Consider the following 262,178-nt stretch of genomic DNA (forward strand, 5'->3'; position numbering starts at 1 on the left):
TTTATAGAAAAGTTGTGATTTCGAATTATTGGGGAATGGTGTCAAATTGTCTATTACATACCACCCGTTCGTTACACGGCATATCTACCTTAGCACACAGCTACTAGCTCGCTAGCTAGTATTGACGGGAATCGAATGGCCTACAGAACTCGTAGACACGCTACGAGTTTCGTAACTGTCACGAGTTCGTAAAGATGCTACGATTTTCATGACTGCTACAAGTTCATAGATACGCTACGAGCATACGAGTTTCGTAGAGGCTACGAGTTCGTGGACACGCTACGAGTTTGTAGATATGCTACGAGCATACGAGTTTCATAGAGGCTACGAGTTTCATGACTGCTATGAGTTTGTAGATACGCTACGAGTTTCGTAACTGCTACGATTTCATGACTACTACGAAATCGTTGACACGCTACGAGTTTCGTAACCGCTACAAGTTCATAGGCAGCTACGCGGTATGTAGTTGCTGCAAGTTCGTAGACACGCTACGAGTTTCATGACTGCTACGAGTTCATAGATACGCTACGGGTTTCGTAGCTGCCACGAGTTCTTGGACACGCTACGAGTTTGTAGATACGCTACGAGTATCGTAAGTGCTACGAGTTCATATCCAGCTACGAGGTTTGTAGCTGCGTCAAGTTCGTAGGCACGCTACGAGTTCTTAGATACGCTACGAGCTTAGTAACTGCTACGAGTTCATAGACACGCTTCAAGGTTTGTAAGGCTACGAGTTCATAGACACTACGAGATTAATTACTGCTACGATTTTCCTAACCAAGAGACAAGACGTGTTACAAACCGTAGCACACAATATATTGTACTTGACAGAAATCTAACGGCCTATAGAACTCATAGACATGCTAGGAGTTATTATCTGCTACGAGTTTCGTAACCGACTATGAGACAAGTGTTCGAATTGTAGCAACAAGTAATGTACTTGAAAGTAATCCAACGGCCTGTAGATCTCGTAGACACGCTACAATTTTGTAACTGCTACGAGACAAGTTTTACGCTGATCGTTTATAGGGCAGTAGACTTCAGGCTACTATTGGCCTTCATTATTGGGTATTTAATAGCAGTCAGATTGGCTATACTCGAATTTAGGCATACTTATTTGCATTCGAACGTGAAATGGTGATAGTCACTTAACTATATCCGATATTATACCACAATAGGAAGGTTTGAAGAAACGTAGCGATGAATGATACTAAACTACAATTCTGCTCGAAATACACTTGTCATGTTATCCTTGTAGAAGTAACTTTTAAACTAATTCTTAAACATTGTTACGAACGAGGCAAGCTGACTATGTAACTATTCCATCAACTGCAAACTTGTTCCGAAGCAAGTGTAGGAGGAAGACCTAGACGTTAGTATAATATTGTTATCAACATCGTTCAAAACTTTGGAATGCATAGGTATACTGTGGTAAATTTTATAAATCTTAAAGATTCCGTCAGTATACACAGGTATAATGTAAATAATACCTATGGTGAAATGGTTAAATGTAAGGCAGCCTGTAATTAAGATAGCACCTAGTCCTAAGAAAAATATGTATGTAAACCCCTCTGCTTGTACTTGTGTCTGTCTTGTTGGCTGTCCTAAATAAATAAATAAATAAATAATGGTTCTGATGATGAATTCGAAGTAGGAAGTACTTCAATAATAATTGGGATCACTCTGAATTTTATAGTCGAAGCGCGCCTTTACAAATCCGTAGTCGTGCTAAAATGTGGCTAAGAAATACGATTTGCTATTTCAATATTGTTACAGTTATTATAATAAATGTCTCCACTATGTGACGACAGACTCCCGCGTTGTGTTACGGGGTTCTTAATTACACTAACTGACTATTAAGTAATAATCTAATTGACTACGAGAAATTACACGTTATTTTCTCTATACCCGAAAAATTACCTCTAAAAAAATACTGTAAACACGTCTAGGAGCTACGAGGTTATTATTATTTTTAATTACGGGTCAAATAAATGTCTATACCTGAAATAGGTCTTGCTGAGCGCTGGTCCACTTAGCGCAGAACCAGTGGTTGTCGTGTTCATCCGTGGAGCTGGCGTTGAGGAGCTCGTAGTCGGTGTCGAAGGTGACGTTGAGCCGCGTGGCGTTGAACGCGAGCGTGGCGTTGAGCCAGGGCGCGGACGTTTTGAACGATGTTGATAACAATATTATACTAACATGACAAGTTGTGTATTTCGAGCAGAACTGTTTAAATCATTCATCGCTACAAACCATCCTATTGTGGTATAATATTGTAGCGTGTCTAGAGCCTGTAGGCCGTTGTTTTTCTGTCGAGTACATTTCTTTATGCTACGGTTTGTATTGTCTCGTAGCCGGTTACGAAACTAGTAGCAGTTATAAAAGTCATAGCATGTTTATTAGTTCTGTATCGGACTATAAAGTAATAATCTAAATTACTACGAAAAATTACACGTTATTTTCTCTATACCCGAAAAATTACCTCTAAAAAAATACTGTAAACACGACTACGAGCTACGAGGTTATAATTTTTTTAATTACGGGTGAAATGTGTGTACCTGAAATAGGTCTTGCTGAGCGCTTGTCCACTTAGCGCAGAACCAGTGGTTGTCGTGTTCATCCGTGGAGCTGGCGTTGAGCAGCTCGTAGTCGGTGTCGAAGGTGACGTTGAGCCGCGTGGCGTTGAACGCGAGCGTGGCGTTGAGTTAGGGCGCGGAAGTTTTGAACGATGTTGATAACAATATTATACTAACATGACAAGTGTATTTTGAGCAGAACTGTTATCATTGATCGCTACAAACCATCCTATTGTGGTATAATATTGTAGCGTGTCTAGAGTCCTGTAGGCCGTTGTTTTTCTGTCGACTACATTTATTTATGCTACGGTGAAATAAATGTCTATAAAGCCTGGTCCGCGAGCACGTAGAATTTTGTCCGCGACTGTGCGACACGCGTCCGCAGTGACTGTGCGAGCGCGATAGCAATATAATTACGCGCGAGCGATAAGGATGGATAGCTTGGGGTCATTGGACAAAATTCTACGTGCTCACGGACCAGGCTTTACCTGAAATAGGTCTTGCTGAGCGCTGGTCCACTTAGCGCAGAACCAGTGGTTGTCGTGTTCATCCGTGGAGCTGGCATTGAGTAGTTCGTAGTCGGTGTCGAAGGTGACATTGAGCCGCGTGGCGTTGAACGCGAGCGTGGCGTTGAGCCAGGGCGCGGACGACGCCGGCGCGGGCGCGGCGGGCGCCATGGTGCGCTCGCGCCCCGCCCGCGCGCCCCCGCCCCCGCCGCCCCCCGCGCTCGCCTCGCGCTCTGCGCTGGCCGCGCGCCGACCACCACCCGACGACGACACGAGACGATTCAGTTGGGCCCGAGCTTTCAGTATTACCAACTCCATCACCACGCGCTGCGGCCCACTTCGCGGACGAGCTGAGCGCTCTTTCTATCTGGAAAGAAAGAATATCGTCACGTAACAAGGCACTATATGACGTCATTGTAGCGATACTCAAATAATAATCAACTCAAAAATGGTTTATGGTACCTATAACTTTTTAGTTAACTCTTATTCTAAGGCTGAGTTGCACCACCTAATTTGACCGTAAGTTTGACGATTTAATAACCAGTGCTTTTTGTATGGATTTCAACAGATTTTTGACGTTTATGAAAGTCAAAGTAAGATGGTGCAACCCAGCCTTAGAAAATTAAAGGTACAACATTTTGCATTTATATTTTCTAAAAGTGGGAACCTTTCGTTCGTGCTGTAGCAGGTAAATAATAATAGCTAGGCTAAGAAACGCGAAACCAATTAATTACTTGGATCTCCCGAGACACCTCCATACTGCAAGCATGGCGTTTATCCAGGGAATATGGCTGAATATGCACAGTTCCCGAGGGATGCGCAACAGTCTTACTGTAGCAAATTGAAATCCACTCCAGTATCTAGTACAGTCATTAACATCAACATTTATTTTATGAACCAGCTAAAATAATTTTCGTAATTTAAAAGCAGCAACAGCAGTTGTAACGAGAGATTAAAAATCTCGTTTATACAACTACCTCCCCGTTTATTGGTATAGAAAAGAACACTTCTCAATCATAATGATTCGGTAACTGCCTATTGTAGTTACAATAACGTGTTCTCCGAGCGGAGGCGAAGAATTTCTTTTATATACTCTGAAAACCTTGAACTTTAACGGTAGGGTGGTTGTTGCCCTCTTTGCTATTATAAATGTTCTGGCCATTCTTCACTCCAGAACAACTGGCGTATACTTAGGCTTTATGATAACTTAGCTAATGTGAACGAGTCATGACAACATAACCTTAACACAAGAAGTATTTTAATATCCTCTTCTGTACTACTAGTCTGTCCTTTGAAATTTTGTTAACATAAAACGCAGAAAATGTGCATGTGGGTCAGGAAAATGCCGAGATATTATTTATAGTGCATGTATTGACATCACGTTTCAAGCGACCGTAGCTCGTAGCGGACCGTAGCTCGTAGCCGGACGTAGCTCTCGTAGTCCCGTAGCTATTTTCCAGGCGGTGCACGCTCTTCCCGATATTACTTTTTCTTCGTCCCCAAACTTTTCCAAGATAATTTTCGATGAAGCTCCAATTTCATCATAATGAAATTATACATTTACATACAATATTAGCTAAAGTACCACAACTTCCTTAATATGAATAGAAATTGGAAATGGATTTTACAGCAAAACACAGGAAGTCTTAGAGGTTTATGAAAAGATATTTTTCAATGTCTCTTAGAAAATATGTTGCAAAAGGCATATGAATATTTATAGAATAAATCTGTACTGCGAAACTAGTCTTGAATAACACCGATAACGAGATGAAAATCTTTGTAGCCCTACTCCATCGCTACTCGTTTAGTTTGCCTTTCTTCCTTTGTACAGACATCGTCACGTCAAGCTTATACTGTAAACATCTTAAGCATTTGTAACAGGTGCTATTTTGCAACAAAACTGTATAGTGTGATGTGCCGTCGACTGTACAATAGGCGAGCGAGGCAGTATGCGGCGATATGCGGCGGGCCGGCGAGCGTGAAATCGCGGAGTTTCCGAACATTAAGTGCTTGTTCACGTAGGCACGCGCGGGCGCGGGCGCGGGCGCGGGCGCGGGTAACGTCGCGAGCTCGTGTTCATATTGACGACCAGGCGTTCGCGCGATTGTGACGTATTGTCAGAGGTCGAATTATGGACGACGATCTTTTATTTTTAACCGAAAATTCATACCTAAAGTGGGAGATGCTAAAAATTAGAATTGGTGTGCACGAGATTAATAAAGAAAGAGAACGGTCGGTATGGTGAATTTCATACTTTATATCGTAATTTGAGAGAACATCCTTCAAGGTTTTTTGGATATACCAGGATGAGTGTCAACTGTTTTGATTACATACTGGATTCAATAAGGAGTGATATTTCAAAAGTAGACACAAATTTTCATAAAAGTATAAAGCCCGAAGAAAGACTATTTGTAACTATAAGGTGAGTTAAAAAAAAAGATTTTCTTAGTAAGTAATTTATAATTTTCAATCAAAATCAAATTCAAACAAGGTTCCTCTTTATTATTTAATTTAATTAATATTATCGTTATCAACTAAACAACATTTCTGTTCATATGATGACTGTGTTTACTTTGCCAAATAGGAGTTCTAGCCTGAATAGCACTAATAAACTCTTCTGTATTGAACGACATGATAAAAACGTGCTATCGTTTCTAGCGACAAGATCAAACTGGTTGAACTTACCTGACGTCGTGAGTGAAACGCGCGCGCCGCCGCTAGTTTGACATGAACACACACAAACATCTTCACGCGTTGAAATTACCGCGAGCGCTTCGCGCGCGCCAGTCGCTAGCTTGCCCGCTAGTTAGACCGCACGTGCGTTTCGTACGTGAACACTTGGAATCACTACATATGTTTGATATTTCGTCACCGCGCCCGCGCCCGCGCCCGCGAGTCAACGTGTGCAAGCACTAAGTGCGTTTCACTCACGACGTCAGGTAAGTTCAACCAGTTTGATCTTGTCGCTAGAAACGATAGCACGTTTTTATCATGTCGTTCAATACAGAAGAGTTTATTAGTGCTATTCAGGCTAGAACTCCTATTTGGCAAAGTAAGTCATCATATGAACAGAAATGTTGTTTAGTTGATAACGATAATATTAATTAAATTAAATAATAAAGAGGAACCTTGTTTGAATTTGATTTTGATTGAAAATTATAAATTACTTACTAAGAAAATCTTTTTTTAAACTCACCTTATAGTTACAAAACACCAATTCTAATTTTTAGCATCTCCCACTTTAGGTATGAATTTTCGGTTAAAAATAAAAGATCGTCGTCCATAATTCGACCTCTGACAATACGTCACAATCGCGCGAACGCCTGGTCGTCAATATGAACACGAGCTCGCGACGTTACCCGCGCCCGCGCCCGCGCCCGCGCCCGCGCCCGCGCGTGCCTACGTGAACAAGCACTAACTCATAGCGGCCGCCTGTCGCGGCAGCCGTTTAGGGATGCAATGCGGCGGAGATTTATATCTCCACATCAACAAGTTAATGGTTATGAACAACTTGTCTGAGAGTCAGCTGGAAATAATGCTTTGGATGATTTTGTTTTAGTATAAGGTGATATAATAATGATTTTGATGATGAAAGTTCACATGTAGAATAATTTATTTGCTTTTTCCTGCAAATGTGTCTAATGCCTGGAGGCATTCTATCTCAGTCAACAAGTACGCATAGCAGAAATTTTGAACTGGCGGTAACAGTTAGTTGAAATGTAAAATATTACACAAAATGTTTTGATATAAATTTGCATTTGCAAGTTCGTTATCGCACCAGACAATGTTCGTTCTCCATACATTGTTCGCCTAAGAACCAACAATTTTGACATATTACTACCCGAAAGCGAAATAATACGATTCTGTGTGTAAGAACAATGATTCCTGATGGACACTTGCCATAAAATTAATGATTAAGAATATTAAATCACAGCGATTTTATAATATGTCGTTTATAACAACATGGCGTCTAATGTATTGTGTGAATGTATGAACACCGATTCGCGAAAAATGTTTTGTATTGTCGTCACGCCGAGTCGCAGCCAAATAGTATAAAATAATAGAACAAGTTTTAGAAATACAACTCGGCATTCCACTTTTATAATATGCCCACATATTGCACGTAAATAAACAACATGAATCGTAGGTTGTTTCCACCCTTGTCATCTGACACATGAAATAAACTCCTATTGTATTATAGATATCGAAGCCGAATCGTATATAATAATAGAATGGGTTTTGGAGATCACTCGGGGTTCCACTTTTATAAAATACCTACATATTGCATAAAAATAACACGAATCATGAGTTTTCTTTTCACCATTTACATCTGACACGAGATAACAAACTCATATCTCCATGACTACCGTCGTAGTCTATGCCAAAGACTACAATATTTTAAGCAAGAAGTTTCAAACCTTAGCGGCTACGGTAACCCCTGGGCCACATACATCATGATAACATTCGGTCGACACTGGAACGAAGTCTTGCGATTATGCAAAAAAGCATCGTATTCTAGTGCGGCTATATCACGTTCAACCGGGGTTTTAATTCGACTAAAGTCCTGACTAAAGACTGGAAGAAAATACGCCGCATTGTATGAGCACTTCGTGTTCGTTAAAGCGGCTTCAGATCTAGAGCCCACATAGTTTTCTTTCCAATAATATCCGCAAGTAGCGCTGCATGATCTTTACAACAAAAACGGCAATAGTTATTAAGGTGCCAAAATTATATGATTACTTTGGCACGGTATTATACACGTTCGAAGATTTGTCATTTTCATTCATTTCATCATCATCATCATCATTTCAGCCACAGGACGTCCACTACTGAACATAGGCCTCCCCCAATGACTTCCACATCGCACGGTTGGTAGCGGCCTGCATCCAGCGCCTTCCCGCTACCTTTATCAGGTCGTCGGTCCACCTTGTGGTGGGTTGACATTGCAGAATATGACTTTTGATAGGTTCATCATAGAATTCGGCGGGGATATCCTCACGGAGGAAGTTCGTGAAAGGGCGGAACAAGATCTTATAATAATGCAAGGCCGAAGCTGTAACGCGCGTGCTCCTACGTGTAATCCGGTGAGTATGCAATAAATAGTAATGTCTGGTAAATAGTGGTAATACGTATCATTCGTTCGTTCGTTTCAGCCGAAAAGACGTCCACTGCTGGACAAAGGCCTCCCCCAAGGATTTCCACGAAGACCGATCCTGCACCGCTCGCATACAGGCACCTCCCGCGACCTTCACCAGATCGTCGGTCCTAGTGGGAGGCCTGCCCACGCTACGTCTTTCGGCTCGTGGTCGCCACTCAAGAACTTTCCTGCCCCAGCGGCCATCAGCTCTACGAGCTATGTGCCCCGCCCCGTCTATGTCTATATATGCGCTACGATTACAGGGTATCATTTTGCATAGTCGCAAGACTTCACTCCGCTGCTGTCAAATCAATGTCGCATAATGTTATCGCAATGTGTGTGGCCCTTGGCCAAATCACAGAAGCCTATGCGAAGAAAGAGCACTTGAATGACAATGAAAATCAGGGTTACCATTTTATAAGATCTCCTCACTATTGAGGGTAACAAAGTAACATTAATAATCTAGCCATTAATTACATTTATTACCTATACGAGAAAGTAAAGTAACATGCGGTTTTATTTTAATTTGTAAAATATTTGTAACAGTTTGTTCCAAATTTAGTTTTACAACAGTATTGCTGTTTCAGCTGTCACTGTGAAGCTTTGGGAAAATAAATAAATAGAAAAAATATTAACATAAATATTTATTTAAGTTTTTATGTTCATTATCATAATAATTATGCCAATTTAAGTTACATTGTGTGACAGTCTTTGACACTAAACAAACTCTTCAGCTTAATAATACCTACCTACAGGGCGTTTTTATAGTTACTCTTGCTGATGAAACAAGAAGGGTTGATTCTACTACTGAAATACAACTACTTTTCTTACAGGACCAATATAAAATTCTCAAAAATATTCAGATCCTCGTGATGGTGATAATTTCTATGGAGAGGTTTTTTTTATTTTCGGTCTCTTGGGATAAGTTATTCCATTTGAGCAGTAGAATTAATCCTTTTTATTTGATCACATATAAAAATAACACAAGTGTTTAGGAAAACTTCTTCTTTGGTATGGTATCACTACGGAGTTATAATGTCGGCAACTCTGTATCACTGACTTGTAACTTTCAAACAGTATGAATAATAAGGGCACCACATTGGTTTTCTTTCTGAAAAAAGGCTTTCACTTTTAGTACTAACCCTTTAGCACTATTTCATTGAAATAAAAATACAATAAACGCACAGAAGACTGAAATTGAGTCAACTGACGTGACATTTATAATTTGTTGACATTATGACAGTTTGACAAGACTAGGGATTGAAAAAGTTTTAATTGAAAAAGTAAAATGACAATTTATTAAAACGATTCACAAGGATATAATCGATTAAAAATATTTATAAAATGTTCTGATACTTGCCTGTAGCGATTATCCAATCCTGGTTTCTACTGAAAATCTACCTCGTGGCAAGATTTTAATAAAATAATAAAATCTTTATCTTCTCTTTCACAATCTATAAAAGTTCATTTGGTCTATTATTATACATGTGCTATGAATGAGGGTTTTCGCGATTGAAAAATCCGCGAGATGGCAATACGTAGACGCGAGGTCCAAATGCTGCATGATTGGTGGATATCTGTCAATGTCATGTCAAAAATAACCAATCATGCAGCATTTGGACTTCACGTCTACGTATTGCCATCTGGCGGATTTTTCAATCGCGAAAACCCTCATTGGCATAGATTATATGAGAGACTGGCAACTATACTAGGTTGATATATGTTTCTCACACTTCAACTGGCATTGGATTCAACATCGGATTCTGACACTTTTACAGTTATGATACCATGAATATCAGTTTATGGTCCTAATTATTTTTATTTTATTTACGACCTTCGACCAGTTGGACACTTTAGATAGCTTCTTGTAATAGTGTCAATATCTTTTTAGCTTTTAACGCAAATCTAGTCTTCAAAGCAGTTTAATCGATTTATTTTATTTTCAAAATCGATATTTTATTGTCTATGATGGCCGCAGGAACATCACTATACATGGACTCCCAGCAATAAAGTACGGTAATGCCTCGTACAGATTTTATCGGCAAAAATTATGGAACTTGATAGGTTTTAGACCATGCCACGCACCAAAACGTCCGGAAGTTGTAATAGTATTATAGAATAAACGTTAAAAGACTTATTTATTTAATTTTTCAATGCTTAAGTGTCCATTAGAATGAAAGGGTGCTTAATGTATTAAAAAAAATAGAAAATAATTATGATGGGTTAATGTTTTTGGGCGGTTTTTAGGCGGTTTCTGACAATGTCCTTTAGTGCGTGTACACGCCCGGACACCAAAAACTAGGCCACTGTCCGGGTAACCAAAGAGTGATGGCATGGCCAGCCAAACGCGAGGAAGCCGCGCTGCACTCGCGGGGCTTGTTATCGCTGCATTTGCATTAAATTGCATTAACGCGCCACAGCACAGCCCAGTTGATGAGGCCCGTTATTACAGGCCACACCTACAACCCCGCCTGTGTGCTATCAAACGTGTACTAATCAAATTCCCAACCATCCCACCATTCATTTTCGCAATGATTACTCACGCCGATCGATAAGACCACGATGTTATGTAAAGTTTCCGACTTGTAAACTAACCTGCCGCCAAATAACTTCGCCGATATACTCGATGGCTAGCAAACTGAACTTCAAACTAGTTTGACTTGGCAGTAGATTATTTACTTTTTAGCAAGCAGCTAAAAATACCTAGGAATTGCACGCTAGCTCTTCATAGACGTGTACCCTTTGCATCAGTGTACCGCGCGCACTAATGTGAAATATAGGTACCTACCTACATATTTCAGTAATACTTACCTAATAACGATGTAGATAATAATCTTTATAGGGTACTATTTCATGTTTATGACATTTGGGGTAAGGCAAAATTAGAAAAACGAATGAATCATCCCTACCAATATAAAATAGAAAAGCTATCAGAATAGGTGGTAGTATTTGAAAAGACCTGAAAATAAAAAAATAAAGTGCTCTCTAATCAAAAATTGAGCTGAATATAAAAGTAAGCTCTTGCAAAAGGCATCGTCAGCACAGTTTTGCATACTTCAAAATGGTGGCTGGTAAAGTTGTCATGTACAAAGTGTTTTATGGGTGCTCCAGCGGTCTTAAAACGGCAGCACGGCTTAAATATTTTATCCAGAGTTGCTGCACCTCCGAGCTGTGGCCTCTCGAAGACCTTTTCAATTTCAGATAGTAGTTGTAAGCAATAAAACGTTCGTTGCTGTTGCGCAATTTAAACAGACCGATGAAGACTCTACTACGTTATTGCTTGAATGCTACTCTAAAGAGAGAGGTAACTCGCTCGCAATACCTAGAGTTAATAAATGCAACTGGATGTTGAGTGAATTGAGTTTATTATTTTATATCACAAGGGTGGGAAAATATGTAGACAGGTTGTGACCATTAATTTAAAGTTTTTTGTACATGTATTATAAAATTGTTTATTGCATAATAAAAAATAAAATGTCAAATGAAAAAAAAATAAAGACCCTAAAATACAAAAGCTTGCGTTAATTCAAAAATCATCACTTCAAACACCATGTCAATCAAGGAATCTTTTTTACTGGTCATCACCCTGCGTTACTACATGAGAGTAGGTAAGTAGGTACTTGTAGAAATAGTAGCAATATTTAAAAGAGCTTGCATAATTTCAATAAAACCTAAAGACGTAAAAATGCACACGATCCACGAAGTTATTTTCCCAATAAGTATGTGCATAGTTTAAGCCACCCCGGAATAGCAGTATTTTGTCTGTTATTTTAGCGCGTACTCCCGCCGGCGTGGGCGGTTATATTTTGGCATTCATTCAGGTTCTGCGGCTTCGCTTTTTCTAAATCTAGCTAGTTTTTCCAATTCCTACAGAAAATCAGTTGAGTTTTGTCGTCTAGCTTACAGTACTAGATTCTTGGTTGTGTTTAAGATTTTAAGGTCGTTATCAAATTTAATGATGCACTATTATACGTCTGTTTACCTACTCTGTGTTTATTATCATAAAAATTATACAGGTACGTATGTTTATAATTATGATAAATCAATTTACATAATTTTGACAGACCCTTATTTTTTTTTTTTTTTTTTTTTTTATGTGATAGGAGGCAAACGAGCAAACGGATCACCTGATGGTAAGTGATTACCGTCGCCCATAGACACCCGCAGACCCAGGGGCGTTACAGGTGCGTTGCCGGCCTTTAAGGTAAAGATACGCTCTCCTCTTGAAAGCTTGCAGGTCGTATCCGTCCGGAAACACCGCAGACGACAGTCCATTCCACAGTTTGGTTGTACGGGGCAGAAAGTTTCTAGAGAAACGTACTGTTGTGGACTGCCAACCATCTAAGTGATGGGGGTGGAAGTGCTGTCGGGTAGATCGGTGGCGAAAAGTGGCGGCAGGAATAAGTCCGGATAATTCTTCGGAGCACTCCCCGTGATACATGCGATAGAATATGCACAGTGAGGATACATCTCTACGCAGCGCCAAGGGGTCAAGCCGATCCGAAATGTCCTGGCAGTCAACGATTCGAGCTGCTCTCCGTTCAATGCGGTCCAGAGGGAGAAGCTGGTACTGGGGCGCACCTGCCCAAAGATGAGAACAGTATTCCATATGAGGCCGAACCTGCGCCTTGTAAAGTTGCAGACGATGGGCTGGAGTGAAATACCGTCTCGATCTATTGAGCACACCAAGCTTCTTCGAGGCTAATTTAGCCTTACCCTCTAAATGACCACGGAACTGGACTTCGCTCGATATGTCGACACCAAGGATTCCGATATTGGCTGAGGCAGTTAGGGGAGTGCTCTCGAAACAGCGGGATACGACAAACGGCAACTTTTTGGCGGTGAACGCGCAAACTTGTGTCTTTGTAGGGTTAAATTGGACCAAATTGCGTCGACCCCAGTCTGAGACCTCCTTCAAGGAGGTTTCAATGTCGGACACAAGTTTGTTACGGCTCTCAATGACGTTCTCCCGAGAGATATTTGCGCGGCCGGTATAAGCGGCATCAACCGTGCTGTCGTCCGCATAGCAATGAATGCCGCTAATTTGCAGCATATCATTGATATGCAGAAGGAAGAGCGTAGGCGATAGCACACAGCCTTGGGGGACACCAGCATTCACAGACATAGAGTCTGAGCATTTACTGTCGACAACGACCTTAATGCTTCTTTAAGAACGGCTGGACCGATATGGCTGATTTCTGTTTCGTTGTATTTGAAATGGACTGGAAACGGTTCGTAAGAAAATCAGCAGTAAGCACCACTACTTAAACCGATGAATACTAGTAAAACGAAGAATAATCCATAGATTTTTAAACAAGATATTATGTGGGGACCAAAATGTTACTTATTATAGACACATAAATCTCGTGATATGAGATGAAACCGTTGGAAAGCCCTAGGATTATGTTGGAAATGTGCCTTGACCTAGTTGTCCAAGAAAGCTACCCAGTGGCTGAGACCAGAAAGCGTTTGCTTGTCGTATGTTCTATATAGAGAACTAGTTGTTGCCCGCGGCTTCGCCCGCGTGAAATTTTGTCATTAAAATTTTAGGCGTGAAAGCGTCAGACAGACAGAGTTACTTCGCATTTATACATTTATATTCGTAATATATTATGTATATTTATTGGCCTTTTAGGCATCAATAAAAAATGTTATAACAGTGGCATTATTCATGATTCGGCAATATACAGAAGTAACACAATTATTTTTAATTTCATTGTCTGGCATTGCTCAATATAAAGATATTATATTTGTTGAATAGAATACATTAACTTTTCATAGCCAGCCATATTTTTAGTATCACCTCTCAGGAATAGAAATAAAGACGAGTAGACAAGGCAACGCATATATTATGGAAAGTTTAAACTCTGTGGCTGAATTGCGCCATCTTACTTTGACTTTAACAAACGTCATAAAACACCGCGTTAAGTATGTTACTTTCAAAGTTAGGTCGTGCAACTCAGCCTAGGTATGTCTATTAAACATATAACAAAAGTATCTATCTGTAATAGCGTCCGCTATATTGTGATAAAACGAAGTTCCATTAATTCCAGCCACCTTTGAAAGGAGACTCGCTCCCCTGCCACTTCAAACCAGAAAGCGTTTGCTAGTCCGAAGTGCCACACTGAATGAATTTATGGCTGGCTATAATACAATTGTGCAGAGAAGATCAATGGACCGGAGTTAAGAAACGTATTTATTGAACCTTAATAAGTTCATTCGAGGCTCGTCTGACATCAATGGAAGCTTTTAAGTTCGACAGAATTAAGTACTAGTGGACATTTCCACATAATAAAACTCACGATACAAGGAAATTAGTTAAATTTACATTTATAACATAATTTTATTCTGAAGTCCTGACCTAAAGATATGATATGAATAAATATCTGTACAAGCGTAATGTAAGTAGAGTATGTATTAAATAATGATGAGTGCTATTGGGTAAATAAAGAATTGGGGAAAAACATAAACTTTACAAAAAATATTATTTGACAACATTAAACGAGTATTAACAACATATTTTTTTATACTAAAATGTACTCAATTAATGTGAAAAAGTCTAACTGCTTATAATAGTAACATGCATGCGACCTAGTAGCAGAGAAAGCATAATACAAATTAAAGTATTTAAAATATGCGGAAAGAATTCAAAAAACAAGTTTTCAGACATTCATCCAGTCGTGTGCAAATATGTGGCTCAATAACTTGTGATAATGTTACCAAAAGGGTTGGTAATACAAAATGATTGTATTTAATCCGAGTGACACATAGGTTGGTTTAATGTTTGAAGTAAGATTTGGTAGTTTTTTATTTAAAAAGTATATTAAAATTACCTTACTAGATTATATTAATTCAAATTATCATCCTAATTAATAACTGTATTTCAAAACAAATAAACGAACGCCTGTAAGAAAAAAGTCAGAGAAGGAAATGAAATCGAGGAGAATCAATATCTTTGATGAAACTACTAATCACACATCGGGAAAATGAAAATGAAAAACGGCAATTGAAAACTTAAATTAACAATTAGTGGTCCATACAAATTTCCGGAATTGTTCATACAAACGTAACTATTCGGGACTATTATTGAGTGGAGCGCCGGGTTTTAATTAACTGTTTCTGTACATAGTTCGGTATAAGTTTGTGTTTTAATGTTGCTTAAATGTAGAGACCTCCCAGATTGTTGTCCAAGTAAACAGTTTTATTCCAAAAAGCTAAATGCTTCTTTCAACACCATTAGCATTTAGAAACAGTCGGAATTCACATCGAAAATCAGGATCTTAATCATTATGGTCTGAAAAGTCTATCTCATGATACCTACGACTACGAATTTGAATTATTTGACGCTAGTTTCTGCAGCAGAAATTAAAAAATATTTTTACTAGCCTAAAAATAAAATTCGAAAACATACTAGTTACCATGTTTTCAATAGATAGTTCATTTTTTACCACATACGGACATAAACAGAGCGGAATAATAATTTAAAATAACATTGGAACCATGAAAAACTGTTTTACAAAAAATTGTATTCGACATAAATAATAAATACGGTCTGGAGCATCTTATTTGTCACTGTTAATATTTTACAGTAGAATTGGTTAAAGTGATGAGTTTTTACATCAATTTATGTGCACTCGCTAAATCAACAACCCATTACATAAATGTTTGTAGTAAAAACCAAACTCTAGTTCAAAGTTTGCTGAATGTAATTGGTAACTGACGACTCTAGCTGAAATCGTGCTAATTGTCGAATTGCATTAAGGCCAATGCAGATTCACGGGGCTCGTAGATTAAGTAAGGTAAACGGCTACTAGTTCGTGATAGTACGTAAGTTCGTAAGTTTTTTTTCTAGCTCAAATAATAAGCAAATGGAATATTATTTATAAAAATTCTTCATTACTACAAAAACTCTATTATTTAAGCTATCTAAAAAACCAAGTACCAAGATTGTGGCGCCAAAAATGAGAGCAATACGAAGCTTCAAACTCTCAGAGAGCCAAAAACAGCCGTGCGGCTTGCAAAGGTTGCTCTCACCGTAAGGTTAGCGCTCCAACTTCTTAAGCTTATAAAAAGGCGAAGGAACGTCCATTTAAATAAAACTTGTAATAGTGGTTTCATGTGTTCCTTGACAATTGATTTGGCTTAGAAAAAAGTTATATGAAAACGTAGAATTCCTTTAAAACTGCGATTAATTGACTCACGAAATAGCGTACATATTATTTTTCGGGTGTCCCCTATTTCGTGACACTACCGATTCAAGGATATTATGGATAACATTTTGATGCTTGGTTTTTAAATAATTATTTATGATAATTTAAATGTAAGTTATGAAACAAATAATGCATTTATTTAAGTTTCTCATGACCTAAATTCGGTATATGTTTCGTTCACTACAATTTATATGACACGAGTCTGAAGTTCACATAAATGACCAATTTTAAGATAAATTAGCATAAGTAGTACCAGCATAATTTTGGTTTTATTTCGATTTGTTTTATTTATCTTTGTTTATTTGTATTGTATATGTGATAGATAATAGTTAATTGACACATTTTGACAATAATCCATGAATTTTACTTGGGGAATTTGGAATAATCAGTATCACGAAACAGGGAACCGTATTATTGTTACTTTTTTCCAAGTTCGTGATATATAAATGTATGGTGTTAGGTACTTTTATGACACATACCATTAAAGAAATCGACATATTTTTTAGTTTTTAATACTTACCTACCTAAGAAATTAATTAATTACTTACTTTTTATTATGAGTCATTGGCGTATCTGGGGTTATTTTCAGGGGGGGGGGCTACCCTCACTTGAAACAGCTCCAGGGGTGGGATTATGGGGAGAAGGGGGAGGGGGGGGGATTATTCCCCCCCTAATGGTTAAATAAATATTTTCACATATCGCTAGAAATAACAAATCAAAATTGTATGGGTACCAAGGGGGGGGGGGGTTAAGTTTCCCCCCCCCCCCCTACATTACTAATGGTTATATAAATATTTTCACATATTGTTAGAATTAACAAATCAAAATATTATACGTAGGTACACCTACCTAGCTAGACTCACATTATTTCTTATGAATATTTCAGGAAAGTAATATCGTCAATTTCACATAATTATTTTATTCTAAATTTATATTGTCGTTTTTAAATTTATTAAACCCTTAATCATTATTAAAATATCCTGACTGGATGCATAAAACCTTATCCCGAAATAGGGGACATGAGTTCACGAACTTGGAAACAGAGCAAAATTTTGTCACGAAACAGGATCCAAACAAGAGGTCCGCAGAACAATTCATATAAAAAAAAGTTCTAACTATATAACGATAAATTATGTATTAACTTACTGTCAAAAGACCAAAGTTTAGCATAAAAAAGCTTTCATACTGATATCATGCTTGGTTATTTTTAAATAAAATGTTAAAGTCGTAAGAGCCTTAATATACCGAAGTAGGGGGCACTTACCTTATAGCCTACAGTGAGGACGTTGTGTACCCTACTTGGGTCGGTTGGCACTGGTTCCGAGCGTGGCGACGCTTTGTCGCGACTGGCTTGCCCGAGGCCGCCAATATCCTCTTACTCATCAAATACAACTCCACTTGGCTGAAACAAATCAAAATAGCGATGCAGTTCCTTATAACTTATGTTTGTGTATGTTGCGGAACTAGCTACGTCTCGAACTTGGGCCCGTATTACGAAACGATGATAAAACTCGATTTGTTATTTGTCTCGAAGTTAGATTTGTCCTATGATTAACTCGTGGCTAAGTATTGAAACTGAAATCATCAGAGGCTTCAATAGATTTAATTCATTCATAGATGAATGGAAATTTAAATGGTAAATAGTTATAAATGGTATTCGTAGATACCTACTTGTGGCCATTCTTTTCTTTTAATTATGAAATCCTAGGTACTAAGGTTTGGTAGTTAAGTACCTACTCGTGTTTTTAACACGCTTTTATTAGGCCGGTCGTCGTGTACATGTAACTAACTATGTAATGGAATCTTAAGAATCTGAACGATTAAACGGATAACGAATATCCGTTTAATCGTTCTTTGTTCGTCTGATGATGGGACTGGAAGGTGGCCATAGGAACTCCTAAACGAAACGGCGGAATCGCATCGAGTTTGGGTTTATTGGATTTATCTTTTCGAGCACTTTAGTGCTAGATGATGTCCAGGGTACTGATAATGGAGTCTGGCCTTTTAATGTAGTAATTAAAAGCGTGTTTTTAGTTTTCTAACTATTAATTTATTTTTAATTCTCTGATCCTTTCACCGTGAGTTCGCTTTGCGTAAATTTTGTTATGATCGTGACGCAAATTGGGGTTCACTTCAAGTGTCTAACGTTTTGAATGAGTAATTCTCAACTCACATCACATTTACTAATGGCTTTTGACGCCAACAGAGCCGTGAATGCTTTATAATTAATTTACACATAGTAGGTAAATACTAATTAGGCACGCCTAAATTTTGCAGGAAAACTACTTCCTGATAACATTAATAAATTATTGAATTGAAGCAGTATATGATAGACATGTATTGATTTAAATATTAACAATAATTCGCAAATGAATTTAACAACTTTAAATGTTAAGTACTTATCTGAAAGAAATATTTTTAATTCATATGGACTTCCTGAAGGCATCGAGTATACTAGTGAAGTAATTGATCAATTAGATCAATACATTTGCTGTAAACTATACAATTATGTTCAATAGCAATTATATGCTTCTATGCACATTGCACATAGGTATTATAATAACTTAATTAGGTTTATCTATACTTATAATAAATCTGTAGAGAGGTCAATTCTGTACATGAAATATATTTTCAAAATAACTATCAGGGGGTGATTAGTGATCGATACTGATGCCAAAAATGCAATCAGTAAAATGTTTGTCTGTCTGTCTGTCTTTCTGTCTGTCTGTCTGTCTGTCCGTCTGTATGTTCCTTATAGAAACAAAAACTACTCGACGGATTTTAACGAAACTTGGTACAATTATTCTTCATACTCCTGGGCAGGTTATAGTATACTTAGGAATTCCCATGGGAACAGGAATTAGCGGGAAAATCCTTTTGTATGAAAAATCTAAACCGCTTAAGTTAGACGCTTGAAATTTATCATGCAGGTACCTTAGTAAACTTAAAGCTTAGTTACAACAGGATATTGCAAAATTCCCACGGGAACGGGAGTTAGCGGGAAAAAACATTTGTATGAAAAAATCTAAACCGCGTAAGATCGATGAAGGGGGTAAAACGGGATCCACGCGTACGAAGTCGCGGGCGGCCGCTAGTGTAGTAATAAAAGGAAGCTTGATTTCGAAGTACCTAACCTGTAGAAAGTACTTAATCATGGAACATGATACCTACAAGATGGAACTAATGGAAAGCCATGGAAATAATAAATAAATATAAAAAATAAACAAATCTTTAGACAATTTCACACATCGCCAGCTAGCCCCAAAGTAAATAAATGAAAATAAGTGAAACAATTTTATTTCTGTTACCCAAAAGTTCCAGTCCAAATGTTTCATGCCAAACCAGATGAAAAAGCAAATAGTTACCAACAAAATGCCTTGTAAGCATCTTATAATCCTTCGCAAACCCTTTGTACAAATAACGCGTCTAATGCAACAGTCTATCCGAGCTGTCGTTCTCAGAAGGCCGAGATTGATGACGGTGCTCGCGAGCTTGCCGACTCAGATAAGCTGGCTGTATCCAATATTGCGTGACGACTTACCCAGTCACGATTCATAGCCTTCAACAAATATGCTTCGGAATTTTATTGACCTGCACGCGCCGAATTTATTCAGTTCGATGATAGAACGAAACAATGATCAAACACACGCGTCTCCGTACGTTCCCAGCAATTACCAACCATTCGATCTGTATTACGATACTAACGATGTCCATTAGACAGCTGTACATTAAGTACGTTTGATTGTGAAAGCACAACAGACAACAACCCCTTGTTTACTTAATACCTACTGATAGCTACATAGGTACTTTGAGTTGACATAAAAGTTTTTACATGCTTTCACTTAAGTATACCCATAAAACGTCTTCAGTCTGCGTCGTTAGCCTGTACCTTTCGTATTTTATACGTCTACATACGGTCGTTTTGTACTCCTCAATATTTGTAGGCTAGTTAAATACTTAATAACTAAGTAATTATATTATAGGTACTCCCCATCTAGGTGGGCACTTACCTAGTTACTTTTGATCTAATCATCAAAGATCAAGAAGGTTTATTTATCTTAACTATACACGTATTGTATGTCACATAACATTTGTATTCATTGTAACCAAGGAAGTGCGTTCTGAGCTTATAAATGTAGAGTTTTTGCAAGTTATGCCTGATTGTTACCTATTATGTTCAGCATCACGCATACCTCCCTCAGTCGACCGATTTTATCACCAAAATCAAAATTGTTCAGCTGTGGCATTACTGCTTTAGTTGACGTGTTTCTACGTAACGAGTCGGGGAGTTCAGGCTGAGAGGCCCGATGTTTTGGTTTTATTTGATAACGTTCCTTATCGACCCCGAGATCGGAGCGTCTTTAACCAGTCTGCAACGGTGCGAGATGCGAAGGGCCGCTCACCTGAGCAGCCGAGGACGCGTCACGTCTCTCCGCCCACTTGTGGCGGTGGCGGTTGCGAGGTCGGCAGCGCGGAGATCACGGAACGTCCGCATATCTTGCACTCTCATGCCGTACCATCATAAAGCACCACAACACGAGTGCGCGCGGCACGCGAGTGGCATAGTCGCCGGTGCGCGTGGAGCCGGCGACGGAGGCGGCCGCGCGGCAGCACTGACTGCTCCTCTCGGGGCGCGGCACCGCACGCACGCGCGCTCCCGCCCGCCCCCGCAGCCCTCACCGCCCTTACTCCCATCTCGCTACTACCTACTTAGATATTATCAATAAAATTATTGTACGACATGAACTCGTCCGATAGCCTCGGCCTGTCAAATGTTTCGCCTATCGACCGTGAAATCGAGTGATTTGAATAGTAACAGTGGATGTTAAAGGATAACGGTTAATTTATTCCATTGATACAATCCGATAAGATCGGGATAGTATCGCACTACTTAGTTAATGAAATATTATAATACTTTCTATAAATACATAACATATTTTTACGTAAAGCTTACAGCTTATATTTATTTGAATGAACAAAACAGTATTGTCGACACGCACAGGTTTCAACCATCCGGAAGTGGTCCTGAAATTTTCAGCTGAAATAGCCCGCGCACACGTAATTATTCACTAAACTGCACATTGTTATTTTAACGGCATCCATAAATTCACCGCAATCCACTGTTATTCATACAGAACTATATTCGATTGCAACAAATTGTAGAATATTCTGCTGAAACTTTATTAATTTAGGCATTTTGGATGCATGAATTTCCCAATTGAAATGGTTCTGATTCCTGCGATTGAATGTATAACTGCGTGACGATTAACGGCTGGCACGGCTCCAGCATTCGGCAGCGGGACCTTGCAGCGACGCAGCCACCCCGACTCCGCAAACTGACGTCTCTTCCCAGAGGTTACGGCCCTCGAGAGGGTCGCAGCGACACACTAAAACATGTGCCATCAAATATGGAGCGGGTCACGGAAAGAATACGAATAACACCTGTGAGCGTCACGAACACGAACGAGCTGCAGCTGGCTTTTCCGCCACAAAGGCAAAAAATGTGGAAATTAAAAAGTTGGGAACTAGCATTAGGTACGTCTACGGACGAAGACACATTCTATTGTGCCATCTTAGTTATCTTGAGATAGTAATATGTGGTTTTTAAAAGGTAATCAAATCAAATCATTAACACTAATTCATAAACATAGGTAAAAAGGTGATATTATTCAGGTACATCATGAATTACTTTGTAATAATTTACTAGATTGCTTGCGGCTTTACCCGCATGGATTGCATTGCGGTCAGTTGCAGTCTTTATCGATAAAATCACCAAACACTTTTTCTTTACCACTACTGAAAGATGATGGTTCACGCACAGTCCAGACTCTCGTCCTAGTTCATTCTCTTTAAGATTTATAACGGGCAAAGAGAATTTAACATTCGTAGCTTCCTTTTTCGGAAGGACTCTACTGGTGTTTACCAGGTGACAGAAACACCAAATAAATATTTTTTCTTTCTTTCTTTCTTTCAAAGAAGCGGCGAACAAGTGGTATACTTACGCCGCGGTAACATTAACGCGATCCTTACCGTTATTTCACATGTCCGTGAAATAGCTAGAAAAATAACACCGGTCAACGCATGGATTTTACTTATTATATTCTGATTATATAAGCAATTTATATAAAAAAGTGCGATTACAAATCGAAAATATTTGCTTTTTAAGAAGTTATAGCGATTTGAATTTTTCATCTTCATAGTAGAATGTCTCTAAAGTTGCACGTCACATTCTCATTGGGATATATTTATAGATAATTATGGGGGCTTATTCGCAAGAACAAGGGGCACGCTTTCATCAAAATATAGTGGGATTTGAGAGACGACGTTACTAAGGCCAGTATACTGAAAGCATGATAGGGTTAGATTTTTATACGAAAAATCTTCTATGGAACAAGACAGGAAATTGGAACTTTTCATTTTTAATAAATATTTGGACTCTATTTTAAATTTTCTCTTGTGAGAATGAATCTTAAATGGATGTTTGGTATGTTTTAATAATTAGAAAGAATGAAAGAAAGAAAGAAAAAAATATATTTGGCAACAAATTAAATCATCTCTATGTTCATGTTTCATACATTCATTGATATGAATTTTTCTATTTTTTACACATAAAAGCAAATTCAGAACAATTTTTTGTTGTTATTCTTATTTCTAGGTTATAAAGCAATAAAAATAAGCTATGCATTACCCGTGCGCAAAAATGCTGTAGACAGTTGTAGGGCAAGTGACCCGGTTGTGGCCACCGACCCCTTTGTGGCCATTTAGAACTTCAAATCGTTATAACTAAGGCAAAGACTAATATATTACTCTATGGTTTACGGGAATAAAAATATCTAATATTAGCAACACTGATAGCGTTAACAGCTTTGATGTGTCAAGCTTCACTTCAATCCAACAAGTCATTATTTTTTGAGAAGCGTTAATTGTTTTAAGTCTTAGCAAAAAGGCTAAGGCGAGCGGGTGAGTAAACAATCATTATTTTCTAAACCCTTCTTATTTTTTTAAATGTTTATGTTAATCCTTAATAAAGAATACACTGTCTAAGTGGTACTAATGATATTTTATCGCTATTTGTTTATTAAGTGGGTTTATGAGAGGTGGCCACTAATGGAGCCAGAATTAATGAATTTTCCCATCTTTGGCCACATGACTGGCCAAAAGTGGTGCACGAAGAACCCCACTTTTGGCCATTTAGTTTTTATCGTGATTTTTCAATTTAATTACTTAGCTATTTTGATATAAGTAATCGATTCATTTTCAGAGTTACGATTATAATGCCTCCATCGAAACCAAATACTAAAAAAATCGGTGTTGTGAAAAGAAAATTGTTCCAGTACTAACCGCATAAACTTATACTATAGTTTAATGTTGATCTCCTTAATTGTAATTTCAATTCAAGCTGAGATATTATATTTCATACTAGCGGCCGCCCACGACTTCGTACGCGTGGATCCCGTTTTACCCCCTTTTTACCCCCTTTCTATCTTACGCGGTTTAGATTTTTTCATACAAATGTTTTTTCCCGCTAACTCCCGTTCCCGTGGGAATTTTGCAATATCCTGTTGTAACTAAGCTTTAAGTTTACTAAGGTACCTGCATGCAAAATTTCAAGCGTCTAACTTAAGCGGTTTAGATTTTTCATACAAAAGGATTTTCCCGCGAATTCCCGTTCCCGTGGGAATTTTGCAATATCCTGTTGTAACTAAGCTTTAAGTTTACTAAGGTACCTGCATGCAAAATTTCAAGCGTCTAACTTAAGCGGTTTAGATTTTTCATACAAAAGGATTTTCCCGCGAATTCCCGTTCCCGTGGGAATTTCGGGAATTCCTTGTTGTAACTAAGCTTTAAGTTTACTAAGGTACCTACAGACCAAATTTCAAGCGTCTAAACTTAAGCAGTTTAGATTTTTCATACAAAAGTATTTTCCCGCTAATTCCCGTTCCCGTGGGAATTTCGGGAATTACTTGTTGTAACTAAGCTTTAAGTTTACTAGGGTACCTACATGCCAAATTTCAAGCGTCTAACTTAAGCGGTTTAGATTTTTCATACAAAAGGATTTTCCTGCTAATTCCTGTTCCCGTGGGAATTCCTAAGTATACTATAACCTGCCCAGGAGTATGAAAAATAATTGTACCAAGTTTCGTTAAAATCCGTCGAGTAGTTTTTGTTTTTTTTTTGATGAATTTTGATGGCCAGAACTGGCTCATGACTGTGGCCAGAAATGGGGTAAAGCTGGCCAAAAGTGGCACAAATTCCCATTTCTTTTTCTTTTCTACAGGATTATTTTTCCATTGAATCATTATGAAAAAAAATGTATTCTTAGGCTAGATCTAAATATATTTAATCACTTTTTACAAGAAATAAGTCCGTGATAACAAAAACTGTAAAATGATATAGCCTCAAAGTCTAAAAAATTCTTAAAATGGCCAAAACCGGGTCACCTGCCCTAATTTTATTTAATTTTTTAATATTTATTTTGTCATTTCTCTCCAAAAAACCTATTTCAATTCTATTTCAAATTACAATGGTGTTCAATAAATGCTCGTGTCTATTTCTCTACCACTTTTCATCTTTCTTTCCGGTAAACGTGTGTGTGCTCGATCTTACTTAGGTAACGCAATATATTAAAACACCTTTTCCCGACCTACTAGTAAGTGGCCTTTCCCCAAGGCACTGCTCACGTGGATTTAGTTGCGTCAAAAAATACTATCGTGCGTCCCTCGGGAATTTGCCCCCGCAATCCATTTGAGAATACTGTGGCTTTCAATTGATTAACCATTTACAGGGCAATTGGGGTTTGGTTCAACAGTACAAAGTAATTAAGCCTACCATAAAGTCTAATGTCACATTCTAAAGAACGGTACATAATAACATGAAGTAGATTAAAAACTATACTCGGTGCTAACTTACTTAATTAAAGATAAATTAAGCGATTCTACCACTGTGTGATGTGGAAGTCATTTGGGGAGGCCTTTGTTCAGCAGTGGACGTCCTGTGGCTGAAATGATGATGATGATTATTATGAAAACGATTCAATTGGTTCTTTAAAAACACATCCATAGCTACGCATCTTCGCAAATGTTTGGTGGAAACGCTTATTTATTATTTTTCTATCTTTTTCTTCTTTCTTTTCAGCCAAATGACGTCCACTGTTTCTATCTACATAAGGGTAAATAAAAGTAAAAAGTAAACATTGCCCATATCTTAGTAAAAGCCTGTATGTAAAGCAACTATAAGTGAATCTCCCAAAATTCTCTTAAATGGCATTCTCTGCCGGGGTTATAATATCAAAATAAGCTAGAGCCATATTAGTTCGACGTTACGAGAATGAGCCGGGGCATCCTATTATTGGATATCGGACAGGTTTGTCACGTGGAATTTCTAATCACAATATAGGATTAATTTATTAAAACAAAAGACTGTCTATCTTTTTTTTGTAATGAGTTTCATTGCATTAGCTAGTTTATCGTCCAAGGGGTAAGAACCGTTGCAATAATGGACGGGCAAGCATATCGATCTTTTTAGATTCAGTGCTTTGTTAGCGAAGGCGCAGGCCATCAGATAAGGCTTGAAACGGTAAATCGCACGTAATGCTCAAGAATAGAGCGGTGTAGTGGTCATGGTACGGATAAGGAAGCATCGCCCTAGGCGGTGGGCGGCGAGGGCGCCAGGGCGCGCTAGCCTTGACCAGTAGGCCCCACAGTGGACTGCAGGTGATCCGATACAATCTCACTATCGCATTGTGGAACTACCTTTGTGCTGTAAGGTCGCCTACTCATTTACTTAGATAAAGAGTAGTCGTGCAATTAAAATGGGGTGACCTCAGGCAAGTGGATTTCCTAATCTTACGGGCAGATTTTGAGATTTTAGGTAGTGTCGCTTAATTCTTTAAATTCCGAGTCCCTTTGATGCGTAAGGTTTCTGACTAATGGATTATTAGGTACGTAAATTCTTTCCTAACAGTACCTAAGTGACTAGGTAGGTACAATCGAGTACATAATCAGTAGAGCGGTATGATATTATAAGCCATCTAAGTAATCTACGAAATTGACAATGATTTTTCATAAAATAACTATGTAAGTACCTATTTGTAGTTAGATAGCCACTTGACATTTCATCCATATTGGGCAAGTATGTGCTCGATGCTACATGCCAAGGTTCTTACATTTAACTATAACCTTAACTACTTTAATAACTTTCGTTTAATGAAACGTTGTTCAACAAATGTTCGATTTCCATTTCAAACCAACATGTCTGAAGCCTAATCCGCTAACTTATCGTTATCATGATTGGCAAACTTTTGATCTAGGCCGTGTACGTAGTAAATGTAAAATCGATCGCTTTGTACGGCAAACCAACGTTTGCACACCTTTAACTGTTTACCTTACCCACCTTTAGCTCAGTGTTTATGAGGAACATCTAACAAAAGTAATGAAAACGTAATTTAATAATTAGATAAGTATTGCTGCTATAATCGTCACTATGGTTGGTTTTCTCATCGAGTTGATTTACAGCTTGTTACATTATTGCAAATGCAAACGAAGTTGTTTATAAGGGGTACCTACAACAAGGGAAGCATCAACTTATGTTTGCAGTGTGTTTTTTTTATAGTAAAAACTATACCCAACAATAACACTTAGCGATTGGCACGAAAATTTGAAGAACGGTCCAGTTGCCGAACAAAAACTTTTGCTAAATCTTCACTAAACTCTAAGGCTTGGCGAAGACCATCGATTTTTCGTCCGCCGATAGTTTAGTCGGGCAGTTGATCAGTATGGGCATGTATGGAAGTGCACACATTACACCGATTTGATTCTTCATACAATTTAAAATCGGGCACAACTATCGACCTAATCTAACTATCGAAATCGATGGTCTGCGCCTAGTCTAAAAGGGCAATTTTAATTAAAGAACTTATTTGCACTAAGTGCAGTGTTTAAAGTAAACATATAGCGACTCTTTTCTTCGTGTGGCTATTTATGATAGTTCCTGCATTTCTTATTTTTAGACTGCAACTGAAATCTAGTCGACTAAAGTAAGTAGTTATACTTAGACTTACTTACCTACCTTTATGCAAATTAATCACCCTAGTTTACACAGGAAACGATGCACGCACGATCCAGAAAATCTGTTGCCAAATGTTTGCATTGTTTATTTGTACAACGTAACTGGTAAGTCAATAATAATTAAGTAGAGTGCTTTTTCAGAATAACGAAATATTCAATTCATTTGCGATTACTAAAATAATAACAACTTGCCTAAAAGATTACCTATCAATTTTCTATAAAGCACACTACGCAAAATAATCATAAGAATAATTCCATTAAATATGTAGTTTTATTGCTTGGAAGCGATGTACTTTTCGATAGCCTGTAATCTAATACATTAAAGATAGATAGAATTGTTGTCATTCTACAGATCCTCAAACGACTCGCTGTTACAGTAGTCAGACATTTTATGATGATGAGCTAGGTACTCAGACGTAGGTAAGCCATTCCATATGCAATAAAGCTAATTTGCGAGTGCACCGCCGCCCACGTAGGAGACACCGCCAAAAAGCAGCGCGCCAACACACTTCTCGTTAGATGGGCTTCATTTGGCTGGTAGGCTGCATCTGTGGGCTTGGCACCCGGGGGCAGATATCTGCTGCCTTTCCTGGCACCCACGGCTGCGTCCGCGCGCCAAACGACACAGTATATGTGTTTAATTCGACAGATGGTAAGGGATTAGACGGTTGGCTCGGGCAGACCTAACCTTTTTTTGAGAAGCTCACTGGACACTCACGTCGTTTTAAACAAAAAATTGGCAAACGCGGCCCAAGGTGATTTATGCACGCCAAACTTGCACCCGACTACGAATTTAACGTTTTGCTCTTTGTTCACCATGATTAAACTGTTTGTTTTAGCAAAACACTTGCCCACTGCAGTAGCCAAGTCAAATAGCGACTATTTATCACTAGGTAAGCTCATAAGTATTTTAGGTTTTTGTAATATTTAGTTACCTGTTATGTACTTTAAAGATAGATGCAATTATGTACATTTCTTTAAATTTCAGTGTTCTGTAGCATTTACAAAACGCTATTCTAGGAACAGTAGATTTTACTCGTATCAAAATTACCTGCAAAAGGTGCAGGCTATGCACAAAAGAAAGCTGCAATTTGCGCCTGCTTTTTTCAAACATCTCTCTAATTGCAAAATAGGTATAATTTGTATTTTACTATGTAAAGAAATACCTAGACAGGTAACAAAATAATGAAAACCAACATTTTGTCAGATGCATTTATTTTTTAGTAGATTTGCCTACTTTTTTTTTTTTTTTTTTTTTTTTTATGCATAACAAGGCTGGTATTTGACCACAATCGCACCTGATGTTAAGTGGGATGCGGTCTAGGATGGTACATATCTATGATGGTACTTAACAGTTAATTAGAACAAACAAAATAACTATGATTGATACTTCGATATCAGTCAACAACATATACGACTCTACATTCCAAAGTTTCAGGGGCAACGAAAACCACTTGCAATCATACAAACTTTCACAAAAATATTCTATTATAAATAAATTATTGATGGCAAGCCGTGAAGCTTGATACCAAGGAATAATAACTTACATTGAGAGATGTAACGCAAGTCATGCCTCGTCATACGCCCTGTCGATGCTTGAGATTGTAGTTATATTTGTCCCAAAAACAAATGAACGACATAAAGTAGATCACTTACAATAATATTAATAATTATAATATGAAGATTATCTACAATTTCTTATTTTAATTAAAAACAACAACTTAAAGTAAGTACCTATACAGTACTTAATTTATTCTGTGGTAATACTTGTATGTAAGGAGGAAGCAATTAAGTAAGACATAATATTTTTTTAAATAACGTGTCGGCATAGGTATAGTTCCAAAATACTGGACTGTCCTGTCGATGACATTGACAGTGGGGCGCCACCGTCAATACCGGATCGCTGGTTCAGATTTTTGCCATGTTGGAAACCATATAGTTGAACGATGGTAGCGCCCCCCTGTCATTGAGTTTGGCGGGACAGTTCAGCGTGGGTCATCTATAATAATGCTTTAGGACTTATTTTATTGAGTAGCATTTTTTCAAATATAAAAAAATGGATTGAAATACCTACAATAATTACAAATGAGTTTTCCAGGAGGCTTTATGTTCAAGAGTAGCAGTCAGTTTGGTGCTTCCCACTATCTTCTCCAGATCGTCAGTTCAACAAGTCTGAAGGACTATGCCTTCCACACGTTTTCGGTCCTTTATTAATTAATCTGAGAACTTTTCGCGTTTTCTTCAATTGGTAGTTATTTTGGGTAGGCGTAGTACACATGTTTTACTAAACAGCTTATTTTAGTAATTGTTGTCAATTGAAAGTTCCTTGAGGAGTCTGGGTGAGGTTCGCAACCGCCTTCGGCCTGATCATCACTTTCCATCAGGTTGCAGACCTAGACCTTCTTTATTGTGGGTATTAAAAATTAAAAAGAAATCATAGAGTTATAAAGCACATAATGGAAGAAATATTTAATGCCTCAATTCATCGTCAGTTTCCACGGCTTCACAGCTGTGGTACTTCGACGAGGTATCGGGGCAGCTGTCAGCCACTGACAGGTCGTCTGACGAGGCGGCGGGCGCCTCGTTGGCTGCTAGCGGCATCAACTCCTCGTCACCCCCCGCGTATGAGGAAGCAGTCACTCCGTTCCTCTTGACCGCACTCATCAGGCTGTCAGCTTCTCGCGTCCAGCAATCTAGATAGAAAGATGCTCTTTATTGCACTCGACAAAAACAGACACAAGAAATACAACTTCAAAATGATACCTATCGCTAAAAACCAAGGATTTATCCTTTAGGGGAAGGCGATAATAGATCTATAACGGTATAAAGGTAAAATTTTTATTATTGGATTGATAATTATGTATGTACGATACGATGTATATAGTTGCCTATCATAAGACAAAATAGTTTTACTTTAATTTACAAGACCTAACATAGAGTATACTCGTAATAAATAGGTAGAATATAGATAACCGCTCTTAAAACTAAATCCTTGCGTGTTTAGTCATGGGAATTCTTTAAAAGAAAATTTGTAGTTAGGAGTTTAGAAAAAGAATTTAATATAAATGAATTGGTGAAAATCACTAAGTAAAAATGTTTCATTAGACCAATACCTAACGGTCAACGACATTCAGTTCAAAATATTACACTGTAAAAGTGTTTTTCAATAGTCGTAAAGCCTTGTAATAACGGTATTATTTCTAGCCGAGCCACGAAATGGTTTGTAATAAATATCCTAATGACCCTTAAATAAGCCATTGATATCAGACGATATCAGAATGGAAATATTAAGTGCGCATTAGACTCATGATTCTTTACTTCGCACCGATATGGTACGATGACTGGCTGAAAGAGAGAATCCTACTTCTGTTCATGAAAACGAAAACTTTACTATTTTAATTTCGCAATATCTTGATTTCAAGACATATTTTCTCACCTCCCATTTAAAAAACTACCATGACAGGTGGTGATTGTCAGATAACTGCAATATTTATGTGGCTGGTAACATTTAATAACATTTTCGTTTAATTAAGATAAGTTAAAAAAGTCAGAGCTCAAACCAATCCCAATTATTTTTACTTTTATACTAAAGGTTTTGATGAGGAAAATCTGCGACTTAAAAATATTGCAGGAAAGTATATCACCACTCTGTATCCGCCAAAACATTTAATTTTCCACTTACTGGGTCGTTTCTCGGGTGGGACCGGTTGCACCGTGGTCGGAGGGGGCGGCTTGCAGGCGGACCTCAGTCTCCTAGGGCTGCGGGCCAACGCATGGGAGATACTAGGCAACCGTATATCCAAGTGGGACCCTCTCTCGGTGACTATTTTGTTGTTCATCGCGTATAACTTCGTGGTTATGTCGCGAGCTATCAGTGTGGTCACCACACATGCTAGGTACGGTTCTTTCACGAAGAGATATTCGAGGGAACTACGCTGCCAGTACACGTAGCGGCATGATGAGGCGGCTACGATTGATACCTGTATAAAAAATAATATCATATGACCTAGTACGCGAAGTAGCCACTCTTCAGGGGACTGGCAAGGAACTGTGAAATACAAATAGAACTGCGACTTTCAGGAGGATATAGAGCTTTACAGGGATATGGGCTTTAATTTGTGTCTCAAATAGTCAATAGACTTTTTAATAGCTTAATATCTTATTTATTCCAATTCCAATCGAAGCTGATTACAATAGTGCCCTCTTATGTAAGCTTGTTTCATTCTTAAAAATAGGCCTCTGTGAAATATGTGTGCACTGAAGCAATTTAATCAAGCCGCCCGTTTTCGTAAGAGTGTTTAGACTTCATCGATATTTAACCCAGTTTCTTGCATTTATAGCCACTTTGGCTGTTATCAGACAACAATTAGGTCACCCGAATGGGGGGTAGGTAGGTAATGCCAAAGCGCGCGGTGACGTATACTGACACATGAAATTCGTGTTCAAGTTTCAATAAGTGCTTGATGGATCGCCTAATTTCAGTAAAAGCTGTTGGATTCTTACAAACAATGCGATATGGGTAAAATTGCTTTGCTTCGAAATTGACTGACATCTAATTAGATGACGCTCGCTTTTCCAACACGGTTTCCCAATTTTTTTGTTCTTAAGAGATTTAATAATATTCTTTTTAAAATAATAATTTAGTATGCTATAAAAATATGCTAAGAAAATGTATGTAGATAAATTAATTTCTTTATTGGCATTTTTTACTATGTCCCTGATTGTGAAGTAAGTAATTAAGCAATTTGTTAAATACAGTTGCATCTTGAATACTTATTTATTTGTGAGTTTCAAGTTACTGTCACTGCTCTAAAACTACAAATCAGGCAAAGCATACCTCGACGACACCTCTGTAATGAAGACTCCAAAAACTCCACTTGACAAATTAACCATAAATAACGTCAAGTTCCCTAACTTCTGAACAGCTTCGTAAAACTGCGGAAACAATCCCAAGGAAGTAGATTTTGCAACTTTACTTAATTTGCATTCGTAAACACATGAATCAGGGGAAAGGTGAAGTTAAGCACGATCCAATTTTAGTTTACGAGTGTGTAGTGAGTCTCACCTTTTTGCGTTTATGTGCATTTTATTGAGTTTAGATAAACGTTGTTTAGTCTGAGTGGGGTTTATTAAGGTATTTTGTTCTCTGAGCTAAGGAAATGGGGCATCTCGTATTTCCTAAAGACCCATCGGTCATTCCATGTTTTTCTCTTTATTTTTTCGAGCTTTTCTCTGTAAAGCCAACTTAGTTCATATTGGAAGTAACGCAAGCGGGATAAAAATAGGTGTCGATTCCGCTAAATTATTTTTTTAGATCCGAATAACAGACAATATACTATATACCTACTTTATAAATCGTTAAATGTAAGTAAAATTCGTTTGTAGGTAATAAATATTTATCGAGGTCAAGCAATACGATTTGGAATCTATGGTATTCATTATTGTATTCATCACACAATGCCTTCACACAGCTTTGTTTAGATAGGGACTTAAGACCTGGCATGCCTTGAACGCCGCACAGCGTTCCTGAATAATGGGCCCATCAGTTTGCCACCCGACCGCGCTTGTTAGCCCACTGCCTCATTTCACAACGCTTGCTACTCAACAAGGCATTTCAGTGGAAAATAAGACGCTTGCTGGGATTATTTGTGCAGTAAGAAGGATGAGTGACAAGAATTTTCAGTCTATGTCTCAAATGTTCAGAAGAGCAAGTGAATTTAGGGATGAGACACTATTTTATGATGATTAAAGAAATTTAATTGATGATTAAAACAATAAACAAACAACAAACAAACCTTGAATTTCTCATCAATAGTGGCTCTGCTTGATTCAAATTCGGGAGAGTCCAAAAATTCGCATGGCAAAATGGGGTGTAGAAACTGATGTCCACTCATTACGTTTACCTGTTGATTAAAATCGTTAAAAAGGTTAATTACAAAATTCCAACTACAATTGCTCTACAATGTAAAACACGGAACAATAAATACTACACGTAATCAAATTAGCTACGACCTGAATTGGCGAGTGGCATGTCATTTGTCTCTACCGACGGGGAATAAATATTTTTATAGGATAAATTCAACTGTATTTTCCTCGGAAGTTGTTTTAAAATACTTTTTTGGTTAAATGTATTGTTTATTTGACGAATAAAAAAATGTAATAATGTGAAATAAATTATTAACACAACAAAAACGCGTAGGTATGCTTTGTTTGGCTTTATTATTTATGTTCATTCCCGCATAAATGCCTGCTCAAAAACCAATATTTGTCTTTTATAAAATATATTCGATATGAACTCGTATAAGCACGTTTCCACCGTTAGGCAGGCGGCAGCCTCGCCATAGAAATTCATTGCAAACATTGGCACGTGCACTGACAAAATTGTTTTTAACTCTGGCTCCGTCACTATAGAATACAACATTTTCATTTGCATAGAGGATAACATCAGTTTTAACGCGACAAATGGGTTTCCCGGTAGAGTAAATTGTAGTTTATTAAAAAGCCAACGAGCGGTAAGCCTTTATAAAAGGAAATGTTATTATTGTCCTCAGAAGAATAAGTACATAGGCTAAATTGTGTTGAGGTTTTACCTCTTACGTTATGTATGCAGATTACAACCTGTCTTGAATACAAATCCATTGGTTATCGTATTATTAGGTAAGGATAGATAGCTAAATACGTCATTCGAAATTGTAGAATAGTTTTATAAGAGTCTGTGCAAATTCTATTAGAATAAGAAAATTGGATACAGGAAAAAATATTATTGACGGGATTGTTAACATGTACGGACGACAGCACATCCACCTAAACACAGTGGCGTCTTATCTCATTATAATACAGGCTATTTTGCAACAAAAATGTAAAGGTTGATGTGCTGTCGACTGTACCTTAATTTCGAGTCACCGATATTTCGGCACTGTTGCAAGCGCCATGATTACGGAGTAACTGAGGAAGTGGCGGGTGAGATGTTATGGGCAGACATATCGGTCTATCGTCTCTCTCTAAGAAATTAAGGTAGGTACTTACCTACCTTGGTAGCAATAATTATTCTGTTAGTGACCATGAAAGTTTAAAACAATATAATGGATACAGGAAAGTAACATCGAACTAAATCTTCTCACCTTCCCAGAAAGCAGTAATCCCAGACGATCGGTCTTGGTGAGGTTTTGCATCGCGTACGCCTCGCCGGCGTGGAGAGACATCACGTGCGCGAAATCCGGCGAGACCATCCTCTTGAACTGTAGTCTAGACACCTAACGAGTTCTATGTATTCATGAGATGAACATAAACATTTTCATGGTATAAGCAATAGGGGGGTTTGGCCGAATATAGCGCTAGCTAGCGCTAGTAATAAAAATGGCGTCCTTTTAGCGGTAAGTGCTATCACTGCTAATAAAACGTATGAGAAAACGTCACTTTTTTAAAGTTAGCAAACGTGTCCTCGCCGAAAACATGCTAAAGTTTTCGCCATGGCGATCGCCATTTTGCTAATAATTTCTAACAAGCGCTATTTTCGGCCAAAATTTTATGTATTTTGTAAAATATAGAGTCGTTAGAAACACGTAAGTTAAGTAATTTACGACCGTCTAGCCTGGTGATTAGCGCACTAGAAGCTGGCCGTTGCAAGTTTGAATTAAGTGTAGGTAGCTACTTAAAAAGCGGTGTTAATGTGCCTATACCTACCCTACTTTCATTTACGGCTATATAATTATTATTAAAGTAATTGATGGGAAAACATTATCATATTATTGCAAAAACACATTTTGAGGATGAGTATTGTCACGAAACACACAAACATTTATCAGAACTAGACTATTCCCACCTCCAGTTCCCATCGCTGCAACTCCTGTGTAGCCAGGATCTTACAGCTTAACCGCCAATAAAAACCCAACCAGTGAAGGTCAAGTTAGTCCCGGGGGAAAGTTAAACTGTCATGGGACTTGACTTAAGGTCATGGGCCATTCTTATTCTTACGCATTTTTGTGTGAGATGTAAGAATAGCATATGTTTTTAAAGAAAATCAGTGCACTGTATATTAATTTACTTAGTAAAATACCTCTATTAACTAGGCCCAATATCATTTTTATCATAAAACTATTAGAAGAATATAAAAAAAAAGTTACAAGTCCAAAATGTCACGGACCGTGTAGTGTGAGATTCCCGGATTTGGACATACAATATTTTTTTCTGAAGAGATGTTATGTTATTTTGATAAATATTACAGTAATTATGAAAGATTAATACATGTTATATAAGACTGTTAAAAATTTATATCAATAAAAATTACCATTTTTGATTTTGAACACCAAACATTGTGTGAGCAGTTTTTGTGTCACAACCACGTGGGCCACTTTAAATATGCGTAACTCGGTAAAAAACTTTCTTTGATATTGACATCCCTTGCTAAGTTTTTTTAGAACAGTAACATTGTCATCTTATTAGATTTGCAAATGGCTGAACGTAGTGAGTGAGCCGCAAAAAAATATTTCCTATTTATTTGAAAAAAGGGACAACCATAACACGTCCATCCCGTGTACGGTTTTTAAAGGTAGGTATCAATGTCACGCTATTGTATAAAACATAATTATGTACCTCATGCAGTATAGTTTCAGATAATTGCACAAGATCTGCTAATTCACAGATAGTTTTTTGGATATATCGGACACGTTCCAAATTGTCACGGCCATGGTATTAAAAATGTGTCACTACCGCAAACTATTTAAGTACATGGTCGTGACATTACAACGCGTGGTTGTGACATTCTATTTTTATTATTTTAATAGTTTTTGTTGTTCTGCTAAATTATTTTGTGTATTGTGCAATTTTTAGGAGTAGCCTTTTAGTAAGAGTACTTATTTTTCGCTAGTATGATTTTCTAGATGCCACGAAGGAAAAATTATTGCAATTTCTCATTTCTGCAGTAATATCAAATTTTACTGAGATAGCTCCCGGTAAAGGCCCTGCAGAGGTGGTCGGAGTTGTTTTAACAGAAATTGCTATTAACCATATTTTTAGTGGTACGGTGACTATGAAACATGTTTAAGTTGTCAAAACCAACTGTTATGTGAATCCTACAGAAATCTCATATGATACTCAATTAGGTACCTACTGTGTTTAAGATTTACTAATTTGTTAAGCATATTATCATATCGAAACCATGTAGGTAGCATATCGGAAGCATGATCAGATAGTGCCAATAATAAAAAGTCTATTTTTTTATTATCTAGTAGATATATTAACTACCTGACGGTATTTTTGATCTCAATTTTAATTAAATTTTTGGATGTTCAGAAAAAAGTACATATTACCAAATAACACCTTTGTTGATGAAACGAATTTAGTGTATTTTATTGTTAATCAATTTAAACTATTATGATATAAATTTAACAACATAAATATTATTATTTACAGTAAAAATGTAAAACTGTCACATCCGTGTCATGCAGTGTCACAGCCGTGTTTACGTAGGCTATTTTGTTTCCTTTCCGAGGGCTTTAAGGTTGTCCATATACATCAAAAGTATGCTTTTGGTTTATACTTTCGATACACATCGCAAAAAGTTTAAAAAAAAAATCTTTAATTTAAAAAAAAAAATTGGCACAAATTTAACAATGGCCCTCCTATGTCCCCTAGATGGGGCAGAGGGCGTCCACAACAGTCCTCCAAACCCAAAACTGTCATGAAACCCAACTCGCAACGAAATTAATCAGTAGAACATATTATAGGAGTTCGAAGTTAAGGTTCGACTACCCTCCATTGCAAAGCGGATGACAGGTGAAAAACAAAGGTTTATGAGATAGTAATAATTTACCTTGAAAGGCTCGAACAAAGTATGGTACACTTCTTCCAGCTCCGGGTCGAACTTGACGGGGCGCATCTCGTACACCAGGTACACCACTTGCGCCAGGTTCAGGAACACAAAACCGAAGTTCCACGAAAAGGCGTCAGGGGAACAAATCACGTGCCACGCCCATATCGAGTACAGCATGAAACCTATTCGATAAAACTTATAACAGTTACATAACAATAAGGCTGGGTTGCACCATCTTATTTTAAGTTTGACTAACGTTAAAAATCTGTCAAACTCCATACAAAAAGCACCGGATAACGTCATAGTTACGGTCAAAGTTAGGTGGTGCAACTCTGCCTAAGGTCACTTTGGTCACCAGGATTTGATCACCTAGGGGATCAAAGTGGACTCCAGGCGACAATTTGGTGTCCTTTAAGGTAGCCTTTCGAACTAAGCGTTACAGACGCAGCGTCTTTAGTTTTGGTCTGGTGCCACCAACGCCGCGTCACTAACTCGCTTCGAAAGGCTACCTTTAAGGTGGCCTTTCGAACTAAACGTCACAGACGCAGCGTCTTTAGCTTTGGTCTTAAAGCTAACCTTTCCAAGCGAGTTAGTGACGCGGCGTTGGTGGCACAAGACCAAAGCTAAAGACGCTGCGTCTGTGACGCTTAGTTCGAAAGGCTACCTTTAAGACCAAAGCTAAAGACGCTGCGTCTGTGACGCTTAGTTTGAAAGACTACCTTTAATGGACGCTATAGACGCTCACTTCGAAAGGCTACCTTTAATCACCCATGGCATGGATAAGAAGTTCAATTTGATCACCTAGGTGATTTTATTCTTAGGTGATCAAAGGACACCAAAGTGTCGCCTGGAGTTCACTTTGATCACCTGGGTGATCAAATCAAGGTGATCAAAGTGGAAAATACCCAGCATAGAGTCCCCGCAGACTACAGACTTTGTTGGCCAAGAGTTCGGTCGGCTCTAATTTGTATGAAAAATAAGTCAATACCAAATCGGTGTAATGTGCGCACTTTCATACACGTTCATACCAATACAGCCGGACTGAACTATTGGCCGACAAAATGTTTGTAGGTAGTCAGCGGGGTGTCTAACGACGCGTTGCAAAAAAAAGAGATTTTTAAGACTGTTAGTTTTGAGAAAAATTTTAAGAACATAATATCATTTCGGTATCAGGCTCCTTATAAGATTGGATCTATATGACCCAAGAAAATTCATGCGAAGTATAACGATTTTTATAACAGAAGCAACAAAGAGGCCTTTCACGAGCCACTCACTTATTACGAGTATGTTATTGTTGTGAGTCAGTTCAGAGCCAAATTCTTTTGTTGTTACTCGTAACTTAGCAAAATGCCACAACTTAATAGTATAGTCTACATATTATAACTAAGCAGATAAGTATAATATAAATAATTCCTACCGAAAAAAATGTAGACAAGTAATACTTTTTTACAATCGAATGTTGTGGTAAAAGTCAGGATACATTTTCCCAGTTGAGACTTTAAAATAAAATTATTTGACTAAGTGCAAAATTATTTTCATTCTCAAATAATGAATCTAATGCTTTACATACCAAATATCAATATTGTGTGCATCCAAAGCTGGCCTTTTTTCGTACTCGGCGCACAGTAAGAGGCCACAAATAAAATATTTGAGAGCTAAAACAAAATGAAATGAAGGTGTAGGTTTAATGTAAGGACATGTTGTGTAACTGTATAATTATGATAAACATAGCTAATTAATTATACCGATGCAATGGATAAATTAAAAGTAGTAAGTACCTATTATACTTCGTTTACGGCGCACTTACTTGAAAGAGTGGATGTTGCGAAATTTTCCATAGTGGACACCAAGGCCAATACCACGGACCTGTTAACATTTTTTGTAAGTTATTAAACATTCTATTTACAAAGTGATCTAACTAAATAAATCTATTTAATACCTACATTTTAAAATAATTTCAAAATATGCCGGTTAGTAGGTTTTGCAGTTTTAAAATATATTTAGTGCTTGTGTAGTCGCTGGAAAAAGGCTAGTATTAAAATTGTAACACATTTTAATCATTTATTTACCTGAGGGCATAGTGTAGTTTACAGACCCAAAATCTTGAAATGTTCCATTTTCTCCTGGCCAAGAAAAATTGTATTCACCAACTTCTAAGTATTCTGATTTTAAGCTTGATAAACCTGCCTGAGACATAATTAATTTTATATTTCAAGAGTTATTTATTTATTTGTAGGTTTTTCTGCCACCCTTCGCGCCAAATCAATAACATCCGCTTTTCCTGACGTAGGTAAGTCGTGAAGATTTTCCAGCCATAGCCACAGACTACAACACAACACGCCATCTGGCGTGAAAAAGTAAAACCTCGTGCCATTTTTGTCTATGATATAAAGCTAAGAATACATAAATTACTTTATGAGCTTGAAATGGCTTGAAATGTAAGTTGAAATGGCTTGAAACGACAACAAATGATTTTGATCATTGATTGCTACCATCAGATAAAATGATTTGTTATAATCTAAAATAAGATGGTGGTATTTATTTAAGTTGCAAATAATGTGCTTCAAATTTAAAGCTAAACCCCAGGACACATGATAGTTATACAATTTAACCTACCCTTTTCATCGCCATATACAATTTTAAAAAAACTACGATCGTGTCTTTGGTACGTACCTACCTTTTAAATTAAAAGTTCAATCTGTCATTCTGTTTCATTCGTGTGATGTGAGCAGTGCGGTTTCATTTTGTGAAATCTTAATAAAATAATCAATGCGATGAGGTAGCACCGGTTAATACATAATTTAATCAACATCTAAGTAATATGCCTTAAGGCTTTTGTGTTATTCGAGGTCAATAAGTTTTTACGGCAGTATCGAACATGAACAATGCCATCGTCGCCTGTGGTAAGTTACATGCACTTGATTAAATACCTTGTGACTCACATTCTGTGAAATTAACAATCTTTGCGAAATAAATAACAACAAATTAACTATTTAAAACTATCATTAATAGTTGTGAACAAACAATAAACTTAATTTATAATCTTCATTTAATGTTCCAATATCATGGTTATAACATTGTCTTTAAATCGTGTAAAATTGTATTGAATACCATTTTTTAATGATATCAGTGGCCTGAAAATTATTGTTTTTTTCCCTAATTTTTTTAAATGGTTTAAGTATCAAAGCTTTTTTATTTAAATATCATGTCAATAATTGTAATTTTTTAACATTATTTTGTGTTCAAAATAGTATTTTTATTCATAGATTAATTTTATTATGTTATTGTAAAATATTTCCCATTATTTTATTTTTATTTTTTATTTTATTTATTAGGACAACCAACAAGACAAACACACATACATGGAATTACTATAACTTCTTATTATATTCCTATTGCACTATTTTTTGCACTACTTATACATTTTGAAAATAATTACTGTGCACATAAAACTATCTATGTTGGTGTTCACTTAATGGTAATATTCCACAATTTAAAGTTGACCAAACGTTATGCAATGCAATCATACTAAATTGGAATCAATTGACCAGTGACCGCCCAATTTCATTAAAGACCCTTCTGCTTGCTTGATTCACAGACAAATGATTTGTGACATGGATTGTAATACTTAACTGTTACCATATCATCTGCTACATTTATTTGCACTGTGCATAATTTAATACCCAATCATTTATGTTTCACCTATTTTTGTTTTGAATAATTTAAAAAATACGCTTTGCCGGGGGTCCTGTTGGGGTAAAAACAAACACACAAATTATACTATACATTTTATATTACCTTTTTCATGTAATTATTGTAATTTTTTTAATAGTATTTCATTGTGTGCTTATTTTTACTAATATGGAAATGGCATATGTGTTTGCTAATACTTATTGCACCACCTTGTTTTGATAAATTTTCTTTTCACATAATAATATGGGATGTTGTGATGTTGAATATGCTTTAAATCATTTTTTGTTATCAGTTTTGCAGTTATTTACAATAGTTTTGTCCTTTGTCTGTTTGTTTATCTGATGTCATTTATAATTACTAATTCATATGTTTAAGATCAGTAGAAATTTTTTGTATTTGTACACAGCATTTCCTGTGGCTCTGCTGATGATGAGTGTATTTTGGTTTTATAAAAGTCCCGTTAGAATTATACTTAAAATAAAAAAAAATCAATACATTTTCCTTCAAGAACGTCTTACAAATACAAACACATTTTTAACTGATTGGTTAAGAGGTGATATTGCACTGATGGATTGCCTGAGTCTGAACTAAAAGATTAAATTAGTTATTTCTAGTGTAAAAATATGTTAATATTGTTAACTGTCTAGGTAAGCCATAATATAATGCTTGTATTATTCCTATGCCTGTGCTGGCATGATATAGGGTTGCCAGGTGTCCGGCTTTAGCCGCTTTAGCCGGACATTTTTGGTTTTTTAGGGGCTTGTCCTTTTCATTAAAAGATAATAGCTATGACGCTAATATTGAAAAAAGTATGTTCCGGCTTTTAGGGTAAAATGACCGGCCAAATGAAGCACAGAGTCCGGCTTTTGTGTTTTTGGACCTGGCAACCCTAGGCATGAAGGGCTGTATACTGAACTGAACCTGCAATCACCATAATAGTTCAGTGATTGAAGATTGAAGAATCTTAGATTAAAATCAGACAGGAAAAAAGCCAGGTTTTCCTTAAGATTTACCACATAAAAGTTTTAAGGAAAAAGTTAAGCAAATATAATAGAAATTCTGTATTGATAGACTAACTATTAATTTGTTATACTTATGCAAACACAATGCAATCACCATATTCCAACAGTGACCTCCGGTTTTGTGTGTAGACCTTTTCTGTATTTTCAGACGAATATGAAGTCATTGGTGAAGGGCAATGGCAGACTTTAGAGAACAGTGGTGATGAGCAAGTTATCAAAATATATGGCTTCAAATATTCCAAAGTTAGAGCCATCATATTCCACAGCACATGCATTTTACTATGTGGACTGCCATATTTTGCTCTCTCCTACTATCAATCCTACAACAGACTCAAATACATAAAATGCAGTTTGAAAACGGCTGAATACATTTGTGGTAAGTGTAAAATTAGATGATATATTTACCTTGAAGTTTTGGCACAGATTCTGTGAATGTTGCTTTAACGACGATTGCCCGTTTCTAAGCGAATTTCCTATTATTCACTATTTCTTTTTTAGTTACCGACGCCGATGGCTTGTTCAAAATAGAAGAAGTAAAAGAAATTGACCTGAACCTTTCGAACCAAAAAGACAATAAGTTGCGATTTTTTATTTATCAACACACCCGCTTCATTTGGATGCACGAACAAGGAACTTTCATCAATGTTTTGGCGCTTAACGAGAAGCTTACTCTCAGTTTGTTGATGGAAGGTGCAAATGGTATAAACAAACGTCAGCAAAATGAATTGTGAGTAATTATATCTTTATTGGGAAATTACTAAAATCATAATTTAAAAAAAATGAGAACTTAACATTTCGTAATGATGTTTTATATGTATTTTTTTTAAAAGATTATTAGAAATTTGTATTGCACAAATTACTAATAGTCCCGTTAACCCCTCGTGATAAGCTAAATAAGCTTGTGTTACGAGTGGGCTCAATCAAGTGGTATAGTCAAACTGTAGTTAAAGTACAGCTTTTAACTGTGTGTTATCTACTTTATTCATATTCATTGAACTCCATGGATATAATGGTTATATTGTGTGGCCACTGCTGCCAGCCGTAATAAATAAAATTGGTCAGAATATTGATAAGGACATTGATTTAAAATTTTAATAATGTAATCAGATGCAAACTAGTATTTGTGGCGGGGTATGGATAGTTATTTAATTTATATTTTCAGGATCAAGTTATATGGAACCAATTCAGTGGAAGTTGAAGTTAAAAGCTACTGGACACTGTTTGTGGATGAAGTCTTCAACCCGTTTTATTTGTTCCAAGTATTTTCCATAATCCTCTGGTCACTGGATGAATACTATCAATATGCATCATGCGTTTTCTTATTGTCTACTATATCTTGCATGATGGCATTATACCAGACAAAACAGGTTAGTGGAATACCAATGAATTGATGAAGTCACAAAATGGTAATAAATAAGACTATCCTAGACATTCCTTAAGCCTAGGTGCAGACTATTGTTTTTTCGTCGGCCGATAGCTTAGTCGGGTAGTTAATCAGTATGGACATGTATGGAAGTGCGCTCATTACGCCGATTTCGTATCGGCCGACTCTACAAATTAGAATCGGGCCCAACTATCGGCCAACTAATAGTCGGTGGTCTGCGCCTAGGCTCATACCAAAAAATAAGTTGAAAATTCTAAACTATGCTTTTTAAAAGACCAAACAAACGTTTTCTGGCAAACGCGGTTCTACACGTTTTACTGACAAAGCTAGCTTTGTGATTGGATCACATGGTTAAAATTATGGTTATCATTGTTAATTTTGAGTCTTATAACCTATTTTCTTTTCAGATGAGCATCAACTTGCACAAAATGGCGGGCTCTACGAGCGCGTTCACCGTGACAGTTCTGCGTCCGTCACGCGGCACGCGCGAGGAGTGCGTCGTCAACGCCAGTCGGCTGGTGCCTGGTGATGTGCTGGTGTTGCCACCTGACGGCTGCGTCATGCCCTGCGACGCCATGATGCTGACGGGAAACGTCATTGTCAACGAAAGCATGCTCACTGGTAGGCTAGGACACGTTTAGGCAAACACATTGATAAGCAAAATAAACTAACCGTGCTGCGGAAACCGCGCGAGTGGCGGTAGGAAGCTTGAATAGTGACGTAACTCACTTCTGCTGGAACATATTTTAGGCTACGGGAGGCCAAAGTAAGACATAATAAATCGCCTCCAAAATAGTTTTTTTTTTGCCCTGTTTATACATAGAGAAATGTTGCGTGCCCCAGAAAAAATAGTTAAAGCCACCTTCCTGTGTCTTATCTTAGACGCCCTTTCTTATTTTTAATTTTTTTACAGGTGAAAGTGTACCTGTAATGAAGGGTCCCCCTTGCGCGACGGCGGAGGTATACTCAACCGAGTTACACAAAAGATATACACTATTTGCTGGCACGCACGTCATCCAAACGCGATTCTATGGCAATAATCAGGTTAATGCCACTTCTATGAATTCTATAATACTATTTTAAAGGTCTACTGCATAACTCAGACACAGTTATGCGTTGATCTTTACTGTTGTATCTAATCAAATTTTTTTTTTAGGTTCTAGCAAAAGTTGTCCGAACAGGCTTTTACACGGCGAAGGGAGAACTCATCAAGAGCATTCTGTTCCCCAAACAATTGGGCTTCCAGTTCTATAATGACGCAGTGAAATTCGTCATGTTCATGTTCTGTATTGCCGCTGTTGGGATGGCCTATTCTATTTGGCTGTATGTTTTAAGAGGGGTTAGTATTTCACAATTAAATACGTACTTTATCTACACTAATTTTATAAAGAGGAAAGATTTGGTTTATAAGGCTCGGAAAGTATTGAACTGATTTAAAAAATCCTTACACCATTAGAATGATTATATTTAAGTAAATACCTTTTTCTTGAAAAGTAACCTAACGTTTGAATATTCTTGACTAGCTTTCCGCCCGCGGCTTCGCCCGCGTGGAATTTTTTCTGTCACAGAAAAACTTTATCGCGCGCGTCCCTGTTTCAAAAACCGGGATAAAAACTATCCTATGTCCTTTCCCGGGACTCAAACTGTCTGTATGCCAAATTTCATCAAAATCGTTTCAGTGGTTTAGGCGTGAAAGCAAGACAGACAGAGTTACTTTCGCATTTATAATATTAGTATAGATGTCATTCATCATAATTGGGTCCTTTGCTTACTGATTAACTGTTTTTTCTCTCATAGAGTCCAGTCGGCACAATAATCCTTCGAACACTCGACATCATAACAATCGTGGTCCCGCCAGCCTTGCCGGCCGCCATGACAGCTGGCATAGTGTACAGCCAACAGCGCCTGCGCAAAAACAAGATATTCTGTGTGTCCCCGCCCCGGATTATCATGTGTGGGAAATTGCAAGTCATGTGCTTTGACAAGGTAAAACATCCTATTTATTTATTTAGGTACAGCAACAGAATACAAATTAGTTTTTACAAATAATTTAGATAACAAAAAGTACATCAAATAAATTTGCACTCCAGTTATATACTATTATTTAAAATCCCCTCCAAAAACATCATATTGTCCCTTTGAATGAAAAAAGAAAACTTTTCCTTCAATTATTTTCATAAATACGTAATTCAAATATAACGGAAAACAAATAAATGCCTACACTTAAAGTAATACACTTTTTTTCTTAATTAATTTAAATATTTTTTTAGACTGGAACCCTAACCGAAGATGGCTTGGATTTTTACTCAGTAATACCAGTGCAAGCCGAAGAGAAGTTTGGCCAGTGTGTGGTGGACGTCAACAACTTGCCAGCTAAAAGCCCTCTGGTCCAAGCCCTTGCCTCTTGCCACTCGCTCACCAGCATTCAAGGACAACTAAAGGGAGATCCGCTTGACCTGAAAATGTTCGAATTCACGCAATGGGTAAGATTTACATGGATGATCAACTAACTATTCTTATAAATCGAAAATAACATATACATACATACATAATATGACAGGACAAACTGTCATCCGCTTTGCACTGGAGGGAAGTCGAACCTTTCTTCCTATGTTCTTCTATTTCATTTCGTTGCGGGTCCAATGACATGTCACAGAACGAAATCCATGCGGGCGAAGCCGCCTCCAAAAGCTAGTTTTACAAAAACTATTCAAGTTTGACGAGACAGATTACTCATTTATTGTGGTCATTCGTTTTACCTCAAACAAAATCATTCGGGTAATTCCATTCTTAGAATAGATTATGCTATTTGCTTAGAAAAAACGAAGTGAGTCATGCGTTTATTTGTATTGCGGTGACGGTGATCGTCTCCAAACAAGGGTGTTGCACATTCTTGCCTGCTGCTCACATTGATTTATCACCGTAAAACATTTCCTTATCTGATTGCTTCAAAATTGCGCGATAACAGATAAACTACGTAACTGTAATAATCAAAGCGTAATGGTTGCGCTATCTCGACAGGTACTCGAGGAGCCGGGGCCCGAGAACACTCGGTTCGACAACCTGACGCCCGCTATAGTGAAGCCGGCCACCTCCCAGGATGCTGACTTACAGAATGTGGACTATGACCCGTTTACTATGGAGGTTCCTTATGAGGTAACAATAATACAAGTTACAAAATTTTACTACAACATTTCTAAGGCGATCGCTGATTTCTTTTTGTGTACCTTTGAGTCAAATATTGATAATTTCTGGGATACGTATATGGTGTGTCCCTTTCAGAACAGACTCCGTCTGTGAGTCCCTCTACATTAAATTTTATTACATAAAATTGGTAGTTTCATATCGAAAATTGGTTTCTTATAAAAAAATTGGTAGTTTCAAGCTGCATAAGATTCAATTAATTCTTTTGTCATTAGGCTTGATTTCCTTTTAAGCGGACGTCGGCGACGCGTATGAATATAATCATCTGCCGCTCACGACGGCGTTGCAGTGCGGTGCTTCATAGACCTAGGGCGTAGTGTGAGTTTACGTCAAACGCATTCGATATCGACTGCGTTAAAAAATATATGCAGATTAGTTCTTGAAAGTTTCCACTAGGGGCGCTGTATAATCTGGCATACATTTAATGACACTTTTTTATGCAGTAGATATCGAATGCGTTTGAAGTAAACTCACACTACGTCCCCTAGTGTATTTGTACGCGGCGCCGACATCGAGAAAATCAAGCCTTAAAATTACCCAATTCTTTTTGTTATTTCTAGGAATATTTGTCTGAAAACTCCGAAAGGAAAATGTGAACATGTGTAACCATGATTTCCCGTAATGTGTAGATCGGTCTGCTGCGGCGTTTCCACTTCTCGTCGTCCCAACAGTCGATGGGCGTCATCGCTCGAGTCCTCGGGCAGCCGCAAATGGTGTACTTCGTCAAGGGTGCACCGGAAAAGGTAATCATTAAAAGAACAAAATTCCACGTATAATCCGTGCCAAAATAGACTCCAGTTTCGTAATATGAAATGGGATAAAAATCGGCTGAAACAGAGAACTGCCCGTGTCCACAATGAATCCCTAATTTTTAAGTGACTCCTATGGCAACACAACATGAATTTTATTTTCAAAGGAGTCGCTTAAAAATTAGGGATTTATGGTGTAAACGGGCATTAATGTCTCAGTGATCATAACCCTATTTCACATTACAGCCAAAGAAGTACTAATAAAAAAAAATGTTACTCAAATTACTTATATTATATTTGAATTACCTTTTTAGGTTGCCAGTATGTGTAAGCCCGAATCCCTGCCCGAGAACTTTAGTTCTGTGTTAAACGAATACACGTCAAACGGGTTTCGTGTAATCGGCCTCGCCCACAAAAAGCTGGACCGCAAAATGAAGTGGGTGGACGCTCAAAGGATCAAAAGGGAGGCGCTTGAGTGCGAAATGAGTTTCCTAGGCTTTCTAGTCATGCAAAATAGCCTGAAACCAGAGACCACTCAAGTTATTAGAGAACTGCACGATGCAGGAATCAAGCAGATAATGGTGACTGGTGAGTTATTTACTAAACAATAATGTTTCATGACACATCCCATGAAGTCTTGTAGAAGACAAGCTTGCTGGAATTCTCTATTGAACTTGTCAATGCGCCATTTTAGCGATTCACATTGATTAGTTTTGACATATACAATTTTTGTGCAAATCAATAAAAAAATATAAGGCTACAATTAGAATTAGGTTTTGTAGTTTATATTGCTGCATGAGATATTTTCTGGGATTAATATTTCAGTAATCTTGTGACTAAGTCCTAATTTTTCTTTCTTTAATTTTAGGGGACAACATAATGACGGCAATGTCGGTAGCGCGGGGTTGTTATATGGTTCAGCCGCACCAAAAGCTGGTTTTGATCACAGTCGGACATCAGCAAACTGACCATTCTAGACCACCTCTCAACATGGAGGTATATTTATTTAATGTTTTTGAATAATCGCTAACAGATGTCTTATTAGTTGTATCAATTTAATTTAATAAAGTTTTGTTTTTGCAATGTTTCTTTATGTAATGATTTTCTGTCAGGTGGTTGGTGAAGGCTGCCCCCCAAAAATGTCTATGGATGCGTATGTTCTCGCGATGGAAGGCAAAACCTGGACTGTTATTAGGGCCCATTATCCTGAACTCTTACCGGCTGTGTTGAGCAAAGGTGAGTTGCATCTAATCAAATACCTAAATAAATATGAATCATCATCAAGCCATTTATTTAGTTTCAACTGCAGGAGTTCGGCAGTCTAACTTTCCTCTACTAGCCTCTTATTTTTTTCTAGAAATAGTAATTTTGCCTACACTCACGCAACAGTTTGGGGTGGCCTGATATTCGCATAACTATGATATTTTAAATATATTCAAAGCCGGCAACGCAACTGTAACTCCCCCGAAGCTACAGGTATCTATGAGCGGCGGTAATCACTTATCATCAGGCCATCCGTTTGCTCGTTTGATTTGAAATTGTTTTGCGGAAATTACTAATAGTCCCGTTAGCCCCTCGTACTAAGCTAAATATGGATCTTGAGTTATCGAATTTCGAGCGTAGTAAATGTTCAAAGTAAACAGTTTGAAGTTTTCATAATCTTTGTTTAGGTCTGGTATTCGGGCGCTTCGGGCCGGATCAAAAGACCCAACTCATCACGGCGCTGCAGGGCGAGGGTCTCATCGTGGGCATGTGCGGCGACGGCGCCAACGACTGCGGCGCGCTCAAGGCCGCGCACGTCGGCATCTCGCTCTCCGAGGCCGACGCGTCAGGTGAGCGAGCAAGATGGCATGAGCCTTGCGATAAGACGGCGATTCTTAGGTCCGGACTCCGGACTCCAAAGCTAATACGAGATAGCGGAGCGGAGTGGAATAGAATTTTGTTATTTAAACCTCGACTTCACTCCAGCTGTGCCTTGACGTGTAGTGACACTGCACAGCTTCGGTTAATACACCTTAGCTGAAAAAACTACGGAACCCTAAAAAATAAACATACCAATCGAATTGAATTCTCTCCTTTTGTTAAAGTCGATTAAAAACATTTACGTCTACGTTTTGGAAATCTCCGCACATCTCCGCTTTGGTGAAGTCTGGGCTAGTCGAATGATAGTTTAACTTTCCCTGGTACAAACTGTGCCTTCATTGGTTGAGTTTTTATTACTTTTTATTGCCGGTTGTTGTAGATCCTATCTGCGCAAGAGTTGCAGTGGTGGGAACTCGATGTGGAAGTTTGTTTGTTTTGTTTGTAAGAAAATTAGTTACCACCACTACTATATCTTTCTAAAGTGTACAGCTATTTCCAAGGAACGTTGAACGGTCTTCAGCCAATAAATCCGAAAGAAGTTCAAAAACATCGTCTCTAAATGACAACTTTTTGTTTGCAGTGGCTGCGCCGTTCACGTCTCAAGTGCAGAACATCAGCTGCGTCAAGCTTTTGGCGCTGGAAGGCCGGTGTGCTCTCAGCACGTCCTTCGCCATATTCAAGTATATGGCTCTCTATTCGCTTATACAGTTCTTCTCTATTCTCATTTTGTATAATGTAAGTATGAAATTATTATTATTTTTTGAGTTTAAGGCTAAGAAATCACGAAGCGATTTTCACCCGCGCCCGCCGCGGTGTATAGGAACAACGGGCAACGTACCGCGTATGTCACGGGCGTAAAACGCGTCTTGTAATGTGCTTTTACTTATTTCTTATCTGCATTCTACAGTTAAGTTGCACAAGTGCGGGTAAAAACTGCTTCATGAGTTCTGAACCTTATAGTAAGGTCCGGTTTCCACCAAGGTGGAACGGAGTGGAATAGGGCTGAGAAATGTTTTGAATAACCAATCAGATTTCATTCTTTCAATTCCATTAAATCTGAAAGACATCTGATTTGTTGTTCCAAACATTTCTCCGCTACGCTCCGCCTTGGTAGAAATCGGGCGTAACTTTGCTCAATTCGTGGCTAAGTAAATACAGAGTAAATACAAATGAATAGGTCATCTTCATAGAAACGCACCGAGCGCGGTTTGATGTGAACGCGAGAATATACGTATGCGGCGCGCACGCACACACTGACAAAATTCGGCGTACCTCACCGCTAAACTTTGTCAGTGTGTGCGTGCGCGCCGCATACGTGTTGGCGCGCTCACATACAAACCGCGCCCGTGCGTTCCTATGAAGATGACCTACTCATTTGTATTTACTCTGGTACATAAGTGTAACGGTTAAAGAGAGCGATCAGCTAATGTTTATTTTCTTGGTCAGTTCTACTCCATCCTGGGCAACAACCAGTTCCTGTACATCGACCTGGTGCTGACGACGCTGCTGGCTCTCTCGCTCGGGCGCGCGCGGCCCGGGCCCGTGCTCACGCGCCGCTCCCCGCCCGTGTCGCTCGTCGCGCTGCCCAGCATCCTGCCGCTCATCCTGCAGGTTAGATCCTGGACATCTGAGGCCCGGTTCCCACTACGCCGGAACGGCAAAACTCCCGGAAGGGCTAGTGGATGTTTTGTCATCATTTGAATCATTCTGGGAGTGGGTAGTCAATGCGAAAAAACGCTCAACGGTTGGAATGTGCAGGTGTCAAAATGTCCATACGGACCGGCTGTTAGTGTGACAAAAAGTATGAACGTCGAAATGAGCAATGGTTAAAATGATCTGAAGTTAAAATGTCTTCGGGTTTATTCAAACAAGCGTCTGACCCCCTTACTAATAAAAAGTTACACAGTTGTTGAACACTGTTTTAAAATGACATTTCCATGCTAAACGTCACTTTAAAACACTGTTTAACGAGCGTGTAAGTTTTATTAGTAAGGGGGTTATTGTATAATAGCTAACGTGAACACGTGTTTAAATGCATCAAGGTAAAAATGTCCAAAAAATCTTTATTGGCTGGACTACAAGAACATTGAACATTTTGACATTTAATTTTATTAATTAAATCATGAGCACAATATATCAGTTGATCATTTTATCTATCACACCTGTAAGATGTGGTGTCAAAGTAAGACTGATGTCAAGATGTCAGACAACTACGCCGTATCAACCGCTGATGGGATTTATTGAAAGACGTGTTTTAGCTGCCGAATGCTTTATTGCACGTCTTTCAATAAATCCCATCAGCGGTTGATACGGCGTAGTTGTCTGACATCTTGACATCAGTCTTACTTTGACACCACATCTTACATTGGTCCTTCGAGAGTTTGATCTATCGCGCGAGGAGTTCAAATTCGGGACATTTCGGCGATAGAATACTTTGCTGAACTTTGCGTTACGGGAGTGACTCGTGTACGTGGCTTAGTAAAGTATACCAGTGACACGTGTACTATACAGTGCATTTGACAATTTGACATTTTGAGTGTGCAATCCTTCGGGAGAGGGGTTGAATACATCGTGACAAGCAGGGTAGCTTCGCCATCAGTTGCGAGGCGCATGACATTGACATCAGAGCGGCATACCACGTCTGCAGTCGTCGAGCACGTCGACACCACGGGACGGAGCGTGCAACCAGCTACGGTAATCAGCATCGCCAAGGTATCAGCAGCCGCAGTGACAGCAGCATACACAAGTAAGACTGTTCCATATTATTATTTTTAACTGATCATTGACTACAATGGAGGCTATTATCGCCAAACAACAGGAACTTATTACGTCAATTGAAAAAGTTAATTCAAACTTCAAAAAAGATTCAGGTGACAGAAAGACAGCAGAATATATCGCTAAGAGGTTAGAGGCATTAGATGTACATTGGAAAGATTTCCAAAATAATCACGAGTATCTTATGACAGCAGTAGATCAATCCCACGATTATTACACAAAAGGGGTGTTTAATCGAGTACGGGAATATTATCATAGCACTAGAAACTTAATTGCTAACTTTGAGCCAAAAGTTGGTACTTCTGACACAAAATGTTTCACTTCTGAGCAAACTGAATCTACATCTTTGTTGAAAAAACTTATGAGTCAACAAAGAACAAATTTTAAGGCATTTATAAGGCAAATCAACTATTGTGTACTAGATGAATTAGAGGAAAAGTGGGAGATAGAGGACGAATTGAGAAGCATTCAAGCCCGTTGGGAAACTATTGATAAATTACATTGGCTTTAGATTGACAACTTGTTAGAGGAGGCGGATCATGGTTATGAGGAGGAGTATAATGAAAATGACATTAGGTACAGAACTAAAGCGACAATTGAATCAAAAGTTGTCTTCTAATGCTCATCTTAAGGAATCCACACCAAAGATGGAGATTCCTACATTTACTGGCAATTATACTCAATGGCCTACTTTTTATGACCTTTTTAAGGAAGCCATTCACTTCAATAACACCTTAAGCAAGTCACAGAAAATGCAGCACCTGAAGAGCAAGGTGAAAGGTGAAGCTGAGCGTCTTATTCAGCATCTGCATATTTCGGCTGACAATTATGACACAGCTTGGGACATTCTTTGCCTACGCTATAACAATAAACAATTGCTATTCACTAAACAGATCGAGGTATTCCTAAATCAGCCATCGATTCAAAAGCAAACTTCATATGAGATCAGGAAGTTGCATGACATCAGCAAAGAATGCTTTCATGCCATTGACAACCTGGGGATTGACACGTACACTTGGGGTCCACTTCTTGCTCACCTGCTATGCAAGAAGCTAGATAGTGATACCTATCGAGATTACCAAGAGTCGAGGAAAAAACCGAGAGAATTAGCAGACTTAGGCGAACTAATGACGTTTTTAGAAACTAAATTTACAGCTTTAGAACCTATAGCTAAACCACAACAACAGAATATGACTAACAAAAATGACAAAACTGACTATAATAAACTAAATAAGTCCTTTTCTAACTCTAAAAAACCTACATTTACAAGGGCATATCATACAAATTTCAAATCATTTAAATATCCTTTATGTAATTTTGACCATGCGCTATACAATTGCAAAAAATTTATTAGTATGACACCGGATGCAAAACTTGACATTGTTGCGAAATATAACGTATGCAATAACTGCTTATTTAAACACGAATTAGGTATTTGTAAATCAGTAAATCGGTGCAGAAATTGCAACGCTGCACATAACACACTACTGCACGATGCTATTTGTAACACTAATAAGCCATCGACCTCAACAAATAATATTTCATCATCTCGCCCTACAGGGCAACCACAAAAGAATGCAAATCATGTTGACAGTGAGAGTGATGAAATGTTATTAACAACAGTACAGATAGGGGTGAAGGCTTATGACGGTTCGTATATGACATTAAATGCTCTGTTAGACCAAGGGTCACAAATCACCTTGATCACGGAGAATGCAGTACAACGTTTAGGCTTACGCCGTCAACAAGTCAACGCATCCATTTGTGGAGTGGGTATTGCGGCTAAAAAAGGCAGAGGGAAAGTGACATTGGATTGTAAATCTATTTATGACAATTATGAGTTCGTTACAGAGGCCCTCATTATGTCTAAGGTCGTCAATAATTTGCCAAATACATCATTATCGAACATAGAATATTCTTATTTACAAAATATTCAATTAGCCGATCCAAAGTATCACATTTCAAAGCCAATAGACATTTTACTTGACGTCAAAGTTTACTCGGAAATAATCATGAGTGGATTGTTACGAGGTAAACCAAATGAACCTATCGCCCAGCAAACCAAGTTGGGATGGATATTGTCTGGAAACGTATCTTCCACGTTCAATTGTCATGTTGTAACTAATAACGTTGAAGATATGTCCAGATTTTGGGAGATAGAGGAAGTGACAGATAACGTAAGTGGGTTGACAGAACGAGAACAGTGGTGTGAGGACTTTTATGTATCCACCACAAGGAGATTACAGAACGGGCAGTACGAAGTACGGCTGCCTATGACAGATAAGTTTGACGAACGTCTTGGTGCTTCCAAACCAAAAGCCATGGCACAGTTCAGGCAATTGGAGTCCAGACTGTTAAAAAATGAACATTTGAATGACAATTATAAACTGTTTATGCACGAATATGTGTCTTTGGGGCACATGAAACAATGCATAAATAAAACAGAGCCAAGTTGCTTTTTACCACATCATGACATTCATAAACAAGAATCCACAACGACAAAGTTACGTGTGGTATTCAATGCGTCAGCTAAAACTCAATCAGGATACAGTTTAAATGACCTGATGGAGTGCGGACCTAAATTACATAGTGACATTCAGAGCCTGCTTTTAAACTGGAGAACATTCAGATTCGTTTATTCAGCAGACTGTGAAAAGATGTACCGCATGATACTGGTCCATGAAAGTGATCAACATCTTCAAAAGATCGTATGGAGAGATCACCCACAGGATCCCATTAAAGAGTATCAGCTATGTACTTTGACATATGGGACTAAGTCAGCCCCATTCTTAGCATTACGAACTATGAAACAGCTTGCAAATGACGAAGCCGAGAGGTACCCGTTAGCATCACAAGTTTTATTGAACAACGTGTATGTAGACGATCTTTTGGCAGGTCATAACCAACTTGACATAGCAAAGCAAACACAGTTGCAATTAATTGACATGTTACAAGGTGCTGGAATCAACTTACGAAAGTGGTCCAGCAACTCATCAGAGCTACTAGAGCACCTATCTGATGAACAACTAAACCCAAGTGTGGTAAACTTTAAACATGCAGAGTCTACAACAACATTAGGGCTTAGATGGGAACCGACTACGGACTCGTTTAAGTTCCGAAGTAAACTTGATCATGACATTGACATGAATGTGACAAAGTACACAAAACGCATGATGCTATCCGATATCTCCAAACTATTTGACCCTTTGGGATGGTTGTCGCCAATCACTATCAAGGCGAAATTACTGTTTCAAGGTGCATGGTCGTCGGGGATTGGTTGGGATGACGTCATAGCGGATGACATACAAATCGAGTGGGGAAAGCTGAGAGATGACTTAAAAAACATTGACAAGTTCGAAATACCTAGATGGATTGGAAATACGGAAAGGCCTATTCAATTACATGGGTTTTCGGACGCATCAGAAAAGGCTTTAGCATGTTCAGTATATGTTAAGTCTATAGATGACAATGGTCAAGTGATCATTAGGTTACTTGCCGCCAAAACAAAACTTGCACCAATCAAAAAGCCAGTCAGCTTACCACGTCTAGAACTCTGTGCATCCGTATTGTTGACAAAATTAGTACAGAAAATTATGACATCAATACCTACAAATATTCAATTACAAATATACGGATACACAGACAGCATGGTGGTTATTGGGTGGTTGCAAGGTGACATTACGCGTTGGAAGACGTTTGTTGCCAATCGCGTAAAGCAAATAACTGACGTCATGCCAGCATCTTGCTGGAGACACACAAAGTCCGAGGATAATGCGGCGGACTGTGCCACGAGAGGAATAGCACCTTCCCAGCTTACCAACAACTCATTGTGGTGGGAAGGCCCTGCATGGCTTAAAAATGACATCGTGCCGGAGATGAAAATATGTGAAACTCCGAAAATTGACATGAAACGTAAACAAGCGCTGTCAGTTCAATTAATGGCATCGCCCACTGTGCTTGACATCGTAAATAAGCATAGTTCATTGACACACTCCGTCCGAGTCATATGTTGGGTGTCACGTTTCATTGCGCGCACTCGACGCTCTGACGTAGTGAGAAGCGAACACCTTACCTCAGATGAAATGCGAGCGGCGCTTCAGCTGATAGTGAAGGCCGTACAAGCGCAGCATTTCAGCGAGGACATCTTACGACTCAAGGCCAAACAAAACCTTAAGCCAAAGAGTTCTATATTGACATTAAACCCATTTCTGGATGACAATGACATTTTGAGAGTTGGGGGAAGACTACAACAGTCAAAGTTATCATATGACAATAAGCATCCTATACTTATGCCCCATGACTCACACTTGACGCGTCTCATCATCGGCGAAGCCCACAAGGCCACGCTGCATGGTGGTGCATCGCTAACATTAGCCCACTGTCGTAACATGTACTGGATCGTAAGTGGCACCAGAGCGGTAAAAAAGCAAATAAGACAATGCACGAAGTGTCAGCGGTTTAACACACAAGGGCAGCATCAGCTGATGGCCGATCTACCCAAGCCGAGAGTGACACCGTCTAAGCCTTTTACCCACACAGGCGTCGATTTTACAGGCTTTGTCGATGTAAAAGCAAATAAAGGGAGGGGTGTAAAAACACTCAAGGGCTACATAGCCGTCTTTGTTTGCTTTTCCACGAAAGCTGTACATTTAGAGCTCGTCGCTGACTTAAGTTCTGCATCATTCCTTGCAGCATTCAAGCGAATGTGTGCCCGTCGCGAAGTACCTAAACATATGTATTCTGACAACGGTACAAATTTTGTCGGCGCAGCTAAAGTCCTGACAAACGAGTTTAAAGAAGCATTGAAAGTAATCAATACTGAGTGCTTAAGTGACATAAACGACATGGGCGTGACATGGCACTTCAATGCCCCAGCCTGGCCTAGTGCTGGAGGTCTATGGGAGGCTGCTGTAAAAAGCGTCAAATTTCACCTCAAGCGGGTAATAGGAGAACAAAAATTGACATTTGACGAATTTTACACACTATTGACACAGATAGAGGCGTGCTTGAATTCAAGGCCGTTGTTTGCTCTGTCTGAAAATATCGAAGATGACATTATGACACCAGGTCACTTCTTGATCGGTGGACCGTTGCTAGCAGCACCACTATCTGATCCTGAAGAGCCCATGACTACGCATACTCGTTGGCAGTTGATCGAAAAAATGCGTAAGTCATTTTGGCATAAATGGTCAGCTGAGTACTTGCATCATCTGCAAAAACGCACTAAGTGGCATCTGGGCAGACCTAACTTACAAATTAATGACATTGTGTTGGTTAACGAGGACAACATGCCACCATCCAAGTGGGCATTGGCAAAAATTGTTGATGTTCATCCTGGTAGTGATGGGAATGTTCGCGTAGTGACATTAAAAACGAAAAATGGGATGATAAAACGCCCCATTGTTAAATTGGCACCACTCCCTGTGCGACAAGAATGTGACAGTGACAATCATGACTCGATTAAGACTGACAGAAACGATGACAGCAAAACTACGTCACAAACTCAAAGTCGTAGTAGGAGAGCCAGGAAAAGGCCTAACCTTTTAGTAGCAGCACTCTTGTTGCTTATGACATTCATAACGCCGACTGTTCAACAAATGAGTAACGTTACGACGATAGGGACTGACACTACTTTATACTTTGACAAAGTAGCTGACATGAGAGTAGTACAGGAGCAGTGGAAGATGATCGTCTTCTACAACATGACAAATTATTGGCAAAGCATGGCTGACATCAACAAATACGTAGAACACTTAAAAATAATTTGCCAAGATGACATAACTTTTAAACCTATACTCTCACAATTTGACCACGAATTAAACGAAATGACACATTATAATGACTTACTACAGACAAAAGCGACTAATCGTGTTAAAAGAGGTTTAGTTAATGCGATTGGGAATATAGCTAATTCATTGTTTGGAGTACTTGATGACAAATTTGCTGAGCAGTACGAGAAAGATATTGAAGCCGTAAGAAACACGGAAAAACATCTGTTCAAAATGTTGAAAAACCAAACTTCGATACTGGAAGCTGAAAACAATATTTTGAAACGAAATGAAGTCGTCATGAATCAACATTTTTCATACATCAATCAGCTGTTAAAGAATCTGTCCCAAGAAGTGAATGACGTCAAATTAGCTAATGCACATCATCTCAAAATGTTCTACACTATAACTACAGCTTTATCTACTGATGTCATCATTTCCAACCTGAGACGTATTCAAGAAACACTTATTGACACCATAACAAACATCTACCATGGGCAACTTGACATACATCTGATATCACCGAGTCAACTGCAGAATCAGCTAAACATAATATCAGGCCAATTACAAGGGGAATTGGTTATACCTACTGACAACATAAGAGATTTGTATCAACTCCTACAAGTCCACGTAAAAGTGACACAAAGGTATTTAATTATAGAGATCAAAATACCACTTCTGAGTCATGATTTGTTCGAGCTTAATAAAATAATCCCTATTCCATGGATAAAGTCTGACAGAACTGTTTACAACATCCCATCTACCACTTACATTGCCTTTAACATGAAAAAGGATTTAATAATGCCTATAAATGACAATGACATGGATTCATGCATAAAATTCAAAAACTCAAAATTATTATGCTATGAAACTCATCCCATATACAATGTGCACTTTGATCAATCATTATGTGAATTGAGATTGTTCACAAGTAACAATAAACAAACTTACTGCCGTTCAGAGATAAGACAATGTACCGACAGGTGGATGAAATTACAATCGTCTGGCGCGTGGCTATACTCGTGTTGCCGAGAATGCTCAGTTCGCATTTTGTGCCCAGCTGGACTCGAGACTAAGTACCTACAAGGGAACGGGGTCATTGATATCGGCCAAGGCTGCGTTCTAAAAGGTGACATATTTACAATACATGCTCAACATGACTACTACAATGAAATGTACATACATAAGGACATTGACATACCGGTCCTGCCTAAATATACCTCATCTCTTAACGATATGATAAACACCTCCATGAACGAAAAGGTGCTAGATAACCTGGAGAATCATGATCAGTTATTTGATGAAATAAACAAAAGAATAGAAGTGCTGAAATCGCAAGATTTACAACTGCTACAGAACAGCAGTGTCACACACTATTCTACTATTTACGCTATACTGGCGATGCTGATAGTCGTCGTCGTCATTTACATCGGCTGCAAACTGAAGGGCCGGTGCGTGTTGGCGAGCTGGCGGGACAGAGGCGCGCAGGAAGAGCGCCCTGTCATCCTCGAGTTGCGAAACAGCCAGGGTGTCAGTGCCAGTGCTAATAGTGTCAGTGCAGTGCATGATAGTGAACAAAGGTCGAACACAATAGTGTCGATGGGACGTGACATGAGTGGATCCGTGTTAAGTGTGGATAGGGCCACTTCTCCAACTATGACAAGAACAATTAAATTTGATAATTTACCTAAACCATAAATACCTTATTAATTATGCAATTAATTTTATGTGTTGGTTTTTAAACTCTCTTTTTTAACTTTCTTCTTTTATTTTTATTTTATGTGTTTTTGACATTTTTTGTAGTTGGCAATATGTACGAGTCAACTCGCACATTTTTTATTACTAAGTAATTTATTGTTAACTTGCATTTTATTCATGCACTTCGGCCAGCTACGCCTGACCTACATTTGGGACTTTGTTAGTTCTAACATTTTTATAATCAGTGCAATAAAGCATTCGGCAGCTAAAACACGTCTTTCAATAAATCCCATCAGCGGTTGATACGGCGTAGTTGTCTGACATCTTGACATCAGTCTTACTTTGACACCACATCTTACATTGTTTATTTGCTTTTACTTGTATTGTTGTACTTGTATTTTGTGATGTGTACCATTTGTCACTAAACCATTGTAACCATGGTAATAATGTACATTTTGACACTGGGACTTTTTGACGTTCATACTTTTTGCCACACTGACAGCCGGTCCGTATGGACATTTTGACACCTGCACATTCCAACCGTTGAGCGGTTTTTCGCATTGACTACCCACTCCCAGAATGATTTGAATCACCGGACCGGAGCAGTGTGAACGAGTTCGTCCGGCATCTGTCCTTCGCCCGCCTCGCCCGTGCTCCTCTCGGCTCGCATATTTTGATGAAAGTAAACTGACTAGACTTTCTTGTGGGATCCGGCATCCGGCGTAATGTGATCCGTGCACAGAGCGGGTGCGATATGCAGTGTTGCCACCTCGGATTTTATTAAAGCGCTAGATTTATTACAAACTGAAATGCGAACGACTTTTATTCGCGGAAAATATACAAGCGAATGTTTTATAAGCATAAGCTACAAATTCCGGAACGATGGCGGGTTTTCCTTTCAAAAACGTGTTCAATTCCATATTGAAATACTGAAAATCCACTAAAAACCACCAAAAAAATTTAACGCTAGGTAATGAAAATATACCACCAAGAGCCTTGACAAAGCGCCAATTCTGGTGGTGTAAACCACCAAGGTGACAACACTGGCCAAGAGTTTCCTCGTTCCTGTTTCTTCGCGTGCACTGCTCATATGCTGCCCGCGCGAGTTTTAGTGGTGACCCTGCGCGAGTTTTAGTGGAGTATAATAATAATAATAATAATAATATCCTTGGACATTTTACACTGCGCTTCTAGTCCCAAACTAAGCAAAGCTTGTTCTATGGGTACTAGACAACGGATATAAACATACTTAAATACTTTTTTTTTTTGTAAATACATACTTATTATACATAGAAAACACCTCGAGTATGTCCAAATATTTTAGTAATCTTTGTCCAATTGACCAATGTCCAGTGACCAGATGACAGTTCTGGAGAAAGTATCAGGTTGACGTGCGCAGCATTACAGGCTTATGTTATTGTAACGTAAACTAACGTTATTTTACGTTAAAAAAAATAACGTTATAAATGCAAGTTGAGTAATAGTGTTTAATCTTTTCCTCCAGGTATCGTTGGTGCTAGTCATGCAGCTGGCACCGATCTACCTGCTCTACGCGCAGCCTTGGTGAGTGCCGAAATATCCTAATGACGTTAGACGTCGTAGTCGTATTTATTTTCGTTTGTTTGTCGTATACCTCGAAATCAAAAAATCCTTGTAGCTTTTCACCTATTCGCATTTCGCCGCGATATCAAAATTTCTGAATAGATTTTTATTCTTGTAGTATAATTTTTGATCGCTAATTACAATTGTCTAAAAATTCATAGTAGATTTACTTTCCTGCCTGTCTTCACTGTAGTCGCTTTTCACCTTGATAGATATTTGTTTGTAATGCGTTATTCTGTTCGTTAGTCTGATTAAAACTCGAGAACGGCTGGGCCGATTGAGACAATTTTGGTGTTAAAATGTTTGTCGTAGTCCAGGGTAGGTCTGAACGGTGAGCAAATAAGGAAAGATTTGCTTATTTATTACATATTGCTACTGTTATAAAATCTATTCAAAATATATGCGGCTTAATAAATAGGCTATTGATAATACATGCTACATCAAAATTTGCTACTGTTGTAAAAATCTGTTAAAAATATGTGCTAGTAACATAATATACTACCGATATTACACGCTACAACAAAAAACGCTATCACGGTGAAATGCGAATAGGTGAAAAGCTACAAGGATTTTTTGATTTCGGGGTATACGACTAACAAACGTTTATTTTAAGCTTTATTGCACATAATATTAGCCTATTAGGTTCTTACTATACGTAACTTTTCTATTACATATTATCCCCTTTACTAATAAAAAGTTACACAGTTATTGAACACTGCTTTAAAGTGACATTTCCATACAAAACGTCACTTTAAAACACTGTTCAACGAGCGTGTAAGTTTTATAAGTACCCCCCGTACGTCATCAAGACTCGATCTGCACGTTGATTTTATATTAGGTCACTGACATTATTTTTCTTTTTTTCTAGGTTTGTGCCAGTCGTTGGGGGTCCAGAAGTGGAAGAAGTTAGATGCTGGGAGAACACAGTGATATTTATAATTTCATCGTTCCAGTATTTGATAATGGCGTGCGTGTACGCTAAAGGATGGCCGTTCCGTCAGCCTTTCTTTAATAATTGTAAGTTTTCTTATCTTTTAACAGCTTGTTTAATTTGACAGAAAAACCACTAGGATATCATTAATTTTTAACTGATTACTAATCAAACTGATTACTAATAAAAAAACTGATTACTGATCGTGAAACTGCTTCCCGAGCGCTCTTTCAAACGGTACCAATAATAGGTTACAGAATAAACTGGATCTATCCGAAAATTCAATGTTTCCAGCTTCCATACATTTGGTACAGTCGCGTAGGTAAACTAAAAAAATATCGTAAAACTGGAAACATTGAATAATCGAGTAAGATCACTTATCGTTTCCACCCTGTTTATTCAACAGTGGACGTCCCGTCTTAAATGATGATGATGAGGACTAATGAGGGCTATCGTTTTTATACTTAACAGTTGGCACCCCTGGCGATTGACAGGACCTTACTCTACAGTGGCGCCATCTTGATGAGTGCAAATGCGATAGTCCTCCTACCACTTTAGCGCTCACCAGTTGGTGCCACTGTCTTCGCTACTAGCAAGTGGCAGGACCTTACTCTACAGTGGCGCTAACTGGTGAGCGCTAAAACGATAGCCCTCATTGAATTGTTTCGTTCACAGACGCAATGGTGATAACATTGCTGAGCCAGGCCGTGTTCGTGGTGATGCTTCTTCTGTGCCCGTGGCAGTGGGCGGCGCGCCAGATGGAGGTGGTGGAGGCGGCGCCCGGCAACGCGCCGCAGACCATGTTCCGCGTCTACCTGCTCATCATACCCGTCATACACCTTATCTTGGCTATAGGGATAGAGGTGAGATACAAAACAAGTGAAGTTCGACATTATAGTTTACATTTCTTTTTTGAACCATTGAAAATTTTAATAATAGAAATAGAAGTCAGGCTATTAGACGATTATCACACTGCACCGCGCTCCGCCGCGGTCCGTGTGATTACATATAAAAAATCCCGCGCGCAGACGCGTTGTCAGTGTGTTGTGCCGCGCGTGTTTTCTATACAAACTGAGGTACTTTCATACAAAGATTAAATCTGTCGTCTCGCGTACCGCCCGCGGCGGAGCGTGGTGCAGTGTGATAATCGCCTTACTTATTTTGTTTGGAATAAGATATCGGCACCGGATTTGATAGGAAAAATTAAAGAACCCATTGCTTTCTTGTTTTCTTTTTCATTTAACCATTCAATTGAAGCGACAATACTCGAACGGTGAAAGTGTTGGACTGTCCGACTTGTGATCCGAGGAACGCGGGTTGAGCGATTATGGGAAACCCACTCGTAACACAAGCACATTTAGTTTACCAGTACCGAGAGGGGTGAACGGGATTATTAGTAACTAACTTTCTGCCCGCGGCTTCGCCCGCGTGGAATTTTGTCTGTCACAGAAAAACTGTATCGCGCGCGTCCCTGTTTCAAAAATCGGGATAAAAACTATCCTATGTCCTTTCCCAGGACTCAAACTATATGCGAAATTTCATTAAAATCTGTTCAGTGTTTTAGGCGTGAAAGCAAGACAGACAGAGTTACTTTCGCATTTATAATATCTACTATATAAAAATAAGTCGGGTTTTCCTCCCTGACGCTATAACTCCAGAACGCACGAACCGATTTCCACGGTTTTGTATTCGTTGGAAAGGTCTCGGGCTCCGTGAGGTTTATAGCAAAGAAAATTCGGGAAAAGGGGGTAAAACAGGATCCACGCGTACGAAGTCGCGGGCGGCCGCTAGTTAGTAGTATAAATGTGTATTTACAAATTGCTAAAATTAAAAAAATTGTCATGACGCGCCGAGCGTCCTACACAAATTGTTTTAAATAACTCTGTATTCAACTCACTCGAGCTGCATATCGAAGCTACATCTCATTTCTATCCGCAGGCAACACTATCGGACACCGAGAAGTTCCGAACTCTGTTCAAAATGGTGCGACGGCGCTGCGCCGACGTCGAGGAGCCGCCGCTCGAGGCCGCCTGCCCGCTGTGGGCGCCGCGCGAGCCCGCGCACGTCTGCTGACTGGTACGAGGCACTTTACGAGACGAACGGCTCTTACGGCTCTGGGCCCGATTCTGAGACGTCAGTACTTGTAATAAAGTCCACTATAGCTTACTTCTTGATGTAATGGGACGGTGACTACCATTGAGGTCGCAATCGGGGATTGGATACCAACTCAACAGGCAAATGAAATTATTTTCTGTGAAATTACCAGGGTTCGAAAGGATAATTATCGTGATAGTAACCGATGGATAATTAAATTATCGGTTGATAAAAACAAAAAAAATGCGCACGTGAAAATGACCAGTATTCGAAGTTTTCGAACGTGTATTTCCGCACTTGCGTCTAGTGGTGGGCGTTAATCTACATAGATAGTTGTATATAAAACCTATCTATTTAGCTCCAAAATGTAATATTTCTTATAAATCCGATATTTATCATGAAGCGTAATTATCTTGATAATTTCGCACCCTGGAAATTACGCATGTTTGAAGTCCTGAAGCTCCTGTTTTCTAATGGCAACTGACCAAAAAATTAATAACAAACCAGCTTTTGATAAATAATTTAATTTCGACGTTATGATTTTTGGAGTCCAATCCCCAATTTATATGTCGTGACCTAATCCGTCACAGCAAACTTGAGGCTGACGTGACTCAATTGGATCGGATTTTGGCCAATTGAATCTTGGAACTGTTATAACTATATTAAGAAATGGCGCCAACCAAATCATAGAAGTCTCAAAGATAGGTATACGTATTAATTGGTGCTGTCCTATTTTATAGAAGGAAAGATATAGACTGACTTTAGACATGGAAAATATCTTGGAATCGGGCCCTATAAGTTGACGACAAATTAATATGCTTGGCAATGTGTTATAGAGTAATCTAAGCTATTCTATTGTACCAGTTTTAACTTAAAACTTTCCTAATCTTCCCAAAGAATGATCATTTTCTAAGAAAAAATATACTTAGCACGTTTTTAAAAATTTAGTTTAGAATAAAAACTGTTACAACAGAATTCACATTTATTATCATTTGAGCAATACTGTTGGCATGTAAGTAACACATTGTCAAATATATTCATTATTTATACACACCGTAACGACATTCAATGGAAAATGTAGGAAGAATGTCTCTAAGAATATGGGATAACCCTTATTCGCTACCTAATACGAGGCAGTATCATCTAGTGATATGTGTGATTAGTGAGATAGTTTTAGACGATTGATCGCCGCCAAGCAACTTAATGTGACCAAAAATATGTGTTAGTGAATATGTCATGTCATCTATAGGAAAATAAATCTCGCAACCTACCAGTGTACACATGCTTCTAAACAATGTAACATTCGTTGTCGATTTCGTTTCTATTACATTTTTTACTGTAACGTAAAGTGTTCATGAAATTAAATATGTCAATAATGTTACTTGTCTAGAAATATTGTTTAGCTCATGCCGTAACTAGCAATCAATTTTATTGTAACATTGATCATTCAATCAATTGTAACATTGATAATTATTTACCAACGTGTTGTTAACTGGTAAATATTGCAGGTATTATGTTTGCACTGCTATAGTCTTTTTCACGTAAGATGATCCGTATGACACTTCAAGGTTATCCATATTACGCATACTACATATGCAGAATATTTTTGAAAAAATATTTGTATTTTATTAGCAATATAATAAAAAAAAAATTACTAGTCTTGAAATAATATAGTAAAATCTGAGTCTATTGATTATATTTTAATCAAATACGATGTAAAAATATTTTTTATTTAATGTTCGCAATGTGTGAAACGGAATAGATTTAGTGCTGGGGTATTTGTTCTATAACAAAATCGATTATTTTCGCGGTTCATTAATCGATTGCAGTGAATACTTAGTTATTTAAAACATCACAAAAATCAACAATATTTTTCGATTGTTGACTTTAATAAACGCATTGAAAATAAATTAATAGTATTTAATTTAAAGAAACAGAACCAGTACTTTTTAGGAATCGTTTTTTGAACACGAAGTCCATGAAATTTGAATATTATCAATAAAAAATTGTTAAAATAATATTTGTAATTACAAAAAAACATGTTTTTTGTTAAATAACACCTGTACAAAATATTTCTCTAAAAGTAGGTTTTACTAACTCTTAAAAAAATCGATAGATAAATCGCTATGGTTTAGTTATGTGACATCTCTATAACTTTCAAACTCGAAACGTCATACGAATCATCTTAGGTGAAAAGGACTATAGACAACTGTCACATAGCACTTATAATTTTAATTTAACAATGCAATTTGTACAATTAAATAGTAAACTTAAGACTTAAACAAGATACTTACTAAACAATTCTACTTAGTTTTTTACCAGTGTTGATGAAATAGAAAATGGTTCAAACATTGGCATGCTACTTACGAGGCGAGGTCTACCATGCGACGTAAAACACGATATCAATAATTAAATAATCGCTTGTGTTATTTTTATGCATTTCATTATTTTGAGAGTTTATTTAAAATGTTTATTTAAAACAGGTTAGTGATAGAGATATTCACTCGAATAAGTAACCAGGTTATTGTAACACTGGGTTTATTGGAAAGTTGAAACCAAAAAGATATCCCAGTGAGACATGCAATAATAATAATTATTACACTTTAATTAAAAACGTTTCAGACGATCATTTTACGCCTATTACCTATTGTAACATGCGTGATGATGAATAAATTGTGAATTTTGAAGGTGTTATACACGCATCCATAATTTAAACCGTACTATACTGTGCGAACACTGTTGCGTATGATACAACGCAACTGGTTATTGCAATAGGGTTTGATAAATTAAAGTATTTATTACATTGCATATTTATACACTTGACGTAGCTGTGTATCACACCTTTTCGAATTGACAATTCAGTGATTGATAACGAATTCTCCATAGTTAATACCTCTAGCCAATTTTACTTAATCCCCCTAAATTATAATCATAAATTAGATAGATAGGTATTTATAAGTGATGTCCTATTTTATTGTAGATAAATGATCATACTAGTTTTTATAATTGAGATTCTTTGAAAATATTACTTAGTATGATTTAAAATCGGGAATTTCTTAACAGTATGTACTTATTGTTTTACACTCATTATTAGTGATTTTAGATTTATCTTTATTTTTGTATAGTTGTATGCGGTATAATGTGAATGAAAATTTGAGTTGTTGTTAGTTTTTATTTTATTGAGTGTTTGTTTAGCTGATTCATTTCAATTGTTTCACATTTCTTTAATATTTTTTAAAAGACAATGTGCACAAATCGTTTTGTATAATTCCCTATACTATTGTGTATTATTTAATCAAACCATGAAATCTTAACTAAAGAGTAAGGCGGTTATCACACTGCGCCGCGCTCCGACGCGGAGCGCGTGATTTCATATAAAAAAACCCGCGCGCGGACGCGTTGTCAGTGTGAAGTGCCGCGCGTGTTTTCTATACAAACTGAGGTACTTGCATACAATGATTAAATCTGTCGTCCCGCGCTCCGCGGCGGAGCGCGGCGCAGTGTGATAACCGCCTATATACGACATTGCCATATTGATATCTTTGAACATGCATATTTCGTGAATTGTCAGTTACCAAAGTTTTTATCATTGTATTTTACTATTGCTAGCACTTAGGCCCCTTGCTCGGCGGGGTTTGTTATCGTACAGTATAACGTGTGAAGATTTATTACAAAAGGTGTCAAAATTAAATCTTGCAATATGCAAATAAAACTACTTTTAGAACCAGTACAGTGAAATGTTTAACAGTGATAGTTTTCTTCTTTATACTAATATTTTTTTACTTTTTCAAATTAAGTTGCATTTCGCTTAGATTGACTATTGTCAATTTGTTTTTGCAATACTAGCATTATAGTCTATCCAATATAGCTTGATTAGAATGACAGCTGTCAAACGAATGTGACTAGTGCTGGGATACGGTTCACATAGATGTATCGATAAGTTTTCGAAAAATGATATAAAAAAATGCACCCAATTTTTCCTCATATTTTTATTCATAAAAATGACGATTATGATTTAAATTTAAAGACAGTAAAATTTAAAATTCATGTTAAGGGTGTACAACCTAAGTCGTAGTCATTATCATCAGTGTTCTTCAGTGGTTTTTTTCTCTCGCTAGAGGGGCGGTGGGCATCTCTTCTAGAGCAACGGTGCTATGAATACCCAAAAAAATACCGGTGATTGATTTCCGATGTTTGATTATTTAAGAATGAAATGTTTTTTGGTTTTTAATAGTGAACATTTAGAAAAACGTATAACTTGACTTAAATATGTAAAAAAATTAGTTAGAAAAATTTTTTGTTAAATATGTTAAAAAAATAGTTTTAATTTAATATGACATTTGTCGATATGTCCCAACACTAACATTTTTGTAACTCGAGATAACCTTGTAAAGACGTCGTTAATACTCTAGCTTGATTTTTATAATTTCGAATTACTACTTATTGGTGTAATTTAACGCTGCATTTACACGAAATTAACATTTTTATTGGAAGCACTGTCGTCGAAAATATTGTTTGTAGGTCAGACGTGAATTATTTCTTGTCCGCTAATATTTAGCTCTCATTGATCGCTACTACAAAGTTATGTCGTTACTTTTGATGGCAGCTGTCATTCTAATCAAGCTATATTGGATAGACTATAAGTTAGTATCAACTAATATAGTGCTTTTTGTGAGAATCACAAGTTTGTAGTGGCGATTGACTAATGAATATTATTTTTAAGTAAAACATACCTACATGTTTACGAAATACCTAAGTAGGTTTTCAAAACCAGTGTCACAAAATGTCTCAATACATCAAAATAATTAATAGTCCAGTAGAATTAGCTTTTAAATCGGAAATAATTCCTACAAAAGATTTTATTGTTTTAATGGCTTCATTGGTTGCCCATTAAGACTCTCCTAAGTTTTCGACTTCGACGGAGTTGTGCTTAAGTGGTGGGGGCCCCCGAAAGAGGCATTTTTTCGGTTTTCCGGTTATACCGCGTAAAGGACTTACCCTATCAAAAAGTGGTCTTCATGACGGTTGAAGGGCACTTAATCCTGCATTGAATAAGACCAAATTCATATGTTTTGGACAAACCGTTCTCGAGCTAATGTTCGGCAAAGTAGAAAATATACGTATAATTAATGACCCTCTCCACGTCCAATGGTTTGTTACCCACAGGCTTCCAAGTCTTGAAAAGGGCCACCTCAACCAGTGTAACCCTATCAAGGCTTACGAGCTTGATGCGCCTATCCTTGTTCGTCCCAGCCGTTCCTTAACTGCGGTTGCTGCACCTCTTCCTGGCACTCACCTGAACGACTCTGTGTTACCTACTGTGGCTGCCCCTCTTCCTTGTATCCTCCTGCATGACTACGTTGCCTAGCCGTATGCCTGGTCTAAGGTTCGACGCCAAAAATCAACAACAACAAGTTCATATTAAAACGCTGAAGAGTTTTTTGTTTGTTTGTTTGAACGCGCTAATCTTAAGAATTACTAGTTTGATTGAAATAATTATTTTTGTGTTGAATAGCTCGTACATTGAGGAAGGCTATAGGATATATACAATCACTCTACGACTAATAGAGGCGAAGCAGTAAAGAAAAATGTTGCAAGCACGGAAAATAGTATTTAAACTATTTTCACGCGTACAAAGTTGATTTTGTGGCGTCGAACCTTGGACCAGGCATATAGCTAAGCAATGCAATCGTACAGGAGGGTACAAGGAAGAGAGGCAGCCACATTAGGTAACACAGAGTCGTTCAGGAGAGTGTCAGGAAGAGGTGCAGCAACCGCAGTTAAGGAACGGCTGGGACGAACAAGGATAAGCGAATCAAACTCGTGAGCCTTGTTAGGGTTACACTGATTAAGGCGACCCTTTACAAGGCTTGGAAGCATGTGGGTAACAAGCCATTGGACGTGGAGAGGGTCATTAATTATACGTATATTTTCTACTTTGCCGAACTTTAGCGCGAGAACGGTTTGTCCAAAACATATGAATTTGGTCTTATTCAATGCAGGATTAAGTGCCCTTTAACCGTCAGGAAGACCACTTTTCGATAGGGTAAGTCCTTTACGCGGTATAACCGGAAAACCGAAAAAACGCCGCTTTCGGGGGCCCCCACCACTTAAGCACAACTCCGTCGAAGTCGAAAACTTAGGAGAGTCTTAATGGGCAACCAATGAAGCCATTAAAGCAAAAAAATCTTTTGTAGGAATTATTTCCGATTTAATCAATTTTTGTGTTTAATTCTACTGGCCTATAACTGGTTTCCTCTTTTTGTTACAATTTTATCTACGATATCTTAGTTTTACTATTAATGTCTTCTGTATTATGAAAATACATTAGATTGCTTTTGTGTATTTCGTTTCTTTTTTGCTGTAAAGAAGGTCAGTCCTGTTCAAAAACCCAAGTTCTGATGTGCAGGCTGGTCTGGCATAGTCAGTCGCCTCTTACATAACGCCAACCAATTGTAGAATTAACTTAAATCCATTCCTAATAATTTAGTCCGTTGTAAGATTATTTTGGTGCTTTGTTTGATTTAGATTTTTCAAATCTTATCTAGAGTAAAATATCAAGAGATACATTTTTGAAGAACTCTCTTTTTAAACTTGTTATTTATTGAACTGCATTATTGTGGTTGTTTTTAGACTCTTGTAAATTGTCTATGTTTATATTATATTTCTCCAGTATTTGGAACTTGTTGACTGTTTTGTGTCCAATTTATGTCACGATAATGTAGTTCGATTAAAATTTTACTAATACTGCGACGTTTTAGATGGATGTGACCATAAAATAAATGGTTCAGTATAATAGACATATTTTTATTTAGAAAAAATCCTTTCCCAATCTTTTCAAAGATAAGAAAAATAAAAAGAGTAAAGTTGCGTGTACGAAAGTTTAATAATAGTGATGTAAAATTTCTAAACGAATAGGACATAGCATTCCTGTTTCATGGCTACACAGGATTCAAAGTTCCTTACAAACACCGCATCAAACATGAAAGAAAAGAGTTAGCTTACAAAAGTTCACTACGAAGAGAAAACAATTCCATTTAAGGCAAATAAGTGGGGTATCCTGGTGGTGGCGAGTATTGTGGCGGCTGGGTGTCCTTCGGGCGGACCAGCAGGGGCCGCGCGCTGCGGGCAGCCGGTGGCTGTTTCCACCTGAAACAAATTTCATATCGTTTACGATACATCGTTGCACTACAGATGTTGAAAAAAGGTCTCTAAGGAATCATATTGAATGGAAACTTATATTTAAAGTAAAGAAAAAGGCAGGTTTTTGGAAAGTTATATTCTTGAATAGTTTACGAAGTTTGATTTTAAAAGCCTGACTTCGACTAGGTTTCCCACACCGCTATACACTATCACAGAAACCTACTTAAGGTTCAGTCAAATCAACGCGATCAGCCGGCGTGCAGCGATGGCGATCAGACTTAAGGTTCGGCCAAACCAACGCGATCAGCCGGCGTGCAGCGATGGCGATCAATGCATTTAAGTCTGGTCGCCATCGCTGCACGCCGGCTGGTCGCGTGTGATCGCGTTGGTTTGGACTTTGGCAGAACCTTTAAAAGAATTGATCGCCATCGCTGCACGCCGGCTGATCGCGCTGGTTTGGCTGAACCTTTAGGCGTTATTAAGCATCAAACGCACCAAGGAACGAGGCTCAGGTCGTACGGCGGCTTGGGCTGCGCCAGCCGCTCGGCCCGCTCCCGCCGCAGCGTGCCGGCGTCGCGCACCACGCGCGCAGCGTGAAGTAATCTCTTCCCGCACCGCTACACTATGGCAGAAACCTACTTTGGCGTTATTTATGCATCAAACGCACCACGGGACGAGGCTCAGGTCGTACGGCGGCTTCGGCTGCGCCAGCCGCTCCGCGCGCTCCCGCCGCAGCGTGAAGTAATCTCTTCCCGCACCGCTACACTATGGCAGAAACCTACTTAGGCGTTATTTATGCATCAAACGCACCAAGGAACGAGGCTTAGGTCGTACGGCGGCTTCGGCTGCGCCAGCCGCTCCGCCCGCTCGCGCCGCAGCGTGCCGGCGTCGCGCACCACGCGCGCAGCGTGAAGCGTGAAGTAATCTCTTCCCGCACCGCTACACTATGGCTCTATGGCAGAAACTGCTTCGGCTGCGCCAGCCGTTCCGCACGCTTCCGCGTGAAGTAACCATTCCCGCACCGCTACACTATCTCAGAAACCTACTTAGGCGTTATTTAAGTATGCATCAAACGCACCAAGGAACGAGGCTTAAATCGTACGGCGGCTTCGGCTGCGCCAGCCGCTCCGCGCGCTCCCGCCGCAGCGTGCCGGCGTCGCGCACCGCCGCGCACCACGCGCGCAGCGTGAAGTAGTACACCAGCTCCACGCCCGACAGCAGCGAGAACCCGAGGAACAGGCCTGCTATGCCGCCGAATGATACTACAACACAACATAGTGACTGAGTTGCTTGCGCTGCTTCTTCTCAGCACTGACCCCTCAGATCATAGAAGGGATATGATCTGAGACTGACCCGTTTATTGTCCCGAAGCAGTGGTAGGGTTAATACTGGGACGTGTAAGAGTAGGCGCACACCGTTGATTTTTAGTTGGCCGATAGTTGTGCCCGATTTCAAATTGTATGAAGAATCGGTCAAATCGAATCGGCGTAGTGTGCGCGCTCCCATACATGCCCATACTGATCAACAGCCCGACTAAACTATCGGCCGACGAAAAATCAACGGTGTGCGCCTACTCTAAAAGAGCTTTTTAAAAGCCTAATTTGCAAATATAAATGAGTTTTACGAGTTTTTGAACTTGCTCAGATTAAAATTTATCCAAACAATTTTTCGCAACGATGCACGCCACGGTACAATGTGTAAAAAAAATGCGAAGTTGCATAGCACAAAGTTTATTAAAAGTTGTATTTAGATTTTTTGGTAAAATAGGTTTTTGGAATCTTTTCAAAAAGTTACTTTTTATTTTCGAAGAAAACTGATAGTGTGAATATAAAATGGACTACACGGCGGTAAATCACAACACCGATAAGCATATTTAAATAAATACAGATATTATCGTGGCGTGCATTCTAACCGGGTAATCAAAATCACTGGTTTTTTTTTTAACTATTTTTAAGTTTGGAGCTAAGTTTAACTTCTTAAATGCTAAAATAAAAAGTCCTTGGCATTATTATTATACGCAGACCGTTTTGACGAAACATTTACTTAGTTAAGAGTCGGGAAGGGACATTCGTATATTACGGAGACGGGTCAAACATTGCATAATGAAAAATACAACAAGAAAAACAGTACGAAAAAAGTCAATGAACGACGTAATGCTTACCTAACAAGTCAACCCAACCAAAGAGCACCTCGCGTTTGTACCGCACCATTGGCCACGACACGAACTCTGTTTCCAGTGAACTTGTCGAGCCTGATGCTTTCATGGAGCTACAAATTTGAAATAGTTTGTTGTTGACTAAAACTGATTCACTTAAGTTCTGATACAGAAAGTGCTGTTAAAACGTCGATAACACTATACATACACCATACACAGTTTATTTATAGCACCACGTTGGGCGCCAATTTTGTCAGACCTCGATTAGACATTATTTAAATGCACCATGTTGGGTGCCAATTTAATAACCACAAGAAAGACAAGAATTAATTACTTACTCAATTTCAGTAAGCTTCTCCACTTCATAAACTGTGTGTTTGCAGCCCAGCTCACACGAGCAACGCGTCACGTCCGTGATCGCGTCTACGTTATCCGCTATGCACTTTAGTTCGGGAACTGTACAAAATCTGTAGCCCTCTATAAATAAAGGAATAAACTTGTTTAAATATCTTACTACAGCGCATTTTTTACAGAAAGTTATGTTCTCTTACTTGTGGTCGGATAAAAGTGCGGCACACATTTGCAAAAAGCTCGACTCCTCTGCATACGGCACTGCCTCATACAAGTGGAATACGTATAAATGTTGGAGGTTTCTAGTTTCTGCTCATCTGCGAAGATACAGCGGCGCTGGCGTATAGACAACTGCCGGGCGTCTTCTGTAGTGTACGTGTGTTTCACGGAAAATGACACTTTTTCCACTCGCCGGTCCCACGAGTGTTGAGCGCTTTGCTCTAAGCCGGCCGCTTCTTCCGTGGAATGTATGTAGACCTACAGCAAAAGTAATTTAAGGTAGTAACTATTTAAAACACACAAGTATATGCTATAAGTAGGTGCATTAGTCCCATACTCACGTCAATTGTAGTGTCGTTACGATAAGAATTAAATAGAAACGACCATTTTGCATCTGTCTCGTGTATAAACGCTTCTGCGAATTGATCCGGTTGCGGTTGAGTTTGCCTAAAATTAATTATAAGTATGGATTAGGCAATAAATAAAAACTTTTTAATTTGTAGCTGCATACAAAATAGTAAAATGATTACATAGCAAAATAGTAGTATTAGGCACATACCACGGCCATGTTTTTTCAGCGTGCCTAGAGTTGAAAGCATAGCAAAATCCCATCTCGGTAAACACCGGCACAAGCAGATCACAGCATTCCTCCGAGTCTCCTTTCCACTCGCAGTCATAGAATAGCGAATCGCAGCGACGTACGATCTAAGGCGGTAACACATTTTATGGTAAAACTACTTTTAAAATTCTAGATTCTATTGTTTGTTTTTATCAAACAAAGGAAGACTATCGTACTTTAAAAACGGCATCCTTCGGATCTGTTATAGGCGCAGGAGGTTCCTTATCGTTCTTGCCCATCAGCTTGTCATTTTTTAAAAAGACCCCGCTAGGATCGGCAATGGACTGATAGCTCAGCGTGGCGAGCCATCGGAGCATTGCCTCAATATCCTCAGGCACTTCAGAACCATAAACGCTGTAAAATAAAAAAAAAGTTTGAAATATAACTGGTAGGCAAATAAAAAAAGATTTGTTAGAAGAATAATGTAGCAGCTACTAGTCAATAAAAATAAAAAACCGAGTTGCAAAGCAGATGGTTTACCCAGCCACCGTTCAAGCATGATGGTGTTCGCAACGCTCGAATGAGTGTCATGATACTGTGCAGAATAATAAGAAAATATCCAAGAAGCTAATAACAACATAAATAATGGAAAAATATTGACAAAAGAAATTAAAATATCATGGGGTTAGTATACACTTACGATTCTATGTATTCTTGGAGAAGTTCATCATCAACGGGATTTACATCGCACAATGTGACAGCTGGAAACGGCACGTCCCAATTGTGGAAATCCGTATCCAAACCTGCAAATGTGATTAAAACGGCAAGCTGGTTAAATAATAAGCTTTTAACTTTAAATTTAAACTTTTAACTTTAATTTAAATAATAAGATTAATTTTTTTTTTAATCCACTTTTAAGAATGGAGGTTTTGTTGTGCATTTTTTTTATATTTTGTGATTTTAAATTGCTCGCACTCTGCATAACTTTCGATTAACTTGTAAAGTTTATCTGTGGAAACTGATTAGGCTACTGTACTGTTTTTATTTTTTAAGTTCACATGTATAAACTCATGCTGTTTGTTTAATAAAGAAAAATAAAATAAAATAAACTTGGTTAACTCTTTCACTGAAGAGTGTAAGTGAAAAAACATAACTAACTTATCTAAAAGGCTTTTACCTGTAATTGTTGGATTGGTCTGAAATTTTTCCCACAAACTAACAATGATGATGCAAGTGGTCACAGCACCTACAGCCGTAAAGCTAAACCACATAAACCTGAAAAAAAAATTCAAAAAGCAGTTCCAGAAAAAATCCGTTCTAATATAAGTACAACCACTTCTTTTAACTCGTCTCTTATTTAGGTCTCTTCCGTGAATAATAACTTATTGGGATTTAGCATCCGAGTAAACTATAGACAGACAGGTCTTACTTTTCACAGAACGGTCGTTCCTTTTCAGCAATGTAACGCACACCGTGCAGCGTGGAGTTGTTAAAGAACTCAGTCGTTTGATGGCGAAGGCTGGTGGCCAGCAATGACAAAGGTCCACCGTCCGAGGACTTGCCATCATCGTCCACAAATCCATTCTTTCGCTTCGATCCTTCAGGGTGAACCCTCATATTTTTATTTTACACATTTTTCAACCGTCTCCGTAACCACTGATATGATGCACAGTTGGGCAATAAACATACTGAATCACGCTAGGCCGATAATATCAAAAATATCGACCGCCCATTGCGTGACATACGTAATGTCATAAGTATTGCCTATTAAAAGTTATCCTGTAACGACATCTAAAAGCCGTTTAAAAGTGTGCCATGAAATATTATAGCATTACAATGTTACAATTCAAACACGCATAATGTTTTAAAACAGTGTACCTACAACAACTCAACAACAACTGAACAGTCTTACAGCAAAATAACAACTTCGATATGTAGACATTTTATTCACCCACCTTGGGATCTGTGTATGAATAAAGGAAACAAAAGTGATAAATTTCACTTTCATCAAACTATTATGTGTCGAGTATTAAAGTAAATTTATAGATTTATACAAATTCAAACAGTTAAGTATAAAATATAAAGTACCTACTTACTTTTTTATTGGGGACCTATCTATTAATTTCAATCATACACCTACTAAATCCGCGACATATTTTTTATAGTGTAAAATCGCAGGACACGAGCTCTTGGTCTACAATTTAATCAAATATTTACTACTCTCTTATTAAAACTACAGCCAACAATCTGATAATAAAGTACTCTATTACGTGAGTAGAACTAGGTAGGTATAGTAAAATAAATTCGTCATTGTTAGTAATTATAACAACAATGGAGTAATATTAAAAAGCACTCATGCTACTGATATTTTTCTTGTCTCCAGATTCACCCACTTCGGCTTCGGGGGGAATGAGGGGATCGATCTTGATGTCGAGGTCTTTCAATGCGTCGTCAAGTATTTTAATCTTTCCGAGTAATTTTTCGGCTTGGAGATTATAGCCTGGCTCTAGCATCTTTCCGCTAGGGTTCATCTTGAACAAGTATTCAGCCTGAAACGTTTAATATAGTGACTAAAGATCTTCAGCCCTTAAAAGAGAACTGAGATCTTTAAATTCAACAATACAAACAAGCTTTAGTCTGTAGCTCCGCTCTCGAGGATATTACATAATCGATGAAACGCCCAACTACTTAGGAACTGTAACTGAATCAGTCCTAGCATAGGTTTCTATTTTTATTATAGGTACTTACCAAGAAGTCAATAGGATCATCCGGCCGGAGCTTAGCCACCTCGAGGAGTGCAGGCGTTAGCGTCGGGAAAATGTGGTGCACCAGGTAGTTCCGCATCGGCTCGCCGGCCGCTGCCAAGGCCGCTTCTTCTTCCTCGCGCAGTAGAGCGTACAATTCGGACTGATAAAACATTTAATTATATACACTGTTTTATCCAAAATTCACTCATCCCTAAACATAAGCTAGACTTGAACAAGCTATCTACATTACTTACCCAGTACTCCATTTTTTCTTCCCTTTCCTCTTTCATCTTTTGCTCGAGTTCTTTCATTGCTTTAGCTTCTTTGGCTCGTAATGTTTCTAGTTCCTCTTTTTCTTTCTTCTCAGCAGCTTCAATAAGGGCTTTAGAGAAATTGAAAATACATTTTAATATATTTCTTACACATAACTGAAATGCAAGAAAATGATGAGGTTGTAGCTACCCAAAAGTTTTCCATAGCGACAAGGCCTTCCCATACGCAAAGCAACAGCAGCATACGAGCCCTTCATTCCATAATCACTGTGCTCCTTCACAGGAACAACTAGTGGGTGTATGTCCAGCTCATCGAAGAAGTTCAGCGGTGACACGTCACGGGAATCTCCAGTTCTGAACTCGCTAAGGCGCTTCAGCACCGCCTCCTCATCGAGACGCGAGTCACCCTCGGGCTGGCGCATAGCTTTCTCACAAATGAAGTCATCACTTGCTTCTAGTGATACAACTATGTCTGTAATTGAATTTTGTATTACCAATGTTATCATGAAGACACGAAATACTTAGGTAAAAAATTGCTTTTCTATTTTTTTAATACCTGGCAACATTTTTTTCAGAACATTGCTATATAAATCTACGTCTTCATCAAATTGTTCTTCTTCGTTTTCTTCCTCTACGTCAGAGTCTTGCTCTTCGCCTTTTTCAAAGACTGTTGAATACAAAATGTAGATATTATTATGTACTCGTAATATTAAGTTTCTACTATGTATTTTGATGCATATTATTCAAATTCTGTGGCCAAATTAGGTATTCGGTACTTACGTGCAGCACACTGTGCCAAAGAGGTGGGGAAGCCATCGAGAACCCATCCCCTATTCAGAGATTCACGACATAAAAGGCGTTGGCGTAGATACCTAAGGATATAAAGACAAAAGAGTGTTTCATCATACCAAAACAAATGTTACGCGCTTGCTACCCACACTTTCATCAATAGCAACTTGCGCTTGCGTCACTGATAAAATGAATGAGCTGTAGAGCTACGAATCAAAAGATAACATCCATCATGCTCGATCAAGCGTAACGTAGAATATTAATTATTTGAAGCTATTTTGCAATATTCGAATTCACATTGTATGCAATTTAAAGCTAAAAATCTTTAATTAACCCCATAACATCTTCGTCGGTCAGCGGCCTACCAGACCGCAGTACTGAGAGGGTGTTCCTCGCGGCCTCTTGAACGCCCTCTTCCTCGCCCGCGTCATCATCGACGTCCGTGGCCGCTGGGTCCTCCTCTTCGCCCGTCGGCGGTGCTAGGGCGGCCATTTCACCAACCTCCCAGTGGCTGACACGCCATGCCTGGAGGCTTGTGAGTGTTAATACTACTACTACTAATGCCACAAAAACTAAAAATAATGACAGTGTTTAATGACGGTTGCGGGTTCTAATTCGACTGGGGCTAATCAAATACATTAGTCACGACACGAGCATAATAATATTTTGAGATTAAAAGAGAGATGGTGTAGGTAAATAGGCAACATTGTGAAAAAAAGATGATAAAGATAATACTTCAAAAGGTTTCTTTTTGATCTGGTTAGTACCAATGTAACACTTTAGTAGAACCATAAATTCGGCCGATTGGTGTAGTGGTTCAGAACGGACACTATGCCGAGAGGTCCCAGGTTCGATTCCCGGCCGGGCTAATACCCATAGTACAAGCTTTGCTTAGTTTGGGACTAAGTAGAGGCGCAGTGTAAAATGTCCAAGGATATTATTTATTATAAATTATTGGGTATCTTAGTACTATTGTCAAAGTGGGAAAAAGTAATCTTACTAACCAAATCTTCTAACATATCTTGAGCAACAGTCTCCGGTGAAATGTAGACCAAGCCGTAGGCCTCGCAGAGGAGTTTAGACAAAGTGGTCTTGCCAACTATTGGAGGTCCATATACAATAACCTTTGAACATAAATTGAAAAGGTACTTCATTATTTCATTTGTTGTACTGGCTGTTTAAAATCTAGGTAGGTAATTGGATGCGATTGCGTGCAAGTTAAAACCACATGTGCAATTGCGCTGTTAGGCGTTATCTCTCTCGTATTAGCTTACAATAATATTTTCTGTTCTAAACATTTGCTTTTTTGTTTGTAACCCTAAGGATAGATACTTTTTATCCATCTATCTACTTTGTAAGTGAATGTAATATTATTATAATGGAATTTATCAATTCCCTTACCGTTAGCAAGAAAGTAGTACCTATCTAAGATGTAATACGTGTATTGAACTGACAACATAGTAGCCAAGAAAATACTTAAACCGCAGCGAAGCCTTGTAACACGGCAGTCGGTAAGCTAATAATTGTTGGACATCACCTTAAAAGGTTTCAGTCCTCTCTCCTTTTTGAACTGCTTCATGAGCGCTGGGACGTTCTCAGCAAAAGTCAGTTCTGAAGTCCATTGGAGGGCCATTGTTTCCACGATAAAAGTTGGTTCCATATTCAAATTCAGGATCATCAGATCGTATATTCTTTGCTAGAAAAAATATAATGAGTTGGTACTTACACAATAGCTCAACGGCAACAATAGCTGAAACGGTTTAGGCATCGGGTTACCGATTCGGGAAGGACGCTACTGATTCGCGCCGAAAACTGCTGACTATTCTGTCAAGCCGACTACATAAACAAAATTTATGCACTTGTAATTTAGCTTACCATGAGGGACTGACGGAAAACTAAGAAAAAACATTTAAGTACGTCGTAAAAGTGTGGATTTATTATGTTCAATTGGTGCGTCATTTGAAATTTTTTCGGCCACACAATGAAAATACGCTTTAAGGCGATTAGAGTCCTCAATCCGCGTCAAATGGGCATTTTGTAAAGCCTACTCCTCTTTTACTGCTGGACAGAAATAGTTGAAAAAAATATATGTTATACAACAGTTCAAGGACTACATTTGTGACGTTTGAATTTTTGCTACGTCTCTTTGTTTTGGATTAAAAAAATAAATACGGGACATCGATTTTTTACTTAAATTCCCTACTCCTCCAAAACGGCTATGTTAATTTAAAAGATTTTTGCACGAATAGACTAGGAATTCTTTAATCTTTAAATGACACGTTGCGTTTTTCAATCGAACATTACTTTCATTCATAAATTTTACTTTTAATAAATTCCGAACGTTTTGCTGTTGAGGGGGCCTTCGCGGGGTGCGGGCGGCAGTCGGCCGCTGGCCTTCAGACGGGGAGGTTGTGTCACTCGCTGCAAACTGACATTAGCGATCAAAATGATTTTTTTCTTTGGCTGAGTTGCACCACCTGACGTGACCTAACTTTGACCGTAGCTTTGGCGATAACCGGTGTTTTTTTTGTATGGAGTTTGACAGATTTTTGACTTTTGTCAAATTTAAAATAAGATGGTGCAACCTAGTCTTTGTTTGACAATAGTTTTTATGTCAGAGTTGTTCATAGAGCACGTTCAGTCAGACGATACGATTGAATTAAGGCATGCTCGGACGCTATTATCTACCTAAATAGAATCTATTAGTGTAAAAAAATCGACTCCAAAAAAAAACGGCACTAGATAAGTAAAAGTTGAAAATATATTCCGTTATTTATTTACTTGGCCTTTGCAATCAGTATCCAAATTAGGAGCGAGTCAGAATCAGTAACTTAATCGATTTACGTGAAGAAAACAATTTATATTTTTCATACTTAGGCTCGGCGCAAATGGGCCATTTAGAATTAGATTTTCAATATGTTTCTTCGCGAAAATACCACAGTTAAAAAAAATAAGATAAAGTGGTATTGATAAATAAAATTGTTCTATAGAGCTTATTAAAAAATGTGGATACTGATTACAAATGCCCGTATATCATGATTGATATTTTCGGAGTCGGTGACAGCCTACCTTTTGGTGATTCGTTTTGGAGTTGGTTTTAATTTTTGGTGAAAATTAATTTATTTCATGCCTTTAGTAGACTATAAGTACTCAATAGACCTTGTTGTTGCCACTGAAGGTGCATAGGTACACAGTACATTGATACCATATTTTTCATATTAAGTGCAAATAAACTTCCCTAAATTACCTAACCATGAAACGTACCTATAGTAGGGTTGCCATAAGTGTGGGGACTCAGACGGGGACATTTAAAGAAAAACTATTAAAGGTAGAAAAAAGGAGCTTTTATTACAACAATAGGTATTAATCAACATTAACCAAAGTATTAAGTATCTGTCAACATTTTTTAATTAGCACACGTTCCCCCTTAGTCTTACTAATAATGGTTGTATAGCGGTGGTATAGCTATACAATCTTTTGACCTTATCTGTCATTGTGACATTTGAATTTGACAGATAAGGACAAAACATTGTATAGCTATACCGCCACTATACAACCATTATTAGTAAGGGGGTATGTAATCAACAAACATAAAATTATCACAATGTTATGTTATTTTTTTAATAAACACAAAATATATCAACAACAAAATAAATATAACATTCTCAACTATGCATGGCATTGTTATTTTTTAAATAAACACAAAATATAATCATCAAATATTATATCCTCGTTTATGCATGGCATTTTTTTTTATTAGTACAAAATATAATAAATTAATCAACAAAAATAAAATCCAGCGGTTAGGAAGCTTCTTAGTCTAATTGTTGCCACTTTTGTGGGCCCATTCATACTTGTCAGATGTTCCCGCTTTACGGAGCAACTCTTTTTGGGACTTCACGTACTTGTAAAACTCAATGCATGTCATCTTGTAGTTGTATATGTGTCACCGGAAAATAACAAGACTCGTAAGTTGATCAATTTTCTAGGTAGTTGATCAACTCTCGGAAAATAATAAACGGCAGTTAAAATGTACTATATAACGCATTGTATTTTAGCTAATTGGTCAACTAAATAAATAATAATAAATCTTTGGACAATTTCACACAGCGCCAGCTAGCCCCAAAGTAAGCAACTTAATGCTTGTGTTATGGGTGCTAGCTTAACGGATATACTACTTATATACTTTTTTTTTTAAATACATAAATATTATACATAGTCACACCCAGACCCGTCACAGAAATTAAAATTCATCATTTCAATTTCTGCCCGGCCGGGAATCGAACCCGAGACCTCTCGGCATAGTAGTCCGTTCTGAACCACTACACCAAACGGCCGTCAACTTACGGTACCTAGCCGTAATTTAATAATTAACTATATTGCTACAAGTAAAATCATCCACAAATAGGCCAATCGTTGCCCAGTGTACTATTTGACGGTACACTATTATCCGTCACTTAATAAACTTTTCTCTGATTGGTCAACAGCATTAATTATAAGCATTTAGCAAGTGTTTATTCATAGAGTTACAAACACTTAGATATGTTGTTTTAATATTTATATTTTAGAAATAGGGATGTTAAAATTCGTCTATGCTATATAGTTAAATAAATGAATGGTCTTGGTTATTCATTAATCGATTGCAGTGAATACTTAGTTATTAGAAACATCACAAAAATCAACTATATTTTTCGATTGTTGACTTTAGTAAACGCATTGAAAATAAATTAATACTTTTTAATTTAAGGAAATAGAACCAGTATTTTTTAGGAATCATTTTTTTGAACACGAAGTCCATGGTATTAGAATATTATCAATAAAAAATTGTTACAATAATATTTGTAATTAAAAAAAACATGTATTTTGTTAAATAACAAAATATTTCTCTAAAAGTAGGTTTTACTAACTGTTAGATAAAAATCGATAGATAAATCGCTATGGTTTAGTAATTATGTGAGATCTCTATAACTTTCAAACTCGAAACGTCATACGAATCATCTTAGGTGAAAAGACTATAATGGCGGCGGCCGGGTGGCGGGGAGCGGTATAAAAGCACGTGAGTCTTTTAACCAATCAACGTACACCTTGCCTTTGTCGGATGATTTAACGGCAAGACGCCGTAAATTAATCAACTTACTAAAATACATACGTTAAATAGTACATTTCAACTGCCGTTTGTTATTTTCCGAGAGTTGATCAACTTCCTAGAAAATTGATCAACTTACGAGTCTTGTTATTTTCCGGTGACATATGCACTGAATTATACTCTCAACTGTCCCCACAGCGAGCTGGTTCCTCTCTTTAGTCCACTGCGAGGTTATCAATGAAAATACCCCAGTTAGTCGCGTTTATTTCTACGTAGGTATATTACTGTTTACCAAGTCCAGCCCTCTATTAAATAACTATGATTTTTAAACGGGGACAAATTGCTTATCGGCCGGGACGCCAGGACACCATGCTTCAAACGGGGACATGTCCCGGCGTACGGGGACGTATGGCAACCCTAACCTATAGGCTATAATAATTAAAAAGTTTCGTCGATAAAAACTGAAATCTACACTAATATTATAAAGAGGAAAACTTTGTTTGTTTGTTTGTTTGTTTGTTTAGTTGTAATGGATAGGCTCAAAAACTACTGAACCGATTTTAAAAATTCTTTCACCATTCGAAAGCTACATAACTCACGAGTAACATAGGCTAAATTTTATTTTGGAAAAAAATAGGGTCCCGTAAAATATTTGGGATTTTCATAAGACGTGGAAAAGCGCCATCTATCGTCATTGCTTAAAATCTTCTTGCGCCTGACAAAAATTTTTGAGGTTCGTAAATATTCATGAAGGCAAAGCTGTCAAACGCCATCTATCGACATCATTAGTAAATTAGTAACTAAATATTACATGTATAGCCTGACCAGGAACATAAAAACCCTGGCATAGAGGCGCTTCAATTGCATTTGATAGTGCAACACTGAGTACAGTCGTACATGTGTTAAATTAATAGGCTAAATTTATGTATCAGGATTCAGGATTACGGGCTAATTTGATATTTTCATAAATGAACGAAAAATATTATTAAAGGTAACCTGGTTTAAATAAATTAAATGAAACCATCAATCGAGCTAGTAGGATTTATTTTATTATTCATCAATAATCAAATTCAGAACTTGAATATTCAACTGCAATGTCTGCTCATGAACGCTTCAAACTCGGTACTTCTTTCCCAATTCCATAAAATTCAAAACTTAGAAAGTAACAAAAAACTTTAAAATGTGTAGTTGAAACAGACTACAGCTAATTTTCATAGTGGACTGTACTATACGATAAACAAGTCAGTCAATTTGACAACCTTTGTCGGAAACATTATTCAATGAAAATATTGTCCGAACCCTTAGTATTTCTCTTCGACAAATACATTAACACACCGTGAACCACTTTTCTTTCACGACTATAAAAATATTTTAGCAATTTAATTCACAAAATCTATTGCACACATTTAAAATAAAGTTTGTTTACACTTTGACAACAATAGACTGACATGCAAGGTGACATGTCAATGAAGTTTTCAGTTACTGTTGCCATTAAAAGAAATTAGTACCATTAGTTTTCCGCAACATGGCGAGGGTTTTTATGTTCCTGGTCAGGCTATAGATACTATGAATAGCGCTGTTCGTAAATAATATTGAAAATTTAATAAATAAAGATATTTTATGTAACTGAACCATTCACTGTATGTACCTATTTGAATCATTCACTGTGTTTAAACGAGCAAATCAAAGTGTTAATTATTAGTGACTTTTTACAAACTTCCTTGCAAATTCTTCCTTACTATGTGCCGCCATCTACCGAGATGAATATTAGGGTACGGTTCAGCGGCGGACAAATGGGATGGGCGCGTGGGCGATTGTAGTTAAATAGGATAAGAATTACCTACTTCGTTTTTATTTTCTGTATGCAATTTGTAAATTTTTTGGTAGGGTCTTTATTTTAATTACTTAGGTTGGTAGGTACTTACTTATTTGATTTTAATGATAATTACTATAGGTAGGGGAACCTGTTGTACTTAGGCCAGTTTTTTGAATTTTGATTTTTTGAAAAATAATGGTGATAGTTAAACTTGTCTAGTGCAGTTATATTTAAAGATCATTTAATTAACTACATAATTCATTCATAAAATTGTGTATAATTTTAAAAATTTGGGCATACAAGTTGCTAGAAAAAAAAAGGGAAAACTGTCCTAGGTACAACAAACCAGATGTACCTTGGACCGTGTACGTTGTACCTATTTAAATTTAAATAAATGCTTATATTCGCTTCAATTTGTTAATTTTCTGTTAAATTATTATTTGAAATACCAATTATTACAGTTATTAGCAACAATATCTAAGTAAAATATTTTTAAAAAAAGATCCTCATCCATATTTTTTGTACTATTTATTTTTCACAATTTTTTGGCAACAAATCACTTAAGTTTAAGCCGGCTCTCCAGTCCATGTTTAGCCTTACACAATCAACAAAAATATGACAATATTCAACATTTTTTCTAGAAAATTTTGTTGAATGTTGATATTACGTTACGTCGTGTAGGACAAAATACGCGCTGGAGTGGCTTTAACTTGCAATCTAGTTTTTTTTATTTCTTATCATTTAACTTAAATTCTAGCAAAATATCCATTAAAACCGCTTTATCAACAAAAATTATCTTAAGAAAGTCATATGAAGAGACATTAAACGTAAATTTAAAAAAACATTAGAAATTAAAAAAATATATATCAAAAACAGACTTTAAATTGCTATTTTGAGGTCTTCGGGGCATTGTTTCTATAACAGTATAATTTGTTTTTTTTATTACAATAAAATTCTCATTAAAACGTAATGAAAATCAGTGACCAAGGTACATCGCTAGTTGGGTGGTCAAGGTACAACATTACGACTACTTCACTTAATAAGCATAATAAACCCACTTCCATTTGAGCTTAGGATCTGAAACTCATATCGTCCAGTAGCTAAATATATAAAGATTATGTTCTAACTATAACCATTTTGTCAAACATGCAACATTTTTCATAAATTGACATGAAGTAAACCTCCAAAATCTCACTGCGTCAGTGTAAAATATTAAATTACCATTTTTTCTTGTACTTGCACGGCGTCGGCGAATCTTAGCTAACTTCACGTTAATGTTGACAAATAACGTATGTAATACCCTAGACAACTTTTCATAAAACCTCATAATTTAAAAAATATATACAATTGTTTTAGGTACAACTATGTCCAAGGTTCAACAGGTTCCCCTACGTATAATTTTAGTAGAAAGAAAGGTCATTGAATGACTAAGTGACTCACTCACTCATCACGAAGTCTCAGAAACTACAAGTCTCAAAAGAGTTCTCAGGGGTTAATGGTCTATTCCACCTGGCTTTGATCACCAAGATGATCAAAGTGGAGTCCAGTTAAATTATATTTTTAGTGTTCTTTGATCACCATAAATAAATCATACCTCTGAATTGTCACATACATGTCCAATTTGTTTATTGCGGTTTTTAGAAAATATCAAAAATGTTACAAAACAAAATATGTAGTACAACAATTGGACATGTGACTATTCAGAGGAGGTGTGATTTGTTTGTAGATGATCAAAGGACACTAAAATAATAATTTAATTAGAGTCCACTTGGCTCACCCAGGTCATCGTATCCGTGGGTGATCAAAGGCACAGAATAAATCCAAAGGACACTAAATTGTCGCTGTAAGTCCACTTTGATCACCTGGCTAATCAAAGCCAGGTGATCAAAGTGGAATACACCTCCTTTTAGAACGTAGGTAGTCACTAAGACGAAATTTTGCAAAATTCAACCCTTATGGGAGTTAAAAAGGGGGTTAGAAGTTTGTATTGCAGTCCTCGGTTTTTAAAGTAAGAGACTTGAAAGTTAAAGTGTATGCTCAGTGCTCACTATGATCTCTAGATATTGTGGAGGTGTACATATACTGTACGGTACACTGTGGTACTGTGTACACATCGGTTTGCCGACCGACGATATTGTGGTCATGGCAGAATCGTTGGAAGATCTTGGCACAATGCTCGAAGACCTTAATCGATTTTCCCAACAGGTAGGCCTGAGGATGAACATGGACAAAACGAAGCTTATGCCGAATGTCCATGTTGCGCCCTACCCAGTTTCAGTTGGGAGCTCAATTCTCGAGATTGTCGACAAGTAGGTATGTCTACCTCGGACAAACGATCCAGCTAGGTAGGTCCAATTTCGAGAAGGAGGTCAATCGTCGAATCCAACTCGGCTGGGCAGCGTTCGGGAAACTACGCAACATCTTTTCGTCCAAAATACCTCAATGCCTGAAGACTAGAGTGTATAACCAATGTGTGTTACCAGTGATAACTTATGGCTCGGAAACGTGGCCTCTCACTATAGGCCTTATACAGAAGCTCAGCTGCACAGCGTGCTATGGAGAGGGCTATGCTTGGTGTTTCTTTGCGAGATCGAATCAGAAATGAGGAGATCCGTAAACGAAACAAAGTCGCTGACATAGCCCGACGGATTAGCAAGCTGAAGTGGCAATGGGCAGGGCACATAGTACGCAGAACTGATGGCCGATGGGGAATGGTTCTGGAATGGAGGCCGCATACCGGAAAACGTAGCGTGGGACTTCCACCTACAAGGTGGACCGACGACATCGTAAAGGTAGCAGGGAAGCGCTGGACGCAGGCCGCTTCCAATCGATCAACATGGAAAGCATTGGGGGAGGCTGAAATGGTGGTGGTGGTGGTGGTACATATACTGAAAATGTATCATTAGAAATCAACTACGGGGGCTAAGGAGATAAAAGGAGGGTTGGAAGTTTATATTATGAAAGTCCTATGTTTTTAAAGTAAGAGAGTTGAAATTTAAATGTATGCGCTATAGATGCTAAGAGCGGATTTTACGAAACTCCACCCCTAATGGAGTAAAACGAGGTCCACGCGTACGAAGTCGCGGGCGGCCGCTAGTCCTCTTATAAAATGATGAATTTTGGGAGCATTTCATGAAACTAAAATTATTAGCATACAAAAACTTGTATAAAAAAAAAAGATTTTTTCTTTTAATTTATTTTTTTATTTATGATGCGGAATTTGCTGCGGCGTAGTAGCAAAGATTTTTTGTTATGTAGCTCGTAATAATTTCGAAGAATAGGGATGTTCCTGGGTAAAGCAAGAGTTTGAATTAGTCCGTCGGTCAACTTACCAAAAAAATACTTTAAACGTATTTTTCACTTTTTTAAACTTATGAAAATTTAAAGAGATAAAGCACGCCAAAGTTCAGAAGAGGCCCATGACGTTAAGGCGTGCTTAAAATTGTTGCGATTTGTGACGTCACGCGGAATTTCATCGCATCATAACTTCGTAATTACTTGTTTGTTGACAAATAAAAATATCCCGTGTCCAATATTTTTTCATAGTGTACGGACGGACGTGACGGACTAAAAGTGTGAAACTAGCCTATTCCTACGGCCAAATTCCACCTCCATCATCAGACCCTGTTTGCCTTTGAGAATTGAAGTAGGTAGGTACTCGTGATTTTTAAAGTAGCTTACTTACATAATATTACTTACTTATATTTATATAAATAAATAAATACAAATCAAACGAGCCTAAACTGGCTCGTTTAATCCCGGAGTTGCTATGGGGCCACTGGCATTCCAGCTCTATCATCAGATCGACTCCATGTCATCACAATATTGCATTGTCATCCGAATTACATGTATATCCAAAATTTTAACTCAATCAGTTGTTGAAGGATTTCTAATAAAAAGACGAGATTAAACACATTTTCAGTTTATTCTTCATAAGTGACACAAAGAGAATGACAATAGACAAAAGAAGAAACATTATTTACTTTTTTAAACCATAGACAATAGGTACTACTATGTGTTCCAATACCTACAGTAGTCGTCAGAAAGTTGGTCTAACAAATTCAGCTTGCATGATTTCACCCGAAGTTACCTACATATAGGTACATGTTCAAATTTCGAGAACGGCTGAACCGACAAAAACATTAGAAAATTTAAGAAAAAAAAAAATACCTCGTACAAAATGTTCATGGATTGTGTTATTTTTATTAAATAGGTACCTTTACGCCTGAGTTAATGACACCGACATCAAGGTTCATCAATACAAGTTTAAAATAATAGGCAGTAATGTCATGAAAAAAGAGCTTCTATTCTGTATCTACCTATGCTCGTGTAATTTTGATCGGTGTCAAATCGGAGTTTTCGTGCGGGGTGCGCGGGTGTTTCACGCGGCGTGAAGGTCAAACGCCCAAGGTCATTGAGGACTCTAATCGCCTTAATTATGACCTCACCAATAACCGAGCCGCCAAATTTATTTATTTCAACTAAAGGTATAGATCATCCAGCTTACGTCTATCTCTTTGATCAAAAACGCATCTTCTTGTGGTATGCATTTGAACATTCCAGAACCTACGATACGGCCGAGCGGTTTCACTATCTGAAAATGTTAATAAGCACTTAAGTCGTTTATGAATGAGTACTTAATGATAAAAGGTACATATTGTTCAATAACAAGTAATACCTCTCGTTGCTTTGTAATGATTTGTTCTACAGCCAATATGTATAGTTTCTTAGGAAAATCAGCAATCAAATTGTAAACAATTCTGAAAGAAGAAACGCAATATTTAAAATGCACCTGCAATGTCTTTCAATTAAACATTTTAAATTTTGTAATGCATGCTACGTCATGCTGGTATTGTTGATTATTAATGAATGACATTAGCTGAGAAGCCGATAGATGACAAATGAGCTCTTGTTAATAATTAATTATGATAATTATTAATTGAACTACTTAACATTAACTCAAATAGGTAACTATTACGAGAATATACTAACTGTGCAAGATCAATAACGTTGATAAGGGGAACAACATTGCCGCCGCGACCAAGTATTGGCAGAACTTTTTCACATTCCCAAGCTTTTTGGAACCAGTAGAATAGGACATCTTCGCGTCCACCGTATGTAACGCCAGACCCAATAATCAGCGCTCTGATAAAGTAAAATTTAAGTCTTAGATAAAAAATAGAGGCAAAAAATAACACTTCATATTGGCAATAGTAGAATGGACTGGTGAGAGTGTTCTTGGGAGACTGCATAATAGAATTATCTACCTATTATGACTCATAACAATTAGTCATATAGTCAAAGCGTCGATGTGCCATTAATGGAACAATGTCTTGTCTGGTAACTCACAGAAAAACTGTTTGTCCCACATTTATGCTGAGAAAAAAGTTAATGTCGTAATTGACGCATGTATGCACATAAATACAGTGTCTGTGCACATAATGCAATATCGTCACAGATACGCTCAGACGCCTCCGGATACGATAGCGTTACATCAACAAACATAATCTCGTGTAACTAACGTATCTAATCTTACAAACCCAATTTGAGATCTATATTTTCTGGCAATGCTGATTACTTCGTTTTCTACGTCATAGTGCATTTTGTAGTTCGGATGCGGCTTTCTTTTACGAAAATCTGACTCAATAAACGGCATATCCGGGGTATCCTGGAATGTTTTATAAAAATACATAATGATAAAATATTTCAACTTGCACGTAATAATAACGATATACTCGTACTATTCTAGTTGAAACAATGTATGTATTGGTTAATTACCGGATCTAATGGCTTAGTGCTCGCCCATGTCATCACAGTAGATATCAGAATCAAATATCTTTTTTTGGATTCACCTCCGCCGTCATCAACGTCAGATACATTACCGGCCGGTGTTTGCTTTTCCAATAAATCTTTTAAAACTATAACAACAAGAACTTTAACTACCTAAATCACCTTCATGAATGCAATTTATATTGTTTTCTACTTTGTTACTATTGGCTGTATTAGCTTCTATAACTATAATCGTAATCAAAAGGTAATTAAATATACTAACGTTTCATGTAATCCATCGCAACGGCAAGTTCGTCCCTATCATAGCTGATGTCTAAAATAACTGTGCCGCTTGTCAACATTTGTGGTAAGCACTCAGTTTTAAGTACGATTCTAGCGACATTATCAATGCTTTTGATTCTTGTGTCAGCTACTGTACCTGATGTGGAAATTTGAAAAATGAAAATGAAAATACCTGTTATATTGTAAGGTTATTTTCACATACTAATAGTAGTAATAGCACAGAATAATAATCATTACTATAATACGTTCCGGTGAATAATATTTATGAGAACGTCAGCCTCCCCAACTCATCTAGGCTAAAATCATCTTTTACCTCTAATAAAATAGAGAGGGTTTCGTGTTCCTGTAGTGAAGACTAAATGATTTGCTGATGATGATAATCTGGTGAGCTACACGCGTGTCCAATGCTATTTAATATGGGAATTAGAATCACACCTATAATTTCATACTGCTGTTCTGGTGGTGGAGGTGCCGCTGGCTCCATATCTTCACCAACGACTGTCTGAGACGTCTCTCTTGTTGATACTACAGCATTCTTTTCTAAAACTTTCGACACTTCTTTTAAAATATACTCTCCATGATAAGAATCGAGATTATTGATATAGTATCTCTTAAAAGAGAACAAGGTCTCCAACTCCGACGTAGATTTATCGGAAGATATTTTATCCATGGATTTCTTCATGATTTATTTTAAAATATTGAACAACTCACAATATCGCATTCAACTGACATGAGTATTTGACTTGATTTGACTTGACAGACATATTTGCCGGTTGTTATTTTGTATGTCCATAGTTTTATTCCAGGATCCAAGTAACGGTCTATGGTCTACTAAACCCAAAAACGTTTGTTTATAAAGATAATGAGCAGCTTTCATGAAAGGGCCATATAGTCCAGTAGAATTAGATTTTAAATCGGAAATAATTCCTACAAAAGATTTTATTGCTTTAATGGCTTCATTGGTTTCCCATTAAGACTCTCCTAGGTTTTCGACTTCGACGGAGTTGTGCTTAAGTGGTGGGGGCCCCCGAAAGGGGCGCTTTTTCGGTTTTCCGGTTATACCGCGTAAAGGACTTACCCTATCGAAAAGTGGTCTTCCTGACGGTTGAAGGGCATTTAATCCTGCATTATATAAGACCAAATTCATATGTTTTGGACAAACCGTTCTCGTGCAAATGTTCGGCAAAGTAGTAAATATGTGTATAATTAATGACCCTCTCCACGTCCAATAGCTCGTCACCCGTAGGCTCCCAAGCCTTGTAAAGGGTCGCCTTAACCAGCGTATCCCTGTCAAGGCTCACGAGTTGGATTCGCTTATCCTTGTTCGTCCCAGCCGTTCCTTAACTGCGGTTGCTGCACCTCTTCCTGGCACTATCCTGAACGACTCTGTGTTACCTAATGTGGCTGCCCCTCTTCCTTGTACCCTCCTGTACGATTGCATTGCTTAGCCAAATGCCTGGTCCAAGGGTCGACGCCACAAAATCAACTTCGTACGCGTGAAAATAGTTTAAGTACTATTTTCCGTGCTTGCAACATTTTTCTTTACTGCTACGCCTCTATTAGTCGTAGAGTGATTGTATATATCCTATAGCCTTCCTCAATTTATGAGCTATTCAACACAAAAATAATTATTTCAATCAAACTAGTAATTCTTGAGATTAGCGCGTTCAAACAAACAAACAAAAAACTCTTCAGTGTTTTAATATGAACTTGTTGTTGTTGATTTTTGGCGTCGAACCTTAGACCAGGCATACGACTAGGCAATGTAGTCGTGCAGGAGGATACAAGGAAGAGGGGCAGCCACAGTAGGTAACACAGAGTCATTCAGGTGACTGCCAGGAAGAGGTGCAGCAACCGCAGTTAAGGAACGGCTGGGACGAACAAGGATAGGCGCATCCAGCTCGTAAGCCTTGATAGGGTTACACTGATTGAGGCGCTCCTTTTCAAGACTTGGAAGCCTGCGGGTAACGAGCCATTGGACGTGGAGAGGGTCATTAATTATACACATATTTTCTACTTTGCCGAACATTTGCACGAGAACGGTTTGTTCTAAACATATGAATTTGGTCTTATTTAATGCAGGATTAAATGCCCTTCAACCGTCAGGAAGACCACTTTTCGATAGGGTAAGTCCTTTACGTGGTATAACCGGAAAACCGAAAAAGCGTCCCTTTCGGAGGCCCCCACCACTTAAGCACAACTCCGTCGAAGTCGAAAACCTAGGAGAGTCTTTATGGGCAACTAATGAAGCCATTAAAGCACATAAATCTTTAGTAGGAATTATTTCCGATTTAATTCATTTTTGTGTTTAATTCTACTGGCCTAATAAACGTTTGGTTAAGACAAAATAAAAGAAATATTAATGAAGATAACATAGTTTATTGTCCAGCATAATAAAATACATTGACCACATAAACATACTCTAAGTATCCTAAGTTTATAGATATTGAACAGTGAATAAAAATATTGCATATTTGTGGACATAATATACATAGGTTTATTAGGTATTTGTTGACGTTTTTTACATTTTTATTGTTCGTTCAGCAGCAGGCGTTGCATTAATGCATATCAAATTGTCGAAGTGGTATCTAAATAATGTATCTCTTTATTATAGACTTGCAACTGCTCTAACCTGATAGTCAACAGCAGCTACATGGTAGTAATCCCGTCAGTAATAATAACTATCAACAGCAGCTGTTCTAAACCAAAATAAAATTAATAAGATAGGTACCTTTTCAAACGTCAACAATACCAACCAAATAATATTCGTTGATTCAACTAAAATACTTAACACTACACGGCTTATAAACTAAATTAATGTTCTTAATATTTCTAATTTAACATTTTAAGTAAGTAATACATTTCAATTATGTTATAATTATACGTAAATACATATACATTATGAAATTTCATCGTAAAACATATTTTCAGATAAGTTATTGCTCCGTTCCTGTTGTAAATTAATGTGTTTCAACCAATGACTTCAATATATTTTTCAAAAAAAATATGAGTATGGTTACATGAAAGAGTTGAATGAATAATTTTTATCAAAAAACATATTTTACTGAACTCGGTTGTGAAATTGCGATGGGTTCGCATAATGTTTTTATTATTAAATAAAAGTTTAAAAAATCCATTTAGGATTAACAATGCATAAAACTTACATCGGTAAATGTCCAAATTAATTATTTATTAAATAAATGTCATGTTACTATTATTAAAATAATTCAATTAATTCTGCGGAAAGAAATTCAAAATGTTACACTTACTAAGTTAATATATTTAATTAAAATAATATTCAGTAATTTTTTAAAACCAAATTATGTAAGTACAGTCATTGTTTAAAATTCGAGATAAAAGTAAATAAAGGCTTTTGAAACTCCCGTTTACTAAAACGATACTAAAGTTTACTCTATGGCCTCTCATCGTTAGAAAATAGATTTGTTTGCATTTACGATATTGTGATTAACAGAAAGGAAATAATTAACGATATTTTATTCCTATCACAGAAGTCATAAAGATGACAAATTGAATAATTTCGTAACTTCGTGCATCGTTTTAGCAACCGGAGAATGTTGTTATTTGTATGCAATAATTGCAACTATAAAATATAAAGGCAGTAAAGGCCAGATATCTCTATTCCTTAATATACTAGCATATCTAGTAAATCAACTACATTTTATAAAACTTTTTATTTTAATAAGTAGGTATATTGTTATCATAATTGATCCCATTATATTCCCAAGCACCATTATCATTAACATATTCGACTACATTTTATTGAACATAAATTATTGGCACAATTGGCTATTAGTAAAAAACTATGAACCGTTTGATCTATGTATAAATTTGGAATGTTAGTGTAGTTTGTCAGTCCTGAGTATATTGTAAAAATATGGCACCTGCGGTTTTTTAAAGTTGCATGATAATAATACTGACAAATTCATTGTACTAAACGCTAATAAATGGAAATATATTTGTTACTTACTTTTAAATAGCATTACATACAATTGGACGGGTAATCATAAGTACTTTCAATTTAACATCACATTGGAATGTGTAAAAATAGGCTAGCTACACCTCTGTGCTTTCAATCTTCCTCAAGAATAATAATTGGAAATGAAAACATTAAGACAAATTAGGCCCTAATGAGAATGTGATTAAACTTAATAATTGCTCAAGGAGGCATTTTGCATTTTCCCATTATGATTAAGTATAGGAATAGCAGGAAATCAAACTGAGCGTTGACGTAATTGGTAACGAAATGAAGCATACAATTTTCGTATGTAACGTCGTAAATATTCACTGCAAAACAAAGCACCATTTTAAAATTATTTAAACTTCTGCTACAAAATCTAATAATGTTAAATAAAATAATAAAAAATCACTTCACCTTAAACTTTAAACCATAAAATTTAAGTACAAATCCCTTTGCATGTTGCTTACTGAAAATAATATGAAAGCACTTAAAGTTTGTGAAGTGACTACCTATACATTCTTTAATTTTTGAGTACCTACTAAACCACTCTCGCTTTAGGTTTCTTTCGAAACTTAAAAGCGAAATGACTGTAAAATTTAGAGAGCACATTAGATATAAAACAGAAAATTTTAATTTATAAATTGAACAAGACGCGCGTAAGATACGATCAAATAACATTTACTTTATCAAAAATATGATTTATTCATAAATCATTACGAAAACCATGATTAAGGCACAAGTACATTGCAAGACAATATTATTAACTAATCTGCATAAATTGTATCGTATCAACATCGTAAAAATAACCATCACCTTCACTCAAAATTTAGAGTTGAGTAGTAATTACAGATTTTCTGTGAATAATGGTTATATCTTTTTCCCCGATACCAGAAGGAGAACTAGGTTCAGAAGACACTAGCCACGGAGATAAAGATGATATTGGTTGCGATTTAGGAGTCAAATCTTCCTTTCGCTCCACTGGTTTCGGAGTAGCCAGTTTCGGCTGAGTATGTGGCGGCTCCACCACAACGATAGACACGTACTGAGAACTGTTTCCATTTGTAGCTTGAGGTTCATTTAATATTTTTGGAGATGGTGTCGATGGCAACGATAAATTTATATTGGGCGATTCATTGATAATCTTCACTTCATTTTCGCGAGCTTTCAATATATTGTTACATTTCAATTGCCCTGGCGGAAGAGCTTTAGTTGACGATAGGAAATATTTCGATTGATTGTTAGGCACTTCTTTATCATTTGAAGAATCAACTTGATCTCTTTTGACTTCGTTTTTGCTGTCATCACTATTCAACTTCTCCTTGACTAAACTCATGAGTAGATCATTAAGGGGATTAGAATCTGCCACTGGTGAACAATTGCAAGGTGGTTTGTTGATTACTAGTTGAGTCAAGTTAATTTTCTTCTCTTCAACAGCAGGTTTGTCTACCTTGAACAAAACTTTGTTACTAATAGCATCATCCTTGGAAATGTGTACTTCTTCAGCTGGTTCATCATTAAGTACATTTTTAGTAGAGCATTCACCAATTTCCACGTCCTTGGAATCATGTTCAACATACGATTTCTGTGATTTTGCACTACTCTTTCTGGATAAGGGTTCAACTTCAGGCACAAGCAAAGCTGTTTCTGATGATGTACTCGGCACTTCAGCAGCAGTTTCGGAAGAAGTTTGTGCCTCTGGTTTGGAAACACTGTTTTGTTTTTCACGTTCTCGTAGCACGTGACTTTGTCTACGAGCAAATCGTTGACTCGGGCGTCGTTCGAACTGGACAGTACGGCGAGCACGATTTTGCTGAGTTGTTTGATATTCTGTTTTGCCAGAATATTGAAATCTTGATCCCATTCTGAAAAAGTTTTGCCTGGCAGAAGGTCCTTTCACTGGTGCTCTTAAGCGGAAGAAAGTGTGATGTTCAACAGCACATTTCCACAGGTGTTTACAGGCTTTTTCATTGTGTAGCCTAAAAACAAATGTATGTTCTTGTTCTCGGCCCTGGTCATCATCTTCAACAACAACTAATGTAAGTTTCTTCTTTTTGAAATCTAGCTTACTTATTTTAGGCCAAAAGAATAATCCGATTTTCTGAGGTCCTTCAAAAACGAGTATTCCGGTAGGAGTCAACCCTAGGTGATATTCACAGCCATCCTTACCCAGTACAATATGCATATCCACACCATACATTTCCAGCCACTTTGCTTTATTCAAATAATTAACTTCAGCCTGAGCTGGTGTTAGTCCTTTGCATTTCTTGTATTCCTCCAAGATTTCAATTTCCATTTCTTCTGTTTGATTGGGCACAAACCTAAACTCAGAGACTGTGGCAGGAGTGTGTACAGCTTCATCAAAGTCTCCTAATTCAGACTGAAGGGCTAATGCCGCAAGTTCCACAGCTGTACAATGCGGACATTCTAGTTTGCTCTCTAAAATATCCTTCTTCAATTGCAGAAAGAATTGATATCTAGTAAGCTCCTCTCTAAGATTGTTTGGTTCCGAAGAATAAAATTTTACTTTTAATCTCAAAGTGTAAGGCGGACCAATTTTCACTTGTTTTTTAATTGTTTTAGTGGGATCAAGCCAATGCTTTACATTATTGGTGTCAGTAAATTGAAGACCAAAGTAATCTTTCTCTATCAAGTCTAGTGAATAAAAAACTTGTTCATAGAGATCAGCTGCACTAGCTTTTTTAGACAAGTTTATGGATAGATCAGTATCATCAAGTAACATTACCTTACATTGTATAAAGTTTTTGTTGATTGATGTTTTTGCTCCTTGTTTATTGCGGTTTTGACTTGACGAGCGACCTCTCCTGCTGAGGAAGCGCAGCATCTTGAGGCACCCTCAGCAATCAAATCTGTAAGCAAAGGTTTTCTAAGTATACTCATTTTATAAAAAGGTACTAACTGCCACAGCGCAACAATATCAAATCCAAACGATTTATAAATTTGATACTGTACTATGTTAATATCAAATCCAAACGATTTATAATTTTGATACTGTACTATGTTGTTCATATACTGGTCAGACAGGAACATTTTTACTTTGTATAAAGTTGTCCTCTATAGAGGCTCTGGATTTGAGCCATTGTCTTTTTCTAACATATTCTTTTTATTTATTTTTTATGTATGTTTCATTTTAAATGCAATAAAATTATTTTAGCTTTAATAAAAATAAATTGAATTTATTCAAAAGCGGTAGCTTGTAATAATACATACTTTGATAACCTTGAACATTAAACTTGAATTATGTATCAAGACTTAATGAAAACATAAAACAGTGACCCCTATCCTATAAAACATACTTCTCTTTTAGATTTTGTTGACTGTACTTGATGGCTGATAGTGCTACATTCTTGAAGGTATTAGATTGTCTTCAATTTTAAATATGAAATGAATTACTTATTACTTAAAAAAAACTGTTAAAAGCTTAAACCAATACAGTTAACTAAAACGCCATTATTGCCATAGATCCTCGTAAGTACGGACAGCAACGGGTCAAACCATCGCATAAAAACTTGATTGTGCAAACACGACTCCCAGTCAGACAAGTGTTTTGAGGAATTTGTATGGCAATTTTAACACAACTATAGTAACAGTTACAACTAAGGAAAAATTACTTACTTGTTAGATAAAACCAGTTTATGTCACAATGTATGTCAACACAATGAAAATAAGTTAAATTTTATAAAAACTTCGAATAATTCATGACATCCACCCACAAAAATAATCCAATCAACACATTCTCGATTCAACGAGCGAACGAGTAAACAGCAAATGAAATGTCAAATGTCGTCATCAAAAAAGCCAACCAAGTGACAGTGTCACAGTTAGGGATGTTCCGATACCACCTAAGTATCGATACCTACTCATTTCGATAATACTCAAATCTTTTTTCGATACTACTTAAATAAGTACTCCTAAAGTATCGATACTTACTGATATCGATACTTTTTGGAACTTTTATTTTGTTTTATTATTTTGAGGGTGCTATCAATGAACGCTGAAGGACAATAATTTAAACAAAATTGAGAAGCAAACAACTATTTATTTATCGGTTTATGCCATGATAACATTGGAATAAACCGATGAATTTGATGATTACAATTAATAAAATTACTTGTAAATAATCACTTAACACTTTCACAATGGCGGAATGGCGAGATGATTTGCGGGCGGGTGCGGGTGTCTCCTTCTCTCGCTTTCGGCTCAGGCTCGGCTGAAGTCGGACGAATTCGGCTGGCCCAGCGCGAGACAACGCGTCACTCACGCCGCCACGCGACGAATACCGGTAACTCGGTAACCGATTAAAGCTAATTATCTGACTGTTTTTACTCTCTCAGTTCTGTATGATGCGTTCTCGGTTCTTTTTATTGTTTTCGGTTGTTTTGCTGATTCGATTCGATACCAAGTATTTTTGTTTCGATACCGATTATGTATCGCAAAATTGATTCGATACAATAAATACTTGGTATCGAATCAAAAGTATCGAGTACCTACTCGTATTTACTAGTATCGGAATATCCCTAGTCACAGTGACAACAACCAAAGACTTATAAAACATTTAACCACTTACTCGCTTCGCAAGCGAGTAGCGATTCACTATCATTTGAATTATCGATAAATGTATTGATACACAATTGATTAAGCAGCAACACTATTTGTTCTATCCTTCTCTCTCTCTCTCTGCCCCCTCCCTCTCCCTCCCTCCGTAATAAAATTTATTTTGCGTGGCTATTGCTGTGATCTTGTCAAATTTTATTTCATTTTTTGGATAAAGTTGTGCAAGTAAATTAATCGTAAGTACTGTTAGTTTTTTAGTTACAGTATAAAAATTAAAAGAAACTTGGAAATCGTGAAATAAAGCTCAAGACTGAATATAACCTATTTGTCGTTTTGTACATACAAAGAAGGTATCTGCGTGTTCGTATTGCATTTTTCTGTTTTATTTGTAATACATTCTCGTTTATTGACGTGTAATAGATGCCTGTTGCTGATGATATCCAGTCTTCATGGGCTGACGAGGTTGAAATTGATCAAGGTGCTCTGCCCCCACCCTCGGAAGTTGTTGAAAATGGCTTGAAGATTGTGACAGAATACAAATATGATAACGACAACAAGAAAGTAAAGATAGTTCGGACGTATAAAATTGAAAAGCGCGTTGTCTCAAAGGTTTGTACAAGTTTTAAACATTTCTAAAGATCCTCTAGTAATTTACATTAAAACAACCTAGGAACTGAAACTATGAATTACATTAATACTAATGAGTAGTAGGAGTAATGAGTACCTTCAACATAACAGGTATTACATAGAACAGAATTGATAATAATTTTGTAATAATTATTTCAGAGCATTGCTAAGCGCAAGACATGGAGCAAATTTGGTGACTCTGCCAATGATAAACCAGGCCCAAATCCAGCCACAACCAATGTGTCGGAAGATGTTTTCATGCAATTTATTTCAAGCAAAGAAGAGAGTCAGCGTCCAGATGACGGAGAGTTGGATGGTCTTAAGGTGAACACTTATTGTGATGAATTTTTATCATGCACATTGCTAAGGCATTATATATCAGAATTTTGATGCACCTAAATTAGATAGATAGATAAAACGTTTATTTGCACAACAGAAACACACATCACAAACAGAAAGTACCAAAAGTAGGATAAAATAGTACCCTCAGGGGGCCTCAGGACAATATGACATGGTATGGTAAGACAGAAATAAAAAAAGAAAGAAAACATGACATACAATATAGGTACACACTTTATACAGAAATGTGTGTCGCAGCAATGCGAAACGGCAATAGCTCAGTAATAATTGGTTTACTTAAAGCAAACCACTGATTTTCAGCAATAGCCTAAGGACGAAAGAACGCGCGTAACACGTCAACGTGACGGTTGACTTGAATTAAAATTTATTATGACTTGTTATTATGTATTTCTAATCAATAAATTATCATTTACTTACAGCCTCCAGCTAGCCGAGTAATCTTCAAGTGTCGTACTTGCCAAGGTGATCACTGGACTCTGAGCTGTCCATTCCAGCACACTGAACTTGCACAAGCTAAAGCTAACGAAATATCTAAAGCATCAGGTAATATTTATAAAACATTGTTTGATATTATTCTTGTCCTATTTATAATTTTTTGTATCAAACTAATAACAATAACGAATAGTTAGCTCAAATTAAATGTTTGATGGTTATTGGACTTATTAGATCAGGAATACATCATTCCTTTTTTTTCATCAATTCTTGATCAGGACAACCCAATCACACCTACACTGGTACTCTTCAATCTCTGTTAGTGCAATCTGTTTTATTGATAAAGTCAATGACGTGTTAATGATGAGACCTACAAATTAAAAACTGAATCGAAATATGGAATAAATACATTACTAATATCATTTTCAGACCCGAAAACTGTGACAACCAACAAGTACGTTGCGCCGCACTTGCGTGACGGCGTCGCCGGCCGAGGCACCGGGCGCGAGCCCCCGGGCGCGCGCCGCGACGATGTTGCCGCCATCCGCATTTCCAACCTGAGTAACTTTGCTGTTGAAGCTGATTTGGATGACCTGGTCAAGGGCTTTGGCCCCGTGCAGAAGCTGTACCTGGCTAAAGAGAAGGTATATCCTACAGAACTTTTTTTAGTGTGTAGAATGTTGCGGCGCTTCTCAGCACTTGCCAAATGTTGGTCTCGAAGCGCTGGTAGGGTAAAAAGATTATGAGACATGTAGGCTCCTTAAGAGCAAAATGCGATTTGTAAGAACTATTTATTAGTCTAAACAAATAGAAATTTTGACTTTGATTTTAGTGGTTTTTTTTTCAACATCAATCCCTAATTTTTAAGTGACACATAACAGGAATTTTGTTTTCATAGGGGTCTCTTAAAAATTAGGGATTCATGGTGAAAACTACTAAAACTAAATAAAATTGTAAATAACTTACACAAATGTGAAAATGTAATGAGTGTATTATTTATTACAGAGCACTGGCCATTGCAAAGGATTTGCTTACGTGCACTTCAAGTTCCGAGCTGATGCTGCTAAAGCTATTCAAACCCTCAATGGACATGGTTATGATCACTTGATTTTAAATGTGGAATGGTCTAAGCCTCCTCAAAATAACTAATTTTTTTTTTCAAACAAACCATTTTGTCTATATTAATAAAAGTTACTATCTATTCAATACTTTTATTTCTATTCCCAATTTTGCTAGAAGAGATAATTGGCTTTATTTCATTTAGAAGCATTTTGAGAACTCTACAAACCCTGTCAATTTCTTAGTTTAAATTGACAGGGTTTGTGGATTAGTAGGTATTTCAAAAAAGTATAGGTGTACTGCTGTAAATAACTGAATTTCAGTAACTTAAAGAAGAGTATTTTAGCACCACCACTTCTAGAAAGAACACTACTTGTGAAAGATATTATTACTCCAAAGGTTATTGAAACAAAGATTTATTTGAACTGAAATAATTTATTATAAGCACATTGAAGACTAGATATAATAACATGAAGTGACCACATCAACAATTACATAGTGCATAGAATTACATATATAAAATTGAGTTTTTAAAATTATGCAAACATTTTTCCCATAACTGCTACCAAATAATGCCATAAAACATTCTCACTTATTTATAAATTTGTGTACATAAAGCAGCAGAGTGCAACTCTACAAGTCAATATCATATTTTTCATCATCACTATTGGGAGAGTAAGTTTCTTCTGGGAGATGTACTTCCCCACAAAACATAAGCTCTACATAGTGAAAATAGTCCATTGCAATGTTGGTAAGCATAGCTCCCGTTGTAATACCTAGGATTGTGCCTAAGATAGGTCTCTGCCCCACTGAACTTCTCAAAATTGCCCACAAGAATATAGATCCTAATGGCCATAGACACCCACCAAGGAATGCCCATGAAAACCTTCTTGCAGGAGCAGCAGCTGCCATGTGCGGTCGGGCCCATAGCCATAGACCGGCTCCACCACCAGCAGTCAAGAATAACACATCCGTTATATCTCTACGTGGAAATAACCTGTAAATCATAAGTTGTATATTGTCACATTCTTGACTCTTCTCTAAAAAGTCTTTTAGCATATTAGAAGCACAATGCAATGTACATCCTTACCTGACCATTAGATGTGGATTCATTACACTCACAGAGAGTGTTGTGTAACTAACCAGCCCTTGTATTGGTAAATAATAGTATAGAACATTGTCTTTATTGAATGGTGGTACTCTCACTTTACTTACAGATTTATTAACGAAATCTACAGTCTTAGGTATAGTTGCCGGTAAATTGAGTACCTGACTTCTGAAGTTACGGTAAATTCTTTCCAGGATATCCATTTTATAAGAAATTTAGAGCACCGAATCAATCGTTGCACTCAACCAACAAGGGCTCACTTGTACAATAAGGTTACGTTATTACACATTATTTGGCAAGTGTTAGGGAGTGAGATGTAATTATACTATAATTTTATCATTATTTATAGCTACAACACCGCACAGCTACGGCTTGGTTGGTTTGCAAAAGTAATCAAAATGCAAGCAATCGACTTCAATCAATTCAACACCGTAGATCACAGACTAAAAACAAAAAAAAAACATTGCTTTCACCATGTGACACGGAATCATTGAGTTAATAAATAGTGGACTGGATGGAGAGGAACTATTGGGGGTTTTTGGCCGAAAATATATACAGGGTGTCCCAAAAACAATGGATAACCCTGTAACCATCGATAGGCCTCGCCATGGTCTCCCTAACGTCCAATTTTGACCCCAGTAAAAATATCACCGTTTTCAAGATTTTTAAGTTTTTGTGCATTTTTAGAAAATTGCCACCTGCGATTACTTTTTCTCATGCCATTTCTACAAATGAGGATACTTTTCAATCTAGTTTTTTTCCTTATCACAAGGGATAGTTGGGCTATCAAAAGAAAATATTAAAGTTCAACAAACTAGTTTAAAATTATGAAAATTTTAAGAAATTGCAGAGAAGAAGGAAAAATTAATTCATTGTCTTGCACTTTTGATCAGCCGTCGTGTAAAAAAAATGTAGGAAGACCATCCTGCCCATTACCTTAAAAACTTCCTTGGTTAATTGCATAAAGTTAATATTCCTTCGGAATAGAGCAACAATCACGAGCTGTCAAACGAAACCAAAAATGAGATGTCATATGTGTGTGTAAAAATAAATATGTGTGCATGTCAGTGATGTATGTATGTCGTTACTTTTCACATGAATATCGATATCGATTAAATATTAATTAACACCTAACAGTAATAATACAGTGTGAGTCACGTTAAAGTGTACATATGAAAATAGATGAAACTAGACCTATTTTTATCGACAAAAAAGAGGTCAAAAAATTTTTGAGATTTTTTTTTAATTTTTTATAGAATTTTTTTTCTTCCAATTACTTATTGTAAAGAAAACGTAATAACTTTTGAACTAAGCGGTATATCCTGATAAAATAAAAACAGTAATAATTCTAAATAACAGGCAATACTAAAAAAATACATAAAATACACAAAGAATGAAAACAAATAATAAAAAATGATACTTTTTGAAAAAAATATGCTTTTAAATTCGTGTTTTTTTGGTTATTTGATAAATTTCTCCAAAAAATGCCCCTATAATCGGTGGTTTTTTTTACTTTGTATTATTCTCTATCGTATTACCTTCGTAAAACTAAAAATCACATGTCTCTATCCCTATCACAATTTCTGCAATGATCGTTTGAACTAAGCCTCTCCGGGCGCGCCATTCAACGCTTCGTTAACAACGAAACTGAAAATGGCTCTATATTTGTAATTTTGATAAAGACAAGTTAGATTTCAAATAAAAACAAAAGATTTCGAAGTAAAATAAGCATTTTAGTTAAAATTAAAATTGTCTCTACCTGTAGCGGAGAATAATGTTGTGGCAGGCCTTTGTTCAAACGATCATAGCAAATGTTGTGATAGGGATAGAGACATGCGATTTTTGGTTTTACAAAGATAATACGATAGAGAATAATACAAAGTAATAAAAACCACCTGTTATAGGGGCATTTTTTGGAGAAATTTATCAAATAACCAAAAAAACACGAATTTTAAAGCATATTTTTTTCAAAAAGTATATTTTTTTAATATTTGTTTTCATTTTTTGTGTATTTTATGTATTTTTTTAGTATTGCCTGTTATTTAGCATTATTACTGATTTTATTTTATCAGGATATACCGCTTAGTTCAAAAGTTATTACGTTTTCTTTACAATAAGTAATTGGAAGAAAAATAATTCTATAAAAAATTAAAAAAAAATCTCAAAAATTTTTTGACCTCTTTTTTGTCGATAAAAATAGGTCTAGTTTCATCTATTTTCATATGTGCACTTTAACGTGACTCACACTGTATAAATAGAATAGGATGGAATGGGATTGTAGGTATATGGGTTATGGGAATTGGGAGAGTGGCCAAAGAAAATAAAAAAAAACTCAGAAGATTAAAATTATTCAACTTATTTATTTGGAAGAACGAGAGTTACAAACATCAAGACATCCATACAAACTTTCGCATTTATAACATTAGTAGGAGTAAAACAATAATTAAAAAATGATAATTCTGACGATAACGTAAGAAAATAGGATTCTAACGATGTAATAATCGTTATTGGCCGTATAGTGTAGTGGTTTGAAACGGACTACTATTCCGGAGGTAGCGGGTTCGATTCCCGCACAGTACAAACATCTGTGTGCATAAACATATTTATTATTATATTTAGTATGTAATATTTAGTTTAGTTTATTAACTAACAGGTAATTACAAAATAATACTTTTCTATATTCACATACAAACGCCATTTATGTACCTACATAATCAGCAGTGACTGTGATAAACAGCGCAGAAAATATATTTATCGATTGTGGTACAACCCTAGTATAAAACGAAAATTATTTCTTTACACAAAATATTCATAAATTCTGGATTATGAGCATGAAATCTTTGCTTACAACTTAAATTAATGTTTAAAGAACATAATTATCACACTTAGTGCTTAAAATTCTAAGCGCATTCACAAAAATAAAGCTAAAGTTTGGAGGTGTCGATTTCAATAAATTTACCTGTGAAATGAATATTTTGCAGGATTATTCCTTTGGTGTACATCACAATCAAGGACGGAACAGGTCACCATTATATAAGAAAACAAATTTTCCAAAAATAAACAGGATTTTACGATATTTTTATAAAAAACTATAATTTAAAATTTTCTTTGTGCCTCTATGTGTCACTGCCTGTCAAATCTTTTGCAAAAATGGTTCTATTGACGTGACGATGATAGCATCACACATCTCTTTTTATCACACAGGGTTGCAGATAGTGACATCTCGCTCGCTCATTCTTTGTTGCTCTATTCCGAAGGAATATTAACTTTATGGTTAATTGAGATTCTAAAAAGGTATCACAAGCCTATGTATTCTGTATTATTTTTATCTTATGGCTACTTGAATAGCAACTAGTATGAAAACTGCAAAAATGAGTTTTTCTCGTAATAGTTAAACTAGGACTGCTTAATGGCATTAAATACAAATGGATAATTTTTAGCGTAGGAATTTTAATAAAGCAACATTTTATCATCATCATCATCATCATCATTTCAGCCATAGGACGTCCACTGCTGAACATAGGCCTGTACCCCAATGATTTTCATAATGACTGCTTGGTTTGGTAGCGGCCTGCATCCAGCACCTTCCTGCTTACCTTTATGAGTGGACGTCCTACGATGCGCTTTTCGGTACGTAGCCTCCACTTTAACCCTGCTGCCTCAGTTTTGCAAACTACTGTGCCCTGCCCATTGCCACTTCAGCTTGCTGATCCGTCGAGCTATGTCAGCGACTTTAGTTCGTTTATCTCCTAATTTCTCATACGGTTTCGTAAAGAAACCCGAGCATAGCCCCTTCCATAGCACGCTGTCCAAAAAATCCACGTTTCCGAGCCGTGTATTATCACGCGTATCTGTCTATAGGCACATTTATAAGGTTTAAAAAAAAATTGAGTAATCACAAAAACGCAGAACGAACGCCCAATGGGGCAACAGGGTTCAAGTGGAGGCTACGTACCGGAAAGCGCATCGTAGGACGTCCACCTACAAAGTGGACCGACGATCTTATAAAGGTAAGCAGGAAGGTGCTGGATGCAGGTCGCTACCATGCGGTCATTATGAAAATCATTGGGGTACAGGCCTATGTTCAGCAGTGGAAGTCTTATGGCTGAAATGATGATGATGATAAAATGTTGCTTTATTAAAATTCCTACGCTAAAAATAATCCATTTGTATTTAATGCCACTTTGCAGTCCTAGTTTAACTATTACGAGAAAAACTCATTTTTGCAGTTTTCATACTAGTTGCTATTCAAGTAGCCATAAGATAAAAATAATACAGAATACATAGGCTTGTGATACCTTTTTAGAATCTCAATTAACCAAGGAAGTTTTTAAGGTAATGGGCACGATGGTCTTCCTACATTTTTTTTACACGATGGCTGATCAAAAGTGCAAGACAATGAATTAATTTTTCCTTTTTCTCTGCAATTTCTTAAAATTTTCATACTTTTAAACTAGTTTGTTAAACTTTAATCTTTTCTTTTGATAGCCCAACTATCCCTTGTGATAAGGAAAAAAACTAGATTGAAAAGTATCCTCATTTGTAGAAATGGCATGAGAAAAAGTAATCGCAGGTGGCAATTTTCTAAAAATGCACAAAAACTTAAAAATCTTGAAAACGGTGATATTTTTACTGGGGTCAAAATTGGACGTTAGGGAGACCATGGCGAGGCCTATCGATGGTTACAGGGTTATCCATTGTTTTTGGGACACCCTGTATAATTGTTCGCGTCTATATTGGAGACGTTAAAAATTAGCGTAATCGGGGCCCTGAGCCCCGATTACGGTAATATTTAACGTCTCCAATCCAGACACGCTTCTCGATTCTGCGATACGATTGGTCGTTCAACAGGTACGTCAGCTGTTTTGACCAATCGTATCGCAGAATCGAGAAGCGTGTCTGGATTGGAGACGTTAAAAATTACCGTAATCGGGGCTCTGCCCCCTTAGAGAAAACGCACTTTTTGATCGAATCGAAAATCGAATCCGTCAAAACTCCATACAAAAAAGGGGCTTTTCGACCACTTTTCGACTGGTTTGCGATTATAATTTGCACTTTGTCTAGACCCACTGGTCACATGTTATAGACATAATTACTCTCTAATCTGTGCATGTGGTCTCATCCATGAAGCTAAAGATAAAAATGGAGGCCACACTTGGAACAACAACTTGAGTCAAATACCTACTTATCCTATCTCGCTCTCTGTGGGCCGACCTCTCTTTTTAGTGTGGACTGTAGTATTGCTATCTCCTTATTTAAATCTGCTAGTAAATTCTTCGAAATAGCCAATTCACTAACCAAATCAGAAGTTAAACAAATAAATAATGAAATATTTGAACTACGATTACCTAGTTAAATTAAAAATCACAAAATTGTCGGCCGTTTAGGCTTAATGTGTTTGCGAATCAGGGAATTACAATCCCAATTCCTGGGGAATCGGTACCATGTGGCAACATCGGCCCAATCCGGCCCATCATGACGGTTGTTTACTATTTTGTTTATTATGCAGTTAATTTCGTTTGAGATTTTTTACAGGACAATCATTGTTTTATCACAAGAAATGGTGCAAAATTTTGTAGTGCGTGGTTGCGGTAGTACGTGGTGTCCTGGAAATGACTTAAGATTCCACGCAATCCACGCGTAAGTGTTTATTTCGTGATTTCCGACATTGGATCATTGTAAACATTTTTCACAGTAATTTCTTCCTAAAACGTTTTACCAGTATTTACACTTATCATTTAATGATACCTATGTCAAGAAATAAAGATTTTACATTGAGTTTCATTGACTTTGAGAAAATTTATATTTTTTGTTTATTTAGAAAGAGAGTCTGCCCACAGAGAGCGAGATAGTGAAACATAGGTTGTGCTTCAAGTAGGTATTCGGAGTGTGGCCTCCATTTTTATCTATAGCTTCATGGTCTCATCCATGAAGCTAAAGATAAAAATGGAGGGCAGAGTTGGAACAAAAACTTGAGTCAAATACCTACTTATATCTATCTCGCTCTCTGCGGCCCTACCTCTCTTTTTAGTGTGAACTGTAGTATTGCTATCTTCTGATTTAAATCTCCTTGTAAATTCTTCGAAATAGCCAATTCACTAACCAAATCAGAAGTTAAACAAATAAATAATTAATATTTGAAACTAAGATTACCTAGTTAAATAAAACATCACAAAATTGTCGGCCATTTAGGCTTAATGTGTTGGCGAATCAGGGAATTACAATCCCAATTCCTGGGTAATCGGTACCATGTGGCAACATCGGTCCAATCCGGCCCATCATGGCGGTTGTTTACTATTTTGTTTATTAAGCAGTTAATTTCGTTTGAGATTGTTTACAGGAAATAATCATTGTTTTATCACAAGAATTGGTGCAAAATTTTGTAGTGCGTGGTTGCGGTAGTACGTGGTGTCCTGGAAGTGACATAAGATTCCACGCGTAAGTGTTTATTTCGTGATTTCCGACATTGGATCATTGTAAACATTTTTCACATTTTTTACAGTAATTTCTTCCTAAAACGTTTTACCAGTAATTACACTTATCATTTTTAATGATACCTATGTCAAGAAATAAAAATTTTACATTGGATTCATTGAATTTGAGCAATTTTATATTTTTTGTTTATTTAGAAAGAGCGAGTCTGCCCACAGAGAGCGAGATAGTGATACTTAGTTTGTGCTTCAAGTAGGTATTCGGAGTGTGGCCTCCATTTTTATCTGTAGCTTCATGGTCTCATCTAAGCCCATAGTTTTTTAAACGAGATGATGCCACAGCTAAAAAAACCACGAGCTGTCAGTGTCAAACAAAGCCGAAATTGGGATGTCGGCATGAAGCTATATACGTGAATGTCAACAGCTTCCTCATTGGCCCTAGAGCAATTCCAAGTATACCATCAATAAAAGCCTAATTAGAGTCATCAAACCTCTCAGTCATTCATTTAGAGCCATTAGAACTTCATAAGCAAAGTAGTATATCCGTTAAGCTAGCACCCATAACACAAGCATTAAGTTGCTTACTTTGGGGCTAGCTGGCGCTGTGTGAAATTGTCCAAAGATTTTATTTTATTTATTTATTTATTTTATAACTATGAGTTGTTTTCTGTGAGTAAGCTGAGGACACGTGTCCCCAGCTGACACATCTGTATCTTCGTAAATATTTATGCTACGATAATGTATTATACCTGTTAAAACCACGATCAAAAAACTATGTGCGAGCTGGAGTACCGTGTCTCCATCTGACACATCTGTATCTTCGTAAATATTTAAGCTACATCAATGTTTTATATCTCATAAATTAAAGTCAAATAAAAAAACCCGACTTCAAATCTTTCAAAGCTTTATCTCGAACCGTTTTCGAACTACGAACCGATATGTATGTGTAAGCCGGTGACACGTAACACACGGTGGATTATTAAAACCGTATAAGTTAGAGTTGCGTTTTAAAGATCAAATAATTCGTTATAATTAAAGTACACACGAGACATAATTTCAAATCTCTAGGCCTCTTAGTTTCAGAATTAAAAGCCAAAAACTATTTTCCCGCCAAATAATTCAAATAATATGGGTCGACTGCGACGTTGCCGTTCCGTGCGTCCACTAGAGCAGTCGAATTTGAACCTAAAAACTAGTAATGTTTGAATCATTTTTATTTGTAGTTTAAATCATTTAATTTCGATTATAAGAATTTTAGACTAGGAGCCGGCTGATTTGTGTATTGAGTACCCAATAACCTAACCTAACCTATTTGCTATCTCCTTATTTAAATCTCCTATTAAATAAGGAGATAACAATACTACAGTCCACACTAAAAAGAGAGGTCGGACCACAGAGAGCGAGATAGAGATAAGTAAGTATTTGACTCAAGTTGTTGTTCCAAGTGTGGCCTCCATTTTTATCTTTAGCTTCATGGATGTCGGGGATGTCATTTGTGTGTGTTAAATTATTTATGAGTGCGTGACAGTGATGTACCTTATGTCGCTTTATCGATAATATTAAATAAATTACGTAACAGTAATATTACAACTAAAATAGGATGGTAAGATTTTTATATTGCGTAAACTACGACTAAGAATATTTTTAAGAAAAACAGAAAATATTTCATATAATTTATATAACCAGTCGGCCGTTTCAGTGTTGTGTGGTTTGTAACGAACGTACTATACTAAGTATGACTATGAAAATAATAGCTATGCATTTAAAAAAAGATGCAAAAATGTAGAGCAGGGTCGTTTTCAATTCGTAGACTAAAAATAGAACCTCTATACAAAACAAATTTAAATTATATATTTTTACATATTTGGTAAATGATTAATGAATTACTATCCGTTCGCTTTAAGTTTGCCGCTGGCGATATGACGTCACTCTAAGGCCCTTTTCACATGTTCCGGTTGCCGGCTAACCGGCGCCGGGTACGCGGTGGTGAAGTGTATGGGTATGCCGGATTAACTACGCCGGAACATGTGAACGCTACGTACCATGCCATGCCCATACACTTCACCACCGGATACCCGGCGCGCCGGTTAGCCGGCAACCGGGACGTGTGAAAAGGGCCTAAGGGAAGCGTCTATAACTTTATCATTTGACCACAATGAGGATCAGTACTGTTGTAGAAAATGCAATAAAACTAGTATCTACGTTAATCTTTAAGACATAAGAAAGATAAGTCATACCCAGCTTAAAGCCTGGGGGGAGGGGCAAGCCCCAAGCCTTACCCAGCTTCTTGCCTTGGTAAGAGGGGGGAGAGGCAAGTCATACCCAGTTTCTGGCCTAGGGGGGGGGGGGGGGGGGGTTTAGTCATACCCAGCTTCTGGCCGAGGGGGAGTCATACCTAGCTTATGCTTATGGACTAGGGGGAGGGGCTAGCCTTACCCAGCTTCTGGCCTGGGGGAAGGGGGGGGGTCAAGTCATAACCAGTTTCTGGTTCTGGCCTGGGGGGGGGGGGGTAAGTCATACCCAGCTTCTGGCCTAGGGGGAGGGGCAAGCCTTACCCAGCTTCTGGCCTGGGGGGGTGGGGGAGGGGTCAAGTCATACCCAGTTTCTGGCCTGGGGGGGGGGGGGGGGGTAAATCATACCCGACTTCTGGCCGAGGGGGCAGTCATGCCCAGCTTATGACCTGGGGAGAGGAGGGGCGGGGGAGTCATACCCAGCTTCTAGGCTAAGATTAAATAGATTTCCAGGAGGGAGCAGCTGGCCCGCCCATGGGAACGGCGAATAGATAGGTAGGTACGTAGGTTTAACTCAGAAAAACTAAATAACAGGTAGGTATTGCGTGTACATCGAAATGATCTTCATAGCAATGTCTTGTAGCCTAGGCAGAGTGTATCTGCCTCAGCTATACTTATTGTTAGAAGTAAATAAATTAATACCTACTTATACATTTTTATACTTTACTTGGACGAAGATATGACTCTAACAACACTTATGAACACTTTATTTGCATAAATCGCCAAATATACCACCGCGGAGACCCTAATCGCGTCTCCGCGTTCCATTGAATCGTATGAGCGTATGGATTTTTTGCGATATTTTTCACAATTTCTATTTTAAAAAATTACCTATCGATAGCTTACTTTATTCTGATGAATAAATGTCATAAGAAGTTTTTCTCTAAAACTGATAGTATGGCTAGAAAAAAATATTTTCTATCCACGCAGTACGCCGGCAGCGTTCGGATCGGATATAATGACGTCATCGGTCCCGCGCCGGGCGGTCAGTGAACTTTTTTAGTAATTTGGCCATAACTTTGTCAATTTTTGTCGTAGAACAAAAATTTTTGGACTGTATATTATGGATTTCGTAGACCTATAAATCTGCATTCACAGCTAAAAATCGAAATGATCCTCATTGCACCTGATGTTAAGTGGGATGCAGTCTAGAATGGTACATAATTATCTGCCCTGTAAGTGCCTATTCACTCTTGCCTTGAAAAGGCCCGGATTATAGTTTTCGGGAAAGACAGCAGAAGGCAATGAATTCCAATCCCTAGCTGTTCGCATTTGCGTAAAATAAGACACATTAATTGCGTTTAATCGCGGCTGGGGGTGGGAACGCGCATTCCACGGAACCGGCAAACTTAGCGCGAACGGGTAGTACTGATAAAAGATATCTTCATTCTGATTCCAATTCACTATTTGAAGTTTCGGATAGTATGTCTTCATTGGAATCAGCGTCTATTAAATCTGGTATTATTAATTCACCTCGAGTTTCAACATTCGATCGGTCGTTTAAGGCCCGAATCGTTTTGTTACAGTTTATTGCAATATAATTTAAATGCTCTTTAATCCCAGGAAGTTTTTCAATTTCGTCAAGCAAAGATGCTAAGGTTATAACTTTATTCTTAGTTCGTTTATTTTGCGCCCTTAGGTTTCGAATGAGTTGCCGTTTCTTTTTTAATTTTTCTTGCAATTTAGTGCATTTAGATGTAAGCTTTTCTAATTGGGAAGATGTCGATGGTGCGGACGGAAGCGGTGGTGTAGTTCTAGACGGTTTATATGTGGATGCCTCTGGTAAGATGTCTCGAATAACGTAGGATGGCACTGTGCGTGTAGGTATTATTTTGACCTGTCAAAAAGAAAGAAACAAATCACTATAGAAATCACAGTCATAAATGTTAAATCATATTTTTATTACAGTATGATAGACTAGCGGCCGCCCACGACTTCGTACGCGTGGATCTCGTTTTACCCCCTTCATCTATCTTACGCGGTTTAGATTTTTTCATACAAATGTTTTTTCCCGCTAACTCCCGTTCCCGTGGGATCCTGTTGTAACTAAGCTTTAAGTTTACTAAGGTACCATAATAAGATAAGGTTTAATAAGGTAAGGTACATGCCAAATTTCAAGCGTCTAACTTAAGCGGTTCAGATTTTTCATACAAAAGGATTTTCCCGCTAATTCCCGTTCCCGTGGGAATTTCGGGAATTCCTTTCTTAGTGCACCTCTACAGTACCTAAGCTACGTCCCTTCCAAATTTCAAGTGCCTACGTTTAGCCGTTTAGGCTGTGCGTTGATATGTCAGTCAGTCAGTCAGTTTCTCCTTTTATATATTTAATTAGATATATAGATAGTGTATTCGTTAAGCTAGCATCCATAACACAAGCACATTAATTAATTGTTTACTTTGGGGCTAGATGGCGCTGTGTGAAATAAATAATGAAACGAATAAACATACCTACTTATATAAGATTTTTTATAAAAACATAGTTAAAACATCCAGATCTAGGGCATTAATAAATAATGTTAACACACACAATGATAAATTTAGCCACATAGTACTAAATGAACGTTAGTACCCAATGAAACATCAGCAGAAGAAATAGCATTACATATTTTAATAAAAATTACCGGAACAAACTTAGTTGGAATTGCACATTTCTTCAAAACTCTTCTCCCTCCTAGTGTCTGGAAATATTTGTCTTCAAAATGTTTACTGCATAAACTAGACCATTTCTTCGGAATCCAGTTTGGACGATCAATTAATTTAAGCCATGCATTTTTTGTATCCTCGCTAGTAGGAAATCTGAAAGTTACGTTACTAATGTTATAGTATCTATTCTTACTCAAAAACTGATGCCAATGAATCGGCTCAGTATCTTAAATGGGATTATATTCCTAGGTGATTCATATCTAAACGCCATATACAGGGTGGCCAAAACAGTGAGGTCTAAAAGAAAAATTTAGATTCCTTACATCAAGGTGTTCCTCAAATCACCCCCATGTGTATAATACGATTGTGCTTAGTTTAGGAGATAGAGTTAATTTTGTGATATTTTAAAATTTTATGACCGAGTAGGCTTTAAACATTTTTATCTTTTTTTGGGTTGACTTTTTTTAGATTTCTTTTTTTCGACAGATGTGTTATGAATTGTAGATGTTTGAAAAAAATAATCACCTTCCTATCTTTGATTCAAGATTAGAGATTGCAAATATTCGATAGTTTTCCATTTCGAATATTCGAATATTTTTTCAGTGATATTCGAATATTATTCGAATATTCGAATATTTTCAAAAAAATGAAAAAGCACTTAAAATATCAATGTTTTTATTGCTTTAGGAACGAATATTTTAACTATTTAACAATATAGTTTTTAAAACAGTTATAAAATTCTCATCATCATCATCATTTCAGCCATAGGACGTCCACTGCTGAACATAGGCCTCTCTCAATGACTTTCACAATGACCGGTTGGCAGCGGCCTGTATCCAGAGCCTTAAATTCCCGCTACCTATATGTGGTCCTCAGTCCACCTTGTGGGTGAACGTCTCACGCTGCGCTTTGTAGTACGTGGCCTCCACTCCAGAACCTTGCTGCCCCATCGGCCATCAGTTCTGCGTACTATGTGATCTGCCCATTGCCACTTCAGCTTGCTAATCCGTTGGGCTATGTCAGCGGCTTTAGTTCGTTTAAGAAAGAAGAAAGAAAGAAATCTTTAGGATCTCCTCATTTCTGATTCGATGTCGTAAAGAAACACCGAGCATAGCCCTCCCCATAGCACGCTGTGCAACTTTGAGCTTATTTATAAGGCCTATTCTATTGTCGGCTGCCCAGTCGAGTTGGATTCGACGATTTACCTTTTTCTCGAAATTTGATCTACCTAGCCGAATCGTTTTTCAGAGGTAGACATACTTGTCAACTGTCTCGAGGATCGAGCTCTAACCGAAACATGGACGTTGGACATAAGCTTTGTTTTTTCCATGTTCATCCGAAGGCCTACCTGTTGGGCGACTCGATTAAGGTCTTCGAGCATTGTGCCGAGGTCTTCAAGCGATTCTTCCATGACCACAATATCGTCAGCAAACCGCAGCTGAGTGATGTATTTGCCATTGATAGGTATTTATGCCGAATTCTTTCCATTCAGGGAGCTTGAAAGCGTCTTCCAATGCAGCCGTCAACGGTTTCGGAGATATAACATCACCCTATCTCACGCATCGCCGCAGAGGAATCGCCCTCGCCGGAGAGACTGCAGCACTGCCTAAGTCTCGATCGAATCAAAGGCCTTCTCATAGTCCAAGAAGAGCACCACCACGCTTTTATCCCATGCCTCTGGCGTTGTTCCCTGAAGTAAGACGGAGTTAAAGAGTATCTGAACGAGTTTCCATGTTCCACCTGCGTTCAGAAGCTCCGAGGTTATTCCGTCATCACCTGGTGCCTTGTTGTTCTTTAGCTGTTTGAGAGCCTTCCTAATCTTGTATAGGCTGATATACGGGATGTCTTTGGTATAGTGTCGCGTTAACCTAGCTCTTGCGTCTATTGCTGAGCTATTAACAGGTTTGGAGGTAATTAGCTGTCCATAAATCTTTTCGATCTCACCCAGTACCTCGGCTTTTGTTTGACGTTATCGTCCGCCATCTTCAGCATCCTCAGCTAACTTTGCTCAATAGAGTCGTCTCTTTCAAATTATTTGGAATCTTGGTTTCGCTCTATCGCCTCTTTTATACTATTTGTATCAAAGTTGCGAATAATAAAAATATGATTGAAAAAGCAAAAAACACAACTACGTAAAAATGAACAGAAAAGATAGAAACAAGACAACTTAGTGTTCACAAATGCTGTCGGAAGCATCAATGACTAGTTCTTTTAGTTGGTGATATGTATCTGATGCCTCCGACTGCATTTGCAAACACTAAGTCGTCTTCTTTCTATATTTTCTATTTATTTTTGTAATATTCGAATATTCGAATACATGTAAATTTACTATTCGAATACTAATTTGAAATTAAAATTCGAATATTCGAATATTCGAATATTCGATTGCAATCCCTATTCAAGATACAAAAGTTTTGCTAGAAACATTAAAATTATGCTTTTATCAGAACACTATCAAATTTTCAACTTAAAAGTTTAAATGAAAAAAAAGAACTTCCATAGGTCCAAAACTATTTTAAAAACTGCGCCGTTTCCTGAACATTCATAATAATACAAAAAAACATGTACTTAATTGGCCACTATTTCCTGTAATCGGTCCACTAAAGTGGTAAGTCGGAGATTCCGTTACATGATTTTGACTTTCTTAGACTGAATTAATATTGGGAATCCTCTAAGTTTACATTACGTAGAACAGATTTAGAGCAGTAACTGGACAGAACATGTTTTTATTCTCAACGAGGAAGCTCTTGCCCTTCATCACACCTGGTGGAAACTGATGATTAGGCTGAAGGTGGAAGGGAACTTCAACCACAGAGGAACTATGGCTTCCTACCTCCAAATGCCGAAAAAAAGATAAAAATGTTTAAAGCCTACTAGGTCATAAAATTTTAAAATATCACAAAATTAACTCTATCTCCTAAACTAAGCACAATCGTTTTATATTTATGGGGGTGATTTAGGTACACCTTGATGTAAGGAATCTAAATTTTTCTTTTAGACCTCACTGTTTTGGCCACCCTGTATAGGCCTGTTTCCTATAGTCAATTCTTATCCAAAATCGTCCTTTAAATTTCGATTAATGTCCTACATACTTTATAATGCGATTACACTTAATATTGTTTAAATAATAGTCTTTTAAACAATATTAAATTGAAAAAATATGAAAACCGTAATATCTGTTACAGTAAAAGTGATAAATGGGAAAATTTTAAAGAATCGCCAGTTATTATGAATAATTACCGATATTGATTTGGTAAATGTGATTAATATGAGATCATTTATGTGTGTATAATACTAAATAGGCGGCTTAGGGGTGGCACAAGGGCTACCCCCGCCGCACCTTAACCTATTTTTCACTTTAAATCAAAACAAATGTTATGGGCATTATGGCAAAGTAATGTTACGCAAGAAACAGTTCAAAATCATTATGCCCAATTATATTAATATGTGATATCAAAACGTTCAAAATGTGTGGCTGTACACAAGCACTATACATGAGCCATTGTTCTCTTTTATGATATTTTTAGTACTAAGGTTATAGCCCGACCAGGAACATAAAAACCCTCGCCATGTTGCGGAAAATTAATGGTACTAATTTATTTTAATGGCAACAGTAACTGAAAACTTCATTAACATGTCACCTTGCATGTCAATAATTAAACTGTCTATTGCTGTCAAAGTGTAAACAAACTTTATTTTAAATGTGAGCAATTTTTTTTTTCTGGCACGCCCGGCTTTGCATTTGCCAATGACGAGGTGTAAAGGTTGGGAAACGGATTTTAAAGGAAAATACCCGGGAAGAGCGAAAATTTTGAAGGATCAGGCAGGAATGGTGTTATTGTTTACAGGATAATAATAACTAATGTGAGCAATTGATTTTGTAAATTAAATTGCTAAAAACTTTTTAATATATAGTCGAGAAAGAAAAGTGGTTCACAATGTGTTAAAAGTATTTGTCGAAGAGAAATACTAAGGGTTCGGACAATATTTTCATTGAATAATGTTTCCGACAAAGGTTGTCAAATTGACTGACATGTTTATCGGATAGTACAGTCCACTATGAAAATTACCTGTGGTTTGTTTCAACTACCTATTTTAAAGTTTTTTGTCACTTTGTAAGTGTTACCGAGTTTGAAGCGTTCATGAGCAGACATTGCAGTTGAATATTCAAGTTTTGAATTTGATTATTGATGAATAATAAAATAAATCCTACTAGCTCGATTGATGGTTTCATTTAATTTATTTAAACCAGGTTACCTATATAATATTTTTTCGTTAGTTTATGAAAATACCAAATTAGCCCGTAATCCTGAATCCTGATACATAAAGTTAGCCTACTAATTTAACACAGGTACGAACGACTGTACCTACTCAGTGTTGCACTTGCACTATCAAATGCAATTGACGCGCCTTTGTGCCAGGGTTTTTATGTTCCTGGTCGGGCTGTACATTATTAAATAATCATTAATAAATGTAATTCATTTATTTCTTTTACCTCAACTGTCGGTAATTATTCATAATAACCGGCGATTATTCATAATTTTCAATTTATCACATTTACCGTAACATATCGACCAAAAATATATTGTTTGACGACAGTTGACGGACGTATTTGGTTATGGATTGATAAAAGAAAACTGGCAATGAGGATCAATACTGTTGTAGAAAATTCAATAAAACTAGTATCTACGTTAATCTTTAAGACATAAGAAAGATATATCTTTTTGAATTATCCAAATCGGACCATTACTTACGAAGATATTAATTAAGTAGTAAACATAGGCCGTTTTTGCCGCTAAAAGTCAACGTACGCAGGGCCGCGTGACGTCACTATATCCGAATCGAGCGCAGCCGGCGTACTATTGGGATGGAAAATATTTTTTTCCAGCTAAACTATCAGTTTTAGAAAAAAACTTTTAATAACATTTATTCATCAAAATAAAGTAACCTATTGACCAGTAATTTTTAAAAATAAAAATTGTGAAAAATAAGTATCGCTATGTCCAAAAACTACATTTTCATAGGATACGATGCAATGCGGAGACGCGGTTGGGGTGAGTGTAACTTAATGATTGTTTGTATTGAACATAATAATACATAATATGATGCTAATACCCAGTTTCTGGAAGGGGGGGGGGGGGGATAAGTCATGCCCAGCTTCTGGCCTTGGTGGGAGGGGGGGAGAGGCAAGTCATACCCATTTTCTGTATGACTCTAACAACACTTATGAACACTTTATTTGAATAAATCGCCAAATATACCACCGCGGAGACCCCAATCGCGTCTCTGCGTTCCATTGAATCGTATGAGCGTATGGATTTTTTGCGTTATTTTTCACAATTTCTATTTTTAAAAATTACCTATCGATAGCTTACTTTATTCTGATGAATAAATGTCATTACAAGTTTTTCTCTAAAACTGATAGTTTGGCTAGAAAAAAATATTTTCTATCCACGCAGTAAGCCGGCAGCGTTCGGATCGGATATAGTGACGTCATCGTCCCCGCGCCGGGCGGTCAGTGAACTTTTTTAGTAATTTGGCCATAACTTCGTCAATTTTTGTCGTAGAACAAAAATTTTTGGACTGTGTATTAAGGATTTCTTAGCCCTATAAATCTGCATTCACAGCTAAAAATCGAAATGATCCTCATTAAATAGGTAAGCAACAGTGATATAAACAGTGGGACACGAAATATCGATAGCTTGATGCAGCCCTAGTGTACAACGAAAATAATTTCTTTACACAAAATATTCGAAAATTCTGCAATAATGTGTATTCAATCTTTGCATAGCATAATACATAAATAATTGTTTACAGATAAGAAATAACACACTTAGTGCTTAAAATTCGAAGCCCATTGGCAAAAATAAAACTTTATTTAAGTGGTGTCGATTAGAATTAATTTACCTGTGAAATGAACACTTTTCGGGATTATTTCTTTGCGTTATGCCACAATCAATCACGGAACAAGTCACCATGTTTCTGAAATGCAACTTTTCAAAAATATCCACGATTCCACGTTAATTCTAATAAAATCCTTTTTTCAGCGTGCCAATGAGTGCTATCGCTAGAAAATGAGCGTGCTACCACAGAATAATAATAAGTACTAGCACAGCCCCCCTAGACAAAACGCACTTTTTGATCGAGTCGAAATCGAATCCGTCAAAACTCCATACAAAAAAGGGACTTTTCGACTGGTTTGCGATTAAATTATAATTTGCACTTTGTCTAGACCCACAGATAAATAGTACTAGTATGACGTGCTGTCAGTGTCCTGTCACTACATACATACTCTCTAATCTGTGGTACCGTACCAATCACTGACTTACAGTGTTGCCAGAAGGTTACTTTTGAACTGCATTGGTTACTTTTAGGTTACACTAATGAAAAGGTTACTTTTAGGTGATTTTTCAGAAATTGTAGAATTAACTTTTACAGGTTATTCAGTAAAAAATATTAATAGTGACAATTTAAAAATGATGTCATAAACTGCATTTAAACATGAATTTGATTTATTATTTGTTAAAGACAACGAGTTTTAGCGAATGTTCTTCGATAATGAAACGCAAATCCATGAAACGGTTTTATACGACCGGTCACTTTTCGGTCTTCATGATTGGAATCACAGATATGGATTAGAGTAGATACAGCAAGTTGCTCGTCAAAGCGTGCCATACCGATATGTCCAAATGGACATACATGGTCGAGTGATTGAACATCACTCGACCGTTGTTAATTGTAATCCGATTACAACAATCGGTTACGATGATTTTACGAGGACTGTAGTACGAACACGGTAGAAAGAAGAAATTATTAACGGATTGAGAATTGTAATTAACAGCACAAGTAACAAATAATATAATTAGAATAAAGTAGCAGTAGAAGAAGTATAAAGTAGCATTGTTTTTAATACAGGAAATAAAAAATATCGGAAATAGTTATCAGAGAAATAATGATAAAATCACAAAATTTTAACACCAATCCCTAACTAACCAAATGTCACATTATCAATAAGGTTTTGAATTATTTTATTGATAGCAATATTTTTAATTCCTTTAAAAAACATTAGTTTGATCAACCGCGCACATAAAATCATTTAAATTAAGTCGTTTAGAAATATCTTCAAAACTAGGTACCTGACTTAGCTTTATGAAACTAAACGTATTGGCAAAACTACGCATTTTTACATTTATTAAAAATAAAAAGCTTGAGTTAGTCCTTATTTTTTTAAACTAGGTCAGGTACTAGGATATTTAAAAGTATGAAATTAAGTATGAATTACTAGGTACTATTTATCATTATGGAATAACGATCACTACTTTGATATACGCACAATAAAAATATGATTTGCAAATTAATAAGAAAATTTATAATATAGAATTTATTTTAATCCACAGTTAGACTAGCTATAAATAACAAAACATCAGAGCCCCGATTACGGTAACTTTTAACGCCTACAATCCAGACGCGTTTCTGATTCTGCAATACGATTGGTCAAAACAGCTGACGTACGCTGTTGAACGACCAATCGTATCGCAGAATCGAGAAGCGTGTCTGGATTGTTGACGTTAAAAATTACCGTAATCGGGGCTCAGTTTTATCGGAATTAATTAATTGTCGAATCGAGTCACACGATATATTTCGAGGACTTTGCGAATGCAGTACGATGATACGATTATTTTTACATTGCGGAAATCACTAAAATTCGCTAAAATGACACTAATGACGTTTAAAAAGTGGCACGCTCGGCTTCATACAACTTTTGACACATGCTGCATCTATCCACATCTGTGATTGGAATGGTCAAAATTTCGAATTTAGGTAAACGATTGATGATCAATTGTATTCATTTTCCATCCATGAACAACCTTACACAATCGCTCCGCACCCCCCCCCCCCCCCCCGTATGAAGGTTACTTTTTATTCAAAAAGGTTACATTTTTTTATATTTCTGGTTCTTTTTGGAAAGACCCGACTGGCAACACTGCTGACTTATCAACAAAATGGTGCTGGTGCTCGACTCTTGAGACAACCTAAAATAATTAGTACACCCCTAGGATTAGAGATTACACCATAATATTGTTAGCGACATTGAGCATAAATTTTTTCGCGAAGAAAACCTTCTGTACGTACGTAGTACTTTATTATTATTCTGTGCTTGTAGGTACTCCGAATGACTGTAGTCGCACGGTAGTCGTGACTACACCCACCGATCAAAATGGCGGGAATATTTGTTATGCGCAACTTTAGGGAACTGTAACTTCTTTATTTGTAGAGATATTATGTTCATGATTCTTTCACAATAAATTATAAGTTTTACTTATATTTTCAAGTTTTATTAAAAGAAAAATATTGGAAACTTCTAAAATCTGTGTTTTCTGTTTTCTTAGAATAAAAAAATTAAACAATGTTAATTTTTATGAATTCATTTTTATTTTAATTAATTTAATTGGTATTTTGGCTTCACTTATTTCTGGGATTAGGCTTTCACCTAATGGACTAATAGCTTCAATATCTAATGAGCTGAAGTCTTTTATTATGTCTATATTTTTTCTCCACTTTTCTAATCCATTCCAAGCTATCATTACTCCATTGTCTGTACATAATTTTGGAAGTGGTCTACAGATTCTATAGTCAAATTCATTGCACAACATTGTTAGCGAATTAAAAATATAATTATTACAAGCTACTCCCCCTGATACAACAAGTTGCTTATTCTTCTCAGGCAATAAGTTGTTTCTATGACAAAATTCAATGGCTCGCTGTGTTCTGTGAACCAGGTGTCTGGATGTTGCCATTAACATTGCAGCACATAAATCATTTACTTCTGGGATCAATTTATGAGCCACTACTTCATGCTCTAACTCTTTCTTTTTAAGGTGTAAAAAAACCGAAGTTTTTAATCCATTAAAACTAAAGTTACAGTCCTTATAGTCAGCCAGAGGTAGTGGTAGTTTAAAAATATGTGGATTGGTAGCTTTGGCAGCAGCTCTTTCAACCGCTTCACCACCAGACATTTTAGCATATTCTGGTAAATTCCTTAATTTCATTTTTCTAGCTACTTTATCAAACATTTCTCCTGGTGCACTATCCATGCTTTCCCCCAGAAGTTTGAAAACATTAACATCTTCAGCAATAGCCAGTAGACAGTGACCGCCAGATATTAAAAGCACTAAGAATGGAAAATCTATATTGTGATGCATTCTTGCTGCTAGTGCATGTGCTTGCATATGATGAATTGGTATGATAGGTTTCTTGAAGCGTCGCGCGAGGTGCTTGGCGTACTTCATACCGATTGCGAGGCTCAGGGGTAAACCAGGCTTGAGAGTTACTGCTATGGCTGAGATATCCTCCATGGTTAATGAAGCGTTTCGAAGTGTTTTGGATACAATTGGTTCTATATGAGTACGATGCAAATCTTGAGCAACATCTGGAATTATTCCTCCATTTCGCAGGTGTACTAAGTTCTGTGAATGTAATGTTTCTGATAATAATACACCTGCGCCGTTTATAATAGCGCATCCGGTGTCATCACATGAAGTTTCAATTCCTAGTATGGTACCATTTGAATTGTATCTATTTTGTTTGTAATATAATGAGAGAGGTCTAAAATACAAATTGCTTTTGGATCGTAATGAACACATATGTTTTGTAAAATTTATCATTTTCCTGATAAGTAACCCTCTACTTATGAAGTTTGATTGATTGATCACGGCTTTGTCTTAGAATGAATTGATTTTGCGGCTTATTTACTCAATTAACATTATTTGTATCCATAATCCGCATGGCTTGGATGAAGAAATTGAAAACTTTTCTGACATTTCATTCTGTCAAGTTGACAGACGGCGACAGCTGTCATTGTCCTTTGCTTTTCTTTTATAAAAATAGGCAAGGGCATAATATTATACAGCCACCAAGTCTTTAGTTTTTAGACTACCGATTTTTAGTCGGCCGATAGTTGGGCCCGATTCTAATTTGTATGAAGAATCAATCGGTGTAATGGTGCATCCAGACTGGGCGCACGGGTTCGCGCGGCACGCTGGTCATCCTGCTCACCCTGCTCTTAGCACCTGCTCACCCTGCACCATAATGTGCGCACTTCCATACATGCCCATACTGATTACTTACCTAACTGCCCGAGTAAACTATCGGCCGAAAAAAATCGGTGGTCTGCGCCTAGGCTTAGGGCGTCTAGGTTCAAAAGCATGACATGACTCTACATGAGATCTGATAATAACTTTTACACAGTGCGAGCCATCGGTTCGCCTTGGCAACATTTTACATGATGTTTTTGGTGGGATTTATTATTATAATGTAGGTAATAATAACTTAGATATCCAATGCACGAATACTAATTAATGATCCAATGCACGATTCCAACTACAATAAACTTAAGTAACTTATGTGTATGTAGGTACAGTAAAGGTAAAATAAGAATTTAAAACAAATCAGCATAGACTTATTACATCACACAAACTAAATTCAACTTTCGAGAGAGGGATACGTACGATCCTACGCAGGTAGGTATAAATCTGACCCGAATGTTTTTTTCAACTTCTTTAGTTTGTTATGTGCATAATTTCCATCGGACGATATCTTGTAATCTGAGCTCAGTGGCGTATAACAATTCGCTTGCGCGTCTCAAACTCAGTGTGTTCTCCACAAAAATGTACAAATGTTCGCAATATCAAAACCTTGTAATGTATTTAAAGTTCAATAGCAAGACGTTGCTTCTAAAATCAGTGAGTGATAACAGTTTGAAGTTCTTAAGTCAAGAAGTGCCGATTCCTAAAAAATTTGACGAACTTCCCGGGCCGAAGTGCTATCCAATCGTTGGTACTCTGCATAAGTATTTGCCTATTATAGGTAAGGTATTGGTATCACTATACTTATTAAGAAAATGTAATTTTAGCTCGAACTGGCTGTTCACATTATTATTTAATTGTGTCGAATACAATATAATCGTATGCAAATGTATGAAATTTTCTCAACAACGCGTAACAATGTCACTCTTTTCGAATATTACACATTAACACAATATTACTTTACTATTACTACACACACACCTATACAAACAGTTTTATCTTTTTATTAGTATTCTTTTCGTAGTCTTATCATCCTTACAGATTTCCCGCCTTTTGTATTTATTTGTGTACTAATATTACCAGGCCTGTTCATCTCCGCGAGTTTACATCGAAAACAAAACACGCACGATGGCCCACCCACAGGATACTATTCGACAAGGCCTCACATACGAGCGAACATTGACTCACGCACGCGTATTCTTGTGTATGATGGAAGAAAATAAAGAAAATGGTGTACTAAATACTGTGCAGTATTTAGCTGCCTAAATAATAATAAAAACACAGAATGTACTTTTTTAAGTTGCCTCAAGACACTGAGAGGTAAATAAGTAGTTAATATTATTCATGATAATTCCTCCGCCATTTTCCGCAGTTTGCACCTCACGTCACATCATTTTGCCGAAGTCAGCCCTATAGCTTCGGCGCAGTGCCGATCACTGATGTTTGTCAACAAAATGGTGCTTGACTCTTGAGACAGGCTAAATTACACCATATTGTTAACCCTTCATTTGATTTTGTTCACTGGGATGAACATTCAATTGAAAAAAATAATATGCCGAGTGCATACGTCTTAATTTCTGGTAAGTTTTTTTTTTCACTAGAAAATATACTTAAGTTTTGGTAGAAAAATATTTTTATGTGCTAGTCACAGTCTGAAAGTGTTAATTTTAGCCAAAATGCCGGCCATAGCGAAGACCAGGCTTTAGTGTCAAGATGTTTATTCAAGTTTTACATGTTTTTTATTATAATTGAGTAATGACAGTGGTTTTAACGTATTTCATAGTGTTCATGCTTAATAACTTGATTGATTTACAATGCTCATTTAATAAATAAGCCATGTTATACCAGGTCAAAGTCGAGTGTTCATCCCAGTGAACATTGCCAAATTACTAATAATCTTTGATTGTTCATCCCAGTGAACGTTGTCAAATAGGCTATGAAACGTTTATTTTTGCTTAATTTTATTTCAGTGGACTAATTTCTTTATTTAGAGTATTTTTTTATTTTGTTTGGGATGTTGGCAGCTTAATACTGTATATTGCATGATATGTAATATCAGAATAATGTTTTGTTACTGGTAAAAGTGGACATAATTGTTTTCTAAATTTTCATGCAAAATAATTACATATTTTAATTTAGCGGTTGTTTGTAGATTCAAAGTTTGTAGTTCCAAGGAATATTTTTGATTAAAATCATTTTTACTTTTTTATTTAAACCCTGAAGAATATATTTTATAAATGTGGGAGCTGTTTTTTATTATTTAGTGCGACTTGTCCACTTTTAAGTTACACGAACAAAAAATTATGATTTTTTTCTTTAAAAACATTAAACATTGTTTTACCTCAACGATCACACAAAATTGTATGGTAATAGTTACTTTCTTACTATTTTGTGCACCAAAAAGCGTTTAATAATATAAATTTTACTTTTTATATGAATAATTGTTTTAATTTAATGCCGCTACCCTAAATTGGCAATGTTCACCCCAATGAACAGTTAAAATTCTCCATATATTTGGCAGTGTTCATCGGGATGAACATTGTTTTTTTTCTATTTGGTGAAGTTCCGATTTTTTATATATTTTTTTCTGACCTATAAATAACCCTAAGAACATAAATCCGACGATGTATTTTTATTTTTTGATAAATAATGAGTCTGCCAAATTAAGGGTTAATGACATTGAGCATACATTTTTTTAAATACCTTCGCGAAGTAAAACTTCTGTACGTAGTACTTATTATTATTCTGTGATATTACTATTTATGTATGCTTAGCTAGACAATTTTATGCAGCTTATTATTTTATTTATTTTTACCAATGGTCCGTGACCCTCACTCGGCATGGGGCACACTGATAACCAGCGCCGTGGCCTTCGTCACCGTGGGCCACGGCATATTATGCTGAGTGGGGTCCCGTTGCAGTGGGCATCTTGTTGGTGAATGGGTGGCACTGCTCAGTTTACTCTTGTTTTTATGTTTTTTCTTCTTCCAATATTATGTGCCACTGTCATGTCTATGTAAATTGCCTGTATTTGTGTGATGTCCATTGTAATAAATGTATCTTTCTTTCTTTAAATTTTTAGGCGATTACGACGCTGAGGCTCTAGATAAAAATGCATGGTTGAACTATCGTAAATATGGCGATTTGGTGCGGGAGTTCCCGGGAGTGAGGTTGCTCCACGTCTATGACCCCGACGACATCGAAAACGTGTTCCGCCAAGATGACCGGTATCCCGCAAGGAGGAGCCATGTCGCCATGAGAGACTATCGTCTGAAGAAAACTGACGTTTATAACACGGGAGGACTTCTTTCCATGTATGTATAATAAACTATTTTTTCTATTGACCTAGTAAACTATGCATTATAGCGAAAGAAGCTTTTGAAGAAATAAATTAATACTTACCTAAGTATAGTCTCAAGCTAAGAAAAGCTTGTATTGTTTATTATCACTCGGATATAAGTAAATTACTGAAATAATTTTTTTTTGTAAATACAGAAATAAATTCAAAAACAAATCTAGAGCAAAACAAAATAAGGTCATGCCTACAATGTTCGTTGTATCAGTGGGTCTAGACAAAGTGCAAATTATAATCGCAAACCAGTCGAAAAGTGGTCGCAAAGCCCCTTTTTTGTATGGAGTTTTGACGGATTCGATTTTCGATTCGATCAAAAAGTGCGTTTTGTCTAAGGGGGCTGGCCTGTTCATCTCCGCGAGTTTACATCGAAACAAAACACGCACGATAGCCCACCCACATACAGGACACAACACACAACCCACATACAGGATACTATTCGACAAGGCCTCACATACGAGCGAACATTGACTCACGCACGCGTATTCTTGTGTATGATGGAAGAAAATAAAGAAAATGGTGTACTAAATACTGTGCAGTATTTAAATGCCTAAATAATAATAAAAACACAGAATGTACTTTTTTAAGTTGCCTCAAGACACTGAGAGGTAAATAAGTAGTTAATATTATTCATGATAATTCATGCTAAATCATGTATTTCCTCCGCCATTTTCCGCAGTTTGGCACCTCACGTCACATCATTTTACCGAAGTCAGCCCTATAGCTTCGGCGCAGTCCGCAGTGCCGATCACTGACATTTGTGAACAAAATGGTGCTTGACTCTTGAGACAGGCTAAATTACAACATATTGTTAATGACATTGAGCATACATTTTTTTAAATACCTTCGCGAAGTGAAACTTCTGTACGTAGTACTTATTATTATTCTGTGGTTGTATTGTATCGAACCCGGGACCCCAGGAACAGAGAACAGCCCCGCTAAGCTAGAGACTGCTTTTAGTGTCTGGGTTATTGCGATATTGTGACGTAAATAGGTGATAAAATGTACAAAAAATATTCACGCGTAAAACCTAGGTATCCACATGTTGTAGGTACATACACAACACCATACTTAGGCTGAGTTGAGTGTTTTGTATGGAGTTTGACAGATTTTTGATGTTTGTTAAAGTTAAAGTAAGATGGTGCAACCCAGCCTTTAGACTGAGGTGCACCACCTTACTTTAACAGTAACTATAAAGATAACTGGTGCTTTTTATATGGAGTTTGATAGATTTTTGACGTTTGTTAAAGTTAAAGTAAGATGGTGCAACCTAGCCTACTAGGTTCGATTCTCAAAATAGTAGGAATAGATTTTTGTGATCTTGCTGATTAACAGTCAGACGAACCTAACAGCTGCTGAAGTCTGATCCCACTACTAATAACCCATTGCAAAAACCCATATTGAAGCATTAACTATTTTTTTAGGAATGGTCCAGAGTGGTGGAAACTTCGGAGTACGTTCCAAAAGAATTTCACTAGCCCCAAAAGTGTCAAAGTTCATGTCGAGAGCACGGACGGTGTCGTGAAGGAATTAGTTCATTGTATTAAGAAAACTTTTACACCAGGCAATGACTTTCTACCATATCTAAATAGGCTGAACTTAGAAGGTGAGTAAAGTAATACACGCGATTCACAAAAAATACTATGAGGTCTCACAGACACAGTGCGCGTGGACGCACAGAGTGACACACGAATCAATCACATTACCATGAGTTTACGTTAGGTGTGCTCGCTAGCAACAGCGTAAAACAATGTATGACTTCATAGATTTTTTTGGCGTACTCGCTAGCGAGCATACCTAGCGTAAACTCATGGTAGGCGGCACACAGAGCTCTATTCAACGCTACGTGTGTTCGATTTGCTGCTTCATTTTGTCGTTTGTGAATACGGGCGTATACAAATGTAACAGCCTTATAAGCTACAAATGTCTGAGTATAGAATAAAATTTCTCTTTCTTCATACTAGAAGAATATTTGTAAATTATGTAATTGTTAAATTTAACTACGCGTTCTTAATTTGTTTGTGTTACTTATCACAAAGCATTCTTGCGTTTCAGTTATCGGTCTCATAGCGTTCAATGAACGTTTCAACAGTTTTTCTGAAGAGGAGCAGGAACCTCAGTCTAGGAGCAGTAGAACTATAGCAGCAGCGTTTGGATCTAATAGTGGCATTATGAAACTTGATAAGGGGTTTCTTTGGAAATATTTCAAAACGCCTTTGTACAGACAACTTGAGAATTCTCAAGAGTATTTAGAGAAGTATGATTCTGTATTATGGACTTGCATATTTTTATTAACTGCATTTTAATAAGTAAGGTACTTAAATCATCATAATTTTATTTGTCAAACTTTTTACGTTTTTTTACAGGGTTGCTTTAGATATTTTACTAAATAGAGTTAGTTTTTATGAATCAGAGAGCACCTCTGATAACTCATTGCTATGTTCATTTCTGCAACAGACGAATGTGGATTTCAAGGATATTGTTGGAATGATGGTTGACATTTTAATGGCTGCTATTGATACGGTATGTGCGAGTGTAGTAAAAATTTTATATTTAATGTAACTATACTAATCTCTTCAAAATGTAGGATGAAAGTTTTGTTTTAGTCTTATCAAAAAGCGACTAAAGTGACTAACATGATATTCCCTAATTTCAGACTTCGTACGCAACGAGTTTTGCACTATACCACTTGGCACGCAATGTAGAGGCTCAGGATAAACTGTTTCAAGAGATTGTGACTCTACTGCCCACCAAAGATTGTGGAATAACGCCTGACATAATATCAAAGGCTGTATACTTACGCAGCTGTGTAAAAGAAAGTCTAAGATTAAATCCAGTGGCGATTGGAGTCGGCCGGTTGTTACAGAAAGATATAATATTGAAGGGATTTTTGATACCTGCAGGTGTGAGTATTCGTTTGGGACCATTTAATTTATTAGTTAGATAAGATAAATAGGCTCTTATTAAATTTCTAATATTATGACACACGCTAACAACTTTCCAAGCAAATAGTACGAAAAGACCAAATTGACGATTAGGCCATAAAATGTGAGAATAAGTAATGCCTCTTTTATTTTGTTTATAAGATAAGTAGTCAATGTAAATTTTTTGAGCGAGGACATTTATTTTGCAATATATTTTTTCAGACGGTAATAGTTACGCAGAACATGGTGTCTTCACGTCTACCTCAATATGTTAAAGAGCCTCTGACATTCAAGCCCGAACGGTGGATAAGAGGTTCATCCGATTACGAGAATATTCATCCCTTCTTAAGTTTACCATTTGGATTTGGTCCTCGTTCCTGTATTGCTAGGAGATTGGCTGAGCAAAATATGTGTATTACATTGATGCGAGTATGTCTTTTTTATACTTAACCCAGAAGTTTTGAATGTTTTTTGAATTAATAAAAAAATAGGGCAATAATTGTACTTTTTTGTTCCAGCTATTACGAGAATTTGAACTTAAATGGACTGGAGGAAACCTAGGTATTCGTACATTCCTTATCAATAAGCCTGATAAGCCAGTCTCATTGACATTTTTATCAAGACAACTTTGAAAAAAAGGGAAATAAAACAATAAAATATTAAAGTAATTAATTTATTTTCAATATAATTTATTATCACCACCTGCCCCTCGGGTAAAGCATGGAATATGCTTAAGAATTATTTCAAACAGCTATCAAGTGCTTGTTCGAACTAAAACTAGCCGCATATCTACTTCAATTCAGTTACTACCAATTTTTTAAGACCTAGCTATCTACTCCATATCAAAACATAGCATATCTTACGGGAGATAAATATGCAGAGACCGGGCGTTTATCTTTGATTTGTATAGATTTTTCTAGCCTAGGTAAAATACGTTCTACAACAATATCATGAACGCACGATGTCGGATCCTCTTTCAAAACATTTTCAGTTACGACCGGGAAATACGGGACTAAAAATTCAGGGGCAGATGACATAACAATCGGAGTACGTACGTAAGCGTCTGTTAATATTTCCTGGGACATATAAGCAACCGGTCTGGCAATTTGCGGTTTGGATTCTATGACGACTTTTTCCATTTCAAGTTCAGGAGGACAAGGAGCAACAATTTCATGAGCCTCTTCTATTACCATAGGCACTTTGGGGATTTCCAACGGTGGGAGAACTGGAGCAGATGGAATTAGAACAGGTTCTACCACTTCAACGGTATCATCACAATGCACATTCTCATGAATTTCAACATTAACTGGAAGTTCAGGAAGTGAAAGAGGGGGTAAAACTGGAGCTTCGGGAATGTATACATGTTTTTCTTCAACCACAATGACTTCGTTCTGTTCTTCATTTGGTGGGCAGGGAATAACGTCTGTTTTTTCGATCTCCACAGTTAATCCTGGCATTTCAAATGCAGGTAGTACTGGAGTGGCTTCAAACATTTCTTTTTCAACTACTACGCTAATTGGTTTTGACACCGGAACGTATGGCGGCAGTACAGGGGCCTCAGGCACGACTAAGGGTTTTTCTTCTACCACTATTTCCGGGAGATCTGGAACATAAGGAGGCAAAACTGGTGCAGTGGGAACTTCAACGGTCTTAATTTCTATTTCATGATGTTCTTCTCCATGCAGACAAGGCACTACACTGTGTTCTTCTACTAATACTGGTAATTTTGGCATTTCAAATTCAGACAGTACTGGGGCAGCTGGAATTTCAATGGTCTCAATAAAGTTTCCTTCAATCACAGGTTTAGGCACTTCCACTTGAATATACGGAGGTAGTACTGGGGCTTCTGGAGGTGTGACTACTACTTCTCGGACATAACTTTCAGGAATAAAAGATGGCACGACTACTTCAGGAACCTTCTCCTTCACAATAATTTCAGCAACTTCTTCTCTCGGAATCATGGGTAACTCTAGTGGAGGTAATACTGGTGCAGGAGGAACTTCAACCACAGCAACAGTTTCAGGGGCCTCTATAATAACAGGTTTCGGAATTTCGAGATGAGGAACGTAAGGCGTTAATACAGGTGCCTCAGGAATCACTACATGTTCTTCTTCTTCATGAAGACAAGGTTCTTCTAGTTTGATTGATTCTTCAACTACCACGGGTATTTTGTGCATTCTGTGCAATTCCATAACATGTCCTTCTGACACTGATGGCACAAATGGTTTCAGTTCCAAAGTCGGTTGTACAACATGTTGAGTATATGCTACTGGATTAATTTCAATTGTTTCTTTGATGATTGGTTTTGATGATGCCACAATTTCTTGCTCTACAACTTGCAGTGGTTCTTCCATCAACATGGGAATGGGTCCCATGGGTAACCTTGTTTTACAGTCATCTTGTTCAATTTCAGCAATCATTGATTGAACTTGAGGTGGCATTTGTGCAGCAGCCAACATAAATTGTGGCTTGAAGAAAACATTGGTACCTTTTTGGATGAAGTTTGAAATAACTGGAGATCCTCCCGACGAAGGTAAATGCTCGTATTCTGTAACCTTGTCATGTGACGAGTGCTTGGTTATGACAATTTCTGTTGGTGGTTTCGCACGGGGTATGTAAGGTCCAGCAGAAACTGCTATTCCGAAAAGGAACAAAACTAGCCCCGTTGATATCTGGAACAGAAAACGATGTTTTGGTTATTTTTTATCATGCAACAGAAAATCTTATCAAGTGGATTTTGTATCAAATATTGGATTCTAATTCCAATTTCATTCAAATAGAAATGTTTATAAGATTCAAATGCTTACCATGATGCAGCTTACTGGACGAGTAAAAAAACAATGATGATTAGATTAAAAGATAAGGCCAATTTATATGATTTTGAAAATATATCTACAACTGGTTCATCTAGGTGCTAATCGAATTAAAGTAGAGCAATTACTTGAACTTGTTCTAATTATTGTATTTGTAATGTTTATGTAGCTTCTATGTCCGTCAATATTGTAAGTATTATTGTTATTTAATTAACTCAATAATAGTATTATGACGAAACTATTCTGTATTTAAGGTGTATAATTTATTGTATGGGTACAGTTGATTGGAAATTACGAACAATACCACAACACATCAACCACCAAAGCATTTACTTGTATCTTCAAAATGAACATGGTAAGTTTACCTACAAGATTAATTTTACCGAAATTCGTTGTCTTATAAAATAATAATGATTAACATTGTATGTAAAGTGTACTATTTACTTACCTAGTGTGTACCTACATCACGACAATAAACCGAACCGAACCCGCAACCATAGTTTGCCATGTCATTTGTAATCCTACTCGAGTTTCCAGGGCAGGGCCTTGTAATATGACTTCTAAGGTATAACAGAAAGAGAGAGAAAGGGAATTTTTAATATCCAATGCACTCAAACTCAATGCAGCATTACTCTCTAGCACTCTAAGCAGCTATAAAAACATTGTCCGAAAGGGGATGATTCTTGTCCTATCGATTTATCGATGTCTAAGAAATAAATTTACTTTCTATATTGTATTTTTAGCAGTGTAAATGTTTTGATTACCAATAATAACATCTTACCAACATTTTACAGTACATCGCAATTTGGCTTCTGTGTGCGGTCGCTTACTGCATAGCGGCTCCATCTTCCCTTCGGACCCTTCCCGCTGTCCACCACGAGGAAATCCACGACGACTTCGGGCAGTATGCTCTGAGATACGTCACAGCCGAAGGCATCATCGTCTCGGAGCGAGGCCGCTTGGTCCCCAACCCTGATGGCAGGGACCACGCCCTCGTGGTAGAAGGAGAGGTGTCATACATCGGGGAGGACGGCAAGAACTACGTCACCAAGTACTCAGCTGGTTTTGATGGAAGCATAATGGAGGGAGATCACATCCCGGTTGCCCCCAAGGCATAATGTCACTGGAAATCGCTTATTGTTGTTAAGTGTAAATAAAATTATTTATTTTTAATTTATGTTAAGTACTTTATTAACCTTTATACTCGTATTATGCACCTTTACTTACCGAACAATGATGAGTGTATACTTATTTAATGTTAGAAAATACAAGTTTCCTTCTAGAAATACAGGAAATCACTAATTAATAATACTGGTTTGTATTCGTGTTGTTGTTTAAAGCTTGCTATTAGAAATTGACAATAATTATCTAACTACTTGTGGAAAATACCTCATTAGAAAATGTTTATTGTTATAAAAGATCATGCAATACAATATTGAACTAGATATTGAATTTGATAGGTTCACAAATGTTTCTAAGCGCATTTGTTTATGAAATACCTAACGGAAAAACTATTTGGAGATAAAATTCTTCTAGTTGATAAAAGTATATGACTTGCCTTTATCAGCGACTTCGCATGCCTCAAATTCAGTTTTTCACAGATCTTTTTAAATTATAGCCTTTCTTATTCTGATGTATTAAGCAATTTATACTGTAAAGTTTTATTAAAATACGGATTTGCAGTAGTTTTTGCGTGAAAGAGTAACAGACATCCATACATCCATCTTTACAAACTTTCACATTAGTAGGTAACTATATTATTTTTATTAGGATAAAATGTGTAAAGATCTGCCCAGAATCTAGAACCACAAATTACAAAGTACCGTAAGCAGACGGTACGGCACAGATGCAATGTACTTTTAATTTCTTTTAGATTGATCTCTCAATTACTATAATGAGCATTTTTTCAATATATAAAGTCCTGAGATTTATCTCAGACAATAACTCACGAGAACACTACAATTCAAGGTACGTTTTATGTACATGTTCATTGGAATATTTATTTATTAGGTTCTAACCTTTTATCTAATTATACTCGTAGGCTTACTTTATCATAAACATTTTATTTGTTTAATTAATCACTTCCTTTGCGTTTTTGGCAATATTGGTACGAACCTACCTAAGTATCGCAAAGATATAGGTCATATACCTTCAAAGATATCTTAGAAATGTTCGTTTTCAGTATTTTAATGAATTTTATAAAATAAACACAATTTTGTTTACAGATGTTTCTAGTCGGAGTTTTGTTTTTGGCAGCTAGCGCACTGGCGCAACCTACTCTTTACGTTGCACGTGGTACTTGGTGGGACCCCTTTTCCTTAATTCCGTTTCGTAGTAGTCCAGAGATAGCAATTATTAAATATAAAGAGGCAAAAGAAGTACTCGTGAAGGACACGGAAGTGATCCCCGAGGGTCCTGTACTGGATCCACTTCCAATGCTCGATTCAGTTGTACTAGAAAAAGAGGACATTAAAGAAGAATCCGAGGAAGAGAAAGATAGAGAAGAGATTGAACATGAAAGTATTGAAGAACTTAGGGAGGAAGTGCTTAAAGAGGAGGCTCCAAAGAAAGAGGAATCTGAAGAAGATAAAAAAGTTTTGGTGAAATTGGTTCCTCCGCCTCTTAAGCTGATTAGGCTAGCACCGAATTACTACGATTTCTTATAAATATTATTACTGAAAACCGTGGTCTTTGATAAATGCAGATGAAATGAATGTTATATTTCACTTCGGGAAACAGAATACATACCTAAATAACAAGTCGGTATGATATAATAATATGTATTTATTATAATAATTATGATATCATGTATCGATAACAATAAAAGACATTTTCACATATTGCATTTGTTTTTTTTTAATGTTTAGGAACCTTAAACAATAAAATCAACCCAGCTTTTTATTTCATTGAATATCCCTCAGGAACTACATAAGTTTGTTACTTTTATCCTAGACTACCTAGGATAAAAGTAAGAATCTTGGTGGTGTTTTAAACTTCTTACTAATCATTGTATAGCATGGGCCAAACTTACCAGTGTCATTTTAAAGTAGGTATAGTCAGTTGCATTTCAGTATCGGTGTTGAGGAATTATCAGAATAGAATTTACTGATATAGTTCCAGTTATACGAGTATTTAGACAGATAGGTACTAAGTAATCTTTAACGTAATGACTAGAACTTATTTTGTGTACCTACTACGATAATCTCCGTAGCAATTGTATCCACATACGATTTGTACTAATTATATGTTTATTCACATGTTTGTAGTATAATTTAGAGGGACCTAATAATATAAATAAAATTATAAAATAGTCTTGTTACTTAATTTATTACTACTGTCCGTAATTATGTTGCCGTTCATTTTCCGAAAGAGTCACCAGACCAAGGCGTCAGCGTAGGAATTGATGGTGGAGGGCGTTTCTGGACAGAGGCAGGGCCGGCTGGCCGCATGGTGTTCATCACTTGGGGTGGCTCGGTTGGCACCAGCTGAAGGTCATTCATGCTGAACTTGTGGCTTCCTCTACCTCGCCCTGCTGCGGGCTCTCGAACGTAACGATCACCGTGCATTACGTTCTCAGTAGTGGAGTCGTAATATTGAGGCATCTGGTTCTGGTAACTCATCTCCATTGGCATTGGCTGTTGTTGGCTATACATGCCATCGTTGTACGAGAGAGGCATACTCGCAGGCTGGTAGGTAGGCTGCACAGGCGCCGGGGTTGAGGCAGGCTGGTACGTGTTTACGGGCTTAGCAGCATACCTGCTAGGTTTGTGGTGAGCATGGTTTCTAAAACTATCGTCAGATAAATCCATCCATCTCGGTGTGGTAGGTGGAGGCGGCATCGTCGCTGGTAAATGAGCGTTGTACGGGCCCAGGGGCACATAAGGAGTCATGGTGCTAACACTGTTTTTGTCTGCAAGCCGATGAAGATGCACGGTGTTCATGTCTGGGACATATTCTTGGTCGAGTTTCGGGATGGGCATGGCCGTGGTCGATGGTCGTGGCCGTCCCATGTACTTGCCAAGGTTTTCTTCTCGTACTTCTACTTGTGGGGGTTGATCAATGCGTGCTTGCTGGAAGTTGTAGAAGAAATTGGAAGATGGCTGGATCCGAAGATCTCTGTTGTAAATGTCATCGTTGAAGTCCATCGGGACGCTGCTTGATGCACCGGAGGGGCCATAGTGTTGAGCGAGGGCTGCTGACGTCAACAACAAGCACGCTGTTAGGCGAAGCATCTGCAATTAGGTAAAAATATTATATTTTATTAATTGAAAAACATAAAGAAAAAAAGCATTTGTAAATGATTGAAAGTCGTCTTTACCTTTATAAAAGTCGATGTGTACTGAGATCGTTTGTGGGGACCATTCGTTTTATATAACGACATTTTAACAAAATAAAACAAGAAATACAACATGTTTAGTAATTTGTAATAATCTAATGATAATTGCTGTATAAATAATTAGAATAGGTAATATTTTGCGTAAGTTTCTCACTAGAAAGCAAAACCTATAACTATTTTAGTCAGAATGTGGATTTGCAAATAAAACGCTTAGTGGTTAACAATTACTTTATGTGGACAGGAATATGGTAATTAAATAACAATTAGTATCAAAATATACACTGTGCAAATAAAGTTAAGTTGGTAATAAAGTTACATAGTGAAATAAATTAAAAAGTAATATTAAATGACACTGTTGCCTGTTTTGGGCACTCATTGAAATAGTCACTGCAACAAGTTGACATTACAGTCACAATCGTCATCACGACGATTTCAAATGGCAAGTTATTCGCAGTGACGTTAGGAAAAATGCACCTGAAGATAAAGTAGACAGTTTTCCAGACACTCTTTTAAGGCGAAATGTTAATATGATTTAAGAAGTTAAACATTTTTAAAATTTTAAAACACTATACTTATTGATTCATTTTACATAAATGTACAAACGTCATCATTACTATTCATGTTTAACCGTAACTCGTTATTTTATCCAATTTTGTTTCCTACCTGAAAAGGCTTTAGTGGTTCTTAGCACCTACGCGCACCATTTTAAGGAGATCATTTAGTGATATTGAAAAGTTCAATAACTTCCCCCGTGTTTTAAAACTTTGTAAAAACCAGTTTCCTTATTTGAGTCTCATAAAATAAGATTTATAACAGTTGAATGAATTAACGGTAAAGTTTTAGAACTATCAATTCAATTCGATTTTTTCAAGTTATTTATAATTTTCAAAATATTGTCAATTCACCAAAGAAACTTCAGGATAATCATTCATATACATGAGCTTATGTACAATAAGTCTATGGCTTAAATTTTTTAATCTTTATTTTAAATAAATCATATGTAACTGCGCAATGGCACTGGGATTGATACAATGTTAAGTTAACTTAATAATAATATTTGATATTAAATAAGGATTCATTATCTCGTATTCGCTATACTTAGATCAAAATAATGGCTAAGAAGTTCGCTTCGTTCGATTAGAATAAGTCGTTTTGTCTCCTATGCTTACACAAATTGAATGAACTAGAAATACTGATCAATAAATAAATTAATTAGGTAACTCAATGTTTCCTACAATAAGTATGGGTGACCTTGTCAGTTCACAGGTCGAGGGTCATAAGGGGTTGCATCGTGGCCAACATATCTGTTGTTTTTGCGAATTTGGAACCCTTCGCCTGGTGCCGTATTGTAATATATCACTCGGCGTATTCCGAAGGGATCAACGTAGCCAAAGCTACCAGTTTTTTCATTTCCTTCATTTGTTTCTTCTTCATGGTATTGTTTGGGTAGGTAGTACCGGAACCCGTTTCGTCTAAAGGCTACGCCGTCGTAACCGGGGAATTGAGGCGTGTATCCATCTCCTATTCTGACGTTTTGTCTCTGTCTTTGAAGCCAGGCGTCAGCATGTCTGTACGAATTAGGATTGAAAACGTCATAACGCCGATAGGGGGTGCTGTCGCTTGCGTAGTAGCCGTCGTCAAGGGTGTTGGTGTTTGATGAGTCGTAGTCGTAAGGGCTTGATGAAGGCGCAGCTTCACTGGCCGTGATCGGTGGAACTGTGGGCCTGAAGTCATATTTAGGAGTAGATGAGTCTATGGAGTTGGGGGATACGTAGACGTTGGGCGTCGACGTTGGGTTGTAGGCTGTGGAGTATGGAGTGGAGCTTGGATACGGAGTGGAACTGGGATATGAGGGCGGTGGGGGTGTGACAGAGACTTCAGCAGGGAACGAAGATGAAGGAGAGGCAAGGGTGGGTGAGGGAGAGTAGGGCGCTCGGGTCACTCCCATTGGAGGTCCGCGGTTGCGCTGCACGGCGGGCGGAGGCGCAGGAGTGACGCCGAAACCAGAGTCCGTTGGTGCTGTTTTTGCAATTTTTAGTGACTCCTGAAAAGTAACATAAATTAACTTAGAATCTAATTTATAATACAAAATTTATCATTGATTCGTACCTATATCAAGTTAGAGGCAATTTTGAACTTAAAGTGGACGAAATTACATTAGCTTAATCTCTACAATAAACAATTTACTACAACTTACGCCAATTGGTCGATTTTGTCCAACAAAAACAGTCTTAGATTTGTATATCCTGTAGCCCTGATTATCTGCTATGTAATCTTGAAGGCGGAGGTATCCATCGGCACCGACCCAGCCTGTCGTACCTGAAAACAGAAAAAGTATCTGCTTTACAAATTTTATCTGTAACCAGTCTATAATTATGCACCAAACATGAGAGGTTTGATACGAGAGTAGGTTTTGATCAATCTAATTGTTGAAAATAAGTGTGCTATTTATATATCGGTGCATTACGTTACCTACAGTCATAAAAAATACTTACACATTTAAAGAAGAAAACTATTTATACTAACGAATTAATTTATAAATAATATAATTTCTTCTCACTGTATTAATGAGCATAGCTGGGCATTAACTCGTTAATCCGTTAATCGTTAATTAACGAAGTTAACATTTCTATTAACGGATTAACTTTTAAGTTAACTTTAAAAAATGTTAACGGACTCGTTAACTTCCGTTAAATTATCCTAAGTCCGTTAATCGTTAATCCAGTACCTACTATTTACCAAAAAGATATAGCAGGCACGCTGAAAAACACTAGAAAAACGCGTTCTGACAAGTATTTTCGGGCTTCCAGAGCTTTCGTTTTTGTAACCAGAACGAAACGATGTAAAAATGCCTTTTTTTATTTACCTACTTATTTACAAGCTTTATATTGACTTCACTTGTTAGTATGTGTGGGACAAATCTTGCAACTGAATTTAAGACCAGTTCTCCTCAACCGATTGAGCTGAGGTATACTTATGTAAGTACGATGAAAATGCAATGTTATGGTACCATTACGCTGGAGTCAGGAGGTGGCCATAGGAACTCCTAAATGAAACGGCGGAATCGCATCGAATTTGGGTTCGTTGGATTAATCTTTTCGAGCACTTTAGTACTAGATGATGTCCAGGGTCCTGATGATGGAGTCAGGAGGTGGCCATAGGAATTCCTAAACGAAACGGTGGAGACTTATCGAGTTTGAGTTTGTTGGATTTGTTTTTTCGAGCACTTTGGTGCTAAATTGTATTGTAATTAAACCAATGTTGCACCCACTCCTCTGAAGGTTGGAGACTCTACACTCGAATTTGTTGACAATTATGTATACCTGGGACAAACAGTCCAGTTAGGTAGGTCCAACTTCGAGAAAGAGGTCAATCGTCGAATCCAACTCGGATGGGCAGCGTAAGCAGCGTTCGGGAAGCTTCGCCATATACTCACGTCCGAAATACCGCAATGTCTCAAGTCGAAAGTATTCGACCAATGTGTGTTGCCAGTGATGGTATACGGATCTGAGACGTGGTCGCTTACTATGGGCCTCATAAGAAGGCTCAAGGTCACCCAAAGGGCGATGGAGCGGGCTATGCTCGGAGTTTCCCTGCGTGATCGAATCAGAAATGAGAAGATCCGCAGGAGAACCAAAGTAACCGACATAGCTCGCAGAATTGCTAAAATCAAGTGGCAGTGGGCGGGGCATATTATAGCTCGTAGAGACGATGGCCGTTGGGGCAGGAAAGTTCTCGAGTGGCGACCACGGGCTGGAAGACGTAGCGTGGGCAGGCCTCCTACTAGGTGGACCGACGATCTGGTAAAGGTCGCGGGAAGAGCCTGGATGCGGGCAGCGCAGGACCGTTCATTGTGGAAAACCTTGGGGGAGGCCTTTGTCCAGCAGTGGACGTCATTTGGCTGAGACGACGAATTAAACCAAGGCTCTGAGATTGAGATTGTAAAATAAAATTATAATAATAAAAAGTCTATTCCAAACTATGGACTGATTTTGTCTGATAATACATGATTTTAATTTTTTTTTATTGTTTTTATTTATTATAAAACTTTATTAAAAACAAGCTTTTATCACAGAATACATAATAGTAGCAACAGAAATTGCACTCCTTTGTGTAGGATCAGATGCCGACATTTTAACGGTAATAATAATAATGCAAAATATCCAACGCACATGGTGCATTCGAAATCGCACCTTACTACTACGCTCACAAGAGCGCATTTTTTTTGTGTTTAGAATTGATCTACGTCACCGCTCAAGCGTCAGGGTTGTATGAGCAAAGTAAAATAAATAAAAACTTAATTTTAAGAAGCATTTATTGTATTTACGATTAGAAAACTTTAATCTAGTGGAGTTTGTATAATCGTACCATCTCTAAAGTACCTATTAATAAACTTCAGTGTTGCGATAATTCGAAATTAAACAAACAGTTTTAAAAGGTGTAGTGTCGGAAAATAGACACGGTGAAGTAAAGTTAATGTTTTTATTAGCTAAATAATTTTTTTGCTATAGTTTTTTGTCATAAGTATTTCAAAATAATTTATTATTTAAAAAGTGTAGTTTTTTTTATTATTTAAATCACTACAGTTAATTAAGTTATTCCTAAATATTACAATTTTTCATTAAAGAAGAATAATAGTGCTGTTGGAACAATAAACCTTGATTGCGACTATGATCGACCGAGCGTGTATAGATACGCGTGTGCAAACAGGCGCGTGGCGGCCCGGACTGATTTGCAACTTGAAGTTGTCGCGCGCTGTAGGTAATTATCTCGGCCGGCATAGGCGAGTGACGGAGGCCTGCTTTTATTCTGAAATGCAGTTGTTACATAAAAATATTTGAACCTTGCATACAATTAGTTTTTTCGTTTTATTACCATGTGTTAACGGATTAACGATTAACGTTAACTTGCGTTAAACATTGCTAAATGTAACGTTTTAACGTTTAACGAAGTTAATTTTTTTATTAACGTTTTAACGATTAACGAAGTTAACTATTTGATTAACGGTGCCCAGCTATGTTAATGAGAAGAGTGTATACTATACTGACCGACTACAGAGCCGTCTTTCAGCCGCCTCTCCTTTCGGTACTGTCCGTTGTGGGTCTGGTAGAGGAAGTACCGCTCATCGTCTTCATCAGTCTGAATGTGGAACTGGTCGGGGTCCTGCTGCGGACTGTAGCCGTCGAGTGCTGCCAACGCGCCGCACGCGCATACCTGTAAAAATTGCGAAGAAGTGCGTCAAGTAAAGTTGCAAACAATGCATCCTACTAATATTTATTAATGAGAAAGTTTGCGAGGTTGGATGGAGCTTTCTTTGAAGAGGAAACTACTGAACTTTTACAGTATTAGGTATTGTTTAATTATTAGATTTACATAAATAAACCTACTTAATGATACATAGTTTCACGTGAGCGAAACTATATCATTACAGATTTGGTTTTGAATCGAGGTAACAAAACAGAACTAGTCCTAGGTATTTACTTCATTTTGATGGCGTATCGAGCTTCACTGTGGCAACTAATTAAGTTGTACCCAGTACGATATTGCAACAAAAAATATAGTCTCATATGTTTCCGGCCATGTTTATTTTACACAACAACATAATTAACAAAACCTACAATAACTAATCTAACTTCCTATCTAGAATTAAACATAAACGCTTTAACACTGTCAAAAATCTAGATCTTATCAACATTTTTGTCAGTGTTAAAGCCTTAATTTTCCGAAATTTGAACTGATTTATTTACTTATGTATTATAAACTATTGCGACTGGTTCTTCTATTGACAAGCTATTATTACAGTAATAATAAGCTATCATAACTTAGGCTTATATCATTAAACTTACAAGTACACCTAATGCAAGGTCTGCTGTAGTTGATTAGTGTGTTAGATTCATAAATTGCATGACACTCATGTGTGGGAGTCAGGATTGTTTGAAAGAGCTATTTAGGTAGTATGAGTACAGTCTTTTGTTCAAAATACGAGTAGGAAAACGTAGGACGACGAATCACATGTATTTTTCATCGTCAGCAGGACGTCCCCTGCTGAATATAGGCCCGATAATTTCCAGGTTAACCGATTGGAAGCGGCAAGTTGCATTATTTTTTTTTACTATTGGTTACTTAACTTTGAAGATACTGACAAAAATAGGTGGATGTTAAAGAGTGTACAATTTTTCTGCATTTCTTTATGAAAATTCATCATCATCAGGTCATTTTACATCTTCAGGTGGATAGAGATCCCTAACGAAAGCTTTTAGACAGCTGAATGTTTTGTAGTTTGTTATACCTAGCTAGGTGTCTTTTTCTAATATCTCAATTATTTATTTTTGTTCTTGACTGTACCTTTGGTAGTAGATTCAAGGATTACATACGCGAAGGCGCTAATAAATGAGAAGCATTAGTGACTTTATTGTAGTAATAATATAATACTCAATGTGACTAGATCTTAAGTTATTTAAGTACTTACGTAATTAATTTTCTTAATTCGAAGATTATTCGAGATAATGCTTTATACAATCCATCATATGAACAGACCTTTACATATGTAGTTAGTGTTATTGATCGGCTTTTCAGGACAAAATACAAGTAGGTACTTATTCAGACAAATTAAAATTAAGTTTCTAGAATCACTATAGGTCGCTTTTCAGTTAGCCTAATTGCTGATGTCTCTATTATACTCTTTAGTAATAATTTAAACAAAGATACACTGATCTGCAGCCGAATCCTCGTAATAAACGTTAATCGAATCAAAACGTCACTGCGAATTAAATGGTACATTGAATATAAAATACCTACATAATATTTTTATTTTATTTCATTTTAAGTAGGCACTCGAAGTTAATAAAATAAATTAGTGACATCATTCGTGTGGATTGAAGCATGTTATTTTGTAAACAATTGCAAGTTCCACGTCCTTTGCATGTCTGTAAAAACTATTGATTTGTGTGCGTGTTTGCATGTTGTCATGATTTGTCAGAAATGTCATTGGTGGTTTTATGAACTCGGAACGTGTTGTTTTTACCGAGATGTCAGCCTCGCGATGTGCATTACCGTAAACGGGGTTGGTGTGTGAAACAATAGATTTGCCACGAATTAGAGGCAGAATCGCCAATTTGCTGAACAATAGATGTTAACTGAGCCCCGAAGGCCGTGATTTAGCAACAAAGCGCCTAGGCCTACGATATGTTACATTACTCTGGCAGAGTTTTTAAAAAAGTTGACTGCCATCATCTGATCCTAAAATTACGGTATTTTTTCAGTGTTAGACTTTACAAAATTTTCACAAACAGCTTACTCCGTTTTCGCACCGTAACTACCCCAACTTCAAAATTAACTTTTTGTGGGCTTGACAGACTTGACTTTTGTTAAAATTAAATTAAAATGGTGCAACTCAGCCTTAGGATTTTTCAGCTTCCTCGCAGTGGTTAAAGATCTTTTAATTTTCTGAAATCCTAATTGATTATACGAGTAATGTAAAAATTGCTGTTATTTATAATGTAAATATCCAGTGATACATAATTTTGAGTTCGTAAAACTTGGCGAATAAAGTTTTGTATAGACACTGGAACTGGATCATTATTTAGGTAACTCATTTCACAGACGATTACAAGCTGTTTTCTTCGTTAAACGATATCACCTAATCGAAGAGGAAATGTAGTGACAGACAGCGGTAACCTTAGTTGTTTAATGAATTCTGTCATTGCGTTCTCATGGAATAACAATTATTATAGGCGTATTAGCATTACATGTTGGTGCTTCACAACCTCGGGAGCGGGACGTGGGCAGACAGCAAAGGAACTACGCGGAAATGTCAAACAAAATACGGGCTTAGAAAAACACTAGGCGTAATTACAGTGTGTTATACGGACTGACAATCATGAAAAAGATCGGATGTATGAGTAAACAAAATATTAATTCGGATAAGTAAGTATAAGCATAATTAAATAGGTATGTAGCTAGGTATTGTAATTCAGTAACAATAAAGAAACGCGTAGACGTGTTCGAATGCCAAAATGAAGCCTGCAGAACGTTTGTAACGTGAACTATTATGTTCTGTTGATACTTCAGAGTGCGCTTGTGTACTAGTTGTGCTTACTTGAAATGCTTTTAGTGTAAGAACAAACATGAACAATCACCATCATCATAGGTGACCATAAGCACCGAGTGCGTATGCGTGTTCACTGTCCTTAGACTAGTTTTTAGGTTTATTTGTATCATTTTAAGAACCATTTTCGAGAATAACGGAAACTTTCCATATCTTTCAGCTTCACTTATTTGAAAAGGAAACATTTAATACTGACACTGAAAATAATGTTTTCATACCGTTTTGCAAACGTATTTAAATATTCATTGTCCTCAGCTGATGAGTAACTGATAGACAATAGTATGTGATTTCCATCACATTGAAATAGCTGTAGAGCACACACATATTTGCATACAAATACCCTTCAACTGCTGATTCGGTTTTTCCGTTTTTTTATGGAGGTGACTGGTTTTCCTGAAAAACTCATAGTAACAAATAAAATATGACTGTTTGAGTATCGTACTTTGTTTCGCTCATATCCATTTATGTTCAACAGTGTGGTACCTATCTCCGACTCAACTATAATTTTTTGATCAAGATTCAAAGATCAATGTTCAGTAATTTACCACCAGCGGTCGGTCCAGTACCAGGTGGCCCATATCTTATCACATAATTGTAAAACTACTTGTTCTTGAGTGATCCGCATAACTTCATTTCAATCTTTCTAGGATTTAGGTTCAACATTACCATTGCATAAAATCCAAATAAAGTACCCTTCCTTTTATGAAAAGATAAGTGCTTCATGTTGTAATAAATAATATCTTGTAGATTATAATCAAAACGATTTTATAAATAGGTATTAAAATAATCTAGCGTACAACTAAGCAGTCTTAGTTAGCGGTTACCTACATTTATACAATCAGCAAGGAATAGGTAAGTGGTGTTTGCTAGCCTACTTTTCTGTTATCATCATCATAATTATTGTAAACCGAGATGGATACGTCGGAATTATGAAAGCTTTCTCAATCTCTCCAAATATCTTTATTTATTTCACATTTTCCGTATTTTAGAAGACTCAGGCTGAGTTGCACCTCCTAACGTTAACGGTAACTTTAACAATAACCGGTGCTTTTTGCATGGAGTTTGACAGATTTTTGACGTTTGTCAAAGGTAAAGTAATATGGTGCAATCCAGCCTCAGTATTTAACGGATTACGACACAAGATGCCAGGGAATTGTAGGAAGTGAAGTAAAGCGCGGAGAGAGGTTCACAATACGTTGGGCCATCATTTAATTTTTCTTGTAATTACATACAATCTGTATCGCTTCTATACAATCACTCGTAATTAAGTCTTTCTGTTGTAATAAGTGTTCAAGATAATACTTTGGGGAGGGCTGAAATTGTGTCTAATACCTACTGATATTTCTGGATGCAAGTAACGAATTGCTATTTTTATCTAAATCCAGAACGTATTTTTGAAGACTTTCTATGAATACCATTATGTTTGTATTATGTTCCCATAGTAAGCGAATTTTTGTAATTCTTAATGAGAATAAAGATCTTAAACCATAAAATTTTATACGTATAAATCTTTATGTTACTTAAAAAAATGTTTTTTAAATTATATGGTAATGTATACTGAAAAAGAAAAACATAGGTACATCTACAAGTACAAAGTACGCACGTAATACCCCAAAGTATGGTAAACGTCCTTGGTATTCATGAGTATCGGTGGCATAATATATCCTTAAAAGGATACGTAGGTACTACTTGGTTGATGGCATAATAAGTTTAACACTGTGGTCTTTTATATACTTGTAATAGGTGCTATATTTCAACAACAATGTGTAGTCTGATATGCTGTCGTTTTACATGCTAAATGTATTCTAATTATTGTTGTGCCTACAGCGAAAGTTGACATGCGATTGATGACTGCTATGTTAGAAATTAGAATACATTGAACAACCCTTGTCATTCCTGATTAACTTGTGTTATGTAATAAGACGTGACGACGGCTCAAACGATGCACTCGTATTTGTAATTAAACTGAATTATTTTCAAAAGAATATAAAATTGTGACCTGTAAAAATGTCTGCCATGTTTTCAGTGTCCTTTGTTTAAAATTTAACCATCATTTGTAATTTAGATTTATCAGTACCATTTTGTAGCCGTGACTACTAAAATCTGTCAAACTCCATACAAAATACACCGGTTATCGTTATAGTTACGGTCAAAGTTAGGTGATGCAATTTAACCTTATTGTTTTCAATTAAACGATTAGGCGATTAGTTCTTAGGAATGCGGTAAGTACCTACATAAATGTCATTATAACTTATGAAATGACTAAATGCACCAGAAGTATAACAGGAGCTCGTTAAGAAATCTGTTAATTTTACACGAAATTATGGCCACCTTGTCTGGGCCAGCTGCTTGCGGGGTCGACTCCCGCCGAGAGCAATTAATATTAATTATTCCGGTTCTTCATAATTTTCTGGGTTAGGTATTAGGATATCTAATACTCAATACAAACACTATTTCCTTCATAGTTTGTGCGTTATTAGATAAGATAATATAGGAAAAGAATCGTAACGATTATATTAATGTAAACGATTCTGAATAATATATCTGTAACTTTCTCCTGTAACATGTTGTTTTCCTGTCTGTCTAAACTCTATGAGTAATCAGTAGTGAAAGGTAAGAAAACGTACAACTATCTTTAAAAGTGACTGGATTTCTGTAAATATTTACTTTTATACTTCAACTAATCATCAGCAATCCTATGTTACATAAACTTTTACTACCTATGTATTAGAATAGAATAAGTAAGTTTATGTTATCATATAGCCGTGTGGTGACGGCAGAGTAGAATACATTACAATGTGGTCAAATACCTGCCTTGTTATGCATAAAAAAAAAAAAACATTTGTCACCAACCCCTATTCTTCCCACGGGTCGTAAGAGGCAAAACTAGGGACTAAGTTCACATCAAACAGAGAACCGGCAGCAGCGCTTTCTGAAAAACATCAATCTTTTAAACTTCGATCTCCAACTCGCCTGCCAAGCGTGGGGATTATGGCAAAACCCTCCACTATAGTGGAGGAGGCTCACAGTCTAGCAGTGGACTGTAAAGGGCTGTTGATGATGATGATGATGTTATCATATCAGTTATGGAGCTCCACGATTAGTAGAGCTTCCACTACTGTGCCTAGGTAATAGACATTATGTACTTACTTAAATTGTTAAATCTGTGCAGTATCTGTTCAGGTGCTATATCTACATACGTTTAGATAATCATGACATAAGCATACCTATAATTATGTACATCAGCTGCACTCTGGTTGGAGGATTTAATCGTAATTGTCATGACGTGCAATTGCATCCAAGGTATCTAATTAGCACTTAGGTGTAACTTACTCATAAATGTTGCAATTTTTCATTACAGAGTAAGTATTAGTGAACCTACGTAACCTTATACTATTTTGTCATTAAATATAAACGTCCGGGAATTGTTCTATATAACGTTGGATTTTTGATCTAATAATTCAGTCAATTTATTATATTATTGAGAACAAAACGTTAGTAGCTATAAAAATAAAAATGAAGCTGGTAAGTATTTTAAATTTTAACATCGTGTAATTTTCTTAATTAAATTATTTAGTACAATTTAAATAAAGTTCAAAATACCTACATAGCCGATCACATCAAAGAAGTTACTGTTATTAATGATTATGGAGATTGAAATAGTGTTATAAAGGTATCCAATCGGCGTCGTTTAGGGAAGAACTGCCTGGTGGTTCACTTTCAATAATTTATTAAAAGAATGTAAGTAAATCTGACAAAATACTAATGATCTTTTTTATTCCCAGTTCATAGTAGCCGTATGCCTCATCGCAGCTGCCTCAGCCGCGCCCAGCAGCTCCGCAGTCACTGCGGCGAGGCGAGCTTTACCAGCGGTCCAGCACGAAGAAGTGCACGACGAGTTCGGCCAGTATGCGCTGAGATACGTCACCGCTGAGGGGACCATCGTCTCCGAGAGAGGTCGACTAGTCCCAACCTCGAATGGGGCGCACGTACTTGTGGTCGAGGGAGAAACCTCGTTCATAGGCGATGACGGCAAGACATACGTCACCAAATACAGCGCAGGACTTGATGGAATGCGCGTAGAAGGCGCTCACCTCCCAGTGGACACAGCTGCATAAGATATGACTTGATTGCATCATGTCAAACTCAATATACTACTGCAAAAGTTGTGAACGCGGACAGCCAAGGAGAAACGTTTTGTAAAAATAAATTATTTATTCATGTTACTGTACACACATGTTTCATTATTTTCATAGAATGTTGTAAACGTTTTCAAGTCTACGCCAGTGGAAATTGTAATTTTTAAAATAATATGAAGTAAACTGACATTGACATAGAATTTTGTGTGATATGAGTTATTTGCGACTCTATCTTTTATCGCCTTGCAAAGTGAAGTCCTATGTACCTAATTTGAAGATCACAAAGTCAGTTCATTCTGTGGTAAAAAATGTGTAACATCTCTATTTATTTATTACTAATGTACCTACTTCCCATTACCATTACCAGGTATTCAAGTATGAAAAAGGGTGCCTTTTTCATTCATATTTAGGTAAGTAGTAGATCTTAAATAATCGTCTTAATTGGCCCTGAATCACTTTACATAAAAAACTAAGCGGCTTAATGGGCTTCTAACTTTTCTAAGTTAAAGCATGAGTTGACCAACCCAAAAACAATGTTTATTTTCCTTAGTCCGATTTTGTCACGAACTGTGACGCTATCAGCTATGTGATTCACATTCGCGACTATGGTGGCGCGACGTTGACCGTAAATGGTCGCATATTAGTCCTGGAACCGATGGTATCACGTTTGTGCAAGCAACGCCCACACCCGACTCGCCTGGCGAAATACGCATTAGGGTCAAAACTGTCATCAACGACCCTACATCGCATACGTAACACATTTCTAGACAAATATTGTATTATTGTGTGATATATACGCAACAGCATCAATAAAAACGATTTCAGAAAAAATATGCAATTAGCTGTAATTGCCAGCACGAAAATGGCAATCAGTCATACAAGAAATAATCCCACACATAAAGGATTTGCGCTATAGATGGGAAATGAAACTTCCGCATGATGTCTAAATTTTTTGCCACCATTTTTTAAGGTTGATTAAAACTCATGGATATCAAGGTACAATTAAAATATCAATCTATTGAATAATTGTTATTGTGACAGGATTGTCGAGCGAGATATGAGATCAGCAGTGGTTTATGTGAGTGGGCGATGACTCTATCCATGGATAATTGGGTGGATATTCGCACTGAAGGTATCGTGGCTGTACGTAGGGTTCTACAGTAGTTGGTTAGCCTGAGCTGGGCGTGGGCAAGGTGTGTGGGCTAGGGGACAAATCCGCATTGCGCGTTTAATGCTGTCCTTGTATGTCAAGCTTTATCAGAGTAATTTACGTTCCTAATAAGAACCAAACTCGGCGCCTACAGATGTAGATCATGACCAGTTCATTACTTTTTTCTTTTAAATAACGAAGACATGTAAGTTAAATCTAGTGAACGAACTCAATTAGATCTATTTTTAGTTTAGCCTCTATTCCTAATTCTCATTGGTGTGCTTACAAAACTATAAGTCTGAACGAGCTAGCAACGACGAATCTTACATTAATTTCGTAATGATCTAGGTTAGTAGGTTCCAACACTTCCAACATTAAGTGTTCTTCGTATTATTCAATATGTATTAATGCAACATTCCTTTAAGAACCAGTAGTTCAAGTAAATAAGCCCAGATTTTTATTTTATTTTAACAACATTCATGTAAACAACTTTTATTTATGCGTCATATTGTTATCAAATAATATTTATGATCTAAATAACAAGATCTGGAAAATACCGTCATCTTTGAAAAATACTACCGATACTTACTTTGGATGCATTTTCTAAAGTGATAATTTCGAAACTATTAGGCATTGTAAGGAAGCTTTTTTCTTAAAAGCTGCTTTATACATTCCGTCCATTTTGTTAAAGTATAAAAGCTGTTTTGGTGTAACAATAAGTTCGCGTTATTCTTTAAGAGAGGTCATTAGATGCATTGGTGTGTAGACGCTTGCGTTCGCCGGTGACATTCCTTGCCATGTGTACCGCACTAATGTCTTTATTATAACTGTACTTGAATGCAGTTCACGAGAGTACTTTGAATGTATTGTTAGAGTTTATCTTTATTTTAAATGCATTCGCAAGATAGAGCTCGTATTGCATAGCAATTTTAAACAGAGTGCTAATCGTATAAAAGTTAGTGTTACTTATTTATTTGCCATTATTACAACTGCAACATAATAAATCTGAAACTGAATTCTGAATCATTCAAATTCAAATCTAAATTTTACTTAATTTATGGTGGATGTTTGGATTAAATTTTCTTATCAAGTTGTTACGTAGCTATAAATATTTTTACCCGACTACGGCAAAGCAAAAGGAGGGTTATGAGTTTGACAGGCTATGTATGTATGTATGTATGTATGTATGTATGTATGTTCATGTGTTCCCTCGTAACTTCTAAACTACTTATCAGAATTCGACAAATGACATATCATTAGAAGCGTCTTAATTGTCCGCTGGTTATAGGCTATATGGGGTTTCACAAAATCTAATGTGGCGCCCTCTAGCGGACAAAACATACAGAGTAAAAAAATAAAGTTAAGATAAATATGCCGTGTTTGGTATCATTTGAAAGCGCTTTACTTGTACATTTCGAATATATATATATTACTAGCATTTTCTTGTGACTTTACCTGTATTCATGGGCTGATTGCATATAATTCAGATCTTTTCGTTCATAGCTTCTTTACTACTTATTAGTTCATCAATTTAACTTTTGTTAATACATATTATGCGCCACAAATACACTTTAACACCAAAATAGTACAAATAATAAAAAGTAAAAAAACTAAAACCCAACTACGACAAAAAACGACGCTGAAAAAGAATAAAACAAGATTTTCAGAATACTGAACTGAACGAAGTTGCCAATGTAGTTGCATAGTAATTTTCATGTTTGGAAAGGCGTAGTCACACGTTACTTAAACCTACCTACCGTAGCACTTTGACAACGTGTGACTGCGGTTTTCCAAACATGAAAATCACTATGCAACTACATTGGCAACTTCGTTCAGTTCAGTATTCTGAAAATCTTGTTTTATTCTTTTTCAGCGTCGTTTTTTGTCGTAGTTGGGTTTTAGTTTTTTTACTTTTTATTATTACATTAATTAATGATAATTTTGCCGTGATTACATTTTATTGATGAGATCTTTTTATGAACCATCCACGTTATATTGTTATATTACCACAATCGCAGTAATTATTCCACATGTCATGATGTAGGCTGTATCATACTTCCAACTAATTCTTTTTTACATGACACATTACGTGCCTATAATAAATTAATTAAAGTAATATAATAGACGAGTATCTTGTAGTAAACGAAGAGTTATTGACAGTTAAATTTTATAACTTAATATATCAATTCTAATCGTTTAAATATCAAGTTTAAATAACTTGTTTGATTTATGGTACAGATAGATGGATCTACAAATGAAGTTAATCTATTGCAATAAGGATGATGTAGAATTTTGACAAAAACCCGTCAGCAAAGTTTTATAGAACTAAGTAAGTCTAACATTGTAAAAATCAGTAAAAATATGATTATAATTTTGACCTATGATTTAATCGACGCTTTTCTGAAAATCTCGGTTTCAGTTATATTTTTTTTATAATTCGCAATAAAAATAAATATTCGCACGAACGTTCGCATCAAAGTTCGCGCGTGTTGATAATGGCATTGTGTTCGCAGCATTAAAATGAAGAATGTTCACTAATTTTGTTTTTTAGCTTTCTGTATTCTCTGTTAAAAATAAAAAATACACGTGAAAGAATTATTTCGATACGTCAATTAGTTTCCAAGATATTGAATTTTAAAAGTGCGGGCGGCGGCCGGCCCGCCATTTCATGCGCGTGACGTCATATTACAGTGACTGGCTCATATTTGTATGGGTGGAATCTTGCAAGCTGAATTAAGACCCACTTCCGGGCAACCGATTAAGCTGAAATTTCGCATACACATGCGATTTGGATGACCATGCAATATTATGATGACATGGAGCTGATCTGATGATGGAGCTGGAAGGTGGCCATAGGAACTCTATAATAAAACGACTTAAATCCATCGAGTTTGGGCTCGTTAGTTTTGTATTGATGAGTACTTTAATTCTATATAGTAATTAGGGTCTGATGATGGAGCTGGAAGGTAATTCGCAATAAAACGATACAATCGCATCAAGTTTGGGTTTGGTTCAATTTTAATTTCTGTGATGGGTCTGGGTGTTAATATGTATAATAAGTATGTATTTACAAAAAAAATGTATTTAAGTATGTTTATATCCGTTTTCTAGTGAGCGGCCACTGTGAATGTACGTCACGCGGGGTCACGTGACCGTCGGCGGGTCTCGATATTTAAGCGAACTTTGAATGCCTATAAAATCTACTTGGTATTTTTGAATGAAATAAAAACAAATGTATTTGTATATGTAAAAGCTTAACTGTAACATAGATTTCAAGTGATTTTGCATACCTAGTAACATTCTCAATTCCCCGTTAACAATGAAAGTGATGCGCGCGTTCTGCGGGAAGGTTCTCACGCGACGAAAGCCATGACGTAATGGCGCCGCAAGCCTCAGAGAGGACATTGTAATTGGTAATTAAGTTCGTATTTATTACCGGCTAAGGACTTTGACCGTCTCGCAGAATTAAAAAAAGTGGTCTCAATAATCATTAATACCAAATAAAATATACTTCCTAGCCATGAAACCGCCAGAATTGTGCCGTTCCCACATAATAATATTTCTATTTAGTTTTTGTACTGTACCATAGAAGTATATTTCGTCTGTAGAGTTATAAAAATATAATGCCGACTCCCTATTTCATAATTAATCGCTTATTCTTAAGCACGATTTCAGTTTTTAAAAACTCTGTTGTTAATTTATTTTCAGGGCTTTTGCAAAAAAAAAAGTTACTTAGGCTGTCGTAAAGTTACTTATAAAAATCTAGTTTTAATGAATTAGAAATTAATATAATGAAATGTTAAGCTAATATTTATGGCGATATTCGCAATAGGCGGATGATACTACCAGACTACGTTATGCCATGTCACACGTTAATATACAAAACCTACTTAAATTAGATTTCTCCGGAAGGTATGCTAAAATTAAAATCGTTAATGAAATATTAAGATTAGCGCATCAATATTGATGTAAATAAAGGTAAAGTCAACAGTCCATTGGACAACTTTGTCTTGGAAAATCGTCTGTATTACCACAGAATAATAATATTACCTGCTAATGAATAAGATACACTTTAAACTTGTGCGGTTCTCAGTCCACATTTAAATCGTGTTTCATTTATTCAAAATCTGAAGAATCAGAGCTTATAGAATAATATGCAGTACTTAAGTCCTTAATATTGAAGTAAATTATTATTAAAATTGTTGGTCGAGTCACAGAATAATAATAAGTACTACGGTCGAGTATAGTAAATCAATAGAATCTGTACAAGTAAACAAGATGTTTTTGAAGGTGATTATTAGTTTTATTTTGTGGATTTAAAAGTTTAAAGTGATTTTGTGTTTAAAGCTACAATAAGGTCAATAAGTGAATACTAAGTCGTTAATAGCAAAATAAATATTTATAAGTATACTGGAAAAAATCCTTCAGGTTCAGAATGTCCAATTCCCAAAATGTCCAACGGTTTCAAAATGTCCAATTCCCAGAATGTCCAATTCCCAAAATGTCCATTTCCCGAAATGTCCAATTCCCGAAATGTCCAATTCCTGAAATGTCCAGTTCCCGAAACGTCCAATTCCCAAAATGTCCAATGTACTATTATGATGGGTTTATTAAATAAGTCCTCATAGCCTTTCTTAAAAATTAGTAATTAATATATTTCTGTACGAATGCGTTTAGTTTTTGCAAAATCGGCATATAAACATAGAAAATTTGTATTATTTGCAAAAGTACGTAGAAAAAATTTGAAGCTACTGCACTTTATACTCGTAAAAGTATGTATAGTTATTTATATTTTTTCTATTGACCTAAAAAGGAAATAACGATTTGTAAATAAATAAATTATTATTTAAATTTAAGTATGGTTATTTATTAAACATTTTTAAGAAAGCCTATGAGGACTTATTTAACAGACCCATCATAATAGTAGATTGGACATTTTGGGAATTGGACGTTTCGGGAACTGGACATTTCAGGAATTGGACATTTCGGGAATTGGACATTTCGGGAAATGGACATTTTGGGAATTGGACATTCTGGGAATTGGACATTTTGAAACCGTTGGACATTTTGGGAATTGGACATTCTGAACCTGAAGGCCAGTGCCAGTGCATGTTGTATACTGTAGCTGATTAATCGGTTTGTTGATTATTATTTAACCTTGTTGTAAGTGCACTGTGTAGGTACTAACGTTTGTTATAGTTATTACTAGAAAGTGAATAAATATTCCAGCAATATTTCCTTGCATTTTATTTGATTTATTTCAAGCACAGTTAGTAAACTAGTTCCATAATATCGGTGGAATTTATTTTTATTAGCCCGCGGCTTCGCACGCGTGAAATTTCGTTTGTCACAGATCGTCATAAATTATAGCCTATATGTTATTCTGGATTATGAACAATAATACTGTAAAGTTTCATCAAAATCCGTTCAGTGGTTTTTGAGCCTTTTCATTACAAACATACAAAAATAGGTACAAATCTTTCCTCTTTATAATATTAGTATAGATATAGATAAGTGTTTATCTATTTAATCATAGTTTATTAAAAGTCAAAACAATCCTGCTTCATGGTCAGAGCTCCTAGGGAACTTTCAAATAAGACCCAGAATAAAGAATTTACTTTCAAATACACAAGGAAAACTGTAATTATAGAGTATGTTACATGCCTGAACCTAATTCTACAGAAACTGATATCCGGCCTGGTGCACCTGCCAGCTATAGTTTTTGTTGCACTTCGTTCCAATTTGCTAATTTCTGGTTCGCCTTATTTTATGTAACAAATGTGAACGTGCCTGTGTATAAGACTCATGATCGCTTAAGTTATTTGGACAATAATTGCGTTTCGTAATAAAATGGTAACAGTAACAGGTTTTTAAACGAGAGTATTAAGCCTTAAAAGTGCGATGAGGAAATAATTGGGATTATTCATCATCATATTATGGTCGGTGTGATTGCAAACTCGATTTGGAGTTGTTATATCTCTGCTATAAGTAATAAGTTTGCCTATTAGACTCGTAACGCTCTTATTGATTTCTCACCGCATATTTTAATACAGCAGAATTGAACTGTTATCCCCAATAAACACACCTGCACAGTACTAAAATGAAACGGTAATTATTAAATTATGCTATACAATACTTATTATAATATTTCCTCGGTGATGTATGTCGACAATACCCCAGACAGATTAAACCGATTTTTTATAAGGAGAAGTGTTTTTTGTTTCGATGTTCGCCCCGTAGCGTAGGAAGTATAGAAGATGTAATTAAGGATTAAACAACTCTACCAATCCAGGACTTAGTTCATAATGACCATGTATTTCCATCAGATGCATCTAGCACACGTAATTCTCTATGGTCTGGTTAGCGGCAATTCAAAACTGCCACAGAGCGGTCGAGCCGCACCAAAACAAAGCATTAAGGTAAGTGCCCCCTACTTCGGTATATTAAGGCTCTTACGACTTTAACATTTTATTTAAAAATAACCAAGCATGATATCAGTATGAAAGCTTTTGTATGCTAAACTTTGGTCTTTTGACAGTAAGTTAATACATAATTTATAGTTATATAGTTTGAACTTTTTTTTATATTAATTGTTCTGCGGACCTCTTGTTTGGATCCTGTTTCGTGACAAAATTTTGCTCTGTTTCTAAGTTCGTGAACTCATGTCCCCTATTTCGGGATAAGGTTTTATGCATACAGTTAGGATATTTTAATAATGATTAAGGGTTTAATAAATTTAAAAACGATAATAAAAATTTAGAATAAAATAATTATGTGAAATTGACGATATTACTTACCTGAAATATTCATAAGAAATAATGTGAGTCTAGTATAATATTTTGATTTGTTAATTCTAACAATATGTGAAAATATTTATATAACCATTAGAAATCATTAGAAATGTAGGGGGGGGGGACTTAACACCCCCCCCCCCCCTCGTACCCATAAAATTTAGATTTGTTATTTCTAGCGATATGTGAAAATATTTATATTAACCATTAGAAATGTGGGGGGGACTTACCCCCCCCTTCGTACCCATAAAAATTTGATTTGAAACCCCCCCCTTCTCCCCATAATCTCACCCCTGGAGCTGTTTCAAGTGAGGGTAGCCCCCCCCCCCCCCCTTGAAAATAACCCCAGATACGCCAATGACTCATAATAAAAAGTAAGTAATTAATTAATTTATTAGGTAGGTAAGTATTAAAAACTAAAAAATATGTCGATTTCTTTGATGGTGTGTGTCATAAAAGTACCTAGCACCATACATTTATATATCACGAACTTGGAAAAAAGTAACAATAATACGGTTCCTTGTTTCGTGATACTGATTATTCAAAATTCCGCAGGTAAAATTCATGGATTATTGTCAAAATGTGTCAATTAACTATTATCTATCCCATATACAATACAAATAAACAAAGATAAATAAAACAAATCGAAATAAAACCAAAATTATGCTGGTACTACTTATGCTAATTTATCTTAAAATTGGTCATATATGTGAACTTCAAACTCGTGTCATACAAATTCTAGTGAACGAAACATATACCGAATTTAGGTCATGAGAAACTTCAATAAATGCATTATTTGTTTCATAACTTACATTTAAATTATTATAAATAATTATTTAAAAACCAAGCATCAAAATGTTATCCATAATATCCTTGAATCGGTAGTGTCACGAAATAGGGGACACCCGAAAAATAATATGTACGCTATTTCGTGAGTCAATTAATCGCAATTTTAAAGGAATTCTACGTTTTCATATAACTTTTTTCTAAGCCAAATCAATTGTCAAGGAACACATGAAACCACTATTACAAGTTTTATTTAAATGGACGTTCCTTCGCCTTTTTATAAGCTTAAGAAGTTGGAGCGCTAACCTTACGGTGAGAGCAACCTTTGCAAGCCGCACGGCTGTTTTTGGCTCTCTGAGAGTTTGAAGCTTCGTATTGCTCTCATTTTTGGCGCCACAATGTTGGTACTTGGTTTTTAGATAGCTTAAATAATAGAGTTTTTGTAGTAATGAAGAATTTTTATAAATAATATTCCATTTGCTTATTATTTGAGCTAGAAAAAAAACTTACGAACTTACGTACTATCACGAACTAGTAGCCGTTTACCTTAGTTAAGCCGACATGTCCTATCGGAAGTCCATACGTGAACTGTTACACAACATGTTACACAACTGAACTGCGACACATCGGCATGTGCCGAAAAATCATGCGCTTTCTCTAAAAACAAGTAGTCAAAACAACGATAAATCGTTATCTAATGCAATTATCTCGTCCTCTAATCGATTTCGGTTCCTCAAGTAGATCGATTACGTTTGATTGAGGTCAAAATAATTTCGTCTCTACATTACATCTTTATTAACCCTTAACTGGTATCGTAAATTGGACATACGTAACTGGTATCGTGGGGGCCGCGCGGCCCCCATACTATTTTTGCTTCTAGCAAGCATGTTTTACCTATATACTTGAATAAATGCTCATAAATGATAAATATCAGGCTCTTTCTATGTAATAATTTAGTTTTTATTTTACTAAATCTTCCTACTTATATACTTCAAGACATTACATAATAGTAACAACTTTTTACGTAATACATATTTTTTCTATGAAACCTATCGTTTAGAAAGTTATAACCAAAAATATTATTATTTTAATTAATCCATAATAATGTGAACTTAATAATTAATAACGTTTAAATGTAATGTTTAATAAAAATAATAATTATTTTATATAAATAAAAACATAAATATTATGTTGACAAACATTAGCAGGTGCTGGTGGATTTTCAGACCACTTGTATTTATTTTTTCATAGTAGCAGGATTGACTAGGTCCTATAACATCTTCATTTTCACTCTATGAAGAAAAAACTTCAGAATCAGAATCAATTTCCTCATTATCGACAGAATATTGGTTATTGGGTCTTTACAATGACCTATAATTTTATTATCACTGTATTCTTCTTCTGGCATGCTACTAATTACTAATTTGGAATCAAACACTTTGTTCTAGGTATCTTCTATTGTTTTATCACTTAAAAGTCATCAATACTGCAAAAAAACAAAAAACAAATAAAAATTGCAATTAAAAAAAAACTAACGTAACTGGTATTGTGGGGGCCGCGCGGACCCCAACACGTGCATATCTTCGTCCTGGTGAATGATGCAGTGCTGAAACGCCTGCACCAGACGTGAGTAGCGCCGAAATGAGAATACCAAAAATGTTGGCTGCCCACGATGCGTAGCTTCTTAGTAATCAAAGAAAACGTGATGCGTGGGGGCCGCGCGGCCCCCACGATACCAGTTAAGGGTTAAATGTAACAAATTACTTGCTGATGGATTCACGCAAGCGCAGTCACAAGATAATACTTAAGTTGGATAATCGTGTAACCGGCGATTTTTTACAGACGTACTGGAAAAATGGTTATATTTTTAAAATCATGTGTTAATTATTTTTTATTTTTGGACGCTGTTCGTTTTCTGATTATTCCTGTGTATTTTTTTACTTTAAAATTGTCAAGGTTATACGAGAAGATTCTGTGGTCCACATTTAACTAAAACATAAGCTAGTGCTGATGAAAAAAGGGATTAGGAAACTTAGAGTGATTAAGCCAGTGAAATCGAGAGCCTTATAAGTGATTTGTAGAAATCGAAAGTATTAATAGTGATATAAAAAGAGGTTGTTGAGGAATCCCGAACTCGAGTGAAAGTGGTCCTTCCTCACATCCCGGTTGCGCAGCCTGTTTCGGTAACTTGCTCGATGGTACAATTCACAACGTATCAGACTATATTTTCATCGTAAAATCGCACGTATTACAAGCACATAAGTATGCCTAAGAGTTCATCTTGATGTGCTGACCGTACTTTCTTGTACGATGATCCACACCTGACATTTTGCACGCCACCTTTTACTAGACGAGCCGGAACGTTACCGGTTTACTAATTCAATTAGACGCTCGTTAAAAATCCATCATAACAACTAAATTCGTCATGCAATACCATTGTACGTCTGCTGGATTAGGTGGAATGACACATCGGTATCTACAACATGTATCTTAATGTTTATGCTGTGGCCTGTGATAGATATAGATCTACTGCAAAACATTGATAAATGAAGCGTACATTAGAGTTTCTTGGGTTACCTATTCTATTAAATTATAATTTATCGCCTTATGATTGGGGAAGCGTGTAACCAATTACACGCATGCTTCAAAATCTATACCGGAATAACTCTCTACGCTAGAGTGGGTTAGCAAATGAAATGATTGTAACAATAACATAAAATATTGCAGATAGTATCTAGTCGTATTAAAAGGTGATAGTCACGACTTAGTAGTATACGAATATTGCAAGGCGAAATTACTGCCTGCTCCAATTAGACCACGATATTATATTACTGCCATTACAATTTAGAAACACCGCGACGTAGTGTGTGCAACCGCGGTACCTATTGGTTAATAAATCACAGAATGAAGAAATAGTATAGTTATAAAACTAGAGCTGTAAATAACTCGAGATAAATGACAGATCGTTATGATTAAAATATAGAACCAACTGCGTAAGATTAGATGTATTTATAGAACGATATTTTTGTTGTATTATTGTCGGTTATTTATCAATTTATTTGACATCAAAAGTTTTCTTATTTATTAAAAAAATGCTCATAAAATACTATAATTATTCTACTCCTAGGACGCCTAAAAGCTTATGGTAATGTCATAAAACTTTTAAGTAAGAATTTCTGACTCTACAACTCTACATTATCATATTATTATGATGACAGTCATGAAAGCTTTAAGTTAATGTGAAAGCACTGAATCATGAATAAAGTAAGTGCCTGATAAAATTCAAGGCTAACCGACAATTAGTGGTATTTTTCTCGCTAAAGACTTGATCGTGATGTGTGATGTACCGATTAGTTTTGTGCATTGACATTGAGGCCAGTTACCGGCCTCACTTAGAACTTCTCACTCGTGAGCCTTGAGTGCAGATGGCTGGTGTTGAGAAGCTGTAAGGTGCTTATTAAATTATTGTACCTATTGTTGACTGTTTTAAGGCCTCTAACTCGTAAATCTGTGATAACATTGTCATCTTCAACGGTGTTTTTAATAAATAAATCAGTCTCATAAATAAAAAAAAACTTGCTTAAATATTCTAGGTGTAACTTTTTATGCTTCATGAATTAGTTTTCTCAATAACCCATTTAAATCAAACGCTGAAAACATGTAATTTAGGAAGCGCATATTTTCGTACCTACTAATTTACTAAAACGGAAAGTTATCAGACACTAACTATACAATATTATTATTATAATTTATTATAAATGGTACAGCTTTAAGCTCTTTGTAAACACTAGTTTCAGATAATATCGAAACCCTAAAATAACCATGATAATATCGTTGCATTGATACCAACACATTGTACCATTTGTAAATTATTGTACAGTGAACAGCAGGATACTTACGTTTTTATTGTAAAATCCCACTTATTACAACTATATAATGGCATAGTTAGCTTGATCAGATGTGCTGTATACTGTATATGTACCTTTATTGTTTGTTATCGTAGCGCCATGTGTTGCAGTGGGCGTGCTAACAAAACATGTGCGAATTCGTTACGCGACCATTATCATCTGACATTGTTTGGCGTCGGAAATAAATACTTTTGGATTTTATCGCCAGCAACTTACATAGTAAAAAATGCTACATTGTTTTGTTTGTTAGATATTTGGTAGATTAATATCCGAATGTGTTACCTAAATCATATCATAGTAAAAGCTAATGCTAGCAACGCGTAACTACGATTGTGGATGCAAATCGTTAATTAATCAATACTCTAATGAAGACGCTGTAGACATTTGCAAACAATCGAACCATCATTTACGTATTTGTAGGTGCTTATTATCCTCTTTTTATACCATGAGTTTAATTTTCATAGCTTATGTAATGATAATTATGATTATTTAGTACCTATTAATAATTGCCTGTGAATAAATTACAGTCCGTCTTAGATTTTTAAAATGAAATGTAGAAAATTCACGAGCAAACTCATGGTAAAGCAAAAGGAATAACTGGACAGTACTTATACATAGAGTTGTAATGGGAAAGTGTGTAGTGTGTACGATTTTATATAGGTAGGTATAAACAACGTTCTATGGACATATACTCGTACATGTATAGCAAACGCATTTGTGGGCGCAAGTAAATTGCATCTGTCATGCCGTTCTGATTGAACGTGGGTATTTTGGCGTAGACCTTGAGTAAATAATGCATTGTGTGCGATCCTTGGCTGAACTTAGCTTGCTTTTATTAATACCTATCGAGGTGAAACTTTAAACCTACTTATATACCTAATAAGAATAAAATAAATCTATTATTATCGCGAAGCTTACGGCCGAATACTGAAACACTACTCAAATCTGTCACTCAGCTGACGGGCTCCTAAAGGACATTGTCAGAAACCGCCTTAGATTCCTGGGCACAGCAGTAAAGTATCAAAATTAATCTCTTACTTTTTGAATACTTAAATATTAATTAGATTGTAACGGACACTTGAGGATTAAAAAATGAAATAATAAAAGTATTTTATATGTATTCCATAATACTATGACGACATCCGGACATTTTAGGGCGTGGCCTGCTCCATATCCTATGAAGTTCCATAATTTGTGTCGATAAAATCTATGTAAAATCGGCACAAGGCAATGCCGTACTTCATTGTTAGGAATCCATGTAATAGTGATGTTGACTGCGGTCATCATAGACAATAAGATACCGATCTTGTAAATAAAATAAATCGTCCAAATTGCTACAGTATGACTAGATTTTAATTAAAACTTAAAAATATATTGCACGATACTACAAGAAGCTATCTAATGTGTCCAACTGGTCGAAGGTCATGAATAAAATAAAAAGAATTGTGATCATAACACTGATATAGACAATGACAACAATATGGGATCATCTTTAATATATCTGTTACAGTTTCAAAATTCGATGAAAAATCCAATGCCGCTTAAAGTGAGAGAAATGTCTAAAGTTCTAATAGAATTGAAAGTTTTATTCGCTCAAAATGCTTATAACAATAATTGGTAATACATTTCAAATATTAAGTACCTTTATAATGTATCGATAGAACCAAAATGATATCCTCTCAGCTTGGAAAGGGAAAACCCAGGATTGGGGGAGCGCTCCAGGCAATTTTTAGAACATTTCATAGGTGGTAGTAAATAATATTTATTTTATTATTAAAATTGAATATTTTGATATTGATAAAATTGAATATATCTTTCGATTCAAATACCGAATATTTTTCAATCGATAATAATTATCGAGAATTGTTAATAATATTCAATTAAAAGTTGTTCAATCCCTAGTCATGCATAGACTAAGACGGTAACCATGGAGATAGTTAGTTTGGTAAGTCACGTGTTAAATGTCAAAAGTGGAAAGTAAACATAGGATTCATGTTATTTATTTACGTGCAAAATGTAAGTAAGTAAATCATAAAAGTGGAACGCCGAGCTATTTCCAAAACCCGTCCAATATTATAATACAATTTGGCTGCGACAACTACTATACAGAACATCTCCCAAATCGATGTGCATAAAATAATATAATACAATACTAGTAAGTAAGAGGTTATGATAACAATATTGCTATCAATAAGTTTATAGAATTGGTCCGCCAGGAATAATTGTTCTTACATAAAGATTTGTGTCATTTAGAACCTAGAAAGTATTATTTCGGCACTGTTGATCTAACGGCGAACAATGTATGGAGAACGAACATTGTCCTTTAAGTGTCCTTCAATTTTAAATGGTATTCTCAAACGCCACTCAACGGATTTGAAGCCGTGATCAGCTAAGCAGCTCTCAAATGTTTCCTACTGGCAACATTTACCAAAAAAAGTATGTTTTCGTTTACACAAATGATAACTTTACGTTTTTTATCCATTACACGCAACATCGTTTGGTTATGTATTGTCTTTTATGGAAATATACTCAATCAACTTAACATAGAATAGTTTATTTTTAGTTTCTATTATATATAAATCTCGTTTAATCATTTAAAAAAATTAATGCTTGCATTTTTATTTAATTAAAAAAATAATTTTAAAGGTGATACTTTTTATTTTTGAAATGTATTAAGTGGCGATCGTGGACCGAAACGTAACCACAATTGACATTTATCATTGTTGACTGACAGAGCATCAAATTGACAAATCAACAACTCTTGGAAATGCTGCTATGCGATGTCCCCTTAATCCTCAGAAATAGGCATGTTTATGTAAAGCGATTTCATAGCAGCTATTTTGGTTGTTACTTCGTGCACTATACGATGCACAGTTGGCTGTTAGATGTGGAAGATATCACCTGGTACACGTTCAAAACTTCCCGTTGCGTAGAACAGTAGGGTTATAATAAGTATTTGGTCCACTGGTTGTATGGCATTTGGTGAGGGGTTTCAAAGAGCTTCCAAATTATGAATCCAGAAACAACACCGTTTCTTTAGAGACGCGGAACCTCGCTCGGAATTGCATGTCATTATAATAATATTTTTCAATAGCGTTCAGCCTTATTGCGTTCCTGCGATTAGATCTAGGTATTTCCTCGAGGCTCGAAAGAAATGATAACGATGACACACATTATTTACCACTATTTAGGTCGATTTAGGTATAAGAATAGGATTTAAGATACCGCGCAAGCACTCTCAAATTTAACAGCTGCTTAAGACGATTTGACAGTTGTTTGAGTAATGCTTAGCGTTGAATGGCGTTTCAGTATGCGAAAATTCATTTAAGTGCAACTTAATTTGAGAGGTGCTTAAAAATTGAGAACTGCTCAGATATTGTTTTGAGTATGCGAAATGTAAGTTTAGGAGCTGCTTAACTATTTGAGAAGCCGTCAAATATTTAAATGGCGTTTCAGTATTCGGCCGTGACAAATCAACAACTCTTGGAAATGCTGCTATTTAATGCGATGTCCCCATATTCCTCAGAAATAGGCATGTTTATGTAAAGCGATTTCATAGCAGCTATTTTGGTTGCTACTTTGTGCACTAGTACGATGCACAGTTGGCTGTTCGATGTGGAAGATATCACCTAGTACACGTTCATAACTTCCCGTTGCGTAGAACAGTAGTGTTATAATAAGTATTTGGTCCACTGGTTGTATGGCGTTTGGTGAGGGGTTTCAAAGAGCTTCCAAATTATGAATCCAGAAACAACACCGTTTCTTTAGAGACGCGGAACCTCGCTCGGAATTGCATGTCATTATAATAATATTTTTCAATAGCGTTCAGCCTTATTGCGTTCCTGCGATTAGATCTAGGTATTTCCTCGAGGCTCGAAAGAAATGATAACGATGACACACATTATTTACCACTATTTAGGTCGATTTAGGTATAAGAATAGGATTTAAGATACCGCGCAAGCACTCTCAAATTTAACAGCTGCTTAAGACGATTTGACAGTTGTTTGAGTAATGCTTAGCGTTGAATGGCGTTTCAGTATGCGAAAATTCATTTTAGTGGCGTTTGAGTGCAACTTAATTTGAGAGGTGCTTAAAAATTGAGAACTGCTCAGATATTGTTTTGAGTATGCGAAATGTAAGTTTAGGAGCTGCTTAACTATTTGAGAAGCCGTCAAATATTTAAATGGCGTTTCAGTATTCGGCCGTTAGATTGATAGAGTTTGTTACTTTTTTACGCAAGAACTGCAGGACGGACTGAAAATTGTAGAAAATAATCTATTTGTGCAAAAAGCCACGAAAATACACTATTCAGGTATATTTTCAAAAGTTATTCACAGGTCATTTAGTAGCAAATGGACGAAAATTTGCAGTGACAATAGGAATTGGTACGCTGCCTGGTCAGATAGGTTAGTGAAGCTTATGTAACAAAAAATAATTAAATAACATTAAACCAAGCATTGCATGCAATGCAAGACCGAATCCCAATGCAGTTAAAAAGCAGTGTTAATTCAAGTTTCTTCTTTTCAGAGCACCTTGTGGCAAGGTCTTACCATGCCCTATTTAACACGAACTATTTATAACAAACCTTAATTGCCGGTGACATTATTTTAATAGCGCAAGACAATTTTAACTACCAGTCCATTACCACCACTTAAGCGTCCATTCGTCATCGCGTCACGGTGGTCATCATGCGCCGGAGTCGGGCTTTGACAGCTTGTCTATGGCAGCCGCCATTAAAAAGTTGCTGTCCTAATAATTATGGAGGTTTCATGCAAAGGTAAATTGAAGGGGAATATTTAATTAGCGATCAATTGTTTTATGGTTTCGTAAGTAATAAGGTAACCCTTGGATACAGTCATTTCGATGTTCAAATCAAATCAAATCAAATTTCTTTATTTGCGTAATTCAAGTTCATCGTTGTTATTAGAAAATATACAAGAATGTTTTTAATACAGTCTATAGTACATCAGACTGAACATTTTTGTTATAATATCGCACCTATTACAAACAACTACATAAGAAATTGTATTTGATGTACCGACGTTTTTAAATTACTCTAGTATCCGTAATTGTGTTATGTTCGCGACATCCATCTTTAATCGCCAATGTAAAAAGTTGTATCATTCATTTAAACAGACTTTAATTTGAAGTAATAAACATTAGCAATTATTGTGAAACGTTATTTTTAATAAATTCAACTAAATTAATAGTTTGATGAATCTATAAAAATGGGCTACACACTGCATAATTATTTCAAGGGAGTCATGTATTGTATTGTAATGATTATCTAAACTATTAATCTAGTATAACAATGATCGCAATGCAAGTGGTCGACCTTGCAGAACATTCTTTTACTCTCTAAGTTGTCAGAGTACCAGTTTAAGATGGTTTCTTGAGCTCTTGGGGTCTTATGGTCCATTTACACGAGGTCAATCTAAGAGACTTTGCCTAATAAGTGACTTTGGCAGACTATTAGCACAGCTTAATGATATTAGACATTAAATAAGCGGTACAAATTAGCTCTTCTACCTATAAATTAAAATAAAATAGGAGCATGTTTTAATTAGATCTAGTTGAAACATCGGAAATCAGTTAGTAATAAACAAATGACAAAGAGGCGATGTCATTTGTTCAGTCCTAGCATATATTTTTTTTTAAATTTACCTATATATGAATAATTGTGCAATTTTGTACTTAAATTGTTCTTACTCATGACTTAATGTGCTGACCGGTGTGACGGTCATAGCTTTCAATTTATGTAATTTATATAGGGACGATCGTCGGTCCACGATCGTCGTCATCCTGTCGTCGGGAGGTACCTGGATGCAAGCGGCGCAGGACCGGTCTTTGTGGAAATCCTTGGGGGAGGCCTTTGTCCAGCAGTGGACGTCTTTCGGCTGAAACGAACGAACGAACGAACGATATAGGGACGACAATTTGCTTTCAAGAGCAACGTTTGTGTAAATTACCTACATGCCTACGGGCAAACATTACGTATGCATATGAGAGGTCGCGCTTCTGCGAGTAGCAAACGCAGATAGTGCAAAGATTAAAAGATAGGCAAGGCCAATGTCATTGGTTTATTTTCGAGAATTCAGACACACTTTTAAGTAACCAAGTTTTTGATTCAAAGACATTTAATACATAAGATTTATTTATTTTATTCACTACCTGTAGACAGTTAAATTCCAAGTCTACTTTGCAATATTCTGACCTTATAATAATATTGAGACAGGAGTTCCAAGTAATAATACCTAAGACATATAATATTGTTTAGTAGTTCAACTCCAACACGTGTTGTTATTATTGATTTTCTAACGGCCGAATACTGAAACGCCATTTAAATATTTGACGGCTTCTCAAATAGATAAGCAGCTCCTAAACTTAGATTTCGCATACTCAAAACAATATCTGAGCAGTTCTCAATTTTTAAGCACCTCTCAAATTAAGTTGTACTCAAACGCCACTCAAATGAATTTTCGCATACTCAAACGCCATTCAACGCTAAGCATTACTCAAACAACTGTCAAATCGTCATAAGCAGCTGTTAAATTTGAGAGTGCTTGCGCGGTATCTTAAATCCTATTCTTATACGTAAATCGACCTAAATAGTGGTAAATAATGTGTGTCATCGTTATCATTTCTTTCGAGCCTCGAGGAAATACCTAGATCTAATCGCAGGAACGCAATAAGGCTGAACGCTATTGAAAAATATTATTATAATGACATGCAATTCCGAGCGAGGTTCCGCGTCTCTAAAGAAACGGTGTTGTTTCTGGATTCATAATTTGGAAGCTATTTGAAACCCCTCACCAAACGCCATACAACCAGTGGACCAAATACTTATTATAACCCTACTGTTCTACGCAACGGGAAGTTATGAACGTGTATTATGTGATATCTTCCACATCGAACAGCCAACTGTGCATCGTACTAGTGCACAAAGTAACAACCAAAATAGCTGCTATGAAATCGCTTTACATAAACATGCCTATTTCTGAGGATTATGGGGACATCGCATAGCAGCATTTCCAAGAGTTGTTGATTTGTCAATTTGATACTCTGCTGTCAACAATGATAAATGTCAATTGTGGTTACCTTTCGGTCCACGATCGCCACTTTAACAATAAAAAGTATCACCTTTAAAATTATTTTTTTAATTAAATAAAAATGCAAGCATTAATTTTTTTATATGATAAAACGAGATTTATATATAATAGAAACTAAAAATAAACTGTTCTATGTTAAGTTGATTGAGTATATTTCCATAAAAGACAATACATAACCAAACGATGCTGCGTGTAATGGATAAAAGACGTAAAGTTATCATTTGTGTAAATGAAAACATACTTTTTTTGGTAAATGTTGCCAATAAGTAAACATTTGAGAGCTGCTTAGCTGATCACGGCTTCAAATCCGTTGAGTAGCGTTTGAGAATACCATTTAAAATTGAAGGATACTTAAATTTAGGAGCCCGTCAGCTGAGTGACAGATTTGAGTAGTGTTTCAGTATTCGGCCGTAAGTGATTCATGATCAATGCACTTAAATGTAAATTGATATAACTGATACACTTAAAATACATACGGCCGAATACTGAAACACTACTCAAATCTGTCACTCAGCTGACGGGCTCCTAAATTTAAGTATCCTTCAATTTTAAATGGTATTCTCAAACGCTACTCAACGGATTTGAAGCCGTGATCAGCTAAGCAGCTCTCAAATGTTTACATAATGGCAACATTTACCAAAAAAAGTATGTTTTCATTTACACAAATGATAACTTTACGTCTTTTATCCATTACACGCAGCATCGTTTGGTTATGTATTGTCTTTTATGGAAATATACTCAATCAACTTAACATAGAACAGTTTATTTTTATTTTCTATTATATATAAATCTCGTTTTATCATATAAAAAAATTAATGCTTGCATTTTTATTTAATTAAAAAAATAATTTTAAATGTGATACTTTTTATTGTTGAAATCTATTAAGTGGCGATCGTGGACCGAAACGTAACCACAATTGACATTTATCATTGTTGACTGACAGAGCATCAAATTGACAAATCAACAACTCTTGGAAATGCTGCTATGCGATGTCCCCTTAATCCTCAGAAATAGGCATGTTTATGTAAAGCGATTTCATAGCAGCTATTTTGGTTGTTACTTCGTGCACTATACGATGCACAGTTGGCTGTTAGATGTGGAAGATATCACCTAGTACACGTTCATAACTTCCCGTTGCGTAGAACAGTAGGGTTATAATAAGTATTTGGTCCACTGGTTGTATGGCATTTGGTGAGGGGTTTCAGAGCTTCCAAATTATGAATCCAGAAACAACACCGTTTCTTTAGAGACGCGGAACCTCGCTCGGAATTGCATGTCATTATAATAATATTTTTCAATAGCGTTCAGCCTTATTGCGTTCCTGCGATTAGATCTAGGTATTTCCTCGAGCCTCGAAAGAAATGATAACGATGACACACATTATTTACCACTATTTAGGTCGATTTAGGTATAAGAATAGGATTTAAGATACCGCGCAAGCACTCTCAAATTTAACAGCTGCTTAAGACGATTTGACAGTTGTTTGAGTAATGCTTAGCGTTGAATGGCGTTTCAGTATGCGAAAATTCATTTAAGTGGCGTTTGACTGCAACTTAATTTGAGAGGTGCTTAAAAATTGAGAACTGCTCAGATATTGTTTTGAGTATGCGAAATGTAAGTTTAGGAGCTGCTTAACTATTTGAGAAGCCGTCAAATATTTAAATGGCGTTTCAGTATTCGGCCGATAAAGTTATAAATTTATGCGACAGGTTTTTAAATTACCATTTTATGATAAACTAGATCTGTTAATATCGCAATAAAAATGTAAAATAATATGCATTCGTAAGTTCTACACACGTTTCATTCAAAGCTTTAGCGATGATACTGAAATACTACCTATAAACTAGCGAACAGTGCGCGTTTGTTAGTTAACAAATACGCGCTGTTGCGAGCTCGCTGATAAGTTAGTTAATAGGTTTCCAAAAATCGACATTGTCATAATGAGGATCATTTCGATTTTTAGCTGTGAATGCAGATTTATAGGGCTAAAAAATCCTTAATACACAGTCCAAAAATTTTTGTTCTACGACAAAAATTGACGAAGTTATGGCCAAATTACTAAAAAAGTTCACTGACCGCCCGGCGCGGGACCGTTGACGTCATTGTATCCGATCCGAACGCTGCCGGCGTACTGCGTGGATAGAAAATATTTTTTTCTAGCCAAACTATCAGTTTGAGAGAAAAACTTGTAATGACATATATTCATCAGAATAAATTAAGCTATCGATAGGTAATTTTAAAAATAGAAATTGTGAAAAATAACGCAAAAAATCCATACGCTCATACGATTCAATGGAACGCAGAGACGCGATTGGGGTCTCCGCGGTGGTATATTTGGCGATTTATTCAAATAAAGTGTTCATAAGTGTTGTTAGAGTCATATCTTCTTCCAAGTAAAATATAAAAATGTATAAGTATTCATTTATTTACTTCTAACAATAAGGTATAGCTGAGGCAGATACACTCTGCCTAGGCTACAAGACATTTCTATGCAGATCATTTCGATGTACACGCAATACCTACCTGTTATTTAGTTTTTCCGAGTTAAACCTACGTACCTACCTATCTTTTCGCCGTTCCCATGGGCGGACCAGCTGCTGCAGGAAAGGACAGCTGCTCCCTCCTATTTAATCTTAGCCTAGAAGCTGGGTATGACTCCCCCGCCCCCCTCCTCTCCCCAGGTCATAAGCTGGGCATGACTTCCCCCTCGGCCAGAAGTTGGGTATGATTTACCCCCCCCCTCAGGCCCGAAACTGGGTATGACTTGACCCCTCCCTCTCCCCCCAGGCCAGAAGCTGGGTAAGGCTTGCCCCTCCCCCCAGGCCATAAGCATAAGCTGGATATGACTCCCCTTCGGCCAGAAGCTGGGTATGACACCCCCCCCCCCCCTCCCCCCAGGCCAGAAGCTGGGTAAGGCTAGCCCCTCCCCCAGCCCATAAGCATAAGCTGGGTTCCCCCTCGGCCAGAAGCTGGGTATTACATACCCCCCCCCCCCCAGCCCATAGAAACTGGTTATGACTTGACCCCCCCCCTCCTCCAGGCCAGAAGCTGGGTATTACATACCCGCCCCCCCAGGCCAGAAACTGGGTAAGGCTAGCCCCTCCCCCCAGCCCATAGAAACTGGTTATGACTTGACCCCCCCCCCCCCCCCTCCCCCCAGGCTAGAAACTGGGTAAGGCTAGCCCCTCCCCCCAGCCCATACAAACTGGTTATGACTTGACCCCCCCCCCCCCCCCTCCCCCAGGCCAGAAGCTGGGTAAAGCTAGCCCCTTCCCCCAGTCCATAAGCATAAGCTAGGTATGACTCCCCCTCGGCCAGAAGCTGGGTATGACTTACCCCCCCTCAGGTCAGAAACTGGGCATGACTTGCCTCTCCCCCCCCTCCCACCAAGGCCAGAAGCTGGGTAAGGCTTGCCCCTCCCCCCAGGCTATAAGGTGGGTATGACTTATCCCCCCCCCCCCCCAGGCTATAAGGTGGGTATGACTTATCCCCCCCCCCCCCCCCCAGGCCAGAAACTGGGTATTAGCATCATATTATGTATTATTATGTTCAATACAAACAATCTTTAAGTTACACTCACCCCAACCGCGTCTCCGCATTGCATCGAATCCTATGAAAATGTGGTTTTTGGACATAGCGATACTTAATTTTCACAATTTTTATTTTCTTAAATTACTGGTCGATAGGTTACTATATTTTGATGAATAAATGTTATTAAAAGTTTTTTTCTAAAACTGATGGTTTAGCTGGAAAAAAATATTTTCCATCCCAATAGTACGCCGGCTGCGCTCGATTCGGATATAATGACGTCACGCGGCCCTGCGTACGTTGACTTTTAGCGGCAAAAACGGCCTATGTTTATTACTTAATATCTTCGTAAGTAATGGTCCGATTTGGATAATTCAAAAAGATATATCTTTCTTATGTCTTAAAGATTAACGTAGACACGGTAATACTATCTATACAGTATTCCAACTCGGGCATATTTTTGAAATAAATGTCAACAGCCGCGCGGAACGTCACCGTATGACAACATGCGATAGGGCTGCCTGCCTTGCAGACCTATTTTCATTACATCTATGCCTACTTTGAATTTTTATCTAGTATTGTGAATGTATTTTGTGATTGTAATCTTTATTTTATTTTGACAAACAAAATACTTTGTGAATGAAATAGGATAAAAATGCATGTTGTTTTGTGATTAGTAGATTTAATTAAAAGAATATATTTGTGTTAAGATTTAGTAACAAATCTTATAAATTTACGACCGTAAAATGTATGCGTCTCGACTTAGGCGTACAAAATGCTTGATTATTATACAGGGTGTTTAGGTAAATGGGTTTATAAGCCGACACTAGCCCATGGTATATAAATGGTATGATGAAGTCAGAAAATTGATATCATTATTTTAATAGTTTTAATTTTCATACAAATCTGATTTTATATATTTATTTTGTATGAAAATTTAAAAAATAAAATTATGATATCACTGGCTTCACCATACCATTTATATGCATAGGTATGTTAACATGGTCTAGTGTCAGCTTATAAACCCATTTACCTAACACCCTGTATAAATAGGTACTTGTAATTATGTTTATAAAAAAAGAGCGCTTACTGTTTAAAAAACAACACCACGTCCGATTGCACATTCGCGACACCCCCGACTTTTGCATGTCGAGCGCATACCGAGATTTGAATTTCGAAGGAAAGCTCGCGTTTCGCCTGTTTATATGGAGTTATAATACTGTATGATAATATTACCGTGACGTAGATACTAGTTTTATTGAATTTTCTACAACAGTACTGATCCTCATTCTCCTCGGTCTCCCCTACAACTCCCGTAACACGCTAGCACCCATAATATATTCATATGCAACTTGTGTGTTGACAAGGTTATATGTCAAAAAGTCTGGTTTTAACATTCTGGACAGCCGGATCTGATTTGACCCTGCTTTTCATATTATTTATGAAGTCAACCCAGATTAAAATGAGTCACTATATTGGCAAGGTGCGATAGAACACTCCTTAATGTTGATTTCGATCTAAGCCATGACTTAAACAGAACAAAATGCAATCAAAGGCATGGAAATTGGACTCTATAAAGTAATCTTAAGTTTGAATGAATGAAAAAGTGCTTTTGTCTATGTCATAATTTGTAAATTATTAGCAGGGTTGTGATTTCAGATGTGTTTAGGAAGTTGTATATGTTTTCTTAAATACACTATGAATGGAAATACCAAGTTAACATTTAGTGTGGTGAGTTTTGTGTCATCAGAATATTGGCGGACTAAGTATCGTTATAGGGAAAATCACACAGAAAAATAATATGCAACGTCAAATAATGCAAAGTACCGCAGTAAGTACTTAAACTTACAATATTCATCATCATCATCATCTTAGCCATAGGACGTCCACTGCTGAACATAGGCCTCCCCCAATGCTTTCTACAATATTAGCAACTGATAAACCTCAAATTTTACTATAACAGTAAGTAATAACGAAGTCAGGGGGAAAATTGTTTTAAAGATTTATTTTGCAATCTTGTTAAAACTGTTTATTTGGTATATGTAAGAAGGTTGATTTGTGCACTAAGTATGAGTAATTAAATGTTTAATTTGAATACATTAATCAATGTTGATTAATAAAATTCAAAGATGTCTGTACACGCTGTGTAAGCTTTATTTTACTGTAGAGTCTTTAGGTATCAGTATCAGGCCATGGAAATCGGATTTGTCGACTAATTGCAAGCTCCATGCCGGACAACATATTATCTGATCGCTTCCCACGGCTGATTCTTAATGAATAGCCATTGGCTATTGTTTACAAGTTCTAGTAATTGCTGCTGTGAACAAAATGTGCTTTACAGGTGATCATTTGTTTTTAATGCTTCTATGTGAAAAATAAAACGAGGACAAGGAAGACTGGTAACGATTCGACATAATTATTACGTACACACCATTGTAATGGGCCGGGAAAATACTTGGTCTTTTCGGTCTAAGTCTTGGTCGGAAAAAACTTGAAAGGCTTTATTTCTTACTAGCTTTCCGCCTGCGGCTTCGCCCGCGTGGAATTTTGTCTGTCACAGAAAAACTTTATCGCGCGCGTCTCTGTTTCAAAAACCGGGATAAAACTATCCTATGTCCTTTCCCGGGACTCGATCTATCTCTATGCCAAATTTCATCAAAATCGGTTCAGTGGTTTAGGCGTGAAAGCGAGACAGACAGACAGACAGACAGAGTTACTTTCGTATTTATAATGTTAGTATAGATTTTATGTTCCAATGAAGTTTGCCGATGAAGTTTATTTAATAGAAATTAAAACGAAATCGACTGGTTTTATTTATTATGATAACAAATAATTAAAAATAATTAACTTATAAATAACGTTCAAACCCTTCCAGAAATTACCTATATTTTTAAATATTAATTCCAGTTACAATTTTCTTTAAATTTTGTAACGGAACAACAAGTGAATAAAGTTTCGCAATGCGTTTACAATCTGCGTACCCATTCTAACGAATTTCATTTAAAAAAAAGTCGTGGCCATGAGAAAATTTGCCTGTTGCATTGCAAGACGTTTCACTCAAGTCGCTGCTTTTTGTGAGATTTCATACCATGAACAAAATGAACGCTGACAGCCATTCAACATAGAGGAAATGAAAGCGCGAGAGTTCATGTGTTCACACGTTTATACATATTATTACATTTATATCATAAGTATTTGCTTAATTAGGCATTACGCACACTTTATTTGTCTATTATTTATTTAAAATGGCATAAACAATAAGGGAAAATCGAAAAAAAATGTTAAGAACTTTATTATTAACTACTGCATTGACTGGATTTGTACAGACGTATTTCGCTACCTATTATATCGCTAAATGTCCATTTGGTTCATGTTTATCAGACTTAAAAAGTTTGATGTAATATCGCATCTATTAGAAGTAACATAAGAACGTATTTTTTTCGAGGATATTACTAAAATGCAGTTATCAACTATTGATAACTGGTTTAGAGATGAGGTAACTGAGATGACATTTATCAAAAATAATGATGACGTTTTGCATTGGGAGGAGAAAGGACATTAATATTAATCATTGAGGATATTATTATAAATAAGATGATGATTGTGTTTGTATTTTTCAAGAGAAAAATCGATATTGTTAACAGATGGCAGAGGCAACTTCTACATTGTGTCAAAATTCGTTTGCTGTTAGAGCCTTGAACTTATTGACCTTAGGTTTCAAAGTAAGCAGCGACGCGACAACTAGTTACGTCCACTAAACCATGAAAAACAAAACAATACTAAGTAAAAACTGTCATTAGCTCCTGGACTATTTCGTTAAAAATTTTGAGTTACGGAACTCTAATAAAATGGTGTTTTGCAACTAGGTCAGTGCAATAGACGCCCATGGATACAAGTTTACGTGAAATTAGTAGGTGTATCCTAATGGTCAACGTGAGAGCGGAGTCGGCAGTGCGCCCGCGCCGCACTGCTAGGGCTGCGACTTGAAAAACCATTTAGTTTAATATATTGTCTTTTTTAAATAAAAACAAATCGTGTAATGTGTAAATAGTGCAAAACTTGAGCTGAACTACAAATTAGTTCTATCGAGAAGAAAAAGAAGAATCTGTTTTTTTTAATACTTATTCGTTGTTGTCCGAAGAGCTTTATTATGACGGGAAGGTTTGGAAAAACTGCTTGAAAAAACCTAACTAGAAAACTAACTAAAAAGCTGTGTGTGGGTCAATTTCCCAAACACATTTTTTGAGCGGCGTAGCTGAAAATCATATGTTTTTTATGACATAGAACTTTGATTTTTTTTTACACGAAAATATACAGAAGTTCCATTTTGAGGACAACATTATTAATGAGTATTTTCTTTTACAAATTCGACAAAAAATAATTGAACTAAGCGTTTCTAATTTTGGTGCAGTGTCCACATCCTTAATTTCTTACAATATGTATTTTTTTAGCTGAAGATCAAAACAGAACTTAGGGAAAAAGTATATTTTTGGATTATACAATCTATCTATTATCTAAGATTACCAAATTAAGCAAGTTTCCCAAATAACTGTGATTAAGTCACGTCCTTAAGTTTTGTCCGCGAAAAATTTATGATTTTGGTGTCAATAATGAAATAGCTCGTCAGTTTCTTTAAAGATCAAACAGGATTTAAACACTCCCATCATTCGTTAGGTTTAGTACCGCCCCCGCGAGCAGTGACGGCAAACGGGTGCAAGACCTCTGCGTCTTCCCGCCAAAAACGTAAATGTGTTGTTTTTTTTTAAACGGACAACAATTCTGCAATTTTGGTGTCTTTTTGTATAAGATTTCTAAGCTATTCTTTTTAGTTGAATTCCTCGTATAATGTAAAGGAACTGTTTTCATACCATGTGTTAAAATGTTATTGTTATATTTAAAACAGATTTCATATAATTTAGCTTTTTCAACGAGAATCTAATTTTGGTGAGTCAATTTTGGTGTTTTTGGTGGTGCACCAAAGCATTTTTAACCGACTTAACTCCGTCAATTGTGAACCGATTTTCAAAATTCTTTTTTTGTTCTATAGGGTACACTTATGTGGTGGTCCCATTGTCACCAAGTCAGGATCTGATGATGGGATCCTAGGGAAATCGAGAGTAAACCTCAAATTTTGTTGGAATGCAATACGTTTTCTAAAGTTATTCAAGTAGTCATCATCTAATGTTGATGAGGTGATGATGGAAGGTAAAACTCCTTAACGCTTAGGAGTTGGAGGATAATTCTTTAAATATTTTAGGTAGGTATGTACATACAGTTGTATTATTTCAGGTATTTAAGATGAGCTGATGATGAAAGGTCAAACAACATAAGTTAGGAGTTAGATGATACTCAATACTCATTTGTTGATACATACATTGACACATGATACATTGATACTTTTTAGTTGCCGATATTTAAAGTAGGGAGCCTGTATTTTGCTAGGAAGATTATTTACACTTGGATTGTGATTAAGACTATAATTTTCCATTACAAAATGGAAAATTATAGTCTTAATCACATTAAACATAGGTACTGTCCCTCTTCAGTGACAATAACAAGGACTAATCAACTAAAAAGCATGAAAAAAAAATAATTTTAACAAAAAAATTAAAACCGACGCCAAAAATCACTTAAAAGTAGAAAATAAGTACGTCGTTATTTATTTATTAGGACAATATACCATGATTAATATTTTTGGAGTCGGTGCTGGTAAATTTAAAACCATTTCTTGAGCTTGGCACTAAGATATGACCGACTGACAGCATATTTTCTAATGTTGGTGCTTTAATATAAATTTTGGTGTTCTCTTAATTTTGGTGTAAGGAAAATCTAAAAAACTACTGGACAAAATTTAATGTCTTAATCATTTTAGAAACAGTATAAGTTTCCAATAAATTTGATCTATAATTAAAGAATAAAAATACACAAATAACAATTTCCACCAAAATTAGGCAAAAATATGCACTTGTTGAAATTCACCCGTGTATAAACGTTGGTAAGAAATAGAATATTTTGTAAAATTACAAGTAGGTATTATTTTATGAAGTCGTTTGCAATTCTCTTCACAATAAATATTTCTAAGTAAAATACAGGAAAGTACAAAGCGAAGTCAATTGGTAACATAATGCTGAGCTTTTATTTGAAAAATATGCAGGTACATTTGTAGCTACGAAAAGTGCAATTCTCGAAATACGTCAAGAATATAAACTCACATCACAGCCCTTTTAAGGAAACGGCCGAGTGTTACGCAAGCCTTAGCTGGTAGTCTAGTAACTTGCTCTACATTCGCCTTTGTCTCAACGAGCTGCCAGTTCAATTCTGAGCGCAGTATTCCTTACCTATTTATTTTAACTAGCTGGCCCCTAACTTCGTACGCATTGAAATAGTTTCCTAGTCTATCGACCCGTTAAGACCTTTAATTTATATGTTAATGTTTCTAGTAGATAGGTAGGGTTAGGCTACAGCACACGGTCGATATCATAAAGTTGAAATAAAATAAGAAAAAGTATTTAAGTTTAGTTAGATTAACAAACAATGCAAATGATAGCTGGACGTTAATTGATTTTGAAACGGATATAAAACAATGACTGGACTGGTAAATATTTCTTAATGTTAAATTAAGATCTAGGTGAGTTTTGTTACTATAACATCAAGTTAATTAGGGTGAAAGCTTTTTATTCTAATTAATTCTTTCATTGCATCAATAATGAGATTTTACGTTTACGCTACCTCTACATGTGTGTATGCCTACTATGTTATAATTTATCGATTTGAGTGTATTGAATATTTTATTTCTACGTTAGGTATATGTTAGAGTTGTACCTATTCGAAAACTAATAGCATCGCTCGTCCTTAGTAATCGATAGCCATGTCGAATGTGATTAGGAGACAGTCCTACGGGTTACCTAATAGGTATTTGTCGCAATCGTGTAATCTTGCGGATATAGGCACAAGTGAAATCGATTAAACCTGACTCGATCGTTTGGGCTCGCGTTTGTGTCACGTAACAACGTGTACATCGAACTTTATTGTGCTTTTGACAGGTTTTCAGCTGAGCTTTAAAAATGTAGAGAGTAAGCACCTGTTTGTGATAAAGTCATATAAATACAATACATAGTAAGTAATGTTGCATCAATGTAATAAATACCATAATGCTATTAGTATGCTAGTGAAGAAGACACTTTCCCTTGTAAAAATGATAAGGTCTACAATCTACATTGCGCTACATAGTATATAACATTATGAAATATAGGTACATCGTACAAAGCGCTATTTTGGGATTTGTTGCTAGCTCGCCCACCTTTTTTCCTTGCTCGTCATGTATTTTAACCATCATAAAACAGTTACGCAATTAATGGCCAAATAAATGATAATACGACACACGCATATAATATTGAAAGTAGAATCTCTTGACAAGTTTTCTTATTACCTAATAAGCTCCTTTTAAAGGATATTGGGTAAATGGCTCAATGCTAGATTTAATGGACAGTTTAAGGTAGTCATTAATTGATTTTTGTTTCGAAATACACACGAAATGAACAGGAAGAGACCTTACACTAAGTAGTGCAGGGCTAAGTTGTCTTTCAGTATTTTGTCGATGATTTCGAGTGTCATCTACGACGAGGGAAAAATAAATGTCGTATATCCAAACTTTAACAAATCACAATTTATTCTTGAAATTAACGGATTTCCATGGGTATTAACCCATGCCATGGTGGAAAGGCTATAAAGGAAATCCTCGTGTGTGGAACGACAGAGGCACTCTACACAGAACGCAACTCGCTCCCATTGTTAGCAATTTGTACAAGAATGCGCATTGTCTTTGCAAGGTGTTAGACCTTTCGGACTTCCGACACTATTAAGACATATTCTTGACTTACGCGAAAATAGTGACGTCAAGGAGTGCATAAAAGTGTAGCACTTAGTGACGTCACGCGGAACTTTCACATATCATTCTCCATAATCTTACTTGTTTGATTGACAAAATACGTCTCCAATATTTTTTGATAATATAATTGACGGACTAAAAGTTTTTTTTAGGAAACTAGACTATTGCAGCTCTTTTGGCTTCCATGTTTTTATAAATGATTGTTTTGCTTTCAAATGTAGGTATGCACTGTTTTCCTATAATTTTTCTAATTACATGATAAGTAGGGTTGATAAACTTCAATTAAACTGATCTTATTTGGTAGGAAGTTGGACAACAATGCATTAAAGCGATTCAAGAATGTGTACAGTGAACAGTACATCAGACTATACATATTATTGAAAAATAATACCTATTATAACTACTTAAGAAGCACAGTTTTTAGCTGGATGTGCCGTCGTCTGTACACCATGTGATCGAGGTTTTTAACCGTCTATTGTTTGGTGTAGCTGCAAAACAAGTGCGATTAATTGGATCCAATTACAGCAAATATTTACGATTGTTCGAATAAATCCAAGATTAATTGAGGTTGGAGGCCGAGGCCGTAATGAATCTAAATTCAATTTGCCGATTTATTCTTAATGATTCGGAAGGTTGTTTAGTTTTCACTACGCGTCATTAATTTTAAATTATGTCATGGGTAATTTGATTTGACATAATTCCCTTGTTTGACTTTATTTTGTATCACGACAGATTAATTAAATAATTCTTTAGTGGAACTTTTTATTATTAAATAATCTTTCTTTCGTTACGTATAAAGTGTCTAATGTTACATTATTTATTGAACTGATCAAGTAACTAACTGCACCTAATTTGAAGAGAACAGATCTAATTTCGAGATTAGGTACCTACCTACGCTTAGTACATGGTTTATCTTAAATACATCTGACGGAGTGTTATGTAACATTCCGAGTATTGCATAGCTTGTTCTGACGTTGATGCGTATTGATGTAGTACCTATGTTTGTACATCGAGTGCGTTTCTGTAATGACAGTTCAACTCACTAAGGGGCAAGTTGAACTAGACTATATTTTTGAATAAAACAGTGAAATTATACAGATAAAACACAAGATAGAGTTCGTTAAGCATTTTTTATTTAATCAACTAATTGGAGTCATAAAAATGTATTTACAATTAAATGTTTACGGTTAAATTAAAACTGTGAAGTTTTTGCGATACATATTATGAAATTAGTTCGTTAACTATACATGTTGCGGGTCGTCAGTGAATTACGTAAAATCGATATAACGATGACAAAATAAACATTGTAACATAAAAATCAGGTCCTGTACGTAATTGCAAGTATTGTAGCCATTGGAACACTGCCCACTTTCACTCTCAGGGTGCTGTCACGAAAGTAAAGCTAACTGGATGTGTCGCAGTTATTTCTTCTACGTGGTTTTATTAAGTGGGTTAAACACATCGTTTTGCAGCCCATTTGATGTATCACGAACTATACAAGTTCGCGTCACGTGCTTTTAGCCTTTCCATTGTACTATGTAGTTCTGTGTTCGATCTTACCGTGTCATCGCATCTAAACCAGCTCCGTGCGCTTTTTATTGTTGCGTCTTACGACACGCACGTGTATTACTTTTTATTGACCGAAACAAGCCAATTGTAAGCTTATTGATTCCTTATTAAATGTGCAATAACCCGATTTCACATAATTAATATTATACTAAATTATTGACATCGTCGTTAAATGTTATCGGTAATGATATACGAAAATAATATTAAACTAATTACGTACTAAGCCAATCTCGTTCGTTATAAACTGGCCTACTACTGGCATATAATTCCTTACAAATCTGTTGCTTTTTGGCGTAATAACACCGAAAGACTTTTCCACCTGGTGGCTCATATCTCTGACGACGCGTATTCTTTTTTATGAATCCGCTATAGCCACACCATAAACCGATGCAGCCTTTACCCAAAGTTACGACATAATCGCCAGTCTTAAGTAGGATATCGTCTTTGTATTCAATAGCGGTTTTTAATTTTAGTCCATCATTGTATGGTATGAAAGAGTTGAGATCGCAAATCACTTCGCCGTCTTGGCCCTGCTCGCACAATAATTCGTCTTGTGACAGAACGTTGGGCTCGTTCGGCCTTACTATGGTTCCAGTGTCGACCAATTTGGCGTGTGAATCAACGTCGTCCTTCTTATGACACACTCGCCCACGGTCTGAATAAACTAAACAATCCACCAAATAAAACGTCTTGTTTCTTACATTGTTACTTAAAAACAATAACTTGTCAATGTTTTTTAAATAGTTGTACCTTATTGTCTCGCATTGATATGCTTCTGACTGTGAGTAGCATGACTTGAGTTGGAGTTCGGGGGGAGTAACTTGCGTAATGGAGTATAGTTTCAGAGGTACGCACTCCGTTGACGAGCAATTGTATAGAATTGGGCTCGCCCTAGGTATGTACGGATCGTAGTGTGGAACATTATCGTCTAAATTACCACTTCGACGTGTTTTCGGAACTGTATCGCATACTGGAGCCTTGCCCTGAAATATTTTTTATCATTATTAAAGGCTTGGAATTATTGACAGTTTGGAGATTTAAGTTGAATATCTAGGTTTGATTTGGAAGTCACGTTCGCATTTAATGAGTTCTTTGGTTTGTAGAGCTGTCGTTCAAATCCAAATATGGGGTTTTTATCACATCTAGGAACCAAAAGGTTTTTGCACGGATCTTAATGCGAATCGTGATTAGCCGTGACGTAATGTTGTATTAATTTGGACGTCTTGACGATGATTTTCCAGGGTCGTAATGATTCATGGTAAGTGAAGACATTGTGAGTTTAATCACATCTGCAGTACCTAAGCCTAACACGCACGAGTACATTTCCGTACTGTTAATGTACGTACAGACAACGATACATCCAGTTAAACAATCTGGCATCTTATTAAGTTGTGATAAGCCTGATCAAAATGTTATAATATAAATAATTTAATAATTACCTGGTCCTTTACACATACAACGTTTTTGTTGAATTGCTGAAAATGTTAGGTATTTAATTATGAGTTTATCTAACTTTTTGGCTTCATAACAATAGGCATTTCGCTTGAGTACTTTCAAAGGTGCAAATTGCGTTGAATAACGTTTCATTTAACAAAGTAAGTATAACTCACTTACCGCATGTATTTCTAATAAAAGGTATAGAGTGATGACTAAACATAAAAAAGTGAAATTCATGACTACGAAATTACATCACTGGACGTGTTGAAAATGCTAAAAAGAAAAAGGAAGTGCTTGAATGCAATAAAATGTAAATTTCATGTGATCGCTTCATTGAAAGTTAATGGAGAATTTGATTGAAAATTCTGAAAGTCTGCACAGAAATACTGTAGAGTGTACATTATTCTTGATATAAGAGGTCAGACTATTGTGGCATACAACTATTCTCATTTTTGTCTGATAATATGTACCTACTTGTGAATATGTACCTATAATTTGTTTATAAGTAGATGATATTGGTGGTATTTTAAAATTTTGGCCGAAGTAAATCTCTTTAAGTTCAGACCCTGTCAAATATAATCGACTTTGGAAATATTACCGGTTTTCCCCAGTTTTCCCACGTTTTAAAATTTCAAATGTATGGTAATCTCAAAATAAATTTCTACCTTATACGTAGTAAAATTTTATATTAAGGCATAGTTTAAATATTATAATGTTTGTTCATTTATCAATTAATCATACATACCTGCCTTGATCTTAAACTTGACTAATATTATGACCACTAGATTATTTTGATCTACCTTAACTTTTGCCTTGATCTGTCAAAGATTTCAGCGTATGACTATGAAACATGACTATAGTATGACATTGGGGGATAAGGTTAATTTGTCTACATAAAATAGGTTGTGGATATACATAATGGATATCCTTAGAGATAATAAATTCAAGAGTACTTACCAACAATAGTAACTTCTGTTTATACATTTTTCATCACAGTTGAAGTGTCACTGAAAAAAAAAAAAAGAAAAATATTTTCAGTAACAAGTAAAATGAGACAACAAAACACTGAATTATACTCGTAAACGCAAGTCTGAAGTAAAAGTAAATATAAACGTATTTTTTATTTCTATTTTCTTTCATTCTCCTATTCATTAATATTCTAGACTATAATATTATTCCATGTTTGAAAACCCATGGTATCTAGATACACCACCATTCCCAAGCTGAAAGTTGACTGTGTTCCGATGTAGATTATAATCTAAGGTTCCGTATAGAAGAGCTCGGCTGGTAGCGCATTCCAGTGCACCGATTAAGTACGTAACAATATAGTATATGCTGCACTCAAGGTTTGTATATTTAATTGTACCAGTTAGTCACCAAGTATTTATAGTAGTTTAAATTTTAAAGAAGTTGAATGTCATGTCAAAACCCTGTTAATTAATTAACTCTACATTTCAATTCCCTGAAATATTTAGTCGGAAAGCGTAGCAGTTTTCATTAGACCGGTCAAAATATAGGCATTCAACTTGGGATTTCTTTAAAGATAGTATTCGACTGGGTAAATAATCTAATAACGTCTTTTTTATCAAAAACACTAGTGCATTATCTTGACTTAAAATCGCAAAAGTTAACTGTCGTACGTACTTCAAAGTGGTAGCGAAGTATACAACATTTCATGCTCTAGTTTTGACAAGGTTGCGGGTGGGCGTCAAAAGTGCTGCCACAGGCGCAAACCCATGCGCTCAACACTGACATTGAAACGCAGGTACACATTGAAACGCAGGTACCTCCGAATGCGGTCTATGGCTTGTGCAAAATAATTAATTACCTGCTCGTGACGTAGGCGTCCCATATGTTTTACGAAACTTGTTTATCGAAAACAAATGAGCAATCAGTCCCTTTGTTAGTTATGATTTTTGTTTTGTGAATATAGAGTGGGCGATCACATCTGTTTTTAAATGCATGCGTAAACATGTATACTGTTGACATTGAAAAGTTTTGCACCACGCTATTTTTATCTTATTATTATTACTAATGTATGTTTTACCAACATTATTATCTTTAAAAATTTCCAGGCTGAGTTGCACCACTTGCACCGTCTTACTTTAACAGTAACTATAACCGGCTTTTTTGTATGAATTTGATAGACTTTTGTTTGACGTTTGTTATATTTATAGATGGTGCAACCCTACCTAAGCGTAGTGTCCCTATAAAAATTATTATGAGTTCATAATGTTATAACCCTTTGATAACCTTGAAAATCTACCCACCCGGGCACCCTGCTCTCGTGGGCAGTTAAGTGAAAATTATTCATAATATAGCCTTAACTATGGACTTATACAAAGGTCAGTGTCCGTTGCGACTATAATTTAAAATACTATAATGTGTCCAATATTATGGTTACGATAGAGTTTCTGCGATTTAATTTTTTTTTATTGGCAACAATTCATCTTGTTGATGTCAGACGACATGATGGTATAGTTGTCAGATAACATAGAACAGTGTTCTTCAAATTAAATTACATCTGGAAAATCGGAAAATTTTGGATGTAAACCATAAATGAAATATTTTATATTTATAATATTATTAAATATCAAATCGTGCTACAACACTATGTTTTGGAGCAAAATATACACAAGTATAGCATTAAAAACATCCTCAAACGTCCTTCCCTAAACAACGTGTATGTCGTCACTTATGAATTCAGCAAATTAAGCGATGGCTTCTTATAGAAAGTGTGGATACAATGGGACATTGAACGATAGTGAAAATGCGGCTGCCTCTTGCATATCAATCGATCCTTGTTGACGTGCATACAAGTATGACAAACTGACATCATGACAGCTTGAAAATTCAAGCAGCCAATTCGGAACTATAAACGTATTGTCGGCTGTCGTAATTCATAATCCTTATCGGTACAATGTAATATTATTCATATTATACAATATAGTTTATGGGTAGATTATGTTATGGCGTGGAGACATCATTTACATGGGTATTATAATCCAATTTTCAAGTATTTATAATTTATATCATCGAGGGGATGGATGGATATTATAACAAAATACAGCTTCTATGAGTACCTATAATAGTGAAATGTAAAATAGAAAAAAGAACGAAGAAAGATAAGTTAAAAAATAATGGCATAGTCACATTTGAAACCAAATATTTCCAGGTAGGTAATACTCGTATGTCTTAGAATTCAATAAATATATCAACAAAGATCTTAACTTTTAGAATAGTTATTTGCCAAATAGAGTGAAAATGAAAAATAAAACGAAATGACCAAGGACACACTACCCTTGAGAGGTCTCCTCTGTTTTGTAGACAATACGTGTAGGCAGGTGAACATCGATGACTCGAATTAGCAAGGTTGTACTTACCAATTTTGTGAATTGTTTTTGAAATAAATTATTATGAAATCGGCGCCTTAATTGGCGCATGCTACACTGTTTTGAAAACTATTTTCACGCGGACGAAGTTGCAGGCAAAAATAATTACACCTTGCTCAAAAAAGGATAAAAATCCAGACAGACTGATTATTCAAAATCGTGATAGTGAATTAATTTTATTGCAAACAAAGTTATTAACAATTGTCGGGATGTCAATCGTTTGCTTGCAAATTGCGGATTTCCTCATAACTAAACCTGCTCTGATTGTGTGTTTTCTCAATAGATTACAATTTATTGGTTCAAAAAATGGGCCATAAATTTTAAAAGATAAAAAAGTTATTTTTTACTGTCCGAAAATGGTCCCGACTAACGAACTCATTCGGAGTTCTTGTTAATCATAATGATTCTTGGATTTTGAATTGGTCAGTTTGGTTGTACTCGTAGTTAACTATTAATTGGTGATGAAGTAGACCTACCTTGGTGACTTGCTAAAAAAGAGTTTCCAAAATTCTCTACTTACAAAGAATTCGAAGTTTGACGTGAGTGAAGTTTTTTTTTTTTTTCTCTTTATTTTATTTAGGAGCTTAGATCGATACAGTCGAACATGTCAGCTCCATCATAAGAAAAAACTTAGTATCTAAATCAGCTTAAGACTAGAAATAGCAAAGTTTATCACTACTCTGGCTGCCTCTGATGACGGCTCTGCTAGGAAGTTAGACAATAAACCAACATCGTGTTTGTTAACATTGAGAATACTATATACAGTGTCTCTAAGGTGCCGATTCCGGTCACACTCCATCAACAAGTGAAACACATCATCTATTACACCGCATATTTCACAGTTCGGGGAGTCTGTAACTTTCATCAGATATTTAAATTTATTAAGTGGAATGTGGCCAGATCGAAGCCTATGAGCGGTTATTGTATGTAATCTATCAAAACAAGTATTGACAAACCAGGGCACCCGAGGAGGTTCTGACTGTAGCGTTTTGTACCATATTCCTTTTTCACAAGACCTTTGGTGAGTGAAGTTATTATGGACATTTCTTAGTTTGTTGTCACGAGAAGAACCTTAGGGTGAGTTGCACCACCTAACTTTGACCGTAACTATGACGATAACCGGTGTCTTTTGTATGGAGTTTGACAGATTTTTGACGTTTGTCAAAGTTAAAGTAAGATAGTGCACCGTGCAAACCAGCCTAGTTAATTTCTAAACTTATGTATACGAAATAGGACTACCTACGAAATACACTTCATTAAATTGAATTTTAGATTCAGTGGAATTTTTTCAACTTTAATGCATGTAACGGGTTGATGACCCAGGTTATAAACATAAGTTTGAATTTGGCAATAAGTAGCTGTTAGACCGAAGCGGTTTTACCATAAACTATATTTTGATTCGATCGATGAACTCGCGACGTATGTTAATAGGCTTAATATGCAATCCTTATATGCTATAATTTAAATACTTGAAATTCAATTTCAATAAAACTTTAAAAGATCTTTTAAGTGGCTAAGTAAGTTATTTTTCAAAGAAAGGAAGAGTGAAGCACTAATATAGAGCAAACAATAAATCTTAATCACTCACCGTGGTAATCAAGTGTTAGATAATTAACCAAGAAAAACAATACTTCCGAGGCGCGGGAGTCGAGTAAAGGTTAGACCAGACTAACGCGTGCAGCCGGCGTGCACGATGACGATGGCGATGACGACCAGATAGCGTGTATGAATTTGTACCGATGTGTTCACATCAACGCGTCCTGTCATTGGTCGCGGCGATCTATGCAGCGTCTGCACGCAGCGATCAGCGATCATCGCGACATTTGTCACTGTGACGTTTCTGTTTTTTAAAATCGATGTAATAAATAGTAAGTAGGATCTGTTAAAAAGTTTTTACACAATTAAAAATGAATTATTCATAACATACCACTAGTCTGACCTACTTGAATAATAAAAAAGGTTTTAGAATAAAGTATCAATATCAGAATTTATATTTATGTAATAAACAAATTGTTCTAGTTTTCTCGAGAACCTGCTTCTTCAACTTCATAAATAAAATTAGGATATTATCTGCAGAACAAAATAATTGAGAATGTACATGTCTGCAGCTTTCTCAAAGGCCCTAGAGCAATTCTAAGTATGCCATAAATAAAAACCTAAAGTCATCAAACGTCTCAGGCATTCATTTAGTGCCACTAGAAACACCTAGTTGATCAAAACTGATGTCTTTTTGTATTTTTGGGTTATTATTAAAGACAAAAAAGATATTTGGACTATTATGTACTCTGTGGTTTGGGTGCATAATGTAATTTCCTTTGCCTTAAAAAAAGTAAATGTCAAGATGACTGTTGCACCAAAAATGAAAATGAAAATTGATTTTGATAGATGTTGTGTTGAGTTCTGTGTAGTTTTGTGCGATTTAACGATAAGAACGACAATGGTAATGGGGTCAAATTTTTTCCCTCAAGGAAAAAGATGAATTGGTTATAATCTTACTTGCCCACAAGGATACTGTACGAGCACGTCAGCATCGACCGCGACCTACAACATGCTAGCCGACTGGCCCATGAACCCTGAGCGAACGTGCACCGTAGGCACTCTACAGCGACGGCACATTGGACTGGACACATTGAATTGTGTACATTATGTAAATCTTGTTTTTAAAGCAATAGCATAACAGTAATAAACCAGATATCAACCGTCCGCGTTGTGTTTCATTTCCCCCACTGAGGCCAAGAAAGCCTTAGTGCAGTCCTCCTTCCTATCAAACCTTTCTTTAAATCTAATTAAAAGGTATTGTTAGGGCTCTAGGGACTACAAACGAAGCCAGAAATATAGCTTGGTTATGAGTAACCAATACCTACTACCTATACCGCATGTAATCCTGTCTCATTCTATAATATATGGCCGCCTGAATAAACTTGAGTGAAAAAGTGTTTCCACTGTCTCAATTGCATCAAAAGCTCCAAACAAATAATTTAATTCAGTTTCCATTTTGCCGAATAGGCGTGATTGACAATATGCGTGACAGTTGTGGTGACAGTGACAACCTGCACGCGCAGTGATCGCCATCGCGGTCGCGGCAGTGTGAAACAACTTTTGCACGCGCAGTGGTCGCCATCGCCATCGCCATCGCTGCACGCGTTGGTTTGTCCGAACCTTAACGCGGTCGCCCGTGGCTCGGATTCACTCAAGTGCAAATAACACACATTTATTAAACACGAATATAAGTATCAATATGTACAGGGTATTTGGTACAAATATAGGAGTATAACTAAACAATTTAGGGTGGATTCGACCAAACAAGAGTAAAATATTAATCTCGGAATAAATCGACAGTTATTACCAGGAGTTAAAAGTTTGGTTGAATCGGGCCTTCGGAACTGAATTTTGAAGCCAGCTAACCGCACCGACATAGAATTTCAGACTGAGTACTCATGACTAAGTGGCCTAAACTCAGGAAAATAGGAACAGAAACTGCCTACATGTAAATGATGTCATTGGGTTGTATGGTGACAGTGTCGACAGTTAGACTGTAACTAATGTTATGTAAATAGGTAACAGTTTCAGTTAATTTGCTGACCTGTCCTATCATATGCTTCCGCTATCTTTTTATCTCTCTGTATGTCAACAGGTTGCATTTCATAAATTGTAGCAATAGTAAATACATATCACACAATAAAATTAAATGCATGTGGTCTCATAAAAGGAACTTTTTTTAGGTTCAATTTTACTCGTATTTAATACATAGATTACAATTGTTTTTAGCTGATTTTGTTTCTATTAAATTTACATACGTCAGTTTAAAGAATAAAAGTGCTATCAAATGCTATCGTACATTTATCGTTATGATTTATTCTAAATTAAAAATGAAAATACTCAAAATGAATTAAGAATCCAACTAAGAATATGTTAAAATTCCGCAAGAGCAATATAAAACAACAAATCCTCATACCTTCGTGTAGAAAACTTTTTTATTTATCAAATTGTTTAGAAACCCGGTCAAAATCCTAAAATAGAAGCGTTTTGTGAAACTCAACCTTATTAGCGAGTGTAAAAGTTTAGATTGTTAATCGTATAACTTGTAAACAAGATTTGAAATATATTGCAGTCTGTCATCTGATTGGCAATCATTGTTGTAATGTAGAGCTCGTGTTTCGGAGTTAGGATGCATATCTGTTTGATATAGCGCCGACTGTTCCGTGATTTGCGATAGGTATTGGCAATTGAGAGTGACCTATTCTTGATAAAATTAAAGTCTTTTACTACTCTAGTCATTAATATGTTATGTAGGTCTGATTCACAGTAAGACCTAGTTATGTGTGTATTATTGTAATCATTTTCATAACATCTGATTTTGATGTTAATTATGACGATAAATGAGGATTAGGCGTGATTTTTTTCCATTTACGATTCTGAATTTTGACATTGCCCTAGAGGTTTTGTTCCCCAAGGATTATCGAAGAATGTAACATTTTGTAAGTAGCTAAGTATTCAATAGGAATAATCTGTCATTGAAAGTCAGTGTTATTAGTTATGTTAATAAAATTATTTTGTGCATCATTCTTATTTCTGGGTTGACTTTTAGTGTGTTATCATCAGCATTAGTGACTTTATGCAATGTTAAAGGTTAATGTGCCATTTTTAACACCCGTGTTTTCCTTTTTTTACGGTAAACAAAACCTGTTGTTAGTCGATGGGTTATCATTAGGATCCCTTAGGTATCCTACTTACTTCGAATTCGTGTAGTTTTCAGTCCGTCATTAAATATACAGTTGCTTTTTAATTTAACATTCACAAGGGATTACGTGTAGAATTTAAGAAAGTAGAACTAACACTCGTTTTGTATAACAACAATGCATATTCACACCATGTTAGAGAGAATTGTTACAATGAGGTGTGTCCTCAATACTTCCATCTAAACAAATTGTAGAAACAAAAAAGACTAGGGGACAAAACGTCGCGTTCGCGATCGCATCGGACTGGGGATTTGAATAACGGACGCGTGTTGCGCACGCGCCGGCTCTGTTTCAACTGGTAGGGGTTTCCCGCCAGAACCACGCGGAGATAGTATCTTTGCTTCTTGCTCGCTATTCATTCATAAATGCGATTATTATGCAATTCACTTGACTGCAGACAAGTATTTCTATTATTTCGCCGGGGTCACGATAACTGCTCTTCATCACGATGGAAAGCAAAGAAGCACTTTCAGCTTTAATTGAGTCATGCTCTCGTTGATGGATGGGTATTATTATTTTTATGCAATGGAGTAAGTAAGTAAGTAATTGATTTAATACTTAAGTTTGATAAAAATAGCTCTAATAATGCTACGAAGCTATGCTATGGAGCCAATGAATTGTATTTTATCTATTTCCATCGTTAATTTTCTTTCTTTCTGTCTTTTGTTGGTGGAAATTCAAAAAGACACTTAACTTTATGACTGAAAGTTTTCATTCTAAATTCGAATGGCATATTGTCTCTCTTTAAACCAAACCTTTTTGAAACGACCTCGGTTGTAGGTGTTCAATGGCGTGACCATTTAACACAAAACCGTAATTTTGCATGGTCAGTATGGGTGTCAACTGTCCATCTGTTTTGTAACAAGAACGCCTGAAAATGTAAGTTATATTGTGTTAAGTGAAAAGGTGTAAAGTTTAAATACCAATGTTACTTTCGCTGTTTTTAACTAATTTTGTTTTTAACCCCCGATGCAAAAACGACGCGGTGTTATTTATTAATTGGTGTTCTTTACTGATTCCTAGGCTTACTTGCATCAAACGCTAAGTTCGTTCGTTTCAGTCGAATGACGTCCACTGCTGGACAAAGACCTGCCCCAAAAGCTAGGTTAAGCCATGATTAAACTGAAGTGACTCTGTATATAGATAAGGTCTCCAGGTCCGAGGTTTAGTTGCGAGATAAATTATCGTATAAATAAATACAGGCTCCCCTCTATCTGGCAGAATCTCGTTACGCAGAAACTCATTTGGCATAACTCAAATGGCATAATCTTCTTTAACCGAATATTTATAAGGCATAAATATTGTTAAATATAATCATCGTTTGGTAGAATATTTATATACTCGAATGTTCAATGGCATACTTTTAAGATAGCAGAATTTTATTTGGCATAATTTCGATTAGCATAATATTTCTTTAGCACCATGATTATTTGGCATCATTATTTAATGGTATTCCAATGGTGGAATACGGCTAACATTTAGAGTGCCTACCCAACTTTTGGGTTTGCGTGTTTTTTTAGTGAATAGAGTCCAGTCTAAGACGTCCTTTTGTCAGTGTAACATTGGCATGATCTAGTCTTCAAATGTACCAACGAAAATCATTTTAAAAAACTTGTTGGACCACAAAGCTATAGGTTAGGTTTAGACTTGCGACCTTACACAGCGTAAAGGCGAGTGAGCGAGCGAGCGCGGCGCAGCGAGCGAAGCGAACGTGCCGCGGCAGCGGCCTCCGAGCGCTAAGTCTAGAATCGCGTACTTAGATAGTTGATAAATTTCCAATAAAAACTACCCAAAAAACGCAACTTAACCTCAAAATTTCATTTTCAGTTTTTTCAGAAACTAAGTTTCTGATCTCCCCCATTCACAGGGGGAGTTCCCCTACCCCCCTCTCTCCCTCCACCTCATCCCTACAACCCTTAATAATGCGATAGGGGAATAAACATTTTACCTTTAATAGTATGTTAAAAGACGATTCTGACTAAGAACTTTCTGCGATGTGATGGTTCTGCTTTTTAATTATTCGGGATATTAAAGTTATGCCTAAAGATGATTCCTGCCTTACAAAATTATCAGTTTTGAATGTATACCAAATGAGTGTATGCCTAACGAAATTCTGCGTAAAGAAGATTATGCCATCCGTTGTTATGCATAGTAAAATTATCATTAAAAAAGTTCTGCAAAAAAAGGTAGAACCATAAATACAACATACCGAAGAAGAGACATGGACTAGAGTTTTTTCCATACACCTCAGGCCCCTTTGCATAATCAGATACCAAATGTGGATTCCATGTTATATTTTTAAAATGTATTTATGTAAGAAACAAAATTCCCGGACTCATTATTTATAGGGGTCACCTACTATAAAATCTATAATCTATATCTATACTATCTATACTTAATATTATAAAGCTGAAGAGTTTGTTTGTTTGTTTGTTTGTTTGTTTGTTTGGTTGAACGCGCTAATCTCAGGAACTACTGGACCGATTTGAAAAATTCTTTTTGTGTTGGATAGCCCGTTAGTTCCTGAAGGCTTTAGGCTATATATCATCACGCTAAGACCAATAGGAGCGGAGCACCAATGAAGAATGTTTCAAATCAGTGATTTTTTTCATTTTGAGAGCTGACGCTGCGTAAACGGTTAAAGTTTCGCAAAAATCATGTATGACAGAATTGTTCCCCTTTAAAAGTTCTAAAAAAAAGTCCGCGATAGCATATGTCTATCTTTTAAGGTTGGCTCATAGTAACCCTTTTTATGCAAAAAGAAATCTGTTTTAAATTGATGCATTATTTGCGCAGGTTTTTTCATAAACATGATATTAATCCTTATCCAAATAAATAAGTTATTCATCACAAGTATTTAATTTTAAACATACTTGGCCTTTACACCATTCGATTTCAATAAATATCTTAGAAGATATCGCAGTTTTAAAATATCATCGCAGCAAAATAATGATCTAGTACTGCGCGCGCCACTGATGGATCAATGCACGCACAGCCTAAACCGCTGATCGTAGAGACCTGAAACTTGGACGGTGTATTCTTTGTAAGACGTAAGCATCTGATAAGAAAGGATTTTCCAAAATTCTACCCCTAAGGAGGTAAAAAGGGGGGGCAAAGTTTGTATGGGATAACGAGATTCCTTCGTTCAATCTACTTCAAATTTCGCATAAGCATTCTATAACAGAATTAATGGAAGATGTGTTTCGTATTTTAGTGAAATGCACCCCCTAACTATGTTAAAAAGGGGTAGAAAGTTATTTTAGTGGTGATTTGCTTCAAAGTTGATATTAATTACTCATTAGTGCATTTTTTTTACAATCATGTCATGTTAAAGACTATCATACTCTAGGGGCCTCCACTTAACCTCGGAGTTGGTGCCCGCTGCGTGCGCTCGCCTAACAATACATGGTAATGCATGACGGTCAAGCCGCGGGCACCTGCTTGCGCTGTATACATAAACTCATTTTCGCGCGAGAGTTTTGGCGGAGGCCCTTGAGGTAGTGGGAGTAGTCTTGAGGAAAAGCTCCTTCTCCCACGGCCAGTGGCATGCTAGAAGCTTGGTGATTCTAGCACCTGTAGGAAAATAAAAAAAAGTTTACCAATAATACTGCGGTAGGTGTAGTTTTCGATTTCGTTGTAAAAAGATAATACCACCGATCAAAGGCCGAGCTGCATATTCATAAAATATAAGAAAATTTTATTTTTATGTTTATTAATTTAACCTTTAAGATTTTTATATTTTATAAGTATTCAAACATTTAGATAATAACGTTAAAAACATTTAAAAATCGAATGAGAACGTTTTCGACTTCTCCGCGGACGAAGTCGCGGGCAAAAGCTATTTGTAAAATAACTAGACTAAATTATTAAAAGTGCCTACCCAAAGTCATTATTCCACGCGGACGAAGTCGCGGGCACAGCTAGTACTATTATAAAGCTGAAGAATTTGTTTGTTTACTTGAACGCGCTAATCTCAGGAACTACCGGTCCGATTTGAAAAATTCTTTCAGTGTTAGATAGCCCATTTATCGAGGAAGGCTATAGGCTATATACCATCACGCTACGAGTAATATGTAGGTGCAGAGCAAAAATGATTTTCACGCGTACGAAGTCGCGGGCACTGCTAGTGTTCAATAAACGTAGCGCCATCTACCTCCGTCAGTAAACAACATAAAAGGAAACTTGGTTGTTGATTCGCTGGTATAGATCGATCGAGACGAGATGATTCGTTATAATGCCGTAACACTATTATGTAGTTTTACTAACAAATTATAGATGTCGTTGAGGAATATTGAATAGGTATATGAATATGATGTTTATGAAAAAGTCTAATACTCGTAAGTAAAAAAGTTTTTCACGAGCTGGAAGACGTAGCGTGGGCAGGCCTCCCACTAGGTGGACCGACGATCTGGTGAAGGTCGCGGGAGGTACCTGGATGCAAGCGGCGCAGGACCGGTCTTTGTGGAAATCCTTGGGGGAGGCCTTTGTCCAGCAGTGGACGTCTTTCGGCTGAAACGAACGAACGAACGAACGGAAAAAGTTTTTGTTAGTAGTAAAAAGGAAATCCCTAAAAAGGAGCTGAAATGGTTAGAATGTCACTATCTACTCCTGGACTTTTTCTAAAAATCTAATAGAAGTTCCATAAGTAATTGCGTTTGTTAACGTACTAAATTTTTTATGGGTCATGTCTTCTATTATTTCGCTTTAAGCTCAACGATTGCAAAAGAATTGTTTTTTTATTCTAGTGTTGTATAAAAATAACTTTTAAAAAGTAATTAAATAGTATTCCCTTTAATTCATTCATAACGAAAAGCCTCAACTTTTATCGTTTGAGCAATTTCCATTCATCCCTAGATTTTGCTAGCACCTTCATCCCCGTAAATTCCGTGATGTTTTTTGAAAAATTGCCATTAATTAGTCTCTACCCAATTAAATACATATGCCATGAAGTGCAAGGTTTCCATTTTACAACTATTCTTTCTCGATACTAAACATGTTGCTTACATGTAGGTACTCCTTTAAAACCTTTATTTTCCAGGTTAAACATTCGGAATTTTATTCTTATTTGGGTCTACACGCAAATAATATCAACATTATGAAATAAAAAAATCGTTTAATTTTTCATCGTAGATAAAGTGCTTAATATAATAAATTGTATATTAAATTATTACATTAAAATACTAATATTAATTTCTACGTATTTACATTGTGCATGGCAGTAGTTAGGCAGTTTTGGGTCATCTTATGTTTATTCTAAAATTTAATACTTTTAGATTACTACGATCTACATCTTAAATCTAAAATGATTAGGTGAGACGGCTAAGGTTTTATACACTGGGTATGTACGAGTATACTAAAAAGGTAGTTATCTTATCGTTGATTTTTCGATTCTACTGGATAGTATAGCCACTTGAATTCATAGCCTTTGAGACCATACTTTTCATCTTTTTCTGTTTCAGGCTTAGGGACGTCGTCGGACAGCAAATCAAGCACTTCTTGGGTGATTTTGGGACGGAAACCTTTTTCGTCTGCCACGTAGTCGACTCTAGTGCGTACGCCATTTCTGCCTGTTACATAATAATAGCCCTGCTTTGCTCCATTAGTATAGCCTTCTTCAAAGTGACCATGGAAGCCTACGGTGTAGTTAAATGTATATAAAAGACGCAGCATATCATCTTTATTTAGTCCATCTGGCAAACCGTCCTTTTCTCCGGGGTTCTTGTGGTATATGTCGGTATTTTTATCGACTATTTGCATTTGAGCTGTAATAAGAGTAGGTTTATTGGGTCTATCATTATTTTGTGGTCCATATTGATTACCACTATCTTGAGGATTATTTTGTGGGTTAAAGCCTTGTGGATAGTCGGTAAATTGTTTAGGGCTTCTATCACCTGATGTGCTACCAAGAGGGCCTTGTAAAGTTTGCCCAGGAGATTGGATATCACCGGGGCCTTGAGGATATTGTTGGGGCCCACTGGAACCTTGTTGAGGATAGTTTTCGTTCTGTTGAGGATAATTTGCGCCTTGTTGAGGGTAATTGGCCCCTTGTGGGTTATTTGTCCCTTGTTGAGGGTAATTTGCTCCTTGTTGAGGGTAATTGGCGCCTTGTGGGTTATTGAACCCTTGTTGAGGGTAGTTTGCCCCTTGTTGAGGGTTATTTGATACCTGCTGAGGGTAATTGGCCCCTTGTTGTGGATTATTTGTCCCTTGTTGAGGATAATTTGCACCTTGCTGCGGGTAATTATTTTGGCTTGGGTAATTTTCTTGTCCGTTTGGATAGTTCTGTGAACCACCTTGAGGATGTTGTGGAGCTCCATTATTTCCAAATTGATTATTTTCCCGATCTTTTGATACTACAGCGAAGTCTGTGAGTTCGGGTTTGCGGGTAGTAGTAGTTGGTATGCTACAACTAGAACAGGTCCTAGTCGGTGCTGCTTCCGATGGACCTGATACGGCTATTGGATTCTGCGGGGACGGTCCTGATACAGCTATTGGATTTTGCGGGGACGGTCCTTCGATTTTCGGTGGGTTTTGAGATGGCGGGAAAGGTAATGAATGACCTTTCTTTTCAGGAGTCGCAGTCACTGAAAATGTAACAATAGTATATAGTAGACACGCTACATTTATATGTACATTGTCAATGCAGTCAAAACAAATAGAACAATTATTATACTTACATGGCCTCATTCTAATATTTTTCATTGACAAAATTTTGAAATTTCCATTTTCATCTGTAGCATACACCGTAACGTGGTAGACACCATCGGCTGTGATGAAGCCGAACTCTCCCATAATGAGCCCGTTCTCGTCTGAAACACAAAATGGTGTGGTTTAAAATCCTTAGCAATTCATATAATAAAAAAATAATGTATTCAAGTTATGTGTTTTATGAATAAATTTTATTAAGTGGGAATGAATTTGTTTGATGAAGCGAATTAAATGACAACATGGTATGACGTAACGCACTCAATGTTTGTACATTAGCATCCTAAATCCTTCTAAAGGCCAAAATTAAATCTGCAATGCCATTATCATAAAGGTTACGAGTAGACTCTAAGAACAATATTTTCGAAGAGTTAATTTGAAACTTCGACAACAAAAGGCTGACATTTTCATCACATCTTTGCGTGTCATATTTGTTCACGCACCCATGCTATTTTTTGATACGACGTAATTTTTACGACCTACTATTAAATTACAAATGCAATTTTTTACACCATAAAATTGCTTTTTAACCAGAACTTATATCACCAATTTGGATATTGAAAGATTTATAACTACATCTTGACATTTTCAATAAAGAATACCTGTAACCTGTTGTTCATTTTGTCAACTAGAAAATTCCCTATACACTCCAATGGTAGAACTTGTATTATGAGTATAAATATTTTTATTACCCAGTGCCAAAAAACTAGTTTTTATTTATTTTAATATTTCTTGTTCTATGTTAATGCCATTTGATATGCTCATTTCACGAATTAAATTAAGCACATCCTGTCGGTTTATTGATGTACCTACCAATAAAGTATCAAATAAAACATTACTGCGATCATTAATTAGATCAATATCAGCATTTCTACTATAGAAATACATTCACCTGTGAATATATTTACTGGTAGGAGACATGTAGACGCCAAGCGATGAACCTGCCTAATGAGTTGGAACTTATTTACATTATTAATTAATTTTACTTTATTGAATACATTATATACTTAATCGTATATCGTATACTATTTTGAATTGAACATTTACGAAAGAATTAATGATGAGTCTTTACATTTGGCCGCAAAATTGATTAGTGTATTAATGCAAATATTATATTAGAATAATTTAAGTAACCTTATTACTTCCTGAATAAATAATATTATCTAGTTATATCGCTAAAAAGTCTTTATTATTAAAGCACTTTATGTTTTTTTATCATAAAAATATGAAGTAATTACGTCATTCGACTCTCATGTAGAGTCAAGTACACGTTTAACATGTCACTCAACGCAAATACTCGTGCGAGTACATCGCTACTGCTATGATGGATGATGGAAGAATATTCGATTATACTACGGTGTCATCTTGGACATCCGTCCACATCCGTGTATGATAATCAAATTGTATAATAATCCGGAGTACATGCGAAAAAATGTTTCGCGACTGATAATAATGTAATGATTTTGTTGAATGATAATGTACTCCGGATTATTATACAAAATTAAATTACAAGTTATCTATTAAAAAAGCTACTAGAACCTGAATCTTAGAAAAATGATTGTTAATTTGATTTAGTATTGTACCGATTTTGGCCTGAATAATATATTTTTCTAAGTTATCTATGAGTGGTCTCGGAAGAAAATTATTTATTTTTTACGGATCCGGCGACTGGGACCGCGGTCCCATTTAATTGCGGTCCCAGTCGCCGGAAGCCTTGATTTGTCGTCTTATATTATAATTTAAATACTACTAACCTATTGTAGTATGTAACCTAGTATTTTTTTAAGAACATAATAAGTTCTAAATAAATACTTAGGTTGAGTTGCACCACCTTATTTTAACCGTAACAATAAAAATAACCGGTGCTTCTTGTATGGAGTTTGACATATTTTTGACGTTTGTCAAAGTTTAAGTAAGATGGTGCAACTCAGCCTTAGTCTGATTTGTAAAACAGAGATAAATGATTTTATCTTAAAGTAATCGTAGAAGTCTTCATAAAATATTGATAGATAGAATGATAATAATCATGTTAGCACCTTTTTTCTCGTGTCTGTGTTGTTCTCCGTCGATAGTGAAACCGAATTCGTACGGTCTATTCTCGTCCGTGTATTTATCAGCTCCTTGTGCCTGCAGGACGCACGTTACCATGGCAACGGCCACGAGCAGCCATCTTTGTTGAAGCATCTGAAAAGCCAAGATATTCAGCTTTTATTATGGGTCCCTACTTAGTTGGTTCTGCCTGAAAAACCATGTATTGTTGAGCTATTTTAATTAACATCCGATTGAAACAAAGTAAGTAGTTTTCCAAGGCTGAGTTGCACCATCTCACTGTAACTAACAAAATGTCAAAAATCTGTCAACTCCATACAAAAAACACAGAGTAATGTTACAGTTAGTGCAACTCATTCTAAGTCGTCGATAATAATTTTCATCAACTTATAAATATTAAGTTTTCACCCACACCTATTTTGTCTGATAATTTCGATTCAAATCAGTTAGACAATATTTATTGATATGAATATCAAGAAACGAGCAAATAACGACTAACGACCAATTAGTAAAATCTACAGAACCGTGTTGAGGAGGCAAACATTGCTTGAACACCTTCTGCGATATTAAGTTGGGGTTCTGTAGAAAACTATTTATCAAAATTTTGTGTACTGTGTTTTTCAATTGGTATATAACAAAGGTTACATATTTAATGTACTTATACGGTTTTTTTTTGCTCATGTTGTAGTGACAAATTTTAATACGTTAGTTATATCTTGTTTTGATAGTATTGTTTTTAACATCAGAAAATTATATCATCAAAAATTACGCAGATAAAAGAAATTTCAGATTTTCCTGAATTTCAATTTAATCTGGGAATCATTTAAATTTTTCCTCTTCATAAAAATTTTCTCAGAATATTTGCACCACCTAACTTTGACCGTAACTATAACGACACCCTGTGTTTTTTGTATGGAGTTTGACAGATTCAAGTTGAGTGGAAAAAATGCTATGAAAAGTGTTTCGGACACATTAAAAAGTACATAAATCATGAAAGACAATACCAATAAACGCAATCAGTACCATTTTAATAATAAACTACTTTGTTTTCATAGTTAGGCTCACAACTTAAATAGTGTCCCACGTATCTTAGAGAACAGTGATTCCTCTAGAGACATTGTAATTACATATTTAATTTTCCATGTGGCTTTAAGTTGTTACGCTTGCTGCTTACACTGTGTGTGTGTGTGTGTGTCTGAGTCTAAGTGGAAGTAGGTTTTGGGATGTGTTATTGTTGTGTTGTGTCTATTTATATTAAAAGATTTTCAGTCTCATGGTAATTAAGATCAAGTAAAAGTTCCTTTACTACTCGTTTGATCTCGTGTGTAGTCAGAGAATAAAATGTTCGTAGTGTTATTAATTGCGTTATAAAATTTAGAGCTTAAGGCTAATTTAAAGTAAGATGGGGAAAGTCGGGGCAACCCAGCCTAAGTATTCTATTTATTTGAAAAAAAAAACGCTGAATTGGTTTTAAACTAAGAAACTCATAATTAAAATATATGATTAATTTTTATTCCTAATAGTAGGTAGGTACCTATATTCTTCTATAGATTGAATTGATAAGAATATTCCATAATTACCATCAATTATATACAACATTACAATGAATCAGACCTTAACTTATTTTTTATGGTAATTTATGCCAATGGACAAAAAAACTTTACGGAATTTTAAATATGACTAATATAGGCTCGCAAGTAAAACTCAAGGTAGGTAAGTAAGTGTTTTGAACTTTCTTGAGGCAAAATCTCGTAATTTAGGACTATTCTACAAATATATATTTATAGTCCTTAATATGCAAGTAACTATTGCGTCAAAAATCTAATTTTTATATTTAATAGTTCTGTTCTTAAGTTGCAATAAGTATTGAGGTAATTTAAAACTTTTTGGTGCTAATTCAAAAAATCTTGTTCTTTATTATTTATAGGCAAATAAAACTATGGTTCGAACAATAAACCTGTTAAACAATAACGTGTTATAAAGTTTAGATTTTAGCTAATATAAATATATCTCGCCCAAAAAGTAATATCATAACATTTAATACTAATAGAGTTTAAGCTTACATTGTTACTAACACTATAATATGGACCCTGGTTCGAAATAAACGTATTTCATTTTATTTGATTTTTATTTAAAGTGAAAAACCCAAGCTCAAATTAGAGATTTCTAAACGTATTTAGCATTAAAAGGTAATAATTTATTATTTATTCTGTCGCCGCGTTGGTAACTGGATGTTTGCCTTAGTAATGGCATGCGGCCTAGCCTAGCTCAGTCACTAAAAAGTTTTAGTCACGTTTTATTAACATGATCCGATTGTAACTAAGTCCAGTAGACAGTTACTAACTCTGGAATTTTAAATATGAATAAAATATTTTATGATATTTGCTGCTTGTCTACCTATTAACATATAATAACACAATATTGGTTGCTTCGCGAAAATTAAAAACAATAGATTTATTTGTTATAGCACATTTGCTTATAAATCGGCTCATTGCATACCTTTTGAGATAAATGCAGCTTACGTATGATTAAACACTTGTGAGAACTATTTGAAAGTAAAGAAATATTTTTTGTATCCAAAACACACAAATGAGCATAATGATTTTTGTAGATAATATTTTGGATATTTTCAATTTGATGTCTATCTTTTATACTTTTATGTACTTATTCATTATACATTATTACGAAAGAAAAGCATCATGCTCTATAATAATTATGTTACTTTCGCTGGAGTGTGCATTGTTCTGCAAGTACAATGTAACCATAACCTTGTAAAACTTCGTAAATAACTACAAGTTCAGAATTAATTCCCATGCCTACAACCCTACATATTATCATAAGGTAAATCGATATTGCACTACTTGATTTGATTTTGATGTCTTGAGAAACATCGGCACTTGTAATTAAATCAACTGGTAAGGAAGATTCAAAAATATTTATAACTTTTTGAACATTCAAATTTATTTATAACGTTTCAACAGTATTTTATGGCTATGAATTTTATGTAAAAATTAATTTAATTCAAGCTTAAAATTTTATTTTCTTGATGGCGTTGATGTTAAGATGAAATATAGAGTAGTAAATGATTTTACGATTACAGTAAATAATGTAATCAAATTGTATTGATGAGTATCAAAGGCGGATATAAAAAATAATTAATTAGATGCGATTATTATTTATAAAACATTATGTTTGAATGAATATTAAGAATGTCCAAAATTAAGAATGTTAATTAAGCAACTATGAGCTTTACCACACAAGCAATTATTATTTGGTGATAAATAAAGTGTGAATAGTTAATTTTTTAATTAATAAGTATCATAAAGATAATTGTAAATTAAATTAGCGAAGTGTAAATTACGACTATAGTACGACTATAGTCAATGTCTATAGGACTAACAAACTAACTATAAGTGCACGAAGTTCATCATTTGGGCAAGTAATTAACAAATCAACAAATATTTAATCAAAATAAATGAGTTAAATTAATTACTATGTTAGCATGCAAATATGAAAAAGAATATAATGTGTTGGAATTGTCTATGTTACTTTATTATGATTTTACTATGAGTATTAATTGAAATATGCAATAACCTTATTAATTAACATGAGTCCTATTTAATAAGGTAGGCCACGAAATTTAACAAAATGTAGAGTTAAATTAAACATCATTTTAATGACAATGGCTCAATGACTGGCCTATTCAAACTGATTATTATTTGATGTTACAGTTAATTCAAAACTATCTTAAACTGGGCAAACTTTAACTATTCTTTTAGTTAAGTGAGTAGTGCCTTATTACATTTATCTGATTATTCTAAGGTTGTTAAATACACAAACGCTTGGTTGATTGATGGCACGGTAGTAAACGGTATTAGACGGAAAAATATCTAAGAGATAAATGTGAAAACTTTTAAATTCTCATTAATGTTTATTGCGGTGATTTATGGCGTCTGGATGCATTGACATTAAAACAATTTAATAAAAGTATATAATGGGGCTTGGATTGTGGCGAAAAATGATTTATTTATGAATGAATTAGGTGTTTGCTCACCGTTAATTTAGCATAGCACCTGTGAAGCCGGTTTTCTTAAAATATCTCAACGTGAAAGCCTTTTGGGTATTGAACCTCTAAAGTTACTCTTCACTCTTCGAAATGTGACATTTACAAAAATCTGGGATAGATAGCTAAGATATTGGTTTTTTTCACGACGAAGTTCTTGGCCTGAATCTCACCAGATGGAAAGTAATGATCAGGCCGAAGGTGGAAGCGATCTGATTTTATTGAACACTAAATAACTGTTAATTAAGTTCTCGCGTAAGAAACACAAAAGGCGGTCTTGTTGTTATGAAATCTTATCTTATTAATTTTGGGTCTTAATGCTCTTCCAGATGCCTAGTTTGAGCTCGGTAGAGAAATCGATAATTTTTAAACTTGTATAATCAAAAGTAAGTAGGGTTAAATAGAGTAATTATAAACTGTATATGAAACGTGCCCCTATTACAATTTAGTAGACAGTACATACAAGTTAAAGATATGATGAATATGTAAAGATTGACCATTTGAAATTACCCTTGACCTTAATTAATAAAACTTAATTATTATACATTTATCAAAGTACTTACATTTGTTAGGTAAAGTATTTGTTAATGAACACCTAGGAAATGTTGAATTTAAAAAAGAATTGGTGGTAAAAAAGAAGCTTGACCTCCACTTTCAAGCTTACAAGCTTATTTTTATATAAATTACATGCATGATGCTGTGTCTAGACGATTAATATCCTATCATTAAAGGCAAGGTTTCCTTCACAACATAAATATTTTGAGTATAACTGCACTTCTTAGCTCACTTTCATGAAAGCTTTAGAAAATATTTTTCTATTGTTTGTGATTTTTCCTATAGGCATAGGCTGTTACATATACGCATGTGTGTAATTTTTTGTTTGTTAATTGTGTCTTCAGTTTAATTAAACTTTATAATTTAAATATAAATAAATAAAGACTATTCACATACAGACTTTCTGTTAAAGTTTGACTTATCGAAAGAATGAAAAGACTTTTTTTGCGATTTGTGCTTTAATTGATCTATTCCGAAGTAATACCAACATCTAATACCAATGGTATTATTGCTGAATGTTAGTTTATTTTTATTATTAGGTAAGTGACCTATTAACGTATTCATACTAATTAACAAGTAGTGTTGTATGTGTAATAAGTATTTTGATATTATACATATACAGTGTGAGTCACGTTAAAGTGCACATATGAAAATAGATGAAACTAGACCTATTTTTATCGACAAAAAAGAGGTCAAAGTTTTTTTGAGATTTTTTTTTAATTTTTTATAGAATTTTTTTTCTTCCAATTACTTATTGTAAAGAAAACGTAATAACTTTTAAACTAAGCGGTATATCCTGATAAAATAAAAACAATAATAATGCTAAATAACAGGCGATACTAAAAAAATACATAAAATACACAAAAAAGGCCAACAAATAATAAAAAAATATACTTTTTGAAAAAAATTTGGTTAAAAATTCGTGTTTTTTTTGGTTATTTGATAAATTTCTCAAAAAAATGCCCCTATAACTGGGGGTTTTTATTACTTTGTGTTATTCTCTATCATATTACCTTCGTAAAACCAAAAATTGCATGTCTCTATCCCTATCACAACTTTTGAAATGATCGTTTGAACTAAGCCGCTCCGGGCGCGCCATTCAACGCTTCGTTAACAACGAAACTGAAAATGGCTCTAGATTTGTAATTTTGATAAAGACAAGTTAGATTTCAAATAAAAACAAAAAAATTCGAAGTAAAATAAGCATTTTAGTTACAATTAAAATTGTCTCTACCTGTAGCGGATAATAATGTTGTGGCAGGCCTTTGTTCAAACGATCATAGCAAATGTTGTGATAGGGATAGAGACATGCGATTTTTGGTTTTACAAAGATAATACGATAGAAAATAATACAAAGTAATAAAAACCACCTGTTATAGGGGCATTTTTTTGAGAGATTTATCAAATAACCAAAAAAATACGAATTTTTAAGCAGATTTTTTTCAAAAAGTATCATTTTTTATTATTTGTTGGCATTTTCTGGGTATTTTATGTATTTTTTCAGTATCGTCTGTTATTTAGCATTATTATTGTTTTTATTTTATCAGGATATACCGCTTAGTTTAAAAGTTATTACGTTTTCTTTACAATAAGTAATTGGAAGAAAAAAAATTCTATAATTTTTTTTAAAAAAATCTCAAAAAATTTTTGACCTCTTTTTTGTCGATAAAAATAGGTCTATTTTAATCTATTTTCATATGTACACTTTAACGTGACTCACACTGTATTATACGAGTAATAATAATTTGTGTTTATAAAATATTTTATTTGGTTAATTTTTGATTAGGTCAGTAATTTTCTTACACTTGATTATTAAAATATCACCCTGCTTTACTTGTTAATTTTATGTCACGTTAATTAGTTTAGATGGATTACCAATCACGTTAATTTAATATATTGAGCTAGTTTATTTATGATGGTATTACTTAATTCTAATCCAAATATTAGGGAATATTAAAAAAAACCAATATATTACGAAAAAACAATAACACAATACCGAGTCCATTTTAAATAGTTATCGCTCTATCATCAATAATATCACATATCACCTGCAATTAAATGTAAAATGTACCTTATGTTTTGAATAATCCAGATGACACGAGGGTGTGGACTCCGGTGGCCTGTGCGGCCTGTTTCGCAAGAGTTCGCACGAGACTGTGCCATCACTTTGGTCTACTCACGTAATTTATTAAAGCACATCCACAGAACAAATGTGTACGTAGAATAGCTCATCTTCACGACGCATATTTTGCCTATTGGTAAGCATAGAATAAGTTTATCACATTGGTGCTCGAGTGGATCAAGTACTAACGAACGTGCGATGAATTAAAAGTGCTTGGAGTGCGGACTCTGGGATTTTCGAGTAGGTTATAAACTATAGGTACTTTTTACTACCTTGGAATTAATAAAATGTTACGTAATAAACGAATCATTATGGAAAAAGTTTTAGTGTATTTTTTCAAGTTTATTTTATCTTATCCAATGACTTTGGTTTAGAGACAGAGCACTTGACTATACCTAGGTGTAAATAAAAATAAGCAACATTTGTTAAACAAAAAATAAGATGCATATATAAATAAATACAAACAGTAAATATGAATCTTCCATAAATCCGTTTTGTTCTATGTTGAAGAAATCATATTATGTATAGGGTGACCTCTCTGTATTTTAAAGGCTAAAATGTTTGCTCTATCTTCACTTAAATCCTTGTGAAAATAATCGAAATCGATAGCTATATCTTTGCAGAATATTTATGTATTATACACGAATTTCTAAAAAAATTTTCTTGGTAGTGACTACAGTCGCCAGTATACTCGTATTTTAAACTACTTTTTGTTGCAAAATTGAATTAAACTAGATAAGATATCACTTTGTGTTAAACTTGATGTGCTGTTGCCTCTAAGTCAATGAATATCATAATGTCTGCAAAATAAAATTGATGCTCACGTTTGTTGAACATAGGAAACAGTACCTATAACATTAACTGTTCTAAATTGCCCAAAATACTTTACAGTTAGTAAAAATCCTGATCAATCTTGCATTCATTCTAGTTCTCTAATACAACACATTCTTCTAAGGTTCAAACATGGAATACCAATAAAAAAATGATAACTTGAGACAGATCATTTACCTACATCTGCTCGTTTGCCTCCTGTCACATAAAAAAACACTTATAAAAATTACATTTCTAAAAATTCATGTCTCTCTTTTTTTCATTATCTATCTACCTATTTATCATACTCTTTAATTTTTATATCAATTCTGGTGAAAGAATTGAAATTGATAGATCGCAAGTATCTTACATCCAGTTGAATGACAATCAAATTGTATAATGAGGGTCTATAAAACACATAAATCAAATTAACACGACTTGTTAACCTGTTTTAATGACTGATTACCGTTAGATAGAATATAATTTAACAGATTTATGTCCTTTTTTTGGTAAAACTTGTTCCAGGTACTAATTTAAGATGTTATAATCACTAATAGGTTCTCGTTCTCTCTAGTCAAGGCGGTGGACATGGGTCATGGATTAAGAAATTCTAATCCGTTTTATCCTTTTGGAGAATTCGTGCTAATTTTGTAAATACCTACCACAATTGGTTTAAGCAATGATAACTAACATTTTGTAAAGGTCTCTTATAAATGTAATTTACCAGGCCTTTACTAAATATAAATTAAGTATTTTACAACATTTGAAACTTAAGCCTACTTAACAATGTACCTTATAATTACAGTAGGTACAGTAAATTTGAAAAAGGAGAACTAGCTGTTTCATTAAAAGGGGTAGTAAATTGGTTTAAAAATCTAGAGGGTCACCTAACCCTGTAGTTTAGAGGTATCTGTGAGTCATATAATGGTATACGAGTAGTTCAATCCACTTTATTATCAAGTTACCACGAATGATGGTGTGTAAAGAACATGTTATGTTGTCAATTTACTTTTATAGTTAATACTCTAAAATTACGAGTAAAAAATCTACGAATCGTAATTATTCTAAGATTTTCGTTATTATACAGCGTGGAAACGATAAGTGATCTCACTCGATTATTTCTAAACTATACAAGATATCAAAAAACTAGTTACTGATTCCGAAAGTGCTTCATGAGCTCTATCAAACGGTATCCATAAAAGGTTACAGAATAAACTTGATATATCCGAAAATTCAATGTTTCCATCTTTCATACATTTGGTACAGCAACATAATATTAAATACTACACAAGATATCGTAAAACTGGCTACTAAAAGTGCTTAACGAGCTCTTTCTAACTATATCAATAATGGGTTACAGAATAAACCGGATCTATCCAAAAAAAATATGATTCCATCTCCTATACCTATTATTCCTATACTATTTTAGTACCTACTACCACAGTTATGGCACTCATCTCTTGATAATTACTAAAGCAAGTAAAGCCTAAAATTTATGGTTTCCATAAATAATTTGAAATTTCTAATATTGTGTTGTTGGCATACATTTAAGTATGGAATATGGAAGCTGGAAACATTGAATTTTCGGTTTCTTTATTTATTATCTTAATTTAATTAGTTCTAATTTATTCTGTAACATATTATTGGTATCGTTCAAAAGAGCTCTTGAAGCACTTTCGATGCCATGTATAGTTTAGAAATAATCGAGTGAGATCACCCTGTATATTTATTTCGGGTAAACATCTAAAGTAAGTTGTTCATCGGTATTTACTTTAAACAATCACATAACACTGAATTTGAATAAATGATTATGCATTAGTAGTCAGTTTTACGACTATCAACACATAAAATAATATCTGCGCTTTGACATGTTAATTGTTTTTTACAGTTTATTTAAGATATAAAATTATCTTCTAATGTATTTTTATTTTGATCAAGAAATACATAAAATTTGGATTTCCTATTTTGCCGCTGTAGACTACGAAATATCCAAACACGAGAATATAACAACCGTATTCACAAACGATGCTTGCTTATGAAATGTAGCAAATCGAACGTACACGTTGAATAGAGCTCTGTGATTGGTTCGTGTGTGACCCTGTGTGTCCACGCGCACTGTGAGACCTCATAGTAATGTTTGTGAATACGGGCGTAAGAGTATCTTCAGTGACACGTTTACTTAATAAAAAAATATCAATTTATGCGAAGTTGACTTTTATTGCTATGACAGCACAGCGCGTGTATGTGTTATGTTAAGTTTATTATAGAGATTAACAAAACTATCTTATCTATATTGTTTGAGTTAAAAATTGAGCCTACATTAATAAAATTTGTACAGTCTGTTTTTAAGTGTATTCAATAATTTTGAAAGGAATTAAGGACTTAATAATTAATGCAATAAACGTTTGAATTTGAATTTGACTTATCTATTAAACTAATGAAACAGGTACAATAATGGTGATCAGATGAAATATACCTGAGTACTATATATCGTAAAGGTAGCAGGAAGGCGCTGGACGCAGGCCGCTACCAACTGGGTAACATATGGCATTGGGGGTGGCCTATGTTCAACAGTGGACGTTCTATGGCTGAGATGATGATGATGTTCAGTGGACGGCATAACAACCTGCCTTAAAATTGGATTGCCACTTATTTATTCAGTCAGGTGTCGATATCAGAGTTGCCAGCAGTAAAATCACTAATCATATACTCATCATCATCATCATTAGTTATTTTAATGTTACCAACCACCCAAGATCCGCCCATTTGTGGCGCCCTAATTCAATGTTAAGGTTAACATTTGAATCAAATGTACAGTCTAACTAATTGACAAAGGTCATACACGAGTGTTGAATGTTTATCTTACAATTACCGTACAGAGCAATCAAGGTAACGTGATGAATGGATGACTGAACATCATTTTTTTCTTTCCACAGCCAAATAGATTATTGTGTCCTTCTTGTATTATTAATATTAAATAATTAATATTTTAATCTAAATATTTACAGTGAATTTTGAATTGATGGAAATTCAGGCCTATTCCATAATTCGATTGCGCTTTTTTCCGAGTATAGGGTAGTAAGCCAAACGTATGTGCCTACTAGTCCAGTCAATGAATGCTTTAACAACGGTGTAGAGAGAAATCCCTGGAACACAATTTCTGACCTCGGGACCGGAAGTCAAAAATTGTGTTCCATGGATTTCCATCTATAATGCTTTATTGACTGGACTATACACCAAGAATGCGCTTCACAAAAAACACATTCAACCATGTTTTGAACATTATTCTTGTTAGTATGTAGTAGTTGATGTACGGTTACTACACAGACGTCGTGGATTCGATCCCGAATACTACAAAATATTTGTGAGGAAATTCAATATGGGTTTTAGGTGTTTTATGTACATAGGTATGCTTTTGCCTAGAGATACCAATTCTGCATACCTATATCTTATCTGATATCCAAAGCGCAAGCATTGTAGATATTGAGCTAGATGGCCCTTAAATTTTGTAATCAAATTATAGGCCAGTAGAATTAAACACAAAAATTGATTAAATCGGAAATAATTCCTACAAAAGATTTTTTGCTTTAATGGCTTCATTGGTTGCCCATTAAGACTCTCCTAAGTTTTCGACTTCGACGGAGTTGTGCTTAAGTGGTGGGGGCCCCCGAAAGGGGCGTTTTTTCGGTTTTCCGGTTATACCGCGTAAAGGACTTACCCTATCGAAAAGTGGTCTTCTTGACGGTTAAAGGGCACTTAAACCTGCATTAAATAAGACCAAATTCATATGTTTTGGACAAACCGTTCTCACGCTAAAGTTCGGCAAAGGAGAAAATATACGTATAATTAATGACCCTCTCCACGTCCAATGGCTTGATACCCACATGCTTCCAAGCCTTGTAAAGGGTCGCCTTAACCAGTGTAACCCTAACAAGGCTCACGAGTTTGATTCGCTTATCCTTGTTCGTCCCAGCCGTTCCTTAACTGCGGTTGCTGCACCTCTTCCTGGCACTCTCCTGAACGACTCTGTGTTACCTAATGTGGCTGCCCATCTTCCTTGTACCCTCCTGTACGATTTCATTGCTTAGCCATATGCCTGGTCCAAGGTGCTAGGCAACGTAGTCATACAGGAGGATACAAATAAGAGGGGCAGCCACAGTAGGTAACACAGAGTCGTTCAGGTGAGTGCCAGGAAGAGGTGCAGCAACCGCAGTTAAGGAACGGCTGGGACGAACAAGGATAGGCGCATCAAGCTCGTAAGCCTTGATAGGGTTACACTGGTTGAGGTGGCCCTTTTCAAGACTTGGAAGCCTGTGGGTAACAAACCATTGGACGTGGAGAGGGTCATTAATTATACGTATATTTTCTACTTTGCCGAACTTTAGCGCGAGAACGGTTTGTCGAAAACATATGAATTTGGTCTTATTCAATGCAGGATTAAGTGCCCTTCAACCGTCATGAAGACCACTTTTTGATAGGGTAAGTCCTTTACGCGGTATAACCGGAAAACCGAAAAAATGCCTCTTTCGGGGGCCCCCACCACTTAAGCACAACTCCGTCGAAGTCGAAAACTTAGGAGAGTCTTAATGGGCAACCAATGAAGCCAATAAAACAATAAAATCTTTTGTAGGAATTATTTCCGATTTAAAAGCTAATTCTACTGGACTATTATGCCTGCTGATAAAAAAATAAAAACAAAGACTATGTGACAAGCCCATATACCATAACTATGCGGAGCCGCGGGCTGGCGGTAGTGCTATAGATTTGCAGACTCGATAAATTCTTCTTCCGTGTTATTCTTGCAAGATCCTATCTATTTATACTGAGAAACATAAATAAAATTGTTAAGGCTCCTTTATTAAAACATATTAATTTAATCGTGATGTTTTACAGATTCGCAGTTTAATTTACAATGTACTTATAAATAAATGAGATTGAGATTTTTCTTTACATAATGCTTACTCTAAAAGTTGTAGCCGCAAATGTCATAATAACAAGCTCAGAGTGACGAAAAAAGTTCATAATTAACTCTAAGGTCCGTAGGAGATGATACAGTGAAAAACTCAATCAGAAGCGCATAGATCAAGCCTCTAATTGAATTAAATTTGCATTAATTACAGAATGTACTCGTATTTTGGAGTATACTAGTTAGTGTCCGACCGAATGTTCGGTTTCGGTTTCGTTTTCGGTTGAGTTTCGGTAAAAACACGAGTTTCGGTTTAGTTTCGTTTTCGGCGGCAAACTTGCCGAAACTACGACCGAAACCGAATGTGCATTCGGGAGTTTCCGCACTGTTATCGGTCATGTTCGGCGCGTTGAATGAGTGAATAAATTCGATCAGAGCCAATGTCGTGATTCGCTCGCTTGTTTGTTTGCTGTTAGTTTTGTTGTGGTGGCGAGTTTTCGAGTGATTTATTTTGAATTTGGTAAGTTTTATCTCGTTTTATGTCGTTATAACATAAGAGCGGGTAGTAAACATAAAAAAATTATCAATATGACTGATAAAAGTGTAATCAAGTTTAATCTAACCTACAAATTTTTTTTTGGTTCGCAAATGCTATACGTAAACAAACATTAGTTAGGTAGTTAGTAATGACTATAGTGCATTTCATGGTGATAATATTATGGATTCAGAGTTTCAAAGTTCATTTTAGTATTTATCACCGAGGTATCCAAGTGTCAAGTACAGTAGATACTAACTTACGTACTACCAATTTTGTTTTGAGAAATTATTAAGGTAAAAGACCCGACCATGGGACGGGTTATGTAGATGTCCTGAATATTGCGGGTAATTAAAAAAAATCTAGACTATAAATCCTTCTTTTTCTTTTTTAAAACATAATTTGATACCTTTTAGAGTAAAAAGGCGCTTTATAAGTTCAATTTTAATGCATTTTAAAGAGAAAACAATAAAGACTGTCTGATTATAATAACGTTTTCTTTATTTTTCCCTCAAAATATGAGCCTTGTAAGGAAGTTTCGGTTTCGGTTTCGGTTTCGGCCGAAATAGACACCGTTGCCGAAATTCGTTTTCGGTTTCGGTTTCGGTCGTAAAACTAGTTTCGGTCGGACACTAATACTAGTAAAACAACACTCAAAAACTGGAGGTTCAAAAGTTTGGCTTGGTGCTATTTTCTGAAGCAGCCTGTATATTAAACGATACTAATTATTGAGTAGATGCATATGCGCCTTAAAAGGGTAAACCATGCTTATGAATTATCACAAAGTTGTATAATGTGAGTCTATTTTGTCAAATGTAGATTTATTATAGCATGACCTACCGTATCGATGCAGTTCAGGAACTTAATGGTCACGATTGATGACACCCGAGCGCGAATAAATTCAACGGGAGACAAACTTATAGCAAATAAACACCTATTGTGTTTAAATGTCGTGGAATTAATTACATTGATATTCATGAAAATACTTTATCATCCATAATTTGTTAGTTATGGATGGCAATATACTTATAAATTAAACGGAGCTTTTAACAGCAGTCATATCTTTAAATAATGTTTAATTTATTCTGATTTTGATGTTGAAATTAATTGTTAAGATATTTTTTTTAATAAGACGTTCGTTGCTAATGCTTTAGACCTTCTTTATTCAGCAAGTCCTATCATGTAAGGTACAGAATTTATTATAAAATGAGACAGGAGTAGGAGTATGTAGAACATTATTTGTGAATAAATAGATAGCTTGATTTCTTAGACACTAACTTACGGTATATATACTGTGTAAATGGGAAGCTTTATTTGTATTTCATACAGGTACTAGCGGCCGCCCGCGACTTTGTACGCGTGGATCCCGTCTTACCCCCCTTAGGGGTGGTGTTCACTGTGTCAGTCAGTCACCTTTGAGTTATTTAAATTTAGATTACACATTGTATGCTTGACAATAAAGGCTGCAATAGAATTAAAAAAGTAGGCCATGTGCGAGTTGGATTCCGTACAAACTTGTAAAGTACGGCCAACTAGCAGCGATACAAAAGGTCGATTCGACTGTCGAAATGACAATCTATTCTGTCTCTTCCCATCTTGTGTATTTGTCTCTTTCTCCCGCCAAAATATGTCAAAGTCAAACCCCTGCTATTCCAAATGACCATGACATTGGGTTTGTTTACATTTGGTATCGCTTCTCGTTGGCCGTACTTTTGGTAATGTGTTCCTGAAATTAAGATTTCGAACAAATAGCGACAGTAGAATCTTAGTAGAGTCCCGTTTTTACCTTTGAGTATGAAACACTAAAATCATTATTCAAACCTCAAAGTTTGGCACACAAAAAATAGCTCTCAACACCTGCATTTATTTGTAAGTTACCATTCTCAAAACTATGTAATTGCTAAGAAAACTTCATGGACTCGTAACAATTTTCCTTGTCGTTTTTAATACAATATTAAATTGTTGATAAGGTTAAATAAAAAATATTAATAAAATATAATTTATCGAAGCAAATAATAACTTTAGGCTGGGTTGCACTATCTTACATTAACTTTAACAAACGTCAAAAGTCTGTAAAATTTTATACAGAAAGTACCGGTTATGATTATAGGTAGTTATCCTTGTTATGTGGTGTAACTCAGTTAATCTAAAGCCAAAGATGATTATTATGCATGAAATAATTGCTTGATTTTCTACAAACAAAATGAATGTAGGTAATTAATAATTAAATGCTTTGCATAAAATTAATGAACAATAAAATTTTACTATGGCTACTTATTGTTTTCTTTTTATTATAAATTAAAATTAGTTTTATGGTAACGAAAAACTCTGAGGTGATTCAATGTCACTATAGTTGTTTGTATCTATCGTTTCTTAGATGAGAATTTGCTTTGAAAATAGTGCTAGGCACAAGCATTTTCCAGCGATGCCTATTTTAGAAATGCCATGTTTTTTATATACTCATACGAATTAGTATAATAATGCAATCAAATCTGCTTTGATTTTGTTTCCCCTTTGTGATCATTTTTTAATCTACCGTAAAAAGTTAATCCTAACAGATTACGGATATATTTGATTTTGAAATTATTTGTCTCTAACGCGTTTATGTCTTTTGGTTGTAGTTTTAATTTTTTTCTCTTCTCACTCATTCCTTCATTATTTGTGGTTAATAGAAATAGAAATAGAAATATTTATTTGTCTTTGAATAGGGAAGAGTACAGAAGGTCGAAAATAACAAAATATGATCACCTATCCAGCCATCAACAATAGCATGCAAATATATCGAAGAAATATTGATATTACATATAATTATTACGGTATTACTTTTTGCTGATTATTCCCTATAGCTTAAAAATTCTTGGAGAGAGTAGAATAATCGCGCGACAAGCCACTTTTGCAATGTGGTCTTAAACTGATTAAAGGACAGTTCTTTAATATCTTGAGGAAGTTTATTATAGATTTGGACACACATGCAGATTAAAGCACTGAACTGAAATAGGTAATAATTAAAGCACTTATCTGACCAGGATGAATTACTTTAAATAAACAACTTGTAAAATCGAACTGCCTAAGGCGGGAATCGAACCCACGACCTTTCGCTTGCTGAGCGACTGCTCATCTATCTGAGCTACTTACTCTGGATGAATGGATGACTAGTTTGAGAAGCGACTCTAATCGCTAAGAAATTCTAATGACCAGGATGAATCCTGTAAAATTACTTGAAATTATAAGGGACACTTACACCGGCTTATGATAAAGTTTAAAGTTATCTGTAATAACGATATCTAACAAGTAACGGTTACTGATTAGGCCAAAGCTGTTGCATAACCTTTCTATCTGTCAGATATCTCTATCTGAGACATATACGAATAGATTTGAAACAGGGATATTGGTACAGACGGCATGTAACTCATCATAATGATATTGAGCTAATTATGTCTATTATTAGTAGCTAATTAAAAATAATGACTAATTATTGAGATAAACTAAAATGATTATGGAACTAGTCGATATAAGTACTTTAAAATTAATAAAACAATTATGTATCTTATATAAAAAAGAAAATTTCTTATGTTATCACAGACAAGTTCTCATCGCCTCCAAGTGAAGAGATAGATACCAAATTCATCAAAATGAAATCTGTAAGTAGCTATACCATTTCAATTAATTTGTATACAACTAAAAAAGTATTTAACAGTTAATAAATGCGAGTGACATGTGGATTTATGTACTTATTTATTTATTTAAAGTTAATACATTTCACATGTCACTAAACATAGAAAAAGTACTCGATTTTGTTAATTAGTTAAAATAAATGATGAATGGAAAGTGTAATATCTACGAGTATCACCTTTATACAAGTACATGTCTAAGTTATTCCTAATTCATAAATTGAAGTAATATTATGTTAATGTACTACGTACTTGAATGTAGTTGTATAAACAATCTTTCCATTATTTTTTAATAGGAGATAGTTATGTGTGTCAAACGGAGACGATATCATACTTGGGGAAAAACGAACAAGTTAATTCTTCATGTTTGATTTACAGTTCGCTGTCCTTTGCCTGTGTGCGGCGGTGGCCCTCGCAGCGCCAGTTGAGGAGTCGAGCCACTCGAAGCCTGCCATGGAGCACATCCACGAGCAAGACGACCTCGGCCAGTACACCCTGAAGTACAGGACTCCCGATGGCACGATCGTTTCCGAGCGCGGCCGACTGGTGCCGACAGCCGACGGCAAAGACCAAGTCCTGATTCACGAGGGTTCGTTCAGCTACATCGGAGACGACGGCAAGACCTACGTCACCAAGTACAAGACAGATATCGCTGGCGCCTACCAACCTGAAGGCGACCATCTGCCCAAACCAGTGGAGCCTGAGCCTGTACCCGAGGTTCCAGTAGTAGCGTAACTTAAAAAATAAATCAAATTAATAAAAAAACAAAGTACCTTTTTTTTCTAACCTGTATTCCAATTATTTTGAGGAAGTTTACCGACTGCGCAAGGTGACTAAACATCACTATTATCTTACGACGAAACGGAGACGGTATTTAATCTGTTAAGCTGGACTAAATTAAACTGCGATCTCTAACCCGCCTGCCAAGCGTGGGGATTATGGCAAAACCCTCCACTATAGTGGAGGAGGGCATAGTCCAGCAGTGAACTATAACGGGCTGTTGATGATGATGAATAGCAACGTAATAAATGAAATTAGAATTTCATTTAGTAGGTAAATGTAAGTACTTACCTAACGGCTTACATGAATCGCTTTCCATTGCTTACAGGTAATTTTTCGTAACAAAAGGCCGTAAATTAAAATTATTTAGTTAGGCTGGTGACTATGACGCTTGAAGTTTGATGCACAAAAGGTTACATGTTTCGCCACAACAACGCGTTTCGAAACCATTTTAAATATATTTGTCATGACGCTCTCAAAACTCTACCTACTCAGTTGTAGGTATCTAAAAATTGTACAATACCTCTCGTCTATTGGGTAATTCGCGTGTTCAATGATGGATTATACAGTTTGATCGTAACCTTATTAAAAGTAGATTTTTCATGGTCATGTTATTCTACACTTACATTTGACTGTTCCTGTCTTTCTGCTCTTCTCTATTTAACCCTGGGTACCTTACTTTAATGTAGTTGTATAAATAAAAAACTTCCAATTAATTTTTTTAGTAGATACACGTATCAAACGGGGAGGACACTCTTCATCATTAATGTTTCATTGGTTAAATTCTTGTCTCTTTTATTTACAGTTTGCTGTCCTTTTGTAATCTTATTAAATGTAGATTTTTCATGGTCATGTGATTCTGATGAGTTCAGAAAGTTCACTACATCTACTTTTTACTCTTCCTGTGTCTGTCTTTCTGCTCTTCTCCACAGGCTGCCTTTAAATAATAAATAATAAAAATAAAAATTCTTTATTTCAGACAATTTAAAAAGTCCATATTAAGTGGGTTCGAAATAAACATAAACATAAACACAACCAATAATAAATTCGAAAAATTGTACCCTGTGCATGACGGACCATCATGGGGGTGGATAAGGCCCCGTGATCAGTCTCTGCACAAGACACTTCCATAGCGGCGATGTGTATCTGTCCGCTAGTGTCCTCAGAATGCTGTTGCGACTGGCTCGCTTTAAGACTCGGGTGAATATTTTGCTATACCTGAGATGTAACCATCACTTACCGTCAGGTAAGATGATGTCAAAGTTCAAACGTGGACTCTACTTATAATCATATAAATTATGAATATGTACCTACTCTAAATATAATCTTAGATGGAAAGATACTAAATTCACTTTTAACGCATTCATCCTGTCCTGTCTACAAAAAGTGTAGTTTTATATGACCTACGACATACGTGCTGTGGCATTTAGCTAGGTTTACGAAATATCTGCGAACACATGCAATGCAAATTTTCTAAGCCTTAATGTATTACACCGAAGTGCAAATGGTTTTAATGGCTTGCAGAAGGTGTGTATATGCAAAACACAGTTTACTACCAAGTTACATAAGCATATCTATTGTTGCATTTCAGTCGGTTGTCTTTATAGTAAAACGATTATTACGAGTACATCTATTTGTTTAAGGTTAATTAAAAGAAATTTAACAAAATCGTACCTAAACATTCTCGTAATATTAAATTTCGTAAAAACTTATTAGATTTAGAAGAAATAACAGTTAAGTAATTTAACATTATATTGCACATTAAAAAACTGTATACGGATTTAAGTAAGATCACATTATAAATTAATCATGAACCGTCATAAAAACCTTGTTTGACGTTTTGATTTTATGTGTACTCTATACATTCACTACAAGTGACGAAACCACCGGGTGTTTTAGTACCTATACTTATACATACCACATCTACTTGCTTTCAGCAGATACAATAAAAGTGTACATATTAACTTATCGCTAATTTAGTTATTCGCGAGCCGTTGCATGGAATCTTCAGTTCTTTCTTCGCGGAGAGACCCGCATTAATATTAGTTCAAAAGTGACATGTCTCTATGAGGCACGCACAATAATTCATTAAGGTTCGTCTTCTTGCCACACCAAGAAAACAAAATCATAATGTTATCGGTTCATGGCAGTACAGTAAATCGCACGATGTTGTTTGGTTACGCAAGACTTTTTTGTCAGGTATCGTTAAGATAATTGTTATCTAATGACTGTGATAATTGTGGGTGCTGTGGGGTTCAGCCCCATTAGATTTTGTTCCTGGTGTGGACCAGTCGTCCTTGGATGATCAGCAGTGGGTAGATTATTCTTCTTTAATTGTCAGTCGGTTGTTTTGTTTTAGGGCAACATTATAGTTATTATTAGTTTTCTTTATTACCTTATGCTATCAAAGACCCCTTTGAAACCCTTTTATTAATTTTGAATCATATATAAAATTAATATGAATTAGTTAACATTTTAACAAGCAGAGGAAACAAACAATGACGGTTTTGTGTAGTACACCTAAAATAACTGGAACTTTAGGTGTAGTAAAAGTTTTAAAAACGTTAACGGTCTCCAAGATCGTAATAAAAGACAAATTAAAGTAAAATATTTATTATCATCATCACAAGTGTTTTAATACAAAAAATACAAAAGTACAAATGATTATTCTTATGGCACAAGAATTTAGATGCTATGATCTCGCATTCTTTGCGCTCGTTGCTAGCACAATGGGTAATACAACTGAGATCGTGTTCACTGCTAAACGTTGAAGAACATGAACTTTTATATCTAGTGGCTGGAAAGGGCCATAGTGTACTATACAAGGAGTATTTACAGCGATCAGAGGATATATTGTTTACTTCTGGCCGAGGGAAGTCTTGGGTTGGAAGCCGTTGGGACCGGCGGTGAAGGTGACGGTGTAGTGCTTGCCATCGGGAGCGACGTACGAATACTGGCCAGTAACTGTCAGGGCTGCGTTCTCAGACTGAGGGTTGTCAAGCTTGCCTTCTTCCTGGCGGGATGTGCCGTCGCTAGTTTCGTACCTAAATAGAAACAGCATCATCATTATCATTATCATCATCATCAGCTTGTAAATACTATTAAATAGGCAGCACAGTAAGTGGCTCTGGGCCGTTTGCATTCAGCGGCTTACCGCAACTTAACCAGGTCATCGGTCATCAAACAATGAATATAATAAAATAAGCTAACACTTTAGGTAAGCTGGAAAATAAATTTTGGTGCAGTGCTTTAAATTTTGGCTATGGTTATGTGACAACATTATGTAGTTACTATAGAACCGCAGGTTTAAACTTCGCATAATCCAAACTAATTTTATTTAAAAAAAAAACATTATGTTTATCATGATTTGATTCTAACACCAACGCAGTGGCAAGATTTACGATGCAGTAGAAATTAACCATGATTTTTTTTTTTTTCAAATTTCTATGAAAATGTTTGCAGTTGCTGCAAAACTTTTCGGCATCGTTGCAATAAGAGTGATGTTCCTCCAAAAACATTTCAGTCATGTGTTTTCGACAACCTATTTTTAATAATCTATTAATTAGGTACTTACGCAAAGCTGTAACCGTCAGGAAGGACGTCGCTGTCATAACGCAGGATTTGAACGTCCTGGGGGTTTTGTTGGGGTGCGCCAGCGCACAGCGCTGCCACCAGGCACAGGACTGTCACCTGTAAGGATATTTCTATTGAAAAAACGTAAAAAGCTCTTCTTTATAGGGTTGTTAATATTCGAGTTTGCAGCAGCGAGAAAGGGGAAGATAATCCTTCTCTCTTCTCTCTCTATCTTTTCCGTTTTAAATGGGCAATAAACATGTTTTTATGTGAACGTAGTTTTAACAGCGCGATTAATTTTTTGAAAGTTATTTTTAAACAAATTTAAATTTTTCACCCCTTTAATCCATGTGTTCATGGAGGTAGTAAATAACGGTTTTTGCCATGGACGAATTTAGAAATATAAAAAAAAAAACATTTTTAAGTAGATATTAAAGAGTTACCACAAACGCAAATATAATATAACAAATAAATAAACCTATAATATTTGTCATTTAATTGCCGAAAACGATCAATAATAGTGTACGATTAGTTCTAAAGCTTCATTGACCCATTGCAGTTTGTCCCAAATGAAAGAGAATCCGATGTTATGGGTCAGGTTTCCATTGTTCTCGTCCATCGGAACCTCGTTATTTCACAGTTCGGAGAATACATCACATGGAGTCACGACACACTTTCGCAACAGGTTGTAAGCAGTGATTATGAATTTAAACATTAACACACAAACTGCGACCTTCGATGCTTATTGTAATTATTATTTAACAAAAAGTATTTGAAACTCACGTATTTGAGCATGATGCTTAGTATTCGTGGTGAGCACAAACTAACGAATGAGTAACTAGTGTAGGTCGTTCATTTTATATATTCCCAAGATTCAGCTCTTGCATGCTGACATCATGTTAGGATGGGATGCCGCGACGCGCTCCACACCACTCACAGTTTTAAAGACCTCAAGATTTTTTGTCAACTTTGGGCATGTCCACTTTTCAAATTCTTATTGGGTTGAAGAATCAGAGGTAATTATTACATAAGCCATCACGACATCACTTGATAAATGCAGTATTGATTTGATGTTTAAAAATATACTTATCTGATGTTAGTTTAAGTTGCGATAGATAAGTGTTTGTGAATCAATTGAAGGTTCAAGTAGGTATTTTGTAAAATGGTAGCTGGTTCAGTTCGCGATTTATAGGGCTGGTATGCAATTAGGACTAATAAGATACCATATATGTGTTAATTACTATTTCCTAACTAGGTAGTTCATCCTTTCATCTCTTTACGCTATAGATCCATGTTTGCCATTATGCGTAATCGCGTTGAAGTAAGTTATTAAGTAAAGTATTTATTTTGTGGTCACATTATGTTTACAATGTAAAAGGATATCATGAACTTTAGGTGTCTATCCTAAAATAAATATCACTAACTAGCTTTCCGCCCGCGGCTTCGCCCTCGTGGAATTTTGTCTGTCACAGAAAAACAATATCGCGCGCGTATTTGCTCACCGTTTAGACCTACCCTGGACTACGACAAACATTTTAAAACCAAAATCAGCTCAATCGGCCCAGCCGTTCTCGAGTTTTAATCAGACTAACGAACATCAATTCATTTTTATTTATATAGATAGAAGATAGATAACATCTAAACAGGTTTATACCTAATAAAACCCATCTTATTTTAAAAATAAATAAGGCATTGGCAGTGCATAATATCAACTTCATACACAGTTCGCGACAATATTAAGTAATAGTACGTGAGTGAAAACACAATAGCTCATTTGAAAGCTTCATATCATTGTAATCATGTTGACATACGTTTGCAAAAGCTTTGTCAATGTTTCGTGGGTTTCTTACTGGGATTTTTTCCTAGATAAATCTGAAATAACTTCTCCTATTCGTCCATTACGCAATACGTCAATCAACAGTAGGTTGCATAGGTTAGGTGCGTTGGTAAACTTAAACATAGTGGTGACAACATTATGTAGTTATTTCATGTTATTAAAAAGTCTTCATTAAGTATTTCTTAGTTTATATTTAAACTTATATAGCTTATGTAAATTTATTATCGTATCCTAAAAATCATAAACAATGCTATTAAATTTCATGGACAATTATAGCCTCATCACAAATTGATGAGTGGATTCTTATTATTGGCATCAAAGATACCGAAAATATTGACGGATTGAGATTTAACAATAGGATTTCCATAATATCCAAGTATTTATAGAAATAAATCTAAAGTTAGCATAACAGTCGGTAATAAAGATGTTTAAAGCAGACAGTAAAAATAATTACGCAATAACAAACAATGCAATGTTAGGTTTGCTTTATGTCATGTAAACTTGACATTGTTTAGTATTGGACAAATATAGGATATAACGGCTTAATCTCAAAGGCCCACAACTCTATTATTTTCAAAAAATTTAGTTCATACTTTGATTCCCAACGGCTCTAACGAGTTCCACGACATTAAAAATAAAAACGCATTTTCCTAATAATTATATTTTAAAATTTAATGGACCCGGTGGGAAAAGAAGAACAACAGAGTCGTGAAACTTTGGGAATAAGCCCATATAACTTGATGGGTCTATCGTCATCAACATCATCATCGCGTTGCCTCAGCCCACTGCTAAATCTAAGATTCGTGAATACGTCACTGCACCTATCCTTAATAGCAATTAGGTATCTTCGAATGGCTATATCGGCACGGACCTTGAGTGCTGGGCTGAGTCGTCAATGGTAAAAAGGTAGTACGTCAATTGCCGAATGCTAGCTAAGGAACACCACAAAGCCTTTCTTTTTCATCCAGCCCTTGCCTATCGAGCCAGGTGGGCGTCCTACTACAGTCCTACACTGCGAAGAAACTTTTTATGCTTTGTAAAAGTAAAGAATCAAAAACATCCAACATTATTATAATGTTTAAAAAAGGAAACGTTCACGTTCGATATTACACTTCTTTAATAACAATAACAAAACATATTATGTTCGAGATACAGACAACGACGGCAGGTTCAGCTAAACACGATGGCATCTTAATGAAGTTGTAATAAGTACGTTATTGCAACAAAACTGTGCACTCTGATGTGCTGTCGATATACACACACATGCACTCTGATATACATAGTAATGGCGCATCACACGAGTAACGAATAAAGATCGCGTTGTAAGTAAATAATAGCATGTATCCAATATTGGTGAATCGGTAAAAAAACGTCCTTCACAGACAATCGTTTCTAGTTTTTATAATGTTTAGCTTAGAGTAGGTTATTTTAATTGGAGGTTTTGTTTTCATTATTATTCTTGACGGATCCGATGTAGTTAAGGTTTAAATTTAAAGTTCATCACAATTAATGATCTCGAATTTAGTTACTTTTTATACTTATTACTAGCTTTCCGCCCGCGGCTTCGCCCGCGTGGAATTTTGTCTGTCACAGAAAAACTTTATCGCGCGCGTCCCTGTTTCAAAAACCGGGATAAAAACTATCCTATGTTCTTTCCCGGGACTCAAACTATCTCTATGCCAAATTTCATCAAAATCGGTTGCGAGGTTTAAGCGGGAAAGCGTAACAGACAGACAGACAGACAGACAGACAGACAGACAGACAGACAGACAGACAGAGTTACTTTCGCATTTATAATATTAGTTGGGATGAGAAGGCATGCGATAACCTTTAAATGATCTTGTATTTTACTTGACATTCACTGTGAATGTTACTAAATATTTTCTAGTGTCTTGGTGAGACACTAAAAGTCATAGAAGTCATTTATTTTCTGCAACTAGGTTTTTAATAAGTGCTTTTGCAGGTACATACCAGTATTACTTTAACCTGCCATTGCTTCGAGATAATAAATGGGCCAGTGCTGAAAAGAAGCAGCGCAAAATCAAAGTAATTTTTTTTTTATTTGTTTAGTTTAGACTAATAAATAGTACTTACAAATCGTCAAATATTTTGCTCTTAAGGAGCCTCTACATGTCTCATAATTACCCTACCAGCGCTTCGAGACTAACATTTGGCAAGTGCTGAGAAGAAGCGCCGCAACAAACTCAGTCACCACTGTCTGCCGGTTAATATAAATAAATAGAAATAGCAGTAGTAGGTACATTTGATTCAGGAGCAATTCACTGAATTTACCACGCATTCTTGTATGATTCTTGTAAGTGACGTGCTAATATCTAGACTTACTGATTAAGATACTTAAATATTAGTAGAAATGACTCGCATACATAAAGAATAACTTGGATTGACCAGTCCCCGAAAGCAGCGCCTGTTCACAGACCTGACGAGTGAACCAGCCATCGCTTCACTCGACTATATTAGAGGGAATGTAGCGCAAGAAACTCAGTCATCATTGTCTTTCAAGGGTTTACAGTAGTACTAGCGGCCGCCCGCGACTTCGTACGCGTGGATCCCGTTTTACCCCCTTATGAGTGGGTAAAACTATGATGTAATCTTCAACTTTATACATAGTAGCTCTTTTTCATAAAGGTACTTTTAATAATTATGTGCTTTAATAAATTGCATCAATATGTATCGTATGAAAGCAAATTGAATCATATTGCCTTACAAATGGACAATGGTGTTGTTACGTCCAGGTATACGCCCAGCTCACGGCGACACCAAGTGGGTGGTGGAAGTTTAAATAACAATAAGCCATGACCATTTTATTTTATTTCAAACCTACCTACAATTAGGTATGTAGCTATATTTACAGCTACTAGGTATATGGGAATATTGAATCAAGCCGTAAAGCATTGACATTATGTATTAAAAGTAAACATGCCTTGACCTATGCCTCTACCTGTGTATCCATACAAATAATCGTAATGACTGGGTCTTCAATTTGCATCAAATGTTTATTATTCCGCAGGAAATTTGTTCAGTTCTAAAAACTATGCTTTTTGAAAAAAAAATACGAAAAGAAGTTGTATTCGAGACTCTCTTTCTCACATTTTGTATTTTAATTCGATTGTTATAAGCAGGCGTACTATAGTTGTTCTATGGCTATGCTATTCAAATTATCTACTTTTCAGGGCTGGCACGCAAATGCTTAACTACTTTATGTCATGTAGTAAGCCTAGGCGCAGACCACCAACTTTTAGTTGGACAATAGTTGAGCCCGATACGAATTTGTATGAAGAATCGGGCGATACCAAATCAGTGTATGTGCGCACTTTCATACATCTCCATACTGTTCAACAGCCAACTATCGACCAACTAAAAGTCTGCGCCTAGGCTAACATTGAATTGAAATATTTTGACCGGTCAGTCGCATGCTTGTGGAAGGCGGTTGACAATAATTGCTACACAGGTGTCGTTTAAAGCATAGGTACTTAGCTATAAAAATGTTAACATTTATTCAATTTTAATTAAACTTTAGATGATTGAACTTTGTGAATGTAATTGGCTGTTTTGGGGTCTCATTCAATTATGTTTCTTAGCGTGCTTGTATTAGAAACTACTTTAAGTAAATTGCGCTGGTGTGTTGAGGGACTGGGGTCAAGCGACATGAACTCGAGGCATTAAATTGAAGAATAACAGCTAGTAATACTTCAGAGTTAATTCTTAATTTCAAGGAAGTACACTCTACCTCCGATTTATGAAACAATCAAAGCCAGATCCAATCAGATATTAAATAATATAAATCCTAAATACATAGTTGATTACTAAAGTTTTAAACAACCACATACCTGAATCTAATCGAGTTTGATGATTAAAATTATTGTGTATTGTCATAATCGAATTTCTCTTTGGTTAATTAAAATCAATCTTGACTGTATTCGAATAACTGACGTATATTTATTATTGACATTATCTTTATTGACATATTGTAATTCAAATAATTTATCTGTTCTTTGTTTGTAGTTGGAAAGTTCTGATTTTTTTTTAACTATGCATGGGTCAATAAAAAAACAAATGTAATAATCACACACTAGCTTGCTGGTGAGATAAGCTGAACTGTATTAAACTATAGTAACATCTACCTTGTTGTATTACCTTGTCTCGGTGAATAAATGATCTTTTATCTTTTTTTTATCTTTTTCAATCACCAAAAAGGCCGTAGGTATGTACCTATATTGTATATCCTAAAAACTATGACTCCGAGCTGTCTACACAATGTGAAATTTTTCTATGATAAAGTAAATTATCCTCGCGTGCTATTTTTATTAATAACCAAATTTTTAGGAGTTCACATCTTGCAAAGTCACCCAGTAGGTATATAGATGTGATTTGTCTTTGATTGGACAGTACAATTCCTTGAAATTATTCACACTTTTGTTGCTACTCGTATTTAGCCAGTTTCAATTGGCGCATGCGAACAGATGCGAACTATGTAGGTAACTAATTCACCCAAAGCGCACTCTGATACCGCCGACTACTGTTACATAACATTTGTTGGTCTAGCACGGTGAACTTTACCGTTTGACCTCTTTGCTACTTACGGTTACCGACTGATACCTAAGACGTTTAAGAGGCACAAGTACTTTTAGATCATTAAGAAAACAACAAAAGGGCATGCTTCAAATCACACATTTATCCAAGGATAAAAAAACTGGGCAATAAAAATAAGCACCGATTTGCACATAAATATAAATGGTTAATGAATAATTTTTTTATGTGCGAGCGGTAAGGTTACAAAACTTTATAACATTAGGATTTGACTAAATAACAAATATTATAGGTATTCTTAGCTTTTAAATTAATATGTATCAATTTATCATACAAATAAAAAAAACTCTTTAATCTATAATTCTGGAGGGCCACATACCGGAAAACTCAGCTTGGGACGTCCACCCATAAGGTCGACCGACGATCTCATGAAGGTAGCGAAGGCGCTGGATGCAGGCTGCTACCAACCGGGCGATGTTTAAATCAATGATTTCGTAGGGGAGGCCTATGTTCAGCAGTGGACGTCCTGTGGCTGAAATGATGATGAAGGATGATGATGATGAATCAATAATTCTGTATCTGCGATATGAATGTCAGTCATGTGAACAAGTAGCTTTAGAAGCCTAGTCATTATTTTCTTCAATGACTATAAGATAGTGGTAATAATGACCTTTCTGTTTACTAAGATGAATAAAAAGTACCTTCTTACCAGGGCAACATAACATAGGTGCACTTCGAGGAATAGTTTAGGTGCACTTCATTAGGTGCGCCCATTCTGAGTGCGCTTCTGATTTATTTCGTTGCGGGTCAATGACAGTTAGCTTTCCCCCGGGTCAAACTTGACTTTCACTGGTTGGGTTTTTATTGGCGGTCAAGCTGTAGATCCTGGCTACACAGGAGCTGTAGCGGTGGGAACGAGAGGTGGGAATAGTCCCGTTGCCAAGAAGATGCCCATTCATGACTTGAAGATTTAGGGTTGTAAAACTTCGAAATCAGAGGCTGGCAGAGAATTCCACTTGGCAGTGCGAATTATCAATTTTGTGCTATTAGGTAAACTTAGTTCGGGCAAGAGTTACCGATACCATGTTTACCATTTATGATGATATGGCAAGAGTTATAAGGTAAGAGAAAATAATAAAGAATTAAACGTGAAGGGGCAATTTCACCTTTGAATACGTAAGATGATTTATTCCTCGTATTTAATTCCTTATCCTTGACTAACAAGTTAAATCTATTTAAATATTCTTTAAAAACTACTTTGAAGGTTTTGAACATTTTTACACAATGTAGCTGATGCACACAGGTCAGGCGCGCGCAAACAATTTACACAATTCACAGAGCCCCGTAAGGTTCTTGAATCACCTTAAATAAACTGTTTGCATTATTGTGATTAACACCTTGCCCCCCAATGGAACTTCGAAACTGCGTATTGTCAATACCTTCAAATGATATTTATAGCTGAAGTTGTCACATCAGTGCATAGACGTTCGGGACTCGTCCTGCAATCAAGACATTCCTCCTTTTTTCAAAAAAATACTTTTCAAAATGATGAAACTTGTGAGTGGTTTTTATAAATGAAACTTGTAGTCTGTTATAGAAACTGTGAATTTATCAAACAAACAACAATGACACCGAGTTTGATTAAACTTTTCTTTGATTGCCAAGTGTAGTAACTTTCATAAAGTTATCTCTCTACAAGTTAATCTTTACCATATCAGCTCTATTTCAAAAATTGGCAAAATTTGATTGGCACCAAAATTTCAGTCTACCACTGCATCGCAAGTCGTATCAGTGGTAAAGAAAACAGTTTTATTGTTTAAATTTTATTAACAGTCATTTTTTTTCTTCTTGCAGACCATCTTCGCCCTAACCGCCTTAGCCCTGGTGTGCGCCTTTCCCCAGGACAGTCCCCAAGCTCAGCAGCCAGCGCAGCCCCCTGTAGAGATCGTGAAGCAAGACTCTGAAGTGGACGTTAACGGCTACAACTTTGAGTGAGTCCAATCTTATCGATGTTTTTACTTCTTCTTCCTCGGTCCCTCACTGATGAGGATCGCGTCCACTTAATAGTGTTCCTCCATTAGACTGCGGTCATAAGCTGTGTGGACCGTACGATGGAAACTTCCGCCCACTGCCTTCCTAACCGCGTCTACCATCTCGTCGGTGCTCTGCCCCGAGCATGTCTACCTTCCATTTGTCGTATGTTTCTAATCCACCTGCAAAAACAAACGCAGAAATCACTAAAAAGAATGCAACTTCTATTCTATATTTTATACATTTTAAAAATCATCATATCAGTTTTAAATTCTTCAGCCAATGAATATCAGCGTTGGATTGTTTAATCATTAGTACAAATTATACGGCTAGAAAGTTAATAAAATTCTTTGATGATTTCACTAGATGCTGGAATGGCACTATTGAAGTGGGCGCTGGGATTGACTTCTCCTAGACTCCATATAAGAATACCTACATACAATGTGCATTAATCTCTCTCTAGTAATTACAATGCCTCATAAAATTAACGGCACATACCTAAGTAGTAATTTGATAGTTGGTTTTTAAAGTACATTCGACGGCATATACTTATCAGAATACCTACAACTATGTGGGCTTCTAAAAATTTCATTCGTAAATATATATTAATCTTATGCCATCAATACCTACTTATAGAAAACGTGACATATTCACAGTGAATAACGTAGCAAGTAATTAAGTAATTAGTTTTGTTCAGCGTAAATAATCTGCTGTTATTTTGCTAATAGCATCCTTCTTTAGAATGCGCAATGATGGCTTCTTCACAATCACTTTTAATTCATCTTCAAATATGAAATAGCACAACGTTTTGATTGAGAACTACATAAAGGTCTTTTGAATAATCATCTCATTTGCAAACCTAATAATTATAAAATAATTATGTAAGCTTCATTTTCGTCAAGGCAGGTATCAAATTACATAACCATGATGTCCTTGTCAGTATAGCACATTACTGACTGTGTGTTAAAGGTAAAGCAAATCTATGAAGATGTGTCGTGCACAATTAAACGCTATTGCAATAATTTACATCGTTTGTGCATTGTTTACGTCAAAACATGAGGTATTAACTGACGATCAAGTTAATCAGAATATCAAGTGATAATCCTCACAGGAATGCACATCCTTCTCATTATAATGGCTTTACGGACGACTGCACATCAAACTAAGGAGGTATTATGGCATCTCATGAGTTCTAATAGGTGCTATTTTACAACCAATGTATAGTACTATGTGCGGTAGCTGTACACTAATAATATATTAAAGACTTATAAAGTAATGCAGCGACTGAATAAAATTACTATGTACGCTCACATGAGCATTTTAGGTACCAACCTAAAAATTGCAATAAAAAGTTTTAATAATAGGAAGAAGCTAATGTGCTAATGTGGAGCTGTTACAGTCCAGTTCATAAATTATATTGGCAGTGCCAATGTTTCAAAATATTGTTAGCGTATTGATGATCATATTTCAATACAAACTCAAACATTAGTAGGTAAAATGTAAACATAATATAAACTGTTCATTAACATGTTGTGGCGGTAGCGTTTTTTTAACTGGTATTTTGCTACCGTAGCAACCGTAGTACCGTAGTACCGGTAGCGTAGTATTGATTGCGCTACTGCGCTACAATATTTTGAAAAATTGGCACTGCCAATATGTTTATGAACTCGATCGTACCATGCAGCTTTTTACTTTAGAAAAAACGATAAAATATCAATCTTTCATTCCAGGTTCGAAACAAGTGATGGTACTTCAAGGCAAGAGCAAGGCGAATACAAGAACGACACTGACCAGCAGGGCCTGTTAGTTAAGGGCAGCTACAAGTACGTGGCTCCCGACGGCCAGCACATCCAGGTCACGTACGTGGCGGACAAGAATGGCTACCAGCCCACCGAGACCACTGGCGAGCCTGCGAGTGCCTAAAACAATCCAATGAAATGTGCTTCAACCAAATTTAATTTTAAGTCTCAAGTCACTGTCCGTATAATATTATGTAAATAAAAGGATGTCCACAACAAACGTTTTTATATATTACTAATCTCATTAAATTATAATCAATAAGTAGAGTATGAAAAATACACTTAAGTTTAAAGGCACATTATATTATGTTCAAAATACGAGAAATATAAGGGACTTTTAAATTCAATAATTTCAAATCAGTTTGAAAATCGTAAACAAATTCATTCGCTTCTTTTTGGCTTGCATTTGTAAACCTGAAACTATTAATGCCTTATTATTATTTCTGTAATATTATCAGGAAATGGTAAACAATATTCGAAACAAATGTAGGCACACACGTAGGGAAAAACTTTTATTCTTCAGCCTATTACCTTTTGTTTTTATTTTTTATTCTACCTTTTATGCTTGCAAAAATCCACTAAACTCAAAAACCACCAATAAAAAAGCCACAGGTTGGCATGACCTGTTGCAAACGACAGAGCAATGTTGCCTCGGCAAATATTAGAGGTAACACTTTGTTAAGTAATTAAAACAATTAAAAACAAGCTTTTCCTATGGCAACCTTCCAGCTTCATCATGAGACCAGCTCCACGACATCAATAGATTGCATTGTCATCTGTGTTTGCGAAATTTCAGCCCAATTTTGCCAGGAAGTTAGTCTAATTCAGCTCGCTAGATTTGACCCAAACACATACACTGCAAGATACTCGTAATAAATGCTTATACAGTATTAAAATACATTAGTTCTTTACTTCGATACTTACAGTTTATCTTTCAAGTCTTGTCACTTTCAATGAATTGTTTAGCAAAGTACTAACTGGATCCATGTTTCTGAATAACTTCATCTCCAAATCTAAGGTTTCCACTACAAAGAAAGTGCCGCACTGACTGTTTCATAGGAGTTGTACACTTTAAATAGTCTAAATTTTAATGTCGATGTCATGTTTCTTGCTAGTGATAATTGAACCAGAGAGATGTATCACGAGAACGTATGCGGCGATAGTTTACCTAAAAGGCTTGTGCTGACGTGACCAACTAGAAATGATAAATCAGAGTGCACGACTTTGATGGAGGTGGGATTTTTGGAATTCTTCGACTCTACACACCAAGCCCGCCGACTTTCTATATTTAGTAGACAAGTAGGTAAATTAAAAACATTTAAAATACTCAATATTGATTTAAGGTATTTTTACCCGACTGCACCAGAAGGAGGGTTATGTTTCTCGAGTATGTATGTATGTATATTTCTTTGGCACGGCCTACAGCCTAAACGGCTTGTCCGATTTTATTTATTTATTTATTTATTGAGGTATACCAACAACATTACATACAAAGTAATTACATTAATTTTAGCGTGAGAGGTGTCGTTAGATTCGTCTTAATCGTGAGAGTGACACTGGCTATATAAAAATTGGAAAAAACCAAAATGGCGGATTTTAGGTGCCATAATTTCTTCAAAAAAAATTTTTTTTTCTCAAAACCTATCGAGTTGGGGGAGGGGTGGAGTATCAAAATAAAGGGCTTTTTAAGTAGCTTACAAAAATGAATGTTATTTAATTAAAAAGATTCAAATAAAATTATTATTGAATGAACAAAAATATCTAGGTAATTCTAAATGTAGAGGATTACCTAATTAATAATAAAGCATTTCATTCTTATCGTGTTGTGCATGTGTTTAAATAAGTAATTATTTATGTAGGTAGTTAGTAGGGGGAGACCGAGGTGAGTTGTAACAGAAGAGTGACATTTTCGATTTTTGGAAACCTATTAGCTATCAGCGAGCTCACAACAGCGCGCATTTGTTAGCTCGAGACTTGAACTAAAATGCGCACTGTTATGAGCTTGGTAGTAGTTAATAAGTTCCATAAAATCGACAAACACATCTCTCCTCTGTTACAACTGACCTCGGTCTCCCCTGCCTATACTTACTTAAAAACTTAGATGGGCAGGTACCTATTGTGATTAAATGATAGATGATCTTAGCATAATTAATTCTATTCATAATTACGTGTCATGCAAAAAAGTTTATTTCAAGTTTAATTACACAAAGCTGTACTAGGTACTAAGAAATAGTCAAAGGCGTATCAAAACTGCTCAAAGTAACATTAATTAATATTCTTGACAGAGTAGGTAGGGTATTGGTATGTACCTATAAAAAGTCTATTTATCAATTCAAGGACTAGTAAAGTCAGTTTTTGTTTAAATTAATATTAATTTAAAACCAAAAATTGGGCAAACTTGAATTTTTGGCATGCTTTATAAAGTTTCTTAATTTAATTTAAATTATGTGTGTGTGTATTTTTTCATGTAAGACGTATGCCACCAGTTTCAGCATGCATTCAACTTTAGGAACTCGTAGGATGGTGGTAGGCGATAGTTTTAATTTTATGTTAAGTGAATCTGGTTAAGGTGATTTTTTATGGGACAGGGGAGGCAAACGAGCATATCACCTGTGTGCTTACCATGAGTTTACGTTACATGTGCTCGCTAGCGACTTCGTAAAAAATGATATTTTAGGCTGAGTTGCACCACTTAACTTTGACTGTAACTTCAACGATATCCGGTGTTTTTTGTATGGAGTTTGACAGATTTTTGACGTTTCTCAAAGTTAAACTAAAATGGTGCAACCTAGCCTAAATATATGGCAGATTGTACAGCGCTCCTAGCGGTTACTTTGAAGAACTAAAATCTTCATAGATTTGTTGACTGACGTAACTCGTTAGCGAACACACCTAATGTAAACTCATGGTAAACACACTGATGGTAAGTGATTACCATCTGTCGACATGCAGCCCTGCTAGGAGAGTTACAGGTGCGTTGCCGGCTTTTAAAGTTGTATGGAAAAAACAAATAAATAATTGCATAATTGTATCTATTTATTGTTTGCCCAGCACACGTATCGTGGGCTTGTAGCCCTTATCGTCAGCGGTGAAGGTCACTTCGTAGGTCACTCCGTCGGGCGCGGTGTAGGAGTACGAACCCTTGACGCCGATGCCTTGGGTCTCTCCCACCGTGATCAAGTGCGCTTCCTCTTGGCGGGACACACCGTCGCTCGTTTTGTACCTGACGTAAAAATGTATTGGTTATGCACAGTCAGCTTCAAATACTCGTAGTTTAGTCAAACCCAAAGTAAACAATTTCGCAACATTTCTTTGTCAAATGGAACAAATAGAATAAGGCTGAGTTGCACCACCTAACTTTGACCGTAACTATACCTAACGATAACCGGTGTATTTTGTATGGAGTTTGACAGATATTTGACGTTTGTTAAAGTCAAAGTAAGATGGTGCAACCCAGCCTAAGTTTGTGTTGTCAACTTTTTGGCCACTTTGGGTGTCATGGACTATTTGACGCTAACTGTACAGGGCATTGTTAATATGTAGTTAGAGATAATAATGTACTTTTATCTGAAACCGACAGTTTTTTCCTCATTAAATCCTCAATAAAATAATAGATTTTACAACAAAGATCTATTTATTAATAAAGATTTGTGATGAAGATCATCTCTCTGAAGAGCTGTGAGGTCGAAACCTATTTCCACGAATCCAATCTTACATACGATTTGGTCTTATTATTTGAACGATGTTGAAAGAGCATCCTAAGTCGCGTTTATTATTTTTAATAGCATTGTTTTTTGCTTTGCAACATAATACTTTATTATTGTTTCTTGACATTTAGATCTGCACGGGAGACCAAGGTGATTGTAACAGAGGAAAGTTGTGACATTGTCGATTTTTTAGAACTTATTCACTACTAGCGAGCTCGTAACAGTGCACGTTTTTTAGTTCCAAGTCTCAAGCTACCATAAAATAAGTGTCCTAAAATCGACAATGTCAATATTTCCTGTTACAACTCACCTCGGTCTCCCTACATCATACATTCGATAGATGTTAAAACTTAAAACACGATTCAAGTAACTTACTCAAAATTATATCCATCTTCGTTGACTAATGATGTTTCAGTTAGTATTTCAACTGCAGGCGCATCTGTAGACTGGGCGAATGCGGCTGAGACGAATAAAACAAGACCAAGTACTTTCTGGGGAGAAATAACTTACTTAGTACTCCATTTCATTATTATGAACATCGCGAATTTATCAAATATTGCATTTTGTTAATATTAAGTATAGGTCTAGCGCTGAACTAAGCGCCTGAGTTATAGGAGCGGCACGGGAGGGTGTTTTTGTGACGTCAAACGTTAGCGAGACTTTAGATTTGTATGCTCTGTCACGTCATAATATCTCAGTGTCACCCTCCCGTGCCGCTCATACCTCAGGCGCTATACCTATAGTAGCAACCAATATAAAAGACTTACCAAAGAGAGCATCGTGGTTTGGTATCACTTTTGATAGTGACTCTACAATTTACAAAAGAACTTCTTATAGGCACATTTGTTTGTTCAAGTTGCAACAACTAGTAAAATGCATACATAGGTATTTGTAACTGAGGTGATAATACATAATACATTATCAACTGACGAAACTGGAAAAACACGTAATATTGACTCTACATACGAAAAATTTGTATTGTCAAATATTGCTTACACATGACCTTCAAAGATCGTGTGTTACTCATACGTTACCGAATGACAGTCAAAGGCAGATCATAGTACAAGTTATTGTTGTAAACTAGCTCCTATTATAACTAACATAAGATCCCACAATTTTTATCTTAATAAACAGCATGCAGCAGCTTTTAATGGAAGCTCTGTCGACCACTGCACATTGCATAAATTGCATTGAAATAGGATAATTATGGGTACGATTTTTATTGTAATAAACATGAGTAATGTATTTCAAATAATAGTAATTTTGGTACTTATTTTACAGTCTGCAGATGAACTCAACTATTGACTGTCGAAAACCTTACAAATATTAAAATTAACCAAGGGTTATGAAGAAACAGAAACATCACAAAGGCTACTAAAATGCGACTTGTCAAGGCACTTGGAGAAGGATTCTTGGCATAACCTGGACACAGTTCCGACCAACGCCTCGATCATCCAAGAGCTTGATGTCAAACAGCGTGTTTCTTCCATGGTCCAAAGTCGTATTCTCACTTTCTTTGGCCATATTACACGTGGAGACGTCGCTTCTGTTGAACGACTTGTCGTGCAGAGGAAGGTTGAGGGCACAAGAGTGCGCGGCAGGTCGCCCATGCGCTGGACTGACCAGGTCAAAACCGCACTCAATGGTCCACTTGAGTGCACAAAAAAGTGTGCAATGCGGGAGGAATGACGACGGATTGTGAGGCTTGCCACCGGACCTGGTGTGACGACCACGACCACTCTGGCAAGAGTGTAGCGAGGAAGAAGAAGAAGGGTTATGAGTTATAATAAAAACAATCAGATTGTATGTAGATGATACATTTATAAAAGTTTCAACCCTCCTTTTCATACATAAAGTTATTAAAAAATCAATACTTAATAGTAGTAATTAGTACTAAAATCAAATCAATCAATGAACATGATTTTATTACAACTTAAAACTAATTTCAGTAGAATTTTAAACAATTATTCTCCCTGATCTGTTCGACAATTATTAAAATTACTTAGGTATATGCAATTTCAATATTTCTTGTACTTTTACCTACATGTTCTATAATTCTAAGTTTTCGAGCATTTCATGAAAATTTAATTTGAATACTTAACAAATAAACATTTTAATAAATACAAATAAATAGTTTATCAAGTCTTATTACGTTAAAAGTGTAATCTAATATCTAATTATAATTTATCTTATTACATACAGGTTGTCCCATAAACAATGGATAACTTTACAACTATAAACAATGGATAACTTTACAACTATCGATTGATTTTGACCTTGATATCAAAGATTTTAAAGATTTTTATTTTTAGGAAATTACCACCTGTGATTAGTTTTTCTCATGAAATTTAACAATATAATGTAGTTCCACAGTATTAAAAAAAAACAAGAAAAGGTTTAATTCGTAATCTCTCATCACATCGCATGTCAATTTTCTAAAAATCCAAAAAATAACTTAAAAATTTCGAAACCCGTGATATTTTTACCTGATCAAAAATTGTATATTAGAGAGACCATGAGACTTATCGACAGTTACAAGGTTATCCATTGTTTTGGGACATTCTGTATAACCATCTGTAATTTCGAATACTTTAAATCTCAACCAATTAATTAGTCATTCAGTCTGTTGCGCTTTTTGCAGTCTTTCAACCAAATCGCATGCACAGTCATCATGCACGTCTTGTTACAAAACAAAAAAATGCTTAATTTATTTTAAATTTTATCCTGGAGCACAAAATCCAGTGAGAAAAAGAATAATAATGCTGTTGACTGTACAACAATCATGCTGATAAATGGAATTAATTTTAATAATAATAATAATTTAGAAACCACGATAGCCGAACGGTGAAGCGATCGGATTGACCGGCTCGTGATCCAAGGAACGTGGGTTCGAATCCCGCTGCTCGATTATTGTTGTGAGCCCACTCATGACACAAGCATATTTAGCTTAGTACGAGGGGCTAACGGTATATTAGTAATTTGTGCAATAAAAATTAATAATGATCTTAAAAAAAATATTGCGGGGATCGAAGCCGAAACCTCTGGAATAGTAGTCCGGTATAATAAGATCGGTTAGGAGATCTTTTTGATAACAGTTCTGTAACCTCTCTTGCCAGCCTTGTACGTCATCTCGTACAGATCGCCTTTGTCGTCGTACCAACGGGCGGCTCCGTGGACGTCGAGTGCGGCATCGTTTGTCCCTTGATTCAAAATGGCGCCTTGTTCAGTGCGGGAAGAGCCATCGCTTGCATCGTAACTGAAAAAATTTAAAAATAATTTAAAAATTACATTTATAATACCTAGCTCAATGCGCAAGGATAGGACTACGTTGACAATTCTGAGTGCCGATTTGAGAGAAAACCTCTAAAACCACCATAGCTTGAGACGGAGCTGCGGACGAATGTCCAAGCTAGGACAATAACTCGCGGCTCTATTTCGGTGGAAACCGTCAGTTTGGGGTTTAGTGGGTAGAGTCTTGCGGGGAGAATCCTACATAACCCACTTGTCGCCCCCATCGGCCAGTGGATATGTATGCGTGAAGCATTTCCTGACGTAAAAAAGCGCTTCCAATGTCCAAACTAAATTTGAATAAATAAATGTTTAAACTCTCCACGTGAAGTTATTTCCGTTAGAAGACTATTTGAGTGTTATCGGTACACGCTAAATTATCCAGGATCAATTTCCACGCACCCTGCGCTTCCCTCGACCAAAAATTGGTGGGGCGCATCTTCGTGGATGGAACGATCTATAGCAGTTTATGCCAACCAAAACAAACCTCTGCTTACATTATTAACATACGTTACCTAATTTGGAGGCTAAACACGTCGCAGATGGTATAAATATCGAAAGTTTCGCATTTCAAACACCGTTACATAAAGCTATGTCCCTGTCCTTCTTTTAAAAGATTTATGGCCCTAACGTGATAAAACCCGTGCCTGACACACACTAACATCTCGGATAAATCTAATATTTAAAATACTCGTGTCACAGTGTTTGTAACACTCCTCCAAAACGGCTTGACCGATTCTTATGCTGTGTGTGTATTCAGTAGGTCTGAGAATAGGAAGTAATTTCATACCACTAGGTGATAAAGGTCTTTCACTAGGGTATAGCTAGTTATTGAATAAGAATTTCGACTCAGGCATATAGCTGCATAAAAAGAAGCGGGCTTAATATTTTTAATTTGTAACCTATTTTACATTAAGGCTGAGTTGCACCACCTTATTTTAACCGTAACAGTAAAAATAACATCCGGTGCTTTTTGTATGGAGTTTGACAAATTTTTGACGTTTGTCAAAGTTAAAGTAAGATGGTACAACTCTGCCTTAGACTGAGTGGCACCACCTAACTTTGACCGTAACTATGACGATAACCGGTGTTTTTTGTATGGAGTTTGACAGATTTTTGACGTTTGTCAAAGTTAAAGCAAGATGGTGCAACCCAGCCTTAGAATATTTCTTGTTATGTGTCATGAAATTAAAAAGATGTTAGTGTGTTCAGCAGAGGTCGTCGCACTTTTGCCACCTTTTAAAAATTTTGGGAAATACAAAGTTATCTATTTTGCGATAGTATTAAAAAATGACATGCTATTTATTAATATTAATTTCACGGTTTTGGGGGCACGTTTCGTATAACGGCTTTAGAAATGTTTGTAGGACGTTCAACCTGCGGAGGGCAGGCATGCCAAGTTTTTGTGACACGGTCAACTTACAAGTATTTTAATCATTGTATCCATTGTACTTGTCCAAGTCCATGTCGTCTTATGATGTGTTTCATTGATTGTTAAAAAAAACTTTATATTATATTTTATGTTACAGTTTATCTATTGCTGAATCATACTTTGATACCCAAATATGATTCAGCAATAGATAAACGTTAACATAAAATAAATATAATGTAATATCATAAAGAGGATTTTATTGTTATAGTTTTCCGAAACTTATTGGAGGAGGTGAGTAAATAAAAAAAAATAAAAAAAATCCGTATGAAAAGTAGAATAAATGTTTTATAACTCTGTCATTTTCCGCATTGACACATATCAGACATTAAGCCTAGGCGTAGACCATCGATTTTTCGTCGGCCGATAGTTTAGTCGGGCAGTTTATCAGTACGGGCATGTATGGAAGAGCGCACATTACACCGATTCGATATATTTTATAATTTTAGATCCATGTACTTTCCACGTGTAACAATAATACGTATTTTTCAAAATAAACTGGACACATATTCAATATGAAAAAGGATTTGAAAAGATCGATATCTCGTTCAATCGACGTTGAATTTGTTTGGCAGACGGGAATGATAAAAGAACCGTGATTAAATCAGTCGAAAAAGCCAATCATCTTTTCCTGACCATTTTGGCAGCAATGAATTGCATATATATTTATATTAAATCTGTAATCGTCTTAGTCATACTCAGATGTTTTGGCTTTATTTTAATGTTCTTTAGAGGAGTATTTCAGTTAGTTCACATAATATTCTAGTCTGGCCTCCATACATGATTAATTAACAGCATTATCGAAAATAGGTACTCCGGGAAATACCTTTTGTCTATCGAAGCTTAAAAATATTTGCTTTTTAAAACAATGTCATACAGCACACATCGATCAATTGGTGAAAGAGTTCCGTGAACGTAGAGAGAGATATTTGGGCTTTTACTAAAATAATTTTGTCTATAATAATAAAATTAACAATTTATGTATTATAATTATTTACTACATAAAAGGTTTTTAGTTTGAAAAGTTACTTTCAATTATAATGTCATCGGTTTGCATTAAATTACTTTAACTATAATTATTGATTATACTCCACTTAAGGCTAAGTTGCACACCTAACTTTAAAACCGAAACTACATATGACGATATGAGATGTTTTTTGTATGGAATTTGACAGACTTGACGTTTTTAAAGTAAGATGGTGCAACCCAGCCCAAGTGTAAAAAAAGGTTATCTAGTATGAAAATGGATCTCCAATCATTAAAGCCATTATAAACATGACAAGACAACCCACTTGTTTGTTCCGAAAATATTTTGAACCGCAATTTAGGTTCAGACGCAGCACCTGTAGTATGGCACTTATGTCAATGCAATAGCTGCTATTTTGCAAAAAATGTCTAGACTTAATGTTGACTCTACTTGCATTAAATGACTCACACAAGTTTGCTTTCCTTTTCATTTAGGATTCCGATTATGTGTGCTCAGTGTGTAAAGTACGACATTGAATTTTATGTAAGCAGGATTTGTTTTGAATGGCACGTGATATCTATTCACTGTTAGCAATAAAATTAAAATTATTGCCTTTATTTTATTCAATGTAACATTCGATTTCGAAATTATGGTGTCTTCAATAGGTACGTTCCGAAGTTACCGACAGAAAAGTAGATAAGTATAAACCTTTATTTGGGATATTAAATTACAACGTCTAAAATAACATTAAATAAGAAATATGTTTTATATTTTGTAAATAGTTTTTATCATTAGTAATTTTTAAATTATAGTTTTTAAGTAATTTTATTTAATTTGTAAATATATTATAAAATTATTGTTTATTAAATAATAAATAATAGAAATATGACATAGAAAGATACTAATATTATAATATTTATAATATATTAATTTGATTGTTTCTTTGAATTGAATAGACTCCAAAACTACTGGAACGATTTGTAAAATTCCTTATAAATGTATTTTTATAAGAAATTCTTCGGGTTCGCTAGTAGAAAGATAAAACAGTATAGGTTCTTGTAACTCACGAAGGCGAGAGCTTTACTTATGTGTGTACGTGTACGTACAAGTACACGCACTAGTGTAATGTCTATCAAAACTTTTGGAAAACGAACAGTAGCGACATACATGTAAAGCTCACTCGCCTTCGTGAGTTGCAACAACTATAACTTAAAAGCACTTACTGAAAATTATATGAATTAGGCATATTATTTGTGTCCATGTGGTAGTTTAATACTTGAGGTTGAGGATGGCTGTCAATGTACGGGCTGGCCGCCAATGTTTGCACCAACAATACACCAACGATCTGGAAATGTACACACCAAAAACAAATGAGTATCGTGGCCGTAAATCCTCATTAAGTCCATCTCTTAATCTTGTGTTTCAGCGTTCATTTAAATAACTTAAATTACATTATCGAAAGAAAGATATCGTGGCTCTTGACATTAAAAACATTTAGGTACTTTTGTTTTGTTTCTTTCGAAAGCTTTCACGGTTGTTTATTTTAACTTCCATATTGATGTAAGAGAGTTGCAGAAAAAAACGACATGGTTGTTTTTACGTAATGTAGACAAGGATGTATCGTTTATAACATTAAATATCGATTTTATTTTTAAAGATTGCGGATCTAAATGTGTGGAAAAATAACAATGATGCACTTCTACAACTATTTGATGATTAGGTACAGTCGTGGTGCTTGTATTATCCTGCTTATATGTAAGTAGGTAAACCTACATAATTATGAAGCAAGAAAATTTTACTCAAAGAAAACAATCCTTTATTTTTAAAAAGAAAGAGAACTGCATTCAAAGATTTTAGTAAAGAAAAATGTTGCAAAAACGGGAAATGTTATTCAAACTAATTTTCAAGCTACGAAGTCGCGGGCACAGCTAGTTAATTATAAGTTTAAAAAACGCCTCACTTTAAAAATAGTCTACAGTGTCAAATGATTGGCTGAAGGCGAAGGCTATTTGGTTTCAATAGGAAATAAATCTCGGTCTGAATACCTAGTTCAGTCTCAATGAATGGATATTTATGCAGTCTTTATTTCCCAAATTCTTGGTCAAATGTCATTCCACCTATACATATTAGGGAAGAAGGTTAACATAGAAGCTAGTTTTTTGTTTTTGTTCGCATATGTTTACATTATTTTAGGATTTGTATTCTTTTACATACATCCGATACGTCGGTCTATTCCACTTTGATCACCTACATTAGATCACCCAGGTGATGAAAGTATTACATACAGAAGTAATACCATGTCAATGTGTGGAATAGAATAACCTACTTTAAGTTACATAAATAATAATTATGCAAACAGGGTATAGTGTATAGGCATATGAAACTAAACGATCGCACAGACAAGAAATAAATGAATAAAAAGATCTAAACACCATATTGATGTTGTTATGGTGTCTTTAGGTAATAATACTCATATAAAAAAATCTTATTGCATAAACAACAGCTCTTGTACAAATAAAAGAAAAAGTTACTGTCTTAATAAGACTAATATTTTACTTTAGCCATGATCTCATAATTATTACGTTTATGTGGAACAAAATAGTCTATACGTAATTTATGTTAAGTGCATAATAATTGCAATTTATAACTAAGTAACAACCCGCCCTGCTTTGCACAGGTACTACTTAAAAACCGTTGCGTAGTTTTGAAAATTTAAGCATACAAAACGAATTCGTTTTATAATATGTATACCTGGTATAAGTACCTAATAATAATAATTGAGCAATTCTATAACACAATTTCTATATTCGCATCTCATCCTAGCCTTGAAAGCCGAGTAAGTTTTCAGTCAACTGAAAATTTCATTTTCAGTTTTCGTTTAGTTCCGCTATGCACCACTATGTTCCGCTATTCACACTCTTTGTATTTTATGAGTGGTGCATAACAGAATAAACCTTTAATTTTGATATCATTATGTAAATCATTAAGTTCACGAACTTGTGACGTCACATGTTCCCTTTGCCATACAAATCCAATGGGAGGTTTGCGTTTTGACAAAGCAAAAAAGTATATCAATGATTTGTGGTATCAACTATAACTATAGCAGAGTTTCTCAAACTTTCGGTTCTACGAGCCCCTGTTAAAGTTTCCAGGTGACAGCAAACCCTAATTAGCTAATTAGCCCCCTAAAGAAAATAATTAAATTGACTATAAAAGAAAATTAGATGATAATTTCGAATTTATTAATGTGATGGGTATGTTTTTTTTCTGTCGCAAATGAAGTCAATTTTAGGAGTAATTTTGGACAGTTTTATTTTTGCCCCCATTACGTAAATCTTATCGTGAACCCCCTGCCCTCGAATGGCGAACTGTTAGGGGTTCGCGTACCCCACTTTTAGAAACCCTGAATTATAATACTACGCTACTCGTATTTTGAAGCAAATATGCCCATGTAGGTTCTCGATTTTAGCATTGTACTTAATGATTAGTATTGCTAAATGCTTGAGGTAAAGGTTTACAGTTAACTCCAACGATATTAGCCGGCTAACTAAACATGCATGTACACGAGACGCTTAGTTTTTGCAATACCACATATTGACGACATCGCAATAAAGAGAAGGTCGACAGATGCATCGTTGGGAACATTCATGTGCATCAAAACACAAAGTTGTTATTATGTAAATACTGACACCAATTGTCTATCGGGTGTTAATTAAAAATTGTAAAATAATTACCAGTGGCAGCAGCATTTTGTTTTCTTGGTGACAAAGGAACAGGCGACTTCCTGGACAACTTGTAGGCCGAATGTGCTAACGGTTTCGTAAGATCTTCTTTATATATAAGGTCCGTACGCGTACGAGCGAGCGCGTGCACTGTCTTATCTGAAACTGAGCCAATTCCACCTGCCCATTAAGAGATCGACACATGAATGGAATTACCGAGAAGTGACGTCACAGATCACAGCTCAAATAAGCGACATCCTATAATGAAACAATGGAGACGTTAATGGGTTTTGTAAACTGAACAGTTACCTACTGAGTGAAATCATTTGGAATGACCAAATTTCAAGAAAACATTACTATACAAATTATCTCATGATTATCACGTTTGAGCGATCGTTCAGATGCGGAGTTTGTGTTACCGATCATTGTGCATAAATGGGATGGCTGGCGGTTGAGACATAATGAAGACTTATTTTGGAAACAATCGAATTGAATCTTGAATTCGGGCACGAAATATTACGTGTATTTTTTACAACAACGTGGAATATATCTCACCTAATGGAAATATTAAGTATATTACTTTCGGGTAGGCTATTCTGTGTTATGAACTTATGAAGTACCTAACATTTCTGCCAACTTTTTGATCCAAAAACCAATTAAAGTTTCAGGGCTAGATTGAAGTTGTGGCTTCGCCTGCATTAAAATCAGTTTGTCACAAATCGTTTTAAATTATAGCCTATTTATGTTACGCTGATGTATAAAAAATAATACTGTAAAGTTTCATCACAATATGTTCAGCAGTTTTTGAGTGAAATAGTTATAAAAAACCATACCAACTTTCGCATTTATAATAAGTATTAGTTATCAAGTCAAATACCCAATTGTGCAAATTCTTATTATGAATTAAAATTCTAACGTTTCAGAAATAATGTCTCACGGAAGCAAATGCAGTCTCTACTAAGTCAGAGTTACATAAAAATGTTGCAAAATAACACCTATCACAAAATACATAAGATGCCGCAGTGTTAAGCTTCAAGTGCCGTTGACCGTACTACAAAAATAGTAGGTTGGTGTGTGTGTGAGTAATCGAAAATACTCGTATATGTAATCACAGAGGTACTTTACAGTCGGGTAACGTTTATCTTACCACAACTTCGTTTGTTTACTGGATAAGGCATTAGGTCACAATGTCATTTATTTACAAATTCAGGAAACAAAACGTAAATAACAATTGTAATATCGATGTTCGTTCAATACTTTTTTAGTTACATTGGAATATTATATCAAAGCCAATGATTTTCTACACAATGAAAGAGTTTTAAATATGCATTGTGCAAAACTGTAGGTTTATATCTAAATCATTGTATAGGGTTATTTGAAAACACCAGCAACCTCAGACTTAGGTGACGTTTCCTCCGAGGAAATTTCATAGGATGAATTTTATTGTCTCTCTTTCAAATAGGAGTCCAATCATCCGTACAATATGACATGAAAAATTCTTAAAATAATTGATTCTTACCGTTGTCCTTTTCATTATTAGAATTTAATTTAATTAATTATATGTATTTCGGATGATCTGACACTTCCAAGCCGCGGTTTCACGGCGAAGTTTCATCCGAAGATTTATGATGATTGAGATGATTCGACACCTACATATTTAAAACTCACAGGACTAGATAGCTAATCAACAACATTAGTTCTTATGCGCTAAAAATTTATCGGTAAAAATGTCTGACGGACACGTAGCCTGAACTACCTCTGATTCTTAACGCAGTAGTTGATTGTCATTTTAAATTCATCGAAGCGTAGCACTATGTCTAATCGAGTTTCATGGGATAAAACATAATTATAAATCACTTGGACGAAGTTTTTGTGGTAGATTTGACTGTTAATAAAAATGGTAAGAATGTATTGTTTTAATAGTGTGTGTTTTTATTAGAGAAAACTTATGATCCTACTACGTTGTTTTAACCTTCGGAAGGCAACAGGGGTGACTGGTCACCCCACCAGTTCAAAAAAGCCTTGATACGTTTAGTTGCTGATGTTGTGTCTTTCTGTCGTTTGGTCTATTCTCTAATTGGAGGGAAAGCTATCAGTCGCATTCGTCAACATATAGTGTTAGGTTCCTGTTTTTGATATTTTGACACTGCTGGGGTGACTCATCACCCCTGTTGCCTTTTACGTATACTTAATTTTTTCGTGTTGCTAAAGTAAATGATTGGTTTTGGAGTAAAAATGGCTTTGTTTTCGGATGGTCAAATCGAAAAATACATTTATAGACATGCTGATGTCAATTCCTATGATAAACGCTGCTCCTGTGGGCTAATTCAAATGCATTTGTCGAGAGTAGAAATCGTCTGTCAAATAATTTTCTAGTAATCAATTTTGAACTGATTGTCAAGGTAATACAGTTGAAAATTGAATATCAAAGCCAGACTACGCCTAATGTCAGATCAGCCGATGGTAGATGCCAAATTTCCAATATCGCGTACGAAGACGGAGAACTTTGTCAATATAGTGGTACATAAGGGTCATAATTAGTGGATGCCGACGATTTTCGCGCTGTCATCTCAACGACTGCCCACCCTTGTCGTTAGAGCAGTCGACTGGATAGAAAGCATGGAAATAACATGGTGATTGATAAACTAGGTGCAAATAAACATATTTTATAAACACAGAATGCTTTTTGCTTAAATTTGAACATAAATTTACCATAATATAACTTATTACACTTATGTCTGGATTTGTAAGCAGAAATATGGATAGGTACCTACTGGATGGAGTGGATGACATAGTGGATGGAGTGTTTTGTAAAACTGCAAAAAAACTTTACCACTAGCTGCTACTAACTGTAACTTACACAAACTTCTGCCGTTCACCGCTAGGGGCGCTGTGCAATCTGCCATACATTTTGTACGCACTTGGTAAGGTTGAACTTATGGTAGAGCTACAGAACTTTCATATAATAAATTATCATGCGCAAAAATTAGTCTGTTTGGGCCCGCCATACACGGACAGTTCGAGCAATTAGCCAGTGGTCAACATAAAGGCACGGACCGCTTTTGCAGCCAGTCAACAGCTTGAATCTACCATTGATAGGTAACTGCTGGAGTAGTTGGTAGTGAAACTGCTCAACAGGTCACAATTTCATTTTCATTCAAATCAGTAGCAACATTGATTTTGAGGAAGAGGAACCACTGCTACTTTGTAATATTTGCTCGAGCAGTCAGTATAAAATATACCTGGCAACTGAAATTTCACCGTGCCGAAGTAGTCACAACTGCTCGAGCAGTACCGTGTATGTGTGTATGTAGAAAACAGTTGTCAGTATGCAGTTGCAGCTAGAAGCTGTCGTAATTGTGTAAGAGTGCCTAAAATGATTTGTGTCTTAGTTTTACTGCTATAAATTTATACTACGCATACCAATATTATAAATGCAAAAGGAACTCTGTCTGTCTTGCTTTCAACCGATTTTGATGAAATTTGGCATAGAGATAGTTTAACTCCCGGGAAAGGACATAGATAGTTTTTATCCCGGTTTTTGAAACAGGGACGCGCACGGTAATGTATTTCGGTGACAGACAAAATTCCACGCGGGCGAAGCCGCGGGCGGAAAGCTAGTATAAGTATTATAACCCTTTGTTTGATGTGCTTGTAGCTTAATGATTTTTAATGCTTAGAAAGGCACGATAAATGTTGGTCTGGGCTAATATCTCTTTTCGTCATTTTCAAAGGCTTTACAACAGTTTTTAACTGTATTATCACATTGTAACACCTATATTACTATTATGGAAGCAATAAACGTATTGAGTATTTGATAAAATAAAACCGACTTCAAATGCGTGAACACAAAAAAAACTAAAAATTAAAAATATTGCGTATAAAAAAGTTCATCCCCAATTTTCCACCCTTGGGGGTGAAATATTTTCTTCAAATTCGCATGAAACCACCCTTTTGATAATACCTATTCAACTAAAAAATAATCGTTCAAATTGATTTATAATCGGCGGAGATATTGCGTATAAAAAAGTTCATCCCCAATTTTTCACCCTTGGGGGTTGTTTTTTCTATTATTAAATTTAAATGGGACCACCCTTGACCTATACGCCGAAAAAAGATTTTTTCAAATCGGTTCATAATTGGCGGAGTTATCGCGTAACAAACATAGAAAAAAAAAAAAAAAAAAAAAAACACGGGTCGAATTGAGAACCTCCTCCTTTTTTTTGAAGTCGGTTGAAAATCTAACATTAAGATTGACCCCTTCCCTCGCACACCCACATCTCTCCACCTAGATTAAATTATTGACATTATTTACTGTGTTCATTTGATTTGGTGCATAATCTGAAAACCATTTAAAGATTTAACCATTTACAATGAAAATAATTAGCTCGAATTCGTACAGTTTTTTTTATTTGTCATTTTTGACAATTAGTGTAATGTTTTAATTAAGACCGAAAATGATACGATTTTCTTTATGGTTTTTGTATTAGTTTGTTTTTAAAATTCACTTTATAGTAAATTAAAGATAAATCCTGATTTAATCACAGTGTTATTTATTAAATATACCTATATATAAAAATGTCTTCATTAAAGTAAATATATTATGTAATTTTAACAGAGGGACTTATATTAGGCTGTCTTTACTTATCTAAATTATTATTTTATAGCTCTAATGTAAACTTTCATCAATCATTGCTCCCTCCAATCCAATGACATATAAAAACATCTTAAAGATGACCTAAACTGAACTGTCCCACCAAACTCATTGACAAGGGGGCGCTACCGTCGTTCAACTATACAGGGTGTCCCAAAAACAATGGATAACCCTGTAACCATCGATAGGCCTCGCCATGATCTCCCTAACGTCCATTTTTGACCCCAGTAAAAATATCACCGTTTTCAAAATTTTTAAGTTTTTGTGCATTTTTAGAAAATTGCCACCTGCGATTACTTTTTCTCATGCCATTTCTACAAATGAGGATACTTTTCAATCTAATTTTTTTCCTTATAACAAGGGATAGTTGGGCTATCAATAGAAAAGATCAAAGTTCAACAAACTAGTTTGAAAGTATGAAAATTTTAAGAAATTGCAGAAGAGAAGGAAAAATTAATTCATTGTCTTGCACTTTTGATCAGCCATCGTGTAAAAAAAATGTAGGAAGACCATCGTGCCCATTATTTTAAAAACTTCCTTGGTTAATTGAGATTCTAAAAAGGTATCACAAGCTTATGTATTCTGTATTATTTTTATCTTATGGCTACTTGAATAGCAACTAGTATGAAAACTGCAAAAATGAGTTTTTCTCGTAACAGTTAAACTAGGACTGCATAGTGGCATTAAATACAAATGGATAATTTTTAGCGTAGGAATTTAAATAAAGCAACATTTTATCATCATCATCATTTCAGCCGTAGGACGTCCACTGCTGAACATAGGCCTGTACCCTAATGATTTTCATAATGACCGCTTGGTAGCGGCCTGCATACAGCACCTTCCTGCTTATCTTTATGAGGTCGTCGGTCCACTTTGTAGGTGGACGTCCTACGATGCGCTCTTCGGTACGTAGCCTCCACTTGAACCCTGCTGCCTCAGTTCTGCGAACTACTGTACCTTGCCCTTTGCCACTTCAGCTTGCTGATCCGTCGGGCTATGTCAGCGACTTTAGTTCGTTTACAGGTCTCCTAATTTCTGATACGGTTTCGTAAAGAAACCCGAGCATAGCCCTTCCATAGCACGCTGTGCAAAAAATCCACGTTTCCGAGCCGTGTATCATCACGGGTATCTGTCTATAGGCACATTTATAAGGTGTAAAACAAAAATTAAGTAATCACAAAAACGCAGAACGGACGGCCAATGGGGCAACAGGGTTCAAGTGGAGGCTACGTACCGGAAAGCGCAACGTAGGACGTCCACCTACAAAGTGGACCGACGACCTTATAAAGGTAAGCAGGAAGGTGCTGGATGCAGGCCGCTACCAAGCGGTCATTATGAAAATCATTGGCGTACAGGCCTATGTTCAGCAGTGGACGTCCTATGGCTGAAATGATGATGATGATGATGATAAAATGTTGCTTTATTAAAATTCCTACGCTAAAAATTATCAATTTGTATTTAATGCCACTATGCAGTCCTAGTTTAACTATTACGAGAAAAACTCATTTTTTGCAGTTTTCATACTAGTTGCTATTCAAGTAGCCATAAGATAAAAATAATACAGAATACATAAGCTTGTGATACCTTTTCAGAATCTCAATTAACCAAGGAAGTTTTTAAGGTAATGGGCACGATGGTCTTCTTACATTTTTTTTACACGATGGCTGATCAAAAGTGCAAGACAATGAATTAAATTTTCCTTCTTCTCTGCAATTTCTTGAAATTTTCATACTATTAAACTAGTTTGTTGAACTTAAATCTTTTCTTTTGATAGCCCAACTATCCCTTGTGATAGGGAAAAAAACTAGATTGAAAAGTATCCTCATTTGTAGAAATGGCATGAGAAAACGTAATCGCAGGTGGCAATTTTCTAAAAATGCACAAAAACTTAAAAATCTTGAAAACGGTGATATTTTTATTGGGGTCAAAATTGGACGTTAGGGAGACCATGGCGAGGCCTATCGATGGTTACAGGGTTATCCATTGTTTTTGGGACACCCTGTATAGTTTCCAACATGGCAAAAATCGGAACCAGCGATCCAGTATTGACGGTGGCGCCCCGCTGCCAATGTCAAGGTTATATTTCTATCATATTTTTTTTACCACCAAAACTGTCAGATGCTATTTTTCAAATAGCCCTATCCTACTATTTGATACAAAATCTAACGAAATCTCAGAATACGGAACAAACCAGAAACCGTCAACGGGCGTAAATTAAATGTGTATTCATATAAATTACTCCGAATCGCACTAATTTGACTTTAGAGCAATTAGTCAATGGCCGGCGCGCGCATGGTTTACATATCCGTCAGATTGACACTTTATAATTATATTATGCCGTCTTGTGCCGTTCCAACATGTAAGAATGCTACTGGAATTACGAAGAAAGTGCATGGGATCATGTTTTATCCGTAAGTAGCACATTTCCAATTCATTTAAATAAAATAATAATTTTCAAAAAAAATCACGGTTGTATTTTGTAAGTGTTGCCACAGGTCAACGGAATATTTTACCCTACTTTTTTATATTGAATTACATTTGTCTATAAAAAATTCACGCGTTAATTTTGTTAGCGTTACCACAGAACTCAGAATACGGAACAAACCAGAAACCGTCAACGGGCGTAAATGTGTATTCATATAAAGTACTCCAAATCGCACTACTTTGACTTTAGAGCAATCAGTCAATGGCCGGCGCGCGCATTGTTTACATATCCGTCAGATTGACACTTTATAATTAAATTATGCCGTCTTGTGCCGTTCCAACATGTAAGAATGCTACTGGAATTACGAAGAAAGTGCATGGGATCATGTTTTATCCGTAAGTAGCACATTTCCAATTCATTTTAATTAAATAATAATTTTCAAAAAAAATCACGGTTGTATTTTGTAAGTGTTGCCACAGGTCAACGGAATATTTTACCCTACTTTTTTATATTGAATTACATTTGTCTACTTATAAAAAATTCACGCGTTAATTTTGTTAGCGTTACCACAGAATAATGGAATATTTTCCCCATCCTTTTTGTTTTAATTAGTTTTTAGTGTAATTTCATCCATGACATGACAACCTGATTAATTAAATTATAAGTGCCACTTGTGGTCTAAACTGAATAAATATTTTTGATTTTGATTTGATTTCAATATATTGAATTAATTTATAATATTACTCCCTAATAATGAGGAGATAATAAATTACTATCGTGAATTTCATACTTTCCCATTTATTCAAAAGTAAGGCATTGGTATCAACAGATCAGCAGCAGCAATATTTGTATATTTAATAATAATTTTAAGTAATTAATTATTGCTTACATACTTACTCTGATTTTTTTTCAGGATACACAGCCAGAGTTGCCTCGCAATCAAATTTAAGTATTGGTGATGTTTTTGATTTGGATTCTGTTTTTGACTCCAAGAAAAGTTAAACTAAAAGCACTACTGCGCCGTAAACAAATGTTTTGTTGTCGATATGTTTACATAATAAAGAACCTTAAGTTTCTTTTTTGTTTTACTTGGCATTCTAAAATTTATATTCGACTTTTGTAATTGACTTTTAAATAACATATTATACCTACATAAAATATAGTACATATATTACACTATTTAATAGAAATAAATAATCATCTTACACTTAGTTACTTCGGAGTAAAAATTAAATTCATAGGTAGGTAGGTACTATCTATGCCTATGGCCAGTCATGTCGTCTCGTTCTATCGCAAAGAATCACCATTTGATAAGAGCGAGAGCAAAAACGGAAATGGATAGTTAACACTGGCCGTGTGTACTTATTTCACTTACTTATTTTTTACTTGTTTAACATCTCTTTAAAAAATTACATAATTTTACCCCAAAAATGGGGGTGTCACACGGCGCTAGTAACACTAAAGGGGGTAGAGGGGCGCGGGAGGGGAAGTATTTTGGACACAAGTTGCCGCGTAGAAATGTTATCGAACACTCCTTCTGGTTTGTTCTGTATTCTGAGCCACAGAATAATGGAATATTTTCCCCATCCTTTTTGTTTTAATTAGTTTTTAGTGTAATTTCATCCATGACATGACAACCAATGACAACCTGATTAATTAAATTATAAGTGCCACTTGTGGTCTAAACTGAATAAATATTTTTGATTTTGATTTGATTTTAATATTTGAATTAATTTATAATATTACTCCCTAAATAATGAGGAGATAATAAATTACTATCGTGAATTTCATACTTTCCCATTTATTCAAAAGTAAGGCATTGGTATCAACAGATCAGCAGCAGCAATATTTGTATATTTAATAATAATTTTAAGTAATTAATTATTGCTTACATACTTACTCTGATTTTCTTTCAGGATACACAGCCAGAGTTGCCTCGCAATCAAATTCAAGTATTGGTGATGTTTTTGATTTGGATTCTGTTTTTGACTCCAAGAAAAGTTAAACTAAAAGCACTACTGCGCCGTAAACAAATGTTTTGTTGTCGATATGTTTACATAATAAAGAACCTTAAGTTTCTTTTTTGTTTTACTTGGCATTCTAAAATTTATATTCGACTTTTGTAATTGACTTTTAAATAACATATTATACCTACATGTAGTATATTACACTATTTAATAGAAATATCCGTAACCGAAACCGGTATAATATTATTCCTATATCCGTAACCGTATCCATAACCGAAACTACATATCCATAACAGCCCTAAGTAACTCAGTCCACACGCACATGGCTCAAGGGTATAGGTATTTACAGCTTAATTAGGTACTATCCGTTCGCTTTAAGTTTGCCGCTGGCGATATGACGTCACTCGAAGGGAAACGTCTATAACTATAACAAACTATATTTAGAATGTTTTTTATTTATTAATATTGATAAGAATTGTGTATTTGCATAAAATAAGACACATTAATTGCGTTTAATCACTAACCGATTGCCTTTAATCGCGGTTGGGGGAGGGGACGCGCGTTTAGTTATGGAGTAGTGTCGATGGGAATGAAGATGTATGGTCTTTATAAATAACCCACGACACTACTGGCTTGGTAGTGTAGAAGGGAAAAAATATTCCCCACGACACTACTGGTAGTGTGGTTTGTTGGTGCGGTCGGTCAGAAGGGCGGCAAACTTAGCGCGAACGGGTAGTATGTGAGCCATTCCACACGTACATAGGTACGAGTAGTACCTATGGCATGCTATGCTAATAATAATTATTGTTGTCTTTGCAACACGTCTAGCATAAATATGAAGGGTATACCTACTAGGTAAAAATAGGTGATTTATTGTAGGGCTTTTGTTCACACGGAAAAAATGACAAAGTTTTTAGTTACTTATCAAATAGGTAGTAGTAACATATATGTAGAAAACAGGAACTTAGATGCCAACGAAAGAAAATAGGCTATCAAATGTTGTTTTGGGGACTTACCTTTATAAAAATATCACATTTAAAAATTCATACCATTTGTTGTTATTTAAAAAACAATGTCAATTTTGACGATTAACTGAAAGTCTATTATCTATGAATATAGTAGCGATATATGGTATCCAGCGGCAATGGCAGTGCAAAATTTTGACAATGACTGTAGTTATCATACTTCGAGTTTGTCCATGGAGACGGCAAAAGTCCTTTAGTTGACCATAAAGTAAACTTAACGAAAAATGTTACTTAATTGATACCGAGGCGCAACCTGGAAGCATTGCTAAGTGTGCTCCTCGTTACTGGTTCATCGGTCGTCATCGTCATTGTTTGTAAAAACCGGGTCGCGGCAGGCAAATAATAAAATTAGTCTTATGTCTTCTCCCTTATTAACTTGGATGGATAAATAGCTAAACCTCCTTGCGCGTAACTGACGTTTGTTGGAAAACCGATTTTTTCAGGCCATCGGATTTTAATTTCAAAAGTCATTGACCAATCCCAGTTCATATAATAACTATTATGACGTTTTCTATTGGCCAAAAGATTTAACTCTCTAAAAATCCGCGTGCAACCATATCCTGCTTAAATATTGTGCACTTTATTGAGCACAGATTAAACAAGCTAAATGACAAATAGAATAGATTGAAATGACAGATTGCACTTGAATTACCCTACAGATGATAATAAGATTTCCAAAATTGAAGACAATATCTCAGTTCAGTCGGAGGAGGAAGACTTTATTTCCAATAGCGAAAAATTGTTACGACGATGACGTTCTACTAGCACAATTCGAACATAACGTGCTACTATGTAAGAACGGACATGTTTGGTCTTCTTGGTTCCATCACCTTGGAGCCAAACATCACGACGAAATATAGTAACTGTTGCGAGAGATACGAGAATTATAGAGCAATTACACATGACATTCTAAATATGAACTAGGGACCTCCTGAGGGTGCACCTTTAGCAAAGTTACAGAAGCAGGCAAGGTGAGTGCTGTGTCAAAGAAAACTGGACAAAAAAGTTAAGACATCTCATATAAAATGTCAACTACCCTCATGCCCTCAACATCGCAAAGATATTTGCTTTAACTGTGCTTAATGTTAAAAAAATATTTATTAAAAATATATAAACTGTTAAATGAAAGCATTTTTAGTTTTATAATGAAACAAAGTTAAAGATCTTATCATTAATTAGTTTGATTTTTCATCACAAAGCTATTTATTTCAAATTGAATTTGTGGGGTGACTGGTTACCCCTGTTGCCTTTTACGTATACAAAAAAGTGTTGCCTGCCGAAGGTTAAGTGTAGCGTTTATGAGCAAAATGTTTCTCTTTTCCTTTACAAATAATTAATGAATGTAATATCAGTGATTTTTTAATAGTCTTGGGTTTCTAATTCTCGTGGTACAGTCAGCGTCAAATATACTGGTCATCGCAAAAATCGGCCCACCTACGCTTTACAGGAAAACTTGTTTCTACTGACACAATAATGGTGCCCCAATAATATTGGTGTTATTTGAAAGCCCAATAAATATCCTTAAAGAAAAACACATTTAATTTCTTAATAAACGATTATACACGATTAACCTATACAATAAATGTGACTTGAAAAAAGACCTCACTTTGGGCGCACCCCTGCGATCAATTAGAACAATTTTTATGGTTATAAAACCAAATAATGATCTCACGTGTCCTCTTTAACAGATGGATAGCGATTAATCCCAACTTAACAGTTTATAGCTATAAAAGTTGGCTCAAGCGTAACTACCTATTTTTTGAAGAAGTCACTCTGGATTCTTCTACAGACTCATTTTTGGGGTAAAAACCTTTCCTTTAATGAAATGAAGTTTAGAACTAGGCTTTTAAATGGTGCCAATATTGGTGGGAAGTGGGAATGCATTACGTTTGAAAGTGCTTGTCGCGGGAGGGTCGATTTTTGTGCTGACCAGTGTAGTTCGTAACACCCAAAGTGGCCAAAAAGTTTACAACACAACCTTATTCCAGTTGTAACAAAGACCTGTTGCGAACTTTTGGCTACTTTAAGTGTTACGTAACTATTTGACGCTGACTGTACTTTTAATTGGGTATGTAAAATAGATTTTTTCAATATTTTATTGTTTATTCTCAAGAATGAAAATTGTTTACTCGTACGGTTTTATTCACAGGTGAAACAGTTTTTAGTACTGGCAATAATCACAATGAAAACTTATACGTTTGCTGACGAGTATACAGACATTTTAAGAATTGACTCTACAATTTTAAAAGAATGGAAAATTCCTAACCTATTTTTAGTGAAAAATCTGAACAACCGATATCTGAACCAGGATTCACCAAATCACCACGAAATAAAATTCACCAAGCTAGAGCCCTTAAGGTACAGAATACCACGACATATTGAGAGCTTGTATTATAGTGAGGTGAACAAAAAAGGTAAGGTGATTTATTCCAAGTGGCTGTATAACTTGCGAGATGTTGCCATATTAATGAGGGATCGATTTGATGTCGAGTTTGCCATTAATTAATATTGATGGTAATACCTACCACTCATCAGCAGAATAAAATTAAGTAAACATTGGAGAATCAGGGGGAATCGTGTCGCACTGTTAATTTTTTTTTCGAAGATGTCTTGTTTTCATTGAAGCCAACGGTCGTCATTTTGAAGATTAAATGTTAAGTTAAAGTAGTTAATAAATGACTTATTAACGTTATTTAAGTCGATTTATTGCTATGCCTAGATAAAATGTCCGTGGGAAACTACTTACTTAGAAGAAACTAAAGGATTTTTAAATTTTAGCTGCTTTCCATTTCCAGTCTTCAATTTTGATATGAAGCTCTAAATGTAGACGTATGACACAGCAGTTAGTCAACTAAGTAAGAAAGTTTTTAAGATAGGTTTCTATTAGGCTGCTGTGTTAAAGGTGCTCTAAGTGGAATACATCGTAAAAATAAATTTAACTTCACTTAGAGCACCTGCCCAAAATATCGATAGGTGCTCTAAGTGGAATACGTCCCAAATAAAGTTTTTTCAAGGATAACGAATGTATTTTTTAGTCTTAAAATTAATAACAACAAAATGAAAATACTAAAAGTTCTAAAAATTGGCATCAGTAAAAAAATATCATATTTATTTATGGACTTGTGAATGTAACTTTAGACGAATATTTTTGAAAGTTTAATAATGTTACCTACATTATTAAACTTTCAAAAATATTCGTCTAAAGTTACATTCTATCTGTATAAAATATTTTTTGTTAGAATTTTAAGATGAAAATCTTAAAATTGTAACAAAAAACCAATAATGGGAATTGGTATTATTAATTGGTAATTTCAGATGGAATTAAAATGTGGTGCCAGAGTATTGGTACAGTCAGCATCAAAGTTGGCTAAAAAGTTGACAACACAACCTTCACGTGTTGTTATCGTTTTGGCTATTTTGGGCATTTGACGCTGACTGTACTAGAACCCATTTGCATTATACGTGAGTGCTAATAATCTTAATAGGATGTTTTGGTTCACTGAAGCAAATGATTTCTGTTGCCTATAAAAGTTTTATTTCCTGAAAAAGGTACTTAGTGAGTACTAACTTCATAAGCTGGTTTTTATTTGGAAAATGTTTTTATCAAAGCAATATATTGGGCTTTTAATTGTAAGTATTAAACGATTACATTTTAAAAATTGATGTTTATTTTTTAATTTTATTTCCACGATTGAGTTATTTCCAGATACTACATGGCCTGTGTTTAGCTGTGTTATCGTCCTCATTGGACGAAATGAACTTGAATGGGTAAGTAATGTAAACTACACACCAAACCCGCCGACCCGCCATGAGTCGTCGACTTTTGACATATTGTCAAAAGTCATAGAAAGTAGTTATAGGGTGAACCAGTGTGCTAACCATGAGTTTACGTTAGGTGTGCTCGTTAGCGACTGCGTAAAAAAATGTACCTATGACATATTGTGCAGCGCGCCTAGCGGCTACTTTCAAGAAATAAAATCTTCATAGATTTTTGACGTAACTCTCTAGCGAGCACACCTAACGTAAACTCATGATAAGCACACAGTTTGCAAATAGCACCGATTAATTTCACGAAAACAGTTCGAGATAAGGACGAGTGGGTGATGGAAGACAATGCATAATTTCACGCAATTTTGGTCACGATGAACAACAAAGAAAATTATGCGTGTAGTGTGTAGTGCTTCCTATTAGTAAACCTCCATATTTATTTTACAGAATTTTAAATACTACGAATAATTCTTTCGAAAATGTCACGAAACATTATATTTTGACATCAAAGCGTCGAGCAGTTCTAATAATAAATGGGGATACAGCACTTCGTTCAAAACCTAAAAAGAAGAAGGACATTGAAAGTCTTCTCTATGAAGAACGCGACGAGGATGGTAACAAACTAAACCAATTCATGATGTATTCATTAAAAGATGTTACTGTTTTCTTCAAGAGATTTTTAAATACAGAGATTGTTGAAGGGGAATGTGAGAATAAATCGTAAACTTCATTATAGGTATTTTATTTCCTTAGAAGGAAAGATTTGAAGGAGGATAATTATTATGCCTTACATTTATTCCCTACAGGATTCCATATGGTCATAAATAAATCCAAAATGGAAAAAAAAACCTCCAATTGGCAATTCTGGAAAAAAATGATTAGTTACAAAATCTTGAAAACTGTTGACAAACAATCTGGTGGTTTGTACCTACCTATTGGGATACTTCGTTTCTTGTGTGACATCATTTGTGTGCGATGGTACAGCAACTTTACATTTACAACTCACACTTGGCCTGTTTTCATGTACTTATCTAAATTGATGCATCGACTACTTTACACCGAATCCTCCATAAATAATAAATAAATATCTTTGGACAATTTCACACAGCGCTATCTAGCCACAAAGTAAGCAATTATGATTGTGTTATGGCTTAACTAATATACTATTCCATAGTGCGATAGCTTCTTTCTGCGACAGTTTATTCGTTCACTTTTAACTGATTTTGGCACTCAAAAGTGTTTTTTTGACTGGAAAAATCAGTCAAAAGTGATATTGATCAAGGGCATCAGTCAATTAATAACTTTTGACTGAATTTTGCAGTCAAAAGAGGTTTTGACCGATTATTAGTTTTGACTGTAATAAATAAATACGTATAGTTTCTAAAGTTATTTAAGTGTTTGCATCAGATAGTCGTTATCGCATGGTGATGAGATGGTTCTTGAAGGTAGAACTCCTTAACACTAAGGAGTTGGAGAATAATTCTTAAAATATTTTAGGTACGTATGGACATAAGTTGTATTCTTTCAGGATATTAAGGTGAGCTGATGATGGAAGGTTAAACTTCTTAGGTTAGGTGAACTTGCTTTTTAGTTGTCGATATTTCAAGTAAGCCATATTTACACTTAACATGAAAAACAATAGTCCTAATGTAGGTACTGTACCCACACCCCTAGTGGCAGCAACAAGGACTAGTCTACTAAAAAGCATGAACAAAATTAATTTTAACAAAAAAATTAAAACCGACGCCACAAACAAAGTTCACTAAAAAGTAGAAAAATATTTTTTTATTGGGACAAATACCATGATTCATATTTGAATCACTCTCTCTATTGCCAATTACTTATTATTTACACAGTTTCAAATATTTAAACGTACCTATTTCAAGTAACAGTAAGACAGCAGGAGCGAGTAACTTTTACTTCTATACTAATATTATAAAGAAGAAAGATTTGAATGTTTGTTTGTATTGAAAAGGCTCTAACCGAAGCTACTGGACCAATTTCAAAAATTCTTTCACCGATCGATGATTCTTAACATCGAGCATCATACTTCTTGCTTTTTAGTTAGGTAGGTACCTACTACTAGTACCTACGCAGAACTGACGGCCGATGTGGCAGCAAGGTTCTGGAGTGGGACGTCCACCCACAAGGTGGACCGACGACATCATAAAGGTAGCAGGAAAGCGCTGGACGCAGGCCGCTACCAACCGGGTAACATGGAAAGCATTGGGGGAGGCCTATGTTCAGCAGTGGATGTCCTATTGCTGAGATGATGATGATGATGATGAGGTACCTACTAATTATTACCTTGATGTTACCATTGAAGGTGGGCTGTACATTGAGACTATATGGCTATTTCTCATCGCCACGGTTCTCATCGTCACCTTCGTGGC

General features: G+C 36.0%; 20 protein-coding genes and 4 long non-coding RNA genes across 36 annotated transcripts; 8 read left to right on the forward strand and 16 right to left on the reverse strand.

Moving 5' to 3' along the window:
- Positions 1–28,769: 28,769 nt before the first annotated feature.
- LOC135088629 (uncharacterized) lies at positions 28,770–121,028 on the reverse strand. 2 transcript variants are annotated; one of them, XR_010261066.1, is made up of 4 exons: positions 120,704–121,028; positions 114,775–114,949; positions 113,281–113,991; positions 28,770–28,790 (listed from the first exon to the last, which is right to left on the reverse strand). It is a non-coding gene; the product is annotated as an uncharacterized LOC135088629 (long non-coding RNA). The 2 variants fall into 2 exon arrangements; XR_010261065.1 differs by lacking the exon at positions 28,770–28,790 and having other exon boundaries at positions 112,491–113,991.
- On the reverse strand, positions 29,496–39,581 carry LOC135071478 (popeye domain-containing protein 3-like). Its single transcript, XM_063965256.1, has 8 exons — positions 39,373–39,581; positions 39,111–39,169; positions 38,874–38,958; positions 37,304–37,485; positions 34,614–34,745; positions 33,288–33,395; positions 31,175–31,472; positions 29,496–30,185 (listed from the first exon to the last, which is right to left on the reverse strand). The coding sequence occupies exons 1-8, from the start codon at positions 39,497–39,499 to the stop codon at positions 29,962–29,964; spliced, it is 1,215 nt and encodes a 404-aa protein (XP_063821326.1). The 5' UTR covers positions 39,500–39,581; the 3' UTR covers positions 29,496–29,961.
- Positions 40,015–65,608, forward strand: LOC135088620 (polyamine-transporting ATPase 13A3-like). The gene is made up of 21 exons (XM_063983530.1): positions 40,015–40,206; positions 42,167–42,394; positions 42,517–42,745; positions 43,181–43,385; positions 43,810–44,023; positions 44,316–44,446; positions 44,559–44,741; positions 45,200–45,388; positions 45,673–45,885; positions 46,424–46,558; positions 47,236–47,349; positions 47,670–47,943; positions 48,224–48,351; positions 48,468–48,591; positions 49,026–49,187; positions 49,799–49,953; positions 50,665–50,829; positions 60,964–61,022; positions 61,930–62,078; positions 62,668–62,855; positions 63,931–65,608. The coding sequence occupies exons 1-21, from the start codon at positions 40,182–40,184 to the stop codon at positions 64,063–64,065; spliced, it is 3,405 nt and encodes a 1,134-aa protein (XP_063839600.1). The 5' UTR covers positions 40,015–40,181; the 3' UTR covers positions 64,066–65,608.
- On the reverse strand, positions 73,292–76,546 carry LOC135071479 (sodium channel protein Nach-like). Its single transcript, XM_063965257.1, has 9 exons — positions 75,943–76,546; positions 75,691–75,788; positions 75,214–75,316; positions 74,750–74,927; positions 74,514–74,659; positions 74,296–74,401; positions 73,936–74,212; positions 73,723–73,861; positions 73,292–73,497 (listed from the first exon to the last, which is right to left on the reverse strand). Exons 1-9 carry the CDS (start codon positions 76,128–76,130, stop codon positions 73,368–73,370), a joined length of 1,365 nt encoding a protein of 454 aa, XP_063821327.1. The 5' UTR covers positions 76,131–76,546; the 3' UTR covers positions 73,292–73,367.
- On the reverse strand, positions 76,701–92,026 carry LOC135088624 (adenylate kinase 7-like). Its single transcript, XM_063983536.1, has 16 exons — positions 91,731–92,026; positions 91,276–91,431; positions 91,002–91,141; positions 90,764–90,891; positions 90,216–90,368; positions 89,902–89,983; positions 89,731–89,817; positions 79,859–80,017; positions 79,326–79,445; positions 78,656–78,846; positions 78,313–78,404; positions 78,089–78,199; positions 77,723–78,004; positions 77,515–77,642; positions 77,262–77,420; positions 76,701–77,062 (listed from the first exon to the last, which is right to left on the reverse strand). The coding sequence occupies exons 1-16, from the start codon at positions 91,975–91,977 to the stop codon at positions 76,856–76,858; spliced, it is 2,442 nt and encodes an 813-aa protein (XP_063839606.1). The 5' UTR covers positions 91,978–92,026; the 3' UTR covers positions 76,701–76,855.
- Positions 93,655–99,048, reverse strand: LOC135088621 (band 4.1-like protein 5). The gene is made up of 2 exons (XM_063983531.1): positions 98,908–99,048; positions 93,655–98,141 (listed from the first exon to the last, which is right to left on the reverse strand). The coding sequence occupies exon 2, from the start codon at positions 98,114–98,116 to the stop codon at positions 96,101–96,103; it is 2,016 nt and encodes a 671-aa protein (XP_063839601.1). The 5' UTR covers positions 98,117–98,141; positions 98,908–99,048; the 3' UTR covers positions 93,655–96,100.
- LOC135088622 (eukaryotic translation initiation factor 3 subunit G-like) lies at positions 99,971–102,466 on the forward strand. Of its 2 annotated transcripts, none has more exons than XM_063983532.1 (6): positions 99,971–100,082; positions 100,267–100,455; positions 100,633–100,797; positions 101,253–101,376; positions 101,695–101,909; positions 102,271–102,466. In XM_063983532.1, the coding sequence occupies exons 2-6, from the start codon at positions 100,267–100,269 to the stop codon at positions 102,412–102,414; spliced, it is 837 nt and encodes a 278-aa protein (XP_063839602.1). In that variant the 5' UTR covers positions 99,971–100,082; the 3' UTR covers positions 102,415–102,466. The 2 variants fall into 2 exon arrangements, with proteins under 2 accessions (XP_063839602.1, XP_063839604.1); XM_063983534.1 differs by lacking the exon at positions 99,971–100,082 and adding an exon at positions 100,106–100,196.
- Positions 102,740–103,893, reverse strand: LOC135088623 (uncharacterized). Its single transcript, XM_063983535.1, has 2 exons — positions 103,415–103,893; positions 102,740–103,321 (listed from the first exon to the last, which is right to left on the reverse strand). Exons 1-2 carry the CDS (start codon positions 103,633–103,635, stop codon positions 102,958–102,960), a joined length of 585 nt encoding a protein of 194 aa, XP_063839605.1. The 5' UTR covers positions 103,636–103,893; the 3' UTR covers positions 102,740–102,957.
- Positions 111,525–112,448, reverse strand: LOC135088630 (uncharacterized). The gene is made up of 2 exons (XR_010261067.1): positions 112,396–112,448; positions 111,525–112,311 (listed from the first exon to the last, which is right to left on the reverse strand). It is a non-coding gene; the product is annotated as an uncharacterized LOC135088630 (long non-coding RNA).
- A 1,750-nt stretch (positions 121,029–122,778) lies between the features above and the next one.
- Positions 122,779–131,825, forward strand: LOC135088626 (cytochrome P450 302a1, mitochondrial). Of its 8 annotated transcripts, none has more exons than XM_063983539.1 (9): positions 122,779–122,925; positions 125,360–125,662; positions 127,964–128,195; positions 129,658–129,839; positions 130,289–130,490; positions 130,600–130,756; positions 130,890–131,138; positions 131,380–131,586; positions 131,676–131,825. In XM_063983539.1, the coding sequence occupies exons 2-9, from the start codon at positions 125,464–125,466 to the stop codon at positions 131,787–131,789; spliced, it is 1,542 nt and encodes a 513-aa protein (XP_063839609.1). In that variant the 5' UTR covers positions 122,779–122,925; positions 125,360–125,463; the 3' UTR covers positions 131,790–131,825. The 8 variants fall into 8 exon arrangements, with proteins under 8 accessions (XP_063839609.1, XP_063839613.1, XP_063839608.1 ...); XM_063983543.1 differs by having other exon boundaries at positions 125,448–125,662; XM_063983538.1 differs by having other exon boundaries at positions 122,779–122,921.
- LOC135088627 (tRNA N6-adenosine threonylcarbamoyltransferase, mitochondrial-like) lies at positions 122,932–125,316 on the reverse strand. The gene has a single exon (XM_063983547.1). It carries the CDS (start codon positions 124,459–124,461, stop codon positions 123,214–123,216), a length of 1,248 nt encoding a protein of 415 aa, XP_063839617.1. The 5' UTR covers positions 124,462–125,316; the 3' UTR covers positions 122,932–123,213.
- A 13-nt stretch (positions 131,826–131,838) lies between the features above and the next one.
- On the reverse strand, positions 131,839–133,972 carry LOC135088625 (titin-like). The gene is made up of 2 exons (XM_063983537.1): positions 133,965–133,972; positions 131,839–133,829 (listed from the first exon to the last, which is right to left on the reverse strand). Exons 1-2 carry the CDS (start codon positions 133,965–133,967, stop codon positions 132,000–132,002), a joined length of 1,833 nt encoding a protein of 610 aa, XP_063839607.1. The 5' UTR covers positions 133,968–133,972; the 3' UTR covers positions 131,839–131,999.
- Positions 133,608–136,234, forward strand: LOC135088628 (flexible cuticle protein 12-like). Of its 2 annotated transcripts, none has more exons than XM_063983549.1 (3): positions 133,608–133,690; positions 134,225–134,325; positions 134,765–136,234. In XM_063983549.1, exons 2-3 carry the CDS (start codon positions 134,317–134,319, stop codon positions 135,086–135,088), a joined length of 333 nt encoding a protein of 110 aa, XP_063839619.1. In that variant the 5' UTR covers positions 133,608–133,690; positions 134,225–134,316; the 3' UTR covers positions 135,089–136,234. The 2 variants fall into 2 exon arrangements, with proteins under 2 accessions (XP_063839619.1, XP_063839618.1); XM_063983548.1 differs by lacking the exon at positions 133,608–133,690 and adding an exon at positions 133,739–134,159 and having other exon boundaries at positions 134,251–134,325.
- Positions 136,235–136,825: 591 nt separating this feature from the next.
- LOC135088631 (uncharacterized) lies at positions 136,826–138,298 on the reverse strand. The gene is made up of 2 exons (XM_063983551.1): positions 138,289–138,298; positions 136,826–138,202 (listed from the first exon to the last, which is right to left on the reverse strand). The coding sequence occupies exon 2, from the start codon at positions 138,200–138,202 to the stop codon at positions 137,327–137,329; it is 876 nt and encodes a 291-aa protein (XP_063839621.1). The 5' UTR covers positions 138,289–138,298; the 3' UTR covers positions 136,826–137,326.
- A 222-nt stretch (positions 138,299–138,520) lies between these two features.
- LOC135088632 (uncharacterized) lies at positions 138,521–193,133 on the reverse strand. 3 transcript variants are annotated; one of them, XM_063983552.1, is made up of 5 exons: positions 192,845–193,133; positions 185,676–185,725; positions 143,355–143,520; positions 140,504–140,625; positions 138,521–140,350 (listed from the first exon to the last, which is right to left on the reverse strand). In XM_063983552.1, the coding sequence occupies exons 2-5, from the start codon at positions 185,700–185,702 to the stop codon at positions 139,562–139,564; spliced, it is 1,104 nt and encodes a 367-aa protein (XP_063839622.1). In that variant the 5' UTR covers positions 185,703–185,725; positions 192,845–193,133; the 3' UTR covers positions 138,521–139,561. The 3 variants fall into 3 exon arrangements, with proteins under 3 accessions (XP_063839622.1, XP_063839623.1, XP_063839624.1); XM_063983553.1 differs by lacking the exon at positions 192,845–193,133 and adding an exon at positions 191,457–191,529; XM_063983554.1 differs by lacking the exon at positions 192,845–193,133 and adding an exon at positions 189,699–189,773.
- On the reverse strand, positions 182,824–185,032 carry LOC135071480 (uncharacterized). The gene is made up of 3 exons (XM_063965258.1): positions 184,896–185,032; positions 184,721–184,756; positions 182,824–184,264 (listed from the first exon to the last, which is right to left on the reverse strand). Exons 1-3 carry the CDS (start codon positions 184,953–184,955, stop codon positions 183,494–183,496), a joined length of 867 nt encoding a protein of 288 aa, XP_063821328.1. The 5' UTR covers positions 184,956–185,032; the 3' UTR covers positions 182,824–183,493.
- Positions 193,134–197,942: 4,809 nt separating the features above from the next.
- LOC135071481 (basic salivary proline-rich protein 2) lies at positions 197,943–208,376 on the reverse strand. Its single transcript, XM_063965260.1, has 4 exons — positions 208,293–208,376; positions 201,591–201,738; positions 199,527–199,658; positions 197,943–199,433 (listed from the first exon to the last, which is right to left on the reverse strand). The coding sequence occupies exons 2-4, from the start codon at positions 201,736–201,738 to the stop codon at positions 198,220–198,222; spliced, it is 1,494 nt and encodes a 497-aa protein (XP_063821330.1). The 5' UTR covers positions 208,293–208,376; the 3' UTR covers positions 197,943–198,219.
- A 31-nt stretch (positions 208,377–208,407) lies between these two features.
- On the forward strand, positions 208,408–219,000 carry LOC135071360 (endocuticle structural glycoprotein SgAbd-5-like). Its single transcript, XM_063965150.1, has 3 exons — positions 208,408–208,479; positions 218,177–218,235; positions 218,644–219,000. The coding sequence occupies exons 2-3, from the start codon at positions 218,227–218,229 to the stop codon at positions 218,998–219,000; spliced, it is 366 nt and encodes a 121-aa protein (XP_063821220.1). The 5' UTR covers positions 208,408–208,479; positions 218,177–218,226.
- A 2,642-nt stretch (positions 219,001–221,642) lies between these two features.
- LOC135071482 (endocuticle structural glycoprotein ABD-5-like) lies at positions 221,643–223,500 on the reverse strand. Its single transcript, XM_063965261.1, has 3 exons — positions 223,402–223,500; positions 222,620–222,735; positions 221,643–222,089 (listed from the first exon to the last, which is right to left on the reverse strand). Exons 1-3 carry the CDS (start codon positions 223,411–223,413, stop codon positions 221,903–221,905), a joined length of 315 nt encoding a protein of 104 aa, XP_063821331.1. The 5' UTR covers positions 223,414–223,500; the 3' UTR covers positions 221,643–221,902.
- Positions 223,501–230,454: 6,954 nt separating this feature from the next.
- LOC135071483 (endocuticle structural glycoprotein ABD-5-like) lies at positions 230,455–233,053 on the forward strand. Its single transcript, XM_063965262.1, has 3 exons — positions 230,455–230,560; positions 230,858–230,994; positions 232,765–233,053. The coding sequence occupies exons 1-3, from the start codon at positions 230,549–230,551 to the stop codon at positions 232,955–232,957; spliced, it is 342 nt and encodes a 113-aa protein (XP_063821332.1). The 5' UTR covers positions 230,455–230,548; the 3' UTR covers positions 232,958–233,053.
- A 2,795-nt stretch (positions 233,054–235,848) lies between these two features.
- Positions 235,849–237,409, reverse strand: LOC135071484 (endocuticle structural glycoprotein SgAbd-5-like). The gene is made up of 3 exons (XM_063965263.1): positions 237,308–237,409; positions 236,916–237,031; positions 235,849–236,056 (listed from the first exon to the last, which is right to left on the reverse strand). The coding sequence occupies exons 1-3, from the start codon at positions 237,317–237,319 to the stop codon at positions 235,870–235,872; spliced, it is 315 nt and encodes a 104-aa protein (XP_063821333.1). The 5' UTR covers positions 237,320–237,409; the 3' UTR covers positions 235,849–235,869.
- A 932-nt stretch (positions 237,410–238,341) lies between these two features.
- On the reverse strand, positions 238,342–246,123 carry LOC135071485 (endocuticle structural glycoprotein ABD-5-like). The gene is made up of 3 exons (XM_063965264.1): positions 245,959–246,123; positions 243,448–243,569; positions 238,342–239,796 (listed from the first exon to the last, which is right to left on the reverse strand). Exons 1-3 carry the CDS (start codon positions 245,971–245,973, stop codon positions 239,613–239,615), a joined length of 321 nt encoding a protein of 106 aa, XP_063821334.1. The 5' UTR covers positions 245,974–246,123; the 3' UTR covers positions 238,342–239,612.
- Positions 246,124–253,188: 7,065 nt separating this feature from the next.
- LOC135088646 (uncharacterized) lies at positions 253,189–254,101 on the forward strand. Its single transcript, XR_010261069.1, has 2 exons — positions 253,189–253,420; positions 253,939–254,101. It is a non-coding gene; the product is annotated as an uncharacterized LOC135088646 (long non-coding RNA).
- A 5,399-nt stretch (positions 254,102–259,500) lies between these two features.
- On the forward strand, positions 259,501–260,515 carry LOC135071486 (uncharacterized). Its single transcript, XR_010257261.1, has 3 exons — positions 259,501–259,647; positions 259,724–259,785; positions 260,233–260,515. It is a non-coding gene; the product is annotated as an uncharacterized LOC135071486 (long non-coding RNA).
- Positions 260,516–262,178: the final 1,663 nt, after the last annotated feature.

Source organism: Ostrinia nubilalis, chromosome 4 (assembly GCF_963855985.1).
Source record: "Ostrinia nubilalis chromosome 4, ilOstNubi1.1, whole genome shotgun sequence".
In the NCBI taxonomy this organism is placed as follows: domain Eukaryota; kingdom Metazoa; phylum Arthropoda; class Insecta; order Lepidoptera; family Crambidae; genus Ostrinia; species Ostrinia nubilalis.

Coding starts and splice junctions, on each gene's coding strand:
- LOC135071478 (XM_063965256.1), bottom strand. CDS start 39,499: ATGTCTCAGGCAGGTTTATCAAGCTTAAAATCAGAATACTTAGAAGTT. Junction 39,170..39,372: donor AAACTACACTATGCCCTCAG/GTAAATAAATGA, acceptor AAATGTTAACAG/GTCCGTGGTATTGGCCTTGG. Junction 33,396..34,613: donor GATTACTGCTTTCTGGGAAG/GTGAGAAGATTT, acceptor TTTAATCAACAG/GTAAACGTAATGAGTGGACA.
- LOC135088620 (XM_063983530.1), top strand. CDS start 40,182: ATGAACAATGCCATCGTCGCCTGTG. Junction 47,944..48,223: donor CAAGCAGATAATGGTGACTG/GTGAGTTATTTA, acceptor CTTTAATTTTAG/GGGACAACATAATGACGGCA. Junction 50,830..60,963: donor TCCTGCCGCTCATCCTGCAG/GTTAGATCCTGG, acceptor CTTTTCCTCCAG/GTATCGTTGGTGCTAGTCAT.
- LOC135071479 (XM_063965257.1), bottom strand. CDS start 76,130: ATGAGGGTTCACCCTGAAGGATCGAAGCGAAAGAATGGATTTGTGGAC. Junction 74,402..74,513: donor GCTGAAAAAACATGGCCGTG/GTATGTGCCTAA, acceptor AATTAATTTTAG/GCAAACTCAACCGCAACCGG. Junction 74,213..74,295: donor GTAACGACACTACAATTGAC/GTGAGTATGGGA, acceptor CTTTTGCTGTAG/GTCTACATACATTCCACGGA.
- LOC135088624 (XM_063983536.1), bottom strand. CDS start 91,977: ATGAAGAAATCCATGGATAAAATATCTTCCGATAAATCTACGTCGGAG. Junction 78,405..78,655: donor ACCGACGAAGATGTTATGGG/GTTAATTAAAGA, acceptor TTATATCCTTAG/GTATCTACGCCAACGCCTTT. Junction 77,063..77,261: donor ATGATCCTATTGACTTCTTG/GTAAGTACCTAT, acceptor TAAACGTTTCAG/GCTGAATACTTGTTCAAGAT.
- LOC135088621 (XM_063983531.1), bottom strand. CDS start 98,116: ATGCTGCGCTTCCTCAGCAGGAGAGGTCGCTCGTCAAGTCAAAACCGC.
- LOC135088622 (XM_063983532.1), top strand. CDS start 100,267: ATGCCTGTTGCTGATGATATCCAGTCTTCATGGGCTGACGAGGTTGAA. Junction 100,456..100,632: donor AAAAGCGCGTTGTCTCAAAG/GTTTGTACAAGT, acceptor TAATTATTTCAG/AGCATTGCTAAGCGCAAGAC. Junction 100,798..101,252: donor GAGAGTTGGATGGTCTTAAG/GTGAACACTTAT, acceptor ATTTACTTACAG/CCTCCAGCTAGCCGAGTAAT.
- LOC135088623 (XM_063983535.1), bottom strand. CDS start 103,635: ATGGATATCCTGGAAAGAATTTACCGTAACTTCAGAAGTCAGGTACTC. Junction 103,322..103,414: donor AATCCACATCTAATGGTCAG/GTAAGGATGTAC, acceptor TATGATTTACAG/GTTATTTCCACGTAGAGATA.
- LOC135088627 (XM_063983547.1), bottom strand. CDS start 124,461: ATGATAAATTTTACAAAACATATGTGTTCATTACGATCCAAAAGCAAT.
- LOC135088626 (XM_063983539.1), top strand. CDS start 125,464: ATGTACAAATGTTCGCAATATCAAAACCTTGTAATGTATTTAAAGTTC. Junction 130,757..130,889: donor TAATGGCTGCTATTGATACG/GTATGTGCGAGT, acceptor CCCTAATTTCAG/ACTTCGTACGCAACGAGTTT. Junction 131,139..131,379: donor GATTTTTGATACCTGCAGGT/GTGAGTATTCGT, acceptor ATATTTTTTCAG/ACGGTAATAGTTACGCAGAA.
- LOC135088628 (XM_063983548.1), top strand. Junction 134,326..134,764: donor GTATCTTCAAAATGAACATG/GTAAGTTTACCT, acceptor AACATTTTACAG/TACATCGCAATTTGGCTTCT.
- LOC135088631 (XM_063983551.1), bottom strand. CDS start 138,202: ATGCTTCGCCTAACAGCGTGCTTGTTGTTGACGTCAGCAGCCCTCGCT.
- LOC135071480 (XM_063965258.1), bottom strand. CDS start 184,955: ATGAATTTCACTTTTTTATGTTTAGTCATCACTCTATACCTTTTATTA. Junction 184,757..184,895: donor TTTTATTAGAAATACATGCG/GTAAGTGAGTTA, acceptor TAACATTTTCAG/CAATTCAACAAAAACGTTGT. Junction 184,265..184,720: donor TTGTATGTGTAAAGGACCAG/GTAATTATTAAA, acceptor AAAATATTTCAG/GGCAAGGCTCCAGTATGCGA.
- LOC135088632 (XM_063983552.1), bottom strand. CDS start 185,702: ATGTATAAACAGAAGTTACTATTGTTG. Junction 140,626..143,354: donor GAAAGACGGCTCTGTAGTCG/GTCAGTATAGTA, acceptor TTCTGTTTTCAG/GTACGACAGGCTGGGTCGGT. Junction 140,351..140,503: donor GACAAAATCGACCAATTGGC/GTAAGTTGTAGT, acceptor GTTACTTTTCAG/GAGTCACTAAAAATTGCAAA.
- LOC135071481 (XM_063965260.1), bottom strand. CDS start 201,738: ATGCTTCAACAAAGATGGCTGCTCGTGGCCGTTGCCATGGTAACGTGC. Junction 199,659..201,590: donor ACACAGACACGAGAAAAAAG/GTGCTAACATGA, acceptor TTTGTGTTTCAG/ACGAGAACGGGCTCATTATG. Junction 199,434..199,526: donor AAATATTAGAATGAGGCCAT/GTAAGTATAATA, acceptor TTACATTTTCAG/TGACTGCGACTCCTGAAAAG.
- LOC135071482 (XM_063965261.1), bottom strand. Junction 222,090..222,619: donor CCTGACGGTTACAGCTTTGC/GTAAGTACCTAA, acceptor GTTTCTATTTAG/GTACGAAACTAGCGACGGCA.
- LOC135071483 (XM_063965262.1), top strand. Junction 230,995..232,764: donor GTTAACGGCTACAACTTTGA/GTGAGTCCAATC, acceptor CTTTCATTCCAG/GTTCGAAACAAGTGATGGTA.
- LOC135071484 (XM_063965263.1), bottom strand. Junction 236,057..236,915: donor GAAGATGGATATAATTTTGA/GTAAGTTACTTG, acceptor TTTTTACGTCAG/GTACAAAACGAGCGACGGTG.
- LOC135071485 (XM_063965264.1), bottom strand. Junction 239,797..243,447: donor CCTAATTCATATAATTTTCA/GTAAGTGCTTTT, acceptor AAATTTTTTCAG/TTACGATGCAAGCGATGGCT.